This window comes from Homo sapiens, chromosome X, assembly GCF_000001405.40.
Source record: "Homo sapiens chromosome X, GRCh38.p14 Primary Assembly".
NCBI lineage: Eukaryota > Metazoa > Chordata > Mammalia > Primates > Hominidae > Homo > Homo sapiens.
Window position 1 is genome coordinate 110,567,609 of NC_000023.11, and position 288,358 is coordinate 110,855,966.

Below are 288,358 nucleotides of genomic sequence, written 5' to 3' on the forward strand. Positions count from 1 at the left end.
TCACAGTGGTATATTTATAATTTGGGTATGATTGAGGAACATCTGTCTTCCTCAATAAACAACATGAGAATAAGAACCATGTCTGTTTGTCTTTACCATTGAACTATCAGTACCTATCAATACCCCTGACATATAGTAGGTGCTTAATAAATATTTGTTGAGTGAAGTAATGAATGAATAAATAAATAAAATACCATCATCTGAGTAATATGAAAATAAGGGCTCCAAATATCTGCCAAAGTAATAATATACACAAGGAAATACCCATGGCCCCCTGACTTTGTGATATGATTGTCATCAACAGGGCTCAGTCTTCAGGCCTTTAGTTGAGATATTCACATGCTTGGAGGTGACCTTATGTTGACTTTGAGAAGAGTAGCGAGTGGAGCTGCCAGACATATCTCTAATGAGGTTGAAATTCTTATTCTTAGAGGAAAGCAACACTTTAATTCTCAACACAGGGAGGGATAGAGCAGGTTGCACAATCACTATTGCCAAAAAGTTTTTTTTAATAGCAAAAATAGCAGAATTTTTTACCTATCTAGTCTTGCCCCCACCTGGAAGCAGGAGAATGGCATGGCATATTGATGGGCTTTCTGGTTCCTAGGGTTCTAAGGCATTCAGCCCCTTAACCAATCTCCTCAGTAAGTGGTAGAGATGAGCTTGGTACTAGAAAACCTCAGTGAGAGGAAGAGATCCAGTGCCTCTGGAGCTTCTCCTGAGAAGAGCTTCTGGATTTGAAATCAAACATTCCTGAAAAGCAAGGCCTGCTCTGAAGTGGAAAAGAGTGAGCAGACCCTTTGTGCCCATATAACTCACTCATTCTCCCAAGAGCCTTTTAAGGGAAGGAAATGGTGAAAGGCACCACTTACCACAGCATAATTATTCAGGTTGATAAGCGGAACAAAGAGACCACTGTCTCGATGGGGTTTGCAACCAAAGAGGGGGGTCTTTGAGCTAGATTTGCTCCAGCATCCCAGGGCTGTTGAAAGATTGGATCATTAAAAGTTTATGGCCTCATGGAGCTATTTTAAGCCTGTTCCATCCCTCAATGCTGGCCTCAAAGCTGCCACAAATTCTTTCATCCCCATGAACTGTGGCTTGGAGTGAACAAAAGTGAGACTGCTCCTTTGGAGGGAGAGAAGCCTGGGGCTGCAAGATGGGGTTGCAGGGAAAAGGGTTTGTTATAACTAATGAGCTGCCTGTCAGCACTGTTGTCACTGCCATTGCCACCACGCTACTCAAATATTCTCAGGAAGCTCAGTAGATGGGGCATGCTCACATGGAATCAAAAAAGAAAGCAACTGCCCTGCCCACTCTGAATAAAGCAGAGTGTAGCAAGTAAGAAAACTGAGTCCTAACCTCCTTGCTTGGAGGAAAAGAGAGTGGAGAGGGAGGAAGGTAGGGCCTCTCCAGGGATGAATTGGTTATTCTGGAAGCAATGCAAAATGTTAAATCTGAGCTGAGGTATCTAATGCCAGAAGATCATGCCTTATGTCCACAGACCTACAGTCCTGGGCTTTTCTTATCAGATGTTCCCTTTAGAGGTGTACAAAATAAGTAACTATTTTGAAAAATACATAGTAATTATATTAGTGAGTGTTCCAAAAGATTTTTAAAATCCATAGGGCTCCCACTAAAAATTTGTTCCCAATAACTCATTCAACAAATAGATTTGAATGCCTACTATATGACAGAAAGTGTCCTAGGCCAGTTGAATATAACAGCGGACAAAGTAGACAAACGTCACTACCCTCATGGAGCTCATACGTTAGTAGGGGGTGACAGACCACAAGTAAGATAATTTAGTAAATAAATACTGTGTCAAATGCTGATGGATACTATGAAGAAAAATGAAGCAGAGCTAGGAAGGATACTAAATACTGTGCTTGGTGGTGGGGGTTCATGATTTTAGATAGGTCAGGGAAAATGTCATGGAGAAGGTGATATTTGAGCAGAGATTTGAAGGCAGTGAAGGAAGGAGTCATGTGAATATCTGGAGGAAGATTTTTCCTGACAAAGAGGAGGTCATGTGGTAAGACCTGGCATGGTTGAAAAACAGCAAGGAGACTAATGTGGTTGAAATGATGTAAGGGGAAGAGGTGTGGCAGGAATTGAGATTGAAGAGATAACAGGGGACCAGATGGTGTAGTGCCTTAAAAGCTAAGGATTTGAACTTTATGATGAGTTAGATGGGAAGCCTTTTAGTAAAGGAGTAACACGATCTTACTTACATTTTAAATAGATCACTCTGGCTGCTACTTGGAGGATAGATTATAGGGAAGTGGGAATACCATTAGAAGAAAACTGCAGAAATTCAGACAAGTGAGTATGGTGATTTGAGCCAGTAAGGTGTTAGTGGAGAGAAGAGAAATACTGATATATAGAATTTGATATACAAATTACAATATACATGGAAAGTAGAGTTGACTGAAATTGCTAATGAATTAGGATGTATATAATATAAAGTTAGAAATCAATAGATCACTAAAAGTTATTCCTCCAGTATAACTGAAAGTCTGTAGCCTTTGATCAACATCTCCCTTTTCCCCATCCTTCCTCCTCCCCCCACCCCAGTCTCTGGTAACCACCTTTCTATTACAGTGACATTGATGGTTTTTTTTTTTTTGTTTTGTTTTTTTTTTTTTTTTGAGATGGAGTCTTGCTCTGTCACCCAGGCTGGAGTGCAGTGGCAGGATCTCGGCTCACTGCAACTTCTGCTTCTTCCCGGGTTCAAGCAATTCTCCTGCCTCAGCCTCCCGAGTAGCTGGGACTACAGGCACCTACCACCATGCACTGCTAATTTTTGTATTTTTAGTAGAGACGGGGTTTCACCATATTGGCCAGGCTGGTCTTGAACTCCTGACCTTGTGATCTGCCCGCCTCGGCCTCCTAAAGTGCTGGGATTACAGGTGTGAGTGACTGCACCTGGCGACATTGGTGTTTTTGTATTCTGCATGTAAGTGAGAAGATGTGGTTTTTGTCTTTCTGTGCCTGGTTTACTTCACTTAGCAAAACGTCCTCCAGGTTCATTCATATTGTTGTGAATGACAGAATTTCCTTCTTTTTAAAGCTATATAGTATTCCATTGTGTATATACATCACATTTTCTTTATTCATTCATCAACTGACGGACACTTAGGTTGTTTCCATATCTTGGCTATTGGATGATGGTTAAAAAGTACAAAGCCCCAATTAGACAGGAAAAGTAAGGTTATTTTCTTCTTTAGGATATACTGAATTACATGGTGAATATACTAAATAATAATGTATTGTACATTTCAAAATTGCTAACAGAGTAAATTGCAAATGTTCTCAACACAAAAAAAGTATTTTATGTTATCAGTGTGTTACTTAGCTTGATTTAATTCTTACACATTGTGCTCATAAATCATAAGATTACTTTGTCAAATTAAATTGCATAATTTGTCAATATGCAATTTAAAGAAAGGATGTTTGAATTCAAGAATGACTATAAAGCTTTTGGCCAAAGCAATTGGAAGGATCAACTTGCCCGCAACTGAGATGATGAAGATAAGTAAAGGAGGAGATTTGCGAGGTGGACATCGAAGTTTGGTGACTATTAGATTTGTGTTTTCCCAGGCCTGGAGGGACTAGAAAAAAAATGGCAGCTGCTGGTGGCTACCTTTAATGGGTCATGGAAGAAAATGGATTAGAATAACCTCACCATAGTTGCAGAAAGAGCTGGTTGGTGGTAGATTGAGAAAATAGACCAACTTGGACCTGAGCCTTCCTCTGCCTCTCCCTTCTCCTGCCTGGATTCCAGTGCCTCCACTGCCTCACACTCATCCTGCTGGTCATTCCCTTATGTTCTATTCCAGGGGTTGGTAAATTTTCTGTAAAGAGCCAGATCATAAATATTTTAGGCTTTGTGGGCCAGTTGGTCTCTCTCACAGCTAATCAACTCTGTCATTGTAGTGCAAAAGCAATCATAGACAACACATAAATGAATGAACATGCTTGTGTTCCAATAAAACTCTATTTTCAAAACTAGACCATGACCCGATTTGGCCTATGAGCTGTAGTTTTTCTTCCCCTGCTCTAGACCTCTGTTGACCTGTCCACCAAAACACAGTCTTCATGTGTCCACTCAACCTTGTGACACAATTACAATCTAATTTCAACATGAAATTTTAAATGGGCACCTCCAGTAGCTATCCCTCAAATATGGCTGGATATTAATGTTTTAGTGGCAGAACAAATGCTCTCATTGGCATTATTTTACTCTATAAAGTAAATAATCTCAATCAGAACCCAAAGAAGATCTTTTCATTTCAAATACAGGGAAGAAAGGTATCTCATAAACATTTAAATTTTTCCTGAATTGGCCCTTATTTTTTAGAAAAAAGTTACTGGCCGCTGCTCTAGAACTATCTCTGTCTTCTCCAAGCCAACCAACATGTCCTCTCAAGGCCCTCACAGGTGACTTTGTAATCCAGTTGTAAGGTGTTAATGGCTGCCACCTCCCAGAAAGATTACCATCCAAAGCTTACTTTTGAGGGTGCAGCACTAAATGGCCTGCTCTTTCTGAGGTCAGCACAAATTGGTTGACCTGTACAACTTCCAGCTACAAGTGTAAGGAACAGCTCAGTTCACATGCGTGATCATTGGAACTCGGTGGACCTTTGCAAGATGGACTGTTACAATGAGCAAATTTGGATAATGCTCTTAATTTATGAAAAATATTAGATATTTTTAAAAGATGTACAGAAAAATATAATGAACACCTCTATACCCAAAACCCAGATTAATAAATCAAATATTATAGATATAGTCAAAGCATTTTTTATACCCCTCTCTGATCTCTTATTCTTATTTTCCTCTTATTCACACAGAGGTAACCTCTATCTTGAAGATGCATGTGTCCCTTCTTTGTAATTTTTCTACTTACAAATGTATGCATATGAATGTATCCCTAAATAATACACAGTATTGTTTTTCATGTTGTTAACCTTTGTATCAATGATATAATAACTATAAATATGTTTTCAAGTTGGATCTATAATTGACACATATACTTCAAGTTTACTCATTTGCACCACTACAGCCTTCCATTGTAAGAATAACCTCATTTTATTTATCTATTATTCCATCAATGATTTCTTAGGCTGACACCAATTTTACATTATTTCACACAACGCTGCAAGGAACATTCTGATTCATTCTCCTGGTGCCATATATGAGAAGTTGAATGCTGCTTTTTTGCTGAGCTTCTCAACCAATGTTCATAGAACACCCACTCTATATAAGAGTGGCACATGTGGGAAGACAAAGTTCTCTCCTGGAGGATCTGGTGACCAAAATGCTAAAAGGTCTTCAGAATTCTTTTATTTCATTGTGGTTGGCCAAATAGTTTTGACTTAAACCAAGCAAACAAGCCAGGAGAAGCTGAAATGACAAGGTCAAAATTACCTCCTTTCTTGATTCTCATTTCAGTATCTTGGTCCCTGAGAGTCAAAGCAATATATTCTTGTTTGGCCACAGACTCTTCTTGCTTGGCCTGATGGATCTGCATGCATCAGCGATGGAGAGAGGCTTAAGTAGTCAATAATAATCAGGTTCTAATGTCATTTCAGTAAATGCCACATATGACAAGAGACTTCCAGATGGTAGAGTCAAACCCAGGCTGTCTTGCAGTGCAAAGGCAGAAGGTAACTGAATAACTAGCCAACTCCCAGATTTCCGAATTGTTCCCCAGGCGTTTCCTGCTGTTGCTGTGTTATAGAGCTAGACAAAAGGGCATCTGATGTTTACAAATTTTTACTAAGGAAGACTCATGCTGTAAAGTCAGTGAGAAAGTTGACAGTTTGGACATTAATGTGGACTGGCGCTTTTTCTTAAAACATTTCCCAAAGATTTTCTGTTCCTCATTGTGTTCACATTTGCCGCCTTTATAGTTTCCCCTAGAGACTGTCAATTGTCTAGGTCTGCCAGAAACGGAAAAAAATTTGAAGCATCAGTAGATATTATCATTTAAGTCAAGTTATAGTGGAAGTATTTTCTCCCCTTTTGCTCCCCACTATTCATTGCATACTTTATCTCAAAAATATCCGATGCTACTCACTGTTTTTAAGAACCTGAGGAACAATGCAACTCTATTATCTACAGATGGCAGCGCTGCATTTTGGCTAGTCTGAAAAAAACTACTGTTTAAATCCTCACAGACACATTTACTTTCTTATATTAACCCCTTTACAGCTGCCATATTTCTCATGATCTCCCTTTAGGTATGTAGCCTGAAGCCTAGTAGGGAGCTCTGAGTTACCTTAATAACTCTCATGCCCCATTCCACACATGAAATCTATTTTCCTCTTCCATACGCTAATGCTTTTTCAGGAAAAGACTGAATAAAATATAGCAATGTTAGGCTGTTTCAATCTGATACTTAATCAAGGTATTAATTAGAGTAATTCCTATTACATAATCATATGAAAAACACAGTAAAATAGATCCCTTGGGATTGTGGTCAATCATTTCTGTAAGTGTAGTATTTATTACCACCAGCAAACGTAAAATGAAAGCTGGTAAACAGAATAAGTTTATTTTTTAAAATTTATAATGTGTTTTGACATGTACTAGAAAAATACAACTACAGTATTATATCAAGCCCATTATTTCAAAAATATTGCTGCTTAGGATGAAGCTACATTTTTTAATTGACAAAAATTGTATATATTTATGATTTACAACATGATGCTTTCATATATATAATATTTATCTATATATAATATTTATATGTATGTAGTGTCATGGCTAAATCAAGCTAATTATCATATGCTCACATATTTATCATTTTTGTGGTGAGAATACTTAAAATTTACTCTTTCAGCAATTTCCAAGTATATAGTACATTATTACTAACTATAGTCACCATGTTGTACAATGGCTCTCTTGAGAGGCTACATTTTTTTAAAGTGAGTCAATTTGATAAAAAATATTAAGTGAATAAAAGCACATGTATTTTACAGATATAGCAAAAATAATAAAGGTGGTATGTAAATGAGTGATGCTTAGAAAACACTGATGTAGGTAAATGTTTTTGTTGCCTTCCAAGGATTCTGAAAAAATGGCCCAGGAGTTCTAAAATCTATTTAGATATAATTTAAAGATATTTGAAAACAACTTAAAAATTTTAATTAAAGAAAATTAAACTAAAAGCAATGCATTCGCTCAAAAATGTTATAGATGCCAAATTTTAACACATTGAAGACCAACGGTGCATTAACTTGAGCTCCTCAATAGACTCATTTTTGTGCAGAATTCAGAATAAACTTTACTTGTCATTCAATTTAATTAAAGTATATACCATAATTCTACAGCACACTGTTGGATAAGGGAATAGAATGCCGTTTGCAAATACTTACCTGTGTGGGTCAGAATATTAGAATATTCTATATATAAAGTATAGAATACTGTGCAACCAAAACAAATTACAGAGATGAATGGCTACAACTGCTTCATAACTTCCTATTTCAAATGTTTGTGTTTATCAAAATAGTCATATTTATTAATTTTTATAATTATATATTTGGGTTATCAAATAAGCATCTTAGTAAATTACTGCTTTTATCTGATTTATATATTCAGGTCATGTATAGAATTTTATTTGAAAAAGGGGTTTCATTAATTAACAGGTGTGAAAAGCATTGGTGGAGATGAAGCAGCCAGTTGAATTACTAGAATTTTCACTACCATAATGCATTAGGATTTTATAGAATGAGAGAGGAAGATTCTGCTTAGTAATAAGAGTTAACATCCATTTAGCCCTTCTTATATTTGTCAGGATAGATGAGGTTATGTTGCAGTTACGAATTACTTCAAAATTTCAGTTGTGAACCACAAGAGTTTATTTCTCACTTATGCTACATGTCTCTCATGGCTTGGTTAAGCCTCTATTTCATACTGTCTTTACTCCAGGACTCAGACTAAAAGATCACCCTCTATCTGGAACATCGCAGTCATATCGCAGAGGAAAATAAGGAATATGACAAACCACATACTGGTTCTTAAAGCCCCTGCTTGAAAATAACCTGTCATTTTTGCTCATATTTCATTGGCCAAACTGAGTCACATGACCACGCCTGCATTCTACAGGGCAGAGATGTATAACCATTCCACCGGGAGGAGCACTGCCAGAAGGGGCACAGAATATAAGTAAACAGCTCTATAATCTACCTTGCTTATTATGTGCCAGGCCCTCTTCATTTATGACTTAAAGCAACCTGGTAGGGTAATTACTATAATTACCCCATTTTAGAGATAAAGAAATGGAGGCTCAGAGAGTTTAGATGACTTGCTGAAGGTCACACAGCTGAGTAGTAGCCAAGTTGGGATTTACAACTCAGCCAGTCTGGCTCCAGAGCCTGTGCACTATTCTATAATGCTTAGGTTGGGCTTCCCACCAAACTGACAGGTATTGCCCTTCAGCACTAGCCCACAGTGGGTATGTTAAATAGATTATAAAATTATAGTGAAGACTATAACTCCACAGGAGCCTTCAGTATAATTCCATAGTGTATTTAATGGATTAATGTATGAATTCCACAAAGATGACAGTTTCAGACATCTTCAAATACAAAAATCAGACACACTCAAAATAGTGATAGTTCATTGCAGCTCAGATATTTTGTTACCAAAAGGTACTTATTTTGGTAACAAAAAAGTTGGTATATTTATAAACATTACTGCTAGCCTTAGAATTAAGCATGGCATGTAATCTAATTGCCTTCCTTCCTCCATAAATTAGAAATAAGTCACCAAAGGCAGAGGCTCACCCAAGCCTGCTTTTGGGGTATTCCTTAATTTATACTTAAGAAAAAAAGGATCCTGAAACAAAAAGCCTCGTTAGGCAGACTTTGACTAAGGAAGGACCCATGGGCCTTAGGGTCAGAGGATCTCTATTTTGGGGAACAATACCACTAATATAGCAGCTTCTGAGTAGAGCCAGCACCTGAGTTTTTGTATAGATATGATGCCCCTGGGGACCAGTCTATCAGGAAACAAATCACTAACTGAGCTGGAATTTCATCAGGGCAAAAGGCAGATGGAGTTGTGAAACTGAGGACCCCTAACAAACTGGGGCAATAAATCCCTGACCACAGACTGAGCAAATTCAAAGGTTGAAGTCTAGAGGCAAATTCCTATGGGTAGATTTCATTGCCATAGTAGCAATCTCTGGACTTCTCCATCCTCATTTCCTAATAATCCTGTCTTTGCCTGGAACATTTATAAGCTTTTAAGCAGATAAGTGAGTAGAGAAAAATTTGTTTTTTAATATAAAATCTGCAAAATGTCCCAGCTGAGCATACCTGTGTTTTAACTCATTCTGTCCCCATAACAACCCCATGAGAAAGATACTCATAGTAACCTGATTTTATAATGAGGTTGCTAACACTTATAGACATAGGTTAACTCATCTGTGCTCCAGGAAGGCAGAGAATGTGACTATGTCCCCTATACTTCCAGCACCTCACAAAGTGCCTGACACATAGCTGATGCTCAGGAAATATTAATAATTGAATGAATGAGTAAGCAATTGATTCCTTTTGCACTATGCGCAAGCCATTGGGCCTCATTTATATTATGTCTTCATGTAGTTCACTCCTCATAATTCTGCCTGGGCCACCATCACTGTCTGACCTTTATTAAGGCTTGAGGTGGGGTGACAGTGGAAGAAACGTGGTGGCTTAACCAATCAAATTCAAATTATTTCTTTCCACATTTGCTTTTAACAGCAAACAAAGTAATGCAGTCCTGGAGAAGGCAAATCTTGGGGAAAATGTTTTCCCAAGACTACGTGCCTCATCTGTTTCCAAACACAGTCCCCACAGGCCCCATATATATTTTTAATGTAATTTACACTCCCCATCTAAACAAGGCAGTGTAAAAAGGGCACTATTCTGCATTATAGATTTTGGTCTTGATTTCCAGTTGTCAATGGAATTAACCACATTTTGGCCTTGGAGAGGTTGCATTCCTGATTCTCTCTGCCATCTCACTTATAAAGGCAGAAGAGGGAAGCACGGTGCCAGGGAGAAGGCATCAGCTTGGCGTCTGTGGCATAACCACTCAGAAATTCCATTCTCTGCAAAATCCACATCTCCTTCCTGTAGGTCTTGTGGCTGGGGCCCACAACTAGGACAAAAGGACCCTCTCCTTTTCCTACCCCCATCAAGGGCAGAAAGATGCTGATGCCCAGACATCCAAGGGGACAGGGACTTTGTCCTCTTGAATCTCCTTCCCTGAGGACTTTAAGAATAAGAAAAACTTTTCTTTGTTGGGACTAAATCCTGAATACATAAGCTCTTCTTTGCCATTCCAAGAAGGTGGTTTTTAAGAGGTTGAGCTTAGAGCCACTTCAGTTGCCAGGGTCTTCCACTGGGGCAGTGGTATTTAAATATTTCTTAGCTATGAAACACTTTCTAAAAATGAAACAATATATAAAATAGACAAAAAGTGTTGCTACTCTGGTAAAGTAAGGGAGATTACCTAGACCTCTGACAGCTTTCTCTCCTTATATCAGCCTCTGAACACTCTCCATGTCTGGCTTACTGGCCTCTGTATTCCCGCTCTGTATTCAAAGCCTAGTACATAGGGGGAAATCATGGTCATGTATTGAATGAATAGGGGGTGTCAGCGATTTGTGGCAGCTGATGTTGTTACATGACTTGTCCTCCTGTCATGTGTGCCTGCCTGTGTATGTGTATTGAAAGAAAGAGGCACTAAAAGCTGAAGACTGGAGTGCATTGGAGCTGAGTGGACAAGTCTTTGATGATGAGCTTGCAACAGTTGGAGTCTGAACAGGAGCTGAATGGTGAATGGCTCAGCAGGCTGCTAAATCCTGCAGATTTGCAGGCAAAGCTGGTTCATTTGCTTCATTCACTTGTTAAACCATTTCTGAGTAGCTGCCATGTGGTAGGCTAGCTCCTAAGAGATAAAGATGACTAAAACACAATCCCAATCCCTGCTCTCAAGAGGCTCATGGTCTAGTGCAGGAGATGGATATGAAAACAAACCAATGCCAATAAGCAGTGTAATGGCCATAATCCATTTTTAAACAATTAAATTGACATATTGTTTATTCCCTGGAAGTCTTGATGTCCTAGGTTTCACAGAATCTGTAGGTTTCTACTCTTCAGGGGAGGGTGGATACCAAAAAGTCATTTTTTAGCTATGACTGACAGATTAAATTTTGCTTTTTTAATCTATAGCTGAGGGTTTTTTTTTTTTTAAAAAAATCAAAAGTTAAAGTACACAAAGTATGTGATGCATCTTAATTTTCACTAATTTTTCACCAAAAGTTAGCATTTATGTTCATTATGAATGTAGGCAACAACAAAGTAATATTACCCATACCCGTAACTTTGTCACCAATAGAAATGATGACGGATATTTTATATCAAACTAATATTCCTATAGTTATCTCAAAATGTTATTTACTCTCATCATTACTTCAAAATTATAGTGGTTACTAGTCCTGCCACTAGATCTTATCACTTAATGCATTAATTAACCACAGGTATTATTCTATCATGATATTGTTTTCATATTTTGATAACTGTATTTCAATATAATTGGCTTTCCTTACAATCCTATGTACTTTTTAATCTATTTAAAAACAATATTCTGAGAAGGGGTCCAGAGATACCATCAGACTGCTAAAGGAGACTACTATGTCACAAAATGACTATGAACCCTTGTTAAACAGGTTTTAAGAGTGAGGTTTTATCAATGAAGAGAAGAATTTTCAAATGCCAAAAGCTTCCCTTATATATTCTAAGCAAAGCACAGGGTTTTACTCTAAGCCATGAGAGAAAAGAACTTAGTCAAAGATGCAAAGGAAGTTCCCACCTGCCTAGGGAGTAAAGACCACTTTTAGGATCTGGGATATGGAACTGTGGAAGAAAGAAGAAAATGAGAGGGGCAAGTAGACAGATACCAGACGGGCCTGATAAAAACCACACAAGCAGTGAGGCATGTTCCTCACAGACTAGGAAGAAGTGATGCCTCCTTGGAGAAGTCCTGCATTCATCCTGGTGTTGAAGCAATCTGACACATCCAGGTGGTAAAACAGCAATAGGGGAGGGAGTTATCTAAGAGCATGAATCTGATGTAGCCCTTCTGTTTCTTCATAGCCTGCCTCTGGCATGTGGAAAATCCAGAGCTTGAAGGAGTAGAAAGGACCAGTGGGTCACTAGAAGCCTAGGTTTGGAATAACAAAACTACAAAATCAGGGAGCTTTGCAACCAGAAACAAATAGCTAAAACCAGAGATTTCAACAACAGGTGCAACCAATGAAGCCCCTAAAAGACTGAAGGGACCTACTGCACATCACTCTTTATGTAGCTGTAAGGATTGTTCCAAACCAGCCCCTCCATAGCAGAGAATAGTGAGCATCCAGAAAAATTAGCATGGATCCAAGGCTCCATCCTCTGTAACCCCACTTCCCCCAGGTACATTATTTTATAGGAGGGGAAATGAAGTTAAAACATGAAAGACTCAACATTTATCCAAAAAGGCAGCTCTTTCCTTTGGCACAATGAATTATGTGTCTGCACTCCCTCCCTTCTACTCACATGGGTGGTAAGTTCCTAAGGTAGCTTAGTTCAATTCTAGGTAATATTTTTGCACATCTGAATTGCTGGGTATACATTCCAATCCTGCTGTACATATTTTTGTGTCATGATGTAAAAGTCAGTTCAGATTCAAGAGGAAGGCAAAGGGAGAAGTGTTCAGTTCCATGAGAATGTGCATGGTGAGATAGGTGTGTCAGAAAAGGCAGTACTGAGGAGAGAATGCTTGAGATGAGCCTTGAAAGATGAATATGTTCTCTGGAGGCAGTCAGGTACTTTACTTGCAAAATCAACCTTCTTAGTCAAGAAAGTAACTGTTTACATGACATGATTTGATGGGTATCATAAAGGAAGGACTTCTAATGCCCCCAAAATAGCACCCAGAACACTATCACTCAAGATCTATTCTTTTGATCTTGAATGGTTTCTAAACCAGTGCTTCTCAAACTATAAAGTGCATATGAATAACTTGCAGATCTTGGTAAGTTGTGGGTTCTGATTCAGTAAATCTGGGTTGGGACCTGAGAGTCTGCATTTCTAACAAGCTCCCAGGGGATGCTGGTGCTGCTGGTCCATGGACTACACTTTGAGTAGCAAGGTACTAGAGTACCTTAATATGTGTAGCTAATAATAGCTAACATTTACTGTGCTTTTATTATATGGCAGGCATTGTACAAAGCCCTTCAAACACTATCACCTCACTTGATCCTCACCACAACCCTATGAGGAAACAGAATTTACAGTAATCAATTTCAAAAATTTTTCAATAATTTGCAGGTCACTGCTGAGGTGAACCTGGGATGGAATACTGGCCACCCACCTGTCTTAGACCCTAACACTTAGCTATCACATCCCAGAAGGTGTAACAACTTACAGTGACAGTTTTTGTTTCACTTTGGTGTTTTTTTCTAAAGAAGCTAGATCTTTTTATGGCAGCCAGCATGTATAGCAGATATAAATATTATTGATTTGGTTAACAGGGCTAAGAAAGCCAAAGCCCAGTTGCTCAGCCACCCACTCATCTCCCATTGTGGCCTTCAAAGCACCACCTCAGACCCCTGGGGCTCTAGTTTACAACCTAGTGATTTGAAATCTTATGAGTTACCCTTCCTGGGGAGATTAGTGGACAATTCATCGAGAGTCAACTCAGGGTCTGGATGGAGTTGCAATAAGGGGCACTGGAAACAGAGAGGGCACCAAAAGGAGAGAGGGGCTGTTACAAACACAGTCACATCCCTGTTTGCTCAGAATTTGTTCTATCTTGGTAATGTCTTCTCTGAAGCTTGTCTGAGTTTACCTGGCTTCTCCATTTCTCCCCACCATTGGCTTGTGCCCCTGAGCCCAAGAACAGAAATGGCTTCCTGGTTTACACCTCCTAGAATCTCAGCTAATTGCTATCCCAAAGCCCTGGCAACCAGGGCTTATGCCCTCCTGGGTCAAGCTTTAGAGCATCTAGTCCCAGGGTTTTAAAACTTTGCTCTGTGAAATGTGGAGCTCCTCTAGACCCTTCAGTCACACTACTGGGTGGATGAGAGTAGGAAGGATGAGTAGAGGGGGTTGACAAGGACAAGCGATTTATCCATCACAGAAGCAGATAATCTGAGAGCCTAAAGAGTTGGGAGTTCCAAAACTGCTGATTTTTGTTTCTGATACAGACCATTGTTGCAGGAAGTCAGGGACCCTGAACAGAGGGACTGGCTGGAGCCGCAGCAGAGGAACAAAAATTGTGAAGATTTCATGGACATGTATCAGTTCCCAAAATTAATACTTTTATAATTTCTTATGCCTGTCTTTACTGCAATCTCTGAACATAAATTGTGAAGATTTCATGGACATTTATCAGTTCCCAAATAATATTCTTATAATTTCTTATGCCTGTCTTTACTTTAATCTCTTAATCCTGTTATCTTCATAAGCTGAGAATGTACATCACCTCAGGACCACTATTGTACAAATTTATTGTAAAACATGTGTGTTTGAACAATATGAAATCAGTGTACCTTGAAAAAGAACAGAGTTAACAGCGATTTTCAGGGAACAAGGAAAGACAACCATAAGGTCTGACTGCCTGCGGGGTCGGGCGGAATAGAGCCATATTTTTCTTCTTGCAGAGAGCCTATAAATGGATGTGCAAGTAGGAGAGATATCGCTGAATTCTTTCCACAGTAAGGAATATTAATAATTAATATCCTGTGGAAGGAACGCATTCCTGGTGGGAGGTCTATAAACGGCCGCCCTGGGAGTGTCTATGTTATGCGGTTGAGATAAGGACTGAAATACGCCCTGGTCTCCTGCAGTACCCTCAGGCTTATTAGGGTAGGGAAAAGATCCTGCCCTGGTAAATTTGAGGTCAGACTAGTTCTCTGCTCTCAAACCCTGTTTTCTGTTGTTTAAGATGTGTATCAAGACAATACGTGCACAGCCGAACATAGACCCTCATCAGTAATTCTAATTTTGCCCTTTGCCTTGTGATCTTTGCTTTGCCTTTGTCTTGTGATCTTTGTTGCCCTTTAAAGCATGTGATCTTTGTGACCTACTCCCTGTTCATACACCCCTTCCCCTTTTGAAATCCCTAATAAAAACTTGCTGGTTTTGTGGTTCAGGAGACATCACGGACCTACCGATATGTGATGTCAACCCTGGCAGCCCAGCTGTAAAATTCCTCTCTTTGTACTCTTTCTCTTTATTTCTTAGAATGGCCGACACTTAGGGAAAATAGAAAGAACCTACATTGAAATGTTGGGGATGGGTTCCCCCAGTAGACCATCCTGATATAGGCATTCTGAGTCCTCCTCTGCTAACTGTGACCTGATTAATGCTGTGTCTCTTGGTTTCCAATGTGGGCTATGGAATGCTTCCCACTGCTTACCTGTCCCCAGTCATCTCTCCTTCTGAAGTCAGGGGAGACTTTCTGCCATGAGTCTCAACAGATTCTGAAAATAAACACTAGATAACTGTTTTAAATGCATTTCAACCCTAGGATTGTCTCTGATTATGTTCTCATCTCATTCAGCTATCTCTTTCAAATGTCATCTCCTTGGAGGCTTCCTTGATCATCCTATCTAAAGAAACACTCCCATGCCCTGATTTGCTTTCTCATAGCACTTATCACTACTTGACTTTGAATTATATTTACTGTCTCTCTCCCCACTAAAATGTAAACTCCAGCTCACTACTGTTTCCTGCAAAATGTAAATTATTGCCTGAGACATAATGGATGCTCAATAAACATATGTTCAATGAATGGATAGATGGATGGATGGATGGATGGATGGATGATTGAATGAATCCAACTCACACTTAACCATAGACTTATTGATTAGATCTGTGGAGCTTTGCTTTTCACAGGAGGCATATAACATGAGTTACACATTCCCTAGAATGTAGCAGTGGCTTAATAACTAACTGAATGAAAGAGAGAAATGCCTATAAGGAGAGGAGCTTTGCTTAAACTAATGATTTTTGCACTTGTGAGGGCATTGTGAACACCCACCCTAGGAGGGTATAATATCACAATCAGAACCATTTAAAAAGCACTAAGGCACTTTCTAGTATTAAAAATGTGTTGTTCAAATTTTAAAATGATTTATAAATTTAAAATATTATAAAGGGAAAATGTGAAAAAGGAAGATTGTTTTCATGATAAAAACTACAAAAAGGACATGAGCTTTTTGTTCATCAAAAGCTCAGCATATCCTATAATGATTGCAGGCAACACTGGACTGGCAGTCTCTAGGGGCACCTCTCACTTGAAAATTCTGTGATTCTAAGCCTAGGCACATCTCATGGCATATGATCCTGCTGTACAACATCTCTTTCCTAAGGAGTGCCTCTCACGAAGAAGATGTTGCTCAAATTGTTTTCCCCATAGGAAAAAATAAAAATAAAAAATTACCAAACCACAACTGACCTGTGGTTAAAGCAGTCTTGAATGAATATTAACAAGAAGACGATGAAACAAAGACAAATTTTCCCTCTCCTTCCCTCCCCCATGCTGATCACATTCCATTTTTCAAGACAATGGCAGCTATCCAGCAGCGTTTAATTTATGCAAATCCACAGCAGCTCATAGGTGGAACTGACATAGCAAGGGGCCACAGAAGGCAGACCTTGATGTTCTAATTGAGATTCTATCCTCGGATGGCTGTGGAGAATGTAAAATACCTCATATATAATCTGGGCTGCTTCCACTAGTGTCCAAACTTGCTGCCAGATGAGGGGAATCAGACACTGGCAGGCTTTGACTCTTAAAAATGACTGTTTAAAATTACACAAATAATACCTGGTCATTGAGGGAAAAAAGTAGAGTATAAATAAATCAAGAAGTCATAAAAATGATCAAAAACTCAGGGATAGCTACTGTTAATATCAATATTCTAGACCTTTTTCCAAGCATATATATACATGTATTTTTCAAATCTTGAAATTATAATGTACTTTTTTTCACTTAGCAATATATTATAAAGATTCTTTCAAGACATGCAGGTCTACGTTATAGTTGCAGTGAACAGACAGTGAATATGTAATTATTGGGATAATTATTCTAAAAGTGGGATTCTAGGGTCAAGGAGTATGTTCATTTTAAGATTTATGATATTACCTTTTCCTGACAACGTTTAGTATTATCATACAAAAATAACAATAATTATTATTACTACTATGAGCAGCAATTATTGAGATCTTACAATATGCCAAACATTATTTTAAGCATTTTATACATATTATCTCCATTTAATCCTGTAAACTAAAAATAAAATTGTAAGCCCCCCAACAAATGAACAGATGCCTTCTTGGTCAAGGGGACCCCAGAGAAATCTGAAAAATTGAGTTTTTGATTATGATGGGAAGGAAGGTCAAACACACCTCGTTATAACCCTCCCTTTTGGAGTCTAGGCACAACTGAGCAGTATTAATGTTAAAATGGAGATGATAAGACTGACAAGACAGAGTCTTCGTGGCAATAAGATACTTAATTATAAACAAGACCTAAGGCCATGCAAGGGAAGAGTTAAGTCAGACTTGCCAGCTATCAATCTTACTAGATAGCATTTTTATCTTAACTTAAAACATTTCTATCTGCTGACTCCAAGTTTTAGACAGAGCCTTACTCCTTTAACCAACTGCAAATTAAAGAATCTCTGAATCCACCTATAATCTGTAAGCCCCCACTTCAAGACAGCCCCATCATTCTAAGCCTGTGCACATCCTATGGCATGTGATCCCACTGTACAACATCTCTTTCCTAAGGAGTGCCTCTCAGAAAAGAAAATGCTGCTCGAATTGTTTTCCCCATAGAGCCAAACCAATATATACCTTCCATGTATTCATTTATGTCTTTGCCTATAACTCCTTCCTCCCTAAAATTTATAAAACCAAACTGTAATCTGACCAATTAGGGACTGCTTACTCAAGGCTTCTCCGGTCTGTGTTTTCCTCCGGGCCATGAGCACTCATATTGCCTCAGAATTTACTTCTAAAATACTTTTCAGAGTTTGTTTTTTCCGTTAACAATCTTCACCACAATTCTATGTGATAGGTACTATAATGCCCATTTTACAGATGGGGAAACCAGGTAGAGAGATGTTAAGTAACTTGATTAAAAGTTACACAGCTAGCAAGTACCAGAGTCCAGAATATAACTCAGAAAGACAGTAGCCTAAAATCTCAACAACCATACTGCCATTGCCAACTTGATAATGAAAACAATCAACTTTAAGCTTTTAAGGTCTAGCCCATAGCCTGAATTATAGTTATTTCCCAATGTTTTCATAATTTATCCTCTTCCTGACATCCATCTTCTTTGATTCTTCAAAGCAAGCACTTTATCCAAAGAGTTTGCCACTGGATTCTTAGCCCAAAAAGACAAAATACCAAATGTAAACTTCTAATTTTTTTAAACAAAAGTGCTATGAAAAGCATTGTGAAGGAAAGCCATTTCCAATGGCTGGCAACAATCTAGAGGAAACGCATTCTAATTTGGACAACATGTCTCTTATTTACCAAAAACGTCCTCCATGGAAATGAGTCTTACCTGAATCTCCAAGCTAACTTTGCATTCAATTTTAATTGCAAATGTTTGCAAGCAGGTGTGATTGGGGGTTCACTGGTTTTGAGGTTACCCTGTTACCTGTAGCTTTTACCCGTTAGGGTGGTGATTCCTTATGGGTACTATCTTTCCTTCCACTTTTACCTCTGAAGCAGCTTGAGCTTCAGCTCTTTTCAAAAGAGTAGAGAAACTAAGCATGCTTGACCTGGGTTTGCATCTTGGTTTCACAAATACAAACCATGTGACCTCGAGTAAGTTACTTAACAGCTGTATGGCTTATCCAGTTCATTTATAAGATGGGGGTGATAAAATCACACCCAATTCACTGGTATTTTGTAAAATGGGTTTCTATGAAGATTGAACGAGTTTATGTAAAGTGCTTAGGAGAATGCCTGACACATAGTAAGTATTGGCTGTTAATATTGTTGTTACCATTATTATTATTAAAGCACTGCAAGGCCTACTTTAAAGAGACTTATAAAATGTTGGTGAGGATGTGGAGAAAGTGGAACCTTCATACATTGCTGATGGAAATGTAAAATGGCACAGCCACTGTGGGAAAACCATTTGTTGGTATTTCAGTAAGTTGAGCATAGAATTACCATAGGACCCAGCAATACCACTCCTAGGTATATACTCAAAAGAATTATAAACAGATGTTCAAAGGCTTGTACACAAATGTTCACAGTAGCATTATTCACAAAAGTAGAAACAACCCAAATATCTACCAACTGAAGAATGCATAAATAAAATGTGGCATATCCATACAATGAAATTTTAGTTGGCCATAAAAAGGAACGAAGTACTGAAACATATTATAATACAACATAGACAAACCTTGAAAACATTATGCTAAGTAAAAGAAGCCAGTCACAAAAGATGATATATTGCATGATTCCATTTATGTGAAATGTCCAGAATAGATATATCCATAGAAACAGAAAGTAGATTAGTGTTTTCCTGGGTCTGGAGCAGGGAGAGAGGAAGAACAAGAATGGGATGACTACTAATGCTTATGCAGTTTCTTTTTGGAGATGATGAAAGTGTTCTAAAATTAAACTGTGGTGATGGTTGCATAACTTGGTGAATATGTTTTAAAAACCCTATTGGATTATATAATTAGAATGGGTTAATTTTATGGCATATATCTTATAGCTCAGTAATGTTGTTTTTGTAAAAGCTTATATACATAAAAGGGGTTAAGTTCCCCTCACACCACTTTGCCAGCAGTTTAGTCTTTTTGTGGTCTTAAGTAGATGACAATCAGATCAAAGATCAGTCCCTCTCCTGAGTCGTATTAACCAGATTGCACCATGGCCCTCTAGGACCTTTGTAATCAAGTTGTCTGTTTTGAGTCTTACTACAGTCGTGGGAATGCTCATTGTCCTGTGGTCTGCCACATTCAGGATAATTTCATGCTGCAAATGAACCATGTTGGAGAGCAAAAACCCTGTCTATTCTATTTTCCATTGTATCCACAGTGGCTGTATGGCACATATTAGGTGCTCAATAAATATATGATGAATGAATAAATTGATGGATAAATAGACAGCAGAATGAGTTGTGGCAAGACTTTGTAACTAGAAAGACTTGAAAATTTGAATCTCATGTCCACTACTTACTAGATATGCAACATCCAGCAAATCACTTAAATTCTCTCAAACCCAATTTCTTGTAAAATAGGGAAAATAATACCTCCTTCATAAGCAGTAAGTTTTAACTGAGGTAATACATGCTATGTGATAACTCAATAAATGTTAGTTTCCTTCCCTTTTCTTCCACCAATTAAAGAAGCCCTGAGGCACTGCAGCATTAACTACTGATAAATAGCTTTATGTTAAGTCCTGAGGTGGCAGTAAACATGAGCATTGACACTTTCCTAAGCACAAACTTAATGTCATGTGATATCTGTCCTCAATCGTGGAAGCTGGCAGTGAAATTTGAGCCCATAAAATGCCAGAATTGCGAGGGCTCTTAGTAAGAGATCATCTAGTTCAAGCACTATACTTGACAGAGAATTCTCAAATGCCACAACATTAGTGGGCCATTTGGAGACTCTGGCTTAATAAAAATGAGTAGGCAAAGAAGTAGCTGGCAAGGTGAATGGCAGACATCTGAGGGACCATTAGTGAGAAATTCCAGGAGTGATTTATTGTCCTCACCCCTGAAAAAGTCCCCTGTGATATTTGACAGCTTAATCACCATGTGTGTATTTATACAGGGTGAGGCAAAGGTCACTGTACAAGAGAGAACCACTAGAGGAACAGGTGTTGATCTTCAACCTTCTAAATATATTAGTCAAAGCTGAATGTCTGCAGCAGGGAAAAAAAACAGCATATCTATACAAGATCCTGCTTACACTTCAATTTTAAATTTTAAATTTGAAAAAGGACCAAATTTTAGTTTTATCATTCAATTTTGGACCTCATTTTCATATGAAGAAACTATCTAAATTTGGTTCCCTGGTGTCCAGTGAAAGGTGGGATACAACTAAAAGAGATAAATAATATCTTTATTATTAAGGTCCCAAATGGAGAATCAAAATGATAGCTAATGAAAGAAATAATTGGCTCATTTGGAAAGTAAATAAAAAATAATTAATTTACTAACTTGTTTTCCATAGTTAACTTCAAGTGTGACAGATATGTCTATTTTTATTGTATGGATAAAGTGTATGTCACAGAGTCTGTCTCTTTATTTATAAAATGCACAGAAGCATCAAGGATGATATTGGAAACCTAAGAGGAAAAACAACACTGGGAGGCAGTAGAGCCTAGTGGTTAGGAGCAAAGGCTTGTTATTCAGTCAAGATCAAAGTCCAGGTTGATGTAGGAAATAATCAAACATCCCATTGACATACACGCGCACACACACACACACACACACACACACCACAAACTCACACATTCCAGATACATAGAAATGCCTAATATTTAAAGTATAAGTATAGAGTCACACTTGAAAGTAAGAAAAGAAATCTCCAAGTGCCAGAAATAAAGAAAATACCCCAAATGGTATTTATTTTTTATGATTCATGACTCAAAGAGATAAGTGGACCAGATATAGTTCTTAGGGTCTGTAATTTTAATGCTTAAAAGAGGATGGGAATCAGAGTCCCAAGATCTGTATATGGCACAGTTAGAACAGGTATACCTGTGGAAGGATTGAGGAAAATGGAAAGGGTGTGTCTATTGAAAAAAAAAATCAAATCACTGGCCTAACGACAGCAATTATGTGGTCCTTGCTCCAAGTCACAGGTGGAAACAAAGTCAATCTAAAAAAGCAATGCTTCCAGATGATATGACATGAAGTGAGAAGAAAATAATCACAGAAAAAACATGGCAACCAGAAAATACAGAATAACATATGTTGCAATATATGTAAATGAATTAAAAACAACTTTTTTGAAGAAAGAGACATTGAGATTAGGTGTGAAAATTTCCACTATATGTGATCTACAAGAAAAGTACCTAAAACATGATGACAAAGAACAGTTAAAAGAAAAAGGGGGAGAGCAAAAGATATAACAGGCGAAATAGAATTTAAGGTGAAAAGCATTAAGACGAAGAAACACATCACTTAATGATTAAAAAATAGCCACCCACTAGGAAAAAGTTGATTTGTATGCATCTGAAAGTAATAGCTCCAAAATCTATAAAATGAAAGTTAACAAAATTTATATGAGAATAACCAAATCTATAATTATGGTGAGCGATTTTAACACACCTCTTTCAGAAACTAGTACATAAAGTAGACAAAAGTTACTAGGGATATATAAGATGGATAAAACAATAAAATTTAGCTAATAAATAGATACATAAAAACACTGACCAATCTGATAAGGACATATACTGTATAATTCCAACTATATGACATTATGGAAAAGGCAAAACTCTGGAGACAGTGAAAAGATCAGTGGTTGCCAGAGGTTTGCGGAAGGGAGGGATGAATAAGTGGTACATGGGATTTTTAGGGCAGTGGAACTATTCTGTATAATACTATAGTTGTGGACACATGTCATTATATATGTCAGTTGAGAAAAATGATGAAACAAGTCTCAATCACTTTAATAGGTTTATTTGCCAAAGTTAAGGACACACGCCCAGGAGACAGGTCTATGCCTTTCTCCAGAGATGATTTTCAGGGCTCCAAATTTAAAGGGGAAAGGGCGGGATATTGAGAAGCACACAATTGTTAGGTAAGGGGGGGGGGGTAGGGAAAAATAGTTATTCATGCCTTTGTCTGGCTCAGGGAATCTGCATTTTTACATAAGATGACATAGACAAAATGAGGCAGGGGAACAATCAGATATGCATTTGTGTCTGGTAGGCAGGGGGTGACTGCACCTGTAAAGATAAGCTATCAATTTACATTGCCATGGTGAAATTTTAACAGAAACACCTTAGGGTAAAGATCTTGCAGATCACTAGGAATTTCCTTGTGGGCAAAATATGGGGGAGATGTGGAGCTTTTCATTTTGTAGTCATCTAATATAGGAACCAAAAGGCAGGCAGGTTTGCATGACCCAGTTCCCAGCTTAACTTTTCCCTTTGACGTAATGAGTTTGGGGTCCCAAGATTTAATTTTCTTTCTCATTCCCCCCTCCCTTTTTCTTTAAAATCTTTTTGGAGAAAGCATTTTAGAAGGAATACGGGTTTCTGGCCTCAGGTTGCTTTTTCCTCCTTATTTTGAGCTGGTTTCTCATTGCTAGGATGGCTTATTTCTAGAAGTTCAGGTCCCACATTGCTAGGAAGGGTCATTGCTAGGCAATAGCATCCCACGTTGCTAGGAAGGCTCATTCCTAGGAAGTCATGTCCCACGAAGATAAAAAAAAATAGGTGGATGAAAGAAGGAAAAGGAAAGGAATATATATATATATAATATATATATTATATATATTATATTTATATATAACCATATGACTTTAGATATACTCACGGCAGCACCGGGGGCCCCTGCACCATCATAAAAACTGAATGTTGTGTTTATATTCCAGATGAATTGAAGAACAAAACACGATTTATGACTGATATGAAAACCCCGATAACCAACCTGTCAGATCCCAAACTCTCACTAATCGATTGAGTGGTTGGTTTGGATCCTGGAAAACTTGGTGGCAGAAGCTATTTCTTATAGTAGGAATAATAATAATAATTTGTGTTCTGTCCTGTTTCTGCTTACAATGTTATTATGGTATATGCTTGCAAATAAGTCATCATGCAACTGAAAGGGCTAGGGCAATGATTGCCCAGAGAATTGCTCTAACCGAGGAGGCAGTAATATAGCCTGACCCAGCTTCCAGGTTTGCTTCCCTCTGATTGCTATAAATCGGGCCTAGGACTATATAGGAACCAAAAGTGGGAGGCAGGTTTGCACGAACCAGTTCCCAGCTTAACTTTTCCCTTTGGCTTAATGAGTTTGGGGTTCCCAAGATTTAATTTCTTTTCATATGCGTTTGACAAAACTCACAGAACCTGCAACACCAAGGGTGAACCCTAATGTACACTAAGGAATTTAGGTAATGATATGTCAATGTTTGTTCAACTGCAACGAATGTACTACTGTGGTGTGTGATGTTGATGGTGGGGAGGTTATGTATGTGTGGGCAGAAGGAGTATATGGGAATCCTCTGTTACTTTCCTCTCAATTTTGCTGTGAACCTAAAACTGCTTTAAAAGATAAAATGTATATTTTTTAAAAAATACATGTTTCATCTACCAACTGAAAAACAAATATTTATTTCAAGCACACATGTGAAATTTGTAAAAATTGAATGCATTCTAGGCCAAAAAACTCAAAAAATTCACAAATATGAATATCATACCTCATTCTTCAACCATAATTCTGATAAATAAAAATCAATAACCAAAAGAAACCCCTCAAAAAACCAGAGACTTTAAAACTGCAAATATGCACTTCTAAATATACGTGTTACAGAATAAATCTCAATGAAAATTATCAAATATTTAGAAATGATTGATAAAATAAGTACTACATATCAGAAATTACAGCAAATAGCTAATCAGTGGCAGGCCACAGCTGGTTTGTACCACCTCCTAGGAGCTGGTTTTTAAATATTCAGGAATTTGCCATCCCATTGTTAAATGACTTGAAATCATCCATGATGGGAACATTTATACTATTGAAATCAGCAAACACTATAGATCAGGCTTTCTTTATTCAACTTTTTTTCTGTCATTTTTTGATTTCTTTTCCTTTTTTTTTCAAAGAGTCTGTTTACCAGTCCACCACTCGGAAGGAAATGTAAAGTTATAAATACCTTTATTAAAAAACAAGAAACACTGAAAATTAGTAAGCTAAATATTCAACTCAATAAGGTAGAATAAAAGAATAAAGCAGTGGTGTTAGCAAATGTGGAACAATCAGATTCGAATATAGTGCCATCATGAATGTTGGCAGATGTTTTCATTTATGCTAATGAGTAAGATGAAGTAAAACAACAAAGGCTTATTTTTGCACATCACTCATCAGTGATATGAGTGACTTATTTTCTGACTCAGACAATAGGTTCAAATACTGGAAGAATATTTTCTAATTTTTTGTGGTATTCAAAATAGAATAGCTACAGATACTGGCCGGGCAGGGTGGCTCACGCCTGTAATCCCAGCACTTTGGGAGGCCGAAGCAGGTGGATCACCTGAGGTCAGGGGTTCAAGACCAGCCTGGCCAACATGGCAAAACCCCATCTGTACTAAAAATACAAATGTTACTCAGGCGTTGTGGCGGGCGCCTGTAATCCCAGATACTTGGGTGACTAACGCACGAGAATGGCTTGAACCCAGGAGACAGAGGTTGCAGTGAGCCGAGATCACACCACTGCACTCCAACCTAAGCAACAGAGTGAGGCTCTGTCTCAAAAAATATATATGTAAATAGAATAGCTACAGATACAATACAGTTTTAAGTTCAAGCTGCATTATTAATATTTTCTTTAACGCCTTCATCACATTCTTAAGTCCAGAGAACTAACAAAACAATATATCAAGCCCTGTAACATTGACAGATTCCTGTAGTTTAATACCCTGATCATGGTAAATTTTATTATTTATTTATTTTGAGACGGAGTCTCACTCTGTCACCCAGGCTGGAGTACAATGGCATGATCTCGGCTCACTGCAACCTCTGCCTCCTGGGTTCAAGCGATTCTCCTGCCTCAGCCTCCTGAGTAGCTGGGATTACAGGCGTGCACCACCACACCTGGCTATTTTTTTGTATTTTTAGTAGAGGCAGGGTTTCGCCATGTTGGCCAGGCTGGTCTCGAACTCCCGACCTCCGGTGATCCACCTGCCTCAGCCTCCCAAAGTGCTGGGATTACAGGCGTGAGCCACCGCACCCGGCAAGTTTAATACTCTGACTATGGTAAATTTTAAGCTGCCATGACATTACTGGGAAAAGATGCACAATAGCATACCATTATATAGCATTTCCTCCATTCAGATACAATAGATGTAAATAACCTCTATATATAACATAAATAGTATAGAACATAAATACTAGTAAAACGTAAACTAATTAAGGAGTGACAGGTTTGGGGTGCAAATTCAGTTTGTTTTTAATATAATTTAATTGTAATTTTATAAAATGTAATTTTAATAATAGTTGTCTCAACAGCCAGATGGCAAATTTTCTGAAAACATTACAATTGATAATCACTAGCTGATATAAGCTGGCTCCAGCACACCACTGGTTAATCCAAAGAATGTATAAAGAAGGAAATGATAAAAGTGAAAGCAGAAATTAATAATTATTATTGTTTTGAGATGGAGTCTCACTCTGTCGCCCAGGCTGGAGTGCAGTGGCACGATCTCGGCTCACTGCAAGCTCCGTCTCCCGGGTTCACACCATTCTCCTGCCTCAGCCTCCTGAGTAGCTGGGACTACAGGCACTCGCCACCACACCCGGCTAATTTTTTGTATTTTTAGTAGAGATGGGGTTTCACCGTGTTACCCAGGATGGTCTTGAACTCCTGACCTCATTATCGCCCCCACTCGGCTTCCCAAAGTGCTGGGATTACAGGCGTGAGTCACTGCGCCCGGCCTTAATAAAATTTTAAAATGGACAAATTATAGGGGTGATGAACAAAACTAAAAGCTGCTTCTTTGAAAAGATTAATACAATAGTCAAATATTTGTCAAGACCAATGAAGAAAAAAGAAAAGATACAAATAACATTAGGAATGCAAAATGGGACAAATGCATACATATAAAGCAGAAAGTTTTAAATTATTAGAGAATACTATGTATGGCAATGATTTATGCTGATGATTAAGAGGAATGGATAATTTTCTAGAAAATTTTCATTTAACAAAATTGTCTCAAGAAACCAAAAATATGAATATACTAATGACCATTAAAGAAAATAGACTTGAAATTGAAAATATCACTCCAAATACAGATCTGCCCGGGCAGGTTTTGTGGGTGAATTTTACCAAACCCTCAAGGAACTGGTAATGTCATCTTTTAAAAACTATTCTATGAAATAGAAAAAGATGAAGAGATACCCATCTTATTTTATTTGCTGGTATAACCTTGATACTAAAACCGAACAAAAACAGAGTAAGAAAATATACATTGGGCTCCTTTATGATCAGAAACTAAAAACAAAATCCTAAATAAAATTTAAATAAAACTGACAAATCAAATCCATCAGTGTATAGACACAACCAACATCTTAACCAAATATATCCAGGAATGCAAGGATAATTCAACATTAGGAAATCTACCAAGTCACTGGATTACTAGAATCACTGAGAATTGGCCATTGCGGTTGCCATGTTGAACAGGTACCTTCACTAGAGCAGATTAATGTGGCTTCAGGTATATAGTTTGTATCCATTGATTTAGAACATGTATTATTTTCTATCCCCTTCAGAAAAGGGTATTGGAAACAGATTGCATTCACATGGAATGGAAAGAAATAAACATTTACAATTTTGCCCCAGGTACATTTTAACTCTTCTGCTTTCTGCCATAATACAGACTAAAGAGATCTGGACAGTCTTCACATTTCAGGACATCACATAGATTCATTGCACTTTTGACATCATGCTCATTGGGCAGAATGGGCAAAGAGGTGGCTTAATCACTGGAGGACTTGGCAAGACACAGGTGTGCTGCACATGGTGAAAGATAAATCCTACAAAGTTTCAGAGACCTGCCATTTTCTTAAAATTTTTAAGGTTCTGGTGGTGCCAAAATATCCATTCCATAGCAAAAGAATACTTGCAGCATCTTGCATTCCTTACCACAAAGGAGGAACCACAACACCTAATACGTCTGTTTGAGTTCTAGAGGTGACGCATTCTACAGTGACCCATATGCTGGATGACAGAGAATGCTGTCAGCTTTGAGTGGAACTAGGAGAAAAAGAGGGCTCTGCAACAGATTAAAGTTATGATTCAAGCAGCTCTTCTGTTTGAAGCATATTATTTGAAAGATCCTATGACATGGAAGTGCCAGTGGTAAGAAAAAAATCAATGTAAAATTAATGGCAAATTGTGGTGGAAAAATCACAGTGCTGGTCTCTGAGGTTCTGGAGCAAGACCATCTGCAGCAGAAAATTACATACCTTTTAAGAAACACCTCTTGGCATGTTGCTGGGCCCTAATAGAGATGGAGCACTTAACTATGTGACATTAAGTGATAATGAACCCAGAACTGCTTGTTATGGCCTGAGTTTTGTAATACTCACCAAGGCATAAAGTCAGTCTGGCCCAGCAGTAGTCCATCGTAAGACAGAAATTGTACTCCAGGATTGAGATCTAAAAGGATCAGAGGACAATAGTAAGTTACATGAACAGGTAAACTAGACCCCCCATCAAACACCACCACCATGTCACCGACGGTGCGCTAGCACTCTTCCTTTGGCTTGCTCCTATGGCTATACAGGTCATAGGTTGGGTATAGGTACCTAAATAATAAACAGATCACAGTATGTACAACATTTTTATGCAGTGTCTTCTAAAACTTTATTGAAGAACATAAAAGTAGACCTAAATAAATTGAGAGATAAACCATGACAATTATCTCAAGACTCTTCATAAATGTTAATCAATCCCAAGCAAAAATCTCAATAGCGTTTTTTGGTATAACTTGACAAACTGATTCTAAAATTTGTATGGAAGGATTCAGGTCCAAAAATAGCCAAGAAAATCATATAATGCCAAAGAAGAGCTTGCCTACCAAATAGCATGGATTTTTATAAGACAATATAGTGATGGAACAGGAATAGTCAAATAGATCGATACAACAGAAAAAAAATCCAGTAATAGAATCATATATATATATATATGAATTTCATGTACTATGCAAATAGTTTTATAGATCAGTGGAGAAAGGATAAACTGTTCAGTAATTGGTATTGGGATAAACTTTACTTTGTAAGGAAGCAAATCGATTTCCACATTGGCTAAATCATTTTACATGCCCACTAACAAAGTATGAGGATTCTGATTTTCTCCATACCTTTACCAACAACTTGTCTTAAAAATTTTTTTTTTGCTTACTACAGTTTTCCTAGTAAATGTGAAGTGATATCTATTTGTGGTTTTAATTTGTATTTCCATAGTGAGTAATAGACTAATGATGTTGGGAATTTTTTATGTGATTTTTGGCCATCTCTTTATCTTCTTTGGAGAAATGTGTCTATAAGTTCTTTAGCCATTTTTAAATTGGTTGTTTGTCTTTTTGCTGTTTAGTTATAGGAGTTCTTTCTATATTCTGGATATTAAACCATTACCAGATACATGATTTACCAACATTTTCCTCCACTCTACAGATTGCCTTTTCACTTTTTTATTTGTAATTTGTAATTTTTGTGGGCATACAGTAGATGTATATATTTATGGGTTACATGAGATATTTTGAAACAGGCATGGAATGTGAAATAATCACATCAGGGTAAATGGGGTATCCATCACCTCAAGCATTTATCCTTTGTGTTACAAACAATCTAACTATATGCCCTTTTAGTTATTTTTGAATGTACAGTTAAATTATTTTTTACTGTAGTCACTCTGTTGTGCTAGCAAATACTAAGTCTTATTCGTTTGTTCTATTTTTTGTACTCATTAACCATCCCCAATTTCCTCCCACTCCCTCCCCCACTACCCATCCCTGCCTTTGGTAACCATCCTTCTATTCTCTATTTCCATGTGTCCAGTTGTTTTCAGTTTTAGCTCCCACAAATAAGTGACAACATGCAACATGTGTCTTTCTATGCCTAGCTTATTTCACTTAACATAATGACCTCCAGGTTCATCCATGTTTTTGCAACTGAGAGGATCTCATTCTTTTTTATGCCTAAACAATATTCCACTGTGTATATGTACCACATTTTCTGTATTCATTCATCTGTTGATGAACTCTTAGATTGCTTCCAAATAATGGCTACTATAAATAGTGCCAAAATAAACATGGGAGTGCAGATATCTCTTCAACATACTGATTTCCTTACTTTTACATATATACCTAGGAGTGGGATTACTGGATTATATGCTAGCTATATTTATAGTTTTTTCAGGAACCTCCAAACTGTAATCCATAGTGGTTGTATTAACTTACATTTCCACCAACAGTGAATGAGGACTCCCTTTTCTCCACAACCTCCCCAGGCATTTGTTATTGCCCAACTTTTGAATAAAAGCCATTTTAACTGAGGTGAGATAATATCTCATTGCAATTTTGATTTTCATTTCTCTGATGATCAATGATGTTGAGTACATTTTCATATCTGTTTGCCATTTGTATGACTTCTTTAGAGAAATATCTAGTAAGATTTTCTGTCCGTTTTTAATCAGATCATTAGAATTTTTCCTATAGAGTTGTTTGAGCTCTTTTTATATTCTGGTTATTAAACACTTGTCAGACAGGTAGTTTGCAAATGTATCCTCCCATTCTGTGGATTGTCTCTTCACTTTGTTAATTGTCTCTTTTGCTCTGCAGAAGCTTTTTTACTTGATGTGATCCCATTTGTCCATTTTTGCTTTGGTTGCCAGCACTTGTGGAGTATTACTCAAAAGGTCTTTTTGTTGTTGTTGTTTTTGTTTTTGTTTTTGTTTTTTTTGAGACAGGGTCTTACTCTGTCACCCAGGCTGGAGTGCAATGGTGCAGTGGTGTAATCTCCACTCACTGCAACCTCTACCTCCTGGGCTCAAATGATCCTCATGCCTCAGACCCCCAAGTAGCTGGGACTACAGGCATGTGCCACCATGCCTGGCTACTTTTTGTGTTTTTTGTGGAGACAGGGCTTCACCATGTTGCCTGGGCTTGTCTTGTACTTCTGGATTCAAAGGATCAATCCACCTCGGCCTCCCAAAGTCCTAGGATTACTGACATGCGCCACTGTGCCCAGCCTACTCAAGAAATGTTTGCCCAATCCAATGTCCTTGGGAGTTTCCCAATGTTTTCTTATTGTAGTTTCATAGTTTGAGGTCTTAGATTTAAGTCTTTAATCCATTTTGATTTGATTTTTGTATATGGTAAGAAATATGTGTCTAGTTTCATTCCTCTGCATATGGATAGCCAGTTTTTCCAGCACCATTTATTAAAGAGACTATGATTTCCCCAATGTATGTTCTTGGCATCTTTGTTAAAAGTGAGTTTGCTGTAGATGTATGAATTCATTTCTGGGTTCTCCATTCTGTTCCACTATCTATGTGTGTGTGTTGGTGTCAAAACCATGTTGTTTTGGTTATTACAGCTCTGTAGTATAATTTAAAGTCAGGTAATGTGATTCCTCCAGTTTGGTTCTGTTTGATTAGAATAGCTTTTGCAATTCTGGGTCTTTTGTGGTTTCCTATAGATTTTAGGAGTGTTTTTCTATTTCTGGGAAGAATGTCATTGGTATTTTGATAAGGATTGCATTAAGTCTCTGCTTTGCTTTGGTAGTATAAACATTTCAATAATATTAATTCTTCTAATCCATGAACATGGAATTTTCTTTTCCTTTTGTGTGTGTCCTCTTTGATTTCTTGTGTCAATATTTTATAGGTTTCATTTTAGAGATCTTTCACTTCTTTATTTTTATTTTTATTTATTATTTTTTGAGATGGAGTCTTGCTCTGTTGCCTGGGCTGGAGTGCAGTGGCGCGATCTCGGCTCACTGCAAGCTCTGCCTCCCAGGTTCACGCCATTCTCCTGCCTCAGCCTCCCAAGTAGCTGGGACTACAGGCGCCCACCACCACGCCCAGCTAATTTTTTTTTTTTTGTATTTTTAGTAGAGACGGGGTTTCACCATTTTAGCTAGGATGGTTGTGATCTCCTGACCTTGTGATCCGCCTGCCTCGGCCTCCCAAAGTGCTGGGATTACAGGCATGAGCCACTGCACCCAGCCTCTTTCACTTCTTTAGTTAAAATAATTCCTAGGTATTTTATTTTATTTGTAGCTATTGTAAATGGGATTACTTTTTTTATATTGTTTGCTGATGGCATATAGACATACTATTAATTTTTGTATGTTGATTTTTGTATCCTGCAACTTTATTTAGTTTGTTTATCAGTTATAATAGTTTTTTTCAGTGGAGTCTTCAGATTTTTCCAAACATAAGATAATATCATCTGCAAACAAGGATAATTTGACTTTTATTTTTCCAATTTTGATGCCCTTTACTTCTTTCTCTTGTCTGATTGCTCTAGCTAGGACGTGCACTACTATGATGAATAACATGAGTGGCAGTGGGCATCCTTGTCAGGTTCCAGATCTTAGTGAAAAGGCTTTCAGTTTTTCCCTATTCAGTATGATATGAGCTGTGGGTCTGTCATATACGACATTTATTATAGTGAGGTATGTTTCTTCTATACCTAGGTTTTTCAAGGATTTAACATGAAGAGATGTTGAATTTTAACAAATGATTTTTCAGCATCAACTGCAAATGTTATATGATTTTTCTCCTTTATTTTTTTGATATGATGTATTACATTAATTGAATTGCAAAGATTCAACCATACTTGCATCCCTGGGATAAATCCTACATCATCATGATGAATAATTTTTTTACTATGTTGTTGAATTTTGTTTTCTAAAGTTTTGTTGAGGATGTTTGCATCAATATTCATCAGTGATATTGGCCTATAGTTTTCTTTTGTTGATGTGTCTTTGTTTGGTTTTGGTATCAGGCCTCATAGAATAACTTTGGAAGTATTCCCTCCTCCCCTATTTTTCAGAATAGTTTGAGTAGGATTGGTATTAGTTCTTCTTTAAATATTTGGTAGAATACAGTGGGGCAGGGCCAAGATGGCCTACTAAAAACAGCGGCATTCAGAGGCTCCCATTGAAAAGAATCGTAATAAGCATGTGAATCCTTCACCGGAAACTAAGGTATCCAGGTTCTCTCATCAGAACTGACTAGGAGGCTGGCGTGATCCATGGAGAGGAAGGAAGAACAGTGTGGTGTGGTGGCCCACCTGAGAGCCACATGGGACAGGGGAGCCCCCTCCCCCCAACCAAGGGAGGCAGTGAGTGAGCATGCTACCCAGTTTTTCCACAGAACTGTGCAACCCACGGAACCGAAGATCCCACTCATGCACCCACGCCATCAGGGCCTAGTGTCCCAATCCTGGAGCTGTGCAGATTTTCAAATGCCTCTCAGCTAGAATCTGCTTAAGCCTACTGACATACTGGGGGAAGGGGTGACCAGCACCACAGCTGTGGCAGCCTGCTGTCTAAGCCATTTGAGTTCCTTGGGGGAAGGGCAGCAGCCAGCGCTGGGACTCACAACTGTCTAACAAGCTAAGCTCCCTGGGCAGGGGAAGGGAAGCATCCATCTCTATAGCTCCAGGCTGCGTTTTTCCCTTGCTGGAGACAGGGAGGCTGGATGTCTTGGTCCGAAGATGTGTCACCCACAGCCCAACGCACCAGCTGTGGCAGACTGTGGCCAGAGTGCCCCTTCAGGCCTAACCCTGACTCATCCTTCCTCATTGGGTGGGGCTTCCTTGCAGGAACTCCAGTAACTCCAGCCAGATGCTCAGGGACAGAACACGGATTTCCCTGAACCTGAGCTCATAGGGGGAGGGGTGCCCACAGTCTCTGTGGACCAGCAGACTTATCCTTTCCTCCTGGTAGTTCTGAGGAATCTGAGCAACCAGATGAGTGGGTTTTCCCCCAGTGAAGCACACCACCTCCACCAAGTGACAAAGTGCTTCACTAAATGGGTCCTGTTCCCTGTGCCACCAAACTGGGTGAGACACTCCAATAGGGGATGTCAGACACCATATACAGGAGTGATCCTACTGGCATCAGATTGGTGCCCCTTGAGGTCAGAGGAGTAGGCACCCATTTTTGCTGTTCTCCAGCCTCCTCAAGTGACATCTCCAGGTGCGTGAGTGAACCAGATTAATAGGGCCTGAATGAACCCCCGGAAAACAACAGGAGCCCTACAGAAGAGGGAGCAGACCATTGGAAAAAAAACCAACAAACCAGGAAGCAACAACAACAGCATCAACAACAACAAAGCCCCCACAAAAACTCCATCCAATTGTCAGCAGCTTCAAAGATCGAAACTAGACAAACTCACGAAGATGAGAAAGAATAAACGAAAAAACGCTGAAAACCCAAAAGACTAGAGTGCCCCTTCTCCAAATGATCACAGTGCCTTTCCAGCAAGGACACAGAACTGGACAGAGGATGAGATGGATGAAGTGACAGAAGTAGGCTTCAGAAGATGGGTACTAAAAAACTATGTTGAGCTAAAGGAGCATGTTCTAACCCAATGCAAAGAAGCTAAGAACTTTGATAAAAGGTTACAGGGGTTGCTAACTAGAATAACCAGTTCAGAGAAAAACATAAATGACCTGATGGAGCTGAAAAACAGCACGAGAACTTCATGAAGCATACACAAGTATAAATATCTGAATTGACCGAGTGGAAGAAAGGATATCAGAGGTTGAAAACCACCTTGCTGAAATGAGGCATGCAGACAAGATTAGAGAAAAAAAGAATGAATAGGAATGAACAAAGCCTCAAGAAATATGATACTTCATAAAAAGACAAAATGTAACATTGATTAGGGTACCTGAAGGAGATGGGAAGAATGAAAACAAGTTGGAAAACACACTTCATGGTATTATCCAGGAGAACTTTCCCAACTTAGAAAGACAGGCCAACAAGCAAATTCAGGAAATACAGAGAACACAACTAACATACTCCATGAGAAGTTCAACCCAAAGACACATAATCATCAGATTCTCCAAGGTCAAAATGAAAGAAAAAATGTTAAGGGCAGCCAGAGAAAAGGCCAGATCACTTACAAAGGGAAGCCCATCAGACTAACAGTGGAAATCTCAGCAGAAACCATACAAGCCAGAAGAGGCCACCCTAAAGAAAAGAATTTTCTTTTTTTTATTATTATTATACTTTAAGTTTTAGGGTACATGTGCACAACGTGCAGGTTTGTTACATATGTATACATGTGACATGTTGGTGTGCTGCACCCATTAACTCGTCATTTAACATTAGATATATCTCCTAATGCTATCCCTCCCCCCTCCCCCCACCCCACAACAGGCCCCGGTGTGTGATGTTCCCCTTCCTGTGTCCATGTGCTCTCATTGTTCAATTCCCACCTATGAGTGAGAACATGCGGTGTTTGGTTTTTTGTCCTTGCGATAGTTTGCTGAGAATGATGGTTTCCAGCTTCATCCATGTCCCCACAAAGGACATGAACTCATCATTTTTTATGGCTGCATAGTATTCCATGGTGCATATGTGCCACCTTTTCTTAATCCATTCTATCATTGTTGGACATTTGGGTTGGTTCCCAGTCTTTGCTACTGTGAATAGTGCTGCAATAAACATACGTGTACATGTGTCTTTATAGCAGCATGTTTTATAATCCTTTGGGTATATACCCAGTAATGGGATGGCTGGGTCAAATGGCATTTCTACTTCTAGATCCCTGAGGAATCGCCACACTGACTTCCACAATGGTTGAACTAGTTTACAGTCCCACCAACAGTGTAAAAGTGTTCCTATTTCTCCACATCCTCTCTAGCACCTGTTGTTTCCTGACATTTTAATGATCGCCATTCTAACTGGTGTGAGATGGTATCTCATTGTGGTTTTGATTTGCATTTCTCTGATAGCCAGTGATGATGAGCATTTTCTCATGTGTCTTTTGGCTGCATAAATGTCTTCTTTTGAGAAGTGTCTGTTCATATCTTTCACCCACTTTTTGATGGGGTTGTTTGTTTTTTTCTTTTCTTTTTCTTTTATTATTATTATACTTTAAGTTTTAGGGTACATGTGCACAATGTGCAGGTTAGTTACATATGTATACTTGTGCCATGCTGGTGCGCTGCACCCATTAACTCATCATTTAGCATTAGGTATATCTCCTAATGCTATCCCTCCCCCCTCCCCCGACCCCACCACAGTCCCCAGAGTGTGATGTTCCCTTTCTTGTGTCCATGTGTTCTCATTGTTCAATTCCCATCTATGAGTGAGAACATGCAGTGTTTGGTTTTTTGTTCTTGTGATACTTTACTGAGAATGATGATTTCCGATTTCATCCATGTCCCTACAAAGGACATGAACTCATCATTTTTTATGGCTGCATAGTATTCCATGGTGTATATGTGCCACATTTTCTTAATCCAGTCTATCATTGTTGGACATTTGGGTTGGTTCCAAGTCTTTGCTATTGTGAATAGAGCCGCAATAAACATACGTGTGCATGTGTATTTATAGCAGCATGATTTATAGTCCTTTGGGTATATACCCAGTAATGGGATGGCTGGGTCAAATGGTATTTCTAGTTCTAGATCCCTGAGGAATCGCCACACTGACTTCCACAATGGTTGAACTAGTTTACAGTCCCACCAACAGTATAGTTCATTGTAGATTCTGGATATTAGCCCTTTGTCAGATGAGTAGATTGCAAAAATTTTCTCCCATTCTGTAGGTTGCCTGTTCACCCTGATGGTAGTTTCTTTTGCTGTGCAGAAGCGCTTTAGTTTAATTAGATCCCATGTGTCAATTTTGGCTTTTGTTGCCATTGCTTCTGGTGTTTTAGACATGAAGTCCTTGCCCATGCCTATGTCCTGAATGGTATTGCCTAGGTTTAAAGAAAATAATTTTCAATCCAGAATTTCATAACCAGCCAAACTAAGCTTCATAAATGAAGGAGAAATAAAATCCTTTACAGACAAGCAAATGCTGAGGGATTATGTCACCACCAGGCTTCCCTTGCAAGAGCTCCTGAAGGAATCACTAAATACGGAACAGAAAAACCGGTACCAACCCCTGCAGAAACACATGAAAATATGAAGACCAATGACACTATGAAGAAACTGCATCAACTAGTCTACAAAATAACCAGCTAGCATCATGATGACAAGATCAAATTTACACATAGCAATATTAACCTTAAATGTAAATGACTACATGTCCCAACTAAAAGACATGGACAGGCAAATTGGATAAAGAGTGAAGACCCATCAGTGTTCTGTATTCAGGAGTCCCATCTCATGTGCAAAGACACACATAGGCTCAAAATGAAGGGATGGAGAAAAGTTTACCAAGCAAATGGAAAGCAAAAAAAAAAAAAAAAAAAAAAAAAAAAAAAAAGCAGAGGTCGCAATCCTAGTCTCTGACCAAACAGGTTTTAAACCAACAAAGATTCAAAAAAAAAAAAAAAAAAAAAAAAAAAAGACAAAGAAGGGCATTACATAATGGTAAAGGGAAAAATTCAACAAGAAGAGCTAACTATTCTAAATACACAGGCACCCAATATAGGAGCACCCAGATTCATAAAACAAGTTCTTAGAGACCTACAAAGAGACTTAGACTCCCACAAAATAATAGTGGGAGACTTTAACAACCCACTGTCAACATTAGACAGATCAACAGACAGAAAATTGACACAGATATTCAGGACTTGAACTCAGCTCTGGACCAAGAGGACCTAATAGACATTTACAGAACTCTCCACCCCAAATCAACAGAATATACATTCTTCTCAGCACCACCTAGCTCTTATTCTAAAATCATCCACATAATTGAAAGTAAAACACTCCTCAGCAAATGCAAAAGAATGGAAATCATAACAGTCTCTCAGACCGCAGTGCAATAAAATTAAAACTCAGGATTAAGAAACTCACTCAAAACTGCACAACTACATGAAAAAGGAACAACCTGCTCCTGAATGACTGGGTAAATAAGAAAAAGGAAGGCAGAAATAAAGATGTTCTTTGAAACCAAACAGAAAAAAGACACAAAGTACCAGAATCTCTGGGACACATTTAAAGCAGTGTGCAGAGGGAAATTTATAGCACTAAATGCTCACAAGAGAAAGCAGAAAAGATCTAAAATTGACACCCAACATCACAATTAAAAGAACTAGAGAAGCAAGAGCAAACAAATTCAAAAGCTAGCAGAAGAGAAGAAATAACTAAGATCAGAGCAGAAGTGAAGAAGATAGAGACACAAAAAAAACCTTCAAAAAATTAATGAATCCAGGAGCTGGTTTTTTTTGAAAAGATCAACAAAATAGATAGACTGCTAGTGAGACTAGTAAAGAAGAAAAGAGAGAAGAATCAAATAGCTGCAATAAAAAATGATAAAGGGGGTGGAGGAGCCAAGATGGCCGAATAGGAATAGCTCCGGTCTACAGCTCCCAGTGTGAACGACGCAGAAGACAGGTGATTTCTGCATTTCCATCTGAGGTACTGGGTTCATCTCACTAGGGAGTGCCAGACAGTGGGCGCAGGTCAGTGGGTGCGTGCACCGTGCATGAGCTGAAGCAGGGCGAGGCATTGCCTCACTCAGGAAGCGCAAGGGGTCAGGGAGTTCCCTTTCCTAGTCAAAGAAAGGGGTGACAGATGGCACCTGGAAAATCGGGTCACTCCCACCCAAATACTGCGCTTTTCCAACGGGCTTAAAAAACGGCACACCAGGAGATTATATCCCGCACCTGGCTCAGAGGGTCCTACGCCCACGGAGTCTCGCTGATCGCTAGCACAGCAGTCTGAGATCAAGCTGCAAGGTGGCAGGGAGGCTGGGGGAGGGGCGCCCGCAATTGCCCAGGCTTGCTTAGGTAAACAAAGCAGCCGGGAAGCTCCAACTGGGTGGAGCCCACCACAGCTCAAGGAGGCCTGCCTGCCTCTGTAGGCTCCACCTCTGGGGGCAGGGCACAGACAAACAAAAAGACAGCAGTAACCTCTGCAGACTTAAATGTCCCTGTCTGACAGCTTTGAAGAGAGCAGTGGTTCTCCTGGCACACAGCTGGAGATCTGAGAATGGGCAGACTGCCTCCTCAAGTGGGTCCCTGACCCCTGACCCCCGAGCAGCCTAACTGGGAGGCACCCCCCCAGCAGGGGCAGACTGACACCTCACACGGCTGGGTACTTCAACAGACCTGTAGCTGAGGGTCCTGTCTGTTAGAAGGAAAACTAACAAACAGAAAGGACATCCACACCAAAAACCCATCTGTACATCACCATCGTCAAAGACCAAAAGTAGATAAAACCACAAAGATGGGGAAAAAACAGAGCAGAAAAACTGGAAACTCTAAAAATCGAGCACCTCTCCTCCTCCAAAGGAACGCAGCTCCTCACCAGCAATGGAACAAAGCTGGATGGAGAATGACTTTGACGAACTGAGAGAAGAAGTCTTCAGACAATCAAATTACTCTGAGCTACGGGAGGACATTCAAACCAAAGGCAAAGAAGTTGAAAATTTTGAAAAAAATTTATAAGAATGTATAACTAGAATAACCAATACAGAGAAGTGCTTAAAGGAGCTGATGGAGCTGAAAACCATGGCACGAGAACTACGTGAAGAATGCAGAAGCCTCAGGAGCTGATGCAATCAACTGGAAGAAAGGGTATCAGCGATGGAAGATGAAATGAATGAAATGAAGTGAGAAGGGAAGTTTAGAGAAAAAAGAATAAAAAGAAATGAACAAAGCCTCCAAGAAATATGGGACTATGTGAAAAGACCAAATCTACATCTGATTGGTGTACCTGAAAGTGACGGGGAGAATGGAACCAAGTTGGAAAACACTCTGCAGGATATTATCCAGGAGAACGTCCCCAATCTAGCAAGGCAGGCCAACATTCTGATTCAGGAAATACAGAGAATTCCACAAAGATACTCCTCAAGAAGAGCAACTCCAAGACACATAATTGTCAGATTCACCAAAGTTGAAATGAAGGAAAAAATGTTAAGGGCAGCCAGAGAGAAAGGTTGGGTTACCCTCAAAGGGAAGCCCATCAGACTAACAGCGGATCTCTTGGCAGAAACTCTACAAGTCAGAAGAGAGTGGGGGCCAATATTCAACATTCTTAAAGAAAAGAATTTTCAACCCAGAATTTCATATCCAGCCAAACGAAGCTTCGTAAGTGAAGGAGAAATAAAATACTTTACAGACAAGCAAATGCTGAGAGATTTTGTCACCACCAGGCCTGCCCTAAAGGAGCTCCTGAAGGAAGCGCTAAACATGGAAAGGAACAACCGGTACCAGCTGCTGCAAAATCATGCCAAAGTGTAAAGACCATTGAGACTAGGAAGAAACTGCATCAACTAATGAGCAAAATAACCAGCTAACATCATAATGACAGGATCAAATTCACACATAACAATATTAACTTTAAATGTAAATGGACTAAATCCTCCAATTAAAAGACACAGACTGGCAAATTGGATAAAGAGTCAAGACCCATCAGTGTGCTGTATTCAGGAAACCCATCTCACGTGCACAGACACTCATAGGCTCAGCATAAAAGGATGGAGGGAGATCTACCAAGCAAATGGAAAACAAAAAAAGGCAGGGGTTGCAATCCTAGTCTCTGATAAAACAGACTTTAAACCAACAAAGATCAAAAGAGACAAAGAAGGCCATTACATAATGGTAAAGGGATCAATTCAACAAGAAGAGCTAACTATCCTAAATATATATGCACCCAATACAGGAGCACCCATATTCATAAAGCAAGTCCTGAGTGACCTACAAAGAGACTTAGACTCCCACACAATAATAATGGGAGACTTTAACACCCCACTGTCAACATTAGACAGATCAATGAGACAGAAAGTTAACAAGGATATCCAGGAATTGAACTCAGCTCTGCACCAAGCGGACCTAATAGACATCTACAGAACTCTCCACCCCAAATCAACAGAATATACATTTTTTTCAGCACCACACCACACCTATTCCAAAATTGACCACATACTTGGAAGTAAAGCTCTCCTCAGCAAATGTAAAACAACGGAAATTATAACAAACTATCTCTCAGACCACAGTGCAATCAAACTAGAACTCAGGATTAAGAATCTCACTCAAAACCGCTCAACTACATGGAAACTGAACAACCTGCTCCTGAATGACTACTGGGTACATAACGAAATGAAGGCAGAAGTAAAGATGTTCTTTGAAACCAACGAGAACAAACACACAACATACCAGAGTCTCTGGGACGCATTCAAAGCAGTGTGTAGAGGGAAATTTATAGCACTAAATGTCCACAAAAGAAAGCAGGAAAGATCCAAAATTGACACCCTAACATCACAATTAAAAGAACTAGAAAAGCAAGAGCAAACACATTCAAAAGCTAGCAGAAGGCAAGAAATAACTAAGGTCAGAGCAGAACTGAAGGAAATAGAGAAACAAAAAACACTTCAAAAAATTAATGAATCCAGGAGCTGGTTTTTTGAAAGGATCAACAAAATTGATAAACCGCTAGCAAGACTAATAAAGAAAAAAAGAGAGAACAATCAAATAGATGCAATAAAAAATGATGAAGGGGATATCACCACCAATCCCACAGAAATACAAACTACCACCAGAGAATACTACAAACACTTCTACTCAAATAAACTAGAAAATCTAGAAGAAATGGATAAATTCCTCGACACATACACTCTCCCAAGACTAAACCAAGAAGAAGATGAACTTCTGAATAGATCAATAACAGGATCTGAAAATGTGGCAATAATCAATAGCTTACCAACCAAAAAGAGTCCAGGACCAGATGGATTCACAGCCGAATTCTACCAGAGGTACAAGGAGGAACTGGTACCATTCCTTCTGAAATTATTCCAATCAATAGAAAAAGAGGGAATCCTCCCTAACTCATTTTATGAGGCCAGCATCATCCTGATACCAAAGCCGGGCAGAGACACAACAAAAAAAGAGAATTTTAGACCAATATCCTTGATGAACATTGATGCAAAAATCCTCAATAAAATACTGGCAAAACGAATCCAGCAGCACATCAAAAAGCTTATCCACCATGATCAAGTGGGCTTCATCCCTGGGATGCAAGGCTGGTTCAATATATGCAAATCAATAAATGTAATCCAGCACATAAACAGAACCAAAGACAAAAACCACATGATTATCTCAATAGATGCAGAAAAGGCCTTTGACAAAATTCAACAACCCTTCATGCTAAAAACTCTCAATAAATTAGGTATTGATGGGACATATCTCAAAATCATAAGAGCTATCTATGACAAACCCACAGCCAATATCATACTGAATGGGCAAAAACTGGAAGCATTCCCTTTGAAAACTGGCACAAGACAGGGATGCCCTCTCTCACCACTCCTATTCAACATAGTGTTGGAAGTTCTGGCCAGGGCAATCAGGCAGGAGAAGGAAATAAAGGGTATTCAATTAGGAAAAGAGGAAGTCAAATTGTCCCTGTTTGCAGACAACATGATTGCATATCTAGAAAACCCCATTGTCTCAGCCCAAAATCTCCTTAAGCTGATAAGCAACTTCAGCAAAGTCTCAGGATACAAAATCAATGTACAAAAATCACAAGCATTCTTATACACCAACAACAGACAAACAGCCAAATCATGAGTGAACTCCCATTCACAATTGCTTCAGAGAGAATAAAATACCTAGGAATCCACCTTACAAGGGATGTGAAGGACCTCTTCAAGGAGAACTACAAACCACTGCTCAATGAAATAAAAGAGGATACAAACAAATGGAAGAACATTCCATGCTCATGGGTAGGAAGAATCAATATCATGAAAATGGCCATACTGCGCAAAGTAATTTACAGATTCAATGCCATCCCCATCAAGCTACCAATGACTTTCTTCACAGAATTGGAAAAAAACTACTTTAAAGTTCATATGGAACCAAAAAAGATCCCACATCCCCAAGTCAATCCTAAGCCAAAAGAACAAAGCTGGAGGCATCACACTTCCTGACTTCAAACTGTACTACAAGGCTACAGTAACCAAAACAGCATGGTATTGGTACCAAAACAGAGAAATAGACCAATGGAACAGAACAGAGCCCTCAGAAATAACGCCGCGTATCTACAACTATCTGATCTTTGACAAACCTGAGAAAAACAAGCAATGGAGAAAGGATTCCCTATTTAATAAATGGTGCTGGGAAAACTGGCTAGCCATATGTGGAAAGCTGAAACTGGATCCCTTCCTTACACCTTATACAAAAATCAATTCAAGATGGATTAAAGACTTAAACGTTAGACCTAAAACAATAAAAACCCTAGAAGAAAACCTAGGCATTACCATTCAGGACATAGGTATGGGCAAGGACTTCATGTCTAAAACACCAAAAGCAATGGCAACAAAAGCCAAAATTGACAAATGGGATCTAATTAAACTAAAGAGCTTCTGCACAGCAAAAGAAACTACCATCAGAGTGAACAGGCCACTTATAAAATGGGAGAAAATTTTTGCAACCTACTCATCTGACAAAGGGCTAATATCCAGAATCTACAATGAACTCAAACAAATTTACAAGAAAAAAACAACCCCATCAAAAAGTGGGTGAAGGACATGAACAGACACTTCTCAAAAGAAGACATTTATGCAGCCAAAAAACACATGAAACAATGCTCACCATCACTGGCCATCAGAGAAATGCAAATCAAAACCACAATGAGATACCATCTCACACCAGTTAGAATGGCAATCATTAAAAAGTCAGGAAACAACAGGTGCTGGAGAGGATGTGGAGAAATAGGAACACTTTTACACTGTTGGTGGGAATGTAAACTAGTTCAACCTTTGTTGAAGTCAGTGTGATGATTCCTCAGGGATCTAGAACTAGAAATACCATTTGACCCAGCCATCCCATTACTGGGTATATACCCAAAGTACTATAAATCATGCTGCTATAAAGACACATGCACATGTATGTTTATTGCGGCATTATTCACAATAGCAAAGACTTGGAACCAACCCAAATGTCCAACAATGATAGACTGGATTAAGAAAAGGTGGCACATATACACCATGGAATACTATGCAGCCATAAAAAATGATGAGTTCATGTCCTTTGTAGGGACATGGATGAAATTGGAAATCACCATTCTCAGTAAACTATCGCAAGAACAAAAAAACAAACACCGCATATTCTCACTCATAGGTGGGAACTGAACAATGAGAACACATGGACACAGGAAGGGGAACATCACACTCTGGGGACTGTTGTGGGGTGGGGGGAGGGTGGAGGGATAGCATTGGGAGATATACCTAATGCTAGATGACGAGTTAGTGGGTGCAGCACACCAGCATGGCACATGTATACCTATGTAACAAACCTGCACATTGTGCACATGTACCCTAAAACTTAAAGTATAATAATAATAAAATAAATAAATAAATAAATGATAAAGGGGATATCACCACCAATCCCACAGAAATACAAACTACCATCAGTGAGCACTATACACACCTCTACACAAATAAACTAGAATATCTAGAAGAAATGGATAAATTCCTGGACACATACACCCTCCCAAGACTAAACCAGGAAGAAGTTGAATCCCTGAATAGACAATAACAAATTCTAAAATTGAGGCAGCAATTAATAGCCTACCAACAACAACAAAAAAAGTACAGGACCAGACGGATTCACAGCCAAATTCTACCAGAAGTACAAAGAGAAGCTGCTATCATTGCTTCTGAAACTATTCCACACAACAGAAAAAGAGGGAATCCTCCCTAACTCATTTTATGAGGCCAGCATCATCCTGATACCAAACCTGGCAGAGACACAACAAAAAAGAAAACTTCAGGCCAATATCCCTGATGAATATCAATGCAAAAATCCTCAATAAAATACTGGCAAACCGAATCCAGTAGCACATCAAAAAACCTATCCACCACGATCAAGTCGGCTTCATCCCTGGGATGCAAGGCTGTTTCAACATACAGAAATCAATAAACATAATCCATCACATAAACAGAGCCAATGACAAAAACCATATGATTATCTCAATAGATGCAGAAAAGGGCTTCAACAAAATTCTACACCTCTTCATGCTAAAAACTCTCAATAAACTAGGTATGGATGGAACGTATTTCCAAATAATAAGAGCTATTTATGAGAAAGCCACAGCCAATATCATACGGAATGGGCAAAAACTGAAAGTATTCCTTTTGAAAATTGGCACAAGACAAGGATGCCCTCTCTCTCCACTCCTAATGAACATGGTATTGAAAGTTCTGGCCAGGGCAATCAGGCAAGAGAAAGAAATAAAGGGTATTCAATTAGGAAAACAGGAAGTCAAATTGTCTCTCTTTGCAGATGACATGATTGTCTATTTAGAAAACCCCATCATCTCAGCCCGAAATCTCCTTAAGCTGATAAGCAACTTCAGCAAAGTCTCAGGACACAAAATCAATGTGCAAAAATCACAAGTATTCCTGTACACCAATAATAGACAAACAACCAAATCATGAGTGAATTCCCATTCACAATTGCTACAAAGAGAATAAAATGCCTAGGAATACAACTTAAAAGGGATGTAAAGGACCTTTCAAGGAGAGCTACAAACCACTGCTCAAGGAAATAAAAGAGGACACAAACAAATGGAAAAACATTTCATGCTCATGGATAGGAAGAATCAGTATCGTGAAAATGGCCATACTGCCCAAAGTAATTTATAGATTATATGATATCCCCAGCAAGCTACCATTGACTTTCTTCACAGAATTGGAAAAAACTACTTTAAATTTCTTATGGAACCAAAAAAGAGCCCGCATTGCCAAGACAATCCTAAGCCAAAAGAACAAACCTGGAGGCATCATGCTACCTGACTTCAAACTATACTACAAGGCTACAGTAACCAAAACAGCATGGTACTGGTACCAAAACAGATATATAGACCAATGGAACGAACAGAAGCCTCAGAAATAGCCCCACACATCTACAACCATCTGATCTTTGACAAACCTAACAAAAACAAGCAATGGGGAAAGGATTCCCTATTTAATAAATGGTGCTGGGAAAACTGGCTAGCCATATGCAGAAAGCTGAAACTGGATCCCTTCCTTACACCTTATACAAAAATTAATTCAAGATGGATTAAAGACTTAAATGTTAGACCTAAAACCATGAAAACCCTAGAAGAAAACCTAGACAATACCATTCAAGACATAGACATGGGCAAAGACTTCATGACTAAAACACCAAAAGCAATGGCAACAAAAGCCAAAATTGACAAATGGGATCTAATTAAACTAAAGAACTTCTGCACAGCAAAAGAAACTATCATCAGAGTAAACAGGCAACCTGCAGAATGGGAGAAAATTTTTGCAATCTATCCATTTGACAAAAGGCTAATATCCTGAATCTACAAAGAACTTAAACAAATTTACAAGAAGAAAACAATCCCATCAAAAAGTGGGCAAAAGATATGAACGGACACTTCTCAAAAGAAGACATTTATGCAGCCCACAAATATATGAAAAAAAGCTCATCATCACTGGCCATTAGAGAAATGCAAATCAAAACCACAATGAGATACCATCTCATGGCAGGTAGAATGGCAATAATTAAAGTCAGGAAACAATGGATGCTGGAGAGGATGTGGAGAAATAGGAACGCTTTTACACTGCTGGTGGGAGTGTAAATTAGTTCAACCATTGTGGAAGACAGTGTGCCAATTCCTCAAAGATCTAGAACTAGAAATACCATTTGACCCAGCAATCCCATTACTGGTTATATACCCAAAGGATTATAAATCATTCTCCTATAAAGACTCATGCACACATATGTTTATTGCAACACTGTTCACAATAGCAAAGACTTGGATCCAACCCAAATGCCCATCAATGATAGACTGGATAAAGAAAATGTGGCACATATACACCATGCAATACTATGCAGCCATAAAAAAGGGTGAGTTCATGTCCTTTGCAGGGACATGGATGAAGCTGGAAACCATCATTCTCAGCAAACTAACACAAGTACAGAAAACAAAACACTGCATGTTCTCACTCATAAGTGGGCATTGAACAATGAGAACCCATGGACACATGGAGGGGAATATCACACACCGGGGCCTGTCAGGGGTCAGAGGGCTAGGGGTGGGTCCATGGGTGCCTGTGGAAGCCAGAATCTATAGCCAAAAACCTTAAAAGTCTACCTAGTGTTCTATTGTGCTGTGGCTGATCTGGCACTCAAACTATAAGATGCAGCCCTTCCCACACTTTCCTCCCCTTTCCAAAGGCAATGGATTCTCACCTCATGGCCACCACACCATAGGCCCAAAGGGAGTACTCCCAGGCTACAACTCATGCTCACTTAAGGTCCAAGGGCTCATCAGTCATCTTGTGGTGAATGCTTCCTGGCATGTGACTCACCCTTCAGAGCAGTGGGCTCCCCTGTGGCCCAGAGCAGGTCCAGAAATGCTGTCCAAGAACCATGGCCTGGAATCCTGGACCCCAAGAGCCTACTTGGTACTCTACTCCCTGCTTAGCTGGTACCTAAGATGTAAACAAAGTCTCCTTTAGTTTTTCTTCTGCTTTTCTCAGGCAGGAGTCTCTCCTCAGAGCCACCACAGCTGGGAATGTGTACAGTCCCACCTTAACCCAGCAAGTTTCAGGGACTCACCAAAGGGTCTCAATGTGATATCTAGGTATTGCTGCTTTCTATTCAGGGTCCAAGGGCTCTTCAGTTAGCAAGTGATCTATCCTGCCATGACTGGGTTCTTCCCTTCAAGGCAGTAGGTTCTCTTTTTTTCCCAGAGTGTGTCTAGAAATGTCTGGGACCTAAGACCTGGAACGGGGCCCTCATGGCTCTGCCCAGTGCAACATCCTGCTGTGACTGAGCTGGTATCCAAGATGCAAGAAAAAGTGTTCCTCACTTTTTCATCTCCTTTCCTCAAGCAGAAGGAAAGTGTCTCTTTTGGATCCATGAGCTATGCAACCTGGGGTTAAAGGAGGGGTGTTGCCACCATTCCCTTAGGCACCCTGGCTGGTGTCTCGGTACATCGTGTGCCTCCAAGTCTACTGCCTCTGAGCCCTGTTCAGCATTAGGACTCACCTAGGATTTGCAGTCCTTGTGGCCTAGACTCCCTTTCAAGTTTATTAACAGCCCCATCTTGCTTTAGCTCATGGTGGTGAGGCTTGTGGGAACTCAAGTTTGGACTGCTTGGATTGGCCATTCCTTTCTCACTAAGGCTGTCTTAAATGCTCCCTCCATGGGTAAGTGTCAGCTGAGTTTGGTCTGGTTTTGTTTTCTGTCATAATAGGGCAGCACTGAGTTCAGTGCAATGCCTCACAATCCCCGCCTACAATAAATATCAAACTCTTCAATGCCCAGGCACCAACAAACATTCACAAGCATCAGGACCATCCAGGAAAACATGACCTTACAAAATGAACTAAATAAGACACCCAGGGACTGACTTATCCTGGAGAGGCAGAGATATTGTACTTTTCAGAAAAAGAATTCAAAATAGCTATTTTTCTTAAGATAGGAAGATAGTTTTATTTTTTTGTTTATTGTTTTTTAATTTCCATAGGTTTTTGTTGAATAGGTGGTATTTGGTTACATGATAAGTTCTTTAGTGGTGATTTGTGAGATTTTGGTTCACTCATCACATGAGTAATATACACTGAACCCAGTTTGTAGTCTTTTATTCCTCACCCCCTTCCCATCCTTTCCTCTGAGTCCCCAAAGTCCATTGTATTATTCTTATGCCTTTGCATCCTCATAGCTTAGCTCCCACTTATGAGTAAGAACATATGATGTTTGGTTTTACATTCTTAAGTTACTTCACTTACAATAATAGTCTCCAATTTCATCCAGGTCATTGCAAATGCTGTTAATTCATTCATATTTATGGCTGAGTAGTATTCCATCATATATATATATATATATATATATATAAATAAAATTCCATCATATATATATATATCATTCCATCATATATATATATATCACAGTTCATTGATTAGTTGATTGATGGGCATTTGAACTGGTTCCATATTTTTCACAATTGTGAATTGTGCTGCTATAAACATACGTGCGCAAGTATCTGTTTTTGTATAATTACTTCTTGTACTCTGGGTAGATACCCACTAGTGGGATTGCTGGATCAAATGGTAGTTCTACTTTTAGTTCTTTAAGGAATCTCCACACTGTTTTCCACAGTGGTTGTACTAGTTTACATTCTTACCACTAGTATGGAAGTGTTCCCTTTTCACTGCATCCACGCTAACATCTATTATTTTCTAATTTTTTGATCATGATCATTCTTGTGGGAGTAAGGTGGTATCGCATTGTGGTTTTGATTTGCATTTCCCTGATAATTAGTGATGTTGAACATTTTTTTATATGTTTGTTGGCCAAATGTATATCTTCTTTTGAGAATTATCTATTCATGTCCTTAGCCCACTTTTTGATGGGATTGTTTGTCTTCGTTCATTGTAGATTCTGGATATTAGTCATTTGTCAAATGTACAGATTGTGAAGATTTTCTCCAACTCTGTGGTTTGTCTGTTTACACTGCTGACTCTTTCTTTTGCCATGCAAAAGCTCTTTACCTTAATTAAGACTCACCTATTTATCTTTGTTTTTGTTGCATTTGCTTTTGGGTTCTTGGTCATGAAATCTTTGCCTAAGCCAATGTCTAGGAGGATTTTTCCAAAGTTATCTTCTATAATTTTTATAGTTTCAGGACTTAGATTTAAGTTGTTGATCCATCTTGAGTTGATTTCTTTATAAGGTGAGAGATAAGAATCCAGTTTTATTCTCCTACATGTGGCTTGCCAATTATCCCAGCACCATTGGTTGAATAGCGTGTCTTTCCCCCACTTTATGTTTTTGTTTGCTTTATCAAAGATCAGGTGGCTGTAAGTATTTGGCTTTGTTTCTGGGTTTTCTTTTCTGTTCCATTGGGCGATGTGCCCATTTTTATACCAGTATCATGCTGTTTTGGTGACTATGGCCTTATAATATAGTTTGAAATCAGGTAATGTGATGCCTCTAGATTTGTTCTTTTTGCTTAGTCTTGCTTTGGATATGCAGGCTCTATTTTGGTTCCATATGAACTTTAGGAGTGCTTTTTCTAGTTCTGTGAGGAATGATGGTGGTATTTTGATGGGAATTGCATTGAATTTGTAGATTGCTTTTGGCAGTAAGTTCATTTTCACAATATTAATTCTACCCATCCATGAACATGGGATGTGTTTCCATTTGTTTGTGTTGTCTATGATTTCTTTCAGCAGTTTTTTGTAGCTTTCCGTGCAGAGGTCATTCACCTTCTTGTTCAGGTATATTCTTAAGTATTTTATTTTTTGCAGCTATTGGGAAAGGGATTGACTTCTTGTTTGAGTCTCAGCTTGGTTGCTGTTGTTGTATAGCAGAGCTACTGATTTGTGTCCATTAATTTTGTATCCTGAAACTTTGCTGAATTCATTTACCAATTCCAGAAGCTTTTTAGATGAGTCTTTAGGGTTTTCTAGGTATACAATCATATCATCAGCAAACAGCAACAGTTTGGCTTCCTCTTTACAGATTTGGACGCCATTTATTTCTTTCTGTTGTCTGATTGCTCTGGCTAGGACTTTCAGTACTATGTTGAATAGAAGTGGTGAGAGTGGGCATACTTGTCTAGTTCCAGTTCTCAGAGGGAATGCTTTCAACTTTTACCCATTCAGTATAATGTTGGCTCTGGATTTGTCATGGATTGCTTTTATTACATTGAGGTATGTCCCTTGTGTAACAATTTTGCTGAGTGTTTTAATCATAAAGTGATGCTGGATTTTGTCAAATGCTTTTTCTGCATCTACTGAGATGATCATGTGATTTTTGTTTTTAATTGTGTTTATGTGGTGTATCATACTTACTGACTTGCCTATATTAAACCATCCCTGCATCTCTGCTATGAAACCCACTTGATCATAGTGGATTATTTTTTTGATATGCTGTTGGTTTCAGTTAGCTAGTATTTTGTTAATAAATTTTGCATCTATGTTCATCAGAGATATTGGTCTTTAGTTTCTTTTTTTTGTTATGTCCTCTCCTGGTTTTGATATTAGGGTGATACTGACTTCATAAAATGAATTAGAAAGGATTCTGTTTTTCTCTATCTTGTGGAATAGTGCCAATAGGATTGGTACCAATTCTTCTTTGAATATCTGGTAGAATTCAGCTGTGAATCTGTCTGGTCCTGGACTTTTCTTTGTTGGTAATGTTTCTATTACCATTTCAATCTTGCTGCTTGTTACTGGTATGTTCAGGGTTTCTAATTTTCCCTGATTTAAGCTTGGAGGGTTTTATCTTTCCAAGAATTTATCCATCTCCTCTAGGTTTTCTAGTTTACATACATAAAGGTATTAATAGTAGCCTTGAATGATCTTTTGTATTTCTGTGGAGTTGGTTGTAACATCTCCCATTTCATTTCTAATTGAGCTTATTTGGATCTTCTCTCTTCTTTTCTTGGTTAATCTCACTAATGGTCTATCAATTTTATTTATCTTTCCAAAGATCCAGCTTTTTGTTTCATTTATCTTTTGTATTGCTTTTTCGTTTCAATTTCATTTAGTTCTGCTGTAATCTTGGTTATTTCCTTTCTTCTGCTGGGTTTGGGTTTGGTTTGTTTTTGTTTCTCTAGTTCCTTCAGGTGTAACCTTACATTGTCTATTTGTGCTCTTTCAGACTTTTTGATGAAGGCATTTAGGCCTATGAACTTTCTTCTTAGCATTGCGTTTGCTCTAGCCCAGAAGTTCTGATAGGTGGTGTCACTGTTGTTGTTCAGTTCAAAGACTTTTTTAACTTCCATCTTGATTTCATTGTTAACCCAATGATCACTCAGGAGCTGTTTATTTAATTTCCATGTATTTGCATGTTTTTGAAGGTTCCTTTTGGAGTTGATTTCCCATTTTATTCCACTGTGGTCTGAGATAGTACTTGATTAATTTCAATTTTCTTAAATTTATCAAGACTTGTTTTGTGACCTATTATATGGTCTATCTTCGAGAAAGTTCCATGCACCAATGAATAGAATGTCTATTGTGTAGTTGTTGGGTAGAATGTTCTGTAAATATCTGTTAAGTCCCTTTGTTTCAGGGTATAGTTTAAATACATTTTTTATTTGTTGACTTTCTGTCTTGATGACCTGTCTAGTGCTGTCAGTGGAGTATTGGAGTCTCCCACTATTATTGTGTTGCTGTCTATCTCATTTCTTAGGTGTAGTAGTAATTGTTTTATAAATTTGGGAACTCCAGTGTTAGGTGCGTATATATTTAGGATTGTGGTATTTTCCTGTTGGTCAAAGCTTTTTATCATTATATGATGTCCCTCTTTGTCTTTTTTTGAGTACTGTTTCTTTAAAGTTTGTTTTGTCTGGTATAAGAATATCTACCCCTGCTCACTTTTGGTGTCCATTTTCATGGAATGTCTTTTTCCACCCCTTTACCTTAAGTTTTTGTGAGTCCTTATGTGTTAGGTGACTCTCTTGAAGGCAGCAGATACTTGGTTGGTGAATTCTTATCCATTCTGTCATTCTGTATCTTTTAAGTGGAGCATTTAGGCCATTTGCACTTAATGTTAGATTGAGATGTGAGGTACTAGTCCATTCATTGTGCTATTTGTTGCCTGTATACTTTGTTGTTTTTTTAATTGTATTTTAGTTTTATAGGTCCTGTGAGTTTTATGCTTTAAGGAGGTTCTGTCTCAATGTGTTTTCAGGATTTGTTTCAAGATTTAGGGCTCCCTTTAGCAGTTCTTGTAGTGCTGGCTTGACAGTGGCAAATTCTCTCAGCATTTATTTGTCTGAAAAAGACTGTTTCTTTCCTTCTCTTATGAAGCTTAGTTTCACTGGATACAAAATTCTTGGCTGATAAATGTTCTGTTTAAAGAGGCTGAAGATAGGGCCCCAATCCCTCCTTACCTGTAGGGTTTCTGCTGATATGTTAATCTGATAGGTTTTCCTTTACCAATTACCTGGTGCTTTTGCCTCACAGTTCTTAAGAAAATTTCCTTCATCTTGACTTTAGATAACCTGATGACTATGTGCCTAGGCAATGATCTTTTTGTGATGAATTTCCCAGGGGTTTGTTGAACTTCTTGTGTTTAAATACCTAGGTCTCTGGCAAAACCAGGGAAGTTTTCCTCAATTATTTCCTCAAGTCTGTTTTCCAAACTTTTAGATTTATCTTCTTCCTTGGGAACACCAATTAGTATTATGTTTGGTTGTTTAACATAATCCCAAATTTCTTAGAGGCTTTGTTCATATTTTAAATACTTTTTTCTTTGTTTTTGTTGGATTGGGTTAATTCAGAAACCTTGTCTTTGAGCTCTGAAGTTCTTTCTTCTGCTTGTTCAATTCTATTGCTGAGGCTTTCCAGTACATTTTGCATTTCTCTAAATGTGTCATTTCCTAAAGTTGTAATTGTCTTTTATTTATGCTATTTCACTGTATATTTCTCCCCTCATATTTTGTATCATTTTATTGATTTTCTTAAATTGGACTTCACCCTTCTCTAGTGCCTCCTTGATTAGCTTACTAATCACACTTCTGAATTCTTTTTCAGGTAAATCAAGGATTTCTTCTTGGTTTGGATCCATTGCTTGGCAAGCTGGTGTTATTTCGGAAGGTGTTAAAGAACCGTGTTTTGTCATATTACCAGAATTGTTTTTCTGGTTCCTTCTCATTTTGGTAGGCTGTGTCAGTGGGAAGATTCAAGACTGCTGGGGCTCAAGGCTGCTGTTCAGATTCTTTTGTCCCACAGGGTGTTCCATTGATGTAGTATTCTCCCCCCTTTCCTAGGGTGTGGCTTCCTGAGAACCAAACTCTAGTGATTGTTATTTCTCTTTTGGATCTAACCACCCAGCAGGGCTACCAGGCTCCAGGATGGCACTGGGGGTTGTCTGCACAGAGTTCTGTGATGTGAACGGTCTTCAGTTCTCTCAGCTGTGGATACCAGTACCTGCTCCAGTGGAGGTGGCAAGGGAGTGAAATGGACTCTGTGAGAGTCCTTAGTTTTGGTTGTTTAATGCAACATTTTGTGCTGGTTAGCCTTTTGCCAGGAGGTAGTGCTTTCAAGAGAGCATCAGCTGTGGTATTATAGGGACGATCAGGTGGTGAGTGGGGCCCTAGAACTCCCAAGAGAATATGTCCTTTGTCTTCAGCTACCAGGGTGGGTAGGAAAGGACCATCAGGTGGAGCCACAGTTAGGTGTGCCCCCCACAACAGCACCGAGTTTGTTTTCAGGCAGTGGGTGAGCAGGGCTGAGAACCTGCCCCAGGATTCCAGCCTCCCAACTGAAAAAGCAAGCAGTACTTCTGCACCTCCCCACCTGTCAAGTCTGCACACCAGTTTCATGCCCTCCCCCAAGTTCTGGTCAGGAGATTTTGTATTCAGTTGGAATTGTTACAAAGTTCAGCTGGAAGTTTCTCCCTGTGGTCTTTTCCCAGTTCCTCTGGCAGCCCTCCCCAAGGACCCCTGTGAGACAAGTCTGAAATGGCTTCCCTGGGGACTCAGAGAGCCCACAGGGCTTTTCCCACTGCTTCCTCTACCCCTGTATTTCATTTGGCTGTCTAAATTGACTCAGCTCCAGGTAAGGTCAAACCCTTCTCCAGTTATCTAGACTTTTGGGTTCCCCAGTGAGGGTGTGTGTTCGGAGGCCAACGATCCCCCTTTCCCACTGTCACAGCTTGGACACTGACAGTATTTGGGCTGTCTCCTGGGTCCTGCAGGAGAAATCCACTTCCTTCAAAGGGTCTGTGAATTTTCTCAGCTTTCCTGGTATATTCCTGCAGTAGTTCTGGAGCAAAAGTTCATGATGTGAGTCTCCACATGCTGCTCTGTCCATCCAAGCTGGAGCTGCAAGCTAGTCCTGCCTTCTATCTAATATCTTCCCAAGAAGTCCAAAATAGCTGTTTTGAGGAAACTCAAAGAAATTCAAGATAAATCAGAGAAGGAATTCAAAATTCTATAAGATAATCTTAACAAAGAGGTTGAAATAAATAGAAAGAATCAAGCAGAAATTGTGGAATTGGCAAATGCAATGACATACTGAAGAATGTATCAGAGACTTTTAATAGAAGAATTGATCAAGCAGAAGAAAGAATTGGTGAGCTTGAAGACAGGCTATTTGAAAATACAAAGTCAGAGGAGACAAAAGGAAAAATAATAAAAAACAATGAAGTACACCTATGGGACTTGGAAAATACCATCAAAATGGCAAATCTAAGAGTAACTGGCTTTAAAGAGGAGTTACATGAGCGATATGCTTAGAAAATTTATTCAAAGTGATAATAACTGAGAACTTCCCAAATCAAAAGAAACATAGCAATATCCAAGTATAAGAAGGTTATAGAACACCAAACAGATTTAACCCAAAGAAGACTATCTCAAGGCATTTAATAATCAAACTCCAAAAGGTCAAGGATAAAGAAAGGATTCTAAAAGCAGCAAGAGAAAAGAAATAACATACCATGGAGTTCCAATATGTCTGGCAGCAGACTTTTCAGTGGAAACCTTACAGATCAGGAGAGTGGCATGAGACATTTAAAGTGCTGAAGGAAAAAAAATCTTTTACCCTAGAATAGTTTATCTGCTGAAAATAATCTTCAAACATGAAGGAGAAATAAAGACTTTTCTAGACAAACAAAAGCTGAATGATTTTATCAACATGAGACCTGTCCTACAAGAAATGCTAAAGGAAGTACTTCAGTCAGAAAGAAAAGAGTGTTAATGAGAAATAAGCAATCATCTGAAGGTACAAAACTCACTGGTAATAGTAAGCACACAGAAAAACACAGTGTATTATGCCATTGTAACTGTAGTGTGTGAACTCCACTTATCCTAAGTAGACATACTGAATGATGAGCCAAATAAAAATAATAACTACAACTTTTCAAGACATAGACAGCACGATAAGATAGAAATAGTAAAAAGTTAAAAAGTGGGGGACAAAGTTAAAGTGTGGAATTTTTATTAGTTTTCTTTTTGCTTTTTTGTTTGTTTAGGCAAACAGTGTTAAGGTTTTTTCCAGCTTAAAATAATGAGTTATAAGATAATATTTAAAAGCCTCATGGTATCCTCAAGTCAAAAAAATACAAAAGATACACAAAAAATAAAACAGAAGAAATTAAATCATACAATTAGAGAAAATCACTAAAAGTCAAACAAGAAGGAAGGAAAGAAAGAAGATTACAATCAATCTGAAAACAAGTAACAAAGTGGCAGAAGTAAGTTCTTAATTATCAATAATAATATTGAATGTAAATGGACTAAACTCTTCAATCAAAAGACATAGAGTAGCTGAATGGATTAAAACAAACAACAACAAAAAAATAAGACCCAATGATCTGTTGCCTACAAGAAACACAGTAGACTGAAAATAAAGTGATGAAAACATATATTCCATGGCAATGGAAACGAAAAAAGTAGGAGTAGCTATACCTATACCAGAAAAAATAGATTTCAAGACAAAAACTATAAGAAGAGACAGAGAAGGTCATTATATAATGATAAAGGAGTCAATTCAGCAATAGGATATAAAAATTTCATATATGTATGCATGCAACAATGAAGCACCCAGATATATAAAGCAAATATTATCAAAGCTGAAGTGAGAGATACACCTCAATACAATAATACCTGGAAACTTCAACACCCCACTTTCAGCACTGGCCAGATCTTTCAGACAAGAAACTTCTGACTTAATCTGCACACTGTAGAACAAATGGACCTTAATAGATTTTTACAGAACATTTTATTGAATGACTGCAGAATGCACCTTCTTTTCCTCAGTACATGGATCATTCCCAATGATAAACCATATGTTAGGTCACAAAACAAGTCTTAAGACATTCAAAAAATTTGAAATAATCTCAAGCATCTTCTCTGACCCCAAAAGAATGAAACTAGAAATCAAAAAAAAGAGGAATTTTTGAAAACTCTAAAACATATCGATATTACACAATATGCTTCTTAATGACTAGTGGGTCAATGAAGAAATTAAGAAGGAAATTGAAAAATTATTTGAAACCAATGATAATGAAAACACAACAGACCAAATCCTAAGAGATACAGTGAAAGTAAGAGGGAAGTTTATAGCTGTAAGTGCCTCACATCAAAAAGAAGAAAAAGTTCAAATGAACAACTTAACAATGCATGTTAGAGAACCAGAAAAGCAAGACAAACCAAACCCAAAATTAGTACAAGAAAAGAAATAGTAAAGATTGGAGTAGAAATAAATCAATTTGAAATGAAGAAAACAATAGAAAAGATAAATTAAACAAAAGTTGTTTTTTTAAGTTAAACAAAATCAACAAACCTTTAGTCAGAATAAGAAAAAAACAGAGAATATTCAAATAAATAAAATCAAAGATGAAAAAGGAGATGTTACCACTCATAATGCAGAAATTCAGAGAATAATTAGTGGCTACTATGAGCAAATATATGCCAATAAATTGGAAACTCTAGAAGAAATGGACAAATTTCTAGACACATACAACCTAACAAGATTGAACCATGAAGAAACCCAAAACCTGAACAGACCAATATCAAATAACATGATCAAAGCCATAATAAAAAGTCTCCCAGCAAAGAAAAGAATGGGATCTAATTGGCTTCACTCCTAAATTATACCAAACTTTTAGAAGGACTGATTCTAATCATACTCAAACTATTCCAAAAATAGAAGAGGAGGGAATATTTCCAAAGTCATTCTTCAAAGGCAGTATTACTCTGATTCCAATATCAGACAAAGACACATGAAAAAAAAAGAAAAAATAGGTCAATATCACTGATGAATATTGATGCAAAAATCCTCAGCAAAATACTGCCTTTGTCTGATTTTTGTCTGATACTGTCAGCCAGTATTTTGCTGAGGATTTTTGAATCAATATTCACCAGTGATGTTGGCCTATTGTTTTCTCTTTTTTTTTTGATGTGTCTTTGTCTGATTTTGGTATTAGGGTAAATCAAATTTAATAACACATAAAAAAGTTCATCCATCATGACCATGTTGATATCCCAGGGATCCAAGGATGGTTTGACATACACAAATCAATCAATGTGATACATCACATCAACAGAATAAAGGACAAAAAACCATATGATCATTTCAATTGATTCTGAAACAGCATTTGGTAAAGTTCAACATCCCTTCATGATAAAAACCATCAAAACACTGAGGATAGAGGGAACACACCTCAACATAATAAAAGCCATATATGACAGACCCACAGCTAGTATCATACGGAATAGGGAAAAACTGAAAGGCTTACCTCTAAGATCTGGAACATAACAATGATGCCCACTTTCACTGCTGATATTCAACCTAGTACTGTAAGTAATAGCTAGAGCAATCAGACAGGAGAAAGTTATAAAGTACATCCAAATTGGAATGGAAGAAATCAAATTATCCTTGTTTGCAGATGTTATGATCTTATATTTGGAAAATCAAAAAGATTCCATGAAAAAACTATTACAACTGATAAACAAATTCAGTAAAGTTGCAGAATACAAAATAAACATACAAAAATTAGTAGCATTTCAGGTGGTGGGCAAGATGGATGAATAGAAACAGCTCTGGTCTGCAGCTCCCAGAGAGATCAACACAGAAGGTGGGTGATTTCTGCATTTCCAACTGAGGTATACAGCTCATCTTATTGGGACTGGTTAGACAGTGGGTGCAGCCCATGGAGGGTGAGCCAAAGCAGGGTGGGGCATCACCTCACCCAGGAAGCACAGGGGATAGGGGAACTCCGTTCCCTAGCCAAGGGAAGCCACGAGGGACTGCGCCATGAGGAATGCTGCACTCCAGCCCAGACACTATGATTTTCCCATGGTCTTCACAACCCACGAACCAGGAGATTCCCTCAGGTGCCTACACCATCAGGGCCCTGGGTTTCAAGCACAAAACTGGGTGGCCATTTCGGCAGACACCAAGCTAGCTGAAGGAGTTTTTTTTTTTTTTCATACCCCAGTGGCAGCTGGAATGCCAGTGAGACAGAACCATTCACTCCCCTGGAAAGAGTGCTGAAGCCAGGGAGCCCAGTGGTCTATCTCAGTGAATCCCACCCCCACAAAGCCCAGCAAGCTAAGATCCACTGGCTCGAAATTCTCACTGCCAGCACAGCAGTCTGAAGTCAACCTGGGATGCTGGAGCTTGGTGCCTGGAGGGGTGTCCACCATTACTGAGGCTTGAGTAGGTGATTTTTCCCTCACAGTGTACACAAAGCCACCAGGAAGTTCGAATTGGGTGGAGCCCATGGCAACTTGGCAAAGCTGCTGTAGCCAGACTGCCTCTCTAGATTCCTCCTCTCTGAGCACGGCATCTCTGAAAAAAAGGCAGCAGCCTCAGTCAGGGGCTTATAGATAAAACTCCCATCTCCCTGGGACAGAGCACCTGGGGGAAGGGGTGGCTGTGGGTGCAGCTTCAGCAGACCTAAACATTCCTGCCTGCCAGCTCTGAAGAGAACAGTGGATCTCCCAGCACAGTGCTCGAGTTCTGCTAAGGGACAGACAGCCTGCTCAAGTGGGTCCCTGACCCCCATGCCTCCTGACTGGGAAACACCTCCCAGCAGGGGTCAACAGACACCTCATACAGGAGAGGTCTGGCAGGCATCTGGCAGATGCCCCTCAGGGATGAAGCTTCCAGAGGAAGGAACAGGCAGCAAACTTTGCTGTTCTGCAGCCTCCACTGGTGATACCCAGGCAAACAGTGTCTGGAGTGGACCTCCAGCAAACTTCAGGAGACCGGCAGCAGAGGGGCCTGACTGTTTAAGGAGAAGTAACAAACAGAAAGGAATGGACTCAACATCAACAAAAAGGACGTCCACACCAAAACCCCATCGGAAGGTCACCAACATCAAAGACCAAAGGTAGATAAATCTATGAAGATGAGGAAAAACCAGCGCAAAAAGCCTGAAAATTCCAAAAACCAGAATGCCTCTTTTCCTCCAAAGGATCACAACTCTTTGCCAGCAAGGGAACAAAACTACATAGAGAATGAGTTTGATAAGTTGACAGAAGTAGGCTTCAGAAGGTGGGTAATAAACTCCTCTGAGCTAAAGGAACATGTTCTAACCCAATGCAAGGAAGCTAAGTACCTTGAAAAAAAGGTTAGAGGAATTGCCAACTAGAATAACCAGCTTAGAGAAGAAAATAAATGACCTGATGTAGCTGAAAAACTCAGCACAAAAACTTTGTTAAGCATACACAAGTATCAAAGCTGAATCAATCAAGTGGAAGAAAGGATATCAGAGACTGAAGATCAACTTAATGAAATAAAGCATGAAGACAAGATTAGAGAAAAAAGAATGAAAAGGAATGAGCAAAGCCTCCAAGAAATATGGGACTATGTGAAAAGACCAAACCTACATTTTTTTGGTGTACCTGAAAGTGACAGGGAGAATGGAACCAAGTTGGAAAACACTCTGCAGGATATTATCCAGGAGAACTTCCCCAACATAGCAAGACAGGTCAACATTCAAATTCAGGAAATACAGAGAATACCACAAAGATGCTCCTTGAGAAGAGCAACCCGAAGACACATAATCATCAGATTCACCAAGGTTGAAATGAAGAAAAACATGTTAAGGGCAGCCAGAGAGAAAGCCTATGTTACCCACAAAGGGAAGCCCATCAGACTAACAGTGGGTCTCTCTGCAGATAGCCTACAAGCCAGAAGAGAGGGGGTGCCAATATTCAACATTCTTAAAGAAAAGAATTTTCAACCCAGAATTTCATATCCAGGCAAACGAAGCTTCATAAACAAAGGAGAAATAAAATCCTTTACAGACAAGCAAATGCTGAGATATTTTGTCACCACCATGCCTGCCTTACAAAGCTACTGAAGGAAGCACTAAATATGGAAAGGAAAAACTGGTACCAGCCACTGCAAAAACATACCAAATTGTAAAGTCTATCAACACTATAAAGAAACTGCATCAACTAACAGGCAAAATAACCAGCTATCATCATAATGACAGGATCAAATTCACACATAACAATATTAATCTTAAATGGAAATGGGCTAAATGCACCAATTAAAAGGCACAGACTGGCAAATTGGATAATGAGTTAAGACCCATCGGTGTGCTGTATTCAGGAGACCCATCCCACATGCAAAGACACACACAGGCTCAAAATAAAGGGATGCAGGAATATTTACCAAGCAAATGAAAAGCAAAAAAACCCATTGGTTTCAATTCTAGTCTCTGATAAAACAGACTTTAAACCAAGAAAGATCAAAATAGATGAAGAAGGGCATTACATAATGGTAAAGGGATCAATGCAACAAGAAGAGCTAACTATCCTAAATATATATGCACCCAATACAGGAGCACCCAGGTTCATAAAGCAAGTTCTTAGAGACCTACAAAGAGACTTAGACTCCCACACGATAATAGTGGGAGATTTAAAACCCACTGTCAATATTACACAGATCAACGAGACAGAAAATTAACATGGATATTCAGGACTTGAATGCAGCTCTGGACCAAGAGGACGTAATAGACATCTAGTGAACTCTCCACCCCAAATCAGCAGAATACACATTCTTCTCAGCACCATATCATGCTTATTCTAAAATTCACCACATAATTCAAAGTAAAACACTCCTCAAAAAATGCAAAAGAATGGAATTCATAACACATAGTGTCTCAGACCACAGTGCAATCAAAGTAGAACCCAGGAGTAAGAAACTCACTCAAAACTGAACTACAGGGAAACTGAACAACTTGCTCTTGAATGACTCCTGGGTAAATAATGAAATTAAGGCAGAAACAAGTAAGTTATTTGAAACCAATGAGAACAAAGACACAATGTACCAGAATCTCTGGGACACAGCTAAAGCAGTGTTTAGAGGGAAATTTATAGCACTAAATGCCAACAGGAGAAAGTGGGAAAGATCTAAAGTCAACACTCTAACATCATAATTAAAAGAACTAGAGAAGCAAGAGCAAACAAATTCAAAAGCTAGCAAAAGAGAAGAAATAACTAAGATCTGAGGAGAACTGAAGGAGATAGAGACATGAAAAACCCTTCAAAAAACATCAATGAATCCAGGAGACGGTTTTTTTGAAAAGATTAACAAAATAGATAGATGCTAGCAAGACCAATATGAAAACAGAGAAGAATCAAATAGATGCAATGAAAAATGATAAAGGGGAGATCACCACTGATCCCACAGAAATACAAACTACCATCAGAGAATACTATAAACACCTCTGTGCAATTAAACTGGAAAATCTACAAGAAATGAATAAATTCCTGGAAGCATACACCCTCCCAAGACTAAACCAGGAAGAAGTTGAATCCCTGAATATACCAATAACAAATTCTGAAATTGAGGCAGTAATTAATGGCCTACCAACAAAAAAAAGTCCAGGACCAGAAGGATTCACAGCTGAATTCTACCAGGGTACAAAGAGGAGCTGGAACCATTCCTTCAGAAACTATTCTAAACAATAGAAAAAGAGGGAATCATCCCTAACTCGTTTTATGAGACCAGCATCATCCTGATACCAAAACCTGGCAGAGACACAACAACAAAAACAAATTTCAGGCCAATATCCCTGATGAGCACCGATGCAAAATCCTCAATAAAATACTGGCAAATGGAACCCAGCAGCATATCAAAAACTTATCCACCACAATCAAGTCAGCTTCATCCCTGGGATGCAAGGCTGCTTCAATATATGCAAATCAATAAACATAATTCATCACATAAACAGAACCAATGACAAAAAACAAATGATTATCTCAATAAATGCAGAAACGGCCTTCAATAAATTTCAACACCCCTTCATGCTAGAAACTCTCAATAAACTAGGTATTGATGGAATGTATCTCAAAATAATCAGAGCTATTTATGACAAACCCACAGCCAATATCATACTGAATGGGCAAAAGCTGGAAGCATTCCCTTTGAAAAATCCACACAAGACAAGGATGCCCTCTCTCACCACTCCTATTCAACATAGTATTGGAAGTTCTGGCCAGGGCAATCAGGCAAGAGAAAGAAATAAAGGGCATTCAAATAGGAAGAGAGGAAGTCAATTTGTCTCTCTTTGCAGAGGACATGATTGTATATTTAGAAAACCCCACCTTCTCAGCCCAAAACCTCCTTAAACTGATAAGCAACTTCAGCAAAGTCTCAGGATACAAAATCAATGTGCAAAAATCACAAGCATACCTACATGCCAATAATAGACAAACAGAGAGCCAAATCATGAGTGAACTCCCATTCACAGTTACTATAAAGAGAATAAAATACCTAGGAATCCAACTTACAAGGGATGTGAAGGACCTCTTCAAGGAGAACTACAAATCACTGCTCAAGGAAATAAGAGAGGACACAAACAAATGGAAAAGCATTCCATGCTCATGGATAGGAAGAATCAATATTGTGAAAATGGCCATACTACCCAGAGTATAGATTCAATGCTGTCCCCATTAAGCTACCATTGACTTTCTTCACAGCATTAGAAAATACTACTTTAAATTTCATGTGGAACCAAAGAAGAGCCCGTATAGCCAAGACAATTCTGAGCAAAAAGAACAAAGCTGAAGATACCATGCTACCTGACTTCAAACTATATTACAAGGCTACAGTAACCAAAACAGCATGGTACTGGTACCAGAACAGATATATAGACCAATGAAACAGAACGGAGGCCTCAGATGTAACGCCACACATCTGCAACCATCTGATCTTTGATGAACCTGACAAAAACAAGCAATGGGGAAAGGATTCCCTATTTAATAAATGGTGCTGGGAAAACTGGCTAGTCATATGCAGAAAACTGAAACTGAACCCCTTCCTTACATCTTATACAAAAATTAACTCAAGATGTATTAAAGGCTTAAATGTAAGACCTAAAACCATAAAAACCCTAGAAGAAAACCTAGGCAACACCATTCAGGGCATAGGCATGGGCAAAGACTCCATGACTAAAACACCAAAAGCAATGGCAACAAAAGGCAAAATTGACAAATGGGATCTAATTAAACTAAAGAGCTTCTGCACAGCAAAAGAAACTATCTTCAGCATGAACAGGCAACCTAAAGAATGGGAGAAAATTTTTGCAATCTATCAATCTGATAAAAGGCTAATATCCAGAATCTACAAGGAACTTAAACAAATTTACAAGAAAAAAACCTCTCCATCAAAAAAATGGGTGAAGGATATGAACAGACACTTCTTAAAAGAAGACATTTATGTGGCCCACAAACATATGAAAAAAAGTTCATCATCACTGGTCGTTAGAGAACTGCAAATCAAAACAACAATGAGATACCATCTCATGCCAGTTAGAATGGAGGTCACTTAAAAATCAGGAAACAACAGATGCTGGAAAGGATTTGGAGAAATAGGAATGCTTTTACACTGTTGGTGAGGGTTTACACTAGTTCAACCATTGTGGAAGACAGTGTGGTGATTCCTCAATGATGTAGAGCCAGAAATACCTTCTGACCCAGCAATCCCATTACTGGATATATACCCCAAGGATTATAAATCATTTTACTCTAAAGACACATGCGCATGTATGTTTATTGCAGCACTGTTCACAATAGCAAAGACTTGAAACCAACCCAAATGCCCATCAATGATAGACTAGATAAAGAAAATATGGCACATGTATACCATGGAATACTATGCAGCCATATAAAAGGATGAGTTCATGCCTTTTGCAGGGACATGGATGAAGCTGGAAACCATCTTTCTCAGCAGACTAATACAGGAACAGAAAACCAAACACTGCATGTTCTCTCTCATAAGTGGGAGTTGAACAATGAGAACTCATGGACACAGGGAGGGGAACATCACACACCAGGGCCTGTCAGAGGCTGCATGGCTAGGGGAGGGATAGCATTAGGAGAAATACCTAATGTACCTGACAGGTTGATGGGTGCAGGAAACCACCATGGCACATGTATACCTATGTAACAAACCTGCACGTTCTGCACATGTATCCCAGAACTTAAAGTATAATAATAAAAAAAGAACAAAAAATTAATAACATTTCTATGTGCCAACAGTGAACAATATGAAAAAGAAATTAAAAGGTAATCCCATTTCCAATAGCTGTAAAAAAAAATAAAATATCTAGTAATTATCAAACAAGTGAAAGATCTCTACAATGAAAACCATCAAACATTGATGCAAAAAATTGAAGAGGACACACACAAAAATGGAAAGATATTCCATGTCCATGTGTTGTAAGAATAAATATTGTTAAAATGTCCATGCTACCCAAAGCAATCTATAAATTAATTGCAATCCCTATGAAAATACCAATGACGTTCTTCACAAAAATAGAAAAAGCTCTAAAATCTATGTTGCACCACAAAAGACCCAGAATACCCGTAACTATCCTAAGCAAAAAAAGAAAAAAAAAACTGGAGGAATCATATTACCCGACTTTAAATTATACTGCAGAGCTATAATAACCAAACAGCACAGTAGTGGCAGAAAAACAGACACATAGACTAGACCCATGAAACAGAGTAGAGAACCCAGAAACAAATCCATACATCTACAGCGAACTCACTTATGATAAAGATGCCTAGGACGTACATGGGGTAACAAACAGTATCTCCAATACTGAGAGAAAAACTGGATACTGAGAAAACTGGATACTCATATGCAGAAGAAGGAACTAGACCCTATCTCTTGCCATATACAGAAATCAAATCAAAATGAACTAAAGACTTAAATCTAAAACTTCAAACCATGAAACCACTATAAGAAAACATTGGAGAAACTCTCCAGGACACTGAACATGGCAAAGATTTCTTCAGTAATACCCCACAAGCACAGGCAACCAAAGAAAAAATGGACAAATGGGATTGCATCAAGTTAAAAAGCTTCTGCACAGCAAAGGAAACAATCAGTCAATAAAGTGAAGAGACAACCCACAGAATGAGAGAAAATATTAGCAAACTACCCATTTGTCAAGAGATTAATAACCAGAATAAGTAAGGAACTCAAGCAATTATATAGGAAAAAAAATCTTATAATCCAATTAAGAAAAAGATCCCAAGATCTGATACACATTTCTCAAAAGAAGACATACAAATGGCAAATGGGTATATAGGAGGGTGGCCAACATCATTGATCATCAGAGAAATGCAAATCAAAACTACAATGAGATATCAACTCACCTCAGTTAAAATGGCTTTTATCCAAAAGTCGGCCAATAACAAATGCCTGGGGAGGATGTGGAGAAAAGGGAACCCTCGTACACTGCTGGTGGAAATGTAGGTTAGTAAAACCGCTATGGATTACAGCTTGGAGGTTCCTCAAAAAATTATAAATATAACTACCATACAATCCAGTAATTCCACTCCTAGGTGTGTATGTAAAAGTAAAGAAATTAGTATATCAAAGAGATCTGCATTCCCATGTTTATTGAGGCACTATTTACAATAGCCATGATTTGAAAGCAATCTAAGTGTCCATCAACAGATTAATGAATAAAGAAAATGTGGTACATATACACAGTGCAGACCTATGTAGCCATAAAAAGAATGAGATACAGTCATTTGTAACAACATGGATCGAAGTGGAAGTCATTATGTTAAGTGAAATTACTCAGGAACAGAAAGACAAACATCGCATATTCTCACTGATTTATGAGGGCTAAAAATTAAAACAGTTGAACTCATGGAGACAGAGTGTAGAAGGCTAAGAAGGGAAATCAGGGGGTGGAGGGGGATTCAAGAGGGTTAATAGGTACAAAAAGTAGTAGAAAGAATGAATGAGACCTAGTATTTCCTAGCACAACAGCATGACTATAGCCAAAAATAATTTAATTGTACATTTAAAAATAAGTAAAAGTATAATTGGATTGTTTGTTACACAAAGGATAAATGCATGAGGTAATGGGAACCCCATTTACCCTGATGTGATTATTATGCATTGCATATCTGTATCAAAATATCTCATGTAACCCATAGAAATATGCACCTACTATGCACCCAGAAAAAGTTAAAATTAAAAATTTTAAAAACCCAGTTATACAGAAATCATACACAAAAATGTGCATACTATGTGATTCCATTGGTACAAATTGCTGAAACAGGCTAAAGTAATCTAAGATGATAGCGGTCAGAACAGTTGCTTGTTCTGGAATGGGGACGTATTGATGAGGAAGAGGATAAGGGAACTTTTTGGAATGTTGGAAATGTTTGATATCTTGTTCTGGGTAGTAGTTAAAAAGTGTATACATATGTAAAATGTTATCAAAGTAAAACAAAAGCTAGAAAAAGCAGTGGTAGTCAGTACTTTGTTTTCCACCCATCTGCTATGTACCTTCCCATACAGGGCTTTCCCAAATTCACCAATTTCAATATTTATACCAGAATGAATACCAACAAGTTTTGTGTATGCTCTGACAACTTGGTTTCCCCCTTGTCCCTGAGCTGCCCAGACAAGGAAATAACCTGGGTACTTGTTAAAACACTTGTAATCAATTTCAGCAAAGTTAAAAAAAAAATAAAAAACTTAGCCCCTAATGTAACTGACCATATAGCCCTCCCCAGTGTACAGAGCTTTATGTGCTGTGCCTGGACTATGTAAAGAAAATTAAAACTGGATTTGTAACAAAAGGGCTAAAGTGTCAAACCACTAAAAGCAGAAAATTCCCATTGCAACACAATGCCAACTCTCACACTGGTTTATGATGAGAGAAAGCAAAGATTTACAATATACTTCTCATAAAGTTTTGACAGTCACTGAACTGGGACCTCAGGGGGCCAGCTCAGAGGTTCTACATCATTACCTATAGAGAGGGGGCAAAGAGAGAGACTGCTTAGTCACAGAAGAGTCTTTGTCTTTAGAGGACTCTCACACCTGGACTTCCTGAGCTCTGTGACTTGGGATTTTCAATATTTATACCAGAATCAAAGCAAGAAGTGAGTTGGACCCTCAGCCCAAGCTCAGAGTTGTCATGTACTGTGTTAGTCCATTCTCGCACTGTTATAAAGACATACCCGAGACTGGGGGTAATTTATAGAGGAAAGATGTTTAATTGTTTAATTGACAGTTCCACATTGCTGGGCAAGCCTCAGGAAACTTATAATCATGGTGGAAGTTGAGAGAGAAGCAAAGGCATGTCTTACATGGCAGCAGGTGAGAGAGAGTGAGAGAGTGAAGGGTACGAGCCCCGTCTAAAACCATCAGATCTTGTGAGAACTCACTCACTATGTGAACAGCATGGGAGAAACCACCCCCAGGATCCAATCATCTCCCACCAGGTCCTGCCCTTGACAAATGGTGATTATGGGGATTACAATTCAAGATGAGATTTGGGTGGGGCACTGAACCTAACCATATCATATACCAACTGCAGATGAATTGCTTATAGTCACTCTTCTGGCATCCTTGGAAGCTTTACAAGCTAGGTTATGCTTCAGTAAGAAGCAATCTCAAAATTTCAGTGGCTTATAATAAATGTTTGCTTCTTGCCATACTACATGTCCAAAATAGGTTGGTAGAAGGGCAGTGTAGATGGTTCTACTCATAGTAGATCTTAGTTGACCTCACTCTGGGACACTAGTCAATAGAAAAGGAACCATCTGGGATGTTGCCAGTCAACAAAGCATATGGGAAAGGGAATGTGGCAAAGCAAGCACTGTTTCTTTAAGCTTCCACCTAGAAGTCACACATGTCACTTCTGCTCATAGTTCGTTGACTGAAGCAAGTCATATGTCTAAGCCTGATTTTTGAAGGAGTAGGGAAGTATAACCCTTCTAAAGGCAGAGATGCTGCAGGGAGGGACACTGAATATGGATGAACAATGTAATAATCTACCAGAGAAGTCATAACAAATATGTGTTAAATCTTGAATAAATTACATAATAGATACTCTCTGAACATGAAAGTCTAGGCAGCTCATGAAAATACCCACTGCCCACTGGCTGGCTGCTTACTGTGCCTCAGAAACCACCAGTGGCACAAAATTCATTTTGTGGGGCTTAAAATATTGCACTACCAGAAGTCATTGGCTACCAGAGAGCAAAACCCCAGGGTAAGCAAGCTAGCAAATCCCTGAGGTAGTGACTGCACATTAACCTGTATCAAATTAGTATAATATTCATATTCATTGTCCTACAATGTGCTGTTATCATTGAAAGCGGACAGCACAGCCTTAGACATTTTATTTAATGCCTACTATATGCCAGGCACTATGTAGGCTATTTCACATCTATATCTTTCTTTCTTCTCTTGCCAATTCCAATTTAAATATAATGCAAAAGGTTATGAGTTGACACTGACTCTAGGACTGGGGTTCACATCTAGCCCCATGTCCCAGCCTCAGACAGGTATTTGCTGGAGAATTCTGAGACTTTCCTATTCCCCTTGCCTGTAGCAAGATGTCCCTTTTCTACAGCTACCAAAAGGCTAGACTGCCACTGTTGCTACTCCTGGCTGTGGCAGAAAGACAGTGCTGTCACACCAAAGAAAAAACCTGTGACCTGGTAGAGAAAAAGGTAAAGAGTCAGGGAACAAGTTGGCTCTACTGAAGTGGCTGAAACCAGTGTTTAACAAAAGCTTTGAGAGCACTGTGGACCAGGGCCCAGATATATACATATACATGTTCAGGGCATGCTGGGAAGCTAGTAATCACATATCTGGGGCAGGCCTAGTGCCAATCAATAAAAGTAACAGGGAGGAGGTAGGCAGACCCAACCAGACTCATGTCTTCAATGGAAGTAACTGGATCATGCTGATCTATAAAGAGGGTGATGAATACAACAACCACTGTAGCCAGAAGCAGCATTGTCATGCAGCAGTGATAATAGGAGTAAAGACTATCAACACACCCTAGTGGGCAATTTTAACCCTGTGTCTGAGGAGGAAGACAAAGTCCAAGATTGTTTCTACCTCTTTGAGATGGATAGGAGCCTGGTCTATTCCCCGGAGATCTCCCACCTCGGGATGGGTTCTGTCTTACTTATCATGTTTGCATCACTGATGGCTGTCTATGTCATTAGGGGGTTCCTATTCCAGCAACTGATGGTGGGAGCCAATGGAATTGAACAGATTCCCTGGCTTAGCCTTCTGGCAAGCTCTTCACAACCTTGTAAAAGATGGTTGTTACTTGGTGTGTCATTCTAAGCCCTGAAATGTGCCTGCTGTATATGGTTGTGTGAGGGATGACCAGTTGGGGAAGGAGTCACAAGAAAAGGATGGTCATTTATCACCAATGGGATTGTACTTTAAATATCTAACCTCTTCTTCAATTTCCCAAACCAGAGCATACTCTGACGTATTTCTCAAGCATCTCCACTTCAGTCTCTCACCACACCCTTAATATCGCTCTTGCTTTCCAGTTTGCTTTTAATTTGCATCCTCTTTTCATTAGTCAAATTGCCTTACCTTTGTTCCCTATTTTCTATTTTTTTCTCTAGAGAGTTACAGTTTAGAATAGAGCTAATATAGTGGAAGACAGTGTGGCGATTCCTCAGGGATCTAGAACTAGAAATACCATTTGACCCAGCAATCCCATTACTGGGTATACACCCAAAGGAATATAAATCATGCTGCTATAAAGACACATGCACACATATGTTTATTGCAGCACTACTCACAATAGCAAAGACTTGGAACCAACCCAAATGTCCAACAATGGTAGACTGGATTAAGAAAATGTGGCACATATACACCATGGAATACTATGCAGCCATAAAAAAGATGAGTTCATGTCCTTTGTAGGGACATGGATGAAGCTGGAAACCATCATTCTCAGCAAACTATAGCAAGGACAAAAAACCAAACACCGCATGTTTTCACTCATAGGTGGGAATTGAACAATGAGAACACTTGGACACAGGAAGGGGAACATCACACACTGGGGCCTGTTGTGGGGTGTGGGGAGAGGGGAGGGATAGCATTAGGAGATACACTTAATGTACATGACGAGTTAACGGGTGCAGCACACCAACATGGCACATGTATACATGTGTAACAAACCTGCGCGTTGTGCACATGTACCCTAGAACTTAAAGTATAATAAAAAATATAAAAAAAGAATAGAGCTAATATAGTAAGTCCTATAAAAACAGAGGCTATTGTACTATCTCTTGATATCAGTAGGTACTTGTAGTGGGCAAAATGGTGTGGCAGTCTCCCTGACTCTGCTTTTAAATATATTTTCACAAGTTTTTGAAACACAGGATTTCTTTAATTTAAAAGAAAAATTGTCATGTACTGCCCATAGTCACAAAGCTAGTCCAATAAGTCATAACAAGTGCAGGGGAAGAGCAACACTTATGATGCCACCTGGAGAGAGAAATGTACAGGGACAGCAGCAAGACATTGGGTGCTGGGAGTGAGGGGCAGTATGCACTTCATAAGGCAGAAGAAATCTGCCCAAAGAAAAAAATTCCAATAATAGATTTGGCCTACTTTATACTTCTTCCTAGAACCACTTCTTTCTTAATCTGCACGTGGGATTGGGTAGTGTTTTGTTTCTTTATTTTTTTTTAATATGAGGGAAATAACCAACCCGATTATCCAGAGGGGTCCTTTGCAGAATCATCTCCAGGGAGCTGTAGAAATTTCTTTCAGAAGACAACTGTCATGGAGTCTAGCCTGCCAATCAATCAGCTTCCTGCCAGTGGCTACTGGCACACTTGCGTGATTATGCATTTATTGAATTATAAAGCCTGCCAGAGTGGTTTTAGCCCTTTCTACCACATAATGGATAACTCAGCAGGAAAGTGAAGTTTAAAAGCCATGTATGGTAGGTCACACCTGATCATGGCACCTTCCCTTCCAGAAAGAAGAAAAAAATAGAACATGGATTGCAAAGTTAATGAAGATTAATAAGAGGATTTCTCACCAAAAGGACAGCACCAGTGGGGTCCTCAGGTGTTTAGCAAATCCTTTCCATACCACACACGCATTCTTCTTATTCATTTATCCATTCATTCAACATATATTTATTGAGCATCTATTGTGTTCCAGGCATTGCGTTAGGTGCTAGAGAGGAAACAGTAGACAAAATAGATCTGACCCCCACCTTTATCAAGCTTACAGTCCAGTGGAAATATGCTACAGACATAACAAATGCACAAATAGATATGTCATCACAAATTAGGGTGAGTGCTGTGAAGAAATTGGACAGGGTTGCAATTGAAAGCAAAAGAAGGAGGCCCATTTTAGAGATGGTCAAGGAAGATATCTTTGAGGAGGTGACATTTAGGCTGAGACAGGAAGGATACAAAGCACCCAACATGATAAGCAGCTAAATGTTTACACAGCTTTAAGGTGTCTCTCCACAGATTGCATACTAATAACTAAGGAAAAAGTAGTAAATTTGTAAGGGAGAAACCAGGTAACCTCTTGAACAGAAGATCAAAATTAATATCACCAATGAGGACAAGATGAATATTTTGTGCCTTCATATGTGATATCCCAAGATGAACACAACATTGCTTATATAGTATTCTGGCATAACCTGAATTTAGTAGTGAGAAATAACAAACCCAAAATGAGAAGCATTTTATTTTATTTTTTTAGGGCATTTTATTTTATTTTATTTTTTATTTTTTATTATACTTTAAGTTTTAGGGTACATGTGCAAAACGTGCAGGTTTGTTACATATATATATGTGGCCATGTTGGTGTGCTGCACCCATTAACTCATCATTTAACATTAGGTATATCTCCTAATGCTATCTCTCCCCTCTCCCCACACCCCACAACAGGCCCCAGTGTGTGATGTTCCCCTTCCTGTGTCCAAGTGTTCTCATTGTTCAATTCCCACCTATGAGTGGGAACATGCGGTGTTTGGTTTTTTGTCCTTGCTATAGTTTGCTGAGAATGATGGTTTCCAGCTTCATCCATGTCCCTACAAAGGACATGAACTCATCATTTTTTATGGCTGCATAGTATTCCATGGTGTATATGTGCCACATTTTCTTAATCTAGTCTACCATTGTTGGACAATTGGGTTGGTTCCAAGTCTTTGCTATTGTGAGTAGTGCTGCAATAAACATATGTGTGCATGTGTCTTTATAGCAGCATGTTTTATAATCCTTTGGGTATATACCCAGTAATGGGATGGCTGGGTGAAATGGTATTTCTAGTTGTAGATCCCTGAGGAATCGCCACACTGTCTTCCACAATGGTTGAACTAGTTTACAGTCCCACCAAAAGTGTAAAAGTGTTCCTATTTCTCCACATCCTCTATAGCACCTGTTGTTTCCTGATTTTTTAACCATCGCCATTCTAACTGGTGTGAGATGGTATCTCATTGTGGTTTTGATTTGCATTTCTCTGATGGCCAGTGATGATGAGCATTTCTTCATGTGTCTTTTGGCTGCATAAATGTCTTCTTTTGAGAAGTGTCTGCTCATATCCTTTGCCCACTTGTTGATGGGGTTTTTTTTGTTTTTCTCTTGTAAATTTGTTTGAGTTCATTGTAGATTCTGGATATTAGCCCTTTGTCAGATGAGTAGATTGCAAAAATTTTCTCCCATTCCATAGGTTGCCTGTTCACTCTGATGGTAGTTTCTTTTGCTGTGCAGAAGCTCTTTAGTTTAATTAGATCCCATTTGTCAATTTTGGCTTTTGTTGCCATTGCTTTTGGTGTTTTAGACATGAAGTCCTTGCCCATGCCTATGTCCTGAATGGTATTGCCTAGGTTTTCTTCTAGGGTTTTCATGGTTTTAGGTCTAACATTTAAGTCTTTAATCCATCATGAATTAATTTTTGTATAAGGGATAAGGAAGGGATCTAGTTTCAGCTTTCTACATATGGCTAGCCAGTTTTCCCAGCACCATTTGTTAAATAGGGAATCCTATCCCCATTTCTTGTTTTTGTCAGGTTTGTCAAAGATCAGAGGGTTGTAGATATGTGGCATTATTTCTGAGGGCTGTGTTCTGTTCCACTGGTCTGTTCCATATATCTGTTTTGGTACCAGTACCATGCTGTTTTGGTTACTGTAGCCTTGTAGTATAGTTTGAAGTCAGGTAGCGTGATGCCTCCAGCTTTGTTCTTTTGGCTTAGGATTGACTTGGCAATGTGGGCTCTTTTTTGGTTCCATGTGAAATTTAAAGTAGTTTTTTCCAATTCTGTGAAGAAAGTCATTGGTAGCTTGATGGGGATGGTATTGAATCTATAAATTACCTTAGGCAGTATGGCCATTTTCATGATATTGATTCTTCCTACCCATGAGCACAGAATGTTCTTCCATTTGTTTGTATCCTCTTTTATTTCATTGAGCAATGGTTTGTACTTCTCCTTGAAGAGGTCCTTCACGTCCCTTGTAAGCTGGATTCCTAGGTATTTTATTCTCTTTGAAGTAATTGTGAATGGGAGTTCACTCATGATTTGGTTCTCTGTTTGTCTGTTGTTGGTGTATAAGAATGCTTGCGATTTTTGCACATTGATTTTGTATCCTGAGACTTTGCTGAAGTTGCTTATCAGCTTAAGGAGATTTTGGGCTGAGACGATGGGGTTTTCTAGATATACAATCATGTCATCTGCAAACAGGGACAATTTGACTTCCTCTTTTCCTAATTGAATACCCTTTATTTCCTTCTCCTGCCTGATTGCCCTGGCCAGAACTTCCAACACTATGTTGAATAGGAGTGGTGAGAGAGGGCATCCCTGTCTTGTGCCAGTTTTCAAAGAGAATGCTTCCAGTTTTTGCCCATTCAGTATGATATTGGCTGTGGGTTTGTCATAAATAGCTCTTATTATTTTGAGATACGTCCCATCAATATCTAATTTATCGAGAGTTTTTAGCATGAAGTGCTGTTGAATTTTGTCAAAGGCCTTCTGTGCATCTTTTGAGATAATCATGTGGTTTTTGTCATTGGTTCTGTTCATTTGCTGGATTACATTTATTGATTTGGGTATGTTGAACCAGACTTGCAACCCAGGGATGAAGCCCACTTGATCATGTTGGATAAGCTTTTTGATGTGCTGCTGGATTTGGTTTGCCAGTATTTTATTGAGGATTTTTGCATCGGTGTTCATCAGGGACATTGGTCTAAAATTCTCTTTTTTTGTTGTGTCTCTGCCAGGCTTTGGTATCAGGATGATGCTGGCCTCATAAAATGAGTTAGGGAGGATTCCCTCTTTTTCTATTGATTGGAATAGTTTCAGAAGGAATGGTACCAGCTCCTCCTTGTACCTCTGGTAGAATTCAGCTGTGAATCCGTCTGGTCCTGGACTTTTCTTGGTTGGTAAGCTGTTAATTATTGCCTCAATTTGAGAGCCTGTTATTGGTCTATTCAGAGATTCAACTTCTTCCTGGTTTAGTCTTGGGAGAGTGTATGTGTCGAGGAATTTATCCATTTCTTCCAGATTTTCTAGTTTATTTGCATAGGGGGGTTTATAGTATTCCCTGATGGTAGTTTGTATTTCTGTGGGATCGGTGGTGATATCCCCTTTATCATTTTTCATTGCATCTATTTGATTCTTCTCTCTTTTCTTCTTTATTAGTCTTGCTAGCGGTCTATCAATTTTTTTGATCTTTCAAAAAACCAGCTCCTGGATTCATTGATTTTTTGAAGGGTTTTTTGTGTCTCTATTTCCTTCGGTTCTCCTCTGATCTTAGTTATTTCTTACCTTCTGCTAGCTTTTGAATTTGTTTGCTCTTGCTTCTCTAGTTCTTTTAACTGTATTGTTAGGGTGTCAACTTTAGATCTTTCCTGCTTTCTCTTATGGGCATTTAGTGCTATAAATTTCCCTCTACACACTGCTTTGAATGTGTCCCAGAGATTCTGGTATGTTGTGTCTTTGTTCTTGTTGGTTTCAAAGAACATCTTTATTTCTGCCTTCATTTCGTTATGTACCCAGTAGTCATTCAGGAGCAGGTTGTTCAGTTTCCATGTAGTTGAGTGGTTTTGAGTGAGATTATTAATCCTGAGTTCTAGTTTGATTGCACTGTGGTCTGAGAGACAGTTTGTTACAACTTCTGTTCTTTTACATTTGCTGAGGAGTGCGTTACTTCCAACTATGTCATCAATTTTGGAATAGGTGTGATGTGGTGCTGAAAAAAATGTATATTCTCTTGATTTGGGGTGGAGAGTTCTGTAGATGTCTATTAGGTCCGCTTGGTGCAGAGCTGAGTTCAATTCCTGGATATCCTTGTTAACTTTCTGTCTCGTTGATCTGTCTAATGTTGACAGTGGGGTGTTAAAGTCTCCCATTATTATTGTGTGGGAGTCTAAGTCTCTTTGTAGGTCACTCAGGACTTGCTTTATGAATCTGGGTGCTCCTGTATTGGGTGCATATATTTAGGATAGTTAGCTCTTCTTGTTGAATTGATCCCTTTACCATTATGTAATGGCCTTCTTTGTCTCTTTTGATCTTTGTTGGTTTAAAGTCTGTTTTATCAGAGACTAGGATTGCAACCCCTGCCTTTTTTTTTGTTTTCCATTTGCTTGATAGATCTTCCTCCATCCCTTTATCTTGAGCCTATGTGTGTCTGTGCACGTGAGATGGGTTTCCTAAATACAGCACACTGATGGGTCTTGACTCTTTATCCAATTTGCCAGTCTGTGTCTTTTAATTGGAGCATTTGGCCCATTTACATTTAAGGTTAATATTGTTATGTGTGAATTTGATCCTGTCATTATGATGTTTGTTGGTTATTTTGCTCGTTAGTTGATGCAGTTTCTTCCTAGCCTCGATGGTCTTTACAATTTGGCATGTTTTTGCAGTGGCTGGTACCAGTTGTTCCTTTCCATGTGTAGTGCTTCCTTCAGGAGCTCTTTTAGGGCAGGCCTGGTGGTGACAAAATCTCTCAGCATTTGCTTGTCTGTAAAGGATTTTATTTCTCCTTCACTTATGAAGCTTCATTTGGCTGGATATGAAATTCTGTGTTGAAAATTCTTTTCTTTAAGAATGTTGAATATTGGCCCCCACTCTCTTCTGGCTTGTGGAGTTTCTGCCGAGAGATCCGCTGTTAGTCTGATGGGCTTCCCTTTGTGGGTAACGTGACCTTTCTCTCTGGTTGCCCTTAACATTTTTTCTTTCATTTCAACTTTGGTGAATCTGACAATTATGTGTCTTGGAGTTGCTCTTCTCGAGGAGTATCTTTGTGGCGTCCTCTGCATTTCCTGAATTTGAATGCTGGCCTGCCTTGCTAGATTGGGGACGTTCTCCTGGATAATATCCTGAAGAGTGTTTTCCAACTTGGTTCCATTCTCCCCGTCACTTTCAGGTGTAGCAATCAGACGTAGATTTTGTCTTTTCACATAGTCTCATATTTCTTGGAGGCTTTGTTCATTTCTTTTTATTCTTTTTTCTCTAAAGTTCTCTTCTCACTTCATTTCATTCATTTCATCTTCCGTCACTGATACCCTTTCTTCCAGTTGATCGAATCGGCTACTGAGGCTTGTGCATTCATCATGTAGTTCTCGTGCCATGGTTTTCAGCTCCATCAGGTCCTTTAAGGACTTCTCTGCATTGGTTATTCTAGTTAGCCATTCGTCTAATCTTTTTTCAAGGTTTTTAACTTCTTTGCCACGGGTTTGAACTTGCTCCTTTAGCTCGGAGAAGTTTGATCATCTGAAGACTTCTCTCAACTCATCAAAGTCATTCTCTGTCCAGATTTGTTCCTTTGCTGGTGAGGAGCTGCGTTCCTTTGGAAGGGGAGAGGTGCTCTGATTTATATAATTTTCAGCTTTTCTGCTCTGTTTTTTCCCCATCTTTGTGGTCTTATCTACCTTTGGTCTTTGATGATGGTGACTTACAGATGCGGTTTTGGTGTGGATGTCCTTTCTGTTTGTTAGTTTTCCTTCTAACAGTCAGGACCCTCAGCTGCAGGTGTGTTGGAGTTTGCCAGAGGTCCAATCCAGACCTTGTTTGCCTTGGTATCAGCAGCAGAGGCTGCAGAACAGTGGATATTGTTGAACAGCAAATGTTGCTGCCTGATTGTTCCTCTGGAAGTTTTGTCTCAGAGGAGTACCCCGCCATGTGAGGTGTCAGTCTGCCCATACTGGGCTGTGCCTCCCAGTTAGGCTACTCGGGGGTCAGGGGCCCACTTGAGGAGGCAGTCTGTCTATTCTGAGATCTAAAGTTGTGTGCTGGCAGAACCACTACTCTCTTCAAAGCTGTCAGACAGGGACATTTAGGTCTGCAGAGGTTTCTGCTGCCTTTTGTTTGGCTATGCCCTGCCCCCAGAGGTGGAGTCTACAGAGGCAGGCAGGCCTCCTTGAGCTGCGGTGGGCTCCACCCAGTTCGAGCTTCCCAGCCACTTTGTTTACCTACTCAAGCCTGGGCAATGGCAGGTGCCCCTCCCCCAGCCTCACTGCCGCCTTGCAGTTTAATCTCAGACTGCTGTGCTAGCAATGAGTGAGGGTCCATGGGCATAGGACCCACCAAACCAGGTGTGGGATATAATCTCCTCATGTGCCATTTGCTAAGATTGTCAGAAAAGCACACTATTAGGGTGGGAGTGACCCGATTTTCCAGGTGCCATCTGTCACCCCTTTCCTTAGCTAGGAAAGAGAATTCCCTGACCCCTTGCACTTCCTGGGTGAGGTGATACCTCGCCCTGCTTCGGCTCAGGCTCAGTGCACTGCACCCACTGTCCTGCACCCACTGTCTGACAATCCCTAGTGAGATGCACCCAGTACCTCAGTTGGAAATGCAGAAGTCATTCATCTTCTGCGTCGCTCACACTGGGAGCTGTAGACTGGAGCTGTTCCTATTTGGCTGTCTTGGCTCCACCCCTTATGTACCTTTTTCTATTTCTCCTACTTTAAACTGGATTAATTTTAATTTATTTCTATGTAGCCAATTAATGTGTAAGTATCCTAAAATGAATTAGTCAACTACTGGTACAGCCAAGTAAGCTTCTATCAGATTCAACCCTCTTGAAAATAACAGAGTAAGGTTTGGCAAACCATGGACCACAGGCCAAATTTGCTTGTCACTTGTCTTTGTAAATAAGGCTTTATTGGAATACAGCCACACCCATTCATTTATATATGCATTTCTGCTCTCATGTTATAGTGGCAGAATTGGGTAGTTATGACAGACTGTATGGTCCACAAAGCTTAAAAATATTTATTATCTGGCCCTTTATAGAAAAAGTTTGCCATCAACTGCTCTGAAGAAAATACAATAAATAATGACACAAAGGACTGCTGAGTGAGCAAAAACCATGGACATGAAAAAAAAGAAGTGAGGGAGAGAGTTTCCCATGTTTTACTCCTTTTAGCCTGAGGGTAGGCCAATGTTTGGATTGTGGGAATCGATTAACACTCTGACAGATAGCCAGTAGTCTTTCTGAACTGAAGAACCAGAAGACAGAGCTCTGGACAACCACAGCCACTGGAAAGTGAGAGGATAATTCCAGAAAAGACAGACTCAGAGATGGGGCCATCAAATTCCTCTCAAGTCCATTACTTACCCCTGAACCATGTATATGTGGGACAGATGCAAAGCAGCCGGGCTAAATAATTAGAATTGGCAGCTTCAGTCCAATCATGTTAATTTACTGCTAAAACAAAAATATCAATATTCTTTAAGAGAATGCATGAGAATCTCAGAGCCTCTAAAACCTAGCATTCATAATGTCCAAGCTGTAATACAAAATTGCTTGACGTATGAAGAACCAGGAAAATATGATCGTGTTTCAAGAAAAAAAGACAACCATTGAAACCAGCCAAGAGATATCATGATGTTGGAATTAGTGGATGCTCTAGACTGAATGTTTGTGTCTCTTCCAAATTGACAGCAGGTTGAAACTTGATCCCCAATGTGTTGGTATGTGGAAGTGGGGCTTTTGGCAGGTAATAAGGTCATGATATGAGGGTAGAGCCCTTGTCAATAGGATTAGTTCTCCTATGAAAGAGACCTCAGAGAGCTTGTTCATTCCTTCCACCATTTGAGGACACAGCTAAAAGATGCTTTCTATGAATCAGAAAACAGGCCTTCACCAGACACTGAATCTGCTGGCAACTTCCCCTTGGACTATCTAGCCTTCAGACTTGTGAGAAATAAATTTCTGTTGTGTATAAGCTACCCAGTTTTGGTATTTTGTTATAGCAGCCGAGTTGGGCTAAGACAGTTGACAAGGAATATAAAGCAGCAATTACAACTGTGCTCAATTAAGTGACAAAAATATGCTTGTAACCAATGAAATAATAGCATATATCAGCAGGGAAATAAACATTTTTTTGAAGAGAGCAAAATGGAAATTTAAAACTGAAAAACACTACATAAGAAATACAAATTCACTGCATAAGCTTAATAGCAGAAAGCAAATGACAGAGGAAAGAACTAGTAAACTTGAAGATTGTGTAATAAAAATTATCCAGTGTGATGCAAAGAGAGAAATAAGATGGGAAAAAACCTATAGTCTTAGGGACCCATAGGACACTACCTTAAGGCCTAACACAAATGTAACTGGAGTCCCAGGAGAGAATAGAATGAGTGGAAAAAATACGTTTGAAGATATAATGGCCAAAAATACAACAAATTTGGTGAAGGATTCCAGAAACTCAGTGAACCTGAAGTAGGATAAATAGAAAGAAAATCATGCATAGATACATCATAGTCATATTTCTAAAAACCAAAGATAATATCTTGAAGAGAATAGAAAATAATACCAGAATAAACTTGAATTTTCAAGGATGAAGGAAGAACAAGAGAAATGGTACCTATGTGGGTAAATATAACTATTATTCTTCTCTTTAGTTTTAAAAATCTCTTATAATGTTTGAAAACAAAAATTATAACACTGTCGGATGGGGTTTTTGATGTATGTAAATGTAATACAGACATATCTCAGAAATATTGTAGGTTCAGTTCCACACCACTTCAATGAAGCAAATATCACAAATTGTTTTGTTTCCCAGCATATATAAAAGTTACTTTTCTATTATACTGTAGTCTATTAAGTGTGCAATATAATTATGCCTAAAACATACCTTCATTTAAAAATACTTTATTGTTAAAAAATGCTAACAATCACCTGAGCCCTCACCAAGTCATTTGCTTTTTGCTGATGGAGGGTCTTCCCTCAATGCTGATGGCTGCTAACTGATCAGGGTGGTGGTTGATTAAGGCTGGGGTGACTATGGCCATGACAACAATGAAATTTGCTGCATCAATGGACTCTTTCACAAAAGATTTCTTTGTGAGTGTAATGCTGTTTTGTAGCATTTTACCCACAGTAGAACTTCTTCCAAAATTGGAGTCAATTCTCTCAAGCCCTGCTGCTGCTTTATCAATTAAGTTTATATAATATTCTAAATCCACATTCCAGCAATATTCACAGCATCTTCACCAGGAGTAGACTCCGTCTCAAGAAACCACACTCTGCTCATCCATAAGAAGCAACTCGTCATTCATTCAGTTTTATGAGATTATAGCAATTCAAACATATCTTCAGGCTCCATTTCTAATTCAGGTTCTCTTGCTATTTTCACCACATCTGTGGTGACTTCCTCCACTGAAGCCTTGAACCCCTCAAAGTCATCCATGAGGGTTGGAATCAACTTCTTCCAAACTGCTATTAATGTTTATATTTTGACCTCCTCCCATGAATCACAAATGTTCTTAATGGCATCTAGAATGGAGATTTATTTCCAGAAGGTTTTAGATGTACTTTGCTCAGATCCATCAGAGTAATCACTATCAATGGAAGCTAGAGGCTCACAAAATGTATTCCTTAAATAATAATACTTGAAAGTAGAAATGACTCCATGATCCATGGGCTGAAGAATAGATATTGCATTAGCAGGCATGAAAACAACATTAATCTCCTCATAAATCTTCATCAGAACTCTTGAATGGTCAGGTGTATTGCCAATGAGCAGTAACATTTTGAAAGGAATCCTTTTCTCTCAGCAGTAGGTCTCAGAAGTGGGCTTAAAATATTCAATAAACCACATTGTAAACAGACGTGCTGTCATTCAGGCTTTGCCCTTCCATTGGTAGAGTATGGGCAGAGTATATTTAGCATAATTCTTAAATATACTCTGCCTGTACTACAATTTTTGGAATGGTTAAATAAGCACTGGCTTTAACTTAAAGTAACAAGTTGCATTAGCCCCTAACAAGAGAATCTTCCTGTCCTTTGAAGCATTGAAACCAGGCATTCATTGACTTTTTCTTTCCAGCTATGAAAGTCCTAGATGGCATCTTCTTCTGATATAAGTCTGTACTGTCTATATTGAAAATTTGTTGTGTGTAACTATCCTAATCAATAATCTTAGTCAGGTCTTTTATTTTAAAATTTGCTTTAGATTCAGAAGCACATGTGCATGTTTGTTACATGGGCACATTACATAGTATCTTACATAGTGGTGGGGATTTGGCTTCTAGTGGACCCATAAACCAAATATTGAACATTGTACCCAATAGGTAATTTTTTAACCCTCATTCCTCTCCCACCCTACCCTGTTTTGGAGTCCCCTGTGTCTACTATTTCCATCTTTATGCCCATGTGTTCCCATTGTCTAGCTCCCACTTATAAGTAAGAATATGTGATATTTGATTTTCTTTTTCTGAGTTAGTTCACTTAGGATAATGGCCTCCAGCTCCATCCATGTTGCTGCAAAGGACATGATTTCATTCCTTCTTATGGCTGCATAATATTCCATGGGGTATATATACTAAATTTTCTTTATCCAATCAACCATTGATGGACACTTAGGCTGGTTCCATGACTTTGCTATTGTGTATAGTGTGGCAATAAAAGTACAAGTGCAGATAAATTTTTACTGTAATGATTTATTTTCCTTTGGGAAAGGAAAAGAACCCAGTAGTCGAATTGTTGGCTTGAATAGTCCTATTTTTAGTTCTTTGAGATATATCTACCCTGTTTTCCATAGAAGTTGAACTAATTTACATTCCCTCCAAGTCTCTAACCTTTCCCTTTTCTCGCATCTATACCACCATCCATTGTTTTTTGACTTTTTAATAATAGACAATATGATGATGTAAGATAATATCTAAGTGTGGTTTTAATGTGAATTTTTCTGATGATTAGTGATGTTGAACATTTTTTATGTGTTTTTGGCTGCTTGTATTTCTTCTTTTAAGAAATGTCTATTCATGTAATGTGCCCATTTTGTAATGGGGTTGTTTTTTTCTTGTTGAGTTGTTTGAGTTCCTTGTATATTCTGGATATTAGTCCTTTGCCAGAGGTATAATTTGCAAATATTTTCTTCCATTATGTAGGTTGTCTGTTCACTCGGTAAATTGTTTCTTTTGTTGTACAGAAACATTTTAGTTTAATTAAATCCCATTTGTCTATTTTTGTTTTGTCGTATTTGCTTTTCGGGTCTTCATCATAATTTCTTTGCCTAGGCCTATGCGCAGTAGAGTTTTTCTTTAGCTATTAATAGATATTGTGGATAGCTTGCTACAGCTTCTGCATTAGCACTTGCTGCTTCATCTTACATTTTTACGTTGTAGAGTTGGCTTCTTTCCTTAAACCCCATGAACCAACCTCTGCTAACTTCAAACTTTTCTTCTGCAGCTTCTTCACCTCTCTCAGCCTTCATAGAATTGAAGAGAGTTAGGGCCTTACTCTGGAATAGGATTTGGTTTAAGAGAATGTCTTAGCTGGGTCTGATCTTTTATCCAGACAAGTGAAACTTTCTCTGTATCAGCAATAAGGCTATTTTAATTTCTTATCATTTATATGCTCACTGAAGTAGCACTTTTAATTTCCTTCGAGAACTTTTTCTTTGCATACAACTTGGCTAATTGTTTTGCTCAAGAGGCCCAACTTATGACCTATCTCAGCTTTTGGCATACCTTCCTCACTAAGCTTAATCTTTTCTAGCTTTTGACTTAAAGTGAGAGATATGTGACTCTTCCTTTTACTTGAACACTTAGAGACCATTGTGGGTTTATTAATTGGCCTAATTTCAATATTGCTGTGCCTCAGGAAATAGGAAGGCCTGAGGAGAGAGGGAGAGAGATGGGAGGAAAGTTGGTAAGTGTAGCAGTCAGAACACACACAGCATTTCTCGATTAAGTTTTCCATCTTATATGGGCATGGTTTGTGGTGCCCCAAAACAATTACAATAGTAACATCAAATATCAGTGATCACTGATCACCATAATAGATGTAAGAAAGAAAAGGTTTGAAATATTGTGAGAATTATAAAAATGTGGCACACAAAGTGAGCACATGTTGTTGGAAAAATGGGCATCGATATACTTGTTAATACAGGGTTTCCACAGATCTTCAATTTGTAAAAAACACATTATCTGTGAACTGCAATAATGTGAAGCACAATAAAACAAAGTTCGTCTGTATATATATGTAATGACTACAACATACAGAGAGAGTGTAAGGGGATCCATACAGTGGAAAGATTTCTATAGTACACTTGAAATGATAAAATATTAATTTTACAATTAAAATTTTGGAAAGTTAACTGTGTATATTTTAATATCTACAGGAATTACTAAAAATATACAAATATATTTATTAAAAGTCCAATGGACAAATTAAAATGGAATACTGAAAAATATTCAAATGATTACAAAAGAAAGCAAGAGAGTAGAAACAGAGGAACAACCACAGAAAATAATAAAATCATGGACTTAAATTCTTCCATATTACTAATTGCATTTAATGTAAGTGGTGCAAAACACACTTATCAAAAGACAGAGAACCAAGAAAGTGAAATATCTGTACCCTGGAAACTATAAAAAATTGATGAAAGAAACTGAAGAAGACAAATAGATGGAAAAATATTTGTGTTCATGAATTGGAAGAATTAATATTGTTAAAATGTCCATATTACTGAAAGTGACTTACAGATTCAAAATAATCTCTATCAAAATACCAAAGGCATTTTCCACAGAAATAGAAAAAACAATCCTAAAGTTTGTGTGGAACCACAAAAGAGCCAAAATATCCAAGCAATCTTGAGCAAAGAGAACAAAGCTGGAGGCATCACACTACTTGTTCTCAAAATCTACTTCAAAGCTATAGTAATCAAAACAGCATGGTACTGACATAAAAACAGACATACAGACCAATGAAATAGAATAGAGAGCACAGAAATTAGTCCATACATTTTACATCCAACTGATTTTTGACAAAGGTACCAATAATATGCAATGAGAAAAGAATAGTACCTTCAACAATTGGTGTTGGAAAAACTAAATATCCACATGCAAAAAAAAAAAAAAAAGAAAGAAAGAAAGAAAAAGAAATTGGACTTTTATCTAAGACCACACACAAAAATCAACTCAAAATGGATTAAAGATTTAGACATAAGACCTGATGCTGTAAAACTACTAGAAGAAAATACAGGTGAAAAGTTTCTTGACATTAATTTGGGCAATGATTTCTTGGCTATCACACCAAAAGCACAGGCAAAAAAAGCAAAAATATACAAATGGCACTGCATCAAACTAAAATGCTTCTGCATAGCCAAGGAGACAGTCAAGAGAGCAAAGAGACAGCCAACAGAATGGGAGAAAATATTTGCATATATTGGATAAGAGGTTAATATCCAAAATATATAAAAAAACTCAAACAACTTAGCAGCAAGAAAAATCACCCGATTAAAGAATGATAATTGAGTAGACATTTCTCAAAAGAAGACATACAAATGGCCAACAGGTGTATAAAAAATGCTCAGCATCACTAATCATCAGGAAATACAAATGAAAACCACAATGAGATATCACCTCACACCTGCTTTTATCAAAATGACAAAAGATAACAATTGCTGGTGAGGAAGTGGAGAAAAGGGAACCCTTACACACTGTTGGTGGGAATGTAAATTAGCATATTCACTATGGAGAACATTACAGAGATTCCTAAAAAATAAATCTACCATATGATCCAGCAATCTCACTTTTGGGCATATATCCAAAAGAAAGGAAATCAGTATGTCGAGGAGATATCTGTACTCCCATGTTCATTGCAGAATTGTTTACCATAGTCAAAATTTGGAAGCAATCTAAGTGTCCATTGGCAGATGAATAGGTAAAGAAAATGTAATACACACACGTATATACACACGGTGGAAAACTATTCAGCCTTTAAAAAAAGAAAGAAAGCCTATCATTTGTGAATACATGGATGAACCTGGAAAATATTAGGCTAAGTAAAATAAAGTAGGCACAGAAAGACAAATACTGTATGATCTCATTTATATGTGGAATCTAAATCAAAGAGTACAGTGTTTCAATTAGACAGGGTGAATAAGTTCTGGAGATCCATTGTACAGAGTGGTAACTCCAGTGAATAATGTATTGTACACTTGAAAATTGTTAAGAGAGTAGATCTTAAATATCCTCACCACAAAAAAAGATAAGTATGTGAGCTGAATATCTAAATTAGCTTGATTTAACCATTTCATAGTGTATACACACACATACCAAAACAATCACATTGTGCACCATAAATATATACAATTTCTATTTGTCAAAAAAGGAGATTTTCAGAATGCAAAGAAACACAAGAGTCAACTATGTGCTGTCTATATGAAACCCAGTTTAATATAAAAACACAGGTTAAAAAGTAAAAGGATGGAAGATCATATACATGTAAACACTAAACAAAATAAATCTGGAAGTTTCAAAGAGGACCTGGTACCATTTCTTCTGAAACTATTCCAAACAATTAAAAAGAAGGGACTCCCCCCTAACTCATTTTATGAGGCCAGCATCATCCTGATACCAAAACCTGGCAGAGATACAACAAAAAAAGAAAACTTTAGGTCAATATGCCTGATGAACATTGATGCAAAAATTCTCAATAAAATACTGGCAAACTGAATCCAGAAACACAACAAAAAGCTTATCCACCACAATCAAGTTGGCTTCATCCCTGAGATGCAAGTCTGGTTCAACATATGCAAATCAATAAACATAATCCATCACATAAACAGAACCAATGACAAAAAACATATGGTTATCTCAATATATGCAGAAAAGGCCTTTGATAAAGTTCAACATCCCTTCATGTTAAAAACTCTCAATAAACTAGGTATTGAAGGAAGATACCTGAAAATAATAAGAGCCATATATGACAAACCCACAGCTAATATGCTGAATGTGCAAAAGCTGGAAGCATTCCCCTTGAAGACCTGCACAAGACAAGGATGTCCTCTCTTACTACACTTATTCAACATAGTATTGGAAGTTCTGGCCAGGGCAATCAGGCAAGGGAAAGAAATAAAGCATATTCAAATAGGAAGTGAGGGAGTCAAATTGTCTTTGTTTGCAGATGACATGATCCTATATCTAGAAAACCCCATTGCTTCAGCCCAAAAGCTTCTTAAGCTGATAAACAACTGCAGTAAAGTCTCAGGGTACAAAATCAATGTGCAGAAACAACAAGCATTCCTATACACTAACAATAGACAAGCAGAGAGCCAAATTATGAATGAACTCTCATTCACAATTGCTACAAAGATAATACAATACCTAGGAATACAGCTAATGAGGGATGTGAAGAACCTCTTCAAGAAGAACTACAAACCACACCTCAAGGAAATCAGATAGGACACAAACAAATGGAAAAACATTTCATGCACATTGATAGGAAGAATCAATATCGTGAAAATGGCCATACAGTCCAAAGTAATTTATAGATTCAATGCTATTCCCATGAAACTACCATTGACATTTTGCACATAATTAGAAAAAAACTATTTTAAAATTCATATGGAACTAAAAAAGAGCTCGTATAGCCAAGACAATCCTAAGCAAAAAGAACAGACCTGAAGGCATCACACTACCTGACTTCAAACTATACTACAGGGCTACAGTAACCAAAACAGCATGGTACTGGTACAAAAACAGAGACATAGACCAATGGAATAGAATGGAGAACTCAGAAATAAGACTGCACATCTACAAACATCTGATCTTTGACAAACCTGACAAAAACAAGCAATGGGGAAGAGATTCCCTATTTAATAAATGGTGCTGGGAGAACTGGTTAGCCTTATGCAGAAAATTGAAACTAGACCCTTCCTTACACCATACACAAAAATTAACTCAAGATGGAATAAAGACTTAAATGTCAAACTCAAAACTATAAAAAACCTAGAAGAAAATCTAGGCAATACCATTGAGGACGTATGTATGGGCAAATATTTCATGACAAAATCGCCAAAAGCAATTGCAACAAAAGCAAAAATCGACAAATGGGATTTAATTAAACTAAAGAGCACAGCAAAAGAAACTATCATCAGAGTGAACAGACAACCTACGTAGTGGGTTGTGCAATCTATCCATCTGGCATCTGTGCATAGTGGATAGTGCAATCTATCCATCTGGCAAAGGTCTAATACCCAGAATCTACAAGGAACTTAAGCAAATTTACAAGAAAAAAAACAACCCCATTAAAAAGTAGACATGAACAGACACTTCTCAAAATAAGACACTTATGCAGCCAAAAAAAATATGAAAAAAAGCTCAACATCATTCATCATTAAAGAAACGCAAATCAAAACCACAATGAGATACCATCTCACACCAGTCAGAATGGCGATTATTAAAAGGTCAAGAAACAACAGATGCTGGTGAGATTGCAGAGAAATAGGGACACTTTTACATTATTGGCGAGAGTGTAAATTAGTTTAACCATTGTAGCAGACAGTTGGTGATTCCTCAAAGATTTAGAACAAGAAGTACCATTTGACTCAGCAATCTCATTACTGGGTATATACCCAGAGGAATTTAAATCATTCTATTTTAAAGATAGATGCATGCATATGCTCATTGTAACACTATTCACAACAGCAAAGACATGGATTCAACCCAAATGCCCATCAGTGATAGACTGGATAAAGAAAATGTGGTACATATACACCATGGAATACTATGAATACTATGCAGCCATAGAAAGGAACATGATCATGAGTTTTGCAGGGACTTGGATGGAGCTGGAAGCCATTATCCTCAGCAAACTAACGCAGGAACAGAAAAACAAACACTGCATGTTATCATTTATAAGTGGGAGCTGAACAATGAGAACACATGGACACAGGAGAGGAACAACACACACTGGGGCCTGTTAGGGGGACAGGGGGAGGTGGAGCATCAGGAAAAGTAGCTAATGGATGCTGGGCTTAATATCTAGGTAATTGGATGATCTGTGCAGCAAAACACCATGGCACATGTTTACCTGTGTAACAAACAGGCACATCCTGTACATCCTGCACATGTATCCCAGAACTTAAAATTTAAAAAAAATCTGGAATATTGATACCAGATAAAGTAGACTTCAGATCAAGGAATATTATTAGAGATACTGAGAGACATTCTGTAATTATAAAGGGGTCAATTCTCCCTGAAGATATAACAATTTAAAATATGTATGCATCTAACACAGAAGTTTAAATACTTGAGCAAAAATTGATAGAAATAAAGATAAATAGACAATTATTTTTGGAAACTTCAATATTCCTCTCTCAGTAACTGATAGAACAAGTATACTGAATGTCATTAAAGATACAGAAGACTGGAGGGCATTTCCAAGATGGCCGAATAGGAACAGTTCCAGTCTGCAGTTCCCAGCGAGACTGATGCCGAAGACGGGTGATTCCTGCATTTCCAACTGAGGTACCTGGTTTATCTCATTGGGAGTGGTTGGACAGTGGGTGCAGCCCACAGAGGGCAAGCTGAAGCAGGGCAGGGCGTGGTCTCACCCAGGAAGTGCAAGGGGTCTGGAAATATCCCTTTCCCAGCCAAGGGAAGCTGTGATAGACTGTACCTGGAGAACGGTACACTCCTGACCAATTATTGTGCTTTTTCTGCAGTCTTAGCAACTGGCAGAGCAGGAGATACCCTTGTGTGCCTGGCTCGGCGAGTCCCACGCCCACACGTTGCTCACTGCTAGCACAGCAGTCTGAGATCGATCTGCAATGCTGCAGATTAGTGGGGGGAGGGGTGTCCACCATTGCTGAGGCTTGAGTAGCTTACAGTGTAAACAAAGAGACCTGGAAGCACAAACTTGGCAGAGCCCACCACAGCTCAGCAAGGCCTACTGGCTCTATAGATTCCACTTCTGGGGGCAATGCATAGTAGAACAAAAGGCAGCAGACAGCTTCTGCAGACTTAAACGTCCCTGTCTGACAGCTCTGAAGAGAGCAGTGGTTCTCTCACCACTGCATTTGAGCTCTGAGAATGGATAGACTGCCTCCTCAAGTGGGTCCCTGACCCCCATGTAGCCTGACTGGGAAACACCTCCCAGTAGGGGCTGACAGACACCTCAAACAAGCGGGTGCCCCTCTGGGATGAAGCTTCCGGAGGAAGGATTAGGCAGCAATATATGCTGTTCTGCAGCCTCTGCTGGTGTTACCCAGGCAAATAGGGTCTGGAGTGGACCTCCAGCAAACTCCAACAGACCTGCAGCTGAGGGGTCTGACTGTTAGAAGGAAAAGTAACAAACAGAAAGGAATAGCATCAACATCAACAAAAGGACATCCACACCAAAATCCCATCTGTAGGTCAACAACATCAAAGACCAAAGGTAGATAAAACCACAAAGATGGGGAGAAACCAGAGGAGAAAAGCTGAAAATTCCAAAAAACCGAGCACCTCTTCTCCTCCAAAGGATTGCAGCTCCTCGCCACCAAGGGAACACAACTGGCTGGAGAATGTGTTTGACAAGTTGACAGAAGTAGGCTTCAGAAGGTCGGTAATAACAAACTTCACTGAGCTAAAGGAGCATGTTCTAACCCATCACAAGGAAGCTAAAATCTTGAAAAAAGTTAGACGAATGGCTAACTAGAATGAACAGTGCAGAGAAGACCTTAAATGACCTGATGGAGCTGAAAACCACAGCACGAGAACTTCGTGATGCATGCACAAGCTTCACTAGCTGATTCGATCAAGTGGAAGAAAGGATATCAGTGATTGAAGATCAAACTAATGAAATAAAGCAAGAAGACAAGATTAGAGAAAAAAGAGTGAAAGGAAATGAACAAAGCCTCCAAGAAATATGCGACTATGTGAAAAGATCAAATATACGTTTGATTGGTGTACTGGAAAGTGATGAGGAGAATGGAACCAAGTTAGAAAACACTCTTCAAGATATTATCCAAGAGAGCTTCCCTAAACTAGCAAGGCAAGCCAACATTCAAATTCAGGAAATACAGAGAACACCACAAAGATACTCCTCGAGAAGAGCAACCCCAAGACACATAATTGTCAGATTCACCAAGGTTGAAATGAAGGAAAAAATGTTAAGGGCAGCCAGAAAGAAAGGTCAGGTTACCCACAAAGGGAAGCCCATCAGACTAACAGCGGAACTCTTGGCAGAAACTCTACAAGCCAGAAGAGAATGGGGGCCAAATTCAACATTCTTAAAGAAAAGAATTTTCAACCCAGAATCTCATATCCAGCCAAACTAAGCTTCATAAGTGAAGGGGAAATAAAATCCTTTACAGATAAGCAAATGCTGAGAGATTTTGTCACCACCAGGCTTGCCTTACAAGAGCTCCTGAAGGAAGCACTAAACATGGAAAGGAACAACAGGTACCAGCCACTGCAAAAACATGCCAAATGGTACAGAACATTGACCCTATAAAGAAACTGCATCAACTAATGGGCAAAACAGCCGGCAAACATCATAATGACAGGATCAAATTCAAACATAACAATATTAACCTTAAATGTAAATGGGCTAAATGCCCCAATTAAAAGACACAGACTGGCAAACTGGATAATGAGTCAAGACCCATTGGTGTGCTGTATTCAGGAGACCTATCTCACATGCAAAGATGCACATAGGCTCAAAATAAAGGGATGGAGGAATATTCACCAAGCAAATGGAAAGAAAAAACTCAGGGGTTGCAATCCTGGTCTCTGATAAAACAGACTTTAAACCAACAAAGATCAAAAGAGACAAAGAAGGCCATTACATAATGGTAAAGAGATCAATTAAACAAGAAGAGCTAACTATCCTAAATATATATGCACCCAATACAGGAGCACCCAGATTCATAAAGCAAGTCCTTAGAGTCCTACAAAGAGACTTAGACTCCCACACAATAATAATGGGAGACTTTAACACTCCACTGTGAATATTAGACAGATCAATGAGACAGATGGTTGACAAGGATATCCAGGAATTGATCTCAGCTCTGCACCAAGTAGACCTAACAGACATCTACAGAACTCTCCACACCAAATCAACAGAATATACATTCTTCTCAGCACCACATTGCACTTATTCTAAAATTGACCACGTAATTTGTAGTAAAACACTCCTCAGCAAATGTAAAAGAACAGAAATTACAACAAACTGTCTCTCAGACCACAGTACAATCAAATTAGAACTCAGGATTAAGAAACACACTCAAAACTGCACAACTACATGGAAACTGAACAACCTGCTCCTGAATGACTACTGGGTAAATAACAAAATGAAGGCAGAATTAAAGATGTTCTTTGAAACCAATGAGAACAAAGACACAATGCACCAGAATCTCTGGGACACATTTAAAGCAGTGTGTAGAGGGAAATTTATAGCACTAAATGCCCACAAGAGAAAGCAGGAAAGATCTAAAATCAACTCCCTAACATCCAAACTAAAAGAATTAGAGAAGCAAGAGCAAACAAATTCAAAAGTGAGCAGAAGGCAAGAAATAACTAAGATCAGAGCAGAACTGAAGGAAATAAGAGACGCAAAAAACCCTTCAAAAAATCAATGAATCCAGGAGCTGGTTTTTTGAAAAGATCAAAAAAATTGATAGACCACTAGCTAGACTAATAAAGAAGAAAGCAGAGAAGAATCAAATAGACGCAATAAAAAATGATAAAGGGGATCTCACCACCAAACCCACAGAAATGCAAACTATCATCAGCGAATACTATGAACACCTCTATGCAAATAAACTAGAAAATCTAGAAGAAATTGATAAATTTCTGGACAAATACACCCTCCCAAGACTAAACCAGGAAGAAGTTGAATCCCTGAATAGACCAATAACAGGCTCTGAAATTGAGGCAATAAGTAATAGCCTACCAACAACAATAGTCCAGGACCAGATGGATTCACAGCCGAATTCTACCAGAGGTACGAAGAGGAGCTGGTACTATTCCTTCTGAAAATATTTCAATCAATACAAAAAGAGGGAATCCTCCCTAACTCATTTTATGAGGCTAGAACCATCCTGATACCAAAGCCTGGTAGAGACACAACAAAAAAAGAGAATTTTAGGCCAATATCCTTGATGAACTTTGATGCGAAAATCCTCAATAAAATACTGGCAAACTGAATCCAGTAGCACATCAAAAAGCTTATCCAACATGATCAAGTCAGCTCCATCCCTGGGATGAAAGGCTGGTTCAACACACACAAATCAGTAAACGTAATCCATCACATAAACAGAGCCAATGACAAAACCCACATGATTATCTCAATAGATGCAGAAAAGGCCTTTGACAAAATTCAACAGGCTTTCATGCTAAAAACTCTCAATAAACTAGGTATTGATGGAACGTAGCTCAAAATAATAAGAGCTATTTATGACAAACCCTCAGCCAATATCATACTGAATGGGCAAAAACTGGAAGCATTCTCTTTGAAAACTGGCATAAGACAAGGATGCCCTCTCTCACCACTCCTATTCAACATAGTGTTGGGAGTTCTGGCTGGGGCAATCAGGCAGGAGAAAGAAATAAAGGGTATTCAATTAGGAAATGAGGAAGTCAAACTGTCTCTGTTTGCAGATGACATAATTGTATATTTAGAAAACTTCATCATCTCAGCCCAAAATCTCCTTAAACTGATAAGCAACTTCAGCAAAGTCTCAGGATACAAAATCAATGTGCAAAAATCACAAGCATTCCTATACACCAATACCAGACAAACAGAGAACAAAATCATGAGTGAACTCCCATTCACAATTACTACAAAGAGAATAAAATACCTAGGAATCCAACTAACAGGGGATATGAAGGACCTCTTCAAGGAGAACTACAAACCACTGCTCAAGGAAATAAAAGAGGACATAAATAAATGGTAGAACATTCCATGCTCTTGGATAGGAAGAATCTATATGTTGAAAATGGCCATACTGCCCAAGGTAAATTATTGATTCAATGCTATCCCCATCAATCTACCCCTGACTTTCTTCACAGAATTGGATAAAACTGCTTTAAAGTTCATATAGAACCAAAAAAGAGCCTGCAAAGCCAAGACAATCCTAAGCAAAAAGGACAAAGCTGGAGGCATCATGCTACCTGACTTCAACGTATACTACAAGGCTACAGTAACCAAAACAGAATGGTACTAGTATCAAAACAGATATATAGACCAGTGGAATAGAACAGAGGCCTCAGAAATACCACCACACATCTACAACCATCTGATCTTTGACAAACCTGACAAAAACAGGAAATGGGAAAATGATTCCCTATTTAATAAATGGTGCTGGGAAAACTGGCTAGCCATATGTAGAAAGCTGAAACTGGATCCCTTCCTTACATCATATACAAAAACTAACTCAAGATGGATTAAAGACTTAAATGTAAGACCCAACACTATAAAAACCCTAGAAGAAAACCTAGGCAACACCATTCAGGACATAGGCATGGGCAAAGACTTCATGACTAAAACACCAAAAACAACATCAACAAAAGCCAAAATAGACAAATGAGATCTAATTAAACTAAAGGGCTTCTGCACAGTTAAAGAAACTACCATCAGAGTGAACAGGTAACCTACAGAACGGGAGAAAATCTTTGCAATCTACCCGTCTGACAAAGGGCTAATATCCAGAATCTACAAAGAACTTAAACAAATTTACAAGAAAAAAATAAACAACCCCATCAAAAAGTGGGTGAAGGATATGAACAGACACTTCTCAAAAGAAGACATTTATGCAGCCAACAAACATATGAAAAAAACCCTCATCATCACTGGTCGTCTGAGAAATGCAAATCAAAACCACAATGAAATACCATCTCATGCCAGTTAGAATGGCAATCATTAAAAAGTCAGGAAACAACAGATGCTGGAAAGGATGTGGAGAAATAGGAACACTTTTACACTGTTGGTGGGAGTGTAAATTAGTTCAACCATTGTGGAAGACAGTGTGGTGATTCCTCAAGGATCTAGAACTAGAAATACCATTTGACCCAGCAATCCCATTACTGAGTATATACCCAAAGGATTATAAATCATGCTACTATAAAGACACATGCACACATATGTTTATTGTGGCACTATTCACAATAGCAAAGACTTGGAACCAACCCAAATGTCCATCAATGATAGACTGGATTAAGAAAATGTGGCACATATACACCATGGAATACTATGCAGCCATAAAAAGGATGAGTTCATGTCCTTTGCAGGGACATGGATGAAGCTGGAAACTATCATTCGAAGCAAACTATCACAAGGACAGAAAACCAAACACCACATGTTCTCACTCATAGGTGGGAGTTGAACAACGAGAACACATGGACACAGGGCAGGAATCATCACACACCAGGGCCTGTCAGGTGGTGGGGGGCTGGGGGAGGGATGGCATTAGGAGAAATGCCTAATGTAAATGATGAGTTGATGGGTGCAGCAAACCAACATGGCACATGTATACCTATGTAACAAACCTGCATGTTGTGCACATGTACCCTAGGACTTAAAGTATAATAAAATAAATAAATAAATAAAATATAAAAATAAAAAAAAATACAGAAAACCAAAACAGCACTATCAACCACTTGACCTAACTTTCATTTGTAAAAAACTTCACCCAACAACAGGAGAATATGCATTCTTTCCAAGTGTATATGGAACACATATACCCAAGAGAGGGCATATTGTGGGACCTGCATATGTACCCCTGAATCTAAAATGAAAACTATATAGATATAGATAAAGTAGCAAAAAAGAAGACATTTAAAGGAATAGAAATCATTCAATGATATTCATAGAATAAATTAAAATTCAATAACAAAGATATCTAGAAAATATTCAAATATTCAGAGATGAAAGAAAACACTTCTATATAAAGCAATGTCAGGAGGCAGGAGCAAGCAATGTGATAAAACACATTGATTTAAAATATGAAGCTCACAGAGATGCATTGACATACCCAAAGTCACACAGCAAGGACAGGGAACCAGGCTGACTGATTTCAGTGTTGGTGTTTTAACCCCTCCACTCTCCTTTACTATCTGATGTTTTTCATCATCATCATCTCCTCTCAGAATATACAAAGGCAGATAGACAATATCAGTAAGAGTCAACCTTCTGCGGAGCTGAGGATAGCCTAAATTCACAGGCCCTGGATATTGGAGGTACAAGGTGCTCAGATATGGGGAACTTAATATTGGCAAGTGTGTTGAACTAAGTGCTCCTGATGATACTCATTTTGTTTTTAAAATAACACTTTTATTGAGCATAATTCATATGTCATACAATTTACCCCTTCAAAGTGTTCAATTAAGCGGGTTTTTGTATATTCACAGAGTTGTGTGGGTTTTCTCCATTAGCCCTGTTTGGGGAAATTGATTCTTTTGTATTTGTGATGGTAGCCAAACTTTAATGAATGGCCTATTGTTTGGCAATCTCTACTTCCAAAAGTTAAACCCTGAATGTTCCACCAGCTTCATTGGTCTCTGTGGAAGTTATTCACATGAGCACTTAGGGTGGCTCCCTGAAACAGGAACATTACTTTATTTTTATTTTGTTAGCTATTAACTAGCCCTGCCCAGACCTCCTACAGAAAATACATCTGTGAGGTACTGGGGAGAGGCTCTATCCTACCCTCCTGACATTAAAGTATCTTCAGTATGAAGCTTTAAAAGAGATTTAAAGTTTCTGCTTCAATCATTTTTGTTCTCGTTCAGACAGTGGTTCTTAATCTGGGGCCACAACACTCTGGGGAGCCAAGGAGTTATGTGAGAAACCTGCAAATCAGCTTGTGAACGAGGCTTTTATTTTGATTAAATATATCTTACACACGTTTGCTACTATTTCTCAATCATACATGGGTACTGTTGTGATTAATAAAGGAAAAAAATCTTCTGCATATGTAACTTTTTTATTATATAGTAACCTTTTTCATTATATATTTTCTCAATCAGCAGACACTAGGAGTGCAACTACTGTCATGGGATAATCAGATAGTTTTGATTGATAAAATAAGTTATATGGACCCAAAATGTTTAGGAACCACTAAATTAAACAAAGACCTTTCTTCATAGGGTACAAATGTTTCATTTAGTAGGGCATCAACGTATTAGCAGTCATTAACACATTAGCCTGAATTAATCAGCTTGCTTCAGGGTAGGGCATTGAACACTTTCATCCTAAAAGCAGAGTGGGGATCAGCAATGGCTCCAAGCAGGTCTAGTGGGTTAGAATTAGTCTTTTGGGTGCCATGTGTGCTTCAGGAATTCGACAGTTTTTATACTTATAATAGTAGTCAAACTTTGATAGATGAATTATTGCTTGGTTAGTACCACTCCAAAGAGCCAAACCCCAAATGTTCTCCAACTTCTACCAATGTTGGAAAACACTCCAAGGGAAAAAAGAGGGCGCTGAGCACCAGAGATGGGAGCTAAAAGGTAGGAGGGGACAGCAAAATATGTGGCCAAGACCAAATTTGTCTACTTCTTAGTTTGTTGGGAGGACAAGGAGATAGTCATATCTACCCCAAAACTTTAGCAGACTACAATCTTGAAAAGACGTTTAGAATTCCTTTACTTTTGAGGTCCTCCCTTCCTTTTGCTCTGTCCCAGAACCTCCTTCGCCTATACTTGCTGACAAACTTTCCCCTCTCATCCAACACAGAGTCCCATTTTGTATCCAAAGCCATTCAATCAGCTCGAATTGTCTGTGTTTTTCTGGAGGGGTTCCCTCTCCAAACTTGCCAGAATGTCTCAATATTCTTGGAGCTTGTCCTCAGTTTCCGAAACTTCAGGGCATCCCATAGGCCACAGTTTTGACTTCAAATGCAAACTGACCTTTTCCTTTCACCCAAACACCCTCCTCCTTACCCACTGCATTGCATCAGAGCATTCTCAAGCCTGTTGTCTTGCTCCAGACATCCCCTTGTCTGTGGCTTGGGGTTAATATCTGGTCCTTTCCAATCCTACCCCATGTGATTATGCCTTTGTTTCAGATCCAGGAGAGTAATCATACTCAGACTAGGTCTCCACTAACCAAAGCAAAAGGGACATTTGAGAAAACAATCAGTTAGTCCTTGCAGAAGGGGTTTTTGGTTGCCTGACAACCAGATAGTTGCCTAAATTCTCCCCTCTGCCTGACATGAGTTCAGGGCCATAAGTGGCTACTTTCCCCTGCACAAACACGGCAAGTGTACAATAATGACTTCAGCTGTTTGAGAAGAGGCCATATCCCAAGAGGTACTCCAGAGAGCTGATTTTCTTAGAATTGCAGAGCAAAGGGCTCCGGAAAACTGGGCTGAATACTACTAGTGTTTGCCTTTCTCCAACTTCTGTGTGACTGCCATCTAGTGGCATGCAGGGTGGTGGTGGGGGGTGGTGGAGAGTGCTCCAACAGGGTTCAGTCAATAAGCAGGTGCATTGTTTATGAATAATTTAAAAACAATATTAAAACTGACTAAAGTTGGTCAGACTTTTATTATAACCACATGCTGGCAATTCTAAACAGTCATTGATAAAATACTTCTCACTTTGGTATACCACTGCCCCCACCCCAGCACCTAAGTGATTCCCTCATCTCCCCTTGGAGAGCCATATTTAAGCCTGACTTTTCAGGTAATACTTCAGATTTATATCCCTTCCCTCTATCAAAATGTTCCTGTCTTGTGCTCTAACCCCCTAAGGCTGTGCTTTTTATTTTCCTTGGTGGAATTTATTTATAGGGAAATATTTATAGGGGTTACCAGCTGTCTCTACCAGGGGCACCTATGTTATAACAGAAGTTACCTGAAGAATCAACGCTTTAGTCCAATGGTGTTCTAACTCTTTTAAGGCAGTGAAACACTGTTTTCAAACAAAATATGGTATGGAACCCCATCTCCTAACTCTTCTTTAAGTCTCACCTTCAGTGTCATTTCCTCTGGAAGGTCTTCCTTGTCTCTCCATGATGAGGACAAGTCCCCATGACTTAGTCACAGCACCTTGGACTCGCCCTTTCATACTACCCATCACACGTGTTATAACTTGTCTAGTGTCTGTATTCCTTAGTAGACTGTAACCTCCATGTGGGCAGATACTGCATCTATCTTGTTCACCATTGGAACCCCAGAAGCAAGTGTTGTGCTTGGCCCACTGTATGTGGTCCGTAAATAGCTGATGAATGAATGAAAGCCCTTCTGTTATTATAGCCTATGAGTAAATGAACATTGGAAATAACCATGTCACGTGTTATATTGTGGGTTTTTATTGAAATTATGGTCAAAAACAACCCCAAGATCATTTTTTTTTTTTGGAAAAAAAGTGTGGTTAACCAGTTTTCCCACCTTGTAGTCATGTGAGTAAAACTAAATGCAACAGCCACAACTCCCAATTTCTAGTGTGTAGATTTTTCCTCCTCTCTTTGGCACTAAAGTCAGGTTCTTCTTCTTACTAAGTTTTGGCTGAAGCTCTGCAGGGACAGTCTCCTCTTCTGTTTTATACCAGGACCCCCCAAAAGGCTTCTCCTAGTTGGCCATCTCAGGTTGGCACTTCCTTCAAAGACGTGCTTAAGTTCCACTGTCTGATTGAAGTTAACCCAGCCTGAGACTGCTTTCCTTTTTCTTTTAACTACTAGAGATCATGAACAAAGTGTTCACCTAGTTTTTTAAATTTATTTTTATTTATTATTATTTTTTTAGAGACAGCGTCTTGTTCCGTCCTTCAGGCTGGAGTGCAGTGGGCATGATCACTGCAGCCTTGAACTTCTGGGCTCAAGTGATCCTCCTGCCTCAGCCTCCAAGTAGCTGGGACTACAGACATGTGCCACCATACACAGCTAATTTATTTTTAACTTTTTTAGAGATGGGGTTTTGCTATGTTGCCCAGGCTGGTCTCTAAGTGATTTTCCTGCCTTGGCCTCCCAAATTGCTGGGATTACAAGCATAAGCTATCACACCTGGTCTAATTTTTTTAAAAGGCATTTACTGTGCATTTATACATCAGTCACTCTCATGAACACTTTATTAACTCATTTAAGCCTGACAAGAAACCTATGGGATAGAGATTATTCTTATCCTTATTTTACAGATGAGGGAACGAAGATTAAGAGATGTAGGAAACAAGAAATACGAATTGTTTGCGTGTATTAACTCTGTCTTCTCCTGATTCCCTGATTGGAGTGAACCTCTCAATAGTTTTGACCCCAAAGTTATTTTGTTATTAATTTTGGTGATAAGTTGAACAGAGGTAAACAGGTTTATTGAAGGACTGAAAAGGGCCAATGCCCTTCTGCAGCGTTTCCTTCCCCTCCCCCACTTACCTCTTGAGGAAGAGGGCTCCCTATGCGGATGCATTCCAGAGCTTCAGAATTCCTCTCTGAGCTGCTCCCTCCTATGGCAACGCCCACGTGAATGCCAGAGGACAATGGCACAGACAGTTTTCAGGAACACGTGTAGACCATCAGCCCCTTCCTCCTCACCAGGGCCTCTGGCTGCCATGCAAGCTGCTACATCTCACAATAAACCCAAACCCCTGGCATTTTAGAGAAGTAGCAGGTTCAGAAGTGAAAGAAAGAGAAAGTCGGAAGAGCAGGAATAACATTAGCACTCTTTGTAAGGGGAGAAGGCCTGGATTACATTACAGATGCTTAGGAAGGACAGGTATGGCCTATTTAGTTGGTGCTGCCTACTTCTATCATCACCCAAAATCTCATCCCTCTCATTCCCAAAACTCCCTTCTATTGCTTCCACTGCCAGAAGGTTTTCACTCACTTTAGCCCTCTGCCTTTATTTTTGTAATTGGGGAATGCATTTTGAGGGTAATAAAGAATAATAAAGTATTTAAAAGTGAAAAGGTATCTGAGGGTTAAGCAATTATCATTTATTTCACTTAAGTTGCTTCCTTCCTAATGCCAGACAGCTGCCCTGGAGGGATTTAGGTTTTGATTGTTGTGTGAGGTGGTTAATGGCGGAGCCTGAGGTTCTTTGTGGAACAAGGCAGGTGGGATAGCTGGATCTGAAGGGAGGAATGAGGGCACTGAGAATCCAGAGAGTGCATGATGACATGGAGAGAGGAAGCTGTCAAGTACAAACTTTGTCTTCTTTGAGGTTTTGCCTAGGACCTGTGCCTTGCCTCCCTCCCATCCATCCCATCCAGAAAAGTGAGAGGAAACTCCCTGCTCACTCCTCTCCTCACCACCTGCCCCTGCCCCCAGGATGGAGCTTAAGCGGGTACTAATTAGTACTATATATAACTTGGCTACATTCAGGGTTCAAGAGACTTGTGTGGACTGGCCTGGGAATCTGAGGATCAAATAGAATGATATTTCAATAAGAAAATGCATACTGAATTCTAAACTTTTGGCCAATATGTTATTCTTACATTGGGGACTGCTTATACTGGGAGGCAATTTAGAATTCCTTCTGTCTACATTAACTTGAAGTCAGGCATTGGGTCTCTTGTGTGGGCCATTTTGTGAAGGCTCCATACACACCACGTTGGAGCGTAAGTATTCATACACACAGAGAGAAAGATATAAAGATATATAAGTATTGTTTTATATATATATATATTTATATATATATTTATATATATATATATATATATATATATATATATATATATGAAACAGGAGCTTGCTCTGTCACCCAGGTTGGAGTGCAGTGGCATGATCGGCATGATCATAGATAACTGCAGCCTTGAACTCCTGGGTTCAAGTGATCCTTCTGCTTCAGTCTTCTGAGTAGCTGGGACTATAGGCATGTGCACCATGCTCAGCTATTTTTTAAATTTTTGGTAGAGATGGGTGTCCCACTATGTTTCCCTTACAGGCATAAGCTAACATGTCCAGCCTGTAATATATATTATAGCTATTATAAATATTATATATTATAGATAGCATATGTAGAAATATAGATATTACTTATCCACAATATTGAAGTCTTAGCAAAAATCCTTCACAGCTTAGTATTACTGTGAAGCCTATGCCACACATGCAAGGACATTTTGCTTTAAGCATTTAGAAAAATCGATGTATAAATCTAATATTTATCATTTATTTTGAAAGACATCTTATGGCAAATCAGTTTACAAAGCAAATAAGACCTTTTTTTCATTTGTACTTATTAACACAGGTTTTATTAGTTTTCTTTGGAGTAGGGTACAGAGAAAATGTCCTGAAAATCTGCCTAGCCTCTGCATATTTATGTATTCCCTGAACTGCTTGCTCTCCCAAATGGAGAAAGAATCTCACCAGATGGACTCTTCACTTGGCAAATATTTACTGAATGTCTGGACGTGCTGGACATTGGGTCCCTAACTTCTCAGAGCCTTCCAATCTAATCATGGAGACCATGACTGAGCAAACATTTCATGTTTTTACATATAATGGCATGTAAAAGGTGAATGCCTTCAATGTTCTCAAGTCTAAAATAGGGTCAATAATGATACTTCCCACACAGGGCTATGGTGAGGATTAAATGAAAAAACATGAATGTCAATTGATTACTATAGTGGTTGGCACAGGAAAAATACTTTGGTGATTATTTCCTGGAAGCATGGGGTAGGGAAGAACTAACTAACCTGCCTGAAGGAGGTGGACAAGTTTTCAGAGCTGAGCAATATGAGCTTTTAACAATTAGTAGGTGTTTGTTAAGTAGAGACATCAGGGAATAAACATTCCAGGCAAAGGGAGCTGTATATGAAGGCTCAGAAGTCCTGAGAATGTGGTAAGTTCCAGGATCCCGGAGTTGCCTGCCATGGTTGGAAGATACAGTATATAAGGAGAAAGGGAACATGGTGGCAAACCAGGAGGTGAGCAGGCAAGGTTCCACAGGGGCAGTGATGTTTGAAGGATGAGTAGAAGTTTGCCAGTCACAGAAGAAGAAAGAACACTGTAGTGGTGGAAAGAGCATATACAAAGGCACAAAGTTGTACACGCATATGAAATATTTGGGGGACAGTGTTCTGTAGGTGGAGCTCTGCATTCAAGAAGCTACCTCTCCCATGTGGAGCTTTCAAAGGTGTCTGGGCATGTTTGCTAGGCTGGTGGGGTGGGCCCCTTGATGTCAAATTATGTGAGGATTTCAGAGGGGAATGGAAGCAGTACATGTACCCACAAAAGAAGAGGAATTTGGAAAACAGTAATATGTCTGTCTTGGAGGCTTGTACTCAGCACAGACTCTGCATACTGGCAAGCGAGCCCTGATAAAAGGGATAAAAGTAGAATCTGAATGACTTGTTTGCACAAAAAACTGTGAGACTCTGGGACACAGGAAGACCCTGCTTTGGTGCACACAATACACACTCAAGAACTATTTGTTAACTGGTTTCATGTAAGGTGATAAAGTGTAACATCACAGGTTGGGAGGAAAGAGGGTACTCTCTCTACTTGTGCACAGGATCTGGTGCCATTTGGGAACGCTGAGGATTCCAGAGCATCACCACTGTGGTGGCATCTCTAGACCAGCAGAAAGAGCCCCTACCAGGAATAGCACAGTTGGCAGCAGTGGTGATATGTGTAGCCATACAGGCAGTCAATGGACTTTTTTTTTTTTTTTCTAGCAGAGCCCATCATGGAAGTAGGTGTTGGGGAGGAAAAACTTTTCCTCTACTCTCTTAGGTTCAGTAACTAGGAGCCTGTGGATTAAACTAACAAAACACAGATTAATAGAAGGGAAGGCACACAATTTTTGTTAATATTTACATGTACAGAAATTCATAAAAAGGAAGTGAAACTCAAGTGGTTACACTTGGGGCCTTTACATCCTTTTAACAAAGGAAAGGTTTGGGATTCAAGGGAGGATAAAATGTAGGAAAGTGACTAGAAAATATACAGGGGAACTAATGGAGGGTAAGGGCTAGTTTGGTAAGGTTGGTGTCTTAGTCTGTGTTGCTATAAAGGAATACCTAAGGTTGGGTAATTTATAAAGAAAAGAGGTTGATTTGGTTCATGGTTATGCAGGCTGTACAAAAAACATGGCACCAGCAACCGTTTCTGGTGAGGGCTTCCAGTAGCTTCCACTCATGGTGGAAGAAGGGAAGCTGGCGTGTGCAGATTACATGGTGAAACAGGAAGCAAGAGACAGAGGAGGAGAGGCCAGGCTTTTTAACTACCAGTTCTCGAAGGAACCAAGAGTGAGAACTCACTCATTACCACAAGGACAGCACCAAGCCATTTATGAGTCATCTGTTCCATCACCCAAACACCTCCCATTAGGTCCCACTTCCAACACTGGGGATCAAATTTCAACATGAGACTTGGTGAGGCCAAACCATATCCAAACCATAGCAGTCTGTTTCTGCAAACTCTTCTTGTTGTTGACTTCCAATCTTCAATGATTAGAGTCACTCTTCTCTCCCTGGTATGAATGGGGGTGTATTAGTCCATTCTTGCACTGCCATAAAGATATACATGAAACTAGGTAATTTATATTCAAAAAAAGAGGTTTAATTGGCATATGGTTCCACAGGCTGTACAGAAAGCATGATGGCTTCTGGGGAGGTCTCAGGAAACTTACAATCATGGTAGAAGGCAAAAGAGAAGCAGGCATCTCTTCCATGACCACAGCAGGAGGAACAGACAGAGGAGGGGGGGGGGGCTACACACTTTTAAACAACCAGATATCATGAGAAGTCATTCACTATCACAAGAACAGCAAGGAGGAAATCTGTCCCCAAGATCCAATCATTTCCCACCAGGCCCCTCCTCCAACATTGGGGATTACAATTCGACATGAGATTTGGGTGGGGACACAAACCCAAACCATATTAGGGGAGCACCTTTCTCAAAGGGAAATTCATCCCCCTGCTTTTAGGCAGATAAGGGGAAGGCAGAGAACTGTTTCTACATCTGTTGGTTCTCAATTTCCTGCAGGTCAAAATAATCCTTCTGCCAAAGTGTCACATTTTGGGGTGTCATATTCTGATCTTCTTCAAGGGTCAAAGCAAGAAAGGAATGAAAGGGTGGTAACATGTGGTAACAGACAGGACTTGTCAGTGCTTCCTGGGAATCACAGTGGGGGCAGATAAGTGGAGACTATAGGGAAGAAAAACCTGTAAACATTTTCTACATCTAGGAGACCAAATTGACAGGACTGGGTGAAATTCTGATGTGGCTAAGCAGAGAAAGAGGGCCAAGCTCTCTGGTTTGAGTTATTTGCAGTTTCCTCAATGGAGGTGGAGCAATACTGGGATCTATAGCCCAAAGTTCCAGAAGAAAGTGTGCTGGGTGTAAAGAGGGACTACGCGTAGCTCAGCATGAGTGTTGGCAACCAGAGGCCAAAATTCCATCCAGGGTGTGGGTCAAGAATTGTTGTGAGTTCCAGGGGTGCAGCATGGAGGCATGGCTTCTTATGCATCTCACATGACAGGATAATCTCTTTTTCCTCAATATTTTCAATCCTTTCTATAGGACCCTGCCCCCCACCCAATATTCAGATATGGCCAAAGAGCTCCCACCTTTAAGACAAAATGGCTTTCCTTTGACCTCATATCCTTCTCCAGCTCCTTCCTTCACCATATCTCTCCAGACTCTGCAGTAGAACTTTTCTAAACAGTTGTCTTTAGCTGCTGTCTCCAATTCCTCATCTCCCCACACACTTCTTACAGTCCACTCCCATGTGGTTTCTGTTCCAATCACTACACCAACACTTTTCTTCTGTGTTGCTAACACCAATGTATACTTTTCTGTCTCTATATTATTTGACATCTCAGCAGGACATGACACGTTTGACTACTCTCTTGAAGCACTCTCATATTTTGGCTTCTGTGATAGCACAAATTTAGCTAGTATTGGGTGCTTGAGGGAATTTGGTTTGGATCAACATATGTGACAAAACTCTTACTCTGATCCCTATACAAATGCCTGTAAAAAAATAATGTGAGCAGCAGACCAAAATTGAGGCCACATTGAAACCTTCTGTACCCAATGGCCTTCTGTACCCAATCTCTTAAGTATCTTGACCTAAAGGGAGGTCAGAAAACAATAGCCATTTTCAGTGCCACGACATCCATGAATGTCCATGGTCATAAATGAATACTTACTATGCGCCAGACACTATTCTAATCACTTTATATGCAATGACTAAATTAAAACTCACTGCAAGATTGCAGGCAAAGGGAAATAATATCACTGTTATTCCATTTTATAGTTGGAAAGACTGACAAATACGGCTGGTAAGTACAGAGCTGGGCTTAAAAATCTAAATAGTCTGACTGCAAAGTTCACACTCTTAACCACCATGCTATAGTATAAGAATGTCAAGGTTATTGTGAAACCACCGCACCCATCCATGACTTGTTACCCTGTCCAAGGTCAGCACTGACCAGAGAGTCAATTACTTATGCAACAAGACTACAGATGATTTTTCAAAATTAACTTTTTTATTAATTTAAAAATCCAGAAATACAGTGACTACATAAATAAGTACCATAATTAGGTACATGTCCTGTGAGAACAGTGAAAGGGTAATACTGTTATGTTACTCTTACTTGTTTACATGAGTTAACTAGAAAATGGCTACAACTGCTAAATGATGCTTATGGTCTTTGTTGTTCCAAGTGTTTATGATACAAATAAATACACAAGAAGAACCACATCCATTCTTCTCTACTAACTACAGGCAGCTTGGCCTCTTTACCCTATGTCCTATTCTCTACACAACACCAAACACTGGAGGGTTTCTACTTTGACTTAACACAGCTCCCCAGCTCCTGCTTCCCACAGCATTTTGCAAAGGTGTGTCCCAGCACCTGGAGGCAGGAGTATATCTAGGGAAACTCTCTGCGTGTTCTCTTAAGGCTAAGCTTTCAGAGAACACCTGGGTGGGAAGGCTTTGGGATGAATCATCCAGAAGGAGAAACACCTCTTTGCCTTAGGATCTAGTTACTAGTCTCCACATTATGGAATCACTGCCACCTCTGGGACGGAGGGAGCAGCCGCATAACACCTTCCCCCCTTTACCACACACACACACACACACACACACACACACACACACACACACACACAAACTAATGCTTTGTGACCTCTCAACCGGGATGTACTGCTTCTCTCTTCCAAGGAGAACGTGTGTGATGTGCTGGTGAGAGTCTTGTCCCAAGAAACCCTGGCCATAAGGCCCTTGTGTCTCTTTCATAAGAATTGACTCCTTTATGCCAGGTTGTCATAAAGACTGAACATTTTACATTTTCCCCTATTGGTATCAAACCCTCTTAGGAAAGAATTCTCTCACCTATAGTCATGGAATGAGACATATGGGGTTTCTGGGTCCTTAAAACATTTCTACAGTTCATTCCTGCCCCTCAGAGGGAACAAATCTAGAAGGCATGCCTGAGATCCTTGCTGTGAAGAATTAGGTCTTCCCACAAAGATGATTTCTAAAGCCAGACCCCAGAATGGATAGTTTATGCTCTGGTATTGGGCTGCAAGTAGACATTTTAGGAGCAGCCTTCTCTGGAATTCTTGACTAAAATATCTGCTTGATGAATAAGACAAGGATAGTAGGAAGGTTTAGGATAAAGATCTTCATCAGAATATCCACCTCCCTAAATGAACAACAATTTTCTTAACTGAAGAGTCAACATGCAGATGCTCATGAGGACCGAGCCACTTTGCAAAGTAAAAATCAACTCCTATAATTGGAGAAGAAGGAAAACTTCCCTTTTAAAGAGCTTCTAGAATTTACTAATTTAATATAATTTTTCTGACCAGACAACTATGGTCTCAAAAATATTAGTGAGTACTGATCTATTACTTGGTAAATTTTATTGATGTGAAAGCAAAAAGATGGCCTTTTTGAATTCTATCAACTTCTTTCTTCAACAATTATTTTTTCTTACATGGATTCAGTTTCTGATGATTTTACTCAATTTAACTTCTTTCTGGAAGTCCCATAGGTACAGGGGGAAAAGAAAAGTGGTATCATTAGGGAAAAATTATTACCACTTCTAAGTGAATGAATGAGGCTATGAAAGTGTTTTTATTCTTTACCCTGACTCTATTGTTGGTGACTTAAACAGCCACAAAGACCTAAGGGCAGAGCCTCTTGTTCACAGTTATTTACTCTCCTGGGCACAAAAACTTCCAAGCTACTTGGGATCCAGTCAAGGGAAAAGTAACGTAGAATCTTGGCTAGCTTTGCTTCAAATAAAGCTTTCGTTTAATGTGAGTGTGGACGTGCGTGTGTGTGTGTGTGTGTGTGTGTGTGTGTGTGTCTGTGAGAGAGGGAGGGAGAGAGAGAGAGAGAGAGAAGGAGGGAGGGAGGGAGTGAGGAGGGAGGATGGGGAGCTAATTTTTTTAAAAGAACACATGACATTCTAAAATTCAAAGGTATAATTTCATACAAGTAATTGTTCTATACTGCAGAACTCCTACTAAGCAATTCCCTTCTCTTTCTTTCACTTGAATAACTTTCTAGATAAAAACCCTGGGGTCTTGTTTGTCTTTAACCTGTAAAGAAATGTGATTCTCCAAGAAACTAGAGCAGTGTTGTGATGTTCTATCCCTCCTCCTCCCACATATAATTTAAGACTCTTCTAGTCTCTTTGGAGGAGATGTTCAAGGGCTGACACACCACTCCACACAAAGGAGCAAATTATGCTGTGCATGGCGTGAATAATTGACTGCATTTGAGTTTGGAGTTTTAGGGCACTGTTGACTTAAGCAAAATAAGCCTGCAGTCCAGCTGCAGCTTGAGTTTTCTTGCTTTACCCTATCCAATACTGTCTGTCTTGCCTAACAGTGGCCCTTTTCAGATCTCTCCAGGTACAAAACCTTGACTAAATCTTCAAGCTCTGTTCTGCATACACGACTTGAACACATCTGGCTGATCTGAGCTTCTCCTTCGGTGAAGATCTTCCACTGGCCTAAAAGGCAAACAAACGCAAAGTGGCCGGGAGTGTGTAAGAGGAAAGCAGAGCAAATTAGGAATAGAACCAATATACCCCATGCTTACCCACTTACTCATGGACCTACCAGGGAATTTGGAATACAAATATCACTTGGTTTCAAAAAATGGCCCCAAAACACTTTTCTAGTAGCAGATATGGAAAATGGGAAATGAAGTTTTCATTTCAACACATAGCATTTGTAAGAATCCCAAGAATAATATAGAACTGCCCCTCCTCAAGAGCAAAACCTAAGTGTTATTCTTGGAATTTTTACAGTATATTTAGCATTTACAAAATGCTTCAATATCTGCTTGTTAGCTATTTAGGCAGCTTACTTGGCACCAGGTCAAAAAGGCACTTTGGAAAACGGCACCTACTGTATTACTGGGGCTTTGCTTACCCTTAGGGTCCCCAAATATTGGTTTGGGTTACTTGATTACTATTTGATTATATATCACTCTTTCCTCTATTCCTGCTATCTTTTGTTAAAAACTTCTCGACGTTGCTTTCTCCTACGTCCACATGCTGTCCTTATACCCCCTTAGCACCCTAAATCCCTTCCCATGGTTCCTCATCCATTCTCATATACCCCATGGAATCCCTTTCCACGCAGAGTAAACTTGGCTGTAGCCCTTCCATCCCCTGTTGTCTCTGCCCACCCTGGATACTGTGTTTTGTCTTCTTTTTATTCCTGTGCTCATGGTACTGCAACCTGGAGAACTCCTAGTCCAAGTTAAGCCAACTCCTCTTAAGCCCAAACCTGTCTTGAACCTCTTTTTCTTTTCCTTAGCCACAAGAGAATAATGACCCACCTTCCCTATGGGCCTGATTTCTCTGCTCCTTTCTCCCTTGGATTTCTCCCTTTTCCCCATTCTCTATGACTCAATGGGAAGATAGAAGGAAAAACAAAAAAACAAGAAGAGGATTTGGGCAAGGAACCAGCTATTACTGAAGCCCTATAATGTGCTGGGCTCTGCTAGGCACATTATATAAAAGAGTTGGGTTTGTTCTTCTTTGCTCCTAGGTGACCCTGTAGGATCATACCAACTTCTTTCAGCTACACACAGTTTGAGGCACATACCTTCTACTCCATTATATACCCCAAATCCTGCCATGGGCACAGAGTATATCTAAATCATCTTTTAAGTCCCCTGGAACCTAGAACAAAGCCTTGTTCACAGTATGAACTAAAACATGTAACTTCAGAAGTCCCATAATTGATCCTAGGATCTTACACTCTGCCTCCTTTCTTACTCACATGTAAGGACTCCCAACTTTTCCATTTGAATTCTCATACTGTCCTGTTATTTTCTATGAGTCCTGCCAAAGACAAGCAACTGACTGCCTTGGCTCTTTTTCTAGCTGCCTATTGGACCCTAACTCTGCTCAGATGGCTCTTAAGCATATTAATTTAAACATGTTCCAAGTGAAACTCTTTTTCACCAATACCTGCTTATTCTTCACAGTTTCCCTGTTGGTGAATGGTATTACTATTCACCCAGTCGAGTTATTAATATCGGACCCATTCCAAACTCGTTTCTCTCTTTGATGCTGATCTTGTTGATTTAACCTCAGAAATGTTTCTCACAGTGACGTCTCCTCCCGTCTCATTGATTTAATATAGTATAATTAGTTCCTAATTCAGACTATCCCACTTCTCTTAATAAGGGTCCACCTTTCACTCCACACAGCGAGGACCTCTTTCTAAAAAAATAAAAAAATAAATAAAGCAGATCTGAATGCACCATTCACTTGCTTAAAAACCTCCACTGGCATTCTCTGGCCTGGAGATCAAGTCCAATGTCCTAGCATGATAAATTGGGCACTTCATAATCTGGCTTCGTCAAAGTGTGTGCTTAATGTAATATATGCATCTGATAGCCGAAAGACATCTTTCCAAAGCACCATGTTGATATCTCTATGCTATTTGCAGCAACTACAGATGCTACTTGCCTTACATTTGAACATTTTACTGGCTTTTTTTCAGGCCCTATGACTACTTTCTACCTCCAAATCTTCTAATCTTTTAGTGCACCTTCTGTGGCCTTTGTGATCATTCCTCTCCCCTACCCACATTTCCTGTTTGCTCCTGTCTGAGTCTTCTCTTAGGCTGCACTCTTTTCCTGGACTGATTTCCTGACCCATTGCCCAGTCATACCCTTCTCTTTCAAAACACACCTCCTCCCCGAAGCCTTCCCCGACTAAGCCCACCTGGCTCTCATCTCATTGTTCTTTGCAGATTCCCCTGAGCACTTTGATATTTAACTCCTCAGAACTATACTAATTCATACTGAAGTCATTTTCATGTTCTGTCTCATCCATTATAATTCCCTGTGGATAGAAACTGTGTGCCTTTTATCCCATTAGAAGTGCTCAACACCCGCCCCAATGCCTAGAAGTATCTTAGTCCCTAGGCTCCATCTAGTGTGGAAAGTGGGAGAGCTGCAAGTGTTTTTGAGTGCCTGAATGCTTTTAAGGAAACATGACCACCCAGGGGCAGTTCCCCAGGAGTAAAAGTGCTTTCATATAACACAGGAATTGATATGCCTTTAATTTCTCTTTGCCTCTCATACCCACCACCAGAGGATACACCCTTCCAGATGTGAAGTCTCCATAAATATACCAGACCTGGAATCTTATGAGCTTTCTCCAACCCTCTTGAGACTCTGTGCTTAGCAGTTTCATTAAAGACATTCAGGAAGCCTTGACCTGAGGTATCCTATGCTCAGACTACATCTGGGTTTGTATTCACCATGTCCAAGCTCTTCAGATTACATTCAGACACCCCATTCACTGCTAAGTCACCCAGAAGAGAGATGGAACATCCTTTAGTGTTGATACTGAGCAGTGCTAATGTTCACTGAGATTGCGGAGGGACTTTAGCTGTGGCTATGCTAAATTGAAAACTGAATGTGTTTTTCAGGGAGCAGTCAAGAGAAGTACTACTTACTCAGGGTTGTTCTGGTCACCAGCTTGAAGTGAGGAAGCTCCTCAAACATCCTCTTGGAGATCTTCTCAATATGGAAGTGCTGGAGAATGCCTAGGGCCAAGCAAAAAGTGGAGCAAATGGTCAGGCACTCAATCTGGAACCATCAACTCCTTTTTTTCTGCTCAGGCTCAGCATATCATTTCATTACTAGGGCTTAAGAGTATCGAGTTGGGCTGTGTAATGTGCTTAACCAGGAACTTGGATGGCTCAAGGGTTATAATTGACTCCATTTGTTTCCTTGGCTTACTGGCTTCCCCTCGGCTTCTCCAGTGGATGGAGATAAGGGAGATAGTGCTGCTGACCATGGGACTCTCTCCTAGGGAAAGCCACATGGAATCTAGCATAAGTGCTTACTGGAGCTTCTGCAGCCATAGGCAGTATTAGAAATTCTGCACTTGCCCCCAACCTGGATAGACTGTGTCCATGCCAAACCGCTGGGCTGCCCTCCTGGCTAAGCACTGAGAGCCTGCAGTGGGATTGCAGGCAGGTTGGTTTTGTAAATGGAGAAGCCACCCTTGTTCTTGAACTCACTGAAAAGCATATTTTCCTTTGGGAAATATTCACAGATCCTTTAGCCTTCCTTATTCATAAATGGGGAGAGTTAAAATAGAGTGCTCTCCACAGTCTCAACCTTGCCTGAATAGCTTTTATCACAATAACAGGTAGACAACTGACAACTGCCTTATACTGAAGGAGCAACATATTACCAGCCCACTTAAATGGGCGAAGTAGATTAAGCCTCTTTTTCTGTGTCCACCAAGCATAGACCTTGATAACCCAGAACTGTGAACAAGAGGATATTTAGACGCTACATTAGCAAGTTGAAATTCATCTGCACACCTCTGAGAGGCGAAAGATGTGGGATGACGAATAGTGGGCCCACTGCTGGGGAAACGCAACAAACCAGTGCCTAGTCCTAGGTGTCCTGTTATGGATGAGCTAGGGAGTTAAAGATGGCAAATCAACACTCCAAGGCATAGACCAAAAATAAGCATGAGTGAATATATACATGTTCAAGCATCTTTTTTTTAGGGAGAAATGCATTCTTTAGATAAAGGCTGTTGTCTAAAGGGAGAGAAAAAAAGCCTCATAAATACTGAGCAGTCTTTTTCAAAGCATGGTCCAAGTGCCACCTGCATTAGAATCATCTGGCTATTTGTTAAACACTCAAATGTTTGGACTCTACCCAAGGTCTACTGAATTCCTATCTCTGGGATGGGGCCAGGTATCTGCATTTAAAACCAGCTCCCTGTGTAATGGTGATGCATACAGAAGTTCGAGTACTCTTGAGCCTTATGTGAGAGCCAATAGCAAAAAGATGTGTATATTTTCCAGCTGAAATCTCACTTATCCACTTGGATTGTGAGGAACCTTGACCACACTAAATAAGCACTAGTCTTGAGCCTACAAAAAGTTAGAAGAGCTGTAGGATCACAATGAACAGAATGTGGCTTGCTGTGGTAGTCACTGTGAGTAATCAGAAAAGGAATTGAACATTGTGACTGGGGTTTCTCCAGTAAGACTATAACCTTCTTGAGGGCAGGGATGATGTTTTAAATTTGTTTTACCCCAGAAGACACATCGTGATATTAGGGACTTAGCTTTGCCCTGAATGAATGGGTTTTCATGGTTGTTGAGCTTTATTCTGGAAAGAATGACAGACTACAGTTTGACAGTTTGTAATCCTGGCTACATATTACAATCACCTGAGAAGCATTATGAACAAACACTGATGCCCATGCCCCACTCCAGACCAACTAATCAGAATCTCTGGGGGTAGGGCCCAGATATTTGGTATTTAAAGGAAACCAAAACTCTCCCTGATGATTCTGATGGGCAGCCAGGGTTGAGAACCGCTTCTCCAGCTTTTGGTGGTGTGAAATAGGCAGCTTTGGAAACCCAAGGGTCAGTACTTGATCTTTAGCACAGGCCATCGTTAAATTTGAAAGGCCATAATGACAATAGTGTTAGATATGTCAGTTTCTAAGCAATCAAAAAGAACTTTTAATCCAAATGAGGGAACAGGTTGAAGCAAAATTAAAGTGAGTCCTCTCATCCTTTTCTGTGCCCCCTTACAAAGATGAGAAATTAATGTTGTCTTGCTCACCCTTTCGAATAGTCCAAACGTGGACCTCTACCTGAGGTGGTCTCTCAGTCTCCAGTGCTATTTTTCTGGTTGTCTCCCCATCCTCCATGAATACAGACTCATACACAGGCATCGTTTCTTCCCCGCAGAAGTAGCCTTTATTGTCAAAGCTTTGGCCTGGAAGTTCTTCTGGAATCAGGAAGCAAGTAGAATTTTGTCATGGTTTTCTAAAGCTAGAAGTGAACTTCTGCATTTATGTATCTCATTGTTCATAACATCTCACACTTATCAAAAGTGGACAATTAACAAGAACATTCTTCGAGAGACAGAAATTCCACCCATACTTCATTAGCCCAGCTTAGGCTGCCACTGCAACAAGCCACAGATTAAGCCACAAATCACAAAGGAGCACGTAACTTTGATTGAAGTCCATGTGTTGACAGAATCCATAGTTCTTCGGAACACTAGACCCCTACTACTGTCACTGAGAAGTGGACTTTCATGAGGAAAAATGTAGCCAGGTACAAATCTCCTAGGCACTTAAGAGAACATAGGAATTTCCATACAGGGTCAGGATCATGCTCTGTCCAGCTCAGTGTTGCCAGGAGAGGCCCAGGGAATGGGCTGAAAAAGGGCCTTGGTTAACATCCCCTGACATCATTTTGGTATACTTAGAAAACATTCATGACACTCATTTATGTGCATATACTTGCCCAAAGGATCCATCCAAATTGGCTTGACATTTCTGAATGCTCTTTGATTTGTTTGTAAGGGGAACAATAATACCGGATCAGCACCAGTGCCAAAATCTAGATGTCAGATTAGCCATATGTATGCTATGCCAAATGAATGGTTGGGAGACACAAAAAATTGGTCAAGTCCCTCAGCGATGGATCATTTAATGTGTAAACTAAACTGTTGAATTTCAGCTCGCAGGCATAAAGGCACAAGCTCTACATTTCACTCCACCCTCCCTCCTCTTTCCTCAGTCCCCTGTTTTAAAAAGTTTCTTCTTGTTGGTTATCAGTGAGTTAAGTTTGCTTGCTGGCCTTGTAATCAGTACTCTCTTGAACTGCGTACTTAAAGCATACACTCAAATCAGAACAACAGAAGCCATCTGTAAGAATATCTGAATTGTTGAGGATGAAACCACTGAGTGTTGAGTGCTTTGGATCTGTGACTCTAATTAGGGAGACTCACTGTTAGCCAATCAGACACATTTGGACTAGAAGTTGTAATCAAATTGCTATTGTATGTCTCTTGGTAACCTGATTAGCTTTCCCACCCCCACCACCATTTGGCATTGTAAGGACAAAACCATAGTCTTCTCTTGATTCCAGACTGAATTACTCAATTTGTGGATTATTGTGGAATCAAGCTTTTTGTTTTCCTCCTTTTGTCCTTCTTTTTAGCTATTTATTTACTTGGTGGGCCAGTCTTTTTGGTGATAGGTAATTAAGGGCCACGTGCTAGCACTTTTTAAATGGGTTGGAGAGAGGGAAGAGGTCACTGAGTGTACAGAGACTTCTGTGTATTCAATTATCACCTTTAGAATGACAGCCAAATTCATTTCTCAAACTTTGCTCACCAGCTTAATATTGGCTACAGCTATAGCTGACATGAAATCCATGATGGCACTGGCAGTACCTGTAATATGCTAAAAGTTCTTCCAGTAGCCTGAAGAGTCATCTTGCACCACTACCTCCTTCCCTACAAGAGCTTAATTTACTTGACCGAAGGGATCTACAAACAACAAAACTCATTATTGACTTAACTCTGGCTGGTACTTGAAAATGCTAAGAAAAGCAAAGTTTGTCTTTAGAACTACCTACTTAGCAACATCCGCCGTTTTTCACACTCTGCACTTCAAGGTGCTTTCTGATCACTATAGTTCACCTACTCTCATTTTCTTTTGGGGAAGACAATGTGCTTGATGTCATTTCTGGCCATTTCCACAGCCCAAGAGAATGTTCCCATCCTGAGCCTTCCAGAATTCCTTGCAGAAGTGGTAATGAAGGAGAAGTATTATTCCAGCTGGGACAACTTTTAAGTCTTAATAGGGACTTTTAATGCCATAACCTAAAAGGAGTATGTAATTATGGAAATTCAAGGTATTGGGATGGTATTGTGGTTGTATGTACAGTAAATGCTCATGATAGCAATAACTTAAGTGTACCCTTAGAATGACCCTGTATGGCAGACGTATCTGAATGTGTGTTCTGAGCTTGGGAATCCAGGCGTGGCCAACTGGGAGATTATTTCCTTGTCTGTGAGGACCATCTGAACCCCAGGCTCATCCCTGGGGCTGCACAGGGGATAGAGGCCTTGAGTTTTGGGTTAGATGAAGGTTGCCAGGTCGTTAAGGGGAGAGTGTTCAGTGAAAATGCTATATAAACTGCATGATGTTTGCAAGTGGTTGCAGTTTTCCTGCCCAACCTGCTGCCACTGGACTGTTTCTATATGTAAGGTGGTTCTCCTGTCCAGCCCACCTCCACTGGACTCTCTCCCCTGTATGTCAGCCCCTAATAAAACCCCATGTCTTGTTTGCTGGCTCTGGATCTTTTCTTCGGCCTCTTAAATCTGGTGCCTTCCCTACTGAGGTTAATAGGAGTTTGGCACGACAGTGTGAGAAGTGAGTTGGGGAATCTTCAGGAAGTGGACATCTTACCCAACCCTGTAGGTGGCCATTGATATGCAAAGCAAGGTCAGCCTCTACCAGAGCAAAGGGAAGAGAGAGATGAAACTCACATCTTTAATATTGGTCCTAGTTTGTTATTGTAGGAGGCTGCAATCACTTGTTACAATGAAACTTTTGGCTGGATTATCAGTGAATTTTATTTATCTCTTTTCCCTTTTCAACATAACTGAATTTACCATTCTTTCTTCCTTCCATCTACTTCTCTCCTCACTGCCTTGTTCCTTTTCTTCTGTGTCATGTGTCATTTTTTAAGAGGCCAGTAATGTCATGATCATCCCATTTCTCACCCCTTCACGTCATTCAGGACTCTATTCAAATATCTTTAGAGAAGCCTTCCCTGACTACTCCTTTAAAAGTGCTTCCTGCCCCATTCACTCTCTCTTGATCCTGTTTGGTTTTTCTTCACAGCACTCATCACAATCTAAAATTACCTTATTGATTTGGGTTCACTGTCTTTCTTTTCTGCTAGAATGTAAAGAGCATGCTGGCAAGTAGCCTTTGTCTTGTTCACATCTCTGTCCTCAGTGCATGTAACCGTGTCTTGCACACAGTAGGTACTTAAAACAAATTTCCAGATTGAATGCATGAGCAAGTGCATGCCTCCTGATGCTCTGCAGTTGCAGAGTACCTGGAGCAGGTGCCCTTGGCTATGTGGCTATTGACTCTCAGGCAATGTGACTAAGGAGTGATTCAACATGCAGACACCCATGTCTGGCTCACTGAGAGGCAGATACACAGAATGAGACAGAAATTCTCTTCTTCCATGTTGCTCAATCAATCGTCTATCTCCACAAACTTGAGCAGAGTGGGAAAGTGGGAAAAGCAGCTCTTCCAGAAAAATCGGTTTAATCATTCAGACTTCAATATACTGCCAACTGGGATACTGGAGGGCAGTTTTTTACATGATAAATTTTATTATGTTTTCTAAATACAAAAGTAACACATATTTACTATAGAAAATTTGGAAAATACAAATAAATAAATAAGAAAATAAGAGTTACCCATAATTCAGTCACAAGAAAATGGTCACTGTTAACATTTTGCCGTATGCTCCTCCAGTCTTTTTGTTTCTTTTTTTTGTCTTAGCATATATAAACACTTTCTTTCTTTCTTTTTTTGAGACAGGGTCTGGCTGTTGCCCAGGCCAGAGTGCAATGGCGCGATCTTGGCTCACTGCAACCTCCACCTCCCGGGCTCAACCCATCCTCCCACCTCAGCCTCCCAAGTAGGAGTAGTTGGGACTATGGGCACATGCCACCACACCTGGCTAATTTTTGTATTTTTGGTAGAGACATGGTTTTGCCATGTTGTCCAGGCTGGTCTTGAACTCCTGGGCTCAAGCAATCTGTCCGCCTCGGACTCCCAAAGTGCTGGGATTACAAGCATGGGCCACCGCACCTGGTCAACGCTTTCTTTTTTAACACAAAAAGTTGGATCATAATATACATATTGTTCTTTAGCTTGCTATTTTTACTTAACAAATACATTGCAAACATCTTTCTCTGCCATTCAATCTTGGTCTATAATGAGTTTTAATGGCTATATTAATATTCCACGGTACAGATACACCATAATTTGTTTAATCATTCCCATATTCGTGAACTTTCAGATTATTTCCAATTTTTCAGTATTGTAAACAGCATTGCAGCAAAAATTCTTATTTGTATATCTTTGTGCATGTCTGTGGTTACTTTCTTAGGATTCCTAGAAGTGGAATTTTTTAGCCAATTTTTTTTTTTTTTTTTTTTTTGAGATAGGGTCTCGCTCTGTTCCAGGCTGGAAAGTACTGGTGTGATCGTGGCTCGCTGCAGCCATTGCTCCCAGGCAATGATCCTCTCACTTCAGCCCTCAGCCTCCCAAGTAGCTGGGACTACAGGAGGTACGTGCCACCATACCTGGCTAATTTTCTTTTATTTTTGTAGAGATGGAGGTCTCATCACATTGCCCAGGCTGGTCTCAAACTCCTGGGCTCAAGAGATCTTCCTGCCTTGGCCACCCAAAATGCTGGTATTACAGGTGTGAGTCACTGCACCCGGCCACCAAATGTTTTAATAAACATTACCAACCTGAGAGGACAATTGTTTTAAAAGCAATGACTGTTGTTTGTCTTGTTCTCACAGCTTTTTGATTATTTAATTTTTTAATTGAATCATCTGCATCAATAAAATTTTAAGCACACAATGAAATAAGACTTGGTCTGAAGGCCTGAGATTCAAATTGGAATATTATACAATGAGAGGGTTTATGTTATCATGGGTAATTTGTGTAAATATTAGTTTTTGTCTGAAATTATCTTGTTGCATTACTTTTTAAACTATTAAGTGTTAGACCCCTGACAGAAGAGAAAATTGTGTTCATGAAACTACCACTATGTGATACTAAAAGGTTTGAGGATCCAGTGAGACCACAGACTTGGAAGTCATAATAGGTCATTGTTGCTGGGTGGCCCGGATGTCCATATCATCCTTAGAATGTGCTCTCTCCATTGGCCGGATACAGTGGCTCACGCTTGTAATCCCAGCACTTTGGGAGGCTGAGGCGAGTGGGTCACTTGAGCTCAGGAGTTTGAATAGCTGGGTGTGGTGGTGCGTGCCTATAGTCCCAGCTACTCGGGAGGCTGAGGCGGGAGAATAACTTGAACCGGGAGGTGGAGGTTGCAAGGTTGCAGTGAGCCGAGATCATGCCACTGCACTCCAGCCTGGGCGACAGAGCTAGACTCTGTCTCAAAAAAACAAAAAATAAAAAAAAAAATAAAAAGAATGTGTTCTCTCTGTATTCGTAATAAATACATTTTCTCATAAATTTCAATGCCCCAGTTCTCTACACCTTATCAAATAGCTCCTGTCCTTCCTGTCCACACGCTGCCCCCTGTGTACTCTGGAAGATGGGGGTTGTTACATTGAGGAAGATTTTGTGTCATAAATCAGTGCTTCTCAAGCTGTAATGTGCATTAGAATCACCTGAGGTTCTTGTTAAAATGCAGATTATGATGCAGTAGGTCTTGAGTGGGGGCCTGAGAGTCAACATTTTTAACCAGCTCCTAGCTGTTGCCAGTCCATAAACCACACTTTGAGTAGCAAGACCATAAATGACCCTGGGCCTACAGCAGTAGTTCTCAAACTTTTCTGCACACAATGTTCACCTGGGGATCTTTTAAAAATGCCACAGCCCAGGCCACACCTCAAATCAATTAAATTATAGTCTCTGGGGATGGGACACAGGTATATGTAGAAGCTCGCCAAGGGGTTCTAATGTTCAGACAAGTTTGAGTACCACTGGCCTGCAGGAAAATGCTCAATAAATACACATTGATTCAGGGCATGTTTGCCTACTAGTCATGAGGGACTAAGTTGAAGAAGTATATAATTTAGCTCTCTACCTACTTTTTAAAATGTTTGAATTTTCATCTGTGTTTATAAAAATGCTTTGCAGAAGCATAAGAAATGATAAATTCATGTGCCTGGGATTGACTAAATCATCGACTCTTCGAATGTTGGAGCTGTAAGGGCCCCCCAAAAAATCTACTCTAACCCTCTCATTCTGCAAAGAAGGAAACTGAAGCTCAGAGGGGTGAAGTGACTTGTTATAGATCACACAGGAAACCTGTGGCAAGACAGAGATAGAATGCTTGATTACCCATCCTATATTCTGTCAACCCCAATATTAGGGACTATATTTTTATTTAGCTCATGTTTTAAAAACTACCATTTAAATAATTAACTTGTCTTTTTTATCAGTCAATATTTTCTACTGGCATAGAAAAAACGATGGGCTGGAAGTGACTTGGGTTATAGGCCTTGGTTTTATGATTGATTAGTTGAATGAATCTGGGCAAGTCCTTTGATTTTTGTACTTCAATTTTCTTATCTTTAAAAAATAAATAATAATATAATTATAGGATTATAGTGTTAGAAGGGAGCTTAGAGATAATTTTTCTAAACTTTCAATTGTACAGATAAGGCTGATGAGGCTCAGAATGGATATGGCACATTTCCAAGATCACTCAACATCTTAGGCTTGGATCAGAACCTGGTCTCCTTCCACTATAACTCACCTGCCTCTCGTCCTGTCTTAAAAGGGCAATGGATGTGATTGTACTTTGATGGGTTTAATAGTGATATAAATGAAAGCTGCTACTATTCTTCCTTATCATCATGATAGCCTAAATTCTCTACTATTTAGAAAAGCATAGGTAAGTTCAACACTCAGGGATACATGAGAGGTGTGGTAGACACAAGCATATTTCTGGGTAGTAAATTTCTTCCAAGCAACTGCCTTTTCAGTCTTTCAAGAGAAGAGAGAATGAAATTCATTATTATTAGAAATATTATCATTACAATTATATGAAAGGTTATGTTTCTGATGCCTAAAGAAAGTTTAGAAAGACTAGGTGAGAATCTCAGTCAACCAAAAGCAGGGCCTCCAACCAACGCACCTTTTGCTTTTTTACCTGGACACACCTTGCAGCATTTTCCGTCTATTTTTTGAGGATACTTGCAGGGGTATCGATTGGGGCAGTGGATTTTCTTACACTCTTGCTTGGTGACATTACAAGTACATAGCACACACTCCACAATGCCAAATGCCCGGAGGTTTGGGTGCCAGGACTCGCCATGAGAATAGGTCTTTCCATTGGAAACACACACTGAAAGAGAATGCAGAATTAGCAATTAAAAGCTAAGGAGCTAAAATGGAACCCTATATTCAGAACCCAAGCCCTGAACTACTTAACATATCAAGCATCCTTTGTTCTTGTCATAGCCATGGGGCTATGTTTACCGAGTAGTATCTGTGACCAAAAAACAGCTTGGGCCATATTCTACTCTCAGGAGCTTCTCCAGATTCTTCAGCAGCAGCTTCTGGATGCTTATAAATGGCCTCAGACATAGTAGGCAGTCCATAAATATATATATGTATATATATATATATATATATATATATATATATATATATATTTTAAGACCGGATCTTGCTCTGTCACCCAGGTTGCAGTGGTGTGATTGTGGCTCACTGTAGCCTTGACTTCCCGGGCTCAGGCAATCCTTCTACATCAGCCACCCGAGTAGCTGGGACTAACATGCACCACCATGCCGTGCTTTTTTTTTTTTTTTTAATTTTTGTAGAGATGGGGTCTCCCTATGTTGCCCAGGCTGGTCTGAAACTCTAAGACTCAAGAGATCCACTTGCCTCAGCCTCCTAAAGTGCTGAGATTACAGGCATGAGCCACCGCACCCAGCCTATATATATCTATATATCTATATATATCTATATATCTATATATCTATATATATCTATATATCTATATATATCTATATATCTATATATCTATATCTCTATATATCTATATATCTATATCTCTATATATCTATCTATATATCTCTATATCTCTATATATCTATATATCTATATATATCTATATATCTATATATCTATATATCTATATATATCTATATATCTATATATCTATATATCTATATATCTATATATATCTATATATCATCTATATATCTATATATCTATATATCTATATATCTATATATCTATATATCTATATATATATCTATATATATCTATATATCTATATATATCTATATATCTATATATCTATATATATCTATATATCTATATATATCTATACATCTATATATCTATATATATCTATATATCTATATATCTATATATATCTATATATCTATATATATCTATATATCTATATATATCTATATATCTATATATCTATATATATCTATATATCTATATATATCTATATATCTATATATATCTATATATCTATATATATCTATATATCTATATATATCTATATATCTATATATATCTATATATCTATATATATCTATATATCTGTATATCTATATATATCTATATATATATATATTTTTTTTTTGAGATGGAGTCTCGCTCTGTCGCCCAGACTGGAGTGCAGTGGCGCTATCTCGGCTCACTGCAAGCTCCGCCTCCCAAGTTCACGCCATTCTCCTGCCTCAGCCTCCAGAGTAGCTGGGACTACAGGTGCCCGCCACCACGCCCGGCTAACTTTTTTTTGGATTTTTAGTAGAGACGGGGTTTCACTGTGTTAGCCAGGATGGTCTCGATCTCCTGACCTCGTGATCCGCCTGCCTCGGCCTCCCAAAGTGCTTGGATTACAGGCGCGAGCCACTGCGCCCAGCCACATATATATATATTCTCATATATATATATGAGAATAAATGAATGCATGAAAGCAGAGTTCTATCTCTAGTAGAATGTAATGTTAATATTTTCAGTTCTATAGAAAATTTGTATGCCTCAAGTGGATGTGCTTCCAGGCATGAAAATTTCCTTGGGAGATTTGCTTTCCATGGAGGCTAGATGCAAAAATTACTGCTCTTCCCAAAGGGACAGTTTCTTCCGGATCCTGAAGCAAATCCATTCAGAATGTCAAATGCTATGAGTCTGTCTGATCCACCAACATATATAAGTATGGAGCTTAATGGTGTTCGGCACTGTTTGGTGTAGGAAGGAAAGTGATAAGTCAAGATTGAGAGGGAAAGGACCAAGCCCTCCTGGGTAACTTGTGAAGGGATAGCCTTTTATGCCTCTAATTTCAGGCAATTTCCTCAGTCTCCCACCTCATACTGGCTATAGATATTTGGCTACAGCTGATCACTGCTTGCTTCACAGATATCCTTTGGCAGTCTGACATTTGTTAAGTGGGAAGTTAAGTCATTGGCCCCATGTCTTCTGAAGGACCTTAAAAGAGCAAGCATCTGGCTGGGTGTGGTGGCTCCTGCCTGTAATCCCAACACTTTGGGAGGCCGAGGCAGGAAGATCCTTTGAGCCCAAGAGTTCAAGACCAGCTGGCAAACAAAGGGAGACCCCAGTCTCTACAAAAATAATAATACGAAAGTCGCCAGGTGTGGTAGTGCATGCCTGTAGTCCTAGCTACTTGGGAGGCTGAGGTGGGAGGATCACTTGGGCCCGGGAAGTCGAGGCTGCAGTAAGCCGTGATGGCGCCATTACACCCCAGCCTGGGTGACAGAGTGAGACCCTGTTCCCTCCCCAGACCCACCCAAAAAAGGAGCAAGCATCTAGGATGCAGGCTGAGGGGCCTATAAAGGGAAGGGGCCACAGGAGTATCTTTCTATGCAAATCAACACCAAATATATCTGGCTCCTACTATAAGGCATGGAGCTAGGCTCCAAGATAACTGCACAAGGCTGCAGATGGGGAAGTCCGAGGATGAGTTATCTCCCTTTTTGAGAGTGCTGAGACATTGTGGAGATTTCAAGTCATGACTAGGACTGGGTGTGTTTCTTATTATTCCCATCACCTCATCACACCCAGGGAAACCTGTTGGCATCCCAATCAACAACATCTCTAGGGTGGGTTGTATCACTTCAGGCTGGGCTGTTGGGGAGAAATAGTCCCACTTGATGCATTTCTAGGAATTGGCTGATTTGGCTGCAAGACAATGGCCTCAGAAGGATGAATCACTGGGCTAGTTCTTTCTCATCAAGTCCACTGAGTCACATTAAGAAATAAGAATAATGTTAGCTGCCTTTTCCTGTCCTTTGCAAGAGCTGCTAGAATACTGGACACTCTAACTGGTCAACCCACGTAAAGATTTCCAATAACCTAAACTGGAGTGGCTCACAATGTTACAATGAGACAAAATGGAGAGCTGACACCTCAACTGTGAGGTCAGGGCTGTGGACAGGATCACACAAGACAGGCCAGATGTGCTGTTCACTCTCCTGCCCTTACCTCTTTTTTTTTTTTTCTCCCCAAACAGTAACGTTCCCTTCTAGACAATGTGATCAAGTGGACACACAGTATGCTTCAAGAAAATTTAGGCTGGATTCAAGTTCAAAATGGTGGATTCCTATCATTTCTCTTATTTGATGCTAACAAGGAGCCAAGTAGATATATCAGAGGACCACATTATTAGCAAGAGATGTAAGGAAAAGAACGATCCATGATGAGCAGGGCAGGCAGGATTCCCAGTGTTATATAGCTAGGCTCCATCTCCCCTGAACATTTGGACTAAAGGAATAGTCTAGACTGGATGAGACTCTGCAGTGGAATGGGGTGAAGTTAATTCTGGACAGGGAAACATAGCCCTCTCCTTACCCCAAAAATTATCGAGATGATTTTGAATCATCCAGCTTGGGAGTTGGGGGTGGGGACAAGTGATTCCTCAGTGAGCTATATTAGAAAGGTCAGAACAGAACTGTTGCATCCAAATCAGTGGGGGCAAATGAATAAATGTAAACCAGCTGGGGTTTTTGTAGGACATGGAGAAAATCAAGGGATGAGCCTCTGCCCTGAAATTAAAGAGACCTTGTGGAAATTATGGGATTTAGGATTTTCAAAATCCATTTCCCTACACTTTTAAAAGGCTTTGAAATACTTTCACAGCAAATGGAATCTATTGGAGGCAATTTAGAATTGAAAATCAAGCTATCTTTACCTTTCTTCCTGATTTCATAAGCTTTTATCAGAAATCCTTGGAACTTAAAAATAATAAAATACAAATCAAACACAGATCGATAGTAAGTATTTCCAATTCTTCTACTACATCACCATTTTCCATTAATGGTTTTATTTCGAATGTTTTTTTAAGCCTGCAAATTTCAAAAGCAATTTAATTTTTTTATCTGTAATCTGAAATATACATCTAACTAGTAACAGATGTGATCAACTAGCTTTGGCTTGACTAGCTTTGTTGAGATTTATGGTAGGAGTTCTTTGTAACGGATTGTTTTTCACCCATGTTATTCAATCATTTGGTTTAATAATTTATTACTTTTAACCCATTCAGAAAACTGCTTTTGATTTGTTTTCCCTTTAAACGAAACAAAACATGTTTGTGGTTTCATAAAAGGAAACAGCTGAGCCCTTGCTCCAACGAGCTGGTTGACAGGAGGCCTAAAAAAGTAAGAAGCAGTCAATTGTTTGATTGAGTTTCTCCTCCCTGACTCCTGCTACTGGTGTGTGTGGGGGTGGGGGCAGGGGGCGGGTGGAGGCCAGAAAATGCTGTGTAAGAAGACATTGGAAGCTATGGAAGTCTATGGGTGCCTGCTGTAGCCAGTTGATCAACTAAGTGGACAGCATGTCAGTCTTAACCTGATCAGTCTTCCTGGTGCTCAGCCAGGTGGTTTTGGGATTTCTCACTGGATTACTCTTTTTCCTTTTTAAAATTTTTAATTTAGAGATAGGGTCTTACTTTGTCCCCCAGGATGGAGTGTAATGGCACAATCATAGCTCACTGTAACCCTGAACTCCTGGGCTCAAGTGATCCTCCTGTCTTAGCCTCCCAAGTAGCTAGGACTACAGGCACTCACTACCATACTTGGCTAATATTTTTTCATTAAATTTTTTTTTGTAGAGTCTTATTATGTTGCCCAGCCTGGTTTGAACCCCTGGCCTCGAGTGATCCTCCTGCCTCGACCTCCCAAAGTGCTGTGAGGCATGAGCCACTGCACCTGGATTACTCGTTTCTAAGGATAGTCTCATATGCTACACATTTAACCAGAATCTGAGTGTGGGGCTAGGAATATGTATCTTTAACGAGAGCCCCAGGGTAATCTGGGGTGCATTGAGGTGTGAGAATTGCTATTTCTAAGGTATAGATAAGAGCTTCAGTGATGTTTGGCACTGAGTACCTTTGAATGTTGGGTCCCCTACTAAAACACAGACAATCACTCATTCTGTTAAAGACCCAAGAAATTTTCCCAAATGACCTACAATCCCCAGGGATAATTGAGAAAATACAAGAGGCTGTTTACAAAAGGGACCGGACTATGCTCTTTTGGCTGCATTTAAGGAAGTCCAAAGAGTCTCCTGGAGTCACCTGACTATACCCACAGACTTGATGCTAAGTGAGCCACAAGTGAATATGGGCTATTCCTGGGAGAAAGGGTCCTTTCCCAGCTCCAGCCCTGCAAAGACCAGGGCTGCTGAAGCCTTGTTGTGGAAGTATACAAAAGAAGGATGCCCCTTACCTTGTCCATGCTTGTGTTTGTTATTGATGACAATTTGCACAATGGTTCCTGATGCTTGCTGGGAATCCATAAGAGCTCCCCGGTGACTTCTGGCCCCAGGAAAGCGGGACAGACCTCCAGCCTGTCGGCTTGGTGGAGGATCATAGTGAGAGCGGTGGTAAGAATGTCTCTGTAAAATAACAAGAACAAATTTAGTCCAAAAGCCACCAATGAGATCACAGAGATTAAGTTATATACTAGAAGTCATTCAATAATTTTGATTTATAGTGGTGAGCTCTGATTTCAGCTGCATGCTTACCTACACCAATAGAAATAGGGATGTGGTCATGTACAAGCAGCTGACATTTTTTTCATTAAAATTTTTTTTTAATGACAACTTGCCAAGGTTTATCTCTCTTCTTCTAAAAGATAGGACTAGATTTACAGGCAAACTTCTCAGGGAGAAAAGAGCCAAAAAGGCTAAAGCGTCCTTCCTGCTGCCAAGACTCTCACATTTCAGTTTAAGAGTTAAGACAGTAGTCTGCACGCAAGGCAGAATGTGAATAGAGGCTGCAGAAGAAGTAAGCAGTCCTGTGCAAATCAGAAGGAGAAAGAGAGAGCTTCTAGTTGGGGAGGGCTTGTGACCTGGGCCACGAAGGATGGGTAGACTTTTTTACAGGCAGAAGTTAAGTGGAATAGTCCAGGCAGAGGTTTACAAGTTGAGAAGGTGAAGAAGAGAACATCGAGTCCATAAAAGGGAACAGTTGCAGAATAACATTCCAAAAGTGGGTTGAAGCCAGATCATGGAAGACTTTAAATGACAGGCTAAGGGGTGAAGACTTTATTTGGTAAGCAATAGAGGTGAGGGCATAGAAGGCTTTGAGGGATTTTTTTTTTTAAAGTTAGAGAAATAATGTAATCAGAACTGTTTCAAAGCATTGAATCCTGATCATGCATAGGGTGAACTGGATAGGAGGAAAAGATGAGATTCGAGTATAGTCTTGATAAGATGTACTTAGACTCTAAAGACAGGTAATGGCATAAGATCATACAATGCAGTACAAATACCCTAGGTATTTTATAGGTAGAAGAATTGATAGTACATGACAGTATTGGCATGTAAGCTCTACGAAATCAAGGACTTTTTGTTCACTGCTATATCTCCAGTGCCTAGATTTTAGTGTCAGGCATCTAGAAGGTGTTCATCAAATACTTGTTGAGTGAACAAAACTCTGGTACCTAAGAAAAGCTTAGAGTCTTGTCATACAAGTAATCTTTCAGCAAGGGTTCAACACACGTGATGACCAGACTATTGTGCTACCCACCCCTCTCCCAGGAGCTAAAGTAGGCTGGGGGTACAAGAAGATGAAATGAATGAAGAATGGAACCTTAAGGCTTAAAGCCAAGTAAGATTAATTGTATTTTATAGGCAATTGTTAGGGGTGAAGGAGGGGGAACCCATTAAAAAACTCTTTCACAGGCAATTGAAAAGGAAGGTCTTTATATTCAGTGACAGAAATAGTGAGGAACCTTGGGAAGATAGTTATGGGGTCCCCTGACCATATCCCATAAAACACTGTTTAAAGTTATGGGCCACAGACAGGCATGTTGCAAATTTCACTTTGGGAAGTATTATTGCCCTCTTGGCAGGAAGGGGCCACTGGTAGGGGAAAGGGAGAGTAAACAGGAGCTGAAGTAAGAGGACCTTTTTTAGCCTTTTGAAAGACAATGTTATTCTATCTAAGAAGAGCCTATGTTGGTGCATTGCTATCAAAATTCACACAAATAAAAATTTGCATCAGTTTGTTTTCATGCACATGGATAGGATTCTCAGTTCAAATATTTCTCATTCCCACAATGGCTCATATGTCCTTTTCTGCCATAATCACTCACATTCCACAAAGGCCATTATAGGTTGCTCTGTCCTTTTTGAAGTTTGGCAAAGTTTTGCCAAAGGAACACATAGAGGACAGTTTGGCTGGTTGGTGTCCCACTGATCCTAAAAAGAAGCAGTTGGACTGGGATAGAATTAGAGAGGGAAGGTTGTTGACCCAGGATAAGCTGCAAGTACGAGAAGTTCTCTGACTCATGATGGTGAACACAAAATGAAAAGCCATTCTTTAGCACCAACGTCTCAGACCTGGGACATATAATAATGGTAGGAAAATGATCATGATGAAAAAACAAAATCCTCAAGAATTTTGATCACAGGCCCTATTGTAGACCAGTCAGTCCCCCAGAACCTAATCTTGTTGAAGTCTTTTGTTTTACAGACAGAGAAACTGAGGCCAAGGAGGAGAGGCAGTTTACTCATGGTGATAATGAAGATTGAGTTTTTGGAGATGGTAGGAGTGTAGGAGTAGGGGGAAGATGAATAGAAGGAGGAAGAGAAGGAGAAGAAGGAGAAAGTGGAAGAAAGAATGTCCAATCAAACTCAGTGGTCTATAACCATTTGACTAAAAGCTGGTGCAAAGAGAAGTTCTTTCAGATACAAAAGTTCATTCAGCTACAATGTTCACAACCACATATACCACATACTCCACTTTGGCTATACACTAAAATCACCCGGTGAGCTGTAAAAAATACTCATACCTGGGTCCCGCTCTGAGGTATCCTTATGTAAGTGGTTTGGGGGAAGGCCTGGGCATTAGGATTTTATATACTCCCCAAGAGACTCTGGTTTGAAGCCAAGGTTGGGAATCACTGACATAAAGGATTTTCTGTTTGGGGGCTGGAGTGGGTGGTGGTGGTGTGTGATTTTGATTTAAGGGTAATGGTTCTTTTAGAGTTCCTCCCCTAAACAAATGAAAGAGACTTATGAGGGGCCATTCTGACCTTGTAACTCAGAGCAAAGGAGAAAAAGGTTATTAACGCCCTGAAGTTGTAAGTGAAATTGGAGCTTATCTTAAAAATTAGCTGCAACTAGCCTGCTTGAGAGAGCGGGTCAAAACCAGTTAGAAATGACCATATAGCTATGATCTTTTATTTTGCTCAGTATTTTGGTATTTTTTGATTTACTTACTTGAAAGACTGAAAAATATTTCAGGCTTTAGAGGTGGCTCTAAAACAGTTCTTTTCCAGTGTTGAAAAATCCCCACTATTGTAGAGGACCCCCAAGAATTTCATGTTCTAAAGTCTAAAATATAAGAGTTTTATTGGTGTAGACAAGAAAACATCAGGGTCCAGAAAGGGCCCTCATGTTTGTGATACTGTACTATAGATTTTCAAGATGTTACCATTTGGGGAAACTGGGCAAAGGGAATATGGGATCTCTCTGTATTTTCTGCTACAACTGCAAGTGAATCTATAGTTATCTCAAAATAAAAAAAGTTTAATTTAAAAAGCGGCTTCAGAATATATTCTAATCCATACAGCCATTAAAACATTGTATCTTAATCACTACCAACCTAGGACTATCTCTGGCTGGAAGACACTTAGGCCAATTTCCTTCCCAAACCATTGTTCTGACAGTACAAATGAGACATGGATTTTTATCTGTTTCATGTCGTTTCTATCCCAAACGCTTTCACTTTTTTTAATGGTAAATTTCAACGTAATCTACAGGGGGCAAAAATCAGGGCTTGGCTGTTGTCCAAAACAAAATTATGCATGCTTTCATGTTTTGGCTTTCTAGTCTGCACCTACTTCTTCCTCCCCACATACCACACCACTCCACACACACACACACACACACACACACACACACACACACACACACACACACACACACACACACACGCAGACACACTCCCCACCAATGGCACGAGGACCAATTCATGAGAAATTACAACTTAGAAATCAAACAAAAACTGTTTCAGGTTTTTACAAAGGAGTCATATTTGAACCACTGGTTCCTCTTCCTGTGCACTTCATAAAACTTGCTAAGCCGATGGTTTTCAGACCACCTGGCAAAAGAAACCAGTCAGCTGTATTTCTGTTGAACAGAGGTTTTGCTGGTTCCCGGTAAATAGGAACAGTTTACGAAAAGGACAGTCTCCTGGATAAGAAATCTGTTGTTAGGGCTGCCTTTTCTTCTTGCCCTGAGGAAGTTGGGCCTGCAAAGGATATTCAGAAGGGATTCTCCTATTTTCTCATTTTAGGCTGGTCAAGAGCAAACAACAAATTTGAAGAGTTTATCTCTGATTTGAGACAAATTCCTGTGCATTAAAATTAATGAGGAACCCCCTCCCCACTCCACCATCACACACATTTTACGCCACCTCCCACACCCATTCATTCAATGTTTATTTATTGGGTGACTACTATGTGCCAGGTATATATTTTTCCATTACTACAGATGCTATTTATTATTCAAATCATATCCCACAATATCTATCCCTTTTAGAACAAAGGGAAATATTTATTTATAATAAAGTGAAACCATATGGCCATTTTGGTCTACCAGGCACAAATGTTTGTTTCTAAAGATAGGTCTTGAACTCCTTTGAAAATCAATAACTATTTCAAGGGCCCACATTCTGTACCCGACCTTTTTTGCTACAGGAAGTACTGGATTAAGTCCAGGCCTATCACTAGGCCTGTCAATGAAGCTGAAAGATAAGGGCTGGAATTGAGGGCAGTGTAAAATGAAGTCAAGAAGAAAGGCTAATTCATGGCATTACCAGCAAGACTGCTAAGGTGGCCATAGTGCTTAGTGTGGGGGCCTCTCAGGGAATAAGTCACATAGCTTAAGGTGACTAAACTCTAAATTTGGTTTAGAATGACATCTGGTTGACAGCCACTAATTCAGCCACTCTCAACTACCTACCACAATAAAAAATAGGGGCTGAGAAAAAGAGGAACAGACAACACAGAAAACTGAGACTGACATCATCTCCTGTCAGGCTCTGGAAGGAATCTCACTTACTATAAAGCAGATAGAGTTGGGTGGAGAAAATCTTTCCTCAGGGTTTATATTAACCAGCAAACAGGGAAGCCTACCCTCTCTTGCAGGATGCTGATTTTTTGAGATGTCCAGAGTACTGTTCTCCAAACCCCTTTCCCCAATTCTTCTGCAACTATTCAGAAACAGCAGTGTTCAGAAAATAATACTGATAGAGAGTAAGACAAATAGAAATGGTTCCATCTCACTGCTGAAGCTTTGGGTTGGGTGTTGGCAAGCTGGGAGCATGCAAGTTAGAAGTGGCCCATGTGATGACCAGGAAGCCCAGCCTCAGCAGCACTGTGATGTTTGTATGAGTCATTCTACTGCATCCCCTATCAACATCTTCCTCACATGCTCAATATCCTCAGGCTTGCCCTGTAATTCCCTGGACTCCTGCCTCATATTCAATCCTTGCTGAGATTTTTCTAGGGTTTTAGAAAATCAAATATATTTTATTACAAAACTAATTGATGCTTATAGGAAAACATCAAATTATACAGAAAATATAAAGTAAAAAGTCAAAATCTACCTTTCCTCCTGCCCACTTCTACTCCTTTAAGATTAGCACACCTGACATGTTGGTATGTGACCTTCCAGATTGGTTTATATGCATTTATATACATGCACATACAATTTTTACATAAAGAAGTGATAGTGTACAATTTCATTCTGCACCTTGTTTTGTTACTTAACATATCTTGGAGCTCAATTCACTTTACTACATTTAGATGTACCGTATTCTTTTAACAACTGCACAGTGTCCCATTAATTGGATGTACACACCAAGTCCCTAGTAGACATTTAGGTTGTCTCCATTTGTTTTGTTTTTATGAAAACAACAACGCAGTGAATGTCCTTGCATACTTTTTTTGTACAAGGATGTGATGAACACCTATTTATGTGCAATGGTCACCACTGTGCATTTTGTATGATAGATTCTTTGAATCGGAACATCTCCTTTTCAGATTTTAAGAAATTTGTAGTGTAAAGCTTCTTAGACATATATTTTTAGAGAGGAATGCTATTTTATAAATTCCTTCAAAATACAAAAGAACAAAAGATGCTATTACTTACATAGACAGATGCCTACTTGTGAGGCTTATTCTGAGATTAGTGCAGAGAACAGAAGGGAGACATCACCAGGCTGAAGAGAGGAGAATCCAGACTGCTACCTTTCCTCTTTTCCAACTGTATGACTGAGAGCCTAAGGCTTGGGAAAGAGTTTATGTGGACATGTCTGAAGTACCTACCAAATCCCACCAAAAAGATGGTTGTATCCTACAACCCTACAGAAGGTCCTCACTGTTGAGGATAGGAGTGACCTAGCTTCCTTAGAGAACACATAAAGACTTGGCAAGTCATCCTGAAAGAGTACCAACTTCTGACCTAGACAAAGGGCTGGGGCTATGGTTTCTTTGTGCACATTTCCTGCCTCCAGTTACCAATTTTACAGTGTACTTAAATGGTTTCCAGTTGGTGATGACATTAAAAACTTTGAGAAAAGGGAAGAAAAATGGTGTTAGAAATCGGGCCTTTTTTTTGGATTTGCTAGAATAGTAGCCACGAGGAGAGGAAAGCTTGGCCTGATGCTGTGGAGTGTTGAATTATTTGAGCTATTCACACTTACTGCTTCTCTGTTGGCAGGTTGCCGGAAGATATCACCATCAGAATGTTCCCATGACAGTTCTCCATCTCCTGTTTATTAAAAAGAAATAAGGAGAAAATCATACATTCATAAAAGGGAAAGTTATCACCCTTGTGACCCAGCAACATTTTTGGTACTATGATCCCAAAGTTCTTGAAGTGTTTTTGCTTTTGTGGCTGTCCTTCAAAAAGCGGCTGTGAAAGATTTCTCTGGGTGTGCCTCATTTTTCAAAACAACTCTGAAGAAAGTTGCCACTTTCTAAATAGATGTCCTAGCAACATTATGCAGAATTTGGAAAATAAAAGGAAAATAATCACTTTCCACCTAATTTAACCATCACTGTCACTTTTGCTCATTTTACTTCGTGACAGTTAAGTGTTTTGCAGGTCATAATTCACTTCTGTTTAAACTACCATTAAAATAATGAGTTTTGAGGATTTGATCTGTCATAATTTCTTATGACACACCTTTCTCTAGGTCTACATGACCCACTCTTTGGACAGAGAACTCCTTATCATTATCTTCTAAAGTAACTGCTTATAGGAAGAATATTCTACTTTCAGCCTCTAGAGCAACAAACACACAAGAGCTGTGGATATACCTCAACTGATTAAAAAACAAGAGGATCATTTCCAAGAATATTGCCCTTGTGTTACCTCTGACCAAGCAAGCGAATGGGAAGAGCCTTGTCTTAGAGATGTTTGCATCACTTGAAATGAGTACTATTTAAATTATATATATGGCTGAAGATAAACCTAATATTCAACATATATTTTATAAGATAACCAGAAACACAAAAAAGTGTAAGTACTAAGAATTTTCTATTCTGATTACTCTCTCAAGCCTTCATAAGAGTAACACGCCGGGTGCAGTGGGTCATGCCTTTAATCCCAGCACTCTGGGAGGCCGAAGTAGGCAGATCACTTGAGCTCAGGAGTTTGAGACCAGCCTGGGCAACACAGGGAGACCCTGTCTCTACAGAAAATACGAAAACTAGCTGGGCATGGTGGTGTGCACCTGTAGTCCCAGCTACTTGGGAGGCTGAGGTAGAAGAACTGCTTGAGCTTGGCAGGTGGAGGTTGCAGTGAGCCGAGATGATGCTACTGCATTCCAGCCTGGGCAACAGAGCCAGACCCTGTCACACACACACACAAAAAGAGTAACATGTTACCAGTTCAAGCATGTAGTAGTAGTGTTAGGGGAAATTAGGTAGTATCATAGGCTTTTAAGGGCTTGAAAACGACCTAAAAATTAGTTTGATAGCAATATTAGAATCAGGCAGTGACTTATAACAGAGTATGACTGTAAATCTTCATAATTCAAATATTATCTGATGAAAAATAATGAATTTTGAGGATTTAACTATTTGCTAGGTTAATCTTCATAAAACAGTAAAACACCACTTTGATTGTATAATCGTGTCATTCCCTGATCAAAACCCTCAGTGGGTTCCCAACCAAGACTCTCTACAATCACCCCCTACTGCCTACCCAATGATCTCAGCTACTCTTCAATGGGAACCCTTTGAGCTACTTGCTCTTCACTGAATACTGGACTCCCATTGTTGCTTCCGTGCTGTAGCTCATGTTATTCTTCTTCTGAAATTACCTTCCATCTCCCACACCCCATAGCTCCCCCATGCCTGTGAAAACCATTTAAGTTTTCTCTCCTCTGCAAAGTCTTCTTCAAACACTCTTACATATTTCTGATTGCCTAAAAGACTAAGCATCCTGAAGTTTTAGAAGTATAGAGGACGTCAAGCATAACTTTGTCCAACTGCTCCATTTAACAGATGAAGAAACCATGGCTGAGAGGGGAAGTAGCCATTCAGAGTCTAATAATGAGTTTGTGAGAATTAACACCAAAACTCTAGGTTACCTGGCTCCCAAATAGGTATGTCCATTCCATAAGAAAAGGGTTCATTACCTGTGTTACTATATCACCATCATCTATAACAGTGCCTGATACATAGTAGTCGCTCAATAAATACTTGTCAAATGATGGAACTGGGAGGCCTTCTCTGACCACCCTATCTATAGTTCCAACCCCCATCTGATATTTATGCCTGCTCTTTGCTTTTTCTCCTTAGCAGTTATTACTATCTTATATTTCTTATATTTTATTTATTTTGTTTATTGTCTGCTTTCCCATATTAGAATCCCCCCATGACAGCAGGGATTTTTGTCTATTGTGTTTACTGATGTAACTCCAGCATCTGGGGCAGTGCTGGGCACATAGTACTTATTCAATATTTGTCGAATCAATAAATACTAAAACACTGTACAATATTTATTACTGTTAAATGTTTTCTGGGCCTTCCTTGTCTCCCTAGAGAGTCTGTAAATTCCTTGGAATGAGAGATTATGTCTTAGACCACCTCTGTATCTCCTAGACCACTGCTTCTCAAAATGTGCTTCCTGGACTAGCAGTATCAGCATTACCTGGAAACTTGTTAGAAATGCCAAATTTCAGATCCCAACCCATACCTACTAAGTCAGAAACTCAGGATGGGGGCTGGTGATCCTGGGTTTTGACAAGCCTTCCAGGGGATTCTGATGGATGCAGGAGTTTGTGAATAACCAGGCTGGAGCACTTAGCATATTGCTGCGTACACATCAGGTGCTCAATATATGTATTGAATTGAACTGCAGTAAAACATACAGAATTAAGTGCTTGGTCAATAGTATATATACTCTTTTCTGCCTGTTTTATTCCATGTCTGAGTAAAGATTGTAGACTGCAAGCTGAACTCTGTGGAAACCCTGACTGACTACTGTAAAACAAAGATGATTTCAACTATGTTTATAACTAGAAAATTATGCCCAAGAGTCAGTTAACATGCTTTGAACACTTCTTGGGTGAAGAGCCTGATACTACAGCAGAAAGAGGAGAAAATCAGGCTGGGCTCTTGCCCTCAGGATATTTACACCCAGGTTGGAGGTGATGGGAAATCAATATAGGAAACAGCCTAAAAACACACAAAAAAAGCAAATACAAATGAAATACACATGCTTAGGAGACACTGAATGGGATGAGTGAGCAGTCAGATGTAATCGTAGAAAGCTTCCTGAAAGAACCATTAAGTCACATTTTTAGAAGTAGATACTGCACAGCATAAACCGACAGTGATAAGGGCAGAGAGTACCTCAACCAAAGGGAGTGACATTGGCAAAGGACCAGAGCTTTGTAAACAGCAAGTCACATACTGGAGACAGCAAGCAAGGTGTGGCTTGAGTAGAAACTTCAGATATGAAAACAAGAGAAATTACGCTGGTAATTGAACTTGTAGAGAGAAAGGGAGGAGAGGGAGAGCGAAGGAGGGAGGGAGAATGACAGTGGGGTGTGTTGTTGAGGTAAATAGGGGTAGTAAATAATGTGCTACTATTTGATAGCACAATAGGGTGACTATAGTCAATAATAACTTACTTGTACATTTTAAAATAACTTAAAGAGTGTAATTGGATCATTTGTAACTTAAAAGATAAATGCTTGAGGGGATCGATACCCTATTCTCCATGATGTGTTCATTTCATATTGCATGCCTGTATCAAAACATATCATGTACCTCATAAATATATATGCCTATTATGTACCCACACAATTTTAAGAAAATAATTAAATTGTAAAAAGTAAACAGTAAAAATTCAAAAAAATATAAAATTTTGTAAAAGGCTGAAGAATTCACATTTGATTATGTTGCCAATTTTTCTGTAGGGGTTCCTATGATAAAACTGATATTTGTGGAAGCCTATTCTGGCAATGGGGTATAGACTAGTTGGGGAGTAACTCGAATGCAGGAGGCCATACAGGAAGCTGCTATAGTAATATGTAATAGGCCATGAGCATCTGTGCAATAACACACAAGAAGGATTGAATGAGACTCCTACAGATGAAAAGAAACTGATAAGACCCTGAAGGAAGATTTGATGATGGGGAAGGAAGGCAAAGGGGAAATCAGTATCTGACAACTCTTGGGTTGCAAATCTGGAGAGCTGGGGACAGTGATTGAGCAGGGATGAGCTTAGATTTACTTGTCCCCCTTGTTTCAGTGGGCAGTAGTGGGTCTGGGCCAAATAAAATATGGGACTAGAGAGACGAATAGAAACCAGTAAAGATTTACCAGCAAATGGCAAAACAAAATGTAAAAGCTATATAATGTGGTTTCAAGCCTAATTTAAGTAGTCAAAAGGGAGAAAACAAGTTGCAAAAGAAAAATGATAGACTAGTTCTCTTCATCAAATGTCCTTTTAAAATGTAGATTTAATGATTGGTATTGACATAAAATGTTTACTTAGCTGGCCTTCTGAAAAGTTCAGTTTATTTAATTTATACCCTAGAGTTTTTAAAAGGATTTTAATTAAAGAGTGTCATTAAATACTTATAGTCCAGTCAGAATCTCAAAGCATTATAGAAGCACATAGCGCCTCTTACAAATGAGCAGAGAGGTAAGATGGAAAATCAAGGAGGCAAGTCACTATCAGGCATAGGAGAAGAATACTAATACCCTGTAACACAAATCAGATGAGTGTGTCGTGATGTGTATTTGATGAGCATTTGCAGACAAGAATGCATACCTAAATTTCAGCACTTCATTAAAAAGTAATGGAGACTATATATATATATATATATATATACACACACACATATATATATACACACATATATATACACATATATATATATACACACACACATATATATATACACACAGACACATATATATACCATCTGATCTTTGACAAACCTGACAAAAACAAGTAATGGGGGAATACTAAACCTGTATTACATATATATATCATCTATATCATACTAAAACTGTATGATATATATATATATATCATCTATATCATACTAAAACTGTATGTTATATATATCATACAGGTTTTAGTATTCCTAGTCTAAAATGCTCCAGAAGTTTTTGAGTGCTGATGATGCTCAAAGGAAATTCTCACTGGAGCATTTTTGGATTTGGGGTTTTTGGATTAGAGATGCTCAACTGGTAAGTACAATGCAAATATTCCAAAATCCAAAAACATCGGAAATCTGAAATACTTCCAGTCCCAAGCATTTTGGACAAGGGATATTTAACCTGTATATAAATACACACATATATGTATATATACACTATATTTATATATAAGATATACTATGTACATTATAAATTATATACATTAAATATATAAATACTAGGAACTGTTAGCATTTCTGGTGCCTCTGAGCTTTCAAAGTCATCAAAATTGCATTCTCTAAACTTCAATGTTCTATTAAGTCTATTAAGTAGCTGCTAAACGTTTTAACATTTGAATTATTCTATTTAATTTAACCCATAATTAAACTGGAATTATCTTCTTAGATGTTGACATTTTATAAGGCTATAAGTGGTTCTCTAGACCTGGGTACAGTCTGTCTGGATAGCTGAAAATAGGTATGTCCATTTGCAACCTTAGATATCATACTTTGAAAAAAAGTAGGCACCAATACCCTAAAAAACCTGTTTCTTTGCTCTTTTTGTCTGATCACTGGAAAGATTATCTGAATGAGATGGAGGCTTTTTCATTCAGCCAAGTCTTTTTGTAAAAAACAAAACAAAACAAAAAACAGAGATTCTAATGGATTCAGATGGATTCTAATTAATTTTGAGAAGCAACAAGATATAATTTTAACCAATTTTTTGAACTGAAATAAAAACAAGTGTAGTGTACTGTATGTCAAACAATATTCATTTAACCCTAAAAGCCACATGTATTGTTTATTCAAACCTCAGTCATACTCTCTCTGAGTGGTACCCTATGAAGCTGTAATGGGTTGGCTTTCTAGTAGTGGGAGAAAGGGAGAACAAGTATTTGAAAAATGGCCAAAAGCTAGGCTGAAATTCAGACTGTTTATAACTCCTGTGGCTTCCATTAATCTCTGGTGGCTTGAGCAGGTCAGAGAGGTAAACTGTCCTCTCAAAAGGACTAAGTGTACAATGAGATTCCGAGATACCCATGAAGATAAGCCTCAGAGAGCAAAACTATGCCAGCATGTGGCCACTTTTGAACCATACATCATAAATAGGGTAGCCATAGAGCAGATTTATCTCAGACAACTCAGTTTTATTGCCTGTTTTTCTGGCAGGCATAATTATTAAGATTGCAGCTCTTGCTTTCAAAATGTGCCTCGGTTGAGATAGTAAATTACATAGTCACTCTAATCATAAGGCAAAGGGACATGAGACAAATCCCTGAGACAGGGGAAATGTTCTCTGTATTTTTTGAGGCAGAAGTTGAAATGAGCAGAATCAGGGCAAAGTGGAAGAGAGCAGGGAGGAATAAACCCATTGTGAAGTCTCTCCTTACCATGAGCTGGGTTCCATGGGGGAGCACTTTAATGCCAGTGCTCCATACCGAAGCTAGAGATGAAGAAGTGAGTAGAAGCAGATGACTTTAGGGAGCCTCTGCCAAACATCTAATTCTATAAATTCTGCTGGGAGGGAGCAAGTGTGCTGAAATTTGAGAGAAGCTTTAAAAGGAAACTAGTATAAGGATTCTCCACTGATAGGCATTTGAGCTTCCAATGATGATATACAACAATACAAGAAATCTGCAAGTTTTATAAAGCACAAAATTAGAAAAAACTACTTTAAATTTCAAATGGAACCAAAAAAGAGCCCATATAGCCAGGACAATCCTAAGCAAAAGGAACAAAGCTGGAGGCATCACACTATCTGACTTCAAACTATACTACAAGGCTACAGTAACCAAAACAGCATGGTACTGGTACCAAAACAGATATATAGACCAATGGAACAGAACAGAGGCCTCAGAAATAATGCCACTTATCTGTAACCATCTGATCTTTGACAAACCTGAGAAAAACAAGCAATGGAGGAAAAGATTCCCTATTTAATAAATGGTGTTGGGAAAACCTGGCTAGCCATATGCAGAAAAATGAAACTGGACCCCTTCCTTACACCTCATGCAAGAATTAACTCAAGATGGATTAAAGGCTTAAACGTAAGACCTAAAACCATAAAAACCCTAGAAGAAAACCTAGGCAACACCATTCAGGGCATAGGCATGGGCAAAGACTCCATGACTAAAACACCAAAAGCAATGGCAACAAAAGCCAAACTAGACAAATGGGATCTAATTAAACTAACGAGCTTCTTCACAGCAAAAGAAACTATCATCAGAGTGCACAGGCAACCTACAGAATGGGAGAAAATTTGTGCAATCTATCTATCTGACAAAGAGCTAATATCCAGAACCTACAAAGAACTTAAACAAATTTACAAGAAAAAAAAACCAACCCCATCAAAAAGTGAGCAAAGGATATGAACAGACACTTCTCAAAAGAAGACATTTATATGGCCCACAAACATATGAAAAAGAGCTCATCATCACTGGTCATTAGAGAAGTGCAAATCAAAACCACAATGAGATACCATCTCATGCCAGTTAGAATGGTGATCCTTAAAAAGTCAGGAAACAACAGATGCTGGAAAGGATGAGAAATTGGAACACTTTTACACTCTTGGTGGGAGTGTAAATTAGTTCAACCATTGTGGAAGACAGTGCGGTGATTTCTCAAGGATCTAGAACCAGAAATACCATTTGACCTAGCAATCCCATTACTGAGTATATACCCAAAGGATTATAAATCATGCTACTATAAAGACACATGCACCGGTATGTTTATTGCAGCACCATTCACAATAGCAAGACTTGGAACCAACCCAAATGCCCATCAATGATAGATGGGATAAAGAAAATGTGACACATATACACCATGGAATACTATACAGCCATAAAAAGGATCAGACAGTTATTTTCTTAAAAAATACTTCTTTGTCAAATGAAGTACTTTATTGTTTGGGCTGTCAATATAAGATCTTAGTATTTTTAACAAAATAGCTCCTTGAGAAATACCAAAACACACACAACGGGGGGAATTCCTGCCAACAGTAGCAAGCCAAATCTGAAGAAGAGTACAAAATTATTTGTCCAGAAAAATCATAAATACTTACTTTTTAAAAAGTGCATTGTGAGAATGCATGCGTTTCCAGGAGGAAATCAGAAGAGAGTGAATACAGAAACTACGAGCTGGATGGTACCCACCATCCACACTCTGCTCTTTCAATGGAGATGTGGCTAAACAGATCCAAGTTTATGGTGAGAAACAGAATCTTTGCTTCTCAGAGCAGTCCCAATGCATCTGCTGGATTGTTACCATATCTGGCCCCTGGAAAGATGGTCATCACACAGTCTGTTCCTCCCGGTAGCCTCAGAAATAAGAGTTCCCAAATTTGCTTTGCTTCCCCAAGTTGAGAGGCAGTATAATATAATGGCTAAGAGAACAGATTGGAGCCAAACAGTTTGGATTCAAATTCTGGCTCTGCTCCTTCCTACTTATGTGACTTTGGGCAAATGAATTAACTTCTCTGTGCCTCAGTTTCCTTATTGCTAAAATGGAGACAATAATGCCTACCTTATAGGGTTGTGAAGATTAAATGAATTAGTATATGCAAAGCATTTAGAATTGTGCTTGGCACACTGTGTCAGCTAAATGTTAGCTGCTATTCCTAATCCCCTTTCTTCCCATTCTTTGCCTCCACTTCTTTTTCCTCCTTCTCCTCAAGGGTAGCTTACACATGGGGGAATACCCGGCTTAAGGGACTCCCACAAGTGTGCTGTGTATTTAACAAAGAAAAGGGCTTGGATCAAACAAACAAACAAACAAACAAGCAAACAAAGCCTAGCAAAGATAACTGCATGCCTGCACATTGAAAAGGAATCATTTCATCTCTAAATCATTGGAAGACAGGGTCCTGGAGATATTTTTAAAAATGGCTAGAGAGATTTCTTCGGCTCACACCTTCTAAACTGGCTTAGAATTTCTCATAATTATGCTAGTCCTCTATTTCCAATTTTTTAAAAAAGAGTTTGCATCTTAATTAAAATCTCTTTTCTCTCTTGGCTAAAAATGAGGCTTGACAGGAAAGATATCTGCTTCATTGGTAGGAGTACAATTTACAAAGTTATAAAGTGAAGTCTTAAAAATCCAAGTGCCCACTGAGCGCGGTGACTCATGCCTGTAATCTCAGCACTTTGGGAGGCTGAGGCGGGTAGATCATCTGAGGTAAGGAGTTTGAGACCAGCCTAGACAACATCGGGAAACCCCGTCTCTACTAAAAATACAAAAGTTAGCCAGATGTGGTGAGCGCCTGTAGTCTGAGCTACTTGGGAGGCTGAGGCGGGAGGATCACTTGAACCCAGGAGGCAGAGGTTGCAGTGAGCTGAGGTCATGCCACTGCACTCCAGCCTGGGCAACAGAGACTCTGTCTTAAAAAAAAAAATCCAAGTATCCAAATAAAGTAGAGTTCTGTGCTACCACATCCATGAACTGAAAATAAAAAGCAGGACAGAGAGGAGAAACTCAATGACCTACCCATGCTGACTGTCTGGTCAACCTGAAAATGAAAAGCAGTCAGTTGTATACACTGCTCTTCCTTCTCATGTATCTTTTACCTCTGTTTGCACTGTCAGTCAACAAACCAGGTTGATTTCTATAAATTGTTGGAGTCTAAGCTCATAAAGACTATTATAATGTGAGTAATGGGCACATCCAATGGTGTTTCTGGGCAGCTATGGAATTCCTTGAAGGAGTTAGAAAGAATAAGGTTGAAGAAAGAGTGGCTTTAACCACCCATGAAGAAATAATTGCTCTGAAATGCTTCACTGGGAATTCCTTATTTTTATTATAGAAACAGATTCATATACACACAAAAAAGTCCTCCAATCCCAGAAACAGAATGGGGTATTACTGACCCTGACAGGACAACCCAGATGGCCGATTAGGAATCAGTGCTATTAATTTGTTAAACTCAATGTGAAAGTCAACGCTGTCCCATCCACTGTCTGAATGACTTTCTATTCAAGAAGAAATATTCTAGACGTAAGAAACATGCCAAGAAGGAACATGATGACCTTAGAGGGACGGGGTCCTGGGACAGTCAGCAAGTACGTGGGGATGAATTTTGAGCACAAGAGATGGAGAGAAAGCAAAAACAATCTGGAACATTTCCATGGAAGGAGATCCAGTTGGGATTTAGATGAGGAGAGGTAGGTGAGGATGGCAAATCTCTAAAATGGTCCCATACACATGAACATAAATGATTCACTTTTGAAAAGGTATTATTAATGACAGCGAGACTCTTCTATAGCTATGAAAATATCAGAGTATATCAATACACAGTCGTCCCTCAGTATCTATGCGGAATTGGTTCCACGACCCCCCACAGATGCCAAAATCCACAGATGCTCAAGTCCCTGATAAAAAATGGCATAGTGTTTGCATATAACTTACACACATACTCCCATATACTTTAAATAATCTCTAGATTACTTATAAAACTTAATACAATGTAAATGCTATGTAAATAGTCATTTTACTATATTGGTTTCTAAAATTTGTAATTTTTAGATTGTTGTACTGTTACTTTTAACGTGTTTTTAAAAATTATTTTCTATCTGCAGTTGGTTGAATCCATGGATGTGCAACCAGTGAATATAGAGGGCGGACTGTATTTTGAAGTTTAGGTGAGAATGTATAAACTCAAAAATTACTGAGTTAATTTTAATTTTTTTTATTTTATTGTGGTAAGGACACTTAACGAGATTTACCCTTTTAACAAACTTAAGTATACAATACTATATGGTTAACTATACACACACAATGTTGTACTGCAGATCTTTAGAACTTGTTCACCTTGGAGGGGGAAGTGGGGAGCTGCTAATCAACAGGCATAAGGTTTCAGTTATACAAGATGAATTTTCATTTTTTAAAGTAGTGTTTCTCATTAACAATGTTTCTTTCCTATCATCATGACCAGGAGATGGTGGTGTTTCTGCAGAAAATGTGGGCCAAAACATAAACAACTTGAGACTAATTTGTGAGAATCTATATTTGGATTTGCTGTTATTTTCTTCAGTTTTCTTTGATTTTGAAAACTTTGAAAAACTGGTCAATTTTTATGATGTTTAAAATCAATGAAGTATCTCACATACCACTTCCCTGAAGATCCCGGATTCTAGCTGAGATGGGATCTGAGGTGCAATTTTGCTGCTCTTTCGGAAAGAGAAATCAAGTGTCTTAGGTAAAATGGCACTTATCTTGAACACTGACTAATATACTTTTAAACAATTGCTTCCAGTTTCATTTACCTTGAAGGAGTTAGCAGAAATATCAAAATTTCATAAAAAGTGACTTCCATTTTCTCCCTGGGCTCATTTGAGATATGTTGGATGAACGGGCTTGGGTTGAGCAAATTGTAAGTTCCACCATTTCTCCTGCCTCCCTACTGCATCTGTACTTGGAATGCTGTCAAGAGCTTTTTGTGACTGTGGCTCTTTTTGTATTAAATAAACCAGTCAGCATGATATATGATTAATATTATGTTATGCCAGGGGAAACAGGAAGACACAAAGCAATAACAGTGCAAGAATATATTTCTGAATGCTTATTTTTGAACCAGATTAAGTCCTGAAGGTGGTCAAAGAAGATCAATGAGAACTAGAGTGATTGGGCAAAACTATTAGAAGAGGTGCAACTTCAACTGGACCCTTGAAAGATGAGTAGGATGCGAATAGGTAGAAGAGGAGCGGGGGCTATTCCAAGCTTGTGAAAAATAACAGTTTAAGTGAAGCACATAACAGGAGGGAAGGTAGGAAGAAACATAGCATGTAACAGAACAAAGAGATCAGCCAGCCAGCCTAAAGGAGATGTGTGTGTTGGTGTCAGAGAAATGAGGCTGGAAAGTAGGTTAAGGAAGGATCAGACTGTTTCACAGAGGGTCTTTAAAAACAAGCTGAAAAATTCAGATTGGATAATATGGTAAGAAATGGTAGCATGATCAAGTAGTTTCTCAAAAAGAAAATTCCTAGGCTGGGCTCATGTCTGTAATCCCAGCACTTTGGGAGGCCGAGGCAGGAGAATCATTTGTGACCAGGAGTTTGAGACCAACCTGGGCAACATAGCGAGACCATGTCTCTAAAAAAAAAAAAAAATTGGTTGGGCACGGTGGTGCACGCCTGTAGTCCCAGCTACTCAGGAGGCTGAGACAGAAGGGTAGCTTGTAGTTTGAGGCTGCAGTGAGCTATAATTGTGCCAGTGCACTACAGCCTGGATGACAGAGTGAGACCCTGTCTCTGAAAAACAGGAAACAGCCAAAAGAAAGAAGAGTAAAAGAAAATTCCTAGATTAGGGTATTATGTAGCATGTATAATGTAGAAAGAACATTATAGACCCCTACAGCCTGGGGAGGGACTGGATTCATGGTGGGATCAGAAGTTGGGGATCCCAGGAGTGTATGACTGCCACCAGTTATCTCCCTAATTTTTGAGCCAATCTTTCCTCACCCTGGAGTGCAGAGAACAAGGAGGGATGTGGTGCGAGTTGAGGCTGGAGAGACAGTCTCAGAAGTCTTCCTTCACCTCCCTGACTAGGTCAACCCCTCTCAATTATTGGCTTTTATAACAACTTTCCTTTGTGGCATGTGGCACAGTTGCAATTTTATAATTACTTATATCATGACGTGGTGTCTATCTTCCCTACTAAAACTCCATGAAGGCAGGTTCCATGTCCATTTTTGTTCACCATTGTATCTCTAGCACTGGTGCAGTGCCAGGCTCTTAGTGATTGCTTAACAATGTTTGCTGAATGAAAGAAAGTAGACATTTACACTCAAGACACTTTAAGCCTAGAGTGAGAGAAGGGTAAGTTAAGGCCTTGATGGGAAAACATGGGCAGTGTGGTAAGATACTCTCTTAGGAGTATCTGCACACAACAATGTGCCATGCATGTCCCGTCTTCCCCTTTACTCCCCTGTACTAGGAGATATCCTTGTCATACTCCTATGAATGGGTCCCAACAGGTAGTATAGAAGTTAAGAGCTTGAAACTCTGAAGCCAGACTGACCAGGTTAAAATTCTAGCTCTGCCACTTACTACCATTTGTCCTTGGACAAATCACTCAACTTTTCTGCCTTAGCTTCCGCATCTGTAGAATGGGGATATAAATAGTTGCTACTATTTTTGCCAGGATCAAATGAGCTATTCCACACATAAGTGCTTAGAACATTGTCTGGCACATTGTACGTGCTACATTTAGACACCATTTACTAAATGCATACTTGGCTTTCAATACAGTTAATACCTACCCCAAATACCTTTCCCTTGTCTAGAGTCCAAGTACATAGCCTTCCCTGTTGTTTTGGCAAGATGAGCAGGGGACAGGAAGTGGAAATGATCAATGGTGGAGGGAAGCTGGGTGTGGGTTTGGGTTTGAAGCCTGCCTTCCCAGAATGTGGCAGTAGTATAATCTCTGAAGAGATTTAAAAAAAAAAAAACTTTTATTTTAGGTTTGAGGATACCTATGAAAGTCTGTTACATAGGTAAACTCCTGTCATGAGGGTTTGTTGTACAGATTCTTTCCTGCTTCTCTCCCTCCTCTCACCCTCCATCCTCAAGAAGACCCCAGTGTCTGTTACTTCCTTCTTTGTGTTCGTAAGTTCTCATCATTTAGCTCCCACTTATAAGTGAGAACATGCAGTATTTGGGGAAAAAAAAAGACACATGCACGCAAATGTTCATTGCAGCAGTATTCACAATTCTGAAGACACAGAATCAACCTAAATGCCCATCAATGACAGACTGGATAAAGAAAATGTGGTATATATACACCATGGAATACTATGCAGCCATAAAAATGAATGAGAGCATGTCTTTTGCAGGAAGATAGATGGAGTTGGAGGCTATCATCCTTAGCAAACTAACACAGGATCTGAAGAGATTTTTTCTTCTGATAAAATTTCCCTTAAGGTTCCAGTGGCTGTTTGCACTATGCTTCCAGTCCTAATGAGGTTTGCTGAAGTGCTAGCAATGACACACATTCTGCCAACGCTCTCCTTGACTGTCCCAGCCTCAAAGACACGTCTAGCCAATGAAGGCTAGGTCTGAGATTCAATCCGCGTCTAGGATTGCTGTCTGACCCAGGAAGAAAGACACACATTAGTGTTTGGGGACAGTGCAGAGAGGCTATTTCAATGCCCTTTATATGAAGGTTTGCAAGTTCAGCAGTCAAAAGATTATTTCTTCTTCAGTATTTGGCCTGCAGTCAGGGTGGCCAGCATAGGGGAGAGGTTTCTGGGTTCCCTGCTGTATGAGTAATACGCTTATATAAGATACAGTATTGTAAAAACGTCATTTCCATGGGAAAAAATAACTAGGTGCTTCAAAAGTTAGAACTTCAAAGGAGTTTCAACCACATTATATACAGCTGAAAGATGCAAAGAAACTGGAGGCAATGAAAGAACAACAATTTTTACAAAAGTGTAGGATTTAGTCTTTATAAAGGAAGATGAAAGAAAATTGTGCATTTAGGCTGGATGAGAGGTTGCAAAGAAAGAACTTAATGAATTATCAAGTATATAAAGGGACAATACATGGCCAGTAATAACTAGCTTTTATCTGTTGCTTCTGAGGACATAAAAAAGAAAAGAAATTTAAATTGTAACGATAGAACAGTACATAAAATAGCTAGTTCCAGGATCTGTTACCACAAGAAGAACTAGAACTAAAGTTCTGTCTATGGAGATTACATTTTAAAAAGGCAAAACTATCAAAGATAGAGGAGAAGGTGCAATGATACTTAACTCGGGGGTAATAAATATAGTAATTACTATATAAAATATAGTAATTGTTACTTATAAACCAATAACTCTGTATTAGGCCATCTCCTAGCACTCTACGCCATCTCAGTTAATCTACACAACCCATTTCATACGTAGTAAGCATAATCTCCATTTTTACACCTGAGAAAACCAAGGTTTTGAGTGGTTAAATAGTTTGTCCAAGATAACAGCACTCGTAGGTGGTAGCCCTGCAATGTCAAATCTATGACCTTCTGGCTTCAGAGCCTCTGTCCTTTGCATTATACCGTATTGCCCCTAGGTTGCAGTGACATGTCTTTTCACTGTTGCCTTTCCTTTCTATTATCAATTGTTTTCCAGTTTAGATTTCACATATCCTTTTCCCCAAAGGGAATAATATCAGCCTAACAGCTGGATTATAGTGACCAACTGGTTATATTAGCAACCACATGTACACCTCTGCTCAGTATGGACTTTCTTTTGAGCCACACTGAAATTAAGTTGGGGCCAAGACAAGAAAGGAGGTGAGGAACAAAATATCCATCTTTCTTGACTGAAATGTAACAGCTACACTGTAGTACAGACATATACACACACACATTGTGAGAAACATGTATGGAAAGATCCAGGGCCTTACCAAAGCATAAATCAAATTAGGCTGTAACTAAATCCATATTGACTTATGAGGGCTGATGCAAATAGCATATTAAAAGGGATGAGCATACACTGGTAGTCCAAACAAGCTCAGTCCTTCCAAAAAGCAATGTTAACTGTAGTTTCCTAAAGTGGTATAGGGGAAGAAAACAACTTGGAGATCAGGAATGAGACCAAGTAATTTCCTATTGACGAGGAATCAATGTATAGTCAACACCATCTACCACAGTCAATCAGTAATTCAGGGGGAAAAATGCACAACAACCATATTCTTTTTTGGTAGCACCTAATTCAAATCCTGACTAAATTTCTAGTAATCATTCCAATCTAGTGTGCATTCATTTAAAGAGCACCTACTCTGCCTGGCACAGTGGGAGAAATAAAGATAAATGAAAAAGAGTATCTGTCTTGAAGAGCTTATGCATTAATAGGGATGATAATACATGGGCACAAATAATAAAAAACAGAAGTTGACAAGGTGATAAATGCTCCAGAAGAAGCACAGGTTAAGTGCTGAGGAGTCCTAGAGTAGAGACAGGTTTACTTCTAGTTTGCAGGATTTAAAAACATTTCATGGAAGAAGTGGCAATTAGGCTGGATTTTGAAGGATAAGCAGGATTTATGGGTGGAGAAATTAGGGATGGAAGTGGGAAGGCAGAAAAGAAAGGCCTTCCAACTACTACTTATCAAAATGCGACCTGAGGACGGCCTGCAATAGAATCTGAGGAAGCTGCATTTGTGCTAGGTCTTGAAGGACTAGCAGGACTTCCACAGGCAGGGATGGAGAAAAAGAATTTTCCAGAAAGAGGAAACATTTTCTCCATCCAACCTGTACATGTGCAGTTGTTACTTAGACAGCCCTTTTGTCTCCTTTTCATCCCAGTTCCTTATCATGAAATGGCCACCACTCATTCATCTCAAATTGGTTGCCATATGGTCGGACTTAGATGCTTTAACCAATCAGGAACTGAAATTGGTTGCTTTTCCACTGGTTCACTCAGGTTTCAGAATTTTAATGTGCTCAATTTAAGTGCACTAAACTCAGATTTTTTAAAACAAATCCTTGGTTCCAGGTTATCTACATGGTCTCAGGAATGGTTTCTCAAAGTGACAGTCCACAGACCACCATTCTGCATCAGAATGAACGATGGGGTCTGCTTAAATGCAGATTCCTGGGTCCCACTCCAAGGCCACTAAATCAGAATCTCTGCAGGTGTGATCCAGGAATCTGAACTTCAACAAGTTCTCTGAGCAATTCTGAAGCACACTAAAGTGTGAGAAACACTGACAGGAAGAGGACTGAGCAAAGGTAAAAAGGTAAGAGAGCACAGGAACAATGCAGTGGGCCCTGAGGTGCATGAATGGAAGAATATTGACCTATAAAGGTAACTTGAGGTTAGACCATGAAAGGCCTTCACTATCAGAGTCGGGGGTTGACATGTATTTGAGTGGCGACAGGGAGTCATCCCTTTCAGTGGCAGAACACTGTGGTTAGAGCCTGAAATATGGAGCCAGGCTGCCAGGATTCAAATCTTAGCTCCTCAACTCACTAGCTACCTGACCTTGGATAAGATTCTTAACCGCTCTCTGCCTCAGTTTCCTCATCCATAAAACAGGGAGAACAATAGTACTCCTCACATAGGGTTGTCATGAGATTAAGTGAGTTCATATCTGTAAAATGCTTAGTTAGAACTGGGACTGACATATAGTAAGTCCAAATACATGTTGGCATAAAAATTTTTGAACAGGGGTGTAACACGGTGATGGATTGCTTTTTGGAAGATTAAAATGGCAGTAATGTATAGAAGTCACCTACACATCCCCCACCAGCAAATCCTATAATTTTTTTCCTCTAACTCAGTGGTTCACAACCTTAGCTGCATATTGGAATCACATCCTCCTCCTTCTGATCTGGTATAAATCTACCAAGGTAATTCCAATATGCACCCATAGTTGAGAACCACGGCTCCAAATGTATTTCAAATTTGTCCACTTTTAATTATTGGGTCCTCAGTATATACAAGACACTGTGCCAGGTCCTTCTCTTATATTATCTCATTGAAATCTCACAAACATCTTGAAGGTAGGAGCTAACATTATCCTCACTTTAAAGATTGGTAGAAAGGTTGAATAAGGTCATTCAACTACAAAGTAGCAAGGCTGGGATTAGAACCAAGGCAGTTTGGCTCCAAAGGCTCCACTCTGAACCACTACTGTGTTCTCAGTCCAAGCACCCTTTTTCTCACACTGGAAAGAGTACTACCCTAACCATCTTGCTAGTCTCTCCACTTGCATTATTGCCTCCCTCCAGTCTAGTCTGGAAATAATAGCCAGTGAGATCTTTTAATATGTTAATTGGATCACTTCATACTCTTTCTCACAACCTTCCAATAGCTTCCCAATGTATTAAAAATGGAAATCCAAAATCCTTCCCATGGCCTTCAGAATCCTGCATGGTCTAATTCCTAGTTACCTCTTCAGCCTCATCCCATGTCAGTTTCAACCACAATCACTACATTTCAGCTACACTGGTCCTTAGGCTCTTTGAATGCTTTAAGCTCTTCCCTGCCTGGGGCCTTTGAACTTTCTTTTCTCTCTACTTAGAATGTTCTTCTTTGGGATCTTTGCATGGGTGACTTCTTTTTATCTTTCAGGTCTCAGCTTAAATGTCACCTTCTCAGAGAGGCCTTCCTGACAACTCAACCTAAATAAACTACTTATTTTTAATCTCAGTCCTATGTTTATTTTCTGCATAGTACTTGCATTATCTGTATTTCCACGTTTGCTTATTATTTGTCTTTTCTGGTGAGTTCCATAAGAGCAAAGAACATATCTTGGCTGCTATGTATGCTATATATATTGTTGTGTAGGTTGTGTGCTGCAAAAGGATGCCACAGCTACAAAGGTGCTTTCCCTGGGATTTTCTGAAAAATGGCAATAAAGTATCTTATGTAAGGGAATCCTTTTTGTAACTCACATAAAGATGCCATATGGTCTAGCACCACCCTATATATCTACTGTATTTATCAATATAAATACCCCAATTCTAGCACAATGCTGAGCATACAGTAGATGGTCAAAAAATATGTTGACTGGATAGAAGGAAAAAGGACAAAATAAGGATATTGCCAGTGGGAAAGTGGGAAAAGGGAGAGATACAGATAACTGCTGAAAGATTTGGTAATCTGAGAAGAGGTAACAAAGGAGAAATTAAAGGGGATTACACTTGATCCCAGGAACCTAGCGAAAAAACTGGTGCCATTATAAAAAAAATAAAACCTAAAGAAAAAAAGACTAATGTGAGAAGACAATTCAATTTTGAATATAATTTGAGAAAATGCTTTCTGTTTTGCTTTTATTGAGTTTGTCACCATCTTATTATGGGGTTTAAAAAGTATACCTAAATTTGCCCTGCACAGTCTTCAAAATGGCCACATCAATTCCTTGCAAGGTCCATTCTTCCTTCTAAGGCTATGAATGAAAATAGTCTGTGTTTTATGATACAATAATTTAAGGGCCAAGCTAGAAGGGATTAAGGATGGAGAAATAAATATATTCACTTTCACATTTGATGACTCTTTCCCATCCTCCCCTGAAGCACAGCACTCCATCCTGTAGTTTTTTTTTTTTTTTTAAAGGCTGTGGCCTTTAAAATCAATGCTTTATTTATTTTTCCCTTTGTTAATTAAACCACCTTTAAAAACTAAGGCTACCATAAAAATTACCTTTCCCTAGGACATTAGACAGGTATTTTCCTCCTTTCTAAATTCTACTACACAGGATAGCAGCACCCAGGGGTCTTGGGATATAACACACCTACCTCTGCATACCCGGCAGCAGGAATCTGGAACAGAGACTGGGAAGGCACAGGTTAATTTGGGGCAAGTCTTGAGACCACAATACACGTTTCCCTCCTGCCAAGGAGAAACAGAATTAAGATTAGAAGCATCTAGGATAAGTGTAAAGGCTTCACTTAATACCTGAAATAGAGCAGGGACTCAAAACACGGCATGTCCTTCCCCCCAGCTCTCCCATCGTCAGTTCTCGGTACTTCCTACATTTTATTACGCATTATTTTTTTTCTCCTACAATTCCTCCATGCCAGAGACTAAGCCACAGAAAAGTTAGCAATCCTAGTCGAGCATCATGGTCTAAGGTGGTACAAAGTAGTCTGTCAGGGATGCCATGAGCCTCTGAACCATGAATTATAGTCTTGTTTCTTTCTTCTCTGTTCATGGTACCCTTGGTCCCCCAGCTGGATTGGGGGTTTAAAGGAATGAAGATTTATTTCATAGCTTCCATTTGTAATATTCACTAGACTCTCCCTTCCAAACCAAAGGAACAAGCTCTCTGGGGTAATACAAAACTATACAAGATGATCTGATGGCCACAGCTCAGTCTAGCACAAGGCAAGGGAGAGGATAAAATTTACTTGCTGGTTACATCTGTCTTTGCAATAATCCTGATTTCCTAAATTTCTATCTTTCAAATGTTATTCCTTAAACCTTGTTCTTAGTTCTTAGAAGCACATTCTTTTGGGGCTAGAATGATTCCTGGAAGGCCATTAAGAAAGCAAGGCCACACGAAAATTCTCCTAAACTACTGAGATACTATATTCTTACTAAAAGTCCTAAAGGGAAGAGATTCTATAGCTTCCCTTGACAATCCAGTGCTTAATGCCACTTGCAGGCAGAAAAGTTGTTACTACATCTAACTTCATTCCTTCCTGCTTCAGTTTAAACACTCATTTTACTCCATTTTCTAGTTCTATTGATTATATTCTCCGGACTGCATATTAGATAAGATGTAATTAGTATACGTTGTTTGTAAAGTAAATGCAGTTCTTCTGACAAGTAATGTCCTGGTAGTCATCATGACCAAGCATTTATAGAGAGTTTTCTCATTGCAGGGCACTAGGAATTAACTGGTTAGTAAAATACTTCAGATATGGGAACTAACAGACAACTCATTTTCTTGTTAATTGGAGTGAGTGGCCCTAGATAGTCAAAGTGACTTTTCCACCCATAGCATTCCCAAAGCTTCAAATAATTGTGAGTCCTTCAGATGGAGGCTTTGGTGGTATAATTATTATGAAAAGGAGCGCCGATCAACACAAACAGCTCACCTTTGCCCATTTAAGCAGTCCTACAGCTTTAAGACTGGGATATGATTGGGCCTGAGCCCTTCAACAGAGTTGTTCAGGGTGGGTGAAGATCAGGGAGTTTGGATTGTCAAGGAGGCTTATGATTTAATGCAAGTCATGTTTTATTCAAACACCTTACAGTGCAGGCACAAATGAAAGTACAAGTACAGAGGAAGCTCTTGTATTTGAGTAGGGCCTAGCAGGAATGTTAAGATGTAGGGTCTTACCGAACAGCTGCACTGGGTGCATTGATTGGGTTGCCGATTCTGAAAGAGCCCTTCAGCTACGAACAGCTCTCCATGTTGGTAAGTTGTCCCATTGTACTCGCAAGACTTGCTGGTCACCTTATTGTTCACTGGGGGTAAGGAGTCTTCTAGAACAGGGTGGAGAAAAACCACACTGAGTATTGGCATCATTGACAAGAATTTCATAAATCCCAACAGCAGACGGGGCTGTACTACATAGAGGGAGTTTTAAGACAGTCCCCGCTCCAGTGACCAATGATTTTGAATAATGTTAAAACAGCCAGACAAGTACAGCAGCTGACATTATGATCTATCCATCCATCCATCCATCCATCCGTCCATCCATCCATCCATCCATTCTTTTATTTGTTGACCATTTACTGAGCACCTACTATGTGCCAGGAATTGTAATATGTGTTAGAGAGGGATCAGAGAACATGGACAAGGTCCCTGCCTAGATGGAGCTAATATTCCTAGATGAATAAGATATTATCTTTCCTGAAAGGAAGGAGTCCATGCTATCTCATTTAATCTTTTCCCCCAGTTGCTTCAGAAGGGGACCCATCTATTATACTGCCCTGGTAACTTTATTCCCTCCCACATTTATTTATTTAGAGACTGAGTCTCACTCTGTTGCCCAGGCTGGAGTGCATGGTGCGAGCTCTGCTCACTGCAACCTCTGCCTCCTGGGTTCAAGCAATTCTCGTGCCTCAGCCTCCCAAGTAGCTGGGACTACAGGCGCCTGCCACCACGCCTGGCTATTTTTTTTTTTTAAGTAGAGATGGGGTTTCACCATGTTGACCAGGCTGCTCTCAAACTCCTGACCTCAATTGATCCGCCTGCCCCATCTTCCCAAAGTGCTGGGATTACAGGCGTGAGCCATGGCGCCCGGCCACCGCCTACATTTTAAATCACTTTTGTGCTTATCTGTTTGTTCCAGCCTCTGTGGTTTTGCTTTTTTTTAATCCCTCCACCGAGACTGCCCACTCCCTGACTCTTTTCCACCCATTGAGGTCCTATCTGATCTTGAAGGTTCAGCTTATGCCGCCTTTCCTCCACGAAGCATTCTCTAAATAACTCCAGCCACAATCTGGATCTCTCAAGGCATCTAATGTCTGAAGCACACAATATGACATTTGAATATTATTGAAACTCATATTTGTGAATTATAGTAACCCAGCAGACCATTTACAAAGAGATTTCACATATATTATTACAATGGAGCTTCATAACAACCCTGTGAATCAAGTAGGGTAAATTCTTACCTTCATTTTCATTTGAGGGAAATAGGATTGCTGAGGTTATGTGAATTATTTGAAGTCACAAAGCTAGTGAGTGGTGAAAAAAGGAATTGAAACCAACAAAAGATACAACCAGAGCTTGGAAAGTGCCTGCCATAAGACAGTGGAAGGAGAGAAATCAGGGGAGCTGTGTGTTTCATTAGGGAGAGGCTTAGAGAGTTGAACCATCCTTTCTTTTCCATCAGTCAAAACTGTAATGAATATGAGTCTATTTTGTGGTGGGTAAGTTATACCTCAATACAACTGTTTAAAAAAAAACAGAATGGGCCAGGCGCGGTGGCTCATGCCTGTAATCCCAGCACTTTGGGAGGCCGAGGCGGGCGGATCACGAGGTCAGGAGATTGAGACCATCCTGGCTAACACAGTGAAACCCCGTCTCTACTAAAAAATACAAAAAATTAGCCAGGCATGGTGGCGAGTGCCTGCAGTCCCAGCTAATCGGGAGGCTGAGGCAGGAGAATGGCGTGAACTCGGGAGACAGAGCTTGCAGTGAGCCGTGATCACGCCACTGCACTCCAGCCTGGGCGACAGAGCGAGACTCCATCTCAAAAAACAAACAAACAGACAAACAAACAAACAAGCAAAAAGAATGAAATTATTCTCAGTATGTAGTGAAAATGATAAGGCTAACAATAATAACATCCATAATAATAATAATAATACACGAATAGATACCATTTATCAAGCCCTAGCTATGTGCCAGGCAGGAATGAGTGCTTTTACATACATAATCTCATTGGCTCTTACTAATAATGTTCTGATGTAGACATGATTATGCCCATTTTGCAGATGAAGAAACTAAGGCTTAAGAGATTGACTTGCCCAAGGTGACACAACTTGCAAGTGGCAGCACTAAGATATAACTTGATGTCTGACTGATTCTAGAACCTTCCCTCATAACCACTATCAAAAAAAGTGCCAATCACTTCAAACCTATAATAAGGAAGGGACCATTTAATTAAAAACCAAAACCCAAACCACTAGAACATGAAGGCTATGCTGTCCCTAATGTTGTGGCCTAAAATACCCAGAAAACAGACAATGCACTTCTTTTGGCTTCAGCGATTTGGGTAACTAACTCAATTCTATACTTTGCTATATAAGTCGATCTAACATCAATTTCTGAGTAATTCACTCTCAGGGTGTTAACTACTTATTAATGACCCTTTAGAGGATATAAAGAAAGTTCCTTACTTTTGCCTTATAAAGACAGCCTTAGCTCCTAGAAAGAGTTTAACTCATACTAATTAACTCTGTCTGGGCTAAGAGGCCCTGCCCCTGCCCACAAGCGTATACAATCAGACAGCTGCAGCTGGCAGACATGAGTGAAACCCATCAGAGAAAGGACAGAAGCAGGCCCATTTGCCCCCTGGGCTCTAATTATTCCAAATCTCAGCATTTTGTGGTGAAGGAAATCTACAGTGACCTACAAAATAATATTTGTCACGGCTCTTATGGGAGCTGGCAGATGTTTGGAATACCAAACAAACAACAACAACAAAAAAGAAGTTTGGAATTATTTTGCCTCAAAAGAATGTGGCTTGATTTTTGAACCGGGCCTTCTACCAAGGAATCAATGGCAAGGCAACTGCAGGGTGAGATTTTCCAGTGGAAGAATGATCTTGAGAATCTTCCTTGCAATAGTCTTCTGAGTAACCTGGCACTGGAGTCTATTATTCTACTCAACAGGAGATAGGGAGAAAGAGAAAGAGAGGAAGACACAGTAGAATCAAAGAAAAAGAAACCAATTATGGTCATGCTTAAGGCTAGTTTTATGCAATAAAATTCTTAACATCTCATTCTTATTTCATTCTTGCAACACCCTTAATGGTGTGTATCTCGGGGGTGGGGGGCGAATTACTGAAAATGAGGCTACTAGTACTCCAAAAGATTTGTCCCATGTCACACAGCTGTTTAACAAGAGAGCCAACTCAGAAATATAGCTTTCCTGCTTTCAAATTTGTGCTCTTCACAGAATGGGTGTTAAAGCTTCAGAGCAGGATCACTGAGTCACAATCCCAACTCAATGGTACTGACTCCCCACAATCTTGTACAAGGCACTTTACCTCTTTAAGCTTCAATATTTCTAGGAATGCGATATGGACTCAAATCTCCCCTTGCATCTTTAGAGGGCCAACACAGCATGCTTCCTAACTGCAGAAGGAAGAAAAACCACCTCATATTTTACCTTCTCCTCTCCCAGATTTTCCAAGGTGGCTGGGCTAGTAAACAAATATCCTTGGAACACATTCAGTGTTCCTGACTGAAAACTAGCAGAAAATCAGTTCAAAGCAAAGCTGGCTACAGGGCCCCTCAGGGAATGCTACAATAGGAATGACCAGGCTGCGTGGCTTCTAACCTCCCCCATCTCTTCTGTTTCCAGTCAAATTCCCACCTAGCACTAAGAGGAGGACTGGAGAAAAAACCATTGTAGGGTGAGCAGACAAGCACTAAGTCATGTGACCACAGATGTGTTGGGAAAGAGGAGGTTTCTTCTCCCCAAGTGAGGGATGATCTCATATGTAAGCAGAACTATGATTTCCGGGATGCTCAGAAAATACCCCCTTATCCCAAATGTCTCTTACCACCTTTTCTCACACTGATGCTTAAAATGCCACTATTGGAAGTCCATTCCTCTAGGTTAAATGGCTACCTTTTGCAATCAGATTTTGTAATCCCAAGAATTATATGAGAGGGTACACTTACACCTTGTCACTAACTAACACCTCAGTCTGAATAACTGCCACAGGCCTTTTTTTTTTTGTCCTTCAGAGCAACTGGCAAATTTTACCAAGAAGCCTGTGGTTCCACTTCACTTCTTTTTGTACGCCTTCCCTCCTCTCCTGGTGTTACCCTTCTTCCCACACTCTGGAACCAAGTCCTCATGCTGACTGCTCTCTTCCCCACTCTCCCCACCCTATAAAATGATCATTTCCATAGTAGGACAGTTCTTGGATAGTCAGAAAAGCAGCTTGTATGTCAGGAGACAAATCTGCTCCCAGTGTTATAAATACAAACCTCCCCAGAGCTTTCAGAGATCAGTTGCTAATCTCCTTGACGCCAAGCCATCTTTTCTTTTGCCATTGCTGCCATTACTTTGGTTCCTACTTTTCTTCTGATGGCTGAGCCTGATGCTAGCATTTCTTTGGTTCTCTGTCATTCTACTGATAGAGTCCTAGAACATTTGCAGGCTATTGGGAGGTGGCTGGAGAAGGGACATGGAAATGAAGGTAAAGACTAGAAAGAAGAGGTTATAGTCCCTTTAATTGCCCATGACACACAGAGAGACATACACATCCAACAAAGTAAAACTACATCATCTAAAGGGCTTTACCCCAAGTCTCAGAAATATATGGGAAGAGAGAATGACAAAAAGGCCTTGAAAGAAACCCCTAGAATAGGATGCTGTTTCTATGTGCGTATCTCACAGTGATGCAAGAGAAGATAACTGAGCCTGGTCTCTGGGGTCTGCAAACATTGGTCTCTGGGGTCCCAGCTGCTATGATCTGAATATTTGTGTGCCTCTGAAATTCATATGTTGAAATCGTAACCCCCAAGGTGATGGCTTTTAGGAGATGGGGCCTTTGGGAGGTGATTAAGTTATAAGGGCAACATCCTCATGAATGAGATTAGTGCTTTTAATAGAAGAGGCCTGTGGGAGCTTGTTCGCCCCTTCTACTATATAGGCTCACAGGGAGAAGGTATCATCACTGAACCAGAAGCCAAGCCCTCACCAGAGAACAAATCTGATGGTACCTTGATCTTGGATTTCCACCTTCCAGAACTGTGAGAAATAAATTTCTGTTGTTTATAAGCTACTCAGTTTGTGGTGTTTTGTTATACCAGTTCAAACAGACTAAGACACCAGCTTTGGCATGTCTTGGTTCTGTGATCTTAGGAAGGCTTGAGTATGCCTTCTACTTTACGTGGCTGTGAGGTTCAGCGATAATTAATTTTAAAAAGCCCAAAGGTATCTGGTACATAACATTCACAATAAATGGTAGATGATCTTGCTCTAGAAAGAGGTCACAGAGAGGAAAGCAGTAAAGTTGAAGAATATGAAGGAATTTTCCCAATTTCCATAGATGATAACTAACTGAAAGGCATTTGCTTTGCACTGATGTGTATGGTAGGTGCTATGGAGACATGAGTCAAAACACTATTTCTCTCTTGTTTTCTTATTCATTCAACAAGCACTTGTGGAGGTCTTTGACTATACCTGGCACTAATAGATCCTTGACTATACATTGACAATACCTGGCATTATGTTACCTTAAAGCTACAAAGATAAATAGGACATTCCCCTGACTTCAAGTAAAATCCTGCTTTCATTGGAGGGGAAGGCACAAAAAGGTGTTAAATGATAATGTATTTAAATAACACATAAAGGTTCATAATGGAAGAGAGGTCAAATAATCACAAATTGCCAATGTTAAGTGGGGAGGAGTATCAACTGCATCAATAAGGATTCAGGTTAGATACTAAAAAAGATTCCTTGCTGAAAGAGTTATTAGAAACTGGAACCACAGGCCAACTAGGCATGTAGGGAAATTATTTTCAAACTAGGTTCTGTGCTGCTTTAGGATTCTTCAGAGGTACTTGAGGGATGTGAAAAAAAAAATCCCTTCCCCATTTCTACTTCAACAGAATACCTCTTACTTTGTTAGTGAAATGTGTTTTTATTAGCTTTTTTAAATTTCATTTGAAGAAAGAGTTTGCTGCCATAAGACACTGTAAAACACTGGAATAGAATCTCTTCACATATTTGCTGTTTGGGGATTAAAATCCTATTTGTCCCTAATATATAAAGAGCTTCTATAAATTGACAAGAAACAGATTCATAACCCAATGGTAAAAATGGAAAAAGGATATAAATAGACAGTTGACAGAAATGGAACTACAAGTGGCCCTTAGACATGAAAAAATCAACCTCATTCATTAGAGAAATATAAATTAAAACTGCAATGAAATACCATTTTTCTTAGCAGATTTAGAAAAATCCAAAAGTTTGAATAAAACACTCTCTTGGTAAGTCTGTGAAGACTTGATTAAAACATGATGAAGGGCAATTTAGCAATATCTGTTCATTTAAAAATACATATATATTTGACCCAACAATCCTATTTTTAAGAATTCATTCTACAGATATACTTGCACATGTGTGAAACATATAAAAATTATTCATTGCAGCATTGTTTGTAATGGCTGAATATGGAAACAACTTCTATGTCCATTGATAGAAATCTGGTTAAATAAATGATGGCTCATTATTATAACAAAATATTATGTAGTTCTATAAAAGAATAAGTTCTCTGTGCACTAATACAGAAAGATATATTATTAAATGATGAAAACAAGGGGTAAAATGATGTGCACAATAGACTACCTTTTATGTAAATGAAAAAATATTTTTAAAATATATATATATATTCATATTTGCTTACATTTTCATAAAAATCTGGAAAGATATATAACCACTAAAAGTTATGGGGGGGAACTACATGTTGTAGGGAGAAGATAAGAATTGGGTGAGTGTGGGACGGGGTGAATAAGATATTCTATTGCATTCTTTTATATGTATACCTAGATATATAATCATATATACATGTACATATACATATGCATTCATATTCTTGAATGATATAAATGTATTCCTCATTAAATTTGAAGACTACGTTTGAAAAAACTTCTACTTGAAGGCCGTAGACTAGACTAGGTGAACATTTTGGGTCCATTCCAACCATAGAAAATCAATCCTACAAAGCTGGTCATCAGAAGCCCGGCTGTATTCCTACTAGTGGGAGAGATCCTAGCTATGACTTTGTGTTCCCAGTCTTATTCCAATAATGGGTTCTCTCCACCGACATCATTGAGCCCGTCCATCTGGGCAAAGTGGAGGTTGTTACATTGCTTTCTTAAACAATGTTAAAGTAATTGTGTAAATCTGAGCTGGCTTTTAGTCCTTGGCCCAAATGGAAGGAACATAGACAAATAAGGTTGCTAGTGGGAAATCACCCATGGCCTTCTACCAGAGCACTGCTGTAATGGAGGGAGGAGCAGCTGGGAGCTAGCTGCATCTCAGTCAGGCAAAGTAAGAGCATACATCCAGGATGCAACACATCTTGCAGGATGAATGTATCAAAAACAGTGGGCTGGGCACAGTGGCTCACACCTCTAATCCCAGCACTTTGGGAGGCGACGGCAGTGGATCACCTGAGGTCAGGAGTCCAAGTCCAGCCTAGTCAACATGGTGAAACCCCGTTTCTACAAAAAATTAGCCAGGCGTGGTGGCGGGAGCCTGTTATCCCAGCTACTCTGGAGGCTGAGGCAGGAGAATCGCTTGAACCTGGGAGGTGGAAGTTGCAGTGAGCTGAGCTTGCGCCACTGCACTCCAGCCTGGGCAACAAGAGCAAATCTCTATCTCAAAACAAAAACAAAAACAAAGAAGAGTGGGTGTCTGCAGCCTCCCCCCACCTCCAAAAAGTAACAATGCTCATATTCTGAGGCTATGTGGATTCAGACGACATTTTCCTTGGGATGCTCCCTGAGATCAGAGGTACTGCTTCAAATGGGCCCATCAGTTGAATCAATGATGCCTACCTTTAGATTTCTTTTTTTTTTTCAGCACTTCAACTGCCATCACTTCTTTTTCCCCTGGGCCTCTTGATGTGATGACTTAACTAGATCTGCTTTCCTCGGGTAGAGTCCAACGATTTCTAGATTTTCCCCAAACTCTCCTCCCCCATAAGAACTTAACTCTCCTGTGGCCCATCACATTGAGGTCATGCTGGCAGGCCTTAATACTAATCCCGTTAAGTAATTCATACTGAAATGAAAATGGTAGATAATGTTTTAAAACAGGGTCCTTTTCTAGATAATTATATTGTAACATAGGCCTTTGATGTTTTATTCATAATGAGGCTGTAGAGCACCGGGTAAAGAGTGTGAAACTTTCTAGAACTTAAGACCTGAATGAGGGAACTTGCTAAAAATGCAGCTTCCAAGACCTGTCCTAGGGAGAGGAGAAGCCTTACTTCAGAGTGTCCCATTTGGATTCAAATTAAAGCTCCATTGCTAATTATTGCTTATTAGCTGAGCAAATTCTTAGCATCTCTGAGTCTCAGTTTCTCCATCTATAAAATTGGGATGATAATGGTACCTACCCCATAGGTTGTTGGGATGATCAAACAAGGTAAGACATAATCTGTTCAGCATAGTACCAGGAACATATTAATGCCCAATAAATGCAATTGTTGTTCTTTTACTACTAGCTATAAATGATAGGGTTTCTGGAGGGCAGAAAGCAGGCTGGTAGGGAAAGAGATGTGGGGCTACTTAACCCTTACAGTGGCCATCCTCTTACCACACTGGCAGACCCTGCCTCTGTATAAGGCTTATGCTGAACTCCAAAGTAGCAGTGACATTTACTTTTCAATCAGTATTATATACTGTAAATTTTAGAAATTCTCAACACCTGTAATGTAATGACAAGGTTTGTTTTTACCCCTGTGCAGTCTTTCACAGCCCTGTAGAACTTCTCAAAAACTGTCAGATCCCAAGTGGTAACTAGAGATTCACTTCTGAGCCATCACATCCACTAAGAATCCTTTTATGCCCCAGCTCCTGGGCAAACACTATCTGCCCCATTTTCCCATCTCAGTGGGAAGACCGTCAGGTGTGATTTAGCCAAGCAGTTGCTTTCTAGCCAGAGCCATTTACCAAGCACATAGACTCTACTTTGGACTTATTGAGCACCCCAGACAGGTGGATTTACGCTCAGAAGGGTCACAAATGTATTTGTGATTATGAGTAGTCCTAAAGGGCATGGAATAGAGAGAAAAAGTGAACTCCTTGGCCAACACTCCCATTGTATTTTATTTTATTATTATTATTTTTAGAGTTGGGGTCTCACTCTGTTGCCCAGGCTGGAGTGCAGTGGTGTGATCATGGCTCACTGCAGCCTCAAAGTCCTGGGATCAACTGATCTTCTTGCCTCAGCCTCCTGAGGTGCTAGGATTACAGGCTTGAACTGCCATGGCTCCCACCGTATTTTAACCATCATTTCCAGTGTCCTCTCCTGCAACATGTTTTCCAGAATTGCTAAACAAAAGTAATTGTTGATTGGTTTGACTTTCATCTTTGTTTTAGGTCACTACTGAAGGTGCTTTTCAGAAAGGATTTAATATTTTTTAGTTTAGGAAGCCTCTCCATTTCCCCCTTCATACATCCTTTGGCCTCCCACCCTTCGTTGCCCAGCTCTTGTCTTGCCTTTTCAAGAAAACTTCACTTGATTACTTCTGCACTTGATGGTCTCTTTGTGGGAAGGGAAAGCAATCAATAGAGCAGATTGCTTCTGCGATGGTAGAGCTTCCAAAGGTGGCAAGTTCACCATGTCCCTAAACTCTCTTCCTCTCCACCCTGCCAGAATGCCTGATATGCCCCCAGATTCAATCATTAGTTAGAGAAGGGCCCTATCTTTCCCAGAGGTTTAATATCTTCACAGTGATGAATACACAAGACTGGAACTATTCCCCAGTAAAGAGAAAGGCGCTATTGGGGGGAATCCTACAATGAGATACCATTTCACATCCACTAGGATGGCTATAATAAAAAAGACAATAATAACAAGGGTTAGCAAGTAGGTGGAGAAATTGGAACCCTTATACAGTGCTGGTGAGAATGTAAAAAAAAATAATAATAGTACAGCTGCTTTGGAAGATAATCTAGCAGTCTCTCAAAAAGTTGAGCATAGAGTTACCAATATAAGCCACCAATTCCACTCCCAGGTATATACACAAAAAAATTGAAAGAAGGAACTGAAACAGATATGTGTATATGAAAGTTTATAGCAGCATTATTCATAATAGTTAAAAGATGGAAACAATGCAAATGTCCATCAGTAGATGAATGGATGAACAAAATATGGTATATCCATAAAATGTAATATTATTGCTATAATGGATGAAACTTGAAAAATTCTGCTAAGTGAAAAAAAAGGCCAGTGACAAAACACCACATACTGTATAATTCCATTTACATTAAATGTCCAAAATAGGCAAATCCATAGAGAGAGAAAGAAGAACACTGGATGCCAGGAGCTGGGGGAAGGGGAGAATGGGAGTGACTACTAGTAGGTATGGGATTCTTTTAGAGATGACGAAAATATTCTGGAGTTAGATAGTGGTGATGGATGCAACATCTTGTAAATATACTAAAACCAACTTTACAACATAAAAGGGTGAATTTTACAGTATGTAAACCTCAGTATGAGGTATGTATACCTCAATAAAGCGTTACCAAAAAAAAAAAATAACCTCCAAACGTTATACAATACAAACACAAAGACTGGGTATCAGAGCGGAGCGGGCCTGAAAAAAATGAAGGTGTTTTGTAGGTGATAGGCAGTTGAAGAAGAGAAAGGTAAATTAAAAAGAAAGGGAGAATCACAAATGGGTAGAGGGAGTCAATCTCAAGTCATAATTTTGCCTAGTGTCCCCAGCCGTGGTGTATCCACTTTGGGAGATGGAGTGGGTCAGCCAGACAGCTCAGCTAAAGGAGGGGGTGATGGGGGGAAGATTTTCCTGCTTGAAAGCTTCCAGGAGACTCTGTGGGACCACACCTTCAACAAGACTAGTGGCCTCCCTACTTCTACCCTTGGCCCAACCCCCAGTGAGGTCCCAGGCCAGGAAATTCTTGTAGCAGATTCAACAGATCACTCTGCAGCTAAACAGACAGACACAACACTCTGTCCCAACCAAGAAGGTGCCGAGTGAGAGGAAACAGTCATCTGCTGCTCCAGCTGGCGAGAAGAGAGTGGAAGAGGGCGCTGAAAGCTCACATCCTAGTCTAATCCCAGCTCTCCCCCTCCTCATCCGGACCCCATCTGCAGGCTGTTTTTCATCCCACTTCCGTCAGTGTTTCAGCTGCTGTCAGTCAGTAGCTGACCCTGCCTGAATATGCCGTCTTGTCAGACAGATGGCTAGGAAGGATGGCTTGAGGAGAGAGTGTGCAAGAAAGGGCCATGTCTCTGTGAAGCAAAGAGTGCTTGCAAATGGCATAGATTTGGGGGTTTTTTGGGGGGCAGGGGGAGGGCCCATGTATTCTTAGCTAAGTTGTACTATTTGTTTGCTGTGTGATGGAACTGCTATCACTTTGCATCTCTAGGCTTCAGTTTCTAAAGAACTTTCTGTGTGGATATGTGTATGTGTGTGTCAGAGGTAATCATTTCACCTGCTTCTCTTTCACAGGGATATATTATAAAGAACAAAAATGATTATGTTTTTCAAAAAGATTCAGGGAGTAAAGAAGCAACATACAACAAAGTCAACTGATTATGATTATCTCCCTGCTTACCAAATGCATTCTACCTGAAGGCAAAAAGAGATGTATAATTTTGTCTGCTTTGATGGTCCAGTGTCCAGAGTTACTACATCCCATAGAAGTTAGAAAAGTCCCTTCAGCTTGTGATGTGCTGCCTTATAGGTAGCAACTCTAGTCTTGCAGTGTCAGTCAACTGCTTGTGAGTAAGCACACCCCAAAGACTGGAGTTCCATGTACGGACCCACACCACAGCATGGCCCAGCCAGGGTCATGAAGTTCATGTCAAAGATGTATCCCCTGAGGATGTGCCACTTGGCTAAAGAATGCTCTACCTCTGATTGGCCAATTCTGCCCTGACTCATGCTAGCCCCAACTGCCCCCACAGACTACTCTTTGCTTACTCATATCCAGCCCCCAGGGCCCATCAAACACACTCTGATTTTCTGCAGCAACTCTCATGGTCTGCCTGTTTGCATCCTACCATCTAGCACCTAATATAAAGTGTGCCGCTTTTTAAGTGATCAATAAGTGCAAAGGAGACAGGGTCTATGCCTTCTACTTCTCTATCTCCTGCTGGCTCTAGCATTAGAACACAGCATGCTGGCTGGGCGCAGTGGCTCATGACTGTAATCCCAGCACTTTGGGAGGCTGAGGTGGGTGGATCACCTGAGGTCAGGAGTTCGAGACCAGCCTGGCCAACATGGTGAAACCCTGTCTCTACTAAAAATATAAAAATTAGCCTGGTGTAGTGGCAGGTGCCTGTAATCCCAGCTAGTCAGGAGGCTAAGGCAGGATCATTGGTTGAGCCCAGGAGGCGGAGGTTGCATTGAGCCGAGATTGCACTGCTGCAGTGCACAGCCTGTGCTGTAGATCGCACAGCCTGGGCAACAAGAGCAAAACTCTGTCTCAAAAAAAAAAAAAAAAAAAAAAAAAAGGAACAGAGCATGGCAAGAAGGAACAAATATTCAAATAGTGATACATGCTAATTTTAAGAGTCTGGTATTAATTTCATTAACATATAAATATGCATATCTAGAGGCAAGGTGATTCTTCATTTAAGGGCAGATAGCTGGAGAGAAATAAGTATGATTTTCAAAAGTGATTCAGAAGTGAGTTACAGAATCGATTTCTTCTGGGAAAAGGGTCTGTGGGTTCAATCAGATTCTCAGGATTTCATGACCCAAAAGAAGTACCCTCTCTATTGCCATACAAAGCAGGGGGGCTGAGGATTTCACTTCAGCAGTATGAGATCTCTGCAAACAACTCTGTCCAGATTCTGTGGCTCTAAGGTTATGCACACTTGTTTTCAGCTTTCTGTGTGCTGAGAGTACTTACTTGTGGAAGTTTCTCATAATCCAGTCTTCAGAGGCAACCTCTATGTTCTTTCCTGTCAAAATTTCTTCTTCCACTTTACTGAACAGCTTTATCATCAGCTCCATTATTCAGCTCATGGACCATTCCAATCTCATTACATAAGCCTCCTAGGGTTCTATCTCCAAGAGGAAACTGGAAATGGCCTTCTCTTTTGACAGGTGGAAATGAGGCCCAGAGATGCCAAGGGGACACTGCTATTTAGTGCCAAAGCAAAGATTCAAATTTAGGTCTCTTCATTTTACCTAGAGCAGCAAAACGTGAGGGCTAGAGAAGCCCACTAAAATCCAGTCTAATAATTGCGGAAGATAAAACACAAATCCCTCTGTTTTCAGAGGCTAATTCCTCAACCTCAAATCTTCATGTGAACTTGGATTATGTAGCCCAACAAAAAGAATCCCTTCCATGGTGAATCTGATAGATTTGTATTATTCCTTTGCTACTGTACTATGGGTTTTAAAAACCTCTAATTACCAGGAGGTGTAATGTTAAATCAATGATTCTTCACGATGCCTCATTGTTAATAACAGGTTATGTGGTAATGTTGTCACTCACTGCCTTCCTCTTCTCCCTGAATAAATTAAGAATGAGTTCTACTATTACTTGGTTAGTTCTAATCCTTTGAGAACTAGATTTTTTTTTGAAGGTCAATGACCCTTTGAAATGGACAAATTAGTCATTACCCTCAAGCAGCATTTACAGAAACAATGTGAGGCATCTGGATGAGACAGTGGGGAGTTCAGTCAAGCATTCCTTTGTATTGCCTACACCAGCATTTCCCAAGTCTGCTCTGCAGAGCACTACTAGTCCACAAGATGCTCTGTGAAAACAAAATTCTGTGCTTAAATAAAGTTGGGAAAAGATCCACATTCAACATTCAGTGTCCCTTTCAATATGTTAAAAGGATCTCACAAGTCCCATAGTAAAGAAACCTGTTTAATGATAACTCAGCATTTTCTCTGACTTTACTTATCCACCAGACTCTTTTTTTCACCTAGGTAACAACTATGAATGCCCCAGAAACACTCCTTGGAAAGCACTGCCCTGCACCACATCAAAACCTAGATATTTTGAGGATCTGGATATTCGCCATCTCATGGACACTATTATCTGCTGAATCCAGAACCGCACTCCCAACTTCAGTCACACTCAACCTTCAGCTAAGACCTAACACGTTACTCCTAGATGGCTGATAGCATCTCCAGTATCTTTTCTTTCATTAGCAAGCCCTATAAATCAAGAGAAAATGCTCCCCTGTGAAATACTGTATAGTGCTAATAACCAGAACCACTTGCAACAACAGCCCAATGACATCAGGCACCTGGAGACACAAAGAAGTCAAGTCCAGGGGGTGGTATTTTTCCTGTATATGATGAGAAGCCAGGGAAGTTATTTAAGTAGTGAAATGATTTGATGAGATTTACATTTTTGAAAAACTATTCTGAGATGACTGGAAAAGAGATAATGAGCTCGGGGACAGGATATGTCAGGAGGTGACTGAAAGAGCCCATTGCTATCACATTAGGCATAAAGGAAGAAAAGAGGCATTTGGTACTTGAAGATTAATTGAGAAAAGTTATCCCCCAATGCACATATTATTTTGTTTGGAAAACTGTTAGCAGCTGGCTTCAGAAAGTGGTCCCTGGAGGCCACTGGCAGAGGGTGCAAGGAAAGTGGTGGCACACAAGGCTCCAGGCTGCTGGAGCAGTGGGAACGCTGTTAGGAAAATCCAGTCTACCTCTTCCTGACGACCAAGGAGGCAGCTCATCTGCCATGTCATGGAACTACTAGAGGAAAAGACAAAGTATCATTTTGCTTCTCCTAGGAAATTCTTTAAGAACCCAGACCAAAATTCCTGATGTGGGGAGAGTTATTTAGTTAAGACTACACAATACACAGAAAGGAAAGGGAAGGTGTTAGGAAATCTGGATTCTAAAGAACTCCACCATTGATTGCCATGGGATGGTGACAATTCCTTAGGAAAGAAAGGTGTGAAAAGTAAAAATATGTCAAATATTAATAAAAATTTCCAGTTTGAAACTGGGCTTCTTTTGGCAGCCAGATGCTCATATTAAAGTGATTAGAGTGAAAAGTGATGATAGGGGTCAGAGATCAAACAAATAAATAAGGTATATTATCATCTTTGGACTTACCAAGGCTGGAAAAACAATATGAGATTCAGTCATTGCTTAGACCAATAACCCTCAAAAGAGGAACAAGGAGACCATGGTGTCTGGTGGGAGTGGTTTCAAACTCCACATACCACCTCATCCCTGATTGAGAATCACTGCACATGATGAAAGATGTCACTGATAGGAGTACAATATATGCAAACAATTTAGAGGCAAAAAGAGTCTGAGGATCCCAGTTCCAATAATGACAATAACCACACCAATAAGATTAGGAACTAATATTTACTGGCTCATGCTTACACTGAGCTGGTTCTGTGCTCAGGGCTTCAGGTTGATATTCATTAGTTCTTTTCTCCCTATGTCCACCCTCTAAGGTGATTATTGCTATTATCTACAATTATAGATGAGGAAACAAAGGCTAGGAAGTGGCCAACCAGAAGTGATCCCAGAAGTGGAGCTATACTACATTGTTCTAGAGATGGATTTTCCATTATCTGAAACTCCAGCTAGGATAAAATAGCCACCTATTTCTGACACTGTAATGGCTTTTCCGAAGTTATCCCCACTATTTCCTCTGGAAAGGAAACTACTCTCTCTCTTACACACGGACACACAGAAGGTCCAAAAAATATAAGGTAGCTAATCAAAAGGAAGTACTTGACTAGCTTACCTCATATTAGCCTTAAATGGCTGCAGAGAATGAAAGAGAGAGCAGGGAGACTATCACTGTGGGTTGTACCTTCTTGAGAGGAGAAGGAGGGAATGTTTAAGAACTGCAGATTACTTCACTACTTACTGGGCCAATGGAATAATCTTGGAAAGAACAATTCCTTCTGCAGAACCTAAAAATAGTGTCTAGTTAGCCAGCTCCTCTTCTCCAGAGACCACCAACCCTCTACTCAAAGTGTGGTATGGGAACCAGCAGCATTAATACCACCTGAGAGCTAGTTAGAAATGCAGAATCTCACACCCACACTCCAGACCTACTGAAACATCATCTGCACTTCAGGAAGATTCCCAGTGATTCAGATTCTAAGAGTTCATCTTATTCAGAACCTTCAATAATGCTGTAGAAACAAGTCAGCTTCTCAAAGGTTAATGAGTATTGAGAAGCCTTTTTACTGCCCGTACTGGACAAACATATGTCATATTTGTTCCATATGGCCTGAGTCCACACCCCAGGGAGGTATAAATGCAGGCAATCTTAGAACTGAGCTCCCTGACATCCATAACCTTTGTTTCCAACTCCCATCTCTGCAAGAAATGTCAAATACAGAACAGGATTCTGGGAAAGTGAGGGTATCTACCCCCAATTAAAAAAAAATTTACAACTACAGTAGTTCTCAACTGGGGCCAACTTTTCCCCAGGGGACATTTGGCAATGTCTGGAGACATTTTTGGTTGTCACGAGTTGAGAAGGGTACTCTGGCATCTAGTGGGTAGAGGTCAGAGAAGCTGCTAAACATCCCACAATGCACAGGATAGACGATATGACAAAGAATTATCTGGCCCCAAAGTGTTTGCGAAGCTCTGGACTAGAAAAAATAATAGATACAAATCATCTAATCCCTAAATGTTTGAAATATAGCTAGGGAGAAAAGGAACATAAAAGTGCTTTCTCCATTCTGGTGAACAGCTTTAGATTAGACAGCAAAGATCTAGCTGTCCTTGAAGAGGTGATGCACTCCTTTGGCTCACATCAAACTTAGAGTTGAGCCTTTCTTTCAGCTGAAGTTCATCTCCAAAACTACACCATATAAAACCAACTGCTCAGGAAGTCACGATAGACACAGAAAAATCTTTTTCACAAATGCCAGTCTTCAAACCGAGCCTAAATAAAACAAGAAGAAGCCATGCCTTATTTTTTTCTCCTGTTCTCAACAAACAACATATATCATGAAGTAATTGAAAATAGAAAACACCTGAACCGAGAAGTAGCTATAAGAAATACCACACCTGTAATCCCAGCACTTTGGGAGGCTGAGGCGGGTGGATCACAAGGTCAAGAGATCGAGACCATCCTGGCTAACACGGTGAAACCCCATCTCTCCTAAAAATACAAAAAATTAGCTCGGCGTGGTGGCGGGCGCCTGTAGTCCCAGCTACGTGGGAGGCTGAGGCAGGAGAATGGCGTGAACCCGGGAGGTGGAGCTTGTAGTGAGCCGACACTGCGCCACTACACTCCAGCCTGGGTGACAGAGTGAGACTCCTTCAAAAAAAAAAAAAAACAATGAATAGGATTAACATAATTATTCTATGTATTCTATGTGAGTGTGTTAAAGGACTCTGAATGCCCTGGTAGCCAGGCCAAAAATGGAACAAAGATTAGTTATGTAGTTCCAATTTTAATGGTTTCCTTTTACTTTTTAAGAATGGTTTACGCCCAGTTTAGGATTCAGAATGAATTTCCTAGGATCATTGCTCACGATACCATTGAATGTCATCTATTTCACGTTCCTGCCCCAGGATACATATCCCAAACCTGTACCAATGAGAATGCAAGTGCTCTTACATATCTGTCCAGAGGCCATGTGAATTATGAAGTAAAATGTAAGGACTGGCAAAATTGCATTTATCTAAGGCCTCTGCAGTCAGGACTAGTCTTCTGTTCAACCAAGGCCGACAGTGCTCTGTAAGGGGAAAACATTTCAATATTGAGAGTATGTTGATGAAGACTTCAGTTAAGACTCAGTCAGACTGAACCCTTCCTACAAAAAATCACCCTTGCTCAAGACAAGTATGCAGCGGAATACACAATGTTGTGTGCTCATTAAACCCATCTCCATCCTCCACTCCTGGCACCCAGCTACACTACATTCCATAGTCTCGCCTGCAGTTAGGTGGAGCCATGTGAATGAGTTCCAGTCAATTGAATGTGGGAAGAAATGATAAACATGCCTTAGAAGACTGACCTATAAAACGTCCTGCAAAACTCTCCTTGCTTTCTTTTCCCTAAACTAAGGACCACATACCAGAGGCTCCAGTGATGAACTGTGAGACTCTAGAGGAAAGAAAGACCACTAGAGTGAAAGGGGCCTGGGTCCCTGAATGACTGCATGGAGCAAAAGCCCTCCCTCTCCATAGGCCCCTCCACTCCCACATTCATTGTCTTTAGTCACTAAGATTTGGGGATTGTTAGAGCAATGGGCTTATCCCAACTAATTATTTTGTCTTTGCAGATATATTCCTTCTTCTAAAATCATGGGCCATATGTTTCACTTTAGCCCATAATACTGCATTAATATCACCTATACTTTCTACCTTTCACATTCCATATTCCTCTTCCCTCTTGATAACTGCTCTCCATAGCACTAAGGGAAGGCACTGCCTAAAGTCAATATGCTTAGAACTTCCTCTCTGATTCAAATTCTCATTAAAAGTAAACTAAAGTGAAATCAAAACCAGAGTTATGGGAGGTCCAATTTTTCTCAGGCTTGCTGCCCAATGGCAATCAACCCTTGGATCCAACGGCATGTAAGACCTGGCTCTGAGGCCTGACTTCATGTTCATGCTGGTCTACACAGCATTTTAGGGAATAATTACTGTCCCAATGCTTTAGTCCCTAAGTTGTCCCTCCCCCATGTATCAATGTCAATGACCAGCATGTCTGAGGAAGGCCAGGTAGGGTTGGACAAAAGATACAACTAGGCCAGATAACCTAAAGGTAGGCAAGGAATGACATGAAGAAGAAACTGAAAAGGAGTTCTTAGAGTGTGTGATTGTCATTAGGGCTTTCCATCAATATTCAAATTCTCCTCCTTCCAGGCACATGGTAGTATTGCATTTCCCTGTCCTGTAGAAGTCAAGTCATGGTAGTGTGACTTGCTCTGGCCAATGCCAGATGAGCAGAAGTAATCTGTATCACTCCTGGCCAAAAGTCTTAAACAGCCAGACCACAGTGTGTTATATTCCCTTCCCATAGTGCTGGAACTAAATTCCCGATGGTGCGGCACTGTCAGCCAGAGTCTGTTGGTGATAATGACAGGCACCAACCTAAGACAAAGAGGTAGTATGAGTAAGAAATAAATCTTTGTTGTTTTAAGTCCTGAACTTTGTAGGTTGCTACTGCATCATACTTTAGCCAATTCTGATTACTATGGAGTATGTAATATTTGATGAGGAATGGGCTTTGATATTCAAAATGGGAAAGATGAAAATATTCCTGCAATTTCTACCTCTCTTCCCCAAAAGAATGGAGGATAAGAGTGATTTTTTCCCCAATGTGATATGCTTAAGCACTCTAGCAGCTGAAACTAAGTCTCAGCTACTAATTTGACTTAGCCTATTGTGTCTAGAACAGGGGTTATAGGCCAGATATGACCTGCAACTTGTTTTTGTAAATAAAGTTTTATTGGAACATATTCATGCCCATTTATTTACATACTGCCTATGACTGCTTTCACATTACAATGCAAGAGTTGCTACAGCAGAGACTTCAAGGCCTGCTAATGCTAGCATATATACTATTTGGCCCTTTACAGAAAAAAAGAAATGCTGGCCCCTAGTCTAGAAGAAGCCAAAGGAAAACAGATCCATGGAGGGTCTGGAAAAGAAATCCAATGTGCACTGCCACTCCAGGTAAAGAGTACATACTCTTGATAGCTATGTAACCAAAAGCATACACAAATCAAAAGTTGGTACCAGCAGGATTTCTCTTAGTGCTTCAGGCCCTGTTAGAGTCAGTAGGGCAAAGGGAACCCTAATACAAATGACTTCTAATGAGCACATCCTTAAAGTTCTGTTGTTTATAACCCCTCTCCTCCAATATCAGGATGGGTATAGGATCTGAACAAAGGGTATACACAGTATATATCAGGATTAGCAAACCTGACAGTCCTCAGAATGACTCAGTGGAAAGTTGCTTAAGTGCTTGCTCAAAATGATTCACTGCCTGGAGAGTCCATGGCAAGTCAGATTCTTAGGCTAAAGTGGGAGGTACAGTTTGTCCACCTCCCTGAACTCAGCACAGTGCAAGCAGGCAGGCCCTAAGTAAGGAAGTAGGCTCTTGGAGGGTCTGATGAGGGTCTCAGCCTGCTGGGTAAGGCCTCTGCTGTGGCCACTGGCTGCCCTCTGGGGGTGGGGGTGTATATGGTGTGGCCGGAATTCTAGGAATCCTGTGCTGTCCTAGCAGGCACTCCAATTGGCTTGGTGTTCTACATGCTCCAAAGACTTTCTCCAGTGTCCTTGGCATCTGATGACTACACTTGGGCTTAAGATTTTTAGGGCTGGGAGGGTCCCTGGAAGCCTTCTATCTTAGTACCAGATCACTCCTTCATTTGGTGGCACCAGCAAACCATCTGGCCATTCTACTGCAGATAGGCCACAGGCTATTTACCCCCTTGCCTCTGCCTGGCTTTTGAAGGGCTGCCTGGAGGAGCTATCTGCTTGGCCGAAACTCAGCCTTTGGTGACTGTTAACAGGTTTTGCTTCAATTCAGCTATTGCTGTGTTACCATAGGTTGGCTCTGGGTTGAGGGCAAAGGCCTGGGGTGGAAAACAGAGAAAGGAGAAGAGAGATGAAAGGATACTTTACTTGGACCTACAAGTTGAATTATTCTTTCTTTTAGCAGGTGATTCTGAGGTTAGTTTCTACTGGGTATTTTCTCTTACTTTCTAAAGTAACCAGTAAGATATGGCCCTAGACTCCTCCCTGAAGCATCTTTAGTTCTAGGTTACTATGAAAATGTGGTGAAGGGAGGGCGCTATGTCTGATGGCATCCTTGTCTACCATCAAGTCTAGAGAATTTAGAAGACAGAGGGGCCCAGGTCCCAAACTGCTACAGCTTTTTTATCAGCCTGCCAGGCTGTTGCACAGGCTTCTCTAATGTATACCTGAGCACCTGCACAGGCCAGGGCCACATCTACAGAGGCCCCATCTCCCTGGGCTGAAACAGCATAAGTAATGGTTGTCTCAAACACACTGAGGCAGAAAAAGATTTTCTTTAAAAATATAGAAGATAACAGACAACAGAAAGACCTCAGAGAATTTTCACCCCACAGACATTTGTCCAGAGCCTATTTTGTGCCTTGGCAGATGAGGAGATAAATGTAGACTTGAGATCCAAATTATTTCCAAGTATCAGGGGCTGAATCTCAGATATAAACAGTGAAGAAAGTGGAGAGGAAGAAAACTCTTCCTCTTTCGAAAACTTGTCTGCAAGGGAGATGTGGTAGAAGCACAGTCCGGGAGGCAAGGAGACCTGGGTTCCAGGCTCAGGTAATGTTACTAATGAGTGCTGTCACTTCAAGAAAGTTACAGAGTCTTTCGCAGTCTCCCTATTTGTCAAATATGGGGAGAGGCAGCTGAAAAAAAATATCTTTTCAAGGTATAACTTTCTGTAGTTGTACAATATATGATTCCTGCCCTCAAAAAGTTTATGATGTAGTTGCAAGACACTGAACAGAGAGGAGGTACAAAATTAAATTCACTGCCGCACAGAAGTATCCAGCGAATGGGATAAAGCTGTGCCATACACCACAGTAACCACTAGTCACATATGTCTATTCATATTTAAACCGATTAACATTAAATCCAATTTAAAATGCAGCTTCTCAGTCTCACACCAGTCACATTTCAAATGTTCAACAGCCACCTATACTAATGGCTGCCACATTGGAAAGTGCAGATATAGAATGTTTCCATCATTGCAAAAAGTTCTATTGGACAGTGCTGGTATAGACAACATGTATCACAGATGTCCAGAGAACACAGAACTTCCCTTCCATGCCTCCTAGGCTTGTGCTCATGATGGCTGTTCAGCCTGACCAATGCTGACTTTGGGTGGGGGCTTAGTGTTTGGTCAGATTATTGCCTTGCTCTGGGAGCTGAGCAGTTCCACACTTTCCACATTGTCTCTGCTCCTTTGATTTTTCCCCAGGGCCTTTGGGAAAGCCATAGCTATCCAGTCCTGCCTTAAAAAATTTCCTTTTAAGCAGACTCATGAATAATCTAGATAATCCCAGAATTCAGGCATCTTTTAGAGCTCCCTGAGCTATTTGCCCATGAGGTATTGTATGCAAAGTCTGACAAAGATCAGTTTGATTGATCAATGAGAGTCAGCATTGTATTTGGGGAAGCAAGCATGGCCAGGACTGAGGAGGAAGTCCTTACATGCTCCCTGCACAGCACTATTAATAACATGAAAAAATTATCCAATGTAATCCCAAAGACTGATTTCAAATCAAAACAAAGCAAATACAGGAAAGCAAAACAAAAGAACAGCAAGACAAGCACAAGGGCTCCCTAGGGTTCCTCTAGCTTGTGGGATGGGTGTGGGTGTGAGCCTGTGAGAGTGTATGTGAAAGTGTGTGTGTTCCAGATGTACATGAGAGTCACGTGTGTGTGTTTGTGGGGATGGTGGTGAGGCGGGTAGGCAGACTTGGAGGTTTTCAGGGTTAGGGCTGGGCAAACGTGCCTCTGACTCAGAGGAGGAATCTCAGTTTCTTTTGGTGGGGAGAGGAGAATTAAACTTTTGTCAAACAACCTCATGCCTGATTCCTCTAAAGTGGGGTAGGAAGGACAGTGTCATAACACAGAGAGTGTTAATGGCTGCTATTTTAACAATCTAAACTCACTGCCCCAGGGCGCCAGTAGAAACTAAACAGTCTTACTGCAAAGGGTGCATTTTTAAAAAATCAAATAAATAGCTGCAGGCGCACTCACATTGAACTTGTGCCCAATTCAGTGTCAATCAACAAGTTTCCATTGAATTCTGGACAAGCCAACTCCTCTTCCAAAGAGAACACAGAAAACATTGTAAGTTCAGTTTGGGGGCAGCTGGATGATCTTATGTATCCTGTCCTTTTAGTGATTTTTTTCCCCCTTTTTGCTTCTTCCTTCCTTCTCTGGCTAGTACTTTTGTTCCCTAATTCAGATCCTCCCAAGTTAATTCCTTTCTAATGCATCTCCCTGGCTCTGGCCCTAGTGCTGTGGTTCTTCTATTTTATGTTGCTATACATGAGGACAGATCAGCTGATCTGGGCCTCAAGACAGGTCCACGTCATTTGTAAAACAACAGCTTTCTACCTGCCATGTGTTCCATGAGTAGAGATGGAGAAAGTACCCAAATATATACAGTGTAATGCTATGGCTCCACTTGGGAACATGTACATTCTGATAAGCCAACATGCTGAAAAATTATATTATCCCAGTGATAGAATGTGTCCTAGGCACATATTTGAAACTAGCCAGACGTAGCCACTAAGCCTTAGTGTAAAATCTTCATCTCCATCTTGGTAGTAAGCATGTTCCCCCTTCTCCAGACTGAATTCTGGCCCTGCATTCTAAAATAATACCAACAATACCTTGCATTTATTGAGGGTATACTATGGGCAGGGCACTATGCTAACTCCTTTAGATACCTTAATTCAGTTAATCCTCACAACAGTCCTTTGAGATAGGAACTATCATTGTCCCATTTCTCCCTCTCTCTCATTCACACACACACACACACACACACACACACACACATACATACCACACAATGTCACCCACTCCAACATACATGCTCACCCACACGCTTACATACACTTACACTTACATCAAGTGTGTGTAAACTGAACAAAGCTCCTCTGCCCTATCTCCATAGTGCTCAGTTCTTCCAGGTTCTCTGCCCAAAGACTCTCCCTTTGACATCCAGAAATCTATCCTTAGTGAATTCTTACAGTTAAGCTAAGCATTGACCTTTCTGCTGGAAGGAGTCTCATCAGCTGCCTTTGTAAGTGGCTGGGAGAGAGATGAGGATATGAGGGACTGCAAGAGAGGAAAGGGGATGCAAAAAGACATCCAAGAACACTAAAGACAAACTGCACCTCCTCCCTACTTTTGCAGTGGGCTGGCTCTGCAAAATAATGTCTACCCACAGGATGTACAAGGTCCTTTGAGACTGGGCCTCCATCAATCTGACATTTCCAGCCTCCTCCCTCCTACACAGACCATACTCAACTGCAGTCACGGATCCCACACATGCCTCTGCACGTGCCCTCCCCACCTCCCTCTTCTACATCTGGCAAAGTGCCATTCATCTGTCAGAACCCAGCTCAAATGTCCACTCCCCTCTGGGACTGTGCCTGATTCCTGGCTCTTGGAGAGTGCCTATCTTCTCCCCTCTCTGCCTGCACAGCCCTTGTCCACACTTCTACCAGAGTACTCATCACATTACATTTTAATAATCTTGTTATGCGTGTCTCCTCCACTAGATTGTGAACTCGTCGAGGCAGGAACTCTGAAACCTCAGCACCATACATGGGCTATGTCTCAAAGCTTATACTCTGTAAATGTTTGTGAAATTAATATGAGTGAGTGAGTGAATTAATGAATGTGTGGACTCATACCACCAACTTCTGGTTAGGAAGAGACGCCCTTCACTAGGCTTCTCTGACTAAGGCTGCTGTCCAGTATTTCTCAATAGAGCCACCACTGGAATTTTGTGTGGGACACTTCTTCCATGCGTTGTGTTCCTACTTATTGTGGAACATTTTGCATCTCTTGTTGCTGCCCACTAAATGCCAATGACATCCTCCCATTACTGTGACGAACAAAACAGTTCCCAGACATTTCTAAAGCCCTGGAGAAGTTGGTGGGGGCAGAAAGGGTGTGTGTGTGTGCTGATCCTCCCTGGTTTGGAAGTAACACTACAGCAATGGCTCATTTCCCTGATCCCAGTGGTCTGAGAGGCCCCCTGCAGTACGGACACACTGTGCTCCTGCAAGAGGCGCCAGATGACAGCCTCTAGCAAGACCACGGATTAGCAGAAGGTAGGAACCAAACAGGAGTAAGGCAGCCTAATCAACACATAATGGTGAATCTTGCTCTCTCTTTTTATGATTTAGGAGGGAGGAGGTATCAGTTCTAGCCCTCCCCCAGAAAAATCCCCTTCAATTTCTCAAGGCAGTCTAGAGATTTTTACCTTGTCTCTGAGTGCATTCTCAGCACTACCTTATGTTTCTGTTAAGAGCTCACTCAGCTTTGAGAACATCAGCATTATTGTGCGGCATACTCACACAGGCACCTCTGAAAATCTAATCAGAAGGAAATAGAAAGGCAAGGCAGAGGTGATGCCATTAATTTAATGCCTTTTGCCTGACAGTCATTAAACCTGTCACTTGTTTCCTTTAGACTCCCCTCATCTTTTCCCTGAGGCTGGAGACACATGGTCAATGCCTGGTTATGAGGCTGCTATCATTGGGATCTAGAGGAACACGTACCAAAATGCTATGGTTTCAGGCTTTGCCCATATTGAGATATGCCCAGATGAAATCTGGGGACCCAGGATTTAAATACCTTCTTTTCATTGCTGATCACTGCCTTGATTATATATACCTCCTTATACTTTTCAAAGCAATTTCCCATATCAACTTTCTTGTTCACTGTCAATGCAAACTTTAAGAGAAGGCAGGAATTATCATCTCATTTTACAAGCTGAGAAAATAGGTACAAAGAGGTTAATCAGCTCTGTGAATGTCCCACAGTGAACTGGAAGGACAGCAGAGCGAGGCCCCATCTCTTTATTGGCCCCCCCTGCCTTCCTCCCCCCATGATAACACAATAAAACCTCACTTTGAGGGAAGGCAGGCATACTCCACAGGTCCAAAGCCCTTCTTCCTTCCCAAAGGGGTTCCTGACCAGCCTGACTTCCTGGAAGCCAAACATGCCCTCTGGCCCTCTGGTCAGTGATAAAATCCTGGAGCCAGATGGCTTCATCCAGATGCCAATACACTGTGCACTCTACAGCTTAGAAATCAATGCCTCAAATGCCTACTTACTAATTCCAAGAGCCCACTTAGAGGACAAGGAGCACACCTTTCTCTAGGTTTTGGTACTGCTATTCTTTGTGACAAAAAGACCCAAAAACCAAAAACCAAAAAAAAAAAAATCAAAACAAAACACACACACACACACACACACACACAAAACCAAACATCAAGAAGACCAAAACAATGCAAACAAGTAGACAAATATAACAGTCCCCCAAATTGCCATATGCACATACAGAATCCTATGCTTGGTTGTAATCTTGCAAGGTCTTCTGGTACTTTTGCCTCCAATCAGAACCATCAAGAACAAATGAAAATGTAATCCCACTTTATATTATACTGGGAAATATAACTTACATACGTACAACATAAATGTAGAGTTGTACTGATGCTTTCAAAGCAAACACCCATGTGACTACCACGTGGATCAAGAAAGAGTGCATTGCCAACACCCCAGAAGCACCACCCCCCAATGGAGGTCAACTCACCACCATGCTGACTATTGTGATAATCATTTCTTCACTTTCCATTGTAGTTTTATCACATTTATGCACATCCATAATCAATATAGTTTACTTTTCCCTATTTTGAACTTGATATTAATGGAATCATATTGTATGCGTTTGTGCATTTATGTGTGTCTTGTGTTTACTCAGCATTGAGCCTGAGCTATTAATATAATATATTGACTGTAAAATGACTTCAGCTTCCCTTATCTATGCCTGGAACTACTTTTTTGTGCCTAAGTTTTTTATACTGAAGCTCACTTCTACTCTTTCTCCCCCTTTGGAAGTGGAAGGAGAAAGCTGATCAGCCTCCTCTAAGACCCATTTATGTTTCTGAAACTTGGTGAAGGCCCCTGTCTTTCTTTCACCAGTTTCAGTAATTACAGTTTTCCTTCAACATCACCTCATAGGTTTCATACTCTAATCCTTTAATAATCTTTCTAATAAAGCTATGTTGAATGGCTCCAGACACAATTTCCCTCAGAAAGCAATCGCAGAAGAGGCCCTTTTGGAAAAGTACTTCTCCAGATAAAGAGAAACAGGGGTACTGTTCTATTCCTATGGATTTCTCCAAAAGCAGATGACAAAACTTGCCAGTAATCAGCTCCTAATAGATGACACTCTCTGAAGTTCCCTGGGGAACATTAATAAGGAACACGTCTTTCAAAACCTAGCATTTCACACAGGCAGTAATACTAGTTACTGCTTGTCAGGCCTGTCATTTTCAAAGACAGTGTGGTCTCTGGAGTCTTCCAGAAAAAATGTGTTCTGAAAAGCAACATTTGCTAGATTCCTCTAAGACTCTTTGGTTGTCTCCTGACTTCACTTCCTCATTTCTACCACCAGCCTCTTCTCAAATTTCTTCTCTCTCTTCCCCATTTGAAAAAGAGACACACTACATCCTGGATGAACCTTAAAGACATTATGCTAAGCAAAAAAAGCCCATCACAAAAGGATAAATACGGCATAATGCCATTCATATGAGGTACTGAGAGTAGTCAAATTCATAGAGACAGGAAGTAGAAAGTGAGGAGTTAGTGTTTAATGGGTATAGAGATTCAGTTTGGGGAGATGAAAATGTTCTGGAGATGGATGGTGGAGATGGTTGTGCAACAGTGTGAATGCACTTAATGTTACTGAACTGTACACATAAAAATGGTTAAAATGGTAAATTTTATGTTATGGATTTTTAGCACAAGAAAATAATCACAAATTAAACAAAAAAGAGAATGAAAATAAAAAGGAAGGAATGAGGGAAGGAAAGAAGGGAAACAAAGAAAGAAAACAAGGAAGAAAGCATGCCACATTTCCTTGTCCTCTCCTTCTCAATATCCATTTCTCTATTAAAATAATAAAAGAATATATTATATAAAAGGTATGATAGTGAGTGTGGACTCTGATTTGGCCTTAGATCCCTGAGGGCACAATCTTGTGAATGTGAAGAAATCAAAACAGGATGAATTTATTGAAGAAAAGAAAAAGAGCTTGTGGGGACACTTACATTATCTTCATGTTCCAAAAAATAACCTCAACTCCCAAGTTTGACGTATTTCTCTGTCTTCTCAATTAAACTAAAATCCAAGCAGCCCTCTTCCTCCCCCTCCTGCAGACAGCTTTGATTTAGCCCTTTACTGAGAGATACAGTACATATATTTCTTAGCCTATCTCCAATTCTGGGAGCATAACTCTAGAAAACACTTTGTAAGTAGCCATACATATATTTGCTGAACCACTTCCCAGTCTCTGTGTCTTAGAGTATATGTGGCAAAGACAAAAGACAACACATCAAGACATTTATAAAATAGACTACTTTGATGGCCAAAAATGGAGTCCTGTGAGGAGGCGGATTTTGGAACAGATTTCAATAACTGACACCCTAAGTCTGCCAGTTCCTAAAATCACTTTTAGGGAATAGCTGATGGTATAAAATTCTAAACACAAAAATCAGACAAAAATCATTCTAATAAAGACAATTGCTTATCTTAGTGGCTGCAAATAATCTGGCAAACCTTTTGGGTTACAGTCATTTTAAGTCCAAAACCCTGAAGTAAAACTCTTTGGCTCTAGGCAACAGATAGCAAGGATATCTGGTTACTTTGAGAACATATTGGTTTTAAATTAACAACACTAAAGTGAAAAACTTGAGAGCTGGCAACTCATTCTAGAAACCACTGTGTCCTCTGCTACAAATAAAGAACTTATCCTAAATACTACTGGTGTTCTGCAGGACTTTGGGGTAGGTAAAGCTTGACTCCTTAGGCCCTTCCTTCAACAGGCCCCTCTCCCTTTGTAACTCTTCAGGTGCCCAGCTGAGCTTAGTGGCCTCGGGATCTTCCCCCCGCAACACCTGTCTCCTCTTTCTACAATCAAAATCTGCTTTCTAAATCCTGTGTTCAGACGAAAGTAAAAATGATTAATAAGAGTTAATTTACTACCTTCAAAGATTGGTGAATTTATCAGGACAAGGCCTAAATTTAAAAGATTAAGCTGTAATGACAATTTCAGGTGTCAGGCAACTTGGCAGGGAAGTGGGGGTGGGCTTGGGCAAAGCTGATCCGATGGCTGGACAGGTCTCAGAATCACAGGTCACAGGAAATCAAGGTAATAATTGCCTCTTCTGCTTACTCAAGAAGAAAACAGGCCCTGGTTCAAGGGTCAGTCTGGCAACTCAGATGAAAAGCCCACTACAGGACATTTTGCTAATCCTTTCCTTAAAATACCCTAGATGTGACTCTTATTTCAAACTAAGTTAAAAACAGACTAAGCTGAAAACACTGATTTTATTTCAAACTATGTTGATTGCTTTTCCCTTTGAGAGTTTCATTTGTTTATCAGCAGAAATTCCTGGGCTAATTCCGAGAAATGCCATTCATTTCTCGCCAACAACAAGTCATGAACAATGGGCGGGGTAGAGGGGGAAGCTCCCCACGGAGGGTCTTGCTTTCTGGACATGACAGCCAAGGACTCTGAATGTGGAAGATGGCAGAAGAGGCAGCCTTTGGGTGGGAGCTCTGGGAAAGCAGAGGGGCAGGCCAGATGGCACATTGTGCACATGTTACTGCAGGGTTAGTCCTGGGGAAATGTCACACAAGGAAAATGTGTTTCCAGAGTGTCTATGTGCTCCATTATCAGCGAAACAATGTTGTCATGTTGCCCACAGCCCTCTGGAGATCCCACTGCTGCAAGATCTTACCCAGAACGGCTTTCTGTGGGCAGTTCTCTTGACCTCCTTTCTCAAAATCTCCCCTGGGCCCTATTACTGTAGTGCAGTCCTCAATCCGACTGCATCAGAATTAACTGGGATGCTTGTGTGAAATGCATGACACCCACTGCAGCCTAAATGATTCAGGATTTTTGGTGTAGGGTCTGGGAGTCTGCATTTTATCAAATCTCCCAAGGTGATCCTTAAGCATGTTAAAATTTGAGTAGTACTAGTTTAGGGTCTTGTGCTAAAATTGCCTACTACCCTAACAAACTTCTCCAAACTAAGATACTGTATATACCAATAGCTTATTGCTATAACATACATTGCTCCTAGAAATTGAATGGCAAAATACAACACTTCTTGAAGCACATAACAAAGAACCCTAATTCTGCAAAGTGCCTCCAAAAAATGGGTATTATGGCTGAATAAATTTAGACAATGTTACATCCCATATACCTCTCTGGTAGATTCATAATGGGTACTAATGTATCAAGGCTCTGTCATATAAATAGACAACAAGTATATAAAAATGCTCAACATCACTAATCATCAGAAAAATACAAATCAAAGCCACAATGAGGTATCATCTCAGCCCAGTTAGAATGGTTATGTTCAAAAAGACAAAATGTAATAGATTCTAGTGAGGATGTGGAGAAAAGGGAACTCATATGCTGTTGGTGGGAATGTAAATCAGTACAGCTACTATGGAAAACAGTATGGAGGCTTCTTAAAAAAGCTACAAATAAAACTACTATATGATCCAGCAATCCTACTACTGGGTATATATCCAAAAAAAGGGAAATCAGTGTATTAAAGGGATAGCTACATCCCTATGTTTATCGCAGGACCACACACAACAGCAAGATATGGAATCAACGTAAGTTTCCATCAACGGAAGAATGGATAAAGAAAATGTGGTATATATACACAATGGAGTATTATTCAGCCATAAAAAATAAAGAAATCCTGTCATTCACAGCAACATGAATGAGACTTGAAAATACTAAGTTAAGCAAAATAAGTCAGGAACAGTAAGATAAACACCGTGTGTTCTCACTCATATGTGGAAGCTAAAAAAGTTGATCTCATAGAAACAGAAAGTAGAATAGTGGTTACTAGAGGCTGGGAAGGGTAGGCACGATCTTGTCTCACTGCAACCTCCACCTCCTGGGTTCAAGCGATCCTCCTGCCTCAGCCTTCTGAGTAGCTGGGACTACAGGCATGCACCACCACACCCAGCTAATTTTTTTGTATTTTAAATAGAGACAGAGTTTCACCATGTTGACCAGGATGGTCTCAATCTCTTGACTTCGTGATCTGCCTGCCTCGGCCTCCCAAAGTGCTGGGATTACAGGCGTGAGCCAGTGCACCCAGCAAATGCTACTTTCTTGAAGAAGGTTTTAACCCCTTGTACTGTGTCAAGTGTCCAAGGACCAACAGTATGAGAAAAATAGTGGAAATAAGGCATGGAAGATGGTTAAAGGGGTCTAAGAGAACAGTCAGTATGGACATGGAGGGTCTAGTGATCAAAAGTGAACATCTCCTTTGGCAGCCCCTCTGTAACCTAAAATAGTAATAATAATAATAAAGCAAAATATCTGCTATTCAGACACCAACATTTCAGAATCCTCAGGCTTTTGGATAACTCTGGACCCATATATATATATATGTAATTATTATGTGTAATATATATACCAATCTTTTGCAGGCAAAGGAGTGGCTCCTGGTTGATCATCTTGCACACTACAGCTATTGTAGTCACCTTACTAGGGAAAACAATATGCTAATTGGCTGTTACTGTTAAAAAGGAATTGATCTGTTTTGATAAAATCCAAGAGACAAACGAATATAGAATTCAGAAGAGAATAGAAGAGAGAAGAGAGCAATGGAGATCAGATATGGATGGTGGCAAAAGCAGCAAATCAGCAGCAACCATGAGGATGGCTGGCAGTAGGTACTCAAAGAAATGAACTAAAAGAAGATGGGGCAACCTTAAAATTTAAGAGAGATTCCTCAATAAATTAAAAATAAAATTACCATAAGACCCAGAATTTCCACTCCTAGGTATATACAAAATAATTGAAAACATATGCCACACAAAAACTTGTATATAAATGTCCGTAGCAGCGTTATTCACAATGGCCAAAAGGTGGAAACAACCCAAATGACTACCAACAGATGAATGGATAACGAAAGTGGTCTATGCATAATAATGGAAGATTATTCAGCCCTAAAAAGAAATGTCATACTGATACATGCTACAACATGGGTGAACCTTGAAAACACTATGCTAAGTGAATGAAACTAGATGCAAAAGGCCACAAATTGTATGATTCCACTTATGTGAAATGTCCAGAATAGGCAAATCCATAGAGAAGTAGATTCATGGTTACCAGGGGCTAGGGGAAAAGGGGAATGGAGAGTGACTGTGTAATAGGTTTCCTTTTGGGGTGGTGAAAAATTTCAGAAACTAGATTAGTGGTAAATGTTCTTACCACTTGTACAATATTGTAAATGTTCTTAATGCCACTGAATTATACACTAAAATGATACATTTTATGTTATGCATCTTTTACCACAATAATAAATAAATAAATCTCTCTTTTGAACCTTCCCTAGAAAAAAACTGGAGGAAACACAAAAGGCCTGTCTACTTGATTACTGTAACTGTGGAAGTCACAGATATAGACAGACATAGTCATAGACCTAGACTCTAGACTCCTTTTTAATATAAATACATGGGATGGGAGAAAAGGGGAACACAAGGGCAGATAGGTCAGTGATTAAAGACAAAAAAAAGCAGATTCAGAGTAAACAAGTGATTTTCAACTCTTACTCTAAACTTGTCTACAGTCAAATGCCATGTACCCACCTCATCTTACACAGTCTGTGCTATAGTGTGGATTTGTGTAACACAAGTGGTTCATATGTGAGTGCTAAATAAGGGAATGAAGTTGGTATAAAATAGAAATTGCATTAGTTCATACATGATTACCCAGCAAATTAATATTTTGCACTACCAAGTGACAGCAGCTAAAAGCCAAGTACACTAACTCAACTGAAATCAGGAAGCCATTTGCCCTACATTCTTCCTCTTGCCTCAGTTGGGCCACATGCTCTGTCTTGTAAGTGCTTATTACATGATTCTCCGTGATCTTTGTGCAATTTACTGTTGTCTCTATAACTTAGCAGCTTCAATCCTTCCTTAAACACTGTTCCTTCAAGCTAATGTTACCATTTTAAAAGGTGAAGTCTAGAAGTCTATATTTACTGTAATATTTTATTAGAAATGTAAGATGCCTTTTTAAACTGTGTTAGTATTTCATTAGTATAGTTGCTTTGTTAATATTCTGGTTACAAAGTTGCCTAAGTTTTGAGTGGTTTTCTCTAATGCTACTTTTTCCTTAAGCCCTGTGATTTTTCAGTGTACAATTTTGTAGAATGTGAGGATTTTCAGATATGTGCATATTGTATTGTGGCAGAAATGCCTGTGTTTGCTAGCTCACTCACAACCCAACTATTGTTGAAAGAGAAATGACACAGGGCTTCCCACATTCTCCTTATGGGAACACATACTATAGTGCAACACTGGTAAGGTCTTTTCCCTAACCTACCTTGAATATCTAAGACTGGGGTGTCTCTCTTGGCAAACCACACTGTCACTATTCCTATTAAAACCATTCATAGTGCCAAACTTTTTCACACCTAGCCAAAAGGAAACACTGTGGATTAGGTCTCTGTTAACCAGATCAAATCAGTTATTTTGGCAATTTTATAAGAGCTCTTTAATAACCCAGGAATGCTGGAATACCTCCAGGAAAACCCAAATTTATTAATTCTGAATAGCAAATTCTCAGTGGAATGACCATTTTAAAAAGCCCTCTTAGATAATATCATGATTTAGACTCCTGATCACTATAAAATTCTTCTTTTTGTGATAAAATTCTCTCTCTGTGCATATATATAAAATAAAATATATATATTATGAAATATATACATACACATATTATGAAAATAAGTCATGTTGTTTTACTTTCCCTTCCAGCATTACCACTTCATTCCCCCAAAAGAGAAGATAGGGAATTTAATTCCTTCAAATCACTAAAATCTCTTAATTATCAGGGACTCCACAGAGTCTTGCTTAGAGACCAGGATGAATTTAATGACGTTCATGAGTCCTATGCAGTCTTGACTTTTCCATTAAGAATGTTCCAGCCTCCATGTAGCCTCTTTGGGCCCAGTAGAGCACTGTGGTATGTGACTAAGACTTGACCTCTGCCAAGACTTGGACAAGTGCTGATGAAAAAAAATTTATTTGCTCTTTGTGGGAATCAGTATAGATTTCTCTCTGGTATTTCTGGAAGAGCTGCCTGCATACTCTGATTTCCACGGTTTAGCAGGAGCTGTAGGAGACAATTTCAAATACAGGTGGGCTCCTTGGAAATTTTAGGGGTAACGAGTTTAGAAAGCAAGAGCCATGGGAAATACATAAACAAATGAAATGAGATGGCTCCTCTGTCTCCTTCAATGGAAACTAAGCTCTAAGCATGATAGGTAGGACACTTCCACTGAGTCTGTTACCACCTAGGCAAAAGCTTCTCTAAATCAATACTGCTATAGGACAGTATGTAAAGCCAGTATCTGGGGTATACAGTTTGCTTATTTGTCGTCTTTTTATACGGAGCTTATTCATCATCTTGGCTTTAAATATTTTCTTCTTAAATGAGGACATTTTCATCACAGTGCCTTCCATTGGGTTAAGATGGAAAACCAGAGCCCTTTTCTTTGACCAAACATTTCTGTGGCCCTGAAGGCATGAGTTTCCTCATGCCTAATAATCACTGGGGTGGAAGGAACACAGAGGAGTCATCACATCCATTGCCCTGTCTCAAAGCAGGACTGTGCCAACTCTATCTCAGATGGGTGGGTACCTTTTTATTTCTAGAAATATTAAGTAAAGAGACTAAAATTATCCTTAGTCATTTATTCTAGGATTTAACAGCCACGGTGTTCAAAGTTCTTCCTTTTGTCAAGCTCCACTCCTCTCTGCTATGATTTAAAGCTATTTACTCTTGTTTTATCTTCAGTAGAAAGAAAGAATAGCTGGTTGCATTCTGGTTCAATATGGCAAAGAGAACACATGAGAAATCTCCCTGTTATTTTCAAAACAAAGAGAGATGAAATGTGGAACTAGAAAAATAAATAAATAAAACGTGAAAACTGCAAAATTATATTCAGAAACACAAAAAAACTCTTCGTGGAATAAAATATAGAAGGAAAGTACAGCAATAAATGGGAGCCAAAGCCATATGGTCCATCAGCAGCTGGGACTGAATATGGATAGTTTGGATCCAAATGGCTGAGGAGAAACTACAGCTTGCAAGTGGCTTCCCATGTGAAGTTGGGGACTAGGGTCACACTACTCGCATGTAAACAGGGGCTGACATAGCTCTCCCCACTCAGTGTTCCCTAAAAAACACTGATTGTCCAAGTTAGGCAGTTGTAGATGAGGCAGTTGTAGATCAGTCCATGATCATTATCAGAGACTAGTAGTGCACAAGAAAACAGAGGTAGAAATAGACCATTCAGGCATGAGGCAGCCCAAACCGAGTCATTAATATATGACCTGGTTTAGAGCAAAGTGAACTATAAAGCCTGCAACAACCATCCCACAAAGAAGGGCTCATGTAAGAAAAAACAAAAACAAAAACAAACAAACAAAACAAACCCAAAACACCCATGGATAATGAGCTTTGAAAGAAAAAGTAGAAAACCAAGGAAAATTCAGAACTAAGAAAAGCTGTCAAGAAACCCAACAAAGGTGACAATTCACATCTAAAAATATTTAGATATTTGAACAATCTGAAATGGACTTCAAATAAACTTTTAAATACTTTAAAGAAGTAAAAAAGAGAATAAGATTCCCCAAAACAATAACAGGTTATAAATTAGCATCATGTAGATGTCTTTTTAAATAACTTGAAAACCTGAGGGGAAACAAGGTTATTGAAAATAAACAAAGAAACAAACAAAACCCAACACATGGCCTAAATAGTATGCATGGAAAGAATTCATGAATTGGAGAACAGAGTTGAAGTAATATATCATTTTAGGGAGAATATCAGGAGGGAAAAATAAAGGAGACATTAGGAGACATAAAGGATAAATTAAATGAGATGCAATAATATACACCAAAGACAATTTTGAGAATGAGAAAAAATAAGAAGGTGAAGAGATAATTTTCAAAAAAAAAACTGACTAAAAATTGAAGAGAAATTTGACTCCTTTGGCTGAAAAAATCATGTGCTGAGCAGGCTGAAGAGAATAATCAAACTTACACATCTCATTGTGTGCATCAATGAAAAGAAGAAAGTTTTAAAAGCTAGAAGAAAAAAAAAACGAAGAACCCGCAAAAGAACTACAAATAGCAGAATTCTTAACCACAAACAAATAAACAAACATAAAGCCAACAAACCATTTAGTAATATCTTCAAAGTGCTGAGGGGAGATGAACATGCACCTATAATTTCATACCCAGCCAAATTATCATTCAAGAATGGTTGTAAAATAAATACACTTTTTTGTATATAAGGACTAAGGAATTTTAGAACTACTACCCACAGAAAGAGCTGTTAAAGGTTATAGTTAACAAGAAGAAAAATGAACTCATGGAGAAGTGAGCTGCAAGAGCAAGAAGGAAAAGAAAAGGAATAGTTTATTTCTATCCTCCATACCATAAAATGAGCTTTTTAAGTCTTAACCATAATGGTGTTTATTTCTTTCAACGCTTTCACCTCTGGAATTTTTGAGCTCAGTTCTTTTAACACTTTATTTTTCTCTCAAAATAACTGCTAGCTTATACTTTCCCTTTTTCTCAATACTTGCTTCCTGTTAGGCAGCTGGGGTAGGTGCAGCCATATTCTATTCTATGTTGTTTTGCCCCATGCTCTGGGTCTGGGTCATGCCTCAACCTTCTTCCCAGGGAAGAACAATCTTTACACAGAAGTTTAGATAAGTTCCTATGACATTAGACCACTTTTGGAGACTTCTGAGGAATAAAAAGCTTTTATAAGGCTGTCTGACAGGCTACCTGGCAGGTTAACCAAAAAACAAAAACAAAAAACAAAAAACAAAAAAACAAAAAAAAAAAAAACAAAGAAGCTCTCCAGAGTGGCAACTTTATCAGAAACATTGTTCCCATTTACCAGAGCGCCCCCACCCCCACCCATACCACATTCTTGCAATCCAGTTTAGGAAGAAGAAGCAAATAAACACATACAGAAACAGTAAGCCTGGCTTAGGGACTTATTCCAAAAAAAACCCAACAACTTTTAGGTTGGTCATATGCCAAGTCAATCTCTGACATCTCAAAGCATATACTATCAGCACCAACACTCAGAATTTAAAAACCTGTGATATGGCATGATATTCTGCCATCTGGAAATGAATCACCTGTGTTCATTAGGGTGTATTTACTGATGCAGGAAAATATATTTTATAAAGGTAGTGACAAAAAGAGTTTGGGTGTTTCTTCTCCATTAAAAAAAAATTCTCCACTCTTGGAACATTTCAGTTGACTGGGTTTTCATTGAACCCCATTCCCAGCCTTATTCCTAACATTTTTGCCTGGATACATTTGGTTTCTCTCTTATAAGTTCTGGAAGTTCCTCACCACTTAAAAAGCACCGTCTATACCTTAGCTGGGGTAGTGGTTCTTCCTGTACACCCCTTTGGGACTGACAATAAAGCTGCGGATGTTCTCTAAAGGAATTTACAAATATACATAGTTACACCAAAAACTGCAAGCAATTTTAAAGGGTTCTCTGACCCTCAAAAGCCCATCCAGGAACCCTAGTTCAAGAATTTCTACCCTAAAGGGAAATGGAATCAACTTACAGGATGATAAGGCTTCTACTTCACAAAGCCCAAGAGTGTCAAGTAGCTTTTTCTAGGATTGCCACTGGGCCCACAGGCATTCTCTGAATCACTCCACACGCTTTTGGGGTGGGAATCGGGCCCCAGTCAGACATGAACAAAGTGTCATTGAGGGAGCCCCTGCCTCAGACAAATACCGTAGCTGCAAATCGTGAAAGTAGATGTCCTAACAGTTGTGTGAAAAATTCTCTGCCTGGCTGCCCCTTAGAATTACACTTAACAATGTGTACATAATAACTGCAGTCTGGAGGAGGTGACTATTCAGCAGGCAGGCAGCTTTATACTGTCATAAACCTCACTGGGTCAGCTCCTTTGATTTATGAATGGCCCCCTCATAATTTAGAAGCTATGCTCGGATGCAATTCCAGCACTAATTGTATAAGACACATGCCGCCATGCTGCAACTCTCCTGGTGCCTGCTGCCCATGGCAGGAAGAGGCTGCTTATAGCAGAAAATCTCTGGGCCACAATTTCCATCTCCGATTGACACCCACCTTCAAATGATTAAAAGCCCAATAAAAATCTGTTACTGGGTACCCAATAACTTATTAGAGCCTAGAATGTACCCCATTTGGGCTATAAAAAGTATTTAGAGGCCAGTTTGGACTGCCTAAAGGTTCCTATTGTTATCTGTCTGGAAGTTTCCCTTCTGGGGAATTATGGAGATGAGTTGAGTTGGGTGAAGAGGGAAATGGAGAACCACAGCTAGGAAAGAAAGAGACAAATTGCTTTACCTGGGCAGCGAGGGCAGCACAGATGAGGAATATGCACAGGAGAAAGGCAATGAACATTTGGACATCTGACTCGGCTGCAAAGCACATTCCCATTCTGAAAAAGAGAAGGCAATGAGAAAAAATAAATGTCTTTCAAAGGTCGCTGGGATCAAGCCAGTTTGGGAAACAGTCATGCAGGGACTCACCCAGGCAGTGAATAATGCATTCCCAAGAAGCTGAATGCATTCAACATTTTCTTTCCTTTTCTCATCACCAGCACCTCTGCTGGGTTGGTTGATAGTTTATTGGCATATTTTTCTAAGGCTGAGATCACCACTCCTCCAATTTTCAAAGCTTCCCATTAATTGTGGGAGGCTTCTTCTGGCCTGGCTCCATGGCATTTCTACCATTCCCCAGCTCTAGCTGCATGTCTTTTCCAAGAACCTACTCTGATTTCATAATCACCTGTCCAATAACATGAAAGACACAATGAGCAATGGGTCCCCTGAGCTGCTACCCAGCCCTGGGCAAGGAGGCATCCCTAGCAGGTGGATCCTGGATTCCATATAAATCTGCCTTGGCCCAGTGGGCCAAGTGATTCTTCTCATTTCCTTTTTAGCCAAAATTCTTCTGAGGACGAGCTAGAGTTTGGAATTTAGCTGATTAGGTAGTATGCCTGGGTGGGGCGACTGGGTCCCTGCCTGATTTACAATTACAAGACCCCTCGCTCTGACAGCTCACAACCATTTCTAGAACAAAGACATAGTCTGGAAATAAATTTTTCATTTACATTTTCCATCCATAAATCATTTGCAGCAAGGGCTACTTGTATTTGTCAGGCTGTTGTGGGGGAAGAAAGTAGTGAAGAGGATATAGAAATAGAAAATGCCTTGTGCTTGAGCTGTTGGCATTGGGATCATTTTAACATTTTGACTGCGTTGCAGACATCAAAGCCTCAGCTCCCAATGGTTAGCTGTCCATCTCCAACGTGTCGAAATGTGTCGCGTCAAGAATCCGACAAAATCAGGCCATCCCAGGCAGTTAATCAATCCCCAAATGATCTATTTAATACATGCCCTAACCATTTAAAGAGGCGGGCTTCTTTTATCCAAATTGGAATTGCCTTATCCCAACCTTTTCCTTTTCTTGTGTACTTTCTAGAATAATTTTTTTTGGAGTGTTGCATTTGGCAACACCACAGAAGCTCCTCAGGTATCACACTCCTCAGAGGCAGGTGGTATAATCTTGAATTGAGATCACTGAAGCACATCAGAAACCACACCTCCCAGCTGAGGTCTAAAGTGAATCCTCATTAATGCTATATACTGAATTCTGTTCTAGAGCTAATAGATTAATAATAATAACGATGATGATGATAACCACAATGATAAGGACAACAATGATGACAATAACAGCTGTTAACATTTCTTGAATGTTTACCAAGACTAAGTATTGTTTTAAATGATTTAAATGGATTTGTAAATTTAATCCTTATCAGAACCATATGAAATGGTAATATCATTATCCCATTTATAAAAAGAGGAAGATGAATGAATATCACAGAGGTCAGGTAACTTGTCCAGTGGCTCATAAGTGGCAGAGGCAGGGCTGGAAACTTGGTCTGTCTTTATTCTAGAACCTCATAGCCTCTTAATACTGCCTGATGTTACCTGATAATTATGTTTCCACATGCTCAAAATTCTGACAGCCCAAAATTATGTTCAAATGGTAAATGGATCAGGCTTGCAAGTGATTGTTCCTGCTCTAGCTGGGCATGAGGGAAGAGGTGCAGTCCTTACAAAAGGTCTCAGGTAAGAAGCTGGTCTTGAAAATTCTTTGTGTAAGTTCAGAATTCTCAATGCCTAGTACAAGGCCTCCCTTTCCAATTAGCCTAGTGCACCACTTCTCTACCAGGGGTGATTTTTGCTCCCCAGGCAACTTGGCCATGTCTGGAGACATTTTTGGTTATTAGGATTGGGGTTGGTGCTCTTGTTGTCTAATGGGTAGAGGCCAGGGATACTGCTTAACATCCCACAATGCGCAGGACAGCCCCCAAACAAATATCTATAGTGCAAACAAGAAACTCTAGCCTAACATATAATGGCAGAGGTTTGTTGAGAAAGATGGACCACAGCTGTGCTCCTGGGTCAAGACCATGGGAAGAAGATGGAACAACCTGCTTTATCTATTGCAAAGATGGCATTTATGCCAACCAAAATCCTTTCTAAATGACTGGACAAGAGCCAAGGCTAAGCCAAGGGAGCTCTAATCCTTAAGAGGTACAGGCCAACGTTTCACAAACTCAGTCTTAATTACAGTTATTGGCTGAGACAACATAGAATCCACTCTCCCAATGAACCAGTTTATAATTTGTCCTAATATTCTCCCTAAAGGTCAGCCTTAAAATAATTTTCAAAAACTACTTTGTCTTACAATCTAAACATTCTATTGAGCTTTTGCCTCCACTCCCACTATCAGGCTCTTCTGCCTTCTCTAACCATGCCCTATATCATTAGGCTAAGAGATCATAAATATCTGTCCATAGTAAATATTCAGAGAACCCATGAAAATCAAGCCAAAAAGCAAGAGAGGACAGAAGACAGAAAATGTTTATTTTTCTTGCAATCGTCTTCTTACTTTCTTCTTTTATTTTATGAGATAGGGTCTTGTTCTGTCAACCATGCTGGAGTGCAGTGGTATAATCTCGGTTCACTTCAGCCTAGAAGTCCCCAGCTCAAGTGATCCTCCCACCTCAGCCTCCCAACTAGCTGAGACAACAGGCATGTGCCACCATGCCCAGCTAATTTTTGTACTTTTTGTAGAGATGGGGTTTTGCCATGTTACCCATGCTGGTCTAGAACTCCCGGGCTGAAGTGATCCACATGCCTCAGCCTCACAAAGTGCTGGGATTATAGGCGTGAGACAGTGCGATCGGTCTGCTTCTTTACTTTCTTTAAGGATTTTATCATCCATGGTCCCTGGCCATTTGGGCACTGAAAGCCTCTCGGCATGCTGAGGAGCAAACTGGGAAATCACATGTCATGAGAGATTGTACCTCTGAGCAGATGCAGTTCACGCAGTAAACCAACCCATAAGGTTCCAGGTAAGGATGCCATCTCTCACCCACTCTGTACTTCTTGTCTTGAAACATGCAATATGTCTCTGAATCTGTGAAGAAGGAGATGGAGAATATGCCTGTTAGGAAACATCAACCAAGTCACAAAATTCAAAAGCAATCACAAGTTCCATCCATTTTATTATACATCAAGAGAAGTGGCATAGCAAGTATTTATAGAATTCCTATTAGGGGATTAGTGTTATACATACTTTGCTCACTGGATCCTCACCACAATGACCCATAAGGTAGATATTATTATTAGTCTCATTTTATAGATAAGGAAAATCAAGAGTCATATAACCAGTAAGAAGCTGAGATGGAACTCAAACCCAGGTTTGTCTGACAATGATGTACAAAATCTTTTTAAATTTAATTTTATTTTTCCATAAGTTATTGGGGTACAGGTGGTATTTGGTTACATGAGTAAGTTCTTTAGTGGTGATTTGTGAGACCCTGGTGCATCCATCACCCTAGCAGTATACACTGCACCATATTTGTTGTCTTTTATCTCTTGTCCCCCTCCCACTCTTCCCCCCAAGTGCCCAAAGTCCACTGTATCATTCTTATGCCTTTACATCCTCATAGCTTAGCTCCCACATATCAGTGAGATCATACGATGTTCGGTTTCCATTTCTGAGTTACTTCACTTAGAATAATAGTCTCCAATCTCATCTAGGTCATTGCAAATGCTGTTAATTCATTCCTTTTTGTGGCTGAGTAGTATTCATATATATACACACACACATATATATATACACACATATATATAATCAATAGAAACATATATATATATATATATATACACACACATACTGACTCTCTGTCTCTGTCTCTCTATCTATCTATCTATTTATCTATATGTTTCTTTATCCACTCATTGATTGATGGGCATTTGGGTTGGTTCTACAATTATGCAATTGTGCATTGTGCTGCTATAAACATGCGTGTGCAAGTATCTTTTTCGAATAATGACTTCTTTTCCTCTGCATAGATACCCAACACTGGGATTTCTGGATCAAATGGTAGTTCTACTTTTAATTATTTAAGGAATCTCCACACTGTTTTCCATAGCGGATGTACTAGTTTACATTCCCTGCATCCACACCAACATCTACTGTTTTTTCGTTTTTTGATTATGGTCATTCTTGAAGGAGTATGGTGGTATTGCATTTGATTATGGTCATTCTTGAAGGAGTAAGGTGGTATTGCATTCTGGTTTTGATTTGCATTTCCCTGATCTTTAGTGATGTTGATCATTTTTTCATATGTTTGTTGGGCATTTGTATATCTTCTTTTGAGAATTGTCTATTCATGTCCTTGGCCCACTTTTTGATAGGATTTTTTTTTCTTACTGATTTGTTCATTGTAAATTCTGGATATTAGTCCTTTGTCAGATGTATAGATTGTGAAGATTTTCTCCCACTCTGTGGGTTGTTTGTTTACTCTGTTGACTGTTCCTTTTGCCATGCAAAAGCTCTTTAGTTTAATTAGGTCACAGCTATTTATCTTTGTTTTTATTGCATTTGCTTTTGGGTTTTTGGTCATGAAATCCTTGTCTAAGCCAATGTCTGTTGCGGGAAGTCAGGGACCCCGAACAGAGGGACTGGCTGGAGCCGTGGCAGAGGAACATAAATTGTGAAGATTTCATGGACATTAACCAGTTCCCAAACAATACTTTCATAATTTCTTACACTTGTCTTACTTTGATCTCTTAATCCTGTTATCTTCGTAAGCTAAGGATGTACATCACCTCAGTGCCACTATGATAATTGTGTTAACTGTACAAATTGACTGTAAAACATGTGGGTTTGAACAATATGAAATCAGTGCATCTTGAAAAAGAACAGAATAACAGCAATTTTAGGGAACAAGGGAAGACGACCATAATGTCTGACTGCCTGTAGGGTCAGGCAAAAAGAGCCATATTTTTCTTCTTGCAGAGAGCCTATAAATGGACATGCAAGTAGGGAAGATATCTCTAAATTATTTTCCTAGCAAGGATTACTCTGGGAAAGGAATGCATTCCTGGGGGGAGGTCTATAAATGGCTGCTCTGGGAGTGTCTGTCTTATGTGGTTGAGATAAGGACTGAAATGCACCCTGGTCTCCTGCAGTACCCTCAGGCTTACTAGGGTGGGGAAAAACCCCGCTCTGGGAAATTTGAGGTCACACTGGTTCTCTGCTCTCGAACCCTGTTTTCTGTTGTTTAAGATGTTTATCAAGACAATAAGTGCACCGCTGAACATAGACCCTTATCAGTAATTCTGCTTTTGCCCTTTGAGTTGTGATCTTTGTTGGACCCTTATCAGGAGTTTCTGATTTTGCCCTTGTCCTGTTTCCTCAGAAGCATGTGATCTTTGTTCTCTTTTTTGTCCTTTGAAGCATGTGATCTTGTGACCTACTCCCTGTTCTTGCACCCCCTCCCCTTTTGAAATCCTTAATAAAACTTGCTGGTTTTGTGGCTCAGGTGGGCATCACCATCCTACCGATATGTGATTTCACCCCCAGCGGCCCAGCTGTAAAATTCCTCTCTTTGTACTCTTTCTCTTTATTTCTTAGCCGGTTGACATTTATGGAAAATAGAAAGAACCTACGTTGAAATATTGGTGGCATGTTTCCCCAGTAAATGTCTAGAAGGGTTTTTCCAATGTTATCTTCTAGAGTTTTTATAGTTTCAGGTCTTAGGTTTAAGTCCTTAATCCATCTTGAGTTGATTTTTGTATAAGGTGAGAGACGAGGATCCAGTTTCATTCTCTTACATGTGGCTTGCCAGTTATCCCAGCACTATTTGTTGAAAAGGACCCCCACATTTATGTTTTTGTTTGCTTTGCTGAAGATCAGTTGGCTGTAAGTATTTGGGTTTATTTCTGGGTTCTCTATTCTGTTCCATTGGTCTATATGCCTATTTTTATACCAGTACCATGATCCCAAATTTATAAAACAATTACTAACAGACCTAAGAAATGAAATAGACAGCAACACAGTAATAGTAGGGGACTTCAATATTCCACTGACAGCACTAGACAGATCATCAAGACACAAAGTCAACAAAGAAACAATGGATTTAAACTATACCTTGGAACAAATGGACTTACAAGATATATATAGAATATTTCATCCAACAACCACAGAATACACATTCTATTCAACAGAGCATGGAACTTTCTGCAAAATAGACCATATGATAGGTCATAAAACAAGCCTCAATAAATTTAAGAAAATCGAAATTGTATCAAGCACTCTCTCAGACCACAGTGGAATAAAACTGGAAATCAACTCCAAAAGGAACCTTCAAAACCACACAAATAAATGGAAATTAAATAACCTGCTCCCGAATGAGCATTGGGTGAAAAACAAAATCAAGATAGAAATTTAAAAATTCTTCAAACTGAATGATAATAATGACAGAACCTTATCAAAATCTCTGGGATAAGGCTAAGGCAGTGCTAAGAGGAAAGTGCATAACCCTAAACACCTACATCGAAAAGTCTGAAAGAGCACAAATAGACAATCTAAGGTCACACCTCAAGGAACTAGAGAAACAAGAACAAACCAAACCCAAACCCAGCAGAAGAAAGGAAATAACCAAGATCAGAGTAGAACTAAATGAAATTGAAACAAAAAAAAGACACAAAAGATAAGTGAAACAAAAAGCTGGTTCTTTGAAAAGATAAATAAAATCGATAGACCATTAGCAAGATTAACCAAGAAAAGAGAGAAAATTCAAATAACCTCACTGAGAAACAAAACAGGAGTATCTTCAAATACTGAAATACGAAAGATCATTCAAGACTACTATGAACACCTTTACACACATAAACTAGGAAACCTAGAAGAGATGGATAAATTCCTGGAAAAATACAACCCTCCTAGCTTAAATCAAGAAGAATTAGATACCCTGAACAAACCAATAACAAGCAGAGAGATTGAAATGGTAATTTAAAAATTACCAACAAAAAAAAGTCCAGGACCAGGTGGATTCACAGCAGAATTCTGCCAGACATTCAAAGAAGAATTGGTACCAATCCTTTTGACACTACTCCATAAGACAGAGCAAGAAGGAACCCTCCTTAATTCATTCTATGAAGCCAGCATCACCCTAACACCAAAACCAGGAAAGGCCACAACCAAAAAAGGAAACTACAGACCAATATCTTTGATGAACATAGATGCTAAAATCATTAACAAAATACTATCTAACTGAATCCAACAACCTATCAAAAAGACAATCCACCACGATCAAGTAGGTTTCATACCAGGGATGCAAGGATGGTTTAACATATGTAAGTCAATAAATGTGGTACACCACATAAACAGAATTAAAAACAAAAATCACATGATCATCTCAATAGATGCAGAAAAAGCACTCGATAAAATCCAGTATCCCTTTATGATTAAAACCCTCAGCAAAATCGGCATACAAAGGACATACCTTAATGTAATAAAAGCCATCTATGACAAACTCACAGCTAACATAATACTGAATGGGGAAAAGTTGAAAGCATTCCCTCTGAGAACTGGAGCAAGACAAGGATGCCCACTCTCACCACTCCTCTTCAACAAAGTAATGGAAGTCCTAGCCAGAGCAATCAGACAAGAGAAAGAAATAAAGGCCATCCAGATCAGTAAAGAGGAAGTCAAACTGTCCCAGTTTGCTGACAATATGATCGTTTACCTTGAAAACCATAAGGAGTCTTCCAGAAAGCTCCTAAAACTGATAAAAGAATTCAGCAAAGTTTCTGGATACAAGATTAATGTACACAAATCAGTAGCTCTTCTATACACCAAAAGCAATCAAGTGGAGAATCAAATCAAGAACTCAACCCCTTTTACAAAGGATGCAATAAAATAAAATAAAATAAAATAAAATAAAATAAAATAAAATAAAATAAAATACTTAGGAATACATCTAACAAAGGAGTAGAAAGACCTTTACAAGGAAAACTAAAAACACTGCTGAGAGACATCATAGATGACACAAACACATGGAAACACACCCCATGTTCATAGACAGGTAGAATTAATATTGTGAAAATGACCATACTGACAAAAGCAATCAGCAAATTCAATACAATCCCCATCAAAATACCACAGTCATTCTTCACAGAGTTAGAAAAAACAATTCTAAAATTCATATGGAACCAAAAAAGAGCCTGCATAGCCAAAGCAGGACTAAGCAAAAAGAACAAATCTGGAAGCATCACGCTACCTGATTTCAAACTATACTATAAGGCCATAGTCAGCAATACAAAATTTTAACTACTACTCCGTTACAATGATAAAGGGAGCATATCATGTGTTCTTTTTCTTGAAAAGGTTGTGTTCCCTTTCTTTGGAAATGCAAGCTAATGTCTGAAATGTGGATGTATCAGAACATTCTCAGAGCTGTTGGTGGTATAGGAATGATAGATGATGCATTGTGTTAGGTCTCTATGATTGGCTTTGCCTACACATGTTAACATCACTCAATCATTTAACAAATATTTGAGCACTGTCAGGCAATATGCTAAGTGTTGCAGACGAAAAGAACTAAAATTTTTATACAAAGTCCCTGCTCCCATTCAACTTACAGAATTCTTGCTTAAACAACTCCTGTGATGGTTAATATTAAGTGTCAACTTGATTGGATTGAAGGATGCAAAGCATCCTTCTGGGTGTATCCTATCTGGGTGTATCTGGGTGTCTCTGGGTGTTTTTGGATGTGGCCAGAGGAGATTAACATTTGAGTCAGTAGACTGGGAGAGGAAGACCTACCCACAATTTGGATGGGCACCATCCAATTTGCTGCCAGCAAGGCCAGAAAAAGCAGGTAGAAGAAGGTGGAAGAAGCTGACTTGCTGAGTCTTCTGGCCTTCATATTTCTTCCATGCTGGATGCTTCCTGCCCTCGAACATCAGACTCCAAGTTCTTTGGCTTTTGGACACTTGGACTTATACCAGTGGTTTGCCAGGGGCTCTCGGGCCTTCAGTCACATACTGAAGGCTGCACTGTTGGCTTCCCTACTTTTGAGGTTTTGGGGCTCAGACTGAGCCACTAATGGCTTCTTTGCTCCTCAACTTGCAAACGGCCTATTACAGGACTTCACCTTGTGATCGTGTGAGTCAGTTCTCCTTAATAAACTCCCTTTCATGTATACATATATCCTATTAGTTCTGTCCCTCTAGAGAACCCTGACTAATACAACTCCCAACTAACTCAAACCACTCACTCTCCTTTGCTGGAACAGAAATTTTGGTAGCCACAGCTTATCTTATACCACAGTTCACTTGAGCACATACCATGTTAACTGCCTTATTGTACATGATATATTTCTCCATCAGAGTCCCTGAAAGTAGGTAACATTTATTCTTTACTCTCTATTCATCACATGGCCTAGTACACTGTGGGCAATAAGCAATTATAGGCAATATGCAAGCATAAGCAACTGACAAATGATTGGTAAATTGAATTTCCAAATCAAGTGGTTTATCTTCTAATCCCATCCTCTTCTATCTCCCACTTTTCATCATACTAGCTCAAAATAAAGCAATACTCCTCTTATAATAAACACACAAATTTTCTTCAGTCCAGTGCAGATTTTCCTGACGATCAAAATTGAAGTAATAAAGACAGATAAGCATGAAGCTAAGAGAAGATATTGTGAACAAATAGTAAACAAAATATTAGTATTGGAATATTTTAATCATGCAAATCAATTAGGACCAACCAATCCAATAGAAAAACAATCTAAGTACAGAAATAGGCAAGTCAGAAAAGAAGAAATTGGAACAGACAACGTATTAGTCCATTTTCATGCTGCTGATAAAGTCATACCTGCAACTGGGCAATTTACAAAAGAAAGAGGTTTATTGGACTTATAGTTCTATGTGGCTGGGGAGGTCTCACAATCATGGTGGAAGGTGAAAGGCACATCTCACATGGCAGCATTCAAGAGAAGAGAGCTTGTGCAGGGAAACTCCCTTTTTTAAAACCATCAGATCTTGTAAGACTCATTCACTATCATTAGAACAGAGCAAGAAAGACCCGCCCCCATAACTGACCTCCCGCCGGGTTTCTCCCACGACATGTGGTAATTGTGGGAGTTACAATTCAAGATGGATTTGGGTGGAGACATAGCCAAACGATACCAGAGAATAAATATTAAAAGATGTTCAACCTCACTAGTAATCAGAAATCTAAATTAAAACTAAACTGAGAGAGATGCCTCATATCAATGATTGCTTCAAAGAACCTCTATGAATCTTTCCAAATACCCACAAGGTGAATTCCAATTTATTTTTCAAACCTTTCTTTACAATTTCTTCAGAATAATAAACTGGGAGACAGAAAATCTAGGTTTGAGTCCTAACCTACTCTGTGTGACATTGAGTAAGTCACTCAAACCCTGATAACCTTTTCAACATCTGTGAAATATTATGTTTCTCAAGTGGATGTTAGAGGATTAAATGAAGCACTTTGTAAATTATAAAGTGCTATAAAATATAGAGTGTTATTTTATAAACATTATACATAATCCCAGTACAGGAAGATAACCACTTTTAAGAAGCTGGTAGCATATAAATAGTCTGTGGGTTGAAGAAGAAATCAATAGGAAATTAGAAAGTATTTTGTACTAAATGAAAACACAGCACATCATTTAGGGATTCAGCTAAAAAAGCACTTAGAAGGAAATTCGTATCACTAAATATCTATATTGGAAAAGGAGAAAAGTCTCAAATCAATATCTTAAACTAGAAAAAGTAGGACAAAATAAGAAAAAAAATAGAATAATAAAGAGCAGAAATCAATGAAATTGAAGACAGAAAGTCAATAAGGAAAAACCAATGAGATCAAAACTGGATCTTTAGGAAGATCAATAAAATTGATAAACCCCTATAGATAAAAAGAGAGAAGACAAAAACTACTAAGACTAGAGACAAAAAAGAGGGTTTCATTGCATTGACTACAGACATTAAAAGGGTAAGGGTAAAAAGGGAACAATGTGAATAACTGTATGCCAGTTAGTTTAACAACATAGAATGATTAATTCTTGAAACAACATAAAATGGATTAATTCTTTGAAAGACACACATTACCAAAGCTCAATCAAAAAGAGATAATTAACCTGAGACTGGGCGTGGTGGCTCACACCTGTACTCCCAGCACTTTGGGAGGCCGAAGTGGGTGGATCACCTGAGGTCAGGAGTTCAAGACCAGCCTGGCCTACATGGTAAAACCCTGTCTCTATTAAAAATACAAAAATTAGCCAGGCATGGTGGTGAGTGCCTATAATCCCATACTCGGGAGGCTGAGGCAGGAGAATCACTTGAACATGGGAGGTAGAGGTTGCAGTGAGCTGAGATGGCACCATTGCACTCCAGCCTGGGTAACAGAGCAAGACTCTGTCTCAAAAAAAAAAAAAAAAGATATCTAACCTGAATAGTCCTATATATTTTAAAGGAATTTAAATTGTAGTTGAAAACTTTCTTACAAAGAAAATTCCAGAATCAGATGGCTCCACCGGTGAATTCTATCAAACATTCTACCAAACCCTTCCAGAAAACTGAAGAGGAGGGAATACTTCCCAACTGAATATTTAATGCAAGCTTTACACTGATACCAAAACCAGATAAAGATATTACAAGAACAGAAACTACAGACAAATATCCCTTAAGAACATAGATGCAAAAATTCTCAACAAAATTTTAACAAACTAAATCTAACAATATGTAGAAAGATAATACTTTTATGAGCAAGTGGGGCTTATCCTGGAAATTCAAGGCTAGTTCAACATTCAAAATCCAATCAATGTAATTCACCATATCAACAAACCAAAGAAGGAAAATCATGTAATCATTGCCACAGATGCAGAAAAATCATTTGACAAAATTCTACATCCATTCATGACAGACAGTCTCTGCAAACTAGAATGAGTACTTCCTCAACCTGATAAAGGGCATCTACAAAAAACCTATAGCTAATATTACACTTAATGGCAAGAGACTGCTTTACCCCTAAGATCAGGAATTATACAAGGATGTCTGCTTCACTACTCCTGGAGATATTAGTCAGTGAAATTGGGTAAGAAGAACAAATAAAAGGCCTATATGCTGGAAAGTAAAAAAATAAAACTTTCTATTCACAAATAGACATAATTTTCTACATAGAAAATCTATAAGAATATATTAAAAAGTTACTATAGAGAATTTATAAATCATATTTATATATTTTATAATGAACAATTAGAAATTGAATATTGAAAGTGTACTATTTTCAATAGCTCTCCCAAAACTTGAAAATACTGAAGTATAAATCTAACAAAATATGTGTAAGATCTTCGCTTAGAAAGCTAAAAAACGCTGATGAAAAAATCAATGAAGGCCTAAAAAATGGAGAGATACACTTTATTTATGGATTGAAAGATACAAAATTGTTAAGATATCAGTTCTCTCCAATATGATTTATAGATTCCATACAATCTAAATCGAATTACCAGCATGATCTTTTATAAAAATTGGTAATCTAATGAAAAATTTATATGGAAAGGCAAAGAAAGTAGAATAGCCAAAACAATTTTGCAAAAGAAACATGTCAGAGACTTAATATAAAATTACACTTTTTGGCCGGGTGTGGTGGCTCATGCCTGTAATCCCAGCACGTTGGGAGGCTGAGGCAGGCAAATCGCTTGAGGCAAGGAGTTCGAGACTAGCCTGGCCAACCTGGTGAAACCCTGTTTCTACTAAAAATACAAAAATTAGCCAGGCATGGCGGCACACGCCTGTAATCATAGCTACTCAGGAGGCTGAGGCACGAGAATCGTTTGAACCTGAGAGGCGGAGGTTGCAGTGAGCCAAGATTGTGCCACTGCACTCCAGCCTGAGCGATAGAGCAAGACTCTGTCTCAAAAGCAAAAAGAACAACAACAGACTGACGTTTTCAAGACAATGTGGTGTTGGCGAAATGTTAGACAAATAGATCAACAGAATAAAATAGATTCAAAATCTACCCACATATGTGGTCAATTGATTTTCAACAAAGGTGCAAAGGGAATTCAATGGAAAAGGGATAGTACTTTCAACAAATGCTGCCTAAATATTTGGATAGTAATATACAAAACATAAACTAAAATGAACCTTAATCCATATCACATACTATATATAAAAATAAACTCAAGATGGGTTATAGACTTTAAAACCTAATTTTTTAAAACTTCTAAAAGAACAAACAGGAGAATATCTTTGTGATTCTGGTTTAGGCAAAAAGTTTAGAAATGACCAATGTCACAATCCATAAAAGCACTCTATTTTGCTACCAAATACTACATCTTATTCATTCTATCTAACTGTATTTTTGTAGCCATTAAAATTTATTTTCTATTGATTAGTTTGGATTTGATTTACTCTTCTTTTTCTAGCTTCCCAGGGTGGTAGTCTGTATTATTCAGTTTAAATCTTTCCACTTTTAATATATTAATTCCTTGCTATATATTTCCTTCTAAGCACTGCATTTGCTGCAGCCTGCAAATTTTGATAAGTGGTATTTCCATTTTCTTTTAGCTCAAAATATTTTAAAATTTCTCTTGAGACTTCTTCTTTGACCCATGTGCGATTTAGAAGTGTGGTTTTTAATCTCTAAATAGTTTGGAATTGTACAGCTTTCTGTTACTGATTTCTAGTTTAATTCCAGTATGGTGTAGAAGTATATATTGTAGGGCCGGGCACGGTGGCTCACGCCTGTAATCCCAGCACTTTGGGAGGCCGAGGCGGGCGAATCACGAGTTAAGGAGATCTAGACCATCCTGGCTAACACGGTGAAATCCCGTCTCTACTAAAAACACAAAAAATTAGCTGGGCGTGGTGGCAGGCGCCTGTAGTCCCAGCTACTAGGGAGGCTGAGGCAGGAGAATGGTGTGAACCCAGGAGGTGGAGCTTGCAGTGAGCCGAGATCGCGCCACTGCACTCCACCCTGGGCGACAGTGAGACTGCCTCAAAAAAAAAAAAAAAAAAAAAAGTATAGTATGATTTCTATTATTTTGTGTTTCCTAAGGTATGTTTTATGACCCAGAATATGGTCTATTTTGGCGAATGTTCCATGTGATCTTGAGAAGAATGTATATTCTCATGTTGTTGGATGGAGTATTCTACAGACATCAGTTAAATCCAGTTGACTGATGATTAAATTGAACTATGTCCTTACTGATTTTCTGCCTGATGGATCTATAAATTACTAATAAAGGGGTATAGAAGCCTCCAGCTCTAATAGTTTGTATTTCTCCTTGCATTTCTATCAGTTTTTGCCTCACATATTTTGATGCTTTGTTAAGTGCAAACACATTAAGGACTGTTATGTTTTCTTGGAGAATATACCCCTTTATTAATATGTAATGCCCCCCATTTTTCCCGGATAATTTTCCTTGTCCTAAAGTCTTCTTTGTCTGAAATTAATATAACAACTCCAGCTTTCTCTTGATTAGAGCTAGCACAGTATATATTGTTCCATTCCTTTACTTTTAACCCATCTGTGTCTTTATATTTAAACTAGGTTTCTTTCATTTAGCATAATGTCCTCCAAGTCAATCCATCTTATGGCAATGACAGGATCTCTTCCTTTTGTATAGCTGAAAATATTCTTTGGTATGCATTACAATAAGTGAAATAAGCCACACACACAAAGAAAAATATCACATGATCCCACTTATATGTGGTATCTTTTTTTTTTTAAAGGTCAACTTCACAGAGATACAGAATAAAACAGTGGTGACTATGATTGGTGTAGGGGTGTGGAAATGGGAGATACAGGTCAAAAAATACAATGCAGCAGATATATAGGATGAACAAGTCTAAAGATCTAATATGCAGCATGAGAACCATAGCTAATGATAGTGTATTGTAGTCAGAATTTTTGCTAAATGATTAGATTATAGCAGATCAATTGAACAAATTGTCTCTTGGATGTATTCAACTGAAGAATTTGTCCCTGGATATTTGTACTAAAACATACTAAAACCAAAAGTCAAAATATATTGGTTAACAGGACATTCTTCTCATATATGCAGTAAAATGAACCATCATATTAGTTAACAGGATATTGTTCTGATACATGCAATAAAAGGGAATTGAAAGCATTGTTCCCAAAATAGGCCTTGGCAATTTGCAAGTAATGGCCTAGACCACCAAGTTGCATCAGATGCAGTTCAAAGTAATGCTTGCATACTTTGCAACAGAAATTGTAGTTATCAACCATAATATGGACCGAAATTTCAGTCTCTGTGACTTCCACAGACCATACCAATAGAAGATGGAGCTGCATTTTCAGGGAAATGTTGACTTTTGTGAAAAAACATTCTTTTCAAAAGGAGACCCAAGACACTTGGCAATGTGGTGAACACATTTCCACGAATAGCCATCTTTACATTTGTATCATATAAGGGTTGGTGACATGAGGAACTTTCAGGAGTCATGGATAACAAATTATGCTGTTTCAAGATGTCAGTAGCTGGTAGGTTTGAAGTGTTGACAATAAGAGGATGCAGTGTATCTTGAAATAAATGTCTATCCATTGGGAGAGGTGAAATAAAATTTTTCTCAAAAATAAAACCACTAAAAAAATAAAATTTGAATTTCACCTGCAATGGTTGGTCACAATTGAGGAATCTGACCCATCACAACTGAGGAATTTGACTTGAAGGGACAAATTGTTCAATTAATATGATTATAACTGCTCTTGTGGGGGAAAATGGATAACCATGTAAGATGAATAAATATACTAATTTGTTTCAGTACAGTTACAATTTTTATATGTATCTCATAACATCATGTTGTATACCTTAAATGTACACAATAGAACTTATTAGAAATATTTTTTAAAATAAAGTGGTTTCTTATAGATAACACATAGTTGGATTTTGGGGATTTTTAATCCCCTGACAGTCTCTGTCTTTTAATTGGTTTATATAGACCATTCACATTTAAAGTGACTATTGATTTGCTAGTTTAATATTGACCGTATTTGCAATGACTTTCTATTCATTGCCCTAGTTTTTTTGTTACTTTTTTTTTTGTCTTCCTTTCTTTTTCTGTCTTCTCTGGTTTTAACTGAACATTTTATATTATTCCATTTTCTCTCTTCTCTGAGCATATCAATTATACTTCGTTTAAGAAAGTTTTTAGTGGCTGCCCTAGAGTTTACAATATACATTTACATTAATCCAAGTCCACTTTTACTTTTAGATAACACTATACCACTGCATGTGTAGAACAGATATGTTCTAACAGAATTTTCCCAATCCCTCCCTTCCATTCCTTATTACACCTGTTACTCATTCCACTTTCCCATAAGCTACAGACATGTAAGATATCACTGCTATTTTTATTTTGAACAAACTGTCCTTTATTATGTCAATTAAGAAAAAGAAAAATATTTTACTTCACTTATTATTTTGCTAATGTTCTTCCTTTCTTTATGTAGATCCAAGTTTCTGACCTATGTCATTTTTCTTCTTTATGAAGAATTTTTGTTAATAGTTCCTGCAAGGAAGGTCTACTGGTGACAAATTCCCTCAATTTTTGTCTGAGAAAGTCTTTATTTATCATTTATTTTTGAAAGATAAATTCTCTGAATACAGAATTCCAGATTGGTAGCCCTTTTTATGAAGAATTTTTGTTAAAAGTTCCTGCAAGGAAGGTCTACTGGTGACAAATTCTCTCACTTTTTGTCTGAGAAAGTCTTTACTTATCATTTATTTTTGAAAAATAAATTCTCTAAATACAGAATTCCAGATTGGTAGCCTTTTTCTTTCAACAACTTAAATATTTCACTCCTTTCTTTCTTTGCTTGCAGTTGCTGAAGAGAAATTTGATGTACCCATAAACTGTGGGGGGAGGGAAAGTATTATATAAATACTTTAAAGTATTTATGTATTTTTATATGTTAAATTAATACTTAATTTTTTAGAGCAGTCTTATGTTTACAGTAAAATTGGGAGGAAGGTACAGAGATTTCCCATATACCCCCTGTTACCACTGCCACACATGCATAGTGTCCCCAGTTATCAATATCCCCTGCCAGAGAGGTACAATTGTTTCCACTGATGAATCTACACTGACACATCATTATCACTCAAAGTCCAAAATTCACATTAAGGTTCACTCTTGGTATTGCACATTCTGTGGGTTTGGACAAATATATAATGACATGTATCCACTATTATAGTATCAAAGAGAGCAATTTTACTGCCCTAAAAATATTTTGTGTTCTGCCTATTCATTCCTGTCTCTTCCCTAACCCCTGTCAACCACCGATCTCTTCATTGTCTCCATAGTTTTACCTATTCCAGAATGTCATATAGTTGGAATCAAACAGTATGTAGCCTTTTCAGATTGGCTTCTTTCACTTAGTAATATGCATTTACATTTCCTCCATGTTTCTTCATGGCTTGATAGCTCATTTCTTTTTGGCAATGAATAATATTCTACTGCCTGCATTTACCGAAGTTTATTCATCCATTCACCTACTGAAGGACATCTTGGCTGCTTCCAAGTTTTCGTAATTACAAATACAACTGTTATAAACATCTGTGTGCAGGTTTTTGTGGGACATACATTTTAAAATTTGGGATGTTAAATATCAAGGAGTGAAACTGCTGGATCATACGGTAAAAGTATGTTTAGTTTTGTAAGAAACTTCCAAACAGTCATCCAAAGTGGCTGTACCATTTTGCATTCTCATCAGCAATGATTGAAAATTCCTGTTGCTCCACATCCTCACCAGCATTTGGTGTTGTCAGTGTTCTGGATTTTGGCAATTCTATAATAATAGGTGTGTAGTGGTATCTCACTCTTATTTTAATTTGCATTTCCCTGATGACATATGATGTAGAGCATCTTTTCATATGCTTATTTGCCATCTGTATACATTCTTGGGTGAGGTGTCTGCTAAGGTCTTTGGTCCATTTTTAAATAGAGCTGTTTGTGTTCTTATTGTTGAGTTTGAAGAGTTCTTTGTATATTTTGGATAACAGTCCTTTATCAGATATGTCTCTTGCAAATATTTTTCCCAGTCTGTGGCTTTTTATTTTCTTGACAGTGTCATTTGCAGAGCAGAAATTTTTAATTTTCATGAAGTCAAATTTATCAATTCTTTCTTTCTTGGATAGAACCTTTGGTGTTGTATCTAAAAAGTAATTGCCCAGAACAGAATAAGAAGCCCAGAAATAATGTCACAGACCATTTGATCTTCGACAAAGTCAACAAAAACAAGCAATGGAGAAAGGAATCCCTATTCAATACGTAGTGTTAGGATAACTGGCTCGCCATATGCAGAAGACTGAAACTAGACCCCTTCCTTAAACCATGTACAAAAAGTCAACTCAAGATGGGTTAAAGACTTAAATGTAAAACCTAAAACTATAAAAACCCTGGAAGATAACCTAGGAAATGCCATTCTAGAAAAAGGAACTGGCAAAGATTTCATTACAAAGATGCCAGAAGCAACTGCAACAAAAATAAAAATTAGCAAGTGGAATCTAATCAAACTAAAGAGCTTCTGCACAGCAAAAGAAAGCATCCACAGAGTAAACAGATAGCCTACAGAATGGGAGAAAATATTTGCAAACTATGCATCTGACGAAGGTCTAATATCAAGAATCTGTAAGGAACTTAAACAAACTTATAAGCAAAAAACAAATAACCTCATTAAAAAGCAGATAAAGGACATGAATAGACACTTTTCAAAAGACACGCATGTAGTCAACAAGCACATGAAAATGTGCTCAGTATCACTGATCATTAGAGAAATGCAAATCAAACTCACCATTAGATATCATCTCACACCCATCAGAATGGCTATTACTAAAAAGTCAAAAAATAACAGATGCTGGCAAGTTATGGAGAAAAGGGAAGGTTATACACTGCTGGAGAGGATGTAAAATAGTTCAACCATTGTGGAAAGCAGTGTGGTGATTCCTCAAAGACCTAAAAACAGAACTTCCATTTGACCAAACAATCCCATTATTGGGTATACACCCAAAGGAATATAAATCACTCTACCATAAAGACACATGTGTGCATATGTTCACTGCAGCACTATTCACAATACAAAAGACAGAATCAATCTAAATGTCCATCAACAGTAGACTGGATAAATAAAATGTGCACATATACACCATGGAATACTATGCGGCTATAAAAAAGAATGAGGTCATGTCCTTTGCAAGAACATGGATGGAGCTGAAGGCCATTATCCTTAGCAAACTAATGCAGGAACACAAAACCAAATACTGCATGTTCTGACTTATAAGTGAGAGCTAAATAATGAGAACCAATGGGCAAAAAGAGGATAACAACAGACACTAGGGCCTACTCGAGGCATGAAGGTGGGAGGAGAGAGAGGATCAGATAAAATACCTATTGAGTACTATGCTTAGTATTTGGGGACAAAATTATCTGTACACCAACCCCCCGTGACACACATTTGCCTGTATTAACAAACCTGCACATGTATCCCTGAACCTAAACTAAAAGTTAAAAAAGCAAGTCATTGCCAAATCCAAGGTTACCTAAATTTTTCTCTTATATTATCCTCTAAGGGTTCTTTAGCTTTGCATTTGACACTCATGTCTGTGTTCCATTTTGAGTAAATGTTGGTGAAGGGTGTGAAATCTATGTCTAGATTTATTTACATTTTGGATATGGATGCCCAGTTGTTCCAGCACCCATTTATTCAAAAGACTATTTTTTCTCCATTGAATTACTTTGTTAAAGATCAGTTGATGATGTTTATTTGGGTCTATTTCTGGGCTCTCTATTACATTCCCTTGATCTATTTTTCTATTACTTTGCCAATATCTCATAACTTTGATTACCATAGCTTAATAGTAAGTCTTGAAGTTGGGTAGTGAGTTTGTTCTCCTTTAATATTGTGTTGGCTGTTCTGGGTTTTGCCTTACCATATACACTTTAGAGTCAGTTTGTTGACATCCACAAAATAACTTGCTGGGATTTTACTGATATTGTATTGCATCTATTCATCAAGTTGGGAAAAACTGATATCTTGACAATATCGAGTTTTCCTAAACACAAACATGGAGTATCTCTCCATTCTACTTAGTTTTTTATTTCTTTCATCAGAATTTTATAGCTTTCATCATATAGATACTGTACATATTTTGTTGAATTTACACCTGTTTCATTTTAATGACTGCTTATATAAATAATATTGTATTTTTTATTTCAAATTCCACTTGTTAATTGCTGGTAGACAGAAAAGCAATTGACTTTTATATTAACTTTGTATACTTCAACCTTGCAATAATCACTTATTAGTAACAGGAGTGTGTTTGTCATTGTTGTTGATCCCTTGGGATTTTCTATGCAGAAAAACATGTCATCTATGAACAAAGGTAATACTGTTTTTTCCTTCCCAATATGTATACCTTTTATTTCCATTTCCCATCTTACTGCATCTATTGTTGATTTTCAGTTCATTCAGTTTTTTTTCTTTTGACAACAGGAATGACAACCTCCAAGATCACTATTTATCAGACTGGAAACTGGAAGCTCTTTCTGATCTTTTTTTTCCATGGGTTATGTGTATTAAGGTTTTATTACAAAATTAACAGCATATATTATATACATTTTATAAACTACATTATAAATTAACATATCAGAACATTCCTGTGCCATTAAATAGTTTACCCATACCTCATGACTAATTACATAGTTCTACACCAATACACAGCTGAACCATAATTTATTAACCAATCCCCTATCTTGGGATATTAGGTTGTTTCCATTTCTTTCCATTAAATAAATTATGACAAAGATCCTTACATATAAAGTTCTGTTTGCAACATTAGGTATTTTCTTAATGCAAAATCTTAGAAGTAGATTTCTTGGGTCAAATGTTTTGAGTACTTTCAAATTCTTGATTTACATTACCAGACAACCTTCCAGAAAAGCCACAGTAATTTACTTTCCCATTAGCAGTGAGTGAGAATGCCCAGCAATGGACTGTTTAAAGTTTTGGCAACTTGGTTAAGTAAGGGAAAATGGAACCAATATTTCTTTCTTTTTCTTATCGGCAAGGTTGAATATATATTCATTTTAGTAACAATTTTTATTTCCCCTTTTATGATACTATCATCGTCAACATTGTTATATTAATCTCTATTTGTGAGCTAAAAGTAGGTGCTCAAAATATTTATTAATTGAAAGAAAACAGAACATACTTTTAAGGCAGAATGTTAGTGTTTTTCAGCCAAATCTTAGCAATACATTTTTTTTTGGTATAGATACAAATTAAACTTCTGCTCCACAACATTCAAGGACATGGTAAGAAATATTTTAAATATTTTAATAATCCCAGTATATTTAACTGATGAGAGATGATTATGAATTTCCCAAGACTAACATCTAAATAAGGCATCTTTCTCTACCATTTCGGTGGGATGAGAGTTACTGTTTCTGTACAATAAATGTATAGTCTCACTGACAAACACTTAAGTGATTTGCATTTCACATATACAACTTATTTCAACATTTCAGAAAGAATCTGAGTATACATGTGGAAGCAAATCCTACAAGGTGGCTCCTTCAAATGGCATTACTAGGTTAGCATAAATATTCATACTTATATGAGTCTGGGGCCACTAAAACTTGAATGGAGGTAAGCTAAAAGTTACTTTGTAGGTTTAAATCCACATTGCAGAGTAAGCTATAACTGTATATTATGTGTTTGATTCTGAATTATTTTTCTTGCTTAGATTAGCTCAATCAGAGGTTGACATAATATTTACCTATTTAAAATATGAAACTGAATATGTTTTCCTATCAGCTATATGTTCTGCATGGTTGAATGACCTACCCTTTTCTTACTTGATAAAGAAGAAAGGGGATAATAAAAGATAAAGACCACCGAAAAGACTACTCAAGCACTGAAATAAAACAAGCTATACAAATGTGGGTTTCAAGTTCATTTGCACATTTCTAAAACTCTCTTCCAAACTGTTTAAGATTCTGACTTGCAGGAAAGTCTGTTTCCAAAAGGACAGTATATATTGATGTGATGAGGAAGGTATTCTTAATATATAACTTTCAGGCAAGTTGCTATCTATTCTCTAAAAAATATTTAAGATAGATTATTTCACTGACACTATTAAATGGATCGCTTCAGTATATGTGAGTTCACCATTATTCTTGAAAACCACAGATAACCCAACTAACTGATTTCAGCCAATAGATTACATTTTCCCCCAAATTCAGCCTCTAAGGAGTATTATTAGACAAAGTTTGAAAGCTGAGCCATCTGAATTTTCTGCCCCGAATTTAGCTCAAAGGCTAGGAGGTAGATGATAAGTGTAAAAAGCAGCCAGGGAACCAACTGCAAGAAAAATATAGAGCCAGATGAGAACGGTGATAACAATAACAAAAACAACAAGTTATATTTGTTGAGCATTTCCTATGAGGCAGGATCTGCTCTAAGGGTTGTACATATCTGAATTCACTAAATTCTTACAACAACCCTACAAGGTAGGTCTCATTATTGGCCCCATTTTACCACTGAGGAATCAATGGCACAGAGAGGTTTGGTAACTTGCCCAAGTTGACATGACTAATCAAGGTATGGAAATAGAATTCAAACCTATATCTTGTAGCTTTAGAACCAAAGACTATAACCTTTACAGAATTCTGCCTCTCCTGCTACGTAGTTGGTAAGGTGCAGGTCACTGTTTTTAGAACTTGGAAAGTAAAGAGCTTCCACATATTCTTTACTAACCTTTTCTCAAATTACCTTTCCACTATACCTTTTTAACACAACTTTAATCACCTTTTAAAAATCAATGTTGTTTGTAGTGAAGTCAAGTAATACTCAACAAAGACTATATAAAATAGTGCAGCTGGCAGAGACTATTTTGCATTTTTGTATTTACATCAGTGACAACACATAATGTATAAAATAGTGCTCATGCTTTTAAGGGCTTTGAAATCTTGATGGGAAGACAAGATTACCCCAGCTAAAAGTTATTTTTCATTCTCTTTAAACCTAACAGCACTTTCCTCATTTGTTCACGTGGCATTTATCCCACGTACCAGTGTCTTCCAAACTATGCTTCTTGAGGATGCAAATATCTTACTCAAACACTAACTGCTGATAGAAACCTGATCTAAAATGAAAACATAATGGTATTTCATCAAGTGTATTGGTCTTATTATCTCAGCAACATGGGATTTGGCTAATTATGACCCAGACAGAAACCTACAACTCCTGGAAGGAGCAAATTTAGGAACTGAAGGCAGACAAGGAGCTGAATGGTCACGCCATTAGTGCTATTAAACAATGTTTCTGCAATTACTGACACTGATATTTTTATAGCATATCAAAAAAGTAAACATTATAATTTTTTTTTCTTTTGAGATGGAGATTTGCTCTTGTTGTCCAGGCTGGAGTGCAATGGCACAATCTTGACTCACTGCAACCTCTGCCTCCTGGGTTCAAGGGATTCTCCTGCCTCAGCATCCCGAGTAGCTGGGGTTACAGGCACCTGCCACTGTGCCCAACCTCAGGTGATCCACCCACCTCACCTCCAAAAGTGCTGGAACACCATAATTTTTAAGACGTGTTTGAGCATGGTTGTCCAATATTGAGTGGTTAGCACAATTATACTAATTTCACCATGAACACATTGGACAATCACCAAATTTGAGAAACTATGATAAAGCCAATTTCAGTATATGCTTATAAGTTTGAAATTTTAAAAATTGTTGACATTACCAAGGAGAGAATTTAATGAGTTATGCAGTATAATCAATAACACATAAAATCCCAGTATATCATCTTGGACAAAAAGCACAAATCAGATGCATGACTTACTGCTAACTAATGGTGTCTGAGAGTAGAATTTGGTCCCAAAGGAATTCCAACTAACTTGTGAGATGGACCTTCAACCTGCAACATCACAGCTATTTTTCAAATGTATCAGCTTGCCCTCATTAGAGGTGGCTATCTCTGCTACTTTAGGGGCCCCTGTTAATAGGAACAATGATGACAAAAAGTAAACAACAACAGATACGTGTCACTATGCCATCAATGTTTTGCCAATCATTACTGACTAGCTCCCAGGATTAGGCAAAGGTCAGTAACTTCATCACCAGTCCAAAATCAAGAAAACATTCCCAAGAACTGTTTTTGATAAGCGCTATTACTGTAGACACATTGTCATGTCAGTATTACAATAATATTTATTCTATTATAACACATGGTCAGTGGAAAAAAAGATGAATCTCTGCTATTCATTATATGAGTGGACACATCAAGTAAACAAATTCCTTTTTAATTATTTTTTTCTTTAAAAGGCTACTAGAAGAGTGAAGAAAAAATAAAGGCATAAGTACGTCTCTTCTGTCATTTATCAAACTTGAAGCAGAATGTAGGAAGGGCAAGATGTAGTAGTTAAGGGGAAAACGTTTCTTATTTCACTGACAATTGGGTTTCTAGAGTTGAAGACTCTGTTTCATGTTTTCTCAGGACTTTAAGACTTCATTTCCAGCCTGCAGACGCCAGAGAAAAAAAGAAAGTCATGAAGAAGCAACATTCTCCGTCCTGTGTATGCAGCTTTTTCCTTCATTCAGAAGTTAATTAGCTTTTTCCTACTTGCTGGATCACCTGCCCAAAATTATATACTGAGTGTTTTTTGTTTGAGATGGAGTCTTGCTCTGTCACCCAGGCTGGAGTGCAGTGGCACAATCTCGGCTCACTGCAACCTCCGCCTCCTGGGTTCAAGTGATTCTCCTGCCTCAGCCTCCCGAGTAGCTGAGATTACAGGCACCCGCCACTACGCCCACCTAAATTTTTTGTATTTTTAGTAGGGATGGGGTTTCACCATGTTGGCCAGGCTGGTCTCCAACTCCTGACCTCGTGATTCACCTGCCTGGGCCTCCCACAGCATGGCCCTCTCACTACTTGTTTTGTGGTTATTTTACTTTCCTATTAGCAGGTGGGCAAACCCATCGAAAAGAAAAGGGTCCATAATTCAAAGAAGTTTGGCAGTCAAGCAAGGTGACACCATTAAGATGAGAACTGGAGATTTTCCATGAAATTTCAATTTATTGTGCCCTTCTATCTTTCATTAGCATAAATAACTGGGAGTTGATGATATTCTCATTAGTGTCTACTATGAGGCCATGAGGAGATCCTTTTACAGAAAGGCTGCTAAGCTGATGAAACCTGACCTGAATATTTTTTCAGGCTAATATCATCTCTTCCATGTCATATGGCATAGAACTTTGGGCAAAAATAAAAATGCCTGTTCAAAAAACCAAACTGTTCTTCCTATCAGCACTTTAGCGGTGCAAATCTCTGTGAAGGGAGGCTTTCTGTTTGATCAGGAATACTTTTGTTCCCTTTGGTAGAGAATAAAAGTTGAGCTCTTGAACTTCTCACAATAGAATCAAATTTGCATATCCTGCAACTCGTGTCTAAACCGCCCAGCTTTCACTTACAGACAACATGGGATGTTGTCTTTACTACAAGTGCATTTTAGAGACTCCAATTGTGAATTGATCTTAAGTGAAACAACTCAAAAACAAAAAGCCAAATACTGCATGTTCTCACTTACAAGTGGAAGCTAAATAATGTGTATATATGGACATACATTTTGGAAAAACAGACACAGGAGATGTGGAAAGGTGGGAGGGTAGAAGAAGTATGGGGAATGAGGAATTACCTATTGGATACAATGTACACAATTCGGGTGATGGCTACACTAAAAGCTCAGACTTCGCCACTATGCAGAATATCCTTGTAACAAAACCGCACTTGTCTCCCCTAAGTTTATATAAATAAATAAACAAACCCTGATCCATACTGTTTAAAAAGTGCTTCAGTTTTGTAAACTAATATGTTTGTATAACTGAGCTTAGAAAAAAAGACTACAAGTATATATATATATCAATTAACTATGGTTATCCATACACGTTGTGATTACTGTTCATTTTTGTTTTCCCTATACTTTTATGTACCTTTTGAATGTTTAACAATGAGCATCTATTTTTAAAATCAGAAACAAATCATGTTAATAGAAAGCTTGCTTAGGGCATCTGATAGTTGACAATCCAGTCTAGTAGACATATTAAACATCTATTTAACATTTCCATGTTCTATTCTCCAATTTAGATCATTCAAAGGGAAAGTACCTGGAATGCATTTCCTTACTGCTTATAGAAAGTCCTTTATTGAATTATAATTTAATATTTGCCTTCTTCCTTTACAAAGCATCAGTAAAGAAATGCCAGACAATTCTTTTTTCTATGAAACCAAGGTTACCCAGAATGTGCCTTATTCAAACATCCCAGGATCAATACTGCTTGAGTGGGTTAGAGGTGGGAATAATCTCTGTAGATGAAACTGTAAATTTTCTCTTGACAACAAACCCAAAGTTTCTCTTTTCATCCTTTTGGGAGGCATAAGCCAGATTTACATTATAAATGCTATAATCTACTAAACCAAATGTTAAAAACATCTATTCCTTCTATTTTCTTCAGATGATCTCTATTTTATTTCATCTTTAAAAACATTATCTTGCCCCTATTCTTTCATCTCTAATGTGTATCTAACCTTTCTAGAAGCAGACAGGCTATAAATCTTAAATGGATAAAATATTCTTTGCAATTACCTTGTGACAATATTAAATATCCATGTGGTTTGCTCCAAGTACACAAAACCAGGGCCTTCGTTTCCCTTGTTCCACCTCCCCAGCCCCTATACTATTCTCCTTTAGTTTTCAGTCCAGAAGGCAAGAATTCTTTTCAATTTGTAAGTAGTGAATCTTTACTTCATAGAACACGAATGATTCAACCAATACCACACGGCAAACAAGGGAAGACTGACCGGAAACCAGGTCTCTTGACTTTAAGCACAGTCCTCTTTCCATTAAACTATGAAGACATTCCAATCCTACTGAGAAGTCAGGGAAATATAAGAAGCATAGACATAGACGCACATACTTTTAACCTTCCTCACTACTTTCCTTTGGCTTAGCAAATGTAGGTTCCTGAAAAATTTTTAGTCCTTGTCTCAGTCTTTTAACTCCCAAATAGTATACTATCCCTCTTAGGAATTTGGGTTAGAAAATTTTTATTCATTTACTTGGATCATCTCTTATGTGTTAAGTGGCTGCCATGTATAAAGGACTGGGCTTCTATTCAAGACAATGAACTGACTTCCTCAAAGAATTCCAAGAGGCAGATGGGTATAGTGAACAGAACACTTAATTCGGAGACCTGGGTTTTGGTTCTAGCTCTGGCTGGGACTTGCTGCTTGTCCTTGTACAAAGTCACTTGATTTCATTGAGTTTCAAGTTTCTCACCTTAAAATTAAGGGGATAATATCTTTGGCTTGTAAGAGAGTTGCTCTAATAGCAACTACTTATGAAAAACTTACTATGTGCCAGCCACTATGCAAAGCACTTGGTGTACACAATCTCGTTTCTTCTTCAAATGACAATGCTCACGCTCATTATGCTATTATTTCCCCCACTGTACTGATAAGAAAACGAAAGCTGGAGAGGTTAGGTAACATTCCCAAGGTACATAAGTAAGTCAAGGAGCTGGGGATTGGATCTAGGCTAACTACAGAGCCTCCATGACAAAACCTACTGCCCCCTCACCAAAATAAAAAACAATTAAGAATATACTTTGAAAAGCATTAAGCTATCTAATTTTAGGTATTCCTTTCGTCTAATTCCACTTAATTAAACTTCTAAGATGTGAACAGGTCCACGCATTTGCTTGCTCAATAATCACCTCAAATGACCAAGGGAGAATCTGGAGGAGGAAAACCCATGCCTTCCTGGCTGGCTCTCACAATAGAGAAGTTCTAAGTGGGCTTCACATGTTTCAAACTTTCTAAGTATCTTCTTCCTTCCCTTCAATCTTTTGGTGGCTTGCCTTTCCTGAGAAGTCCAGAGGCCCACTTTTAGCCAAATCTGAATATTGGAAGCTTTTCTCTTGAGGAGAAAAATAAGTGACAATCTAGCTCCTTGAAGATCCAGTTAACTACCTTGTAAAGCAGGAGTGGACTGCATGAAATACATGAACAATTTCTCTCTCCAGAACCTTTGCCAGACTTGGCACAGGCTGGTCTATTAGAAATACATAATTGAATATTCTTAACAATTCAATTCTTCAACCTCACTTTGATCAATAGTTCATTACCTAAGTTAGATCTGCCAAATGGGCAAACTCTTCAGCCCATTTATCCCATATTTGCATGAATATTATGCTGTGAATGTTACGCTCCTTTGAACTTCAAAAGAGTTTCCTGGCCTCATTGACTACAACTTTAACAACAGAGCATAATGGAGTTATACACAAGGACCTTTTCCCAGCTAAAGAACTCAAACCTTGCTGATGCTAAACAGTAACAAACTTTTATGTAAGCAACAAATGGCTCATTCATCCATTGCAATGCACTATCAGTATTTTCGGGTTTCCTGAGCCTGTCTTCTCTCTTATAAGAGAAATTGTAACTATGGCTAATTAGCTACCAGCAAGTGGCAGCACCCATCTTCACCATTCCTTGTGATGAGCTTTCCACAAACAAAGCGTTTTTTCCACACCTCTTCAGATTTCTGAATCAATTGAGTGAGCATCTTTGACCATAATGGCATCCCCCGTCATTCCCCTGTGATGCCCCAAATAGGAGAGCAAACAGGCTACAAAACACATTCCTTGACCTAAAAGCTTATATTCTAACCAGCCCCTGCAAGATAAAAAACTTTGCCTTCTTTTGGTAAAATGGTGTCAGACAAGGAGAGACGTGAAGGGTTTATGACCCAGGCCTACTCTTACCCATTTTCTGAAGTTTTTCCAGTTGCTTTCCTTTTTAATTTTAGAAAACCCCTCTGTTTCTTCATCTACTCACATACCAACTTGTCTCTAGAGTTGCACAGTAAAAATATGGGAAATAAGATGTACTTTTACTTTAAAAAGAGCTTTTCTCCTGTTTTAAAAGTGAAACTTGCCAATTGTGGAAATTTTGGAATAGACAGAAGCATAAAAGTGAGCAAAAATAACATTCATAAACCTACCATCCGGAGATTTAAAAAAAATTAGTTCCCCATTGCATACCATACAGGAATATAAATTTCAGATGGAATAGAGAACTATGGGTAAAACATAAAATTATGGCAGCAGTAGAAGAAAATATAAAAATATAGGGTGAGAAAGACCTTCCTAGGAATAAGAAATCCAGAAGCCATACAGAAAATGAATGACAGATCTGACTACGTAAAATTTTAAAACTTCTATATGGGAAAAATACAACTTAAAGATTAAAACAAGTGGCATATCAAAAATAATATTTAAAATATAAAAGGTTAATAAGTAAGTTTTTAACAAATAAATATCACAAGCAACCAAACTAAAAATAGACAATTCACTGAAGAAATAAAATTGAACTAGTACATAATCGAAAAGATGCTGCAGAAAGAGAAAAATACCAAGCAAAACTTACAGATTATTTCTCCTATTAAAATGGCCCCAAAATACAAAGATTGATTATAATCTTGGTGAAGGAATTAGAAATGGACTTTCATACATAGATGGTGGGAGCATAAATTAATACAACTTATATGAAGGGCAATTTGACAGTACTTATGAAGATTAAAACTGAACATGCACTTCGACTATTTCTCACAAATACTTGAATAAGTGCCTAAAGATGTTCATAAATGTCTTACTTTTAATAGCAAAAACCGGAAACAACCTCAATATCTACAAATATAGACTGGTTAAATAAACCAATGCAAACTTATGCAACTGCAAACCATGCAAGCATTAGAAAGAATATGGCACTATTACATTGCAATGTATTGACATGGAAGGATGTCCTACACACATTATTGAGCAAAAGCAAATCACAGAAAAGTGTATATAATATCCTATTTTTGTAAAATAAAATATCATACAGGCATGTATATATAATTTTATAAAACAAAGAAAGTAGTTTGGAAGATCACACAGCAAACCACTAATAATGGTTATCCCAGGAGAGTGGAATGAGAGTTTAGGGACACATGTTCCATATGAAGCTCAGATGCTTTCATGTTGTTTTGTATAATAAGCATATATATTAATTTTATAATTTAAGAAACTTAAAAATAAGTTAACAAGCATTTCCCAGGGCCACCAAATTTTCAATAAACAGTGTTTTTAATAGTAGCATTATATTGCATTACCTGGATCATTTTTGTAACTATTTATCTATGAACTGACATTTCCACTGCTTCTGACTTCTCACTGTTAGAGCTGCAATATAAATCTCTGTGCATGCATATTGTGTGTGTTTGTGTATGTGCATGCATATATCAAGACAGCATATATAGGACATATGCTTTGAGGTTTTCCCTTTAGCAGAGATGATTTTGCATGTCTTCAGAACAGTTAGCTTGGGCATGGACACACATAATGATGCTCAGTGGCTCACTAAGGGAAGGACCATGACCTTAGCGTCATCATCTGACAATAAGCCTGAAACACTGGACCAGATCTGGTGCCCTAGGCCATCTGTTACATAATCACTTTGGCACCAATTGAATATCAAAAGGGCTTGGGACAAATTCATCAGCACAAGGAAATATTAGAAAGTAGTAGATTTGGGTTTGTAATTTTTTTAAGTCACATCTTTCTTTGTCTAAGTTTCATGGACAATATTCAATTCTTCATAAATATGAAAGGCTTTCCATAAGAGATGGTCTTCTGAGAGTTACAAGCTTTCCCCATGAGGTCATCATTAACAGGCTATAAGGGAAGTTTCTCTCTAAGACAGGAAGATTTTTTTGTATAAATTTAAGGGGTACAGGTGCAGTTTTGTTACATGGATATATCGCATAAAGTGTGGACTTTAAGTGTAACCATCACCCAAATAATGTACATTGTACTTATTGAGTAATATTTCATCCCTAAGCCCAGCTAATTGTGAGCTGAGCTGAGAATGCATGGATGCTTCTGTCACATCCACTTAAATCAAGGAAGGCTTCTGGAAGAGGAGGATTCTGAGATGAACTATATTCAAGTGGAAGAAGAAGGAAGCAATTTGAGGGATACAAGAGTAGAGGCTGATCCAAGCTTCCTTGCTGAGATCATGCCCCACTAAACTTCCTTTTGTGTCCCAATCATACTAGATATCACCATACACCGCTCATGCTCAAAAGCATAATCAAAAACACTATTAAACACTGTTTCTCCCAGGAAGAAGACTACACTTACTATGAAAATTGTAGTGGGACAGAAACACACTTAAGGATGGAATAGGCTTGGCACTGTTCTCCTTGTCAGCAAGCCTTCTGCCTGATCTATTTAACTTATGTGATAAAAGAGATAAAGGTTTAAGTGAAGGGCTTCAGATGCTGCTTCAGTTCCTACCAAGAATATTTTCACAGCTCCTTCTCATGAATAAGTTCAGTGAAGCAGAGAATGCCCCTCTTGGACCAATTCCATTTTGTGCTTTTTTTGATGCTGTCAAAAAGGGGAACTAGAGCTTAGGCTTTTCCTTCAAATTTAGAGCAAGCATCTACCTCAGAGATGGCTGCAAGTGGCCCAAAGAAGGTAAGACCCACATTGTGCAAAGGCAGCAAGAACGGATATGTCGACCGTTACTCATAAATCTCCTAAACGTGGCAGCAAGGAGGGTTAATTATCCCCCCCGCCCCCACTTCCTGCCACTCTCTGCTTTCTCCAATGTGTTAGCCCATTACACGGATCGCTGACTTTCTAGAAATATTCCCTGGCTTTGCGGGGATGTTCTTTTCAATAAATGGCATCCAATTTGCTAACGGTCCCTGGAATCTCAATTTCCTCAAAACATTTTTCATCTGAGCCCAGTTCATAGGAAGGTTTCGTCCTTCCTCGTTTTTCGGCATAAGGGAATAGGCAGAGCCTGCTTTTCTTTTTCTTTTTTTTTCTTTTCTGTGTCATTATTTTTCATAAACTGAAAGCCTTTGCTGAAGAGTCTGAAATTTGGGAAAATTCCAGCTCATCTGTCAGATATTTCTAGAGTTACGTAAAATGTAATGAGATTTGTATAGTTTAGAACAGGGAAGAGAAAATAAGCTAATGTGTCATATGTTCTATGAGACAAAGACTACATGATAATCAGAAAAACAGCCCCAAATTTAGTTGGCCTGATTCAAAGCTCTCATTCTTTTATCAATTCATGCATAAACCAGTAACATTCACTTTCTTCTCTTAGAATAATGGCACGGCCACATTTGGGCTAAATCATAATTGCTACAGATTATAGCCACATTTTCAAAGAAATTATAAAAAGTGTATTATTTTCCAAATGCAAGACACTTACGTTTTACTTGCTCTGTTTTGCCTCCTTCTAGCAAAAGAAAGAACAACAACGAAAAGATGTATTTCATGCCTCCCATTTTCCACTTTTTTCTCATTTGGACCACTGCAAAAGGTGACAGAACCTTCAAGCTGTTGGGAAGAAAGCAGAAAAAAGACTTAACACAGATCTTCTGGAAATGATAGAGGTCACTGATGCTCAGGCTTCTAACCTGCTAGAATAAAAAAAAAATGTCCTAGAATTTACATAAGTGTAAGTATTGTCTGCCTGCACAAGATAAAGGACTTGCCTCTCCTGTCTTGCAAGGCTTGTGGGTGAAAATTCAAGTGAATGAGGGTGCATTCCTATCCAAAGCTGAGGCTAAGTCCTTACAGGCAAGTTATAGGAAAATGAAAATAAATTTTGAAATCTTCCTTTCTAAGGGAATTAAAGTTGATTTCTCAAGAGATTTTTTTGGGAGAAAAGGGAAACTTTAGCTTGCAAAAACGGTTATTTTAGCAAACAAGGTAAAAGTAACAAGCATGAGACCAAGCAATTTCTGAAATGAAAGTTAACTAATCTTAGCTTCAAGACTACTTTTAATCCTTTTGGAATGAAGTACAAATTGATCAGTTTCTCCTGTGTCCTCTATGAGATCTACAAGGATCTTTGGTTTGGCAACTAATATTGCAAAAGATAGATGTAATTAGCAAATGGATGCAATTAAACACCTGAAAAGTTTTACTGCTTAAAATGGTTCCAACATATTCCTCCCCCAAGAAGTCCATTGTAAAATGGAAATTTTAAATGGGCCATTTTTAGGGGAAATTGGGCAAATTAAATAGATAATTTGTTCACCTTGCACCACCATGCAAAAGACCATTAAAACAACTACAGTTCTTCAAAACATGAGATTGGCATTCCCAGTATAAGGGGTAGAAATCTTAAACCTTTTGAACCTTGGAACACAGAAAGTTTGCTGTAGCTCACATCTAGTCACGGATCATTTCCACAGATGTTAGAGTTTGCAAAATTCCTCCAATGGGTGATCTGAAAATATTGAAATGTTCTAAAAACACCAGATTCAATCTGAATGGGAAATGAACTCATTGATCTTTCCAGAAAGTCCAACCTAAATATTGCACATAAAGAACTTGAAGGAATGCAAAACGATCATTTTGGAGAGTTGAATATCTTTGGGCTCTGAAGTAGATGCTACAGCTCCTACTTAAATGCTATGAAGTTGCCTGGGTCATTCAAAATCCACTGTTTCAATTATGAATGCATAACCAAGGAAGAACTGATGATAGAGTAATCTGTGCTATCAAACAAGATTTGCAGCACCGTCTGCCTTCCTTCTTTACCTCCTCCCTGCTCCTTAAAGAACCAAATTCTCTCAGGACATGTTCCTACCCATCTAAAGACCTGAGTTCTGATGTCTTGGTCCCCTCTGTGAGTTTGTGGCCCACTTACAATCACTCAGAATGTTACTGTCCCTTGAGGGCTACCACGTTTATTCGAAACAAATCATTTTCATTAACAATTTAACACAGCTACCCACCTCAGTGAGGTTCTTCCTGAGCCTATTCTAATAAGTTTATTCCCCAAGCCTCCAAAAGAGAAAGATTTTTAACCACTGAAATCCAATTTATCACATTCATATATGGATTTCAACGGGTGTTTCTGAAACCATGGTTTTAGGGTCTCCCCATGCGAGAATCAACAGGGCTGCTTTTCTTGTATAATGGTTGGGCGATTCGGTGAACTGTAGCATTGCTTCATAACTCAAGTTGGCAAGAAAACAGCTCATAGATTTTTTTGCCTTTCTTAGGTCCCAACTAATATTATGAGCAAATAAAAAAGTTGGTAACTAGAGAGCAATTAATCTCCTTTGGCGTTCCTGTCATCTGTGTGGCCTCCCAGGCTGTGATGGAGAACATCAGAAAATGAATCGCTTTATAAATATTCACTTTTGATTTACAAGATCCTGAAGTCCTGCCTTTGTATTCTGTGCAGAAATATGAACCAAGAAGAGTTCCCTCCCCAGATCTCCTCACTGTTCAATTTCTCTTTATCTCTTCAGCTTTTTCTTTTAGGGAAGGGGGTGGTTCAAAACATGTGTTGGGACTGCAGCAGTAAACACTAGCAAGCATTGCTCAGCGAACTTAGCCGACTCTTATTCTTGCAAAGAGCCAAACTGTCCTTAATTTTTCAAATTATACTTTGACCCAGTTAACTGGAGTTATTTCTGCATTAACTCTCTGTCTGCTTCACACAGGCTGTTGTGCCATTGAACTTGCACTGGCTCTTTTACAGGTTACTTAGACATGTAGCCATTGACATGCTTCAGGGGATCCAGGACCCAACAAGAAAGCAACAACAACAACAAAAAAACAAAACCCTGCAACTAACACAGGTAGTGGAGGTGGGATGGGAGAGTTCCTGTGTTTTACAAGAGAAAGAGAAATGTATCAAGTACCAAAAGAAAGGTATTTATTAAGGTGCTTCCATGAAACAAGCATTCACATTGTTCATCTGCGTTAAGCAAAGGGACCAACTGCTCCTTGCCCAGCTGTGACTGCAAGGCAATCTGGGCCATCAAGTGTCAGGAGCCCACTTTCAGAACAGGTCTCCTGGGTAGAACAGAAGCAAAGAGACATCCCCACAGGAAGGCTAAGGGATGAACACATGTCAGCCAGTTCTTCACGCCCCACAGTGTCTCTTTAATCCTCCTGAGAGGCTTGACTGACCTTGTAATCTCACATTGACTATCATCTGTGGGACAGCCCCTAGGGTAGCAATTTTCTTTCCGACAAACAATAAGAAAGACACTGGAGTCCCAGGCCCTTGTCCATCAGCTGAAATCCTCTCCCCACTCTACCACCCAGCAAGAAAAGTTCAGTTAACTGGTGGTGTGTTGCCACTGAAAATGGCAGTTTTAACCCAGGGTATCTCTTGTTGGAGGAAATGCTTTCATTGCTGCTTATGACTGACAAACAATGCCTCGCATTTGGCTTGCAAAACACCTTTCTATCATTTCATTTCATTCCACACAACTCCACCTTCAAAATGGGCACTGGGGGGACCCAGAGAACTCAAATAACTTTAGTGGCAGGGCTGGGAGGGACTGGAAAGCAGGCTTTCCGGGCCCTATGTTCTGGCAATATACCACGTTGCTTCCAGAGCCTAGTGTCTCAAATTCTGACCCCCGTAGTCAGGGACAAAAAATGAGGCAGATGGCCAGAGGATAGGATAGGGAGCCTTTCGCCCATCTACCCTGCTACATTAACTTTACCATGTATTCATCAGCAAAATGAGAAAACAGGCTCAGGAATACAGGCAGTGATTAAGGGGACTGCAGAGTCCCTTGGGTAGCTCAGGGTGGAGTACCTAAGTGACCTCTCAAAGCGCCAGAGCATAAAGAAATGCAGGCCGAGTGGGGAGGGACGAGCTGTGAGTTCGAATTCAGAGACCCCCAACTTGCTTTGGTCAGAAGCCTTGGGCCCCACCTCCATCCAGGTTGCTAACTGCTGGAGCACAGAACAGGTTGGGGTGGCAGGGGAATTTGGGGCACCCTGGGGAAACTTCCAGGGACGGCTCCGGCCAAGAGAAGGCAACCCACCTGTGCAAAGGCTGGAAAAGGAGGTGAGGGAAGCGGGCGCCGGGCACTGCTCACTAACCTGGGCACTGGCCTTCTCCGTCTGCCACGCGTGCACGCGCTCCGAGCTCCCCGGGGCGCTCTCGTCCGAGGTCTGGGGCTGGCAGGTTGTGGCGAGAGCTAGAGTGCGCGCGAGGGGGGAGGGGGAACTCAAAAGTGGGTGGGAGGAAAAACATCACCGCCCTCACACCACGAGGGAGCAGCGGCTTGCTCGGCTCCCGGGGGCAGAGCCAAGGCGCGGGCGCGGCGGCCCGGGGCCACCTGCCCGCCCTCCCGCTCGCTCCCCACTTGGCCCGAGAAGCCGGCCGCTCGGCGCTGGCGGGAAGTCCGCAAGCACGCAGCCGCTGCAAGCACGCACACTTTCTCCACCCCGGCACAATGGCTTTATTTCTGCTCCCCCGGCCCGAAAGTTTAAAAATCGGGAGAAAGTGTGAGACTCAGCCGGCTACTTTCCCATCACACAGCGCCCCCACTGCAGCCCCCACTCCTTTGGCTAGGCGAGCGTTGGGGTCTTAAAGGGACCGCACAGCTCCTCCGGTCCCTCCTCCCCCTCTGCACTGGATGCACCTAGGAGCTCCCCACCACTCGCGCACGCCCTGAAGATACCGACTACCCTCTGACTCCCCTGCCTGGAAGCCCACACCCGCTCTCCTCCGGCACCAAGGCCTTTCCGAGGTGTGCACCTGGTCTGGTACTGAGCTGGTGCCCTGGACACAGAATGAACCCTCCTCGCAAATCACGCCCTAGCATGCTGCTTATCATTTCACGGCGTTTCCCATATCCACACTGTGGCTAACAGAGTGACAAAGCTTTGGTTTGGTGTCCTTAAAGGCGGGGTGGAGATGGGTGTGTGTAGGGTCAGGGATTAGAAATCCACTTTCTCTTACAAACTGGGCTCCCAAGCCTCATGGAAAGGGCCTGTTCTAACTGTTAAGTGTCTTGAAGAAAACTTGGTGCCACACACTATACCCACCATTTTTTTTTTAAATGAGTCCCTAAGCTTCTAAGTTGGGCCAAGAGCTCAACCTGGAAATCACAGTAGCACTGCTGATGCCTTGGTGGGCCTGCCTACTCCAAATTTGTGTTTATTCAACAAGTGATAGTTGCAAAGAATTGTCAGAAACTTCTAGGGTCCAGGAAAGTGCTGCCTCGACAGACAAAATTTTAAGCCCCTAAATTTGGAGAAGAACCGCAGAGCTTTTTTCTAGATGAACTAGATAAATATCTATATTCCTAACATCTGTATAGTACTTTATGGCTTACGGAGTGTTTTCACATACATCAACATTACTTTTTAAACCCTCAAAACCAACCGAACTACCTGAGGTCTCAAGTGTTAGAGTTGGTGGGGAACTTCTGAACCATTCAGCTTAACTTCATCATTTCACAGAAGAGGAAACTGAATTGGGGGAAGAGGATGATGTATCTAAGGTCACACAGCTAGTAAATGACAAATTTGAGATTCCAATCCAGATTCCCTGACTTTCAACCCACTACTCTCTGGTTGTTATCTCCAGTCTGTAGATGAGGAAATTGATGTTCAGAGAAACTGTGGCTTGTCAAAAAAACAAACAAACAAACAAACAAACCACTTATCAGGAACAGAAAACAAAGAAAAATTAAAACAAGAATAATTGTCCCTGAACGTTACCTCCTTTTGCTTTTTCAGAAGTGTTAATAGTATCCAGCTAGCCCCTGCATTGCTGGTGATGTTTATTTCACTGTTAACAAAGGAAAGGGGGCCCTTTCTGTAATGTTGCCTTCAGGGCCCAAAATGTCTAGCTCCGTCCTGCTGCCTGGGTAGCCATACACTGCCACATGCATTCAATTTGTGCTGTTGTATATCGGTTTGAACTTGCTGATTTGTTGCCTTATAACTGTTCTCATGCCGTTTAATGCAGTGATGTTTTGTCTTACTAGATTGTGAGTTCTTCAAGGGCAAGGACTGGTTGTTCAATTTCTCTTGTGCGTGCATTACCCAACTCCCATCATTACTTCCAACATGCTTACAGAGTATTCTGGAAAATGAGTTTCAAGGGATAGTCTGAGACAAACATAAATTCTAGCATTTAAAATAAATAGACTCACTGGGATTTAAAAGTTCATCTATTTGGCTACAACCACTCACTCCCTTGCTTGGTGTAGAATCCTAATTACTGCATAACAAACCATCCGAAAACCTAGTGGCTTAAAGCAAGCAATTATTCTCAATTGGTTCTATTGAGTTGATTCTATTGAACTTGCTTAAGATCTCTTATGCAGTTGCAGGCAACTGTATATGGGGCTGCTGGAATTCTCTGACAGGTTTTTCATTAGTGTAAATGTTAGTCATCCTTGTATTTTGTATTAGTTCCAATCTTGATTTCTGAATTGAGAACTCCCATTTGGGTGAGTCCTAATCTAGACATCCTACCAGGTCTTATAGAAACTTAAGTGATGATTACCTTCATGCTTTATTTTCTCTGTTTATTAAATAGGGATGAGAGCATAATCTCATACTCATTTTTTAAAAAGTTTTATTTTAAGATAATGGTAGATTTACATGCAGTTGTAAGAAATAATTCAGAAAGATCTCAAATACCCTTCACCTAGTTTTCCCCAATGATAACATCATTCATAAATATAGTACAATGTCACAACAGGACACTGACATTGGTACAATCCATTCATCTTACTCTGATTTCACCAGTTTTATATGCACTCATTTGCCTGTGTATATAATTCTATGCAATTTTATCGCATGTGTATATTCATGTGACCACCACCACAGTAAAAATATAAAACAGCGCCATTACCACAAGGATACCCTGTATTACACTTTAATAGTCACACCCATCTTTTCCCTTCCTCCTCTCCCTACTCCCTGTCAACTACTAAACTAAATTGTCCTACATCTCTATAATTTTGTCATTTAAGAATGTTACGTGGAATCATACGGTATGCAACCTTTTGAGATAGTCTCTTCTCTCTTCTCCCCCAACCCTGATATAATTCTCTGGAGACCCATTCAAGTTGTTCCTGGTATCAATAGTTTGTTCCTTTTCATTGCTGAGTGGTATTCCATGGTAGGGATATATCACAATTTGTTTAAACCATTCATCTATTGGAGGGTTGAGTCTAGATTTCGGTTACAACTGCTATGAACATTTGTCTACAGGTATTTGAATAAGCGTAAGTGTTCATTTCTCTGGGATAAATACCCAACAATGTAGTTCCTGGGTTGTATGGTAAATGCATGTTTAGTTTTGTAAGGACTGTCATACTGTTTTTAGAGCAACTGTACTATTTTATATTCCCACCAGAAATGTGTGAGAGATCCAGTTTATCTGCATTCTTGCCAGCATTTTTTGTTGTCATTATTTTTTATTTTAGCCATTCTGGTAGGTATATAGTGATATCTCATTGTGGTTTTAACTTGCATTTCCCTAAAACCTAATGATATCTACCATCTTTTCATTGTTTATTTGACACCTGTATATCTTATCACAAATATTTTATCCCAGTCTGTAGCTTTTCTTTTCATCCTCTTCCCTTGAACTTCCACAAAACAAAATTTTTTAATGTTTTATGTCCAATGTATCAAATTTCTGTCATATAGGTCATGTTTTGGCATTAAGTTTAAGAACCCTTTACCTAGCTCTAGATCCTGAATATTTTCTTCTATATTTTTGTTTTAAAAGTGTTATAAAGTTTTACATTTAATTATGATCTATTTTGAGTTAATTTTTATAAAAGGTATAAGGTTTAGGTTGATGTTCATATTTTGCCTATATATTTTTGTCCAATTGCTCCAGTATCATTTGTTGAAAAAGCTATCTTTCTTTCATTGAATTGCTTTTACACCTTGATCAAACATTGGTTGGTCATATTGTGTGAATCTATTTCTGGCTTCTCTATTTGATCCCATTGATCTATGTGTCTATGCCTCCACCAGTACCACGCAGTCTCGATTACTGTAGACATATGGTAGGCCTGAATTTCAAGTAGAGTGGGTCCTCCCACTTTATTCCTCTTTTTTAGGGTTGTTTTAGCTACTCTAGGTCTTGTACCTTTCCACATAAACTTTAGAATAAACTTGTCTATGTCTACAAAATATCTTACTGGAATTTAGCTAGAAATTGCATTAAACCTATTGATCAATTTGGGGACAATTGACAAATTTAATTTGTTGAGCATTCCAATCCATGAACACAGTATCTCTCCATTTATTTAGGTCTTCTTTGATTTCATTCACCAGTGTTTTGTAGTTTTCAGCATATGACTTCTATACATATTTTGTTAGACTCGTATCTACATATTTCTTTTTCTTTGGAGCAATTGCAAATGTTATTGTATTTTTAATTTCAGTTTCCATGCACTCATTGCTAGTATATATGAATGCAAGTAGTTGTTGTGTGCTGATCTTCTATGCCATGTGTTGCAGAACTCATACTTATTTAAAAAATAAATATGTAAGTGGAGGTATTATGAAATGATTATATACAAAATAATTTTCTGATAGCACAAACTTTTTGCCTTTTAGTGCTTCTTGTCCCACTGGGACTTAGAAAACTCAGGTTATTAAATTAACTTTCAAAAATGGCAGAATACATAAAGATTGATGAGTATATTGTACTATAGGTTTACCTCTTTTTAGAAAAGATGCCACCAACTTAGAGTTTGTATTAATCAGATACTTGATTCAATATATAGAAGTTGACAATTCTCTGTAAAGACCCCTTAGGATTATTCAGCTATATTCTAATGAGCCCTTTTGTTATTTGTGTATGTTCTTGTTTGTTACTGAAATTTTTCTCTGTTGTATTTTCTTCCTGCTAGCCATTTCTAAAAACTGCTAGAAAAAAGAGTAATGTCCATCAATGATAGACTGGGTTGAGAAAATGTGGCACATTTACACCATGGAATACTATGCAGCCATAAAAAATGATGAGCTCATGTCCTTTGTAGGGACATGGATGAAGCTGGAAACCATCATTCTCAGCAAACTATAGCAAGGACAAAAAACCAAACAACGTATGTTCTCACTCATAGGTGGGAATTGAACAATGAGAACATTTGGACACAGGAAGGGGAACATCACACACGGGGGCCTGTTGTGGGGTGTGGGGAGGGGGGAGGAATAGCATTAGGATATATACCTAATGTAAATGATGAGTTAATGGGTGCAGCACACCAACATGGCACATGTATACATATGTAACAAACCTGCATGTTGTGCACATGTACCCTAGAACTTAAAGTATAATAATAAAAATAAAAAAATAAAAAAAAGAAAAAAAAAGAGTTGGTATGGTTCATCTAATATTTCCAGCTTTCCTCCTTTTGAGCTCATGGTAGGATTTTACTCCTCTTCCCTTTTTGAAATTAAGTATTGCCATTTGATTTGCTTTGGCTAATGAAATCTTAGCAAAAGTCATGTGTTGCTTATTTTTACAGCATAACCTTCAATACTGTCTCTTAGCACCAGTGAAAACAATTCTGTTTCTTAGAATTTTATGACAACCAAATAAGTAAATAGCAAGAGTAGGTTATAGATTCTTGAAGGTAGAATTAAAAGGAGCAGATTCTCTTTGTTTTAATGTATTCTTATAAGTTAAGCTGTCATTTTCTATTTATGCCTTTCAGTTATTGTAGTAAACAAAAATAACGCAAAGTATTTTTTATTTGTGCTTTGTGTTATATATGAATATTATCTTATAGAAATAATTTTCTTTTTTAAGTGATTTTAAGATATTTTTAGAAGCATTTTAAGTGATTCATTTCCCAAAGAAACACATCTCCAGATTTATAATAAAGGGCATTGTAAAAGCAAGATTTGGCTTACAGAAAATTTCAGGAACATATTTATTTTTAAAAATCAAGATAATCTCATCATAGTATACAGGATTATATTAACTACCTAAAAGATGAAAGGAGTTAATTTCTTGATCCAAAATTATATTGTGCTTCATCATCACCATGAGTGGGTCATATGGGCAGAGCATAAAATACACCACTTCTGACTGAAGATTTGTTTCAGATAGTTTAACTGCATTTCCAAACAGTTATACAAAGGTGTTTAAAACTTTTAATCAAAGATGTCATGAAAAATTGGAGACATAATATGTCCAAGTGTTATGCTATGCATAGAAAAATGCAATATGGTAGAATAGAAACTGCCTCTCTAGAAGCTGTATTCCTATAGAATGTTGATTCACTTTATCAAATTTCATTTGCCTAGATAGCTTACTATAGGACCTCAAAGCATCCACAGTTCCCTAGAACCTCCATGAACTTCCCAGATTTTTCACCTTTATTCCCAGAGCTAGGCAGCAGATTGATTTATTATTATTTTTCAGCAGAAGCAATAAAAATCAATGTTTAATTGTCTTAACCACAGCATCTAGGTCTCCTCAGGGAAGTAACATGATGCACAAAGAACCAAGACAACTAAGACTATGGAATCAAGCATACTTGAATTAGAATCCCAAAAAGTCATATAGCCTTTCTGAGCTTGTTTCCTTATAGTATGTAAAAAGGGGATGATGATAAGGTAACTGTGGCAGTTCAATGGCCTACTGTATGTGGAGTGCCTGGAATATAGTAGGTGTGCAATAATTGTTTCTATCCTCACTGTCCCCTCCCTGCTTCCATCCACTTAGTCCAAATGTGAAAGCTATTGCACATTCAGTAAAGTTCTTTATTAGCTAGTCAAGCTTCAGTTTGTCTGTCTTTAAAAGAAAGTGGGGATAAAAGCAGGAAGAGAAAACCAATAATTAACCCAATTTCCCACCCTATTCTTCAAGGCGGGGAGTAAGTTGGAGAGTAGAGTGCCAACATCCCTTCAACAGAAACAGTAAAGAAACTAATGCCAAGATGTAAAATTACTCTCTCCTTGCACACAGGTGCACAAGCACTAGCTATTGTCCTGGTGCCTGGAGACTATTATAAAATGTTAGATGCAGATTTGGGGCTAGTATGCTCTTCTCTAGCTTCATGTCACATGGACTAGAAAACAAGACTCAAGCCAGAGTAGAATCATAAGAAGCCACCTGGATATTCTCAGATCCACATTGCCTATTCTTTTAGTTCTCAAGTAAAGAAAATTTGTTTCTCATTAGGAAAGATGCCGGCAACTCAGCTTTAGAGCTATAACCCAGGGGGTAAGAGCAGGAACCAGAGATTCCATAAAGCAAAGATGACAAACTGCTGACCCAAGGGCTGAAGAGAGCCTGCCCACATTTTTTTTTTCAAAATTTGAATTGGTTCTAAACAATCTTTAATTTTTATTATTGGGAGATTTTACATAAAAGACCTTGATTCCAGTTTCTCATAAAAAAATAGATTTACTAGGAACACTGGGCCGACATCTCTCCATGGTAACACAGACTGGAATAGAGTAGTAGCCGCTGCTTTTAGACAGCATATGTGCTTGCCAACTGCCACAGTCCCCACCACTCCCCATTGTGTCCCTTTTGTTACCCTCAGGCATGTTTTACTCATTCACATTACTTTCTTTTTTTTTTTTTTTATTATACTTTAGGTTCTAGGGTACATGTGCACAACGTGCAGGTTTGTTACATATGTACACATGTGCCATGTTGGTGTGCTGCACCCATTAACTCATCACTTACATTAGGTGTATCTCCTAATGCTTTCCCTCCCCCCTTCCCCAACCCCACGACAGGTCCCAGTGTGTCATTCACATTACTTTCATAACCCCTAGAGATGTATGAGTTTGAACCATTATGTACAATGATAACTATTTGAGAAGTGGCTTTTTAGGGAGGAAAACAAAAACCCTGATTTGTAGCAATTTCCGACTTCTGTTGTGTAAATATCTCCTACATGGCCAATTTCAGACTAACAATGTGTTGTCACTTAACATGAAGTTGGTAAAAGCTGTGCACAATGACTTCTCACAAACTGGTGAGAGCTGGCTCTGGAGCACTACTGGCTTGAATTTGCTCAAAAAAGCTTCATCGAGTTAATGGAATAGTTAGGAGCGTGAGCCAGGAGATCTTATTCATAGAATGAGTCAGAAATCAACCAGAAAAAGTAAGCTTCAACACTTGACATGGAACCTGTCTTTAGACCAACACTACTTCCTTGTTCTCTATGTCTTTTTAAAAATCCCACAGGCCAATTATCTAGCCTTTGGGCATAGGATAATCTGAGAGGGAAGTATGAGCTAATGAAGGGTGAGCACTAGCTTGAGGAGGTCAGAAGACACAGTACAGGACCCCTAATAGTACTGCTGAGTTCTTCCTGTAAACTGAATACTGTCCTCCTTTTGTCCTTACAGGAAGGAGACTAAGGGAAGGGACTGCGGAGAGCAGGAAGCCATTTAGAACCCATTTAGAACCCAAGTTCAGAGAGATATTGAAATAGGCTGTGAATCACATCCAGAAATCTCTTCTCACACTAGAACTACAGGGCTATGACCTATGCATGTGGCAAAGACCACAGGCAGGGACATCATCCTGTCCTATCCCGTACCGGAAAGTGACTGTGCATAGAATACTACCTGGAAGGTGAAAACTCTAAAGCTTCTTAGAGACAGCTTAGTCCAAATCTGATTAATTCACAGAGAAAAAAACTGAGGCCCAGAGAGGAAGATAAGTGGCACAACCAAGTCTGGAAGCCAGGTTTTCTGACAGCCAGTCTGGGGCTTATTTCTTCTACCTCACACTGCCTCTCAGGAGTTAAAAAGCAAAAGATTCAGTCCACCAACTGGTTGTGTTGCCAAACCAGCAACATGAATAATATTTTTTGACTGAATCAACTGTCTCTTTAGGCATCATGTAGACATAGTCAAACACTCATCTCCAGTTTTCTCTGTGTTTGGATGATTTAAAAACCTAACAGAGAATCTGCACGTCCAGGGAGTTTTGCCAAGAAAATCTGAAAATCTAAACAGTCACTCTCACATTGGCCCTATAACCAAGTGTCCAAATCTTTTTTCCCCTTTTCATATTAGAGAAAATATAATGTTCTTGCCACAAGGAAAGCAGCATCAGAATCTGGAAGGATTCTTGAACTGCGAGTTATGACTCTTGGCTTTAATTCTGTCTCTTCCTTGGATGGGTCATATCCCAACCTCCTGCTCCCTGTGGGCCTCGGTTTCCCCGTCTGTAAAATGTAAGACCTGAACTCCATGATCTCGTAGATTCCTTCAAGCTCTAGCAGTCTTTCATGGTAAAATCCTAATCCAAGTGTCCATTCACTCAACTCATTGGCCCTTTCCAACCTGTGTTTCTCTGGCTACAGGAACTTCTGGAACCCAAGTGCCAGAGACAGAGCTGTGCCTCTAAAAGACTGCAAGACTTAGTAGTTGGAGTTATTCTCCACTGCAGCTAATTTATACAGGCAGCCTCAAATTTTTATCCTCATTAGAGACCCCTAGTATTGCTGTCTTTGAATTTTCCTGGTAACCTCTCAAGTCATAAAAGCTCCCTGAAATTGAAAAAAAAAAAAAAACCCTCAAAGAGTCATATCTTTAAAAATAAAATGCCTAAACCCGAAGAACCTTTTACTAGATTATGGGCTCCACTGCTTATTCCTCAAGGGACTCTTGTGAAATCAGAGACAAAAACTTGAGAACAATCAGACAAAGAGAAATGTCAAACTAAAGATTTGGGTTTATTTAATTTTATTGTTTTTAAATCCATCATGAGTCGAAGGGGAGGGAGAGTTGAAAGAACACAGAGAAACCCATTCCCAGCTACAAAGTCCATGTGCTAAACCATGTTTTTCTGTCACTTAGAGTTCAGCTCTCTCCAATATTAATGGAACTTAAGCCAAACAAGAGTTCCTTTTATGCTTTCTCCCCCCAGCTCCCTGCTTGCTAAGTCCTGTGCAAACTTGCAGCAGTTTCCAAGCACATGGCTGTGAAATTATCAGGGCTGGACTAATGCCAGTACAAACCAATTTATTGGGGTCCTGAAATTAACTAAAACCTAGAAAGCTTGATTAATTGTGGCACAGCACAGCAAGGAGCATTCAGGAGGGTGGCCATCAGGCCAAAGTGCACACCCCCAGAGACTGTCCTGACTCCCGAGTTTTAGTACTTGTAAAGAAGAGTTCCTTTTGTGGACAGACCTGTGTTGCTCGTACTACTTATTCATGCATCACAAAAATGTCGTTTTTGAGTCCAGCAGGGAAAATGGTAGTTAGTGGATCTTAGCTACCTATATAATCAGCCAATCCCATAATAGTAGTTCTTCGGATTAATTTTGCTTAAATTAATTGTCATCTTTATGCAGCCCATTTGACAAGCTCTACTTTTTTTTTCTAAGTAACATTGGCTAACTATGCCTCTGGAGAGTCATTGTTGAGATTTGGTACTTCTGTGGTTTCTTGGAACACCTTACCTCATGAGACAAGGAAAAGGGAAGTGACTATATGGCAAATTGTCTGGGTTAAAAAAGATGGTGTGTGGGTTAAGAAAGATGGTCTGACGTCCCCCACAGACCAGAGACTTTCCCTTCAGTTCTTATTCCGAACAACACCAGATCTATCCATTGCAAAAAAATGTGACTTCGTGTAAAAGTACTAAGTACCGTATCTAACTGCTCCTGAGCTGTTTGCCAGTTGCAGCCCTTGAAGACATAGGCAGTGGCAGCCAAGAAGCATTCTTAACCTTGGGAGTCATGAGTTGCTGTACATTGCTCACTTGCCAGCAGAGGTTTCACACTTCTGCCCAGTTGTCTTAGAACCTTGGTGTGGGCAGAGCTGTCTAACATGTGAGTTTCTAGAGGGCCAGGCCCAGCTCCAGCTAGTTTCCTTTGTAAGCTCCAGGCCTAAAACCTTACCTGAGTACATCCAAGTTTACTGAGTACTTCACAGTACACTCCAGTGCAGTGGTACCATTGTTAAAACATCAAAATACTTCCTTGTTACTGGGTGATTTGCTGTTTCCCCAAGCCTCCCCAGGTGTCCCCTGCAGTCTCCATTGCTCCTGTCCCTCCCTGTGGACCCTTGGGTACTTCACACAATCCATAACTAAAGGGCTACTGGCTGGGGTGGCAGAAGGCCTTCAAGCCCCTGGTCCATGGGCCTTCTGACATCTTTTCTAGTTGGTTATTGCCCATGCTAGACTAGAAGTTAACTATTTTGGATATCACCCTAAGTACATCACAAAATGATATTGCCATTGCTGATGGTGGTGAGGAAGACATTTATTAAAAAAAAAAAAAAAACACCACCATGTGACTTTCATGAGGGAAACAACAACAATCTTTTCTCATTCCTAAGGGCAGTGGGCACTTGTTGCAGACATCCTGGGTACAAGGCCTGGCACAAAGTGCATGTACACTGAAGAAGGCAGCTCTGGCTACTGAGGAAACAGCTGTTGCCACTCTTCTCTGCTATGATCTTCCCTAAGGATAGGATGGCTCCTAGGGATAGAGATCTACTTGAATAGGGATCACTCATGGTTTTGTAGTAGTCACCAGAATGGAGAAAGGAGGGGTAGAAGGACAAAAGGGCTAAAGTGACCCTCATTACAATTCTGCCAAAGTATATGAGTATGTGATCATTACAATTCTGCCAAAGTATATAAAAGTATGTGATGTGGAGTGGAAAGAACTTAGAAACAGACTTCAGGGGACCCAGATCCTAGTATTGGTGCTGTTATTAGCTAGCTCTGTGTCCTGAGACAAGTCCATTTACCTCTCTGAATCTCGGCTTCTTCATCTATGCAAGCAAATGACTGAGTAAAATGATCTCAGGGGTTCCTTCTAGCTTTGGGATTCTGTGAAATTGAGCTTATTGTTAGTCATCAGAACTCTACCATTTGTTAGGTATTTACTGTATATTGGGCATGGGAAGGACTTTTACATGTATTCTTTTATTTAGGCTTCACAATAATACTTTGAGATAGGCACTGTTATTGTCATCCCACCTTTTACAGGTTGAGGAAGGTCACACAGCCAGTAAGGGATAAAGCCAGGACTCAAGCCCATGTCTGTCTGAATCTTTGATGTGTGCCCTTAACCTCTCTCTATCCCACCTATTCTGTATCTCCATGTGTTTGCGACTGCAGCCCATGTGTCTACACATGTCTTGGTGTGCCCCACTACCACTATTTTCCTTGTATCCACACTACCCTGATAATGAGTCCCCTAGTTCCTCTATTCACAGATTTCTAGCTCACCAGCCTTGTGCCCACCATGTTTCATTCTCCCATCTTCCCCATCTCTATGGTGTTTCACAAGCATATAAATAAAATAGGGGGCCAACAATTATACACAGACCACTAAAAAATGCACCCACCTTCTCTCTTTTGTGGCTGGATTAGAAGAAGAGGGTTGTTTGATTATATTCATGACCCTAGAAACTGTTCCGTAGCAGAGACAGCCGAGCCACTAATATTTAGAAAAATAACAAAAATTGACTGTATTTAGCTCTGCAGAGGAGTCCTGCTGGTTATTCATGGTTAAATATTAACGTCTCAGCTGTTTTTGGCCATCTGAGTGACAGGCTGCAGATTTGGTTAAATGATCCTCTACAAACCCAATTTGGCTATACAATTTTTAGAAGAAAACAAGATTTACCTTTATATTCATAGTGACCCAGAGGATATTAACTGCATCTAGTTCATTTGAAGTCCAAAGAAGCCCATATAAGAATTAGAGGTATAGATTATTGGATTTAAAGGAAATAGGTAGAGTTCATCTATTTCTCTTGTATTACAACTGAGGAAACAGAACCAAAGAAGAAAGGGGATGTGCCTGAGGTCACACAGTGAGTTACTGGCAGTGTCAGAGTTTGACCTGGGCTCTAGCCATTGCCCTTATTTTATATAAATGAGACTGAGACTTAGAGATTTACCAGAGGTCACACAGCTAGTTATGGGGGAAAGGCAAGGGTAACCTCTCTGCTTTGCCTCCATACCTTATATTCCCAGATAACCAAAGGGCTTTGTTGGACAGCTTATTCATTCAGGGGTTTCATATCTCAGGCCATAAGTTCAGTTATGTAAGAATACCACGTCTTCCTTCGGGCCAGTAATAGACCCTCCATCTTAGTTATTCCTAGTCATTTCAGGCTCCTTTGCTTGCTTCACAGCTGTATCCAAGTTCTGGAGATTTCCTAGTTTCCTCAGAATGGGATTGGGGTGGTGTAGGGGCTGGGGATGCTGGCATCCGCTTGGATGTGGCACATCTCATCTGATCCTTGGCTGAGGATTCAAGCCGATCACTGTTGCATTGTCCTTTATTCGCCACCACAGGACTTCTCAGGTCCAGTCTCTCTCAGCCACTTCCATGCCCCTCAAAGACATAGGACACAGGATTTTCCTCCTTGTCTCTCTGGAGCTTCAGAAAATTAAATGGAGCTGAATCAGGCCCATTTATCTTGGGCCCATCTGTAGACATTTCTTGTGATCCCACATAAATCTGGGCTGTAGGTAACTACTCCTGTGTCCTTCCCAGTCCCACAGGATCAGTCTCCTTCTGAGTTCCCTAAACTAGTTGGGAAGTCCATGTTTCTTCCTGCCTCCAGAACTTTTCCCAGTGAAGTGACAGACATAAGACCTCTGCTCATGGCTCGCTGTGCTGACCCAATACACTACCAGGTTCCTCACTGACTCTCTGACTTTCCCATTCGGAATATTTTTATATTGTTGTGGTGGTAAGGAAGGCTTTTCTCCCCATGTCCACTGTTTCTGGCCAGTCTTGGGATAAGGGATAAGGGAACCCAAAACCTGCTGCTGTCAGCCTGGGAAACATGGCAAATCATACACATTTCTTTTAGCTTCAGTAATCTATAACTCTAACTCTCATATGGACTTCTTTGGACTTCAAATGCACCAGATGCAGCTAATATCCTTTGCATCATACTTGATATAAAAATAACTCTGATTTTCTTCTACAAAAAATTAAAAAATTAGCCAGGCATGGTGATGTACACTTGTAGTCTCAGCTGCTTGGGAGGCTGAGGCAGGAGGATTGCTTGAGCCCAGGAAGTCAAGGCTGCAGTGAGCTGTGATGGCGCGACTGCACTCCAACCTGCGTGACAGAGCAAGACACTGTCTCAAACAAAAACAAAAACAAGAAACTGTTGCTCTTAAATAATGATTTCTGCTTTGAGTTTTTTGTTATTAAGTATTTAAAAATTGATCCTTAGGTGCGCAGAAGTGAATTAAACATAATCCTTGTTTTAAGATACACCCTTATCATTGTTCCATGCATGGCTCTTTTTGCTTTAACTAGTTATTTATTTTCAATAGTTGTAATAGACCCCTTTCAAAACAAAAGCTAGAAAATTAGAACCTTAACAGTAACCTACACCTAATCATGTGTTCTACCCCCTATCATATCTCTACCTTCCCCTACCACCCACCACCTCAATTATCTTGAAACCCATGCTCATCATTCTCTTGTTTTCTTTTTCATATCATTTTATTGCATCCATGTGTTATAAAAACTAATTTTTAATTTTTAAAAACTGCCATGATTTTTAAAAATTAAAAATTACTTCTTATATTTAATTCTGTTAAAGAGGTATCATGTCTTACCTTTGGGGACTTCATTTTTTGACCTAAAATCGTATCACTAACTTCATCAACATTGTTGTGTGTGACTCTAGATCACTCATTTTGACAGCTGTATGATATTGTGTCTTGTGACGATATCACAGCTTATTCATCTAGGCTCAAATTGATTGATACTTGTTTTGTTTCTATTGAACTTCAAAAGGAAACAATGGACTCTTTTATTTTTATTTTTGTGGGTACGTGGTGTATCTATGGGGTATATGAGATGTTTTGATACAGGTATGCAATGCGAAACAAGTACATCATGGAGAATGGGGTATCCATCCCCTCAAGCATTTATCCTTCATGTTACAAACAATCCAATTACACTCTTTAAGCTATTTTAAAATGTACAATGAAGTTTTTTGTTGACTATAGTCCCCCTGTTGTGCTATCAAACACACAGGTCTTATTCATTCTTTCTACTTTTTCTGTATCAATTAGCGATCCCCACCTTCCTCCCACCCCCCACTACCCTTCCCAGCCTCTGGTAACCATCCTTCTACTCTCTATGTCCATGAGTGCAATTGTTTTAATTTTTAGATTCCACAAATAAGTGAGAACATGCGATGTTTGTTACCTCCATTATTTATGCTCTGTTGGCCCTACTCTGAGGCAATGGATGCTTTACAGTGAAGCTGCCTGAATGGGAAAGTGATAATGGAGTAACAAGAAACACCTGGAATGAAAGCACACATTGGTTTAATATGCCAAAAATAATCCCCCTCAAACTCAAAGGCTTTTACCTAATCAAACCCCAAGCATATTCATTGGTAAAAAGGAGTGGTCTTAGGGGAAAAAGGAAGTAGATACGGCTCCTTGCTGCTGAACCCAGGTACTGAAAAACCATCCCCAAAATGACTTGTTTTGCAGGAGCATCATCTTTGTAATAAAAATGCAGTATATCAATTAGCCTATTTCTCCTCCCCCGTCTCCTGATAGTTTTGCTCAGAAAACAGGATAGGTGTGGTGGAGAAAGTTTAGGAAAGAATGTGGTTTTTGGCTCAATATTATAATTAGCATCCTTTAGTCATGTTTTAGATTATCTCCCCATTTACTAAAGAACATTGAATCTGCTAAAATTATGCTGTCATTAGTGCCAACACAATTTGAATCTAGATTTCCTAAGATATTTTCCTTTCTCTGTCACAATTAAGTACCTCATGATACTGACAAGTGCCACTTAGAGGCAAAATGCTGAAAATGAATAATTTTACTGGAGATCCTGGGTGAGAAGTATGTTTATAAGAGGAAAGGAGGTGGTTTATATGGCTTACAAAAGTATTTAAATATGGAACTGGCTTTGAGGATATTCTTTCCTTTTAATTCCCCAGCCTGTGGCTTATGAACCTTGATTTAGGGAAAAGATCAGGTAGATGGTTGGGGGAGGGGAGGTACGTGATGGATACTGTTTTAACTTTAGCCAAGGGGCAGCCAGCTGCTGCTTCCTAACTCTTACTCTTCCAAGGTCAATACAAGGCTTATTTTTCAGACTGGTGTCATGTGCTTAGCACTCTGAGAGGCATTTACTGGCAACTGTGATAGATGTTTTAAGGGGGAAATTGGTTGAAAAGTATTTTGGGAAAGTATTTTTTCTTTCACTACTCCCACTCCCACTAACATGGGAGTTACATAAAAAGTAGAGAGGAAAGTAAAAATGTGCTGATAGTGATAAGAAATGCATACATTCTAGGTGAGATATACTACAAGTTAATTTCAAAGTCGCTGTTACTTTGCAATTTTTTTATTTTAATTTTTATTTTTTCTTTAAGACTGAGTCTTGCTGTGTGGCCCAGGCTGTCGTGCAGTGACACAGTCTCAGCTCACCGCAACCTCCACCTCCTGGGTTCAAGTGATTCCCCTGCCTCAGCCTCCAGAGTAGCTGGGACTACAGGCGTGCACCACCACGCCCCGCTAATTTTTGTATTTTTGGTAGAGACAGGGTTTCACCATGTTGGCCAGGCTGGTCTCAAACTCCTCACCTCAAGTGATCCACCTGCCTCAGCCTCCCAAAGTGCTGGGATTACAAGGCATGAGCTGCCGTGCATGGCCTTGCAATTTTATTTTAATAAACATTTATTTTGAAACAATTTTATATTTACAGAAATGTTGCAAAAGTTGCAAATAACAGAGAGTTTCCATGGACTCTTCAACCAGTTTCCCTTAATGTTAACATCTTATATAAGTAGAATACATTTGTCAAATTTAAGAGATTAATATTGGTACATTACTATTAACTAAACTCCAGTCTTTATTCAGATTTCACCAGTTTTTCCACTAATACTCTTTCTCTGTGTTCGAGGATTCCATCCAGAATATGACATGACATTTAGGAAATTATATGTTAAATGGGGAGAACCAACAAATTAGACATTAGAGACCCTTAAATTCCTAAAGCACATTATTTATTAGATTCTGTAGTTTCTTTGTGAGTGTCAGTGGGAATGAGAGTAGGGCAGTGCTATGATTTGAGTCTATCCCCACCAAAACTCCTGTTGAAATTTGACCCCCAATGTGGTGGTGTTGGGAGGTAGGGCCTAGCGGGAGGTGTTTGGGTCATGGGGGCAGATCCCTCAAGAATGGTTTGGTGCCATACTCACAGTAGTGAGTGAGTTCTCATTCTAGTGAGACTGGGTTAGTTTTAAGGGGAATTGATTAGTTCCGGTGATAATGGGTTGTTATAAAGCCAGGAGTCCCTTGGGTTTTGCCTCTTCACAGGTGTCTGCTTTCCTTTGACCTTCGGCCTTGAACTTCTGGCCTCAAGTGATCCTCCCACCTCAGCCTCTCAAAGTGCTGGGATTACATGCGTGAGCCACTGTGTCTGGCTGGTCGTAATATTTTTGAGCCAACTTGACTATTTTACTATTTTGTTTCTTCATGCTTGTAGTGCATGCTTTGACCCATTTTGCAGAGAAGCTGACCATTTACTGAGTTGTCTCACTTGAGTCTCACATGTCCCATTAGGAAACTGAGGCTCAGGAAAGTTAAGTGGCTTGCCCAAAGTCATACAGCTTATAAATGGAGACTGCCACACTCCAGCACTCATGCCTTTAACCACTGTGATAACTATCTTGATCCAAAAAAAAAAAAAAAAAAAAGAATGAGATTCTATCTTTGAGCTAGTTCATTAAATAAGGAATGATATAAAGAATTTGTATCAATAAAAATATATCTTCTACTTTCTTTTCTTCTTTCATTCTTTCAACAAATACTTATCAGGCACCACATTTTAGCCAAGCACTGTTATAGACTCTGGGGACCATTGGTTAAAAAAATAGAAAAGAATGAGAAAAAAATCGCTACCTTCACAGAGCATACATCTGGGTGGGAATAGGGGAGACAGGTAAAAGACAAGGTAAATGAGAAAAGTATATACTGTGGTACGTTGTAATATATACTATGTTAGGTCAAACAGTGACGGAGTGTATACAATGAGGGTGGGGATGGAGTTTGCAATTCTGGGATAGGGTGAACTCACAGAGAAGGTGACATTTGAAGGGGCTACGGAAGTGAGCCATGTGGATATCTGGGATTAAAGTGTTCTAAGAAGAAGAAATAGCAAGTGCAAAGGCCCTAAGGTAGGACAGTGCCTGGTGTGGTCAAGGAACAGCAAGGAGACCAGTGTGGTTGGAGAAGATAGAGTGAGGGAGATGAGGTCAGAGAGGGAACAGGGCCAGATCATGTAGGGCTTTGAAGGTAGGTCGTGGATAGGATGTTGGTTTTAACTCTGAGGGACAAGGTGAACTGTTAGGGGATTTTGAGAAAAGGAGTGTCATCTGATTGATTGTTTAGTAGGATTGCCCTTGCTTCTCTGTTGAGAACAGGTTTACGTTGGGCCAGGACAGAAGCAGAAACAGCAGTTAGAAAGTCATTGTAATAATCCATGCAAGATAAGATGGTAACTCGGGCCAGAGTGGCATAGTGCGCATGGTGAGAAGATGTCAAATTTTCAATAAAATTTGAAGGTGGAGTTGACAATTTTCAACAGATCAGATGTGAGGTATAGCTACAAGGTTTTGGATCTTAGCAAAAAGGAATAAAGATTTGCCACTTATTGAGATGAAAAAGACTATAATAGGAGCAGGTTAATGGAGGAAGACCAGGAATAGAGTTTTAAACATGTTAAATTTATAATACCTACCTGACATATAAGTGTGAATTTCAAATAGGTAGTTGGAGTCACCACTGTATTGATGGTACATAAAATTAAGACCCAGGATGAGATCCTCTAAGGAATGAATGTAGATAAAGAAGAAAAGAGGTACTAGAACTGAGCCCTGGTTACTCTAACATTTAGTGGTTGGGAAGATGAGGAGAAACCAGCAAAAAAGATTGAGAAGGATGGTCATAAAGGTAAACGACAAAGGAGTATAGCAGCCTAGAAACCAAGTGAAGAAAGTATTATATGGAGGAGTGATCAGCAGCGAAAGAGCGCTGATGGATCAATTAGGATGAGAACTGGGAAGTAATCCTTGGATTTTACAATATGGGTGTTGCTAGTGACCTTATAAGAGCAGTTCTGGAGGAGTGGTGGAAGCCAACATCCTATTAGAGCAGGTTCAAGAGAGTGTAGGAGGAAAGAAATGGGGAGCTGAGAGTGTAGACAATTCTATTCATAAGTTTTTCTACAAAGGAAAAAAGAAAATATAGGTGGAGGAGGAAGTAGAGTCAAAAAGAAGTTTTGGCTTAAAGATGGGAGAGATAACAATATGTTTTTACACTTATTAGGGAAGTTCCAGCAGAGAGAAATTTCTTAGTGCTCTCATCCCCCAGGTCTTTACTAGTTTGTGGCAGTTGTGTTGAGCTATGTGCAGTGGTTCTCAAGCTTTGCTGCATGCTATAATTACTTTGGGAGCTTTGCTTTTTAAAATTGTAATGCCCAGACCAATTAAATCAGAATGTCTGGTTGAGGACCTAGGCATATTGATGTGTGTGTGTGTGTGTGTGTGTGTGTGTGTGTGTGTGTGTAAAAGTATTAATATTGACCAGGCCCTCTGCTAGATGACTCAGGGAGCACTAGAAAAGCCGTTTGCCCACATCTGGCTTCTCTCTCACCTTCTAGATCCTTAGGGTGAAGGCACTGCAAAGGAGGTAAAACAATATGCCATTATCAATCATTAACATCTTAGAGGAAATTGTTCCAGACCCTTGCCAGTGTGACAGCTAGCTTAACAGGAATTTGTCAGGGATGAGAGATGGCACAGATAATTTTTCCTTGAATAGAAAGAACAATTCTGCATTTCTTATTCCTTTGATTTCACATCGTGATTATAGTTGTTATTTTTGAGTCAGAAGTGCCCAGCAGGCTGCCTGTCATGGCCTTTGCTTTTTGCTTGTCATTGCAAGCAGAACACTGCATATGGGGTAGAGCAGCAGGCCATGCCCACCCAAACTACAGTGCCTTCTCAGGCTTCAGAGTAGGGGGATGAGGCTTGAGGGCTCTTCCCTTTCTCCCTTCCTGCTGAGAATGTGGATGCACTAGTAGGTACACAGTGTCTCCTGAGGAAATCATACACAAGGTCTGATGCACTGTCACCTGAGAAGTCTAAACCATGTACTGTGGAAGCAAAGAGGAGGGATCAATTAATTCTTACACAAATACTTCATTCACATATTAATTCAAGAAATATTTACTGAGCACCTGTTAGGTGTCAGGTACTGTTTTAGGTAATTGGAATATATCAATGACAAAACAATTCTTTGTAGAATTTATATTCTAATTGAAGAAGACAGAAAATAAACAATAATAAATGTAGTTGATATAATTTTTGTCTCTGAATGTTCATCTTCCTTCTATCTATACTCTTTGCCATGTGGCTGTATAGTTTCTCTTATTAGAGACAGAGTGTGTTATTTTGTATTATCCCGTTAATGTTGGTTTTTGTCATAAGACTTGCGTTGGCCAATGGAATATTGATAGAGGTGATGTTTACAAAAGCTTAAAATGTGATTGTGTGTTTGGGCTTGCTTTCTTGTGCTTCTACCATAAGCTTGAGAAAGATATGTCCCTGGTAGCCTACTGGTCCAAGGAAGATAAGAAACAAGTGGAGGATGATTAGATACAAATAGCAGCTTGGAGCCAACTCCCAGTCAATCCAGAGATATGTGATTGAGAACAAATGATTGTTGTTCTAAGTCACTGAGAATTGGGATGGTATGTTAGTGCAAACTATTTTGACAATACTTGGCTGATAGATAGATAGATAGATAGATATATTGATGTATACATACATATATAGGTATGTTAGAAGATACTAAGTGCTGTGGAAAAGATAAACATTAGAAGTGTGAGGCAGATTAAGAGTGCTGGAGTCAAGGAATGATTTGCAATATTAAATAGGGTGATTGGTGTGGCAGGAGGGGAGAGTGATGGGGGAAGGTTGTGAGGGATAAGGACAAGGTAGGGATCAGATCATGCTAGGCCTTGCAGGCCACTGAAAGGACTTTAATCAGCTGTTTATCTAAGGAACCGCATTTTCTTTCTTTTTTATTTATTTATTTATTTATTTATTTATTTATTTATTTTTATTATACTTTAAGTTTTAGGGTACATGTGCACATTGTGCATGTTAGTTACATATGTATACATGTGCCATGCTGGTGCACTGCATCCACTAACTCCTCATCTAGCATTAGGTATATCTCCCAATGCTATCCCTCCCCCCTCCCCCCACCCCACAACAGTCCCCAGAGTGTGATATTCCCCTTCCTGTGTCCATGTGATCTCATTGTTCAATTCCCACCTATGAGTGAGAATATGTGGTGTTTGGTTTTTTGTTCTTGCGATAGTTTACGGAGAATGATGATTTCCAATTTCATCCATGTCCCTACAAAGGACATGAACTCATCGTTTTTTATGGCTGCATAGTATTCCATGGTGTATATGTGCCACATTTTCTTAATCCAGTCTATCATTGTTGGACATTTGGGTTGGTTCCAAGTCTTTGCTATTGTGAATAATGCCACAATAAACATACGTGTGCATGTGTCTTTATAGCAGCATGATTTATAGTCCTTTGGGTATATACCCAGTAATGGGATGGCTGGGTCAAATGGTATTTCTAGTTCTAGATCCCTGAGGAATCGCCACACTGACTTCCACAATGGTTGAACTAGTTTACAGTCCCACCAACAGTGTAAAAGTGTTCCTATTTCTCCACATCCTCTCCAGCACCTGTTGTTTCCTGACTTTTTAATGATTGCCATTCTAACTGGTGTGAGATGGTATCTCATTGTGGTTTTGATTTGCATTTCTCTGATGGCCAGTGATGATGAGCATTTTTTCATGTGTTTTTTGGCTGCATAAATGTCTTCTTTTGAGAAGTGTCTGTTCATGTCCTTCGCCCACTTTTTGATGGGGTTGTTTTTTTCTTGTAAGTTTGTTTGAGTTCATTGTAGATTCTGGATATTAGCCCTTTGTCAGATGAGTAGGTTGCAAAAATTTTCTCCCATTTTGTAGGTTGCCTTTTCACTCTGATGGTAGTTTCTTTTGCTGTGCAGAAGCTCTTCAGTTTAATTAGATCCCATTTGTCAATTTTGTCTTTTGTTGCCATTGCTTTTGGTGTTTTAGACATGAAGTCCTTGCCCATGCCTATGTCCTCAATGGTAATGCCTAGGTTTTCTTCTAGGGTTTTCATGGTTTTAGGTCTAACATGTAAGTCTTTAATCCATCTTGAATTGATTTTTGTATAAGGTGTAAGGAAGGGATCCAGTTTCAGCTTTCTACATATGGCTAGCCAGTTTTCCCAGCACCATTTATTAAATAGGGAATCCTTACCCCATTGCTTGTTTTTGTCAGGTTTGTCAAAGATCAGATAGTTGTAGATATGCGGCGTTATTTCTGAGGGCTCTGTTCTGTTCCATTGATCTATATCTCTGTTTTGGTACCAGTACCATGCTGTTTTGGTTACTGTAGCCTTGTAGTGTAGTTTGAAGTCAGGTAGAGTGATGCCTCCAGCTTTGTTCTTTTGGCTTAGGATTGACTTGGTGATGCGGGCTCTTTTTTGGTTCCATATGAACTTTAAAGTAGTTTTTTCCAATTCTGTGAAGAAAGTCATTGGTAGCTTGATGGGGATGGCGTTGAATCTATAAATTACCTTGGGCAGTATGGCCATTTTCACTATATTGATTCTTCCTTCCTACCCATGAGCGTGGAATGTTCTTCCATTTGTTTCTATCCTCTTTTATTTCCTTGAGCAGTGGTTTGTAGTTCTCCTTGAAGAGGTCCTTCACATCCCTTGTAAGTTGGATTCCTAGGTATTTTATTCTGTTTGAAGCAATTGTGAATGGGATTTCACTCATGATTTGGCTCTCTGTTTGTCTGTTGTTGGTGTATAAGAATGCTTGTGATTTTTGTACATTGATTTTGTATCCTGAGACTTTGCTGAAGTTGCTTATCAGCTTAAGGAGATTTTGGGCTGAGACAATGGGGTTTTCTAGATATACAATCATGTCATCTGCAAACAGGGACAATTTGACTTCCTCTTTTCCTAATTGAATACCCTTTATTTCCTTCTCCTGCCTAATTGCCCTGGCCAGAACTTCCAACACTATGTTGAATAGGAGTGGTGAGAGAGGGCATCCCTGTCTTGTGCTAGTTTTCAAAGGGAATGCTTCCAGTTTTCGCCCATTCAGTATGATATTGGCTGTGGGTTTGTCATAGATAGCTCTTATTATTTTGAAATACGTCCCATCAATACCTAATTTATTGAGAGTTTTTAGCATGAAGGGTTGTTGAATTTTTTCAAAGGCTTTTTCTGCATCTATTGAGATAATCATGTGGTTTTTGTCTTTGGTTCTGTTTATATGCTGGATTACATTTATTGATTTGTGTATATTGAACCAGCCTTGCATCCCAGGGATGAAGCCCACTTGATCATGGTGGATAAGCTTTTTGATGTGCTGCTGGATTCGTTTTGCCAGTATTTTATTGAGGATTTTTGCATCAATGTTCATCAAGGATATTGGTCTAAAATTCTCTTTTTTGGTTGTGTCTCTGCCTGGCTTTGGTATCAGAATGATGCTGGCCTCATAAAATGAGTTAGGGAGGATTCCCTCTTTTTCTATTGATTGGAATAGTTTCAGAAGGAATGGTACCAGCTCCTCCTTATACCTCTGGTAGAATTCGGCTGTGAATCCATCTGGTCCTGGACTCTGTTTGGTTGGTAAGCTATTGATTATTGCCACAATTTCAAAGCCTGTTATTGGTCTATTCAGAGATTCAGCTTCTTCCTGGTTTAGTCTTGGGAGAGTGTATGTGTCGAGGAATTTATCCATTTCTTCTAGATTTTCTAGTTTATTTGCGTAGAGGTGTTTGTAGTATTCTCTGATGGTAGTTTGTATTTCTGTGGGATCGGTGGTGATATCCCCTTTATCATTTTTATTGTGTCTATTTGATTCTTCTCTCTTTTTTTCTTTATTAGTCTTGCTAGCAGTCTATCAATTTTGTTGATCCTTTCAAAAAACCAGCTCCTGGATTTATTAATTTTTTGAAGGGTTTTTTGTGTCTCTATTGCCTTCAGTTCTGCTCTGATTTTAGTTATTTCTTGCCTTCTGCTAGCTTTTGAAAGTGTTTGCTCTTGCTTTTCTAGTTCTTTTAATTGTGATGTTAGGGTGTCAATTTTGGATCTTTCCTGCTTTCTCTTGTGGGCATTTAGTGCTATAAATTTCCCTGTACACACTGCTTTGAATGCATCCCAGAGATTCTGGTATGCTGTGTCTTTGTTCTCATTGGTTTCAAAGAACATCTTTATTTCTGCCTTCATTTCGTTATGTACCCAGTAGTCATTCAGGAGCAGGTTGTTCAGTTTCCATGTAGTTGAGCGGTTTTGAGTGAGATTCTTAATCCTGAGTTCTAGTTTGATTGCACTGTGGTCTGAGAGATAGTTTGTTATAATCTCTGCTCTTTTACATTTGCTGAGGAGAGCTTTACTTCCAAGTATGTGGTCAATTTTGGAATAGATGTGGTGTGGTGCTGAAAAAAATGTATATTCTGTTGATTTGGGGTGGAGTGTTCTGTAGATGTCTATTAGGTCTGCTTGGTGCAGAGCTGAGTTCAATTCCTGGGTATCCTTGTTGACTTTCTGTCTCGTTGATCTGTCTAATGTTGACAGTGAGGTGTTAAAATCTCCCATTACTAATGTGTGGGAGTCTAAGTCTCTTTGTAGGTCACTCAGGACTTGCTTTATGAATATGGGTGCTCCTGTATTGGGTGCATATATATTTAGGATAGTTAGCTCTTCTTGTTGAATTGATCCCTTTACCATTATGTAATGGCCTTCTTTGTCTCTTTGATCTTTGTTGGTTTAAAGTCTGTTTTATCAGAGACTAGGATTGCAACCCCTGCCTTTTTTTGTTTTCCATTTGCTTGGTAGATCTTCCTCCATCCTTTTATTTTGAGCCTATGTGTGTCTCTGCATGTGAGATGGGTTTCCTGAATACAGCACACTGATGGGTCTTGACTCTTTATCCAATTTGCCAGTCTGTGTCTTTTAATTGGAGCATTTAGTCCATTTACATTTAAAGTTAATATTGTTATGTGTGAATTTGATCCTGTCATTATGATGTTAGCTGGTTCTTTTGCTGGTTAGTTGATGCAGTTTCTTCCTAGTCTCGATGGTCTTTACATTTTGGCATGATTTTGCAGTGGCTGGTACCAGTTGTTCCTTTCCATGTTTAGTGCTTCCTTCAGGAGCTCTTTTAGGGCAGGCCTGGTGGTGACAAAATCTCTCAGCATTTGCTTGTCTGTAAAGTATTTTATTTCTCCTTCAATTATGAAGCTTAGTTTGGCTGGATATGAAATTCTGGGTTGAAAATTATTTTCTTTAAGAATGTTGAATATTGGCCCCCACTCTCTTCTGGCTTGTAGGGTTTCTGCTGAGAGATCTGCTGTTAGTCTGATGGGCTTCCCTTTGAGGGTAACCCGACCTTTCTCTCTGGCTGCCCTTAACATTTGTTCCTTCATTTCAACTTTGGTGAATCTGACAATTGTGTGTCTTGGAGTTGCTCTTCTCGAGGAGTATCTTTGTGGCGTTCTCTGTATTTCCTGAATCTGAACGTTGGCCTGCCTTGCTAGATTGGGGAAGTTCTCCTGGATAATATCCTGCAGAGTGTTTTCCAACTTGGTTGCATCCTCCCCATCATTTTCAGGTACACCAATCAGACGTAGATTTGGTCTTTTCACATAGTCCCATATTTCTTGGAGGCTTTGCTCATTTCTTTTTATTCTTTTTTCTCTAAACTTCCCTTCTCGCTTCATTTCATTCATTTCATCTTCCATTGCTGATACCCTTTCTTCCAGTTGATCGCATCGGCTCCTGAGGCTTCTGCATTCTTCACGTAGCTCTCGAGCCTTGGTTTTCAGCTCCATCAGCTCCTTTAAGCACTTCTCTGTATTGGTTATTCTAGTTATACATTCTTCTAAATTTTTTTCAAAGTTTTCAACTTCTTTGCCTTTGGTTTGAATGTCCTCCCGTAGCTCAGAGTAATTTGATAATCTGCAGCCTTCTTCTCTCAGCTCGTCAAAGTCATTCTCCATCCAGCTTTGTTCCATTGCTGGTGAGGAACTGCGTTCCTTTGGAGGAGGAGAGGCACTCTGCTTTTTAGAGTTTCCAGTTTTTCTGTTCTGTTTTTTCCCCATCTTTGTGGTTTTATCTACTTTTGGTCTTTGATGATGGTGATGTACAGATGGGTTTTTGGTGTGGATGTCCTTTCTGTTTGTTAGTTTTCCTTCTAACAGACAGGACCCTCAGCTGCAGGTCTGTTGGAGTACCCTGCCTTGTGAGGTGTCAGTGTGCCCCTGCTGGGGGGTGCCTCCCAGTTAGGCTGCTCAGGGGTCAGGGACCCACTTGAGGAGGCAGTCTGCCCGTTCTCAGATCTCCAGCTGCGTGCTGGGAGAACCACTGCTCTCTTCAAAGCTGTCAGACAGGGACATTTAAGTCTGCAGAGGTTACTGCTGTCTTTTTGTTTGTCTGTGCCCTGCCCCCAGAGGTGGAGCCTACAGAGGCAGGCAGGCCTCCTTGAGCTGTGGTGGGCTCCACCCAGTTGGAGCTTCCTGGCTGCTTTGTTTACCTAAGCAAGCCTGGGCAATGGCGGTCGCCCCTCCCCCAGCCTCGCTGCCACCTTGCAGTTTGATCTCAGGCTGCTGTGCTAGCAATCAGCGAGACTCCGTGGGCGTAGGACCCTCCGAGCCAGTTGCGGGATATAATCTCCTGGTGCGCCGTTTTTTAAGCTGGTTGGAAAAGCACAGTATTCGGGTGGGAGTGACCCGATTTTCCAGGTGCGTCCGTCACCCCTTTCTTTGACTCGGAAAGGGAACTCCCTGACCCCTTGCACTTCCCAAGTGAGGCAATGCCTTGCCCTGCTTCGGCTCGTGCACGGTGCGCGCACCCACTGACCTGCGCCCACTGTCTGGCACTCCCTAGTGAGATGAACCTGGTACCTCAGATGGAAATGCAGAAATCACCCATCTTATGCGTCGCTCACGCTGGGAGCTGTAGACAGGAGCTGTTCCTATTCGGCCATCTTTGCTCCTCCAGGAACCGCATTTTCAAGACCACCTTCTGAGTTCTAAAAATGCTTATTACTACTGGGTTTGTTGTTATGCCTTTTAAGTACAATACTCTATGAGTATGTACTGATATTACCAATTATACTTCGTATGACATAGGATTTTATTAAACTCTTCTACCTTACATCTATATCTCCTTGGGAATCCTTGCTCTCAAGGGTAGCAGTATTGATAGAATCAGACTATCACTCAATTGTTCATTTGCTTTATTCCATACAAAGCTGAAATGTACCTATGTTCTGGCCCAGCAAGTCTACTTCTATGTATTTATTCTGAGAGGAATGCTCTTCTATGCACAAAAAGAGGCATGTACCAGGATGTTCTTTATGGTCTTATTCACAGAAGAGGAAAAAAAATAAAAAACAACCTAGATGTTAATCAGTAGGGTAGTGGGAAAGCCAAACTTGGTGCTTCCATATTATGAAATACTTTGCAGCAGGATAAAAATGAAATTTATATATGTAAAATATTCAAAACATTGTTGGGGGGGAAGTGAGTTACAGGATAATAATAAATCATAGCATTTATTGAGGGCTTAATTTATGCCAGACATTGTCTCAAGTCCTTTATATGTACTAATTATTGCCATTGTCATAACCCTACCTATGTGGTTGGCAATATCATTATCCCCCTTTTACAGATGGAAAAACACAGGTACAAAAGTTTTGAAGAAATTCACTAAGGTCACATAGCTCATAAGTGCTACAATGTGGATTTGAATTCAAGCAGTTTGACAATAGAACCTATGATCTTAACCTCCATTTTATACCACCTATCTAATTTACATACATGAAACTCCAAAATTTTATATTAGTATGCAGACATATATACTTTATTTCATAGAGGAAGATCTGGATGGATGTGTACCAAACTACTAACGGCTACCTTGGGGGAAGATAATTAAATAGAGTGGAACAAGAGGGACTTTTGCTCCATCTACATAATTTGAAATTTTAGCAAGGAAAATAGAAAATATAGCCATGGTTTTTTTTTGGTAATTAGAATTTTTTTTGAAAAAATTGATGGGTTCTACTTTTGGTTATGGCTAAGTAAACTCATATTGGACCAACCCTCCTGAAGATAAAAATATAAAATCTGGACAAAATTTGAAAGGCAACTCAATTAAGAGACTGGAAAACAACAGAAAGCAGGCAGATTCTGGAGGAGAGTCACCAGCCAGGCAAAGAGAATGGCAAAGGGTTTAAGTCTCCTCTTTCACAATTTCTTGCCTGGGGGTAGGCCCTAATCTGTGCCATGGAAACAGCTAATGCTCTGATAGAAAACTGGCGGGTTTTTCTAGATTGAGTAGCAAAAGGATAGAGTTTGGGCCCACCAAGGCTGCTGGGAAGGGAGGAGGAATTATCAGAAAGCAAAGTGACAAAGAAGAGGAAGCACAAATTCTCTGAAGAAATTCTTCCCAACTCTCTGCTCTCTGGTTGACCTCTGAACTTTATAGGTGCAGGGAAGACTCCAAGCAGTTCAGCTAAAGGTAAACAAATTGATCTGACCTTAGATCAGTCAGTTTGTAGTTGCCTGCTAAAATAACAATATTAACATTCATTAGAGAAATATAGAATTACCCAGAGTTTCCACAATACAATATTCATGAAGTCCAGGATGCTACTCAAAACTATGTAGTATATGTATGAAGCAGCAGGAGAATATGACCCATTCTCAAAAGAAAAATATTCATAAAGACCCTCTCTGAAATGACTCATGTTGGAATTAGCAGACAATGATATTTAAGCAGCTATTACAACTATGCTTAATGAAGGAAATATGCTTACCATGAATGTAAAAACCAGGAATCTCAGCAGAGAAATAGAAACCATAAAAAGGGAATAGGTGAAAATTCTAAAACTGAAAAATACAATATCTGAAATTTTAAGAAATCTAAATGGGCAAAAAAGTGTAGATGACAATGGAAGGAGCCAGTGAACTTGCAGATAGATCCATAGAAAGTATCCAATTTGACAAAAAAGGGAAAAAAATCTTCAGAGACAAATGGGGCAGTATCAAAGTTCTAACTCATGTGTAGCTTGAGTTCCAAAAGGAAAGGAAAGAGAGACTGAAGCAAACTTCAGTCTTTAAAAAAAAAACTTTTTAAAGAAATAATGGGTGCAAATATCCCAAATTTGGTGAAAGACATGCATTTACAGATTCAGGAATCTCAGTAAACAAAATATACCATGAAAACCATGTCTAGTCAAACTGATGAAAAGCAAAGATAAAATCTTGAACATACCCCAAAACAACCAGAGAAGATAATACATTATATCAGGGAACAATGTTTCTGATAATCTAGAAATGATTTAGATGTTGGGATTAGAAGACACTGGAGTACAAAAAATAATATAATGGGATACAGTGGAATAATATATTTTGGGGGAAAAATCTCTTAACCTAGAATTTTATATCCAGAGAACTTATCCAACAAGACAGAAAGTGAAATAAAAATAGTTTTACATAGAAGAAAACAAATAGACATTGTCTCCAGCAGATCTGTACTTCAAGAAATGATAGAGTTATTCAGGTGATAGAGTTTGAATGCATGTCTCCACCAAATCTCATGTTGAATTGTAATCCTCAGTGTTGCAGGTGAGGCCTGGTGGGAGATGTCTGGATCATGGGGTCAGATCCCTCATCAATGGCTTGGGTCATCTCCTTGGTGATAAGTGAGATCTTGCTCAGAGTTCACATGAGATCTGGTGCTTTAAAAGTGTGTGGCACTTGCCTCACCCCCTTCCACGATCTCTGTCTTGCTCCTGCTTTTGCCATGTGATGTGCCTGTGCCCCTCTTTGCCTTTTGCCATGATTGAAAGCTTCCTGATGCCTCCCCAGAAGCAGTTGCCGCTATACTTCCTGTATAGTCTGTAGAACCCTGAGCCAGTTAAACCCCTTTTCTTATAATTTACCTAGTCTCAGACATTTATTTTTAACAGTGCAAGAATGGCCTAATACATCAGGCTAAAGGGGAAATTATACCAGATTGAAAACCAGAATCTTCAGAAACGAACGAAGATTACCAGAAATGGTAAATATCTAGTAAATATAAAAACAATTTTCCTCTTAATTTTCTTGAAACACATATGACTGTTTAAAGCAAAGACTATAACATTATTGTGTGAAATTTAACATGTATATAGGTCTGATTTATCCAACTGCTATAACATATAGATGATAGTGGTGTCCTTATAAGAAGAGAAGAAAAAATGCAGAGACATAAACACATGAGAGAAAAATGCTGTGTGGTGATAGAAGCAGATATTGAAGTGTTGCAGCTGCAAGCAAAGGACCACCAAGGATTTCCAGCAAACCACCGGAGGCTAGGAAGAGGCAAGGGAGGATTCTCCCCTACAGGTTACAGAGGGAACTTGGCTCTAACTACATCTTGATTTTGGACTTCAAGCATCCAGAATTGTGAGACAATACACTTCTCTTTTAAAAGTCACTCATTTTGTAGTATTTTGTTACGGCAGCCCTAGAAAACTAATGCAGATATTATACAAAGTCTGTTTTCTGACCATGGTTGAATTAGAAATTAATAATAAGATATCTGGATAAACAAAAAATGTTTGGAAATTAAGTAACACATTTCTAAATAATCCATGGATCAAATCACAAGGGACATTAGAGAACATTTGAAACTGAGTGATAATAAAAATACAACCTATCAAAATTAATGAGATGCAATTTAAGATATTCATTGAAGGAAGCTTATATTAAACAATTATAGTAGAAAAGAAGAAAGGTCCAAAATCAATAATATAAATTTCCACTCTAAGAATCCAGCAAAAGAAGAACAAATTAAACCCAAATAGAAGGAAGGAAATCATAAAGAGCAGAAATTGATTAAATAGAAAACAAATGAAAAACAGAGAAAAATAATAAAACCAAAAATGGATTCTTCACAAAGATCAACAAATTTGATAAACCCCTAGTAAGACTTATCAAGGAAAAAAATTAGAAAATATAAATTACCAATATAATAAATGAAAGTAGCGTTACCATTAACAATCTGCAAACATGAAAGTATATTATTAAGGGATTATTATGAAGAACTTCAAGCCAACAAATTTAATAATGCAGATAAAATAGACAAATTACATAAAAATACAACTCATCAATTATAAACAGCACCATATCTATTAAAGAAATTGAGTTTATAATCAAAAACTTTTCTGGAATAAAAATTCTGTGCCAGGATTGTTTCACTAATGAAGTCAAACATGTAATGAATAAACAATGCCAATCTTAACACAAATTTAGACAGAAATTAGAAAAGAAAGAAACATGTTCCACTTCATTTTTTGAGCACAACATAATGCCAACACCAAAATATGGCAAATATATTAAAAGAAATTTATAGACCAGTATCTCAAGAACACAGGTGCAAATCTCCTTAACACAGTATTAACAGATACAATCCTAGCAATATAGAAACAATATAATACAGCAGGACCAAGCAAGGTTTATCCTAGGAATTCAAGGTTTACATAACATTTGAAAATCAATCAATATAATTCACCATGTTAACAGTACAAAGGGAAAATTCATATAGTCACATCCAAATATGCTGAAGAATCATGACATAATCAGCACTTTTTCATGATTAAAATTCTAAGCAAACTAGGAATAGAAGGACACTTCTTCAATCTGATAAAGTGTATCTATGAAAAATGTACATCTAACACCATACCTAATGGTGAAATACTACATGTTTTAACCACTTTTAATCAACATTGCTTTGGAGATTCTAGCCTTTGCAACAAAGCAAGCAAATGAAATTAAAGGCATAAATATGAGAAAGGAAAAATTTGCAGATGGCATGATTTCTTACATAGAAAATCCTAAAGAATTTTAAATAACTACTGGAACTAATAAGTGAATTAACAAAATTACATAGTACAATGTTAGCATACCAAATCAACTGCATTTTTTATACTGGCAAATGATTGGAAAGTGACATTCAGAAATCAATTCCATTTGTAATAGCATAAGAAAACATAAACTACTTAGGAATAAATTTAACAAAAGATGTGCCAAGAACTCTAGACTGAAAAAGCTCAAAGCTTAATTAAGATAAATTAAAGCTCTAAATACATGGATGGAAATACCATATTTGTATCTTGAAAGACTTGTCTTAAGATGTTCATTTCCCCAAAATGATCTAGGGATATAACCATATGCCAAACATAATCCCATCTGGCTCTTTCATAGAAATGTACAAACTAATTCTAAAATTTATTTGGAAATACAAAGGACCTAGATATCCAAAGCAATCTTAAAAAAAATCTCAGGAATGGAAAACCAAATATCATATGTTCTTACTTGTATGTGGGAACTAAGATATGAGGATGCAAAAGCATAAGAATGATATAATGGGCTTCGGGGACTCAAGGGGAAGGGTGGGAGGAGGGTGACGGATAAAAGGCTACATATTGGGTGTGGTGTACACTGCTAGGATGATGGGTGCACCAAAATCTCAGAAATCATCACTAAAGAATTTATCCATGTGACCAAAAACCACCTGTTCTCCCAAAACTATTGAAATTCAAATAAAATAAACTGGATCTTTCGAATACCACTTTAACTAAATAAAACCAATTTTATTAGCAGTAAAAACTCACCAGAAATACCAGAAAATTTCCTATACTTGACTTCAATGTTTATTGTAAAACTACTGTAATCAAGACCATATATCATTGGCATAAGGACTGACAAATAAGGTGATGGAACAAAATATAGAGTCTACAAATAGACACACACTTATATAGTCATCTGATTTTTGACAAAGATGCTAAAACAATTCAATGAGAAAAGTAAAGAATCCTCAACAAATGGTGCTGGAAAACTGGATATACAAATAGAAACTTAATCTCTACCTCAAACTACATATCTTAGTCCATTTGAGCTGCTATAACAAAATACCATAGACTGATTGGCTTATAAACAACCAAAATTTATTCCTTACAGTTCTGGAGGCTGGAAAGTCCAAGATCAAGGCACTGGCAAATTTGGTGTCTGGTAAGGCCCCACTCTCTGGTTCATAGATGGCTATCTTTTCACTGTGTCCTCACATGGTGGAAGAAGTAAAGAATCTCTTTTAGGCCTCTTTTATAGGGAAACAAACGAATCCTATTCATGAGGGTCCCACTCTCATGACCTTATCACTTCCCAGTGGCCCCTCCACTGAATACCATCACTAGTGGATTATAATTTCAACATATTAATTTGGGGGGAACATAAATATTCAGACCATAACACCATACAAAAATTAATTTGCATAGGATTACATATCTAATGATAAAACTTAAGCCATAAAAATTCTCGAAAATATAGGAGCATATCTCTATGAACCAGGAGTAGGCAAAAGTTTCTTAGGACACAGAAATAATTATATAATAAAAATTGATACATTAAACATCATCAAAATTAAAAACAGCTTTTTATCAAAATACACCATTAAGAAAATGAACAGACAAGCCACATTCTAAGAGAAAGTATCCCAAAGCATATATCAGATAAAGAAATGGTATTCAGAATATATAAAGACAAATAACCTAATCAAAACAGGCAAAATGTTTAAACAGAATCTTCACAAAAGATATGTGAATGACCAATAAGCACATGACTATGCAGTCAACATCATTAGATATCAGAGAACTGCAAACTAAAATCATACTGTGATACCAGTAGACACCCAGAAGAACAGCTAAAATTAAACAGACAACACCAAATGTTGGAAAGGATGCAGAGCAACTAGAACTTGCATACATTTTTTGCTGGGAGTATAAAATGGTATAACGACTTTGGAAAAATGTCCAGCAGTTAGTTATAAATGTGAATATACAGCAACCTTATTATCTGAAAATTCTATTTCCAGGTATTTGCCCAAAATAGATAAAACATTTGTCCATGCAAAAACTTACATATGAATACTCATGGAAGCTTTATTCATAATACTTCTGAACTGGAAATAGTTCATGTGTTCATTAATATGTGAATGGATAAAACACTGTGATATAGGCATACAGTGAAATACTACTTAGCAATAAAAAGGAATGAATTATTGATATATGCAATAGCATGGATGGATCTTAAAAAATTATGCTGAATGAAAGAATTATTACACAAAAGAGTGTAATAAACTGTATGATTTCATTATATAAACTTCTAGAAGAAGCAAAATTAATCCATGGTGAAAAAAACTGTGGTTGCCTGAGGCAGAGATAAAGGTGGGGGTTGAATGGAAAAGGGCATGAAAAACTTTCTGAAGTCATGATAATGTTTTACATCTTGAAAGGGGTTTTGGTTACACGTTTGTATCCATTTGCCATAACTCACTGGTGGTTCAATTAAGATTTATGTATCTCAATTTTATGTAAATTTAACTTCAAAAGAAAAAGTACCATAAACAAATTCTGAACTTTAGTTGATGATATGCATGCTGAAGTATTTAGGGAGAAGTGTATTACTGTCTGCAATTTACTTTGACATGTATCAAAATAATAATATGGATTGATGAATGGATAGCGGGATAGAGAAATTAAGTTTGTGATAATGCAAAGCACAATAAAATGTAAATTGTAGAATCTAGGTGTTGGGTATATGGACGTTCACTGTGAAAGTCTTTCAACTTTTCTGTATGTTTGAAAATCTTGGTTAAAAAATGTTGGAGAGAATAATGATGGTTGTGTTGATTCATTCAGGAGTACCCATGATCTCCCCACATCTCTTTCTGTGAATGACTTCTCCATGCTCACTCATATTTAGTATCTGAACTTCCCCCTCCTGTTTTGTTTTCCAGGTTATATCTTACCCCCCATATACAACCATGACTTCCATCCCCATCACTAAGTTCATTTCAAACTGTCCTCTGATAAGGGATGTAGTCAGCTTGTCTGCTGGATCTCTTCAAGGGACCTGCTCCATCTGATGAAACCTTCCATTTCAAGTTCTAAAACCCTTCCCTGGCTCCCACTAAAAAGGATTAGCTTCTAGGGCCATTACTTTCAGAGATACAAGCTCACAGTACAAAGACAATTGCATTGGACACACAGAGGTTTCCATCCTGGCTTGTAGAGTTAAAGATGACCTTGTGTGGAGTTTCTGTGCTACCTTATATCCAGACTAAATATGAGAACTTCAGTTTATTGCAAAGCTAATTTGTATAGATATTGGGGCCCAGGCAGTGTTATGAACACCTTCCCAGACAAGTTATGATATGCTTCTTTAGGAACCAGGATTAAGTCCAATGGCCTTAGAGGAAGTCCAGCAGGCTTGATCACTTGTTCTTTTCCTAATGGTGCACCCAAGTGATGGCTGTGAGCTATACTCAAAAGGAAATAGCTCTCCACAATGGCAGTATATCTAGTCCAATGGTTCTCATTCCTGGCCACACATTAAAATTACCCAGGCACTAATTTTTTTTTTAATTTTATTATTATTATACTTTAAGTTTTAGGGTACATGTGCACAACGTGCAGGTTTGTTACATATATATACATGTGCCATGTTGGTGTGCTGCACCCATTAACTCGTCATTTAGCATTAGGTATATCACCTAATGCTATCCCTCCCCCTCCCCTCACCCCACAACAGTCCCCGGTGTGTGATGTTCCCTTTCCTGTGTCCATGTGTTCTCATTGTTCAATTCCCACCTATGAGTGAGAACATGTGGTGTTTGGTTTTCTGTCCTTGCGATAGTTTGCTGAGAATGATGGTTTCCAGCTTCATTCATGTCCCTACAAAGGACATGAACTCATCGTTTTTTATGGCTGCATAGTATTCCATGGTGTATATGTGCCACATTTTCTTAATCCAGTCTATCATTGTTGGACATTTGGGTTGGTTCCAAGTCTTTGCTATTGTGAATAGTGCCGCAATAAACATACGTGTGCATGTGTCTTTATAGCAGCACGATTTATAATCCTTTGGGTATATACCCAGTAATGGGATTGCTGGGTCACATGGTATTTCTAGTTCTAGATCCCTGAGGAATCACCACACTGACTTCCACAATGGTTGAACTAGTTTACAATCCCACCAACTGTGTAAAAGTGTTCCTATTTCTCCACATCCTCTCCAGCACCTGTTGTTTCCTGACTTTTTAATGATCACCATTCTAACCGGTTGAGATGGTATCTCATTGTGGTTTTGATTTGCATTTCTCTGATGACCAATGATGATGAGCATTTTTTCAGGTATTTTTTGGCTGCATGAATGTCTGCTTTTGAGAAGTGTCTGTTCATATCCTTTGCCCACTTTTTGATGGGGTTGTTTTTTTCTTGTAAATTTGTTTGAGTTCATTGTAGATTCTGGATATTAGCCCTTTGTCAGATGAGTAGGTTGCAAAAATTTTCTCCCATTCTGTAGGTTGTGTGTTCACTCTGATGGTAGTTTCTTTTGCTGTGCAGAAGCTCTTTAGTTTAATTAGATCCCATTTGTGTAGTTTGGCTTTCGTTGCCATTGCTTTTGGTGTTTTAGACATGAAGTCCTTGCCCATGCCTATGTCCTGAATGGTATTGCCTAGGTTTTCTTCTAGGGTTTTTATGGTTTTACGTCTAACATGTAAGTCTTTAATCCATCTTGAATTAAATTTTGTATAAGGTGTAAGGAAGGGATCCAGTTTCAGCTTTCTACATATGGCTAGCCAGTTTTCCCAGCACCATTTATTAAATAGGGAATCCTTACCCCATTGCTTGTTTTTGTCAGGTTTGTCAAAGATCAGATAGTTGTAGATATGCGGCGTTATTTCTGAGGGCTCTGTTCTGTTCCATTGATCTATATCTCTGTTTTGGTACCAGTACCATGCTGTTTTGGTTACTGTAGCCTTGTAGTATAGTTTAAAGTCAGGTAGTGTGATGCCTCCAGCTTTGTTCTTTTGGCTTAGGATTGACTTGGTGATGCGGGCTCTTTTTTGGTTCCATATGAACTTTAAAGTAGTTTTTTCCAATTCTGTGAAGAAAGTCATTGGTAGCTTGATGGGGATGGCATTGAATCTATAAATTACCTTGGGCAGTATGGCCATTTTCACTATATTGATTCTTCCTACCCATGAGCATGGAATGTTCTTCCATTTGTTTGTATCCTCTTTTATTTCCTTGAGCAGTGGTTTGTAGTTCTCCTTGAAGAGGTCCTTCACATCCCTTGTAAGTTGGATTCCTAGGTATTTTATTCTCTTTGAAGCAATTGTGAATGGGAGTTCACTCATGATTTGGCTCTCTGTCTGTTATTGGTGTATAAGAATGCTTGTGATTTTTGCACATTGATTTTGTATCCTGAGACTTTGCTGAAGTTGCTTATCAGCTTAAGGAGATTTTGGGCTGAGACGATGGGGTTTTCTAGACATACAATCATGTCATCTGCAAACAGGGACAATTTGACTTCCTCTTTTCCTAATTGAATGCCCTCTATTTCCTTCTCCTGCCTGATTTCCCTGGCCAGAACTTCCAACACTATGTTGAATAGGAGTGGTGAGAGAGGGCATCCCTGTCTTGCCCAGGCACTAATTTTTCAAAGGCTTCCCAATGATTCTAGTGTGAGGTCAAAGAAGGAAGATAATTCAGTCAGGATGCACTGGTATAGCCATACAAGTTGTGAAAATATTGAGATATTTTCAAGTGAATTGGTAAATGCCCTGAGACCCAAGTGCCCTGGAAACCTCATCTCCTCCAGCTCAGAACCCCTAGACTTTCTCATAATCAGTAACTATAGAGTTAATGCCTGGCCCTGAAGGAGTCCTCCAGCACAATGCTTCCGCATTTAGCCAGATTCCATTCTAATTAATCAGTACCCAGTACAGTACCCATTATTAAATATTTTGAATACCCCTCCTGCAACCAGTGTTGAGAACCACTGATCTAGTCAATTCAGACAAGCGTCTGAGCATTTTACCTGTTCCATACCAAATAACTAGTTTGACTATATTTCTACTTCTGTCCATGCACATAACTAGGTTTGACCCTTAAGAAAGTCATTTCTGGGCTCTGAATCCCATGTGAACAATGACAGGATTGAACTAGGTCCTCTTTAAGGATGCTTCCAACTCTGAAGTGCATGGTACTGTGATTCTGTGAATCATGAATTCCGCAAAGCTAAAAAAGGCTCCAAGAGAAGTGAGAGCAAAATGGATTCAGACTCCTGTACACTAACGCAAGCCAGCTAACGAAACCCCACAGTGCATGTTAATTGTATACTGCTCTTCTTAGAAGACATCATTCTTTCCTGAAGCTCCCCTCTCCCCTGCCTCACCAAGTTATAGGCTTGGAACTTGAAACCTGAAAATGAATTATACTTAACTTGGGCCAAAGATGCAAATGTGATTAGAACTAAATTTAGCCTATCCACTTTTAAAGCATGTTCCAGACATTTCCATTTACGACTTCCATGGTAGTGACTTCCACAGAGGAGTGACATACAGGAAAACATAATCCATTTTACTTGTTTTATGTTTATTTGCCATTGGTTTCATTGAGTAACCCCCTGTTCGTGGATTATAGAGAAAAGGAGGAATCAGTTGATTTTTTTGGCCCCTCCAGAAATTTAAGCAGCTTCAAGCTGTCCTCTCCCATTCTATGCCTCTCTTGGCCAAGTGTTTCCTTGATTTTAGTCTCATAGCAATCTTCATTTCTATGGCTCTTCAAGCACAGCTTGCTTTATCTGGATCTCTTAACTTTTCACTTGCTCTTTTTCAAGTGGAACTTGAAAACTTGGAACTGTGTTTACAAGAGCCCACAGTGAGATTGTTAGCTGGCAATTATGAGTTCATGCAGTCATTAGTGAACAGGCTGAATTAGCCAGATCACTTGTCTATGCTGACAAATAAACAACATAATTTCCAAATCATTTCGTGTAGCTGAGGTATAATTTATCATATATGCTAATAACTCAGAAATATACGTCTATAGTACTGGTCTGTCTTGTTGCCTCATGGCCTACCCTATTGTCTCTCAAAGTAGCAAGCTCAATTCAAATTGTACTGTGAAACCTCGATGGAAAACTCAGAGCCCCTACCTTCATCTCCATCCCAATTGCCCTATGCCAATACACTAAATACTCCCCTATGCCTCAGTACTGATTCCTCTCCATATCCCCAAGCTAGATGCCAATAAACAAATATAAGATGATAAGATAACAGTGCAAGGAAAGATATGATTTATTACACAGTCAGGGTAGGGAGGACAGAATTGGAATGGAAGGAAGGGCTTCGTTCCACTTAATCAACCAAAGGCCTGGTTTGTCAGGGCTACCCCTCAGCAAACATTTGGGGAGCTGGCCAGATTGTTCTTTGACCCCTTTCCCTTTGCATCATCCTGGGAGTGTACCATTTTCCCTATATGAAATTCCCTTCCTCACACCATGTATCAGAGATTTTACTAGTGTGCTTTGTGCAAAGACCACCAGGAGCCAAGTCACTTAAAATACTATTAAAATGCAGATTCTTGAGCCCTAGCAAGATGAATTGATATAAAATAAAACTGAAGAACTATTGCCTTTTATTTGTTTTGCTCAATAAGCAAATGGAGCAATTGCCTTTTACTTTAGAGGGCTGCTTAGAGAGCATTTCCATTTATATAGTCCATCATCATTTTCAACTCAACGTATCTAAACTTACTCTTCTTCCATTCTAAATTGCTTCCCTGCATCAACTCTTCCATGTACATCAGTGGCACCACCATACTCCCAGGATCCCAGAATCAAACCTCAAAGTCAACAGCAACAAACTAGGATGAATCCATTGTTTGTTCCTATTTTTGTTGTTATTTGTGATTGGTCTTTTTTTCCATGCATGTGTCGGGGGGTGGGGGGGGGGTCATAGTAGATGAAAGCTTGTTATCATTGCATAGACACTGTCGCAGCATAATTTTTTATAGCACAGTCTCCAAGCCCTCATCAGGCATGTGCTCTTCGGAGAAAACTTGGAGTCTCCGGAAATTCTGTTACAAGATCCAAACATCTTATAAGGCACTAATTAGAGTAGGGCAGGGTCTCAACTACTCTTCCTCTGGGTCAGTTTCACTCAGATCCATGAAATTGCTCCTCCCATGTGGAATCCCAGAGGCCACTCATTATCTAGCTGAAGCCTCTCTTTGTTAATGTCAAAGTGAGAAGCCTTCCACTTCATTATCTAGCAAGTGCTCTTCATTACTACTAATCAAAAGTTTCCATTTATGGAGCACTTACTGTGTACCAGGAACTGTTTATTCTAAAGACTTTACAAGGTTACATAGGCAGGCAGTGCAGTGTTGGGATTCAGAGCCAGTCAGTGTGGTTGCAGAGTCCAGGTTCTTAACCATCACATTATGTACTGCTAACTGTTGACAGCCTACAGGATCTAGGCTGTGCATGAAGCTGAAAGCTGTCTGCCTCCAAAGAATCATCAAAACCTCCTCTTTCTGTTACTTCTGGCAAAATGGTGCAAGTCTGCTACTAGGGAGTTGGCAAAGCCCTTAAAAGGGCTCCTGCTGCTACATACATATGTAGTAAAAGAATAAAGAAACCCACGGAATAGCAATTTCCTAATTTAGGATGGAAGTAATCTCTGGAGTAAAAGGAGGGGTTGTGATCAGAGAGGCACATGGGGGCTCCAACTACATTGGTAATAATCAATTTTCTTAGTCTGGCTAATGATTAAACAAAAAGATATACATACCTTTTGTATGTCTTTAATATTTCATAATAAACTATTTCAAAGGGCTCCTAGTGATCTCTCTGTCTCCCCTAATATAGCAAGTATTGAGCTTGCTATACTAGGGCCTGAAAAGTCTAGAAGTAAGGATGCAGGATTCTTGCTCTTCTCTTGCCTCACAAGGAACAATCCTTAGATTTACAACTTTCACTTCCTCTTACCCATTGTAAGCCTATTTCAAGATCTGGCAATAAGAAGTTGCTTAATATAATGTATACTCATATCCTATAATCCTAGAACTCCAGATCAAATAAAGGTTGATGAAAAAGAGGAATGAGGAGGGGCCTGTGGAGAGCTCAAGAGGTAGAGGGAAAACAGTAAAGTAGAGAAAAAAGAGAAGAGATCAGAAGAAAGAAAAAAGATGGGAGGAAGAAAAAAAGATACAGGGAAGAGTAGAGAGAAATGAACCAAATAAATTTCTGTTCATTCTAAGTTACTCAGTCCATGGTAGCTGACTGTGCTGCTATTCTGTTACAGCACCAGAAAACAAACTAAGACAGCCACCACCCAGGAATCCTTGGAAAACCCTAGGCAAGGATTGCCAGGTAAAGGTTAGGTGGGATACCACCAAACCACCTCATATAGGGAGAGCTCTCTCTTTGAAAGATGGAGCTCTTCTCTCAGGAAGCAATTGCTTTTCCTCACAGGACACAAGGTGGCAGCAGCAGCAGCAGCAGCTGTCTGATGAGGACCCTCTGGGCAGTCTCTGGGGCCCCAACAGCAGGCTGCCTAGTGGATTAGGGAGCTTTTGAGGCTGGCTTAGTGTTGCAAGGAATGGACGAGCCACAGTGTGGCACACACTCTTTCCTGGGATCAGATAGGAACTTGTGCCATCTACCCTGTTTGGATTCACAGGGTTCAATTTTGCATCAAGACATCCACATTCAGAAAAGACTGATCCAGTCAGTCTCAGTCCCCTGGACCCTTTTTTTCTAGGAGTACTAGGCAAAACTTGCAGAAAAGACTATTTGATACAAGACTCTAGTTCTTCCTCTTCCTGAGCTGCACATTATCCCCCAAGGGGCCTTTTTCTGGTCAAACACTCACTGGTCTTCATGGTTAGAAAAGATTTCAAAGATAATTTCTGTATAAAACTCCACTATTAAACTTCATTCCCAATGTCCCTTCAAAATGACAGCTTTTTAGTATCCCCTGGGGCTTCTCAGAAAGCCAGATACAAAGAGGCCATTTCTAGGTATTAAGACTCTCTGTGTATATATATATATATATATATATATATATATATATATATTTCAAATACCAAATATGTTTCTCATATTGTGCTATATTGCTATGTTTTCAATTTTTATGTGGAACAAAAACACACTTTTAATTTTAAAAAGACAATGCATTAATTTGTTTCTATCTTCTCATAAAGAGTTAATGATTAACATATTTTTTGACTGATTCCAATGTTCTGAATTTTTGCAGCTAAATGATGTCACAGGATTTTTGATGTATCAGAGACGATTTTGCCAATTAGGGGTTTGGCTGATGACTGTGCGTCACTCATAATCTATAGCTTAATTCTAATTTAAATATTTCACCACAGATGGCAATGTTCTACAATACAATTGTAGTAGTCACAAGATAATTGCCAGGTTAAAAAAAAATCACAGTGCAGGACAGGTAGTGGGTCTGCTGATGAGACTGTAAAACAGAAATAAGATCATAAGCCCCCCAGCTGAATGAACCACCTCCTCTTGGCCAAGGGAACCTCAGAGAAACCTGAAAAATGGAATTCCTGGCTGTGATGGGAGGGAAGGTCTGACATAACTCATTATATCCTCTCCTTTTTGGAGGTTGGGCATAACTGACTAGCATTAACATTAAAATAGAGGTCATAAAGCTGACAAAACAGATTGTTTGTGATAATAAGATACCAAATTCAAAGCTGACTATGGCATGGCATCACATGATAGATAGCAGGCCCTGAAGGAAATCAAAATATTTTACCCCAAAATAGATTTCTTTGATATATTTTAAACAGCCCTGCAAAGCTGTCTTTTGTGGGACAAATTTGCATCTATAGAGAATCTTCATTAATGAAACCAGGCCTTCCCTTTCTAGGCCTTTCCCCGATCGAGATGAGATTAACTAAGCATCTGACATTCTTTAAGTCCAAAAAGAGATATTCACCATCTATTCTCTCTGAAGGCTACTGCCTACAAGGCTTCATCTACATGACAGGAGCCTTGGCCTTCATAACCTCCCTTATATTAACTCAATCATTTCTTTCTACTAACTTCAAGTATTTAGACAAAGCTTAGCTCTTCCAACCAATTGCCAATCAGAAAATATTTAAATCCACCTATGAACTGTGGCACTTCCTCCCCCAACCCCTGACTTTGAGATGTTGTACCTTTTTGGGCTGAACCAGTGTATACCTTACATGTGTTGATTTATGTCTTGACTGTAACATCTGTCCCCCTAAAATGTATAAAACTGGTCTGTAACCCAACCACCTTATGCATACTTTCTCAGGACCTCTTGAAATTGTTTCTGGGGCCATCTTCCCTCATACTGGCTCAGAATAAACCTCTTTAAATATTTTACAGAGTTTGGTTTTTCCATTAATAAGACAGAAGCTTAATATGACAAATATCTTCTTTTCGTTGTGTCATTGTATTCTGCATATCTGGAAACTCATCTGGTAGTAACGTCAGAAGCTGAAAGTTAAAGCCCTTAGTGAATAAGATGCCCAGGTCAAATGATCTCCTTCCTTGTCCCCCACCCCCATGCCTTTTGGGGATTACTTATAAATATTTCTTAATAGTGGGCTCTCATGATAAAATATCTCAAAGAAATCTTGATTGGGAGCATTTCAGACCTTAGAAGGGGGTGATGTATTTTGGAGATTTAGTGCCCTTCAAATGGCATCGTGATGTGGCTACTCACTCTTGAGACACATCCTAGCTTTTGCTCCAGTGACCCAGAGCTGAATTGGGGGTGGCAGCATAAGAGGAGGACTGGTCCTTTTAATGATCTTTCTTTTAAATTCTGAAATATTTCAAACATATTATTATAAATGACCACCCAATTTCACAGCTTAAAACAACCACTTTTTCATTATGCTCATACATTCCTCAGGTCAGGAATTTAGAAAGTACATAATGAGGAGAGCTGTCTCTGTTCTAGTCTGGTGTCTCTACTGGGAAACTTGAAGGCTAGGGATGAATTGATGGCCAGGGTCTAAAATCATCTGAAGTATCTTGTTCACTCTTACTTCTGATGCCTAGGCTGGAAGGATTCTCAATGATTAGAAATGCTAACTCAATTGTCTACGTGTTGCCTCTTCACAATACTGGCTTCCTCACTGTCTAGTGGCTTCAGGGTGGCCAAACTTCTTACATAATGGCTCAGGGCTCCAAGCATAAGTGTTCCCAGCAAGCAAGGAGGAAACAGAAATCATCTTTTCTGACCTGACCTCAAAACTGACACACAGTGTCCCTCCCACAACATTCTGTGGGTTACAGGTGAACTTTCCAAGATTCAACAGGAGAGGACAGATACTCTGCCTATCTATAGGAAAAACATCAAGGACATCAGGCATGTTTGAAAAATATGAAACATAAAAATACAGAGAATAATATATAAACCACAAATTATCCATGACCCAGAGTTTATGTATTAACATTCTTGCTAGGTTTGCTTATGTTTTAAAAGCAAATGAAATGTCATTGTTAAAGAAAGGACTCCAGCCTATTGAGTTGCCTGTTCCAAGCATGGTGCTTATCTAGAAATTCTCCTTTGTAATACGTAGCATTATTTGAGCACTTGCTAGGTATCAGGCACTGTACTTTTATGTAGATTCCTGTCAACAACTTTATTACATTGGTACTACAACCACAGAAATGTAAGGGTTCTGTTAAACTCTACAAATATTTATTGAGTACTTACTATATGGGACTTTGTCTTATTCATAGAATTTATAATCTAGTAGGAGTCAGGTCATAAAAATAAAGATTGTGGAAAGTGCTATGAAGGAAATAATAGACTAATGTTTTAGGGAAGTGAGAAGAGCGGAGAATAGAGTCAATATTTGAACCCAGGCAGCCTAATTCTAAAATCTGCATGCTCAATCATTGCACTATATAGATTCATTTCTTTAATTTGGTTGAGGATTTAAGGTCTAATAAAGTTAGGCCTGTGGCATATGGCATCCTTGACTCTTCTAGGCTGCATGTCCTCCCTTTTGCCTTTATTTAGATTACTTTTGCCAGCACTCATTGATTCGTACTTGTTTATTTTGCTTCTTGTCTTGGACTTTTCCTGGTAGAACTCTCTTGGCAATAAGCAATCTTGTCGCACAGAGTGTCTATAAAGCAGACATGTTTAGACTATTTTTAATAAAATAAAGTGCCCCCTACCCCACAATTAACACTGGAGCATATATTTAAACCTGAAAAGTCCCCAAGTCCTGATTCATTTACCCTGTATTATAAAGGCATAAGTCTGTTTTTATCACTCAGTGAAATAATAATCAAATGATTTTCTTGGAAACTCTAAAAGCTTGGAGGGAAAGTTAAGTGGTTTGGGCCCTTAGGGTATATAATTCGATCTTCCAGGACTATTTGGCTAGGTTATGTTGCCCGAGGACTTAGAAATAAAAGGTTGATATTTTCACCCATGTTGACCTCAAGCATGTGACACACACGCTTGTGAGATTCTCCATTATGTGCCAGTCTTGGATTGCACTTTTATTACAATCAGGTTGTGTCTCTCTTGGAATTTAATTTTATGCCATTGATATGGTGGATCTTAATGAAAATGTCAGACTTTATGTCTTTAGAAATAATGACACAGGAAATGAGTTGGTTGCCCCTATGTGGCAAGCAAATAAATTAGAGCAAAATCCAGCCACAAGACTCTGTCTTTTTTTCCTGGTCTCAATTCCGCACCTGCTCTGTGCCTAGTTTCCTGGGGCTTAATGGAAGAAAAAGACTATAAGTCTTGACTTCTCTTTCCAGATTGACCAGGCCTATTTGTTTTTTAAACAGTTTTTTTGTTTTTGTTTTTGTTCTTTGAGACAGAATTCATATAGCATAAAATTTATCCTTTTAAAATATATAATTCAGTGGTTTTGAGTATATTCACAGGGTTGTGCAATCATCATGACTAGGTAATTCAACATTTTCATCACCCTCACCCCAAAATTCCCATACCCATTAGCAGTCAAACTCCATTCCCACCTACCACCCCTCAGCAATCACTAATCTACCTTCTATTTCTGTGGATTTACCTATTGTGGACATAAATGGGCCTATTTCTGCCTCTTTCCTCTCTCCCCCTTCTCCTTCTCTGACTCCCTGCAAAGCCAGGCTCCTGGATTGCTGGGACAGCCCTGTAGGGCTAGCTGAATCTAAAACAGGTTTTCTTTTCTCATTTTCTCTGGCCTGCTCTCCCATCCTGCCTTTTCTCTACCCTCTTTGTCTAAATCTACTCTCAATTATTAATCAATTATTGTCTATTCATTGAACACTAGGTACAAATAACTAATAATATACACATGGTTCCTGACTTAGGATGGTTCAACCTATGATTTTTCAATTTAATGATAGTGCAAAGGTGACAGGCATTCAGGGCACTCCTCATCTTATGATGGGCTTATTAGTATTTAACACAATTGTAAGTCAAGGGGCATCTGTATAAAATTGAGCACTTAATATGAGTCAAGAAGAACTGTTCTGATAACTTTTCTTGCATTAACTCTTAATACAAAACCTGAATGAAGTCAGTAGTATTATTTCCATTTTACAGATGATTAAACTGAGGCATAGAAAGAATAAGAGATTTATGTACAGTAGCAGAGCTGAGATATGCATAGTTATCCATGTCAGGGAGCAGGAATTGGGGGTGGCATGCAGGATGATAAAACAGAAGACATGGTTCCTTACCTCAAGGAGTTGAGAGAAGAAATAAACCAGATGCATATGCAATATTTAAGCAACAATAGAAAACAGTGGTTTTCATGTGTTATGTGCCTCAGAATCATCTGGAGGCTTTTTTTTTTTTTTTTGACAGAGTCTTGCTCTGTCGCCAGGCTGGAGTAGAGTAGCACGATCTCGGCTCACTGCAACCTCCACCTCACAGGTTCACGCCATTCTCCTGCCTCAGCCTCCTGAATAGCTGGGACTACAGGTGTGCGCCACCACGCCCAGCTAATTTTTGTATTTTTAGTAGAGACGGGGTTTCACCATGTTGGCTAGGATGCTCTCGCTCTCTTGACCTCGTGATCCGCCAGCCTCTGCTTCCCAAAGTGCTGGGATTACAGGCGTGAGCCACCGTACCTGGCCCCGGAGGCTTTTTAAAGCACACATTGTCAGGCCCTACCTCCAGGGTTTCTGATTCGGTAGGTACTGCGTAGGGCTGAAAGAACTGCGTATTCAGCTGGCTCTGATGCTGCCAGTCCAGAAATTTCAACATGAGAACCATTGTCTTAGAGTATAACTGTCTTTAGAGAGCATCTGGCAATGCAGCAGCAAGAAGTACAATTATGCACATTTAGATAAAGAATGAGGTTTGGTGTGATTTCTGTGTGGCAGCATGAGTTTGTTACCTAAGGGAGTTGGGGAAGGACAAACAGTCATCACACCAATGGGATTAGGTCTGTTCTTCCTTAAGACTCTCCTGTCCTTCCCGCCTCTTGCTCTTAACATGTCAAGCCCAAGCTGAGAGCAGGGCATCTGAGGCCCTTCACAGTATGGCTCCTATGTACTGTTCCAACCTCACAATCCTGACCTCTTGGTTATCCCCACTTTACAGTCCAGTGATTCCAAGTTCGGTGTGTTTCCAATTTTTCATGCTGGTTCATGCCCACTTCCTACTGTTTCCTCTGCCTAAAATGCCCCCACTCAAGTCCTCCTGGTGCCCGTGCCAGACTACCTGGATTCAAATCTGGCCTCTGTCAATTACTAGCCATGTCACCTTTGGCGAGTTGGTTAGCTGCTCTGTGCCTGAGTGTCCTAATCTGTAAAATGGGGGTAATAATAGTTCCTTCCTCATAGGGTTGTTGTAAAGATTAAATGAGGTAATACTGATATGATTCCCTTCCCTGTGGGCAGGGAAGTGCTGGGTAGAGGAGGAAGGGTCCATGGCTGGGGCTCTATCCCTGGGCCTGTGCCCATGGACCTAGGTGAGGACAGGCATTTCTGTTTTTATGCCTAACATTTGGGCATAAAATGCAACATTTGCATTTCCCAAGACCACCCTGGCCTGCCATGTCCCCATCTTGTGCCTATAAAAACCCGAAGACCCTAGTGGGAAGGGCACACAAGTGGCTGGACATTGAGGGGAACACACAAGCAGAAGAAGACACAAGCGGCTGGACGTCGAGGAGAACACACTGGAGGAAGAGCACACTTGCAGGCCATTGACCAGGGGAAAACCACCTTCCCATTCCATCTTCCTTCTGGCCTCCCCATCCACCTCGCTGAGAGCTACAACCACTCAATAAAAAACCTTGCCTTCATCCTCCAAGGCTACTTGTGATCCAATTTTTCCTGTACACTAAGGCAAGAAACCTGGCATACAGAAAGCCCTCTGTCCTTGCGATAAGGCAGAGGGTCTCATTGAGCTGATAAACACAAGCAGCCTACAGAGGGCAAAACTGGCTCATGCCTGTAACCCCAGAACTTTGGGAGGTCGAGGCGGGCAGATCACTTGAGGCCAGGAGTTCGAGACCAGCCTGGTCAATATGGTGAAACCCTCGTCTCTACAAAAAATACAAAAATTAGCCAGGCGTGGTGGTACGCATCTGTAGTCCCAGCTACTCGGGAGGCTGAGGCAGGAGAATAGTTTGAACCCAGGAGGTGGAGGTTGCAGTGAGCAGAGATAGTGCCACTGCACTCCATCCTGGGCGACGGAGCGAGACTCGGTCTCAAAAACAAAAAACAAAAAACAAAAAACAAACAAAAAAACCCGCATACACACAAAACTGAAAGAGCACACTGCAACAAACACCCAATGGGGCTTCAGCTGTAAATATTCACCCCTACACACTGCCTTGGGGTCAAAGCCCCACAATCTGCCCATCTGCATGCTCCCCCTAGAGGTTTGAGCAGCGGGGCACTGAGAAAGTGAACCACACCCCCAACGCACGCCCTGCAAGAGGGATAAGGGAACTTCTCCTGTTTCAATACTTTTTTTGTTTTTTGTTTTTTTTGTTTTTTGGACAGGGTCTCGCTCTGTCGCCCAGGCTGGAGTGCAGTGGTGAGATCACAGGACTCAAGCCTCATGCAGCCTTGACCTCCTGGGCTCAAACAATTTTCCCACCTTGGCCTCCCAAAGTGCTGGGATAACAGGCATGAGCCTCTGTGCCCAGCCAAAGTAATACTTATAAAATATTCAGTACAGAGTTTAGCACATAGCACATATTCAAAAATGTTGTATTTTCACTATTGTTAACGATTTTACTAAATCCAGCCTAGGCATTACCTCCAGAAAGTCTACTTTGTCATTCTCAACCCCATGCCCACTAGTATTATTAGTGATTCCCTCTCTCTCCTGTACTTTGTATCTCATACATGCTTCTATTCAATTCCTGGCTCTGTCACTTGTTAGCTGTGTGATTGTGAGCAAGTTATTTAGCCTCTCTGAAACTAGGTTTCCTTATCTGTAAAATAAAGATGATAATAGTATAATAATACTCATCTCAGAGTAATTGCTGATATTTAAAAAGGCAACGCATGAAGAAGCTCTTATCATGGTTCCCAGTACTTAGTAATAAAGGTAAATGTTATTTTGAACTACACCATGTGGTTGTGAGAAATAACGGCATCATTTTTTCTCAAGGTAAGGTGATGATGCTCTTATCTCAGCAAATAGTTGGGAGAAGCAGATGGTTTTATATATTGATTCCTGATTGTATCATTATTATCGCATCCCTTGACCTGATTTCTATCTACCTCCACACTTCATAGTGTGTTTTCTCATTACGCCCCACATCTTCTACCTAGTTTTCCAGCACACACCACACTGTTGCAAGCCTTTCTGCTTAGTCTGTTTCATTCCTGAAATATGCTTTCGTACTTTATTCCCTGGCTAATGCCTGTCCACTCTTAAAGATTCTTTTGCCCCAGTGTATGTTTTTATCTACTTTGTCAAAGATATGTAGATATATGGCCTTATTCCCGGGTTCTCTATACTATTCCTTTGATCTGTGTGTCTATTTTTATACCAGCACCATGCGATTTGGGTTACTATAGCCTTGCAGTACAATTTGAAGTCGGCTAATGCAATGGACATCCTTTTCAATAAATGGTGCTGGGAAACTTGCATTGCCATATGCAGAAGAATGAAACTGAACCTCTGTCTCTCACCATACACAAAAACCAGCTCAAGATGGATTAAAGACTTGAATGTAAGACCTGAAACTATAAAAATCCTAGAAGAAAACCTAGGAAAAAAAGTCTTCTGTACATTGGTATGGGCGAGGAATTCATGACTAAGACCTCAAAACCACAAGCAACAAAAATAAAAAATAAGCAAATAAGACTTTAAACTGTGCACAGCAAAGGAAATAATCAACAGAGTGAACAGACAACCTGCCGAATGGGAGAAAATATTTGCAAACCATGCAACCGACAGGAGACTAATGTCTAGAATTTACAAGGAGCTCATACAACTCAACAAAAACAACAGAAAACCAAATGACTCCATTAAAAATGGGAAAGGATATGAGCAGACACTTCTCAAAAGAAGACATACATGTGGCCAAAAAGCATATGAAAAAATGGTCATCATCACTAGTCATCAGAGAAATGCAAATCAAAACCACAATGAGATATCATTTTACACCAGTCAGAATGGCTATTATAAAAGGTCAAAAAAAAAAAAAGATGTTGGCAAGGATGTGGATAAAAGGGAATGCTTACACACTGTTGGTGGGAATGTAAATTAGTTCACCCTCTGTGGAAAACAGTATGGATATTTCTCAAAAAACTAAAAATAGAACTACCATATGACCCAGCAATCCCACTAGTGAATGTATATCCAAAGGAATTGAAATCAGTATATAGCAGAGATATCTGCACTCCTATGCTTATTGCAGAAGTATTCACCAAGCTTTGGAATCAACCTAAATGTCCATAAATGGATGATTGGATAAAGAAAATGTGGTATATATACACAATGGAATAGTGTTCATCTATAAAAAATAATGAAATCATGTCTTTTCCCACAATATGGATGGAACTGGTGGCCATTATCTTAAGTAAAACAACTCAGAAATAGAAAGTCAAATATCACATGTTCTCAGTTCTAAGTGGGAGCCAAATAATGGGTACACATGAACATGGAGTGTGGAATGATAGATATTTGAGACTCAAGAAAGGTGGGATGGTGGGAGGTGGTGGGGTATGAGAAAATAATGAGTAAAACATACATTATTATCATTATTATCTTTATGGTAGATCCATTTAGATGGACATATTAAAGCCCAGACCTCACCACTATTTAATATATCGATGTAACAAAACTGCCCTTGTGTCCCTTAAATTTATACAAATACAAATAAATTTTTGAAAAGATTCAGCTTTTAGTGTCACCAGCTGTAGATCCCTGAATCCCCAAACTGAGATGGGTGCCCCATCCTATGCTTACCCTATCACAGTGTTATGATATTGTTATAGAGCTTTTTGTTTGTGCGCCAGTCTCTCCAACTAGATTGCGCCTTTCTTAAGAGAGTCAGGCCCTTTCAACTTCATCTGTGTATCCCCAGCACCTAGCTCAGTGTTTTCAACACAATATAGACTCAAGGGGTATTTGAACTAAACTGAGGCGACCCAGCTGTACTGGAACAGGTTTAAGCTTATTTTTTAAATGTCAACAAGTTGCCACAGACAAGTTATCTTTCCTGAAATCTCAGCATGGAAAACTTCTGGACATTTTTCTGGTGGCAGGAAAGATGGTTAATTCGATCTAGGACTCATGAAGAAAATGGCATTAAACAAAGCTGACCTACTACTCTATTAAAAGTTTGGGCAACACTGCCATCTAGTGATGGAATTTAGATATGCTTGAGAATGAGATCTGTAGTTCTTCATGGAAGCCTGGAGAAAACCACTGAGCTTTCGTTTACACAGAGAAAGAGGAATGGCTAGTTTCTCTGAATAAGACATGTAGTTATGCGATGTACATTTCACTCGATAGATCGTGTTAATTGAGGGAAATAAAGGTCTAAATATATCATTTGTTAGCCACCAAGTCCTATTAATGTGGCTAGTTGCTGATGGGGTGGGAATTGCACAGGACAGTCCAGATGGAACCTATTTGTTCCCATTGTAACATTCAGCATCAGATTATGTACCTTATTTTTTTCAAAAGGAAAATATGGCTGGCACAGATCTGCTTTCAGGCATTATACAATCTAATTGGACACAAGAAGCAATTAAGGAATAAGACACCATTAAATTTGACTCAGGTCATTGATTGGCTGTGTGTGTGTTAAACATATCCAAATGTATGCATGAGTGTTTTCAGTCATTCAGGTGGTGGGGGTGTCTATACTTTTTGTAGGAATCCTCAAATAGTTTTGGAATACACTGCCCTTGGAATCATCCTGAGCCTGTTCTAACACGAATAAGAAACAGTAGATGTAATCTACCACACTGCAAGCAGCTGAATGTGTACTGCATTTGGAGTCAAACAGGTTGGAGTTCAGATTACTTGTCTATCACTTACTAAGTGCGTGGCCTTGGGCAAATTACTTAACCTCTATGCACCTCTTCATCTGCAAGATAAGAGTGCAAATAATACTCATCTCATTCAGGTTCTGTGAAGTTCTGTGAGGATTGACTGAGACTGGTATGTAAAGCACTGAAAGCAGTGTAGGCAATTTAGTAAGTGCTTGTAATTTTTGACAAATACTTTGCTACAGCCCCTTTACTGTCCTAAAATGAGACAGAGAAACTCATAGAGCAATGTACCTACCACACACATAATTTTATATATTTGTGTGTGTGTGTGTGTATATATATAAGAGAGAGAGAGGTCCAACTAGTGTGAAGGAGAAATAAAAGGAAATTATTGGTAATAAATAATGAATTTCCATCTGCAAAGATTGAGGCCACACCATGCTATAAGATGTAGGGGAACAGGTAGAAGCTTGCACCTACGTACAGAAACAGCATGAACTCAAACACTACAAATGCAGGCGCATGCAGGGGCATTGCATTAGTGACTCAATTACCATGATCAGCGTTGTTGTTGGCAATATGATCTTCAAAAATGTTAGACAACTCTTGGGAGAGTTCTGAACACAACAAAGAGCAGTTTTCCCTCAATTTACATGGTAGCTGTATTCCTGGAAATTTCAGCATATACTGAAATAAAACTGTGCAAAAAATACTTTGTGTTTATGTATAAATCAGAGTTCTGTTCTAGGCACAGCTAATTATTAACAGATTTTTTTAACCTACATGAATAACTGGGTGGGAGGTGGCATTCAAAATTTGGACAGAATATGGGGCATTCTTCACTGTGTGGAACTGTCTAGCACATTGAGGACGTCTAGCATCCTCTTTTCCATTAAGTGCTTCCCACCTCCTTTGTATACCAGTCTCTATCTTATACATATTCACATGCATACAGAACCATAGAATTAGACAGGTACAGACATAAACTCTCAAGGGGAAATAGAGTCAGGGCCTTGATATTCATCCAGGGCTAGCCTGGAAGAACCCAAGGATGGAGACTGGACAGTGGGTGGGATATGGAGAAGGTTCTTAAAACCTGTAGATTCAGTTATGTTTACAGTCTGGATGAGGTATGCAAGGAAAGGGGTGGTGAGAGAGCTGGGGTGGGGAAGTTGGTGGGAAGGATGGTATTCAGGTACTGAAGACTGAAGAAATGTTGGGAGTCATTGACGAGTAGGCAGCCAGCGTCAGGACCCAAGGTAAAATGAAGGCCCTGGAAAGGCAGAAACTTTGGAACCATGAAGACAGACCCCCAACCAGGATTGAACTAACGGAGCAAAGAAATGGGGTCTGAATACAGCCTGAATGTCTTCCATTCAGCTGGTTAAAAGTGCAGATGTAGAGTCACACAGACCTGGGCTCAAATCTCAGCTCTGCTACTTACTGTGTGATCTTGGGGAAGTCACTGCAAACCTCAGAGCCTCACATTGTTCTCGTCTGTAAATTGAAAATACTGATAGTGCTTGTTTCCTCCCTCAAATGGTGATTGTGAGAATTACACACGAGACCATATGTAAAGTGCTGGACACATAGTATATGTGCAATGTAGGCTAGCTGTTATCATTACTACCTTCCCCACCAAACTCCTCTGCCTTCCATGCCCACACCTCAGTGAGTGGCATCACCATCTACCTGTTCAGCCATCCAAGCCAGAAGCTTAGAGATGATTGTTGACCTTGTCTTCCTCATGTCTCACAATCCTGCCGATGTTTCCTCTGAAATTTCTTTTGTATCTACTGCTTCTCCTCCAACCCCACTGCCAGTGCTTTCACCTCAGCCCCTCAACACCTCTTCCCTGGGTTTATATCCTCTCTGTGGAGCTTGGCTGCACCTGGCGCGGTCGAAGAGGGGAGGACTAGTTCTACTGGGACTCTGCTTGGGCAAAGTCTTAATGGCTGAGTGGCAATGGGCAGGACACTTATCTAGAATGGGTGGGAACAAATGAAACCCAAGGTAAGACTATGGCCCAGAATTTAAAAGGGTATTATCAGAGGCATCACATGGCAAAGCAGGCTATAGGCTATAGCATAGTGATTAAGCCCATGGAATGTGGAGTCAGGCTTCCTAGGTCTGAATTCTGACTCTACTGCTTATCACTTGTTTCACCTTGGGAAAGTTACTTTACCTCTCCGTGTCTCAGCTTCCTCACCTCAAAATGGAAATAAAAATAGCACCCATGTCAGGAAGTTGTTGTAAGGATTGAATAATTTATTACATATAAAGGGTCTAGAATGGTGCCAGGCACATAGAAGCATGAAAAGTATTTGTTAAAGTATTTTTAAAAATTTAAGATAAGGTTAAACACAGAGCTGCAAGGAAGTAAATTGCACCTAGGCCATAAACAAGTTGTGGGCCTGGGCTGGCCATTCCTGATGGGTAATGGTGGCCTACCCGGGGCAGGGCAGCCGCCTGGCTGGATTGGGCTAGAACCCACCCTGGCCATCCCCCTTCCACCTCCAGCCCTCCTAAAGGCAGCCTTTTTAAAAACAGGTTTGCATCACAGAAGGCTAGAACCCTCTCCAGTGCATTCTCCATCCCAAATGAATCGTTTGGTTTTGTTGCTTCCAGACCCTTGGCAGCAGTGAGACTGCAAGTGTAGAAAACTAAAGTAGTGCCCAACAGAAGGCAGGAATTGCTACAGATCCTTAAGGGTTCAGAGGGATCCCTTCTCCAGGTAAGAAGTGATTTTTTTTTTGTCTGACTTTATGCAGATGCCCTGGGCACGTAGAAAGAACTGCCAATGAACTTTCTGTTTTAAATATGCTTATTTACCCGTGTTAATACTGTTGTAGTAGACCCAGTGGTGGCTGAACCAAGGACTTGATGGAGGAGAGAATCAGTAAAAATGAAACCCTGATACTGGGTTTTTGCTCATCAGCTGCTTCAAAGGCTGAGAATTCAGACCTATTACAAGACCTATTACAAGCTGCAGGCCGTTTACAGATGCAGGAACTGTCAGGGACAGGTCAGATGCAGGGACTGTCAGATGCAGGACAGGAAATTAGGGCCTAAGGAAAGGTTTAACTTCAAAGACCTTATCCAGAATTTTGCAATCAGGAATTCTAGAAATAAATTACTGGAATTTCAGCAAAATCATTTAGTTTAGTTTTACTTTTCTTTTGAATTTTCTGGTTACCCTTCTGAATCTGATCGGGGTGTTGAAGGCCTGGAAATCAAATTTTACCCCACCCTGGGTTCCTTGGGGGTTCATCCAAGTGATTGATTGGGAATTACCAGAGTTATGAAGGGTTCCATATGGTCACAGAATGGGCACTGGCAGAGCTGGAATTCTTGATATTTCTTCTTACAAAGAGTACTGGGTCCCTGCTAGGGAAGTGAAGGTCTGATGAAGCCTGGTATAAATTTATGCAGGAATGGTTGTGGCGGCAACTGCTAACAAAATCCTCAGATGTGCAAGCTGCAGATGCCCAGAGGATGGTAGGAGTTTGGCTTTGTCACTCCAGATGAGGCCAGGGATCAAAGAGCAAGAAGAAGCTGAGAGTTAGGGTTCCTGGGTGACATTACATCTGGCCAGAACATGTGCATAATGCTGTATGTGAACTCTCTTGTATACTGCAATGGTTATTAGTTTTCCAAATCAGAGGATGGGATATACTCATGGGAGGGCTGGTTTGAGCCATGTGAACTGGCTGGGGCGGGGCCCACAGAACTGTCTGAAGCCCCTTCGTCTACCAGGAGGGTGGAGGTAGTTACCAGATGTTCTAGGTTTCGCTAGTGCCCAACACACTGTGACTCAGCAGAGGGTGGGGCCTCGGGCTCTGTTGGAGTCCAGAGCAGGATCTGGCTTGGTTACCCTTTTACTAGCAGGTAGTGCTGGGCTTCTTGCTAGACAGGCAGACTAAACACCCACTTAGAGCCCCAGGAAATTAGGGCCTAAGGAAAGGTTTAACTTCAAAGACCTTATCCAGAATTTTGCAATCAGGAATTCTAGAAATAAATTACTGGAATTTCAGCAAAATCATTTAGTTTAGTTTTACTTTTCTTTTGAATTACATGTGAGTGGGAATGCCATAGTCTTTTCAGTGCTTCAAGGCCTCTGAAGGTCCTAATTGGGCCTTGACAATAAATCCTGAAAATTCTGAATAGTGACTATATTACTGTTACGATACAGTTCTGATATTGTTTGGCAGAGTCCCCTCCTGACCACCAACTCATACAACTGCGCCATCTTGTGGTATATGCTGTGCAGTGGAGAATGAGGTTTTTTTGTTTTTTGTTTTGTTTTGTTTTTGTTTTTGAGATGGAGTTTCCCTCTAGTTGCGTAGGCTGGAGTGCAATGGTGCCATCTTGGCTCACTGCAACCTCCATCTCCCGGGTTCAAGTGATTCTCCTGCCTCAGCCTTCTGAGTAGCTGAAATTACAGGCATGTGCCACCACGCCTGGCTAATTATGTATTTCTTTTTTAGTAGAGATGGGGTTTCTCCATGTTGGTCAGGCTGGTCTCGAACTCCCGACCTCAGGTGATCCGCCTCCCTTGGCCTCCCAAAGTGCTGGAATTACAGGTGTGAGCCACTGCGCCAGGCCACCAGCTACAGAGCTGGCTGTTCTGGCTTCCTATTTTTTTTTTAACTGAGGGGTAGGGAAGTAGAGGGAGTGTGGGCTCCTGTGGCAATGGTGAGGTCAGCCTCATACCTAAGTTTCTATTCTGTTCTGCTTGCAGTTTTAGCAATCAGTCATTGTTCCTTTGACCTGCTCCCCTGCTCCCCCACCTCCTACAGCTCCATCTCCACCAAGCCTTCCTAACATGGGCCCTCAGCTCAGATATACCCATCCCAGGTTCTAGGACCAAGTTTGACAGAATTCTTAAGAGTTAGGGTTCTTGACTTTTAGGTGTCATGGAACCCTTTGGCCAGCCTGTGAAGCCAACAGAACCCCTTATCAGAATCACGTTTTTAGGTGCCTAGAACAAAATACATAGGAATAAAAAGGAAACATATTACACTGAAATGGAATTGTCAAAATATTAAAAATGAACTTGTGATATAGTTATCACATATTAAGTAACACGATCTAGTGGCAGGTCTCTACTACTGTAATTTTAAAGTGGTCATGAGAATAAGCAGTATTAGAAGATGCTGTAGTGCAGCTCTTGTAATGTGATATGCAACCATCTGTGACTTCCATTGATGACAAAGTCACAGGTACTGCTGACACCACTGTGGGCTGTTGCTTATGTTCGTAATTGTAGGACATGCTACACTGAATTTAAGGAAACTGAAATTAGAGGTTAGTAAAGACAAAGATATGTTTTCTGAATCCAAATTCTCAGATCCCTGCTGTGGATGAACCCCATCTGTGAAGGCCAGGTTAAGCTGCCTTAGAGCACCTCTGGATAAGGAGGCTGCAGATTGCAACCTGGGCTACCCTCTTGGAAGGTTTTTAGAAGAGGGTAATCAGAAACCCCACGGAACACCCTGAAAGGAAACCAACCAGCTGCTAGAGCAGCCACCCTTCCCATTTTTTTAACTCCCCTGTGTTCAGGCTCCTGTACCAAGTGCCAGAGTCAGCTGCAGCTTTAGATGTCACTTTTCTGGAGTCACTTCCTCTTTTCTCCAGAGGGTGGCATAGAGGCAGAGCTAGAGATCCTTTGGCAGCTACACCCTGAGGCATCACCACCCGCAAAGGAGCAGTTTTGGCCTCTCTGTGGCTTACTTAGCTGCCAGGATGAGCACCTGCCAAGAGAAATCTGCCTTTTCCTTTCTCCGGGAACAGCGGGTGACCACGCTGCGAAGAATGAGCTGTAGACAACCTGTTTGGCTCTCTACCCCATGGGGTTCAGAGACCGAGGCTAACCCACCTAGGAAGAAGGAAAGAAGTGGGGGGATGAGGCTTGGTCCTGCAGGGCTAAAGGAAGAATTGGGATCCCTACTTGAGAGGCAAGCTGGACCACAAAAACTGGAGGGCCAGCCAAGTCAGTTTCCACTAGAGAAAAATAAAGGTGGGCTACTAGAAAGAGTCACCCTGAAACTCAAGTTTAAGGTCCAGAGGTTGCACAGGAAGTCAATCAAGGGGCTGAAAAGCCAGAAAGCCATAGGCAGAAGTAAGAACAGAACAGTCTGCAGGGTAATTATCCTGATGAGCAATGGGTCATGGTAGCTTGCCATTGTGGATCAGCTGGTGTGTCTGGTGTAAGCAGGGAAAGCTGGCTTCAAAGGTTCAGGGTGAGGGAGTCTGGGGATGCAGGAAAACATCCAGGGGGTGTCAAAGTTGCTGACATGGGATGCTCTGGACAAGGGACACCAGGAGCAATCATGCATGAATTAGGCAGTTGTGAAGTCTGAAGTGTTTAAACTCTTGTTTATGTGTTCCTTCTGCCTAAGGAGGTCACATGCATTGTGGGAAAGTGTGCAGGAACTGAAGCCGCACTGCCCAGCTCCATTGTGGGTAAGCATGCAGGCACTGAAGCTACACTGCCTAGCTTTATATTCCAGCTCAGCTTGTTACCAGCTGTATGATCTTGGGCAAATTATTTAATCTCTCTGTGCTTCTGCTTCATTAACTGTTAAAAGGAGATATGAATAGTACCCAACTCAACAGGTTAACATTAGGCAATGTAGGTAAAGTACTTAGGAAAGTGCCTGACACATAGTATAATTTTAATATGTGTTAGCTGTTATTATTATATTCTGCCAAAAGCAATAGAGCTCATTGTTTAAAGGTATAGGCTCTGGACACAGAGTAAGTTAAGTTTTAGCTCTGTCATGTGTTCTCCGTGTGAATTTGGGCACATTATCCTCTCTAAGCCTGTTTCCTTATCTATAGAATGACGATAATCATGCTATCTGAATTCATTAAGTTGTTGTGAGGATTAAATGAGACAATACATGTGAAGAGACTTGTACATATATAGGGCACATTCGGTGTTAACTCTTTTGACCTGTGGATGGCAAACAGGTAGGTCTGAAGCACGATGTCCACAGTCAGTAGTTGATAAATAAAACAAATCGGAAGGATACACAAAATATTGTATTGTTGATGGTGATTTCCTTTAGAGGATGGGGTGGGGGCGGGGAGTGAGAAAGAAGTCTCCACAGTTAATTTTGTGCTTTTTTGAACTTCTTGAATTATTTCTTTTACCATGTGTGAATTACAACATTCAAGAAATACTAATGGGCTATCAGTAATTATGGGCCATCAGTGATCACTTATACTCTTGTATTTAAAAGGGAAAGGCTGTTAATGGGACAATTGATCAAAGCATTTGGTTCTGAAGACTCTGAGGTGCAGAGCTCTTTTGATGAAGGTAGTGACTAGAGCTGAAGACAGCTGGGTGCAGGGGAAGATGTGGATCATATTTATAAAGATGTTGACAATGACCACTGTTTTGTGGCCTGGGAATGGTGTTGGTCTGTTAGGATGTCCAAGATAGTGTGTCTCAAATTATGGCCAGTGGACCAGCTGTAACATAATCTCCTACAGGGGCTATTTGAAGATCTCTGGACCCCACTCAAAACCCTTTGGATCAGAATTTCTGTGGTTGGGGCCTAGGGACATGTACTTATAACTAGCCTCCCAGGTCATTAATGTAAAATTAAAAGCAGTCTTCTGTTTCAGATAGACCTAAGCTCAAATCCCAGTCCAGCCACTCCCTGGCTGTGTTGAAGCTCCCACTCCTGACATTTGTCACTGCTAACTTGCTGGTTGGGTCCCAGGATCCTTTTTACAAAACTCTGCTCCAATTGCACAGGCTCAATTGCATGGCTACCTTTTTCCTGGCTGTGGGCAGAAGAAAATCCTCCTTTCTGTGTG

At 39.4% G+C, this 288,358-nt stretch overlaps 1 protein-coding gene and 1 pseudogene across 12 annotated transcripts, besides 5 other annotated features; one reads left to right on the top strand and one right to left on the bottom strand.

Moving 5' to 3' along the window:
* Window positions 33,369-33,869: an enhancer, noted in NCBI's record as "H3K4me1 hESC enhancer chrX:109844205-109844705 (GRCh37/hg19 assembly coordinates)". NCBI's record gives its function as "activates a minimal SCP1, AML or CMV promoter by ChIP-STARR-seq in primed H9 embryonic stem cells {active_cell/tissue: H9 hESC(primed)}" and the evidence as "EXISTENCE:reporter gene assay evidence [ECO:0000049][PMID:30033119]".
* M6PRP1 (M6PR pseudogene 1) lies at window positions 69,123-70,266 on the top strand (annotated as a pseudogene).
* Window positions 100,657-101,422: an enhancer, noted in NCBI's record as "H3K27ac hESC enhancer chrX:109911493-109912258 (GRCh37/hg19 assembly coordinates)". NCBI's record gives its function as "activates a minimal SCP1, AML or CMV promoter by ChIP-STARR-seq in naive H9 embryonic stem cells {active_cell/tissue: H9 hESC(naive)}" and the evidence as "EXISTENCE:reporter gene assay evidence [ECO:0000049][PMID:30033119]".
* CHRDL1 (chordin like 1) lies at window positions 106,248-228,209 on the bottom strand. 12 transcript variants are annotated; one of them, NR_159734.1, is made up of 13 exons: window positions 228,136-228,209; window positions 224,480-224,607; window positions 195,087-195,199; window positions 192,053-192,146; window positions 153,777-153,922; window positions 152,227-152,320; window positions 135,554-135,708; window positions 133,046-133,113; window positions 126,555-126,723; window positions 120,986-121,195; window positions 113,874-114,041; window positions 111,728-111,817; window positions 106,248-108,753 (listed from the first exon to the last, which is right to left on the bottom strand). NR_159734.1 is itself a non-coding variant. In NM_001367207.1 (12 exons), exons 2-12 carry the CDS (start codon window positions 224,571-224,573, stop codon window positions 108,623-108,625), a joined length of 1,359 nt encoding a protein of 452 aa, NP_001354136.1. In that variant the 5' UTR covers window positions 224,574-224,607; window positions 228,136-228,209; the 3' UTR covers window positions 106,248-108,622. The 12 variants fall into 12 exon arrangements, 11 of the variants coding, with proteins under 11 accessions (NP_001354136.1, NP_001137454.1, NP_001354137.1 ...); NM_001367207.1 differs by lacking the exon at window positions 135,554-135,708 and having other exon boundaries at window positions 121,001-121,195; window positions 153,777-153,919; NM_001143982.2 differs by lacking the exon at window positions 135,554-135,708 and having other exon boundaries at window positions 153,777-153,919.
* Window positions 131,388-131,447: an enhancer, noted in NCBI's record as "active region_29856". NCBI's record gives its function as "activates an Ori minimal core promoter by ATAC-STARR-seq in GM12878 lymphoblastoid cells {active_cell/tissue: GM12878}" and the evidence as "EXISTENCE:reporter gene assay evidence [ECO:0000049][PMID:35858748]".
* Window positions 254,375-254,928: an enhancer, noted in NCBI's record as "NANOG-H3K27ac-H3K4me1 hESC enhancer chrX:110065211-110065764 (GRCh37/hg19 assembly coordinates)". NCBI's record gives its function as "activates a minimal SCP1, AML or CMV promoter by ChIP-STARR-seq in primed H9 embryonic stem cells {active_cell/tissue: H9 hESC(primed)}" and the evidence as "EXISTENCE:reporter gene assay evidence [ECO:0000049][PMID:30033119]".
* Window positions 284,301-284,390: a silencer, noted in NCBI's record as "silent region_20942". NCBI's record gives its function as "represses an Ori minimal core promoter by ATAC-STARR-seq in GM12878 lymphoblastoid cells {active_cell/tissue: GM12878}" and the evidence as "EXISTENCE:reporter gene assay evidence [ECO:0000049][PMID:35858748]".

Bases quoted from the DNA above. Each gene is read 5' to 3' on its own strand.
- CHRDL1 (NM_001143981.2), bottom strand. From the start codon at position 224,573: ATGAGAAAAAAGTGGAAAATGGGAGGCATGAAATACATCTTTTCGTTG. The intron at 195,200-224,479 runs GTAAGTGTCTTG...CCTTCTTCACAG, and splicing joins CAAAACAGAGCAAGTAAAAC to ATTCAGAGACATATTGCATG. The intron at 133,114-152,226 runs GTAGGTGTGTTA...TTTAATAAACAG, and splicing joins CTGCTGCCGGGTATGCAGAG to GAGATGGAGAACTGTCATGG.